Raw genomic sequence first — 288,358 nt, 5'->3', positions numbered from 1 at the left:
CTATTCTCCTCAGGGTCTTTACCCATAAGTAAAATGTATGGCCACAGGCTATGGCTTTTAACACATCCAGATCATTATGCACCATTCACTGATGCAAACTGTTGTCTAATTTTCCACATTCATTTAGAAACTCAATTTCTTGAATGTATTAAGTGAGAGGAATCAATGCTGCTGCTGCTGCTAAGTTGCTTCAGTCGTGTCCGACTCTGTGCGACCCCATAGATGGCAGCCCACCAGGCTCCCCCATCCCTGGGATTCTCCAGGCAAGAACACTGGAGTGGGTTGCCATTTCCTTCTCCAGTGCATGAAAATGAAAAGGGAAAGTGAAGTCACTCAGTCATGTTTGACCCTCAGCGACCCCATGGACTGCAGCCTTCTAGGCTCCTCCGTCCATGGGATTTTCCAGGCAAGTGTACTGGAGTGAGGTGCCATTGCCTTCTCCGGAGAGGAATCAATAGTGGTGTATTAATACACACTTGGAGGTGGGATTTTTATAAAGTGTTTGTGGAAGACCTGTTAACAACTATTTTAGTTCTCTTCTCTTAGGCACATAGTAGGATCGCATTATCTCACCCTCTTTGGAGTGCAGCTTTCTTGGTTGATGAGGTGTAAGCTGGTGTGATGTGTATTACTTTGGGCAGGAGCTAAAAAGCCTGATTATAGTTCACCATGTTCTCCTCCCTCTGCCATGATGCTGAAAGAAGCTCAGGTCAAGAAGGAGCACTCATCAGCTTGGGTTCCTGAGTAAGTTTTATGATAAGCAGTGCTCACTGACCTGCACTAGATGTATAGGATGAGTTAGGGGAAAAAAAGCTTTCTGTTATTAAACCACTGAGGTTTTATGGCTGATCTTTACTGCAGTATAACCTAGCCTAGATTGTGGTGCAGGTAAAGGAAGAGACAGGAGGAGCCCTGTAACAGTCATTCTGGGCATTGTTATTTTTCATGAACCTCATAGAAAAAGAAAATTCTCATTCTACTTCCTATTCCAAATTATATCCAGCCACATTGCTCATCACATCCCAGCAGAGGCTTTGCAATGAGATTAGCCAACTGAAGTACTCTAAGAATAAAATACCAGTATAGAGACGCCCAACATTGCTATATAAACTAACATTCCATTGCAAATTCCTGGGGAGAAATTTAAGTCTAAAGGTTAAAATTCTTTGCATATTAGAATCCAAAGATATAAATATCTAAAGGACTTTTAAGTCTGAAATCAGATTCTCTTGTTCTTATGAGTTAAAGTTCAAAAAAAATTAAATTATGCTCTAATTTTGTATTCTGCTCAGTCTACCATTTGCAATGCCAAGAAAGAATCGATGTTCACTGGTTTGCTGCAGCCTCAGCTGTCTTTCCTGGAATGGGAATGTTTCTTTCAGGGCCTCAGAAGCTAAAGAAGCCTCTTGTGGGACCCACTTTATCATGAGCCTCCTGAAGAGTTAACAGAATATACTAGATTGACACAGAATCTCCCCAACCCCCCACTGAAGAAATAAAATGTAATCACCTAGTACACAAAGTCATTTTTCCAGAAAAAAGAAAAATCCCAAGATCTCAAAGTTTGATATTGACAAAGAGCATAGCAGACTTGCAGCAATATCATCTAAGATGGAATAAGCCTTAGAAGAAAACTTGATCTCAGTCTCACAAGAATGCCAGTCAGATTTGGTTATCTATTACCTGTGCAAATAAATAGCACATCTGCTGGAATTAGAGATGGAGGTGAATGGTGAAATTTAACTATGCAAACTGTCTCCTATCTCAGAGAATGGCATTTGAGATAATTCTGTGTTCTTACCTTCATAACTGATAAAATTTACCATTTTCCCTATTCAAAGCCTCTCAATGCTCACACATCTGGTACCCAGATACCACAAGGAGAGTAGGTCCCACCTAGACAGGCCTCGCACTGTCTTTTGGGAGGGAGTACTTTCAGCCCAGTATGCCAGGGGCTGTTCCCACTGCCTTTTGCCATGAAGTTAACTAGGTCTGTGAACTATAGCTCCCTGGGAAGGTTTTCCCTATCCTCATGCTTGTTTAAATGTTCTTTTTTTTCCCTCTATAATCTAATTCTTCACTCAGCTAGCCCCACTTACCAGGGCTTTTGCAGCCTAGTAGCACCTTCAGTGTATCCTGCTAAGCCTTCCTCTGCACATTAGGGCCAGGGCTGTGTAGTTAAAAGTCAAGCAGCTAAGCCATTCATCCTCCTTTGCAATAAATGCAGCCAAGTGTTATCTTCTGCATAAAGAAATTATGCTTATCAATTAATAACCCACAACATCCTTAAAAATAAGCAGAAAATATAGAAAATTCTTAGAAGAACAAATAAATGGCTAGAAAGCATATGAAAATGTTTTTTCTAATACAATGTATATAGTAACAAAAATGTAATAAAATTCCTATACATATAGAAATATTAAGAAAATTTATTTTCAGTGTTGAGGAGGGATGTGAGCATGCAGAATACTGTAAATTGGTATGAAAACATAGGTGAAATAAGTGAATAACTGAATAAATGTATAGAAGCTTACCCAAAGCTTTTTGACAATATATGTCATCAAATGTTTTAAAAGTGTTATCCCACACTAAAAGTGTTCTAAAAGTGCTGCATGTGTTATCTCAGTAATTCAGCTTCTAGGAATCTATTTGTTACTGTTGTTCAGTTACTAAGAGTCGTGTCTGACTCTCTGTGACTCCATGGACTGCAGCACACCAGGCTTCCGTGTCTGTCACTGTTTCCCGGAGCTTGCTCAAATTCACGTCCACTGAGTCAGTGACGCTGTCTGTCTCATCTTCTGCTGCCCTCTTCTTTTGCTTTCCATTTTTCCCAGCATCGAGGTCTTTTCCAATGAGTCACCTCTTCTCATCAGGTGGCCAAAGACTTGGAGCTTCAGCTTCAGCATCAGTCGTTCCAATGAATATTCAGGCTTGATTTCCTTTAGGGTAAAAAAGGGAAGATAAAAATTATATGTTTAATATGACCCTCACAAATATACATAGAAAACATACTAGACAGGAAATACACCAAAATGTAATAAATGTTTACATCTGGTTAATAGCATTATGGGAAATTTAAAGTATTATTTTCAATATCCTTTTTATATTTTCTATTGACTGATAATGAATATTTATGCATGTGTGCTAAGTCTCTTCAGTCGTGTTTGACTCCTTGTGACCCAATGGACTGTAGCCTGCCAGTCTCCTCTCTCCATGGGATTCTCCAGGCAAGAATGCTGGAGTGAGTTGCCATTCCGTTCTCCAGACCATATTCGATCCAGGGATCGAAACTGGGTCTCATGTCTCCTGCATTGGCAGGCGGGTTCTTCACTACTAGAACTACCTGGGAAGCCCAATGAATATAACCAGAAAGAAAAGCAGAACACGGTTTTTAATTAAAAAAAAAATAAAACTTGGCTCTGCTTTTTACTTTGTAGTCTGAAAAAGAGACTTAGAAAATATATATTTGATTACATTCCCACCAACTGTGTAAGCTTTTATTGCTGTTGTTTAGTCGCTCGTTAGTGTCCGAATCTTTTGAGACCCCATGGGCTGTAGCCCACCAGGCTCCTCTGTCCATGGGATTTCCTAGGCAAAAATACTGGAGTGGATTGCCACTTCCTATTCCAGGGAATCTTCTCGACCCAGGGATAGAACCCACATCTCCTGCAGTTTCCTACATTGCAGGGGATTCTTCACCGCTGAGCCACCAGGAAGCCAACAGTATAAGAGGGTTCCCTTTTCTCCACACCCTATCCAGTATTTATTGTTTGTAGATTTTTCTGATGGCCATTCTGACCAGTATGAAGTGATACCCCATTGTAGTTCTGATTTGCATTTCCCTAATAATTAGTGATGTTTTTATTAGCACCTTTTCATGTGTTTGTTTGTCTCCTTTGGGGAAATATCTATTTAGGTCTTCTGCCCATTTTTTTATTAGGCTGTTTGTGTTTTTTTGACATTGAGTTGCATGCGCTATTTGTATATTTTGGAGATTAATCTCTTGTCAGTTGTTTCATTAACAAATATTTTCTCCCATTCTGAGGGTTGTCTTTTCATCTTGTTTATGGTTTCCTTCATTATGAAAAGTCTTTTAAGTTTAATTAGGTCCCATTTGTTTATTTTTGATTTTAGTATGGATGTACAATGGAATATTACTCAACCATAAAGTGAAAGTGAAGTCGTTCAGTCCTGTTTGACTCTTTGCGACCCCATGGTCTGTAGCCCACCAGATTCCTCCGTCCATGGGATTTTCCAGGCAAGAATACTGGAGTGGGTTGCCATTTCCTTCTCCAGGGGATCTTCCCAATCCAGGGATTGAAGCCGGATTGCCCGCACTGTAGGCAGACACTTTACAGTCTGAGCCACCAGGGAAGTTACTCAACCATAAGAAGGAGTGAAATAATGTCATTTGCAGATGTGTGGATGGACCTAGAGAATGTCAAAGAGAGTGAAGTCAGTCAGAAAGAAAAACAAATATCATACACTGACACGTACATGTGGAATCTAGTGGGGAAATGGTATAGATGATATTATTTGCAAAGCAGGAATAGAGACACAGACATAGAGAACAAATGTATGAAACCAAGGCAGGAGGGGAGGAGGGCATGGCATATATACACTATACACATTTGCATTTCCCTAATAATTAGTGATGTTTTTATTAGCATCTTTTCATGTGTTTGTTGTCTTCTTTGGGGAAATATCTATTTAGGTCTTCTTACCATTTTTTGATTAGGCTGTTTGTGTTTTTTTTTTGACATTGATTTGCATGAGCTGTTTGTGTATTTTGGAGATTAATCCCTTGTCTGACATATATACATATATTGACATATATACATATATTGACATATATACACTTCTATGTATAAAATAGATAAATAATGAGAACTTACTGTATAGCACCAGGAACTCTACTTGGAGTTCTGTAGTGATCCAAATGGGAAGGAAATCCAAAAAAAAAAGAGGAAATATATGTATATGTATGGCTGATTCACTTTGCTGTACGGCAGAAACTGATATAGCAGTGTAAAGCAACTGTACTCCAATTTAAAAAAGAAAATACAGATTTAGTCAAAGTGAAAAAGAATAGGATCAATACATATTTCTTCCTTTTCTCTTTGCTCATCTCTCTGCCTCTCCCCATGCATTTTCTCTGCCATTTTCTCACTCCCTATGTTTTACATAGCAGCAAAATACAGACAGAAGATGAATAAGCCTTCTACAGAATATAATTTTATTGGTTTCAAAGATACTTGGGGTTAATTCTTTCATAAAATACCTCTGCAGGTTATGACAAGAACTCAAAGAGACCACAATGCTAATGGATAATGGAAGCCCTTCTAGCATACAAAATATCCCTTCCCACTTAGCTAACATTCTTGAAACCAGCAACAGGGTAACCTATTACAAGGCTTTCTCTGTGTTAAACTAGAGGGTGTAAAATTCCAGGTCCCTTCATTTTAGCAGTTGAGTGGTCAGAGGAAAATTATTGCTTCCTTTATTTTATGGCCCTAGTGAGATGCAGCTTGTCCCCATAATGTGCAGCTGAAAAATCGATGCCAGATGGCTCAGTAGGAGTCAGGTCTAATGGTTCTATGCTGTTCTCGGTCACCCCCAGAGGAGAGCTATGCAGTGGGGGGTACTCAGGATTGTCACAACCAATGATTAACAATAGCACTGGTGAGTGTTCAGTGTGCTGAAGCCTGTTTTACGCGCATTGTCTCCTGAAATCACAACAACCTGTAAGGTAGACACTAATGTTACATATCATACATGTACTGCTGCTGCTGCTAAGTTGCTTCAGTCATGTCTGACTCTGTGTGACTCCATAGACGGCAGCCCACCAGGCTCCCCTGTCCCTGGGATTCTCCAGACAAGAACAGTGGGCCATTTCCTTCTCCAGTGCATGAAAGTGAAAAGTAAAAGTGAAGTCGCTCAGTCGTGTCCGACTCTTAGCAACCCTATGGACTATAGCCCACCAGGCTCCTCCGTCCATGGGGTTTTCCAGGCAAGAGTACCGGAGTGGGGTGCCATTGCCTTCTCCGATACATGTCACAGGTGTAGATAAATAAATTTCCTGAAATCAGACAGCCTAGAGATGCAAGACCTAGAATTTGAATCCATGCCTGCTAGACCCTAAGGTCAGTACTTAAAGGCTATTTTAATGCCATTGGGTGAGGTGTCAGTAACAAGAAATAATAGTTCAACATCTCTCAACACATCAGTGAAACCTCTGACACATCCAGATGGGCCAAGGCCTCCACTGAAAACATTTTCTAGCACCCTCTTTCAGTGCAGCTTCCACAAGAAAATTAGACTCTATCAAAAAGTGATTTGAATATTATATTCTCATTTCTTCCAAGGATGGTGGCATAGAATAACTGGTAACATTCTAGATACAAAGGAAGTTACTCATTACATACAATGGATGTCTTAGGGCATTAGGGCTAATTTCTCATCTCTCTCTTTCTCACTCTGTTTTTCTCTGTTTTTTCCTTTCTCCCCTGAGAAAATTGCATGGGTAACAAGCTTACACCGCTATTATCAGCTGAATCCTCCATAGTTCCATAAACAATGCCTGAGATGGAGGTATTTTATTCAGGACTTTATGTTGATGTTTGTATATTGCTACTCCACTTTCAATCTAAGCAACCATTCATAGCACCACAGACTACAAATAACATAGAGGATGCTTCTGGTATTTGCTCTAATCCTTTCTTGTAAAGTGATAGGTAATACTGTAGCCCATGGAACTCTGCTGGATGTTGCGTGGAAGCCTGGATGGGAGGGGAGTTTGAGGGAGAATGGATATATGTGTATGTATGGCTGGGTCCCTTGCTGTTCATCTGAAACTATCACAACATTGTTTGTTATTCAGCAATATTCCAATACAAAATAAAAGTTAAAAAAAAATAAGTTCAGTCAGTTCAGTTCAGTCGCTCAACGTGTCTGACTCTTTGCGACCCCATGAATTGCAGCACGCCAAGCCTCCCTGTCCATCACCAACTCCTGGAGTTCACTGAGACTCATGTCCATTGAGTCAGTGATGCCATCAGCCATCTCATCCTCTGTTGTCCCCTTCTCCTCCTGCCCCCAATCCCGCCCAGCATCAGAGTCTTTTCCAATGAGTCAACTCTTCGCATGAGGTGGCCAAAGTAATAGAGTTTCAGCTTTAGCATCAGTCTGTCCAATGAACACCCAGGACTGATCTCCTTTAGAATGGACTGGTTGGATCTCCTTGCAGTCCAAGGGACTCTCAAGAGTCTTCTCCAACACCACGGTTCAAAAGCATCAATGCTTCGGCACTCGGCTTTCTTCACAGTCCAACTCTCACATCCATACATGCCCACTGGAAAAACCATAGCCTTGACTAAACGGACCTTTGTTGGCAAAGTAATGTCTCTGCTTTTCAATATGCTATCTAGGTTGGTCATAACTTTCCTTCTAAGGAGTAAGTGTCTTTTAATTTCATGGCTGCAATCACCATTTGCAGTGATTTTGGAGCCCCCCAAAATAAAGTCTGACACTGTTTCTACTGTTTCCCCATCTATTTCTCGTGAAGTGATGGGCCAGATGCCATGATCTTCATTTTCTGAATGTTGAGCTTTAAGCCAACTTTTTCACTCTCCTCTTTCACTTTCATCAAGAGGCTTTTGAGTTCCTCTTCACTTTCTGCCATAAGGGTGGTGTCATCTGCATATCTGAGGTTATTGATACTTCTCCCAGCAATCTTGATTCCAGCTATGCTTCTTCTAGCCCAGCGTTTCTCATGACATACTCTGCATATCAGTTAAATAAGCAGGGTGACAATACACAGCCTTGACGTACTCCTTTTCCTGTTTGGAACCAGTCTGTTGTTCTATGTCCACTTCTAACTGTTGCTTCCTGACCTGCATATAGGTTTCTCAAGAGGCAGGTCAGGTGGTCTGGTATTCCCATCCCTTTCAGAATTTTCCACAGTTTATTGTGATCCACTCAGTCAAAGGCTTTGGCATAGTCAATAAAGAAGAAGTAGACGTTTTTCTGGAACTCTCTTGCTTTTTAAATGATCCAGCAGATGCTGGCAATTTGATCTCTGGTTCCTCTGCCTTTTCTAAAACCAGCTTGAACATCTGCAATTTCGTGGTTCACGTATTGCTGAAGCCTGGCTTGGAGAATTTTGAGCATTACTTTACTAGCATGTGAGATGAGTGCAATTGTATGGTAGTTTGAAAATTCTTTGGCATTGCCTTTCTTTGGGATTGGAATGAAAACTGACTTTTCCAGTCCTGTGGCCACTGCTGAGTTCTCCAAATTTGCTGGCATATTGAGTGCAGCACTTTCACAGCATCATCTTTCAGGATTTGAAAGAGCTCAACTGGAATTCCATCACCTCCACTAGCTTTGTTTGTAGTGATGCTTTCTAAGGCCCACTTGACTTCACATTCCAGGATGTCTGGCTCTAGGTGTGTGATCACACCATCATGATTATCTTGGTTGTGAAGATCTTTTTTGTACAGTTCTTCTGTGTATTCTTGCCACCTCTTCTTAATATCTTCTGCTTCTGTTAGGTCCATACCATTTCTGTCCTTTATCGAGCCCATCTTTGCATGAAATGTTTCCTTGGTATCTCTGATTTTCTTGAAGAGATCTCTAGTCTTTCCCATTCTGTTGTTTTCCTCTATTTCTTTGCATTGATCAATGAGGAAGGCTTACTTATCTCTCCTTGCTCTTCTTTGGTGGAAATCTGCATTCAGATGCTTTTATCTTTCCTTTTCTCCTTTGCTTTACACTTCTCTTCTTTTCACAGCTATTTGTAAGGCCTTCCCAGACAGCGATTTTGCTTTTTTGCATTTCTTTTCCATGGGGATGGTCTTGATCCCTGTCTCCTGTACAATGTCACGAACCTCCATCCATAGTTCATCAGGCACTCTATCTATCAGATATAGGCCCTTAAATCTATTTCTTACTTCCACTGTATAATCATAAAGAATTTGATTTAGGTCATACCTGAATGGTCTAGTGGTTTTCCCCACTTTCTTTAAGTCTGAATTTAGCAATAAGGAGTTCATGATCTGAGCCACTGTCAGCTCCCAGTCTTGTTTTTGCTGACTGTATACAGCTTCTCCATCTTTGGCTGCAAAGAATATAATCAATCTGATTTCGGTGTTGACCATCTGGTGATGTCCATGTGTAGAGTCTTCTCTTGTGTTGTTGGAAGAGGGTGTTTGCTATGACCAGCATGTTCTCTTGGCAAAACTCTGTTAGCCTTTGCCCTGCTTCATTCTGTATTCCAAGGCCAAATTTGCCTGTTACCCCAGTAAATCCTGAAAGAGAGGATCACAGTGGGAGTCCTTGAGCTCTCCTGTTTAGATGTTCTTCTTTATTTATTTTATTCTTCTTTGCTTGGTGGCCCTCTTTGAAGGTTCCCATTCTCAACTGGAGAATGGTTTACAGAGTATTACTTATGTTAATGTAATTACTCAGAATTCAAACTTTAATTACAGAATCCTTATCAATGCTATTTTATACCTTTAAACAGTGCTACTTCTAACTTGTTATTCATGAAATGAAGGCACTTGGAGTACTTTGTTTTGCTAGTTCCCAATAACTAGAACTTCCTTTTCTCTTTCTTCTTTCTCATTGTCCCTCTACCTTGCTTTTTTTCCAGAAAGAGATGAACATTCTGGTTAAGTAGTAGCTGGGAAATCTTTCCCTTTGATACAGATGCCCCCATGGCTTAATGAGTCTTGCGGCTCTTGGCTAGGTGGAACAATTTGGTTGCTTCATGTTGGCTTTCATTTAAGCAAAACTAGCATCGTTAGCTATCATCGAATGTTTGATGTTCCATAAAATATCCTCATGCTAAATGGTTCAATGCCAAAAACATCCTTTTTCCAAACAAAACTGTTAAAGTTATGTTGGCCTTTTCATGGTAAAGAAAATAGGCGTGACATTCTTGAAGTGTTTTCTGTAAAGTTTGTGGGATGTCTTGTAGACTGCAATTAGGATTGAGTGGTCTAAATAGCAGCAACATTGGTGACAACACGAGAATTGTCACAAGGCATCCTAAGTCCTCTTGCTTTTCACTCTCAGATACCTGATATTGTAGCATGGCGCCAGAATTTGTGAACTCTTTCTTGGATTTATCCTCTCATAAACCTCCAGTCACAGGAAGGTGGTGACTAAGAATATGGGCGTTACAGTCAGAGGATTCAAGCATAGCTCCACCATTCCTAAGTAATGATACTACCACCTGGGAAGCTGGGAAACTTGATAGAACCAGGAGCACTTAGCACAGTACCTGCACAAAGACATGGTAATAATCATTCTAATTGTAATCAAAATTGACAATTATGGGCAGTAATAAACCACCTTACAATGATTCCATGAAGTAGATACAATTATAATTATTGTCATTTTATAGGTGAGAAAATTATGGTGAAGAGAGATTAAGTAACTTCCCCAAGGTCACACAGCCTGTGCGGGAAGATAACTTCTCCTACCTAATCAAGAGAATCTATCAAACACTAACAATAGTCTAAATGTCCAGTAAAAGGAGGAGATGAGAATATCTGCAAAATCAAACTGAAATTCCTAATCAAAGGAATAAAAGAAAAGAGATATCAGAGCTAGAAAAGAAGATGCAAAATTTTAACTGGTAAACCATATAATTACCATCCTAAAATATTCAAAAGAACCTTCAGATAACTTGTAAAATTAAGAGAATTCAGATTATTTGATTTGAGATTGACAGGCAAAAAGCAATAGCAATTTAAACACCAGCAATACCAAATAGGAAATACATTTCAAATTTTTAAAATTAAGACATTTATGGAGAATATCACAAAAACTATGTTAAAGAATGTAACATTAATATGGTACAAAAATACAATTGGGACACATACACAAATGACACTGACCTTTGGAAAGAAAAGAGAATGAGCCAAGACAAAGGAAACAGAGAGATTTTAATGCTTTATTTAAAAAAGAAAAAAGCAATTGAAGGGAATGAAAGTTAGTACTTGTTTATTTTGAAGGTGAATATCATAGATGTTCATTTAGTTCAGTTGCTCAGTCATGCCTGAATATTTGTGACACCATGGACTGCAGCACGCCAGACTTCTCTGTCCATCACCAACTCCTGGAGCTTCCTCAAACTCATGTCCATCGAGTGAGTGATGCCATCCAACCATCTCAGCCTCTGTCATCCCCTTCTCCTCCTGCTTTCAATCTTTCCCAGTATCAGGGTCCTTCCCAAGGAGTCAGTCCTTCACATCAGGTGGCCACAGTATTGGAGTTTCAGCTTCGGCATCAGTCCTTCTAATTAATATTCAGGACCGATTTTCTTTAAGATAGACTGGTTGGATCTCCTTGCAGTCCAAGGGACTCTCAAGAGTCTTCTCAAACACCACAGTTCAAAAGCATCAATTCTTTGGCGTTTCAGCCTTCTTTATGGTCCAACTCTCACATCCATACATGACTACTGGAAAAACCATAGCTTTGACTAGACGGACCTTGTCAGTATAAAGTAATATCTCGGCTTTTTAATATGCTGTCTAGGTTGGTCATAGCTTTTCTTCTAAGGAGCAAGCATCTTTTAATTTCATGGCTGTGGTCACCATCCACAGTGATTTTGAAGCTCAAGAAAAGAAAGTCTGTCACTGTTTCCATTGTTTCCCCATTTATTTGCAATGAAGTGATGCGACCAGGTGCCATGACCTTAGTTTTTTGAATGTTGAGTTTTAAGCCAACTTTTTCACTCTCCTCTTTCACTTTCATCAAAAGGCTCTTTAGTTCTTCTTCGCTTTCTGCCGTAAGGGTTGTATCATCTGCCTATCTGAGGTTATTGATATTTCTCCCAGCAATCTTGATTCCAGCTTGTGCTTCATCCAGCCTGGCATTCCACATGATGTACTTTGCATATCAGTTAAATAAGCAGGGTGAAAATACACAGCCTTGATGTACTCCTTTTCCTATTAGGAACCAGTCTGTTGTTCCATGTCTGGTTCTAACTGTTGCTTCTTGATCTGCATACAGATTTCTCACGAGGCAGGTAAAATGTGAAAGTGAAAGTCACTCAGTCATATCCGACTCTTTGCGACCCCATGGACTATACAGTCCATGCAATTCTCCAGATCAGAATACTGGAGTGGGCAGTATTTTTCCTTTCCCTTCTCCAGGGAATCTTCCCATCCCAGGGATCCAACCCAGGTCTCCCACATTGCATGTGGATTCTTTACCAGCTGAGCCACAAAGGAAGCCCCATGGCAGATAAAGTGCTCTGGTATTCCCATCTCTTTAAAAATTTTCCACAGTTGATTGTGATCCAACAGTCAAAGGCTTTGGCATAGTCAATAAAGCAAAAGTAGATGCCTTTCTGGAGCTCTATTGCTTTTTCAATGATCCAGTGGATGTTGGCAATTTGATCTCTGATTCCTCTGCCTTTTCTAAAACCAGCTTGAACATCTGGAAGTTCATGGTTCACGTATTGCTGAAGCCTGGCTTGGAGAATTTTGAGCATTACTTTGCTAGCCTGTGAGATGAGTGCAATTGTGCAGTAGTTTGAGCATTCTTTGGCATTGCCTTTCTTTGGGATTGGAATGAGAACTGACTTTTCCAGTCTGTGGCCACTGCTGAGTTTTCCAAATTTGCTGGCATATTGAGTGCAGCACTTTCACAGCATCATCTTTTAGGATTTGAAATAGGTCAACTAGAATTCCATCACCTCTACTTGCTTTGTTTGTAGTGATGCTTCCTAAGTCTCACTTGACTTCACATTCCAGGGTGTCTGGCTCTAGGTGGGTAATCACACCATCGTGGTTATCTGGGTCATGAAGATCTTTTGTTGAGAACCCCATGAGCTGTATGAAAAGGCAAAAAGGTGTTCATTCCATTTTCTATATGTTGAGATTTCCTCCCAAATATAAATGTATTCAGAACAGGATCTCATAGATCAGAAAGAAGGATCTTAGGGGACAATAATTATAAAGATATCTTCAATGATTACTGAATCAATTACCATCTAGTGCACATGGCCACTTATAATATTTTTAGAAATACTACAATATCCTTAAATACCCTATCCTGGGCCTTTTAAGCATGATCCACTTCCTGGGCTTCAAAAGTACTTAAGACTATATGGAATAAACTGCTGCAATGATTTTTGGGCTTTACTAGAGTAGATTTTAAAAGTCTACCTGGGGCTCTGTATCAACCTAGCGGGGTAGGATGGGGAGGGAGATGGGAGGGAATTTCAAAAGGGAGGGGATATATGTAGAGTTATGGCTGATTCATGCCGAGTTTTGACAGAAAACAACAAAATTCTGTAAAGCAATTATCTTTCAAAAATTAATTAATTTTAAAAAAAAGTCTATTCACAAGTGAACTTTTGGCAGAATCTGCACCCTGAACCCTTGTACCTGTTTTGAACATACAAGTTGGGTACGAATATTCAATAACTGAATGGGGCATATAGGAAGAGCTTCCAATGCTTGCATTTTCTACCTTTTGCTGCCCTGTTTGGCAAGAGATCTATGCCCAAATATTAAAGAAAGCCTTTTGTTGGAAGCAATTCAAAATTCTACACACAGTGAGGCGGTTTCACATGTTTTCAGAATTTTGAGTTATTTTTCCATTGTGAACTATGAGAAATTCTAGAGTGTAGAGGGAAACTTTATGAGCCTGGTTTTATTTTATCTAATTGTTCCAGAATTTATGCACTGTTCAGAATATGCTTTATAAGTTAATTTATATGTTAATAAGAACCACCCAAAGGGCAAAATTGATATATAAATTATTAAATCAGTCTGTCTGCATATTCTCCTTTTTTAAACAATTACTTTTTCCAAATATTACCAAACAACCAGACAATATAATTACTTTGTGCTCTGTTAATAGAGGTTTTGTAGAGAGCTAGTGGTCAAAGAAATCCTTTATCTGTAGCTACACGGAAGATTGTTTCTTGGAATGTCTTATAGACATAAATTCCATTTAAATAATGAGAAAATTACTGGGTGTCTTTATCAGAGCAGTATAAATGTTTTGACCTTAGATGTGAATGTTTGGCTTATTTTTTATTCACTGATCTGCTTTGTCACAATTCTCGGCATGAAATTGTTTCTGTGAGTGTAGAAGTCAGGAAAACTCAGATGTGACCACAAAGGAAAAAAATTTAAAACAAGCATCAAAGTGGGGAGGAGAATAAACTCAAAGTTTTTGTTCCCCCTAACCCTTGGAGTTGAGCTCTGAAACAGAGCCACCATTTGGCAAAACTGAGACAGACAAACTTATCTGAATTCTGAGCCTTTCTCCTCTCTCCTGATCCCTTGTAACTCAGATTTCCACAGCATCTAGTACTGCCCTTCATAGTTCTCTATGTAGACTTGGGCAATGATCAGGGCTTCAAAATGATACTTCTTACCTCCCACACATCAGAATCCTATTTCTCTAGTGCTGAGCTCTGAGATGATAGCTCAGGAATAAAGCAATTCCCCACCAAAGAGCTAATGATTAGGTATGACTCTATGGGCCGACACTCACACCCCCATCTCTCCTGAGAAGTAGACAATTCAGGAACCTGAGACACTGCAGGGTTATGAAGCAATTTCAGAACAAAACTCAGAGCTAAGAATCCTTTATCAAACCTAGTGTGAAGCTTATTTTGCTTATACACCTGGATACCCCACATATCCCCCCAGTACTGGGAAATGGGTACATGTTACTGTGAGAGTGACAAAGGATCCAGCTAAGCTATGTGTATCCAAAGCCATTAAACCCACTGGTGAAAAGTCAATGATACTTTTCACTTCCAAAGAGGAAACTATGACTGTACCATTATCTACCTCTCACATTTAAAAATTGTCTTCCTATAACAAAATGAAAAGTACTAGAGAATAAGCTATGTTGACTTTGTCTCCCTGAGTATTTTAGAGGACACAGCAGTAAAAAGATCACAGATAAATTACAATATTGGAAAAATACTTTGTGTGGCTCAGAGCCTTGAGAGCACTCTGAATGTCATATTAATTCTATAAAGTCTATCAGACCTTCAGAGAGGATTATCCTGGGATTTGGGGGAGGGCAACACAAAAGTCACTCCTTTGCAAATAACATTAGACAAACCAGTCCAATATTTTGTAAGCAGATAACAGAAAGAGCATGGAAAATATTTTTTAAAGTGGATATCGGAAGATGAGATGGTTCTTGTTAAAATCTGATACGCACTGAGGAGGCTTCTCCCTAGAATTCAGATTAGAACCTGGGTACCTAAAATCTATTTTTTAAAGCTTCAGTTAAAGACATTAGAGTCTATCTTTGAGAACCAAATCCAAAGTAAATCCAGCAGAGGGATTATGTGTTAAATATACAGATGTTTGGGATGAAATATTTTTTGTCCTTGTAAGTAATTATGTACACGAAAGAGGATTGATCATTAAAAGGACATAGATTTAACCTTACTATTAAAACATTCAATGGAGTATTTTAGTTTCTTTCTGGGGTGTGTGTATGTGTTTATCTGTCTGTCTATATGTGCAAGAGATGAAAACTAACGTGAGTGTACATGCTAAGTCACTTTAGTTGTGTCCAACTCTTTGTGACTCTATGGACTGTAATCCACCAGACTCCTCTGTCCATGGCGTTCTTCAGGCAAGAATACTGGAGTGGGGTGCCCTGGCCTCTTCCACTGGTCTTCCCAACCCAGGGATCTTTTATGTCTCCTGCCTTGACAGGCGGGTTCTCTACAACTAGCACCACCTGGGAATCCCAAAAGCTAACGTGCATGCTAAGTTGCATCCAACTCTTTGTGAACCTATGGACTGTAGCCCTCCAGGCTCCTGTGCCTCTGGAATTATCCAGGCAAGAATACTGGAGTGGGTTGCCATGCCCTGCTCCAGGGGATCTTCCTGCCCCAGGGATCAAACCCCCATCTCCTGGGGCTCCTGCATTGCAGGCAGATTCTTTACCACTGAGCCACTGGGGAAGCCCAGGAATCGGGAATTTCAGAGAGTTTAAATGACTCTGTTTTCCTCTATTAGAAAGTCATAGCCACTCAATTCCAACTACAAAGTTTTATTCTGAGAAGTGAGTAAATAAACATGTAACAGAAATTACCATTATGGAACAATATTCTGTGTTTTCTACTGCTCCTTTTGAGAAAAGAGAATATAGACTGCAAATACAAAAGCTTTAGATCAGAGTTTCACATCATCTCAGGGAAATTTTCAAATGAGTAAATTATTGATCCATATTTCTGTCCTCACAAATTTCTTACCTAAATAGCTATTTTTAAGTTGTGAAGAAAATGATGACTATTAGAAAGGGCCAAGATGGAGGAGTATTAATAGAAACACTCTGAACTCACCTTTTTCCACAGATGAAAATTCTAACTACTTACAGGGCAATTATCTGTGAGAATGACCTGAAGATTAGTAGAAAAGATTTCCCACAACTAAAGACATAAAGAAGGAATCACAAATAATTGATAGGAAAGTTAGAGAAGCAGTACAGTCAGGATCCACATCCCTGGGTTAGTGACCCACAAATGAACGGAATATCACAACTGGAGAGGTCCTCCCCAGAGAGTGAGGTGTCTGAAACCCACATTGGGCTTCTCAACCAGAGATCCTAACATGGAAAGTAAACCCCCAGAACATCTGGCTTTAAAAACCAGCAGGGCTTAGGTTCAGGAGAGGTAGAAAGGTGGAGAGCTACAGGAAATAGCAACTCTGCTCCTAAAGGGCACTCACAGAATCTCACAAGTGTGAAAAACAAAATGAATTGACAAAAAGCAAAATGAAAATAAGTTCATAGACACAGAGAGTAAACAGGTGGTTGCCAGAAGGGAGGAACCTGGGGGGCACAATAGGAGGAGGGGATTGAGAGCTACAAACCTCCAGTTATAAAATAAATAAGCTATGCGGATGTAATATACAGCATAAAAATATGGTCAATAACCTTGTAATAACTTATATGGGGACATATGGTTAGAAGACTTTTCATGGTTATCATTTTATAATATATGCACATGTCAAATCACTATGTAGTACACCTGAAACTAACATAATATTTTACGTCAACTGTATTTCAATTTTTAAAAAAGAATATAAAAAACTAAGACCTATTAGCTTAACATAAGAGAATTCATTATCTCAGACAATGGAGATGTACAGTTGGATTTAGCTGTAACTAGATCAAAGGGCTTAGCAACTGTCACTGGGACTCACCATCTATCTGTCTTTCCAATTCACAGCTTTACTTATTCTTTTTGTTGGTTTTTCTTTCACATAGATACTCCTTTTATGATACCAAGAAGGCTACCAGCAGCTCCAAAGGACATCTCTACCAGTACAAAAACCTTAAAAAAAATTTCTATTTTCAGTTGTCCATATAAAACCCCAAGATTGAGTTTCATTAAACCATCATGGAACCATGATATTCATCATTACATCCATCAGTAGAATTAGCACAGTGACTAGGTGTGATATACACTGAGTGGCTTTTGCTTGTAACTAAAAACTCAAGTGTTACTTTATTATGTTGTAGCACACAGCTAGTTAATTGTCTGTTGAATCTTGTGATGCAGACAGTGTGCTTAATAAAAATGCAACATTCAGAGCCTTGGAAGGACAAACCTGGATGTTATAATGCGTTGACTTTTCTTTGAGGCCTCAGGCAGTTTTCTCCAAAAAGGGGACAACTTTCAGTTAAATTAGAAATGGAGAAAGAAGCACATGTATCTTCGTTCAAAAGGTTTTTTTCTGTCTAATAACCAAGATGGATGACAGCCTAGTAATCTGGTTGAAAAATACAAATTCCTACTCTATACAAGGTTAGTGCCAGGAAAAGCATGGAGGAAAGAACTAACTGGAAATTAATTCTGGAGAAAACTTGATTCCCAGGGTACTCTTACATGTTTATTTTTTGCTAGAGTAAAATATGATTGATAAGTTGTAAAATACTATATATATGAATACGGCTCCCCAAGGGCAGCCACATCCTAGTCCCTAGAACCTGTGAATGTGTTATTTTATTTGGCAATAGAGGCTCTGCAGATGTGATTAAATTAAGGATCTTGAAATGAGAATATTATACTGGATTAACCAGGTAGACCCATTGTAATTACAAAAGTTCTTAGAAGAGGGAGACAGGGGAATCAGAGTGAGAGAAGGGGGTGTTACAATAGAAAGAGAAGCTGGAGTAGTGCAGGGTCAGGGGGATAGGAACATGTAGTGTCTAGAAACTGGAGAAGGCAAGCAGACAAATTCTCTCCTAGAACACCCAGAAGAAATGCAGCCCTACTAGTCCATTTTAAACTTCTTACCTCGTGAACGGTAGGATAATAAATGTGTATTATTATAGGGCACCAAGTTTATGGTAATGTGTCATAGCAGCCGTAGAAAACCAATACATGATAATGCAAGCAGAAAAAGAACAGAAACCCAGGAAAAACAAAATAAAACACATAGAATACATGGTCTAACTAAGAAAAAAATTAAAATGAAGCTACTGGTTAATAAAAGCTTAACAAAGAGTATACCCTCGATTTTAAAATGTAATATTTTGGGACTTCCCCGGTGGTCCAGTGGTTAAGAATCTGCCTGCCAATGCAGGGCACATGGGTTTGATCCCTGGGCTGGGACGATCCCACATGCTTTGGAGCAACTGAGCTGGTGTGCCACAACTACTGAACCCACGTGCCTAGAGCCCAAGCTCTGCGACAAGAGAAGCCACCTCAATGAGAAGCCTGCGCACTGCAGGATACAGAGTATCCCCTGCTCACAGTGACTATAGAAAAGCCCAGGCACAGCAATGAAGAGCCAGTGTAGACATAAGTAAATAATTAATTTTAAAAAACAAGCAATATTTTTCTTCAAAAAGGCCAGTTTTACTTTGAATCTATAAAGAAAGAAATACAATCTTGGCACAGTAAATTGAACTGACATTGAATAAATTTTACCATGATAATAAAGACCATCTACTGTTTTTTAACTTTAAGAGTTAACTTATGGCAAAATATAGACGACCTAGTTGTGTTTCTAAGACCAAATGCAAATCTCAAGGTCCCTGACAGCAAAAATTTAAAGCTTAGTTAACAGGAGGTAGGATATGGAAGGATGAAAAGTAAAAAATAAAATAGATGCATTCATGTTATAAACTTAAAAGAAATAGGAGATAAAAGCGATTGTTGAAACTTTATGGAACAAGAAAGAGATGGTTCTGAATATACATTAGAGCTATAAAGATGTACAGTAGAAGAACTAAAAATAATACAATTATCAAACATACAGAGGAAAGGAAAAAAGACAAGAATAATGTAAGTGAGCTAAATTCTCATTTTTCTAATCTAGTTATAACTAGCTTTTAACTTATTGGTCCCAGGCAGCATCTGTTTATCAGCACTCTTTGGTTAAGTAGTTAACACTCAAAATAATTCAAGTTAGAAGTGTAACTGTGACAATAATACAAAAGGTGAGATCAGAGGTGAGAATCTTCTGATGAATAATATGCATTTAAGAAAGCAAAAGAGATAATCCCACACAATACAGGAAATAAAAAACAGGAGAACACTTTGCAAATCTTTTTATAAGGCCACACTATTCTGACACCAAAATCAGCTAGGTAATACAGGAAGACAAAAGTTAAAAATTTTAAATAAAATACTATGAACTCACATCTAGCAACATATAAAAAATTTAATAAATATTGACAATGAGATTTGTTCTACAAATGCAAAGATGGTTTAATATTCAAAAATGAATCAATGTAGTTCACCAAACTAAAGTAGCAAAGCACATAACCATTATAATAGATGCTGAATAAGCTGTTAACAAAATTCAAGATCTGTCATGAAAAAAAAATATCATCCATGATATATATGGACAACCTAAAGATAACATCATACTTAATGGTGAAAGATTGAACATTTCCCTTTGCAATTGAGAACAAGGAAGGATGTTCATTCACACAACCTATATTCAATATAGCCAGTGCAAAATAAGTCAAGAAAAAGAAATAAACAACATGCAGACTGGAAATATAAAACTCTTTTTCTCTTCATTAATATGGTTGCTAACACAGAAAATCCAAACTAATCTCCAAAAATCTATTAAAATAAATGTGAGTCTACCAAGGCCACAGAATATTAGGTAAATATAAAAAAAAATCAAATCAGTTCAATTCAGTTCAATTGCTCAGTCATGTTCGACTCTATGAGACCCTGTGTATTGCAGCACGCCAGGCCTCCCTGTCCATTGCCAACTCTTGGAGCTTACTCAAATTCATGTCCATGGAGTCAGTGACATCATCCGACCGTCTCATCCTCTGTCATCCCCTTCTCCTCCTCCTTTCAGTCTTTCCCAGCATCAGGGTCTTTCCCAAGGAGTCAGTTCTTCACATCAGGTGGCCACAGTATTGGAGTTTCAGCTTCAGCATCAGTCCTTCTAATTAATATTCAGGACTGATTTCCTTTAAGATAGACTGGTTGGATCTCCTTGCAGTCCAAGGGACTCACAAGAGTCTTCTCCAACACCACAGTTCAAAAGCATCAATTCTTTGGTGTTCAGCCTTCTTTACAGTCCAACTCTCACATCCATACATGACTACTGGAAAAACCATAGCTTTGACTAGATGGACCTTGTCAGCAAAGTAATGTCTCGGCTTTTAATATGCTGTCTAGGTTAGTCATAGCTTTTCTTCTAAGGAGCAAGCATCTTTTAATTTCATGGCTGTGGTCACCATCCACAGTGATTTTGAAGCTCGAGAAAAGAAAAGTGTCACTGTTTCCATTGTTTCCTCATCTATTTGCAATGAAGTGATGGGACCAGATGCCGTGATCTTAGTTTTATGAATGTTGAGTTTTAAGCCAACTTTTTCACTCTCCTCTTTCACTTTCATCAAAGTGATGATGAAATCGTCACTTTTTCACTTCTTCGCTTTCTGCCCTAGGGTGGTATCATCTACACATCTGAGGTTATTGATATTTCTCCTGGCAATCTTGATTCCAGCTTGTGCTTCTTCCAGCCTGGCATTTCAGATGATGTACTCTGCATATAAGTTAAAGATGCAGGGTGACAATATATAGCCTTGACATACTCCTTTCCCTATTTGGAACCAGTCTATTGTTTCATGTCCAGTTCTAACTGTTGCTTCTTGACTTGCACACAGATTTCTCTGGAGGCAGGTAAGGTGGTCTGGTATTCTCATTGCTTTAAGAATTTTCCACAGTTTGTTGTGATCCACACAATCAAAGGCTTTGGCGTAGTCAATAAGGCAAAAGTAGATACCTTTCTGGAGCTCTATTGCTTTTTCGATGATCCAATGGATGTTGGCAATTTGATCTCTGGTTCCTCTGCCTTTTCTAAATCCAGCTTGAACATCTGGAAGTTTACAGTTCATATACTTTTTAAGCCTGGCTTGGAGAATTTTGAGCATTGCTTTGCTAGCATGTGAGATGAGTGCAATTGTGTGGTAGTTTGAACATTCTTTGGCATTGCCTTTCTTTGGGATTGGAATGAAAACTGACCTTTTCCATGCTGTGGCCACTGCTGAATTTTCCAAATTTGCTGACATATTGAGTATAGCACTTTCACAGCAGCATCATTTAGGATTTGAAATAGCTCAACTGGAATTCTATAACTTCCATTAGCTTTGTTTGCAGTGACTTCACATTCCAGGATATCTGTCTCTAGGTGAGTGATCACACTATCATGGTTATCTGGGTCATTAGGATCTTTTTTGTATAGTTCCTCTGTGTATTCTTGCCACCTCTTCTTAATATCTTCTGCTTTGTTAGGTCCATACCATTTCTGTCCTTTATTGTGCCCATCTTTGCATGAAATGTTTCCTTGGTATCTCTTATTTTCTTGAAGAGATCTCTAGTCTTTCCCATTCTATTGTTTTCCTCTATTTCTTTTCTTTGATCGCTGAGGAAGGCTTTCTTATCTTTCCTTGCTATTCTTTGGAATTCTGCATTCAAATGGGTATATCTTTCCTTTTCTTCTTTGCTTTTCGCTTCTCTTCTTTTCACAGCTATTTGTAAGGCCTCCTCAGACAACCTCTTGCATTTTTGCATTTCTTGTTCTTGGGGTTGATCTTGATCACTGCCTCCTGTACAATGTCACGAACCTCCGTCCATAGTTCTTCAGGCACTCTATCAGGTTTAATCCCTTGAATCTATTTGTCACTTCCACTGTATAAACATAAGGGATATGATTTGGGTCATACTTGAATGGTCTAGTGGTTTTCCCTACTTTCTTCAATTTGAGTCTGAATTTTGCATTAAGGAATTCATGTCAAGCCACAGTCAGCTCCTGATCTTGCTTTTGCTGACTGTTTAGAACTTCTCCATCATTGGTTGCAAAGAATTTAATCAATATGATTTTGGTATTGACCATCTGATGATGTCCATGTGTAGTTGTCTCTGGTGTTGTTGGAAGAGGCTATTTGCTATGACCAGTGCATTCTCTTGGCAAAACTCTGTTAGCCTTTGCCCTGCTTCATTTGTACTCCAAGGCCAAACTTGCCTGTTACTCCAGGTATTTCTTGACTTCCTACTTTTGTATTCCAGTCCTCTATGATGAAAAGGACATCTTTTTTGGGTATTAGTACTAGAAGGTCTTGTAGGTCTTCATAGAACCATTCAACTTCGGTTTCTTCAACATTAGTGGTTAGGGCCTAGACTTGGATTACTGTGATATTCAATGGTTTGCCTTGAAAACGAACAGAGATCATTCTGTTTTTGAGATTGCACCCAAGTACTGCATTTCAGACTCTTTTGCTGACTATGATGGCTACTTCATTTCTTCTAAGGGATTCTTGCCCACAGTAGTAGATATAATGGTCATCTGAATTAAATTCACCCATTCCAGTCCATTTTAGTTCACTGATTCCTAAAATTCTAATTATATACAAATATTTCTAGAAGAAAACAGAAGAAAGTATTTATGGACTTGGGTTATATAAATGTTTCATAGAAGTAGAAAAAAATAAAACTAATCATCAAAGAAAAAAATGGATAAATTGGACTTAACAAATATTAAAATCTTACTCTTCAAAAAGATTCTTTTAAAAAATCAAAAAAGCAAAAAATTAAAAAATAAAACAAGCAGGCCAAATATGGGGTAAAAAATATTCACTATGCATACATTGGACAAAAGACTTGTATCCAAAATATACAAAGCACTTTTACAACAAAAAATAAGAAGAAAAGGTTTAATGGGCAAAAGATTTAAATATTAGTATTATAAATAACTCACAAAATAAAATGTATTAATATCCAATAGGTGTATGAAAAAAGTTGAACATCGTTACTCATTGTACATATATACAATAAAACAGAACCGGACGACCTAGAGGGAGGGCATGGGGAGGGAGGAGGGAGGAGGGTTCAGGATGGGGAACACAGGTATACCTGTGGCGGGTTCATTTCGATATTTGGCAAAACTAATACAATATTGTAAAGTTTAAAAATAAAATAAAATTAAGAAAAAAAAAAACAAAACAGAACCACAGTGAGATGCCACTTCAAACCTACTGCTGCTGCTGCTAACTCACTTCAGTCGTGTCCGACTCTGTGTGAACCCATAGACGGCAGCCCACCAGGCTCCCCCATCCCTGGGATTCTCCAGGCAAGAACACTGGAGTGGGTTGCCATTTCCTTCTCCAATGCATGAAAGTGAAAAGTGAAAGTGAAGTTGCTCAGTCGTGTCTGACTCTTCACAACCCCATGGACTGCAGCCTACCAGGCTCCTCCGTCCATGGGATTTTCTAGGCAAAAGTACTGGAATGGGGTGCATTGCCTTCTCCATCAAACCTACTAGAATGGCTAAAATTAGAAAGACTGATAATACAAAGTGTTAGTGAAAATACAGAGCAACTGGAGCACTCATATATTACCTGTGGAAATTTTAAATTGCACAACTACTTTGGAAAACAATTTGGCAGTTTCCTATAAAGTTAAATACATACAACCTAGTAATACTACTTTTAGATACTTACTCAAGAGAAATGAAAACATGTCCACACAAAGTCTGTACATGAGTATTTATACCAGCTTTATTAATAAAAACCCACAACTAGAAGCATCCTAAATGTCCATCAACAGGTGACTAGATAAACAAATTGCTCTAAATCCATGGCAAGGAATACTACTCAGCAATAAAACAAAAAAAAAAAATTTCAGATGCATGCAACAATACATGCGAGTCTTGAAAACATGTTTAATAAAAACAAAAAAGACTCCAAAGATTTCATACTGCATGCTTTAATTTGCATAAAATTTAGAACAGGCAAATTAATCAATAGTGACAGAAAGCAGATCAATAGTTTCCTGGGATCAAGGGTGGAGCTGATTAAACTGAAAAGGACACAAAGAGTGATACAAATGCTCTAAATCTTGTTTGTGGTACTGGTTACATAATTGCATTCATTTCTCAAAATGCACTGAACTGTAAGTATACAATATAGGGAAAAAGTGTTAGTCGTGTCTGACTCTTTGCAATTCCATGGACCATAACCCACCAGGCTCTTCTGTAATTCCACCAGTCAGTGGAATTCTCCAGGCAAGAATACTGGAGTGGGTTGCCATTCTGTTCTCCAGGGGAACTTCCCAACTCAGGGATTGAACCTGGGTCTTCTGCGTTGTAGGCAGGCTCTTTACCATCTGAGCCACCAGGGAAGCCCATAATGCTGAAGTGGGTAGCAGTTCCCTTCTCCTGGGGATCTTCCCAACCAGCTGAGCCACCAGGGAAGCCCAAGAATACTGGAGTGGGTAACCTATCCCTTCTCCAGCAGATCTTCCCGACCCAGGAATCAAACCAGGATCTCCTGCATTGCAGGTGGATTCTTTACCAGTTGAGCTACCAGGGAAGCCTTATGTATGCAATAAGTGCATTTTATCATATGCAAAGTATATTTCAAGAAAAGTTATTTTTAAATTTGGGGAAAAAATGTTACTTTCAAAAAATAAATTGTTTACAGAATTGTGATTTTAAAGACTGGATTATAAAAAAGGATGAACAAGTACCACAGATACTCTATACTAAATTATTAAATAGGTTAAACTTCTTTATTTATTTTTTGGTTACACTGGGACTTCACTGCTGGGTGTGGGCTTTCTCTAGGTATGGCAAGTGGGGGCTCCTCTTAGTTGCAGAGCATGGGCTCTAGGTGTGCAGGCTTCAGTAGCTGTGTCTCATGGGCTTAGTTGTCCTGTGGCACATGAAATCTTCCTGGACCAGGGATTAAATTCACTTCCCCTGCATAGGCAGGTGGATTCTTATCCACCATATCACCAAGAAAATCCTTAAACTTCTTTTTATGCTCTTTCATATTTTCTATAATCTGCTCCTTTCTCCTCTCAACATCTGTAAATGCCTAGAACATTATTTTCAATGAGAAACACAACAGTAACAGTAAAAGTAAGAATACCTCACTCTGGATTAGTGATTATGGTTTATTAATCCCATATACTGTCTCAGTCTATTTTTAACAGCCCCATAAGGCAGATCTTTATTATTTTTCATTTTATAGATGAGAAAGCCAAAGCTCAGAGGAGATAATATATTTGCTTCATTTAAGCCTCACCTCAAATGACACCCTCTTAGAGAGGTCTTTGCTGATCACCCTTTCTAAAATAGTACTTTATTCCTTTATGGGCTTTATTTTGTCAAATGTGTGTGTTAGTCGCTCAGTCATGTCTGACTCTGTGACCCCATGGACTGTAGCCCACCAGGCTTCTCTGTCCATGGAATTCTCCAGGCAAGAATACTGGAGTGGATTGCCATTCCCTTCTCCAGAGGAACTTCCCAACCCAGGGATCAAACCCTGGTCTCCTGCCTTACAGGCAGATTCTTTATCATTTGAGCTGCAGGGCAGTCCTATTTTGTCAAATACATACCACTAAACTGACACAAACACAGGAACTTTGTCTAATGTTCACTACAATATACACCTAGTTCAGTGTTTGACCCATAGTCAGTTTTCAATATGGAGAAGGAAGTGGCAACCCACTCCAGTATATTTGCCTGGGAAATCCCATGGACAGAGGAGACTGGTGGGCTATAGTCTATGGGGTCGCAAAAGTGTTGAACATGACTTAGCGATTCAACAACAACAAGTTTCCAAGAAATAAGTGTTGAATATTGAAGTAATTTGCCTGAAGTTATAGAGCAAGGGCAAGGTTCTAACCCAAATTTTCTGACTCAGGAAATCTGTTTCAGATTCTATTTCATTCTAGGTTGTGAAGCAAAACCCTGTCTCCTCCCTGCAAGAACTTTGAGGTCCATTTGTCCCTTTCTCCTGGTCCTATGACTCTTTTTATTCTGTCTTCTGAATCATGCATGCAGAAATTGTAGTTTTGATTAGTGATATTAATGAGGGATGAACTGGTTCTAGGTCAGAACCTCATTATATCTTGAAATCCTGTCTTTTAAAAGCAAATTTTATTTTCTATAGAGTACAATACAGAAAACCCAAGGAATAAACTTATAATAACTCAAATGAATTAAAAAGCAAAAGCAATATCCCATGTACATGAAACCCATATCTTATTTATTTTTGTATCCCTGTTGCAGAGTATATAGGCCTAGTTCAGGAATACTGTAGATTTGGTTCTAAACCACCTCAACAAAGTGAATATTGCAATAAAGAAAGACTAATTTTTTGGTTTTCCAGTACATATAAAAGTTATGCTTACACTAAATTGTAATCTATTAAGCACATAATAGCACTATGTCTAAAAAAATGGACACATATAAAAATACTTTATTGTCAAAAAATGCTAACCATCATTGAAGGCTTCAGCAAGTCTTAATCTTTTTGCTGGTGGAGGGTCTTTCCTCAATGTCGATGGCTGCTTGTGGATCAAGGTGGTGGTTGCTGAAGACTGGGGAGGTTGTGGCAATTTCTTAAACAATGACATCTGCTGTGTTGGTTGATTCTTGCTTTCTGTGTCTGTAGCATGCAATGCTGTTTGATAACATTTTACCCACAATACAACTTCTTTTAAAGCTGAAGTCAGTGTTCTCAAGTCCTGCTGCTGCTTTATCAACTAAATTGATGAAACATTCTAAATCCTTTATGATCACTTCAACAGTCTTCACAGCATCTTCACCAGGATTAGATTCCATCTCAGGAAATCACTTTCTTTGCTCATCCATAAGAAATGACTCCTCATGTGTTCAAGTTTTAGAATGAGAGTGCAGCAATTCCATCACATCTTCAGTGACACTTCCACTTCCAGTTCACTTTCTATGTCTACCACATGCAGAGCTATTTCTTCCCCAAAGTCTTGAAGCCTTCAGAGCCATCCATGAGGGCTAAAATCAACTTCTCCCAAACCCCTGTTCATGCTGATATCTTGACCTCTTCCTGTGAATTATGACTATTCTTAATTGTATCTAAAATGATGAATGCTTTGCAGAGGTTTTCAGGTTACTTTGCCTGGATCCATCAGAGGAATCACCATCTGTGGCAGCTATGACCTTACAAAATGTATTTCTTAAATCATAAGTCTTGAAAGTCAGAATGACTCCTTGATCCATGGGTGGCTGGATGGATGTTATGTTAGCAGGCATGAAAACAACGTGAATCTCAATGCGCATCTCCATCAAAGCTCTTGGCTGACCAGGTGTACTGTCAATGAGCATTTGTATTTGCATCTTGGCTAACTGTTTGACCCAAGAGACTAAGCTTTTGGACCGTCTCAGCTTTCAACATGTCTTCCTCATTAAGCTTAATCATTCCTAGCTTTTGATTTAAAGTGAGAGACATACAACACTTCCTTTCATTTGAACACTTACAGGATATTATGGGATCATTAGTTGGCTTAATTTCAATACTGATGTGTCTCAGGGAATAGGGAGGCCCAAGGAGAGAGATAAACAGACATACAGGCACACACACACACACACACACACACACACACACACACACACACTGAAGTGTGTGAAGGATAGTGAGATAGTGAAGCTTGAGGGAACAGTCAATGGAGCAGTCAGAACACATATATTTATGGATTAAGTTCACTGTCTCACATAGGCATTGTTCATAGTGCCCCAAAACAATTACAATAGTAACATCAAAGATCACTGATCATAGATCACCATAACAAATACAATAGTGATGAAAAAGTCTGGAATGATGTAAGAATTACCAAAATGGAACACAGGGACACAAAGTGAGCAAATGCTGTTGGAAAAAATGGCACCGATAGGTTTGCTTGACACAGGGTTTCCACAAATCTTTGACTTGTAAAAAAACACAGTATCTGTGGAGCGCAATAAAGTGAAGTGCAATCAAATGAGGTATGCCTGTAGTGCCTGACAATTAGTGAACTCAAATATTTGTTATTTATATGACTTAGACCGCATCCTTTCTCCCATGCCACACACTCACAACTGTTTCCTGAAGATATCAGTGTGCTTTTAATCTCAGCATTTCCTGGTTTTAAATCCTAAAGTAAAACATTGCTAGGGTTCAGGTCTACCTAACTCATACCCTTCCTGCAACTGAGGCTTCCCCAGATTAAATTTTTAAAAAAGCAATATACCCACCACTATGTTTCACATGGAGGTAGAGACTATATTTTATCTACTGATGACATTCTCCTATAATTAAAAAATATACACAAGCAGTAAGACTCTTATATAGTTGAAAGGTTAATTCTTCTAATAGTCTCAGAGCTTCTCCTCAATTATATATCAGGAAAGGAAACTTATTACAGAAAATTACTCCTGGGGTACATAGAGTCATAACCTCATTAATAATGTTACAAGAAGAAAATCAAGATAGAAGCAAAGGGGTAAACAAGATAACTGGAAATGGCCCATCCCACTTGTTTTTATTACCTTTAATAATAATGTGTATTAAACTCTCTGTGTTTTTGTGTGGATGAAGTGGAATATGGAGAGGAGAATGTTTTACTATCTGCAGCAACATTTCTACAATGTCACATTAGAAGAGGAAATAAAATTCCTAGAAGGCTCAGTAGCATTATGGGAGATACACGGACTATGTAGTCAAACAGCCCTGAATTTGAATCCTATGCCATTTAGTAGCTAAGAAATGTTGAGTAAGTAGCTTAACTCCTCTGAACCTCAATTTAGCAACCTATAAAATAGGGATGTTTCTACTGTCTTGACAGCATGATTGGCAGAACTGAATGAGATAATACATACAAATGCTTACAGCACAGTGTCTGGCACAAAGGAGTCCTCAATAAATGGGTGAATTAGAGTATGTGCTAAGTCGCTTCAGTTGTGTCAGACTCTTGTGACCCCATGGACCTCACCCTGCCAGGCTCCTCTGTCCATGGGATTCTCCAGGTAAGAATACTGGAGTGGTTGCCATGCCATTCTCCAGGGGGTCTTCCTGGCCCAGGGATCGAACCCAAGTCCCCTGCAGCTCTTGCATCAAAGGCAAATTCTTTACCGCTGAGCCATGGGGAAGCACAAATTAGAGTATAGGCTACAATAACTGCAGTAAAGAGACTCCCAAAACAGTGGGTTAAAAAGTTGTTTTTCTATCACTTAACAGTCCCAAATTGGTGGGGGTGCTTAATTTGGTGGAGTCATCCTGGGGCCCAGATTACTATTTCTGCCGCACTTCAGGTCAAGGACACTGCTGCAGTTGTAGCCTGGAAATCCAGCCAGCATAAAAAGGGAAAGTAGTAGTTCCAAGTGAGCAGTTTTATTCTTAAGGAAATGATGCTGAAGTTGCACTCATCATCTCCAGTCATATCACACAGGCAAAGCTTAGTCTTCTATTAGCCACATCTTGCTCCTAGGGTGCTGAAAAATAAAGTTGTACAGTCATGTGATCAGCCAAATTCAGGTGTTCTCTTACTAACAGGAAGAAGGGTTAGCAATTTTTGCCGTAGCAAAATGGCTTTATTGCAGGACACATCATCAAGCATGCTCTAGTGAAGTTGTCAGAATAAGAGAAGTATACAGCAAAGTAGATGAATACCTCAAAATGTGGTTTACTTTCGTGTGCTCAGTCACTCAGTCATGTCTGACTGTTTGCGATCCCAAAGACTGCAGCCTGCCATGGGATTATGGTAGCTGTCCATGGGATTATCCCAGCAAGAATACTGGAGTGGGTTGCCATTTTCCTCTCCAGGGGATCCTTTCAACCTGGGATCCAACCCACGTCTCCTGTACTGGCAGGCGGATTCTTTACCTCTGAGCTATCTTCAGCATAGAATAATTGCAGAGTTAACAATATTCACAAATTTATGCATTTAAGCAAATCTGATCAGTTGTAGATCCGGATATCTTCAACCCACAGAGTCAGCCACACTTGGATCCTGAGTCACTTCTCCACAGTACAAGGAAGAGTCAGCAGTTGGTTGATCTGAAAATGGTTGTGCTGGTGTGTTGACCAGGATTTGCGAGGAGTCCAGGGATCTCAGCCTCCTCTTAAGACTTTCTATGGTGTATTCTGCATTGGCTTCCTTAGTTGATCTTTATTAATATCTGAGCATCTATATATTTGACATGCCATACCTCCTCCCTATTTCTTCCAGCACTTTCCACTAGAAAGGCTGTGTTTCCTTATGTTCCAGCTGCTAGCTAACTATCTTGCTAAAACTAATACAATTATGTAAAGTTTAAAAAAAATAAAAAAATAAAAAAATAAAATTAAAAAAAAAAAAAGTAAAAGTGGAATACTTATATAATCATGCATGGCACACTAATTATATTAGGATATTTCTTCATATTCTAAAGTCTATGCCATGGAAATATATTTGTCATTTGGAGGATGTTTGAGATACTTATTACTGTAGACACATTTTTAATTGGAAAGCATAAAACTACTTGTTAAAACTGAATTCTTACAAAATTCAGGTTAATATTTAACACATGAAACAAAGTAAGAAATAAAGAAACCCTTAATGCTGAAGTTTCACCATTAAAAAGTGCTTTAAAGTTTTCTGAAAAAAAATAAAATAAAATAAAATAAATCCAGGACTTAAAACCACAATGTTGCTACCCATCTGAGTTTTACAACTCCCTGATGCCTTGCACTCCCATTTCCTATCAGATAAGACTAACCTTTATATTAATGGCAGCTGGGGGCAAACTTAGTCTGCCCTTTGGACTTGCCATATTAGGCTGCTGACTATCAGTCTCTTGGGACTCAGTGTGCTTGAAGTGGGGCAATAAAGGAAACTTCAGTCTGGCAAATCTACAAATCTTACTACTGGCTTCTTTTCCCTACCAGGCTCTGCCACTAAGGTCCCTACATACCTTTCAATTATACTTATCCAAGTTATGACAAGAGCAGACAGGAAGCTTCAGGATGCAAAGTTCAGAGGTTACTTACCACCAGAATCCCAGTTCCTTGAGAAAGAACTGAACAAGGCTGTAACTCTAGGACTGCGGTCAACTTGGCTTGACACTAAGTTCCATGACAAAGAACCAAATCTATCTTTTTCACTGAGTGTTTTCAGTACGTAGCACAGAATAGTACATTAGGAACCAATATATATGGGCTTCCCCAGTGGCTCAGGGATAAAGAACCCAGTGCAATGCAGGAGGTGAGGAAGGAGCCATGGGCTCAATTCCTGGGTCGAAAAGATTCCATGGGGAAGGAAATGGCAACCCACTCCAGTATTCTTGCCTGGAAAAAATCCCATGGACAGCCCATGGGATTGCAAAAACGTCAGATATGACTTAAGGACACAACAACAATTTTCTGATGAGATGAATGAGACACTAAGCAGGGATGTGACTACAAAGAAGGAAGAAGCCTCGTTTTGAAAATCAAGACTCTAAATACACCAAATATTTCCTATCTGCCAGTATCTGCTTATAAGAGAATCTATCCACACCACCACATCTTGTCCCATGGCTGAGTCCAGCAACAGAAATGGCAAAATCATTTACGGTGCCCTCATTTGAAAATAAAGAATTTCATGATAGGGCTTCCCTGGTGGCTTAGTGGTTAAGAATCTGCCTGCCTAAGCAGGAGACATGGATTCGATCCCTGGTCCAGGAAGATCCCACATGCCTGGGAGCAATTAAGCCTGTGCACCACAACTGCTGAGCCTGTGCTCTGGAGCCTGGGAACCACAGCTACTAAGCCCATGTGCTGCACCTACTAAAGCCCATGCCCATTCCAGGCCATGCCCCACAACAAGAGAAGCCACTGTAATGAAAAGCCTGTGTACTGCAGCCAGAGAAAAGCTCAAGCACAACGAAGATACAGCACAGTCATAAATAAATAAAATTATATATATATATGTATATATAAAGAATTTTACGATAGTGACAGTGGAACCTTAAAGTGAGGTTGGAGAGTCCTTCGGAGCCCAGGACCCCATGTGATTGCACAGGTTGCACACCAATGAAGTTTCTTGCCCAGCAGCCATGTTTATACAAGTAACCCTGCTCCCCAGACACAGGTGACCCAAGCTGGCCCAATGATATCCTCTCTGAAGAACTAAATCTAAGAGACAGAGATTAACTTAGTTCAATGGTGCTAAGCACTGAGCTTAGTTAACGTAGACTTTAAGCTGGTGGCAAGTTGCAACCATGTGCATGGAGTTTCATAGGTGGAAAAGGCCAGTTATAAGAAGAAATGGAGACTATAGAAGCTTTAGGTGAGATAACCAAGACACCTTGTGACCAGAGAGAGCATCAGAGAGAGAGAAGCTGTCTGACGAGCCCTTGGGAGGCTGCATTATGGAGACCTCTTTCCTGTTCTCATAAGGCCCAGCTATACTTGAAATCCCTATGCCCTCTTAGATAGAATTAGGTTCTTGCATGTACCAGCTACATTGTTGTTGTGGTTTAGTTGCTGAGCCGTGTTCAACTCCTTGTGACCCAAAGACTGTAGCCCGCCAGGCTCCTCTGTCCATGGGATTTCCCAGGCAAGAATACTGGAGTGGGTACCACGTCCTCCTCCAGGGATCTTCCTGAGGATTTTTTACCACTGAGCCACCTGGGAAGATTACTTAGTGAATTCAAAAGATGTCTCAGGCTCTAATCCAGTATCACAGGGTTCATTCCCTCTCCAACAGGGAGAAACCTGGCTCTTCTCATCCACCACCCATTACTTATGTGTTCAACTCTTTGGATCATTTTTAAATTGGGTTATATATATTTTTATATATATATATATATATATATATATATATACACACACACCCACACACACATATGTGTAATCTAATTGAATTGTAAGAGTTCTTTCAGTTCAGTTCAGTCGCTCAGTCGTGTCTGACTCTGCGACCCCATGAATCACAGCACGCCAGAGTTCTTTACTTATCCCTTATTATTGTGAATATGTCTTTTATCAAGTATATGTGTTGCAAATGTTTTCTCCCAGTTCAAGCTTTTCTTCTCATTTTCTTTCAAAGATCAAAATGTTTTCATTTCAATGAAGTCTGATTTATTGATTTTTTTCTTTCAGTCTGTGTTTTTTGTGTTCCATCTAAGAAATTTTGGCTTGGCTTTAGCCAAGGTTTCAAAGATTGTCTCCTACATTTTCTTCTTTGACTTAATTTTTGTCAATCTAGTTCTCACAAGGTAGCACTTTTATTTTTTTAAAAAAGCTTTTTATTTTGTATTGAGGTATAGCTGATTAATAAACAATGTTGTAATAGTTTCAGGTGAACAGCAAAAGGACTCAGCCATACATACACATGTATCCATTCTCCCCGCAACTCCCCTCCCATCCAGACTGCCACAAAGCATTGAGAAGAGTTCCATGTGCGATACAGTAGGTCCTTGTCGGTCATCCATTTTAAATATAGCGGTGTGTACATGCCCGTCCCAAACTCCCTAGCTATCCCCTCCCTGTATCCTTCCCTCTGGCAACCATAGGCCTTTTTCTCTAAGTCTATGAATCTCTTTCTGTTTTGTGAGTAAGTCCATTTGTATCATTTCTTTTTAGATCCCACATGTAAATGTCATATGATATTTCTTCTTTTCTGTCTGACTTAAGTCACTCAGTATGACAATCTCTAGGCCCACCCATGTTGCTGCAAATGGCATTATTTTGTTCTTTTTTGTGGCTGAGTAATATTCCATTGTCTATATCTACTGCATCTTCTTTATCCATTCTTCTGTTGATGGACATTTAGGTTGCTTCCATCTCTTGGCTATTGTAAACAGAAGATAGCACTTTTATTTTTGCATTCATACTTCTTTGATTATATAATATTCAAATTACATTATTGCAGTAACAAGTACAACTGTATGAACAACTAAGAAAAGCTCAACTGAGTCTTGGTAAGTGTGCCACTCAACTGGGAGAGAGGACACACATAGTATATGAGAGAATAGCTTCCTTAGCCTTGAGTCTTCAGCACGTAGGCTTCAGTAGGTAAGTTTTACTGACAGAACAAAAACATTAGGTTAATCTGACATATAGGTAAACAGAAAATGGGTTAAAAAAACATCTACCAGATACAAGCAAGTGAGTTGACAGATCAATTTCATGCAAGCCAAACTTCGTGCATGCCCTGAATTATGTCTTCATTTTTGGATGTCACAACTTTTAAAAAATTGACAAACTCGTACAGTGGTTTACAAACTGTCCTTCAGAGTTCTGTGGTTCCGTGGCAGTTGCCTCAGCAATGCTTATGTAGAAAAAGTCATTAGTTTTGTTTTTCTATTTTGCTTGGATTTCTTTTTTTTTCCTTTTCTAGAAGCTCCATAGCTTAGAAGAAAGGGAGTGAAAGTTGGAAATCCTGATTGAATAGGTACTCATTTAGAGGAAGTCAATCAGATATTAGTATACTGGATAATATGCATGGAAGACAGCTGTTTCCTCCCCTTCATGCACAAAACCCTGATTTTGTAACAGCAACAATGTCCCCAAAGTAGTATGCCCTAACAAAGAGGTAAAGACTTGCCAGCTACAGAGACCCAGGGCTTAGACCCCATCCTGCTTGATCCTACCTCAAGAAAATCTTACAGTCCTCAGTCATTTCTCTGAGTTTTCACTTCCTACTTAATCGACCTTTATAACAGCCAAATAAGGTTGACAGGCAAATGAGCAAATGTTGACAAGGTATATGGTATCATAAAGAGACTTTGTTTCATTTAGTTATTTAAGTTGATTCATAAATTGCCTCACCAGGTTGATTCACATTTACATGTCTCGAGCGAGACTACTTTCTCTAGTTTCCGTGGAAAACAGGTTACCAACCTTTGTTGTTCAGTTGCTAAGTCATGTACAATTCTCTGTCTGCAGCACAGCATGGACTGCAGCACACCAGACCTCCCTGTCCCTTACTATCTTCTGGAGTTTGCCAAAGTTCATGTCCACTGAGTCAGTGATGCCATCCAACCATCTCATCCTTTGTTGCCCTCTTTTCCTTTTGCTGCCTTCAGTCTTTCCCAGCAGATCTTTCCCAGGGTCTTTTCTACTGAGTCGTCTTTTCCCATCAGATGGTTAAAGTACTGGAGCACCAGCTTCAGCAGCAGTCCTTCCAATGAATATTCAGGGTTGATTTTCCTTTAGGATTGACTGATTACCAGCCTTATCAGTCTCAATGTCATGATGCAATGTACTTGTTTAGTTCTCTTGAGAAAAATTTCTCTTTGTAAATATGAGCTTAGAATATTGCTTTACTCACCTTCAAAATATTTTTAAGCTTGAGTGATAATGTGCTATTGAAGAAAAATCTTATTTGATCTGATTTTTAAAAAATCAGAAGCTCTATTTTATGATTTAGGTATACATAATCTTAGACTGCAATCATTTTATTAATTTGGACTGTGTTGAGAAAATAATTTTTGGTATTAAAAGAGCCAGCCTAATTTATTCTCTGAATTGTGAAGAGATAAATTTAATTATCAGCCTCTTTAAATTTCCTTTGGAAATATCCTTTCTAAACTTCAAATAGTAAAAGCCAAGACAGATGTTTTGACTAATCTAAGTGCAATGATCAGTAGGCACAAAATAAAGAATAGTTTAACATGCCATTCCATATAAATTTGAGAAGATATAGAAATGTAGCAAAAAGAAAATACCTACCTCAACTCTATCACTGGAAGGCATGGCTGGAACAGGAATCAGCAATGATGTCAAATAGGAAACATGAGTCATTTACTGCCAAGCACAGTATCACAGAAGTGGAAACTAGGGCTCAGAAAGGTTGAGTGATTAACTTTAGATCATATTCTTTATTATTGGTGGGAGTCTAAATCCAGGTTTCCTTACCTCCAGTCTTGTGTTATTAATGATTGTTGTTTTCCATTAAATTACAGCGTGGATGATCACATCTGTTATGGCCATTTTTATGCTGTATATAATGACTAATTTAATTGGTCAGTCATCATTATCCTGGTGATCAAATGATTAGGAAGCTTTTCCTTCTGTTTCATTCACTTCTGATGGATAAACCGCAAACTTGTCATAGCTGCCCTGGCTTTTCAACTTGGTTTTCTGAGCATAAATTCATCAACCTTTCCAGTTTTCCATTTCAACCTTGGGGGAAAAAAATCAAGAGGTCTTAATCTAGTATATGGAGCTTCCCAGATGGGGGAGTGGTAAAGAATCCACCTGCAAATGCAGGAGATTCAAGAGACACAGGGTCGATCTCTAAGTGGGAAAGATCCCCTGGAGTAGGAAATGGCAACCCACTCTGATATTCTTGCCTGGAAAACTCCATGGACAGAGAAGCCTGGCAAGCTACAGTCCATGGAGTCTCAAAGAGTCAGACAGAACTGAGCAAATACGCATGCACGCAATCTATTATGTAGAGTTGTATCAGTTCAGTTCAGTTCAGTCGCTCAGTCATGTCCGACTCTCTGCGACCCCATGAATCGCAGCACGCCAGGCCTCCCTGTCCATCACCAACTCCCAGAGTTCACTCAGACTCACGTCCATCGAGTCAGTGATGCCATCCAGCCATCTCCTCCTCTGTCATCCCCTTCTCCTCTTGTTCCAATCCCTCCCAGCATCAGAGTCTTTTCCAATGAGTCAACTCTTTACATGAGGTGGCCAAAGTACTGGAGTTTCAGCTTTAGCATCATTCCTTCCAATGAACACCCAGGACTGATCTCCTTTAGAATGGACTGGTTGGATCTCTTTGCAGTCCAAGGGACTCTCAAGAGTCTTCTCCAACACCACAGTTCAAAAGCATCAATTTTTCGGTGCTCAGCCTTCTTCACAGTCCAACTCTCACATCCATACATGACCACAGGAAAAACCATAGCCTTGACTAGACGGACCTTTGTTGGCAAAGTAATGTCTCTGCTTTTGAATATGCTATCTAGGTTGGTCATAACTTTCCTTCTAAGGAGTAAGCGTCTTTTAATTTCATGGCTGCAGTCACCATCTGCAGTGATTTTGGAGCCCTAAAAAAATAAAGTCTGACACTGTTTCCACTGTTTCCCCATCTATTTCCCATGAAGTGATGGGACCAGATGCCATGATCTTTGTTTTCTGAATGTTGAACTTTAAGCCAACTTTGTCACTCTCCTCTTTCGCTTTTATCAAGAGGCTTTTTATTTCCTCTTCAGTTTCTGCCATAAGGGTGGTGTCATCTGCATAACTGAGGTTATTGATATTTCTCCTGGCAATCTTGATTCCAGCTTGTGCTTCTTCCAGTCCAGTGTTTCTCATGATGTACTCTTCATATAAGTTAAACAAGCAGGGTGACAATATACAGCCTTGACGTACTCCTTTTCCAATTTGGAACCAGTCTGTTGTTCCATGTCCACTTCTAACTGTTGCTTCCTGACCTGCATACAGGTTTATCAAGAGGCAGGTGAGGTGGTCCAGTATTCCCATCTCTTGAAGAATTTTCCACCGTTTCTTGTGATCCACACAGTCAAAGGCTTTGGCATAGTCAATAAAGCAGAAATAGATGTTTTTCTGGAACTCTCTTGCTTTTTCCACGATCCAGAGGATGTTGGCAATTTGATCTCTGGTTCCTCTGCCTTTTCTAAAACCAGCTTGAACATCAGGAAGTTCATGGTTCACGTATTGTTGAAGCCTGGCTTGGAGAATTTTGAGCATTACTTTACTAGCATGTGAGATGAGTGTAATTGTGTGGTAGTTTGAGCATTCTTTGGCATTGCCTTTCTTTGGGATTGGAATGAAAACTGACCTTTTCCAGTCCTGTGGCCACTGCTGAGTTCTCCAAATGTGCTGGCATATTGAGTGCAGCACTTTCACAGCATCATCTTTCAGGATTTGGAATAGCTTAACTGGAATTCCATCACCTCCACTAGCTTTGTTCATAGTGATGCTTTCTAAGGCCCACTTGACTTCACATTCCAGGATGTCTGGCTCTAGATGAGTGACTACACCATTGTGATTATCTGGGTAGTGAAGATCTTTTTTGTACAGTTCTTCTGTGTATTCTTGCCACCTCTTCTTAATATCTTCTGCTTCTGTTAGGTCCATACCATTTCTGTCCTTTATCGAGCCCATCTTTGCATGAAATGTTTCCTTGGTATCTCTAATTTTCTTGAAGAGATCTCTAGTCTTTCCCATTCTGTTGTTTTCCTCTATTTCTTATAAGTTAATCCAAAAATGAGTCTATCTCAGATTTGCAAAGCACTTCACAGATGAAGTACTATATATCTCAACACTGTCAGATATTATTCCCACTTTACAGATAAGAGATATGAATTGTCCAACTGAGTTGCAGAACCAGACTAGAAACAAGTTCTTCTGTCTACAAATCCAGTGCTCTTTCCACATTTTGACTATTGCAAATCACTTAAGAAAATATTTACCTCCTATTATAATCAGTCAGTTTAGTCACTCAGTCATATCTGACTCTGTGACTCCATGGACTGGAGCCTGCCAGACTTCTCTCTCCATGGAATTTTCTAGGCAAGAATATTGGAGTGGGTTGCCATCTCCTACTCCAGGGGATTTCCTACTCCAGGGGACTGTAGTCCGCCAGGCTTCTCTGTCCATGGGATTTCCCAGGCAAGAATACTGGAGTGCACAGTCATTTCCTTCACCAGGTGATCTTCCCAACCTAGGGATTGAACCCAGGTCTTCTGCATTGCAAGCAGATTCTTTACTGTGTGATCCACCAGGGAAGCCTATTATTATTGTAATACTTGAAAAAAAAAAAAAAAAAACACAAACTTTCACTAGGAAGGTTTAAACATTTGTAGTAGAATGTATTAATTCACAAAAAATATATATACTAAGCACTTACTACTCACAACAAGCTGTTAGTTTTGAGGGGACAAACCTGTTTCTGGGAGTCGTGTGTAAACTGTAAACACTAACGTAGAGTGTCATTTTAAAAGAATATTCACCAATTAGTAATAGCCTATAAACGCCTGAGTTTCATTAAATTAAGGCCCACATTAAAGACTCAAAAACGCTTAGAAAAGAAATCTTTCCAGTCACTTGCTTCAATAACCACCTTTTCACCATAAGGAAACCTAGAAGAGAGGGGTTAACTGCCTTGCTAAGCATCACTTCACCACTTAGTGTCAAAGCAAGATGATTGTCCTAGAAAAGTTTAAAGTTTCAGGACAAGATGAGACTTATTTGGAACTTTAACATCCAGGACCTAACAAAGTTTAACTTGTCTACAGCAAGTGAACATAAAACACAAAAGAAGCCTCTAGTTTCTTTTCCAATAATGTGGCAATTCCCTGGTCTACAATTGTGCAGAGATGACTAATCAGTTTATATATAACAGTTATCAGTAATGGAAATCACCTGACATAATAATCAGGCAGAGCTGGATCATTTACATTTCAACTACTTTGTCGTCGTTGTTTTCTACAAAACTGAAAAGTACCGGTGATGTGATACGGCATCCCTCTCCCTCAAAGCTCAAGTTACCACATTCAACTGTTATGTAGGATACTTTGATCTGGAAATTTTAAAAGGTGTTATTTCCACAGTGTATCAGCATAACAGAAACAAAACACCTTAAGTCAATGAGCATGGAGTTATATAGGATTAATGGAATGCAGACAAATGAGATGTGGTCAGTAAAGTGAGTGCTTCGTTATCAGTCTATTTTATTCATATCAGAGAGCTACCTCCTAATTCAAAGCAATCTTAACTGTCTGTCAGTAACTTCCAGTGAAAGAAATGGAGAAATCCATTAATGAGCACTGCTTGTCAAATTGGAATCTATATTCTTTTAAATTGGTGGAACACTGTAAGCATAGAACCCAAGCATAAACAATGCTCTTAGCAACTGGGTATCCATTCACCTTGCTGTTGCTGCTGCTGCTAAGTCGCTTCAGTCGTGTCTGATTCTGTGCGACCCCATGGACAGCAGCCCACCAGGATCCTCTGTCCACGGAATTCTCTAGGCAAGAATACTGGAGTGGGTTGCCATTTCCTTCTCCGTCCATTCACCTTACTGAATGGCAAATAACAAAGGCAGGCAAACAGATATGAAATACTGGCCCACTTAATCGCTCTTTAAAATACCTGTCTCAACATATCCTGCAACGTGTGTACAAGAGGATTACTGGAAAAGGAGGCAAAGGAGGAAATCAGGTACAGAAGGATCTATGATGATCTCATCTCCATTTTAGCTGTAGCATCAGACTGGCCTCAGCTTACTTCATCTCTTGTGGGCATTAGGCTCCTACTGCAAATGTCAACTGGTCCACTAAGTTTAGGTATTTCATCTGATTGAAAATTTTTGAGGAGTTGCTTGCAAAAGCACTAATTTACAAGAATAAAATCTCCTCTATGGAGGTTTCAGGCATAAATATACACACGAACATTCAGTTACTCAATCGTGTCCAAATCTTTGCAACCCCACGGATTATAGTTTCTGTCCGTGGAATTCTGCAGGCGAGAATACTGGAGTGGGTTGCCATTCCTTCTCCAGGGGATTTTCCTGACCCAGGGATCAAACCTGGGTCTCCCACAGTGCAGGCAGATTCTTTACCATCTGAGCCACCAGGGAAGCCCAGTGAATTTTAAATCAAGTAATAGGAATAAATATTCATAGCAAATTAAAAATAACCCCATTTCACAAGCATCAATAAAACCAAGTTATAAAGAAAGATTCTTTACCCTTCATGTTAAAGTATAATTTTCAAAAAGTAAAATCATGACTCTCAAGCAAATATAAAATTAACACATGTAAAAGATTTTCTTTAACTCTTTAACTAACAAGAAAGCCAGTAAGATAAGTTCAAAAAGAATTTAAGAAGCTGAGGTATTTAGGGGAAATTTAACAAAGAAATATTAGAATGAGATTCCTGGGTTAAGATGTAAACTGGTAATGACCAATAGGCCATAAATCTCTGGGGTTATCTTTCTTGCAGACTCCATCACTATCTCCACTTGACAAAGTCTCTGAGTTAGTGAGCCATGTCACTAAAGTCTGGGCCTTTAATCAGTACTAAGTATTGTTATGAACTGAGTACCTTCCCGACACAATCCTTGGGTGGCCTTGGCTCCTGCTTTATAAAAGGTGTAGGAGTGTCCACCTTTTTTTTTCCCCCTGGCCTTATTTCCAAGTTTTGGGTAAATTTTCTGGCATGCCATGGTGTTACTTACTTCTATAGAACCGTAATCTAGGTGAGTCCAAACCAGTTCATGGATCAGGATGAAAATTCTAATTGACCAAGAGAGTTGTTGATTCTTGCTCTATGTTTGCTTTATTTAGTACTCAGTCATCAAAAGTGCAATAACTTTCAAACCCAACTATATAAATTCCCTAAATATATTTTCTATTGCCCTAGGTTTTCTATTTAATTTTGTACAAATCTATGGAATTAAGGGAGTAATGGGGATGTGCATGGGTTATATGTGAATATTCCCTGTTAAAACTTCCTGAAAAGTGTCTGAGAGTGACTTCTATAATTATATTTAGGGTAACCCTAGAGCTCTCATTAGCTTCAGATAGTGGGGCAAAAAGAGTGTCTTTCGAGCTAACCTCTAAACCAAAGATTTACTGAAAACCCAACTCCTCTTGTGGTTATTCCTTGCCTTTTCACTTTATATTTGCCCTTCCCTCTCTATTTCTTTGCCTTTTTCCAAGTACAGCTTGATAACATCTGACCACTTTTCTAGAATTTTGATGGTTACCTGTTTGATAGCCTATAATATATAAATCATTTAAAAATGAAGATAAAGAGTGTGATTAAATGATATTATAACTTCATCTGAAATCCCTTTTCATCCTCCAAATCAAAGACTAGTGGGAATTTGAAAAACAATGAGTTGAGAGAATCATCCTTTTCCATAAATTTGTATTTGAATCTCTGGTTATTCCTTTGTCATACGTTTTCTGGAAATGGAATCAGAGTTTCAAAGATTACAAACTCTGGAGTCAGACCTAGGATTTTGTTCCCTCTACCCCTCCACTTTTTCTCCAGAGTTTGTTGTGGTCCACACAGTCAAAGGCTTTGGCATAGACAATAAAGCAGAAGTAGATGTTTTTCTGGAACTCTCTTGCTTTTCGATGATCCAGCGGATGTTGGCAATTTGATCTCCGGTTCCTCTGCTTTTTCTAAATCCAGCTTGAACATCTGGAAGTTCACGGTTCATGTACTGTTGAAGCCTGGCTTGGAGAATTTTGAGCATTACTTTGCTAGCATATGAGATGAGTGCAATTGTATGGTAGTTTGAACATTCTTTAACATTGCCTTTCTTTGGAATTGGAATGAAAATTGACCTTTTCCAGTCCTGTGGCCACTGCTGGGTTTTCCAAATTTGCAGGCATATTGAGTGCAGCACTTTCACAGCATCATCTTTTAGGATTTGAAATAGCTCCACTGGAATTCTATCACCTCCACTAGCTTTGTCCATAGAGATGCTTCCTAAGGTCCACTTGACTTCACATTCCAGGATGCCTGGTTCTAGGTTGGTGATCACACCATCATGATTATCTGGGTCATGAAGATCTTTTTTGTATAGTTCTTCTGTGTATTCTTGCTGTCTTTCTTAATATCTTCTGCTTCTGTAGATCCATACCATTTCTGTCCTTTATTGTGCCCATCTTTGTATGAAATGTTCCATTGGTACCTCTAATTTTCTTGACAAGATTTCTAGACTTTCCCATTCTATTGTTTTCCTCTATTTTTTTGCATTGATAGCTGAGGAAGGCTTTCTTATCTCTCCTTGCTCTTCTTTGGAACTCTGCATTTGAATGGGTATATGTTTGCTTTTCTCCTTCGCTTTTCATGTCTCTTCTTTTCTCAGCTATTTGTAAGGCCTCCTCAGGCAACCCTCTTGCCTTTTTGCATTTCTTTTTCTTAGGGATGGTCTTGATCACTGACTCCTGTACAATGCCACAAACCTCCGACCATAGTTCTTCAGGCAATCTGTCTATCAGATCTAATCCCTTGAATCTATTTGTCACTTCCACTGTATAATCGTAAGGGATTTGATTTAGGTCATACCTGACTGGTCTAGTGGTTTTCCCTACTTTCTTCAATTTAAGCCTGAATTGGACAATAAGGAGTTCATGGTCTATGCCACAGTCAGCTCCCAGTCTTGTTTTTGCTGACTGTATAGAACTTCTCCATCTTTGACTGCAGAGAATATAATCAACATGATTTCAGTATTGACCATCTGGTGATGTCCATGTGTAGAGTCTTCTCTTGCGTTGTTGGAAGAGGCTGTTTGCTATGACCAGTGCATTCTCTTGGCAAAACTTTATCGGCCTTTGCCCTGCTTCATTCTGTACTGCAAGGCCAATTTACCTGTTACTCCAGGTGTTTCTTGACTTCCTACTTTTGCATTCCAGTCCCCTATACTGAAAAGGACATCTTTTTTGGGTGTTAGTTCTAGAAGGTCTTGTAGGTCTTCCTAGAACCATTCAACTTCAGCTTCTTCAGCATTACTGGTCAGGGCATAGACTTGGATTACTGTGATAATGAATGGTTTGCCTTGGAAATGAACAGAGATCATTCTGTCATTTTTGAGATTGCATCCAAGTACTACATTTCAGACCTTCTGTTGACTATGGTGGTTACTCTATTTCTTCTAAGGGATTCTTGCCCACAGTAGTAGATATAATCATCATCTGAATTAAATTCACCCATTCCAGTCCATTTTAGTTCGCTGATTACTAAAATGTTTATGTTCACTCTTGCCATCTCCTGTTTGACTACTTCCAATTTGCCTTGATTCATGGAATTAACATTCCAGGTTCCTATGTAATATTGTTCTTTACAGCATTGGACTTTAATTCCATCACCAGTTGCATCCATGACTGTTACTCCAGTATGTTTTTGCTTTGGCACCATCTCTTCATTCTTTCTGGAGTTATTTCTCCACTGATCTCCAGTAGCATATTGGGCACCTACTGAGCTGGGGAGTTCATCTTTCAGTGTCCTATATTTTTGCCTTTTCATACTGTTCATGGGGTTCTCAAGGCAAGAGTACTGAAGTGGTTTGCCATTCCCTTCTCCAGAGGACCACGTTTAGTCAGTGCAGGTCAGGAAGCAACAGTCAGAATTGGACAAGGAACAAGAGACTTGTTCCAAATAGGGAAAGGGCTATGTCAAGGCTGTATGTTGTCACCCTGCTTATTAACTTATATGCAGAGTACATCATGAGAAATGCTGGGCTGGATTAAACACAATTTGGAATCAAGATTGCCAGGAAAAATATCAATAACCTTAGATATGCAGATGACACCACCCTTATTGCAGAAAGCGAAGAAGAACTAAAGAGCCTCTTGATGAAAGGGAAAGAGGAGAGTGAAAAAGTTGGATTAAAACTCAACATTTAGAAAATCATGGCATCTGGTCCCATCACTTCATGGCAAATAGATGGGGAAACAGCAAAAACAGTGACAGACTTTATTTTGGGGGGTTCCAAAATCACTGCAGATGGTGACAGCAGCCATGAAATTAAAAGATGCTTGCTCCTTAGAAGAAAAGTTATGACCAACCTAGACAGCATATTCAAAAGCAGAGACATTATTTTGCCAACAAAGGTCCGTCTAGTCAAGGCTATGGTTTTTCCAGTAGTCATGTATGGCTGTAAGAGTTGACTCACATAAAGAAAGCTGAGCACCAAAGAATTGATGCTTTTGAACTGTGATGTTGGAGAAGACTCTTGGGAGTCACTTGGATTGCAAGGAGATCCAACCAGTTCATCCTAAAGGAAATCAGTCCTGAATATTCATTGGAAGGACTAATGCTGAAGCTGAAACTCCAATCCTTTGGCCACCTGATGTGAAGAACTGACTCATTGGAAAAGACCCTGATGCTGGGAAAGATTGAAGGCAGGAGGAGAAGGGGATGACAGAGGATGAGATGGCTGGATGGCATCACCAACTCAATGGACATGAGTTTGAGTAAACTCCGGGAATTGGTGATGGACAGGAAGGCCTGGCGTGCTGCAGTCCATGGGGCTGCAAAGAGTCAGACATGACTGAGCTACTGAACTGACTGACCTTTCCACTTACTACTGTCCTTGTGACCTTAGTAACTAAGGTCTAAGTTTGCTCATCTTTAATGTGGGCATCATATTATAGAGGTGAGAGATAATACATTTAAAAAATTAGCTCAGATTTACAAAATTTTACAAATTCACAAAAATTTTGAGCTTTTGTAGCTCAAAAAACTGGTAGTGATGGAAAGAACACCTCACTGCTACCCTACTTCACCATGCATTCTATTTAAAGGTCATCTCTTCGCAGAGTTCCTTGTTTGTTTCTTTTATAGTCTTTTTACAGTTTGTAGTTGTTTATTTGAAAGTTATTTATTCCTGAAAGTTTCAGGAAGCAGGGGTAATGTGTATCTCATTCACCACTGTGTATCTCATTCACCACTATGTATCCAGAATATAGCCCAGTGCCTGCATAAAGTAGACATTTATAAAATAGCTGATAATATATTAATCTAAGCCCCATTTAGGGCAGCATTACCCAACACTGGGCTTATCATAAAAAATGTGGAAATCTGCATTTTTCCTTCAGTCTTTGCCACTGTCAAAGGAATTGAGATTTCATCCAGAATCCAGTGATTTCTGGATGCATAAATTTTCTTTTAGTCATGTGCCAAAGGTACAGTATATAAGGATATGCTGCTGCTGCTGCTAAGTCATGTCAGTCATGTCCGACTCTGTGCAACCCCATAGACAGCAGCAAAGAGTCAGACCAGGCTCCTCTGTCCCTGGGATTCTCCAGGCAAGAACACTGGAGTGGGTTGCCATTTCCTTCTCCAGTGCATGAAAGTGAAAAGTGAAAGTGAAGTCGCTCAGTCGTGTCCAACTCTCCACGACCCCATGGACTGTAGCCCACCAGGCTCCTCTGTCCATGGGATTCTCCAGGCAAGAATACTGGAGTGGATTGCCATTGCCTTCTCTATATAAGGATATGGGATATTTTAAAATACTATATAATTGTGAACATTAAAAGGTACAGATTCATATAATAACAACAACAAAAAGAAACAAATTAATTAAAAATAAGTAGAAGAAATAAATAGACATTTTCCAAAAGACATCCAAATGACCAACAGGTACATGAAAAGATGCTCAATATCACTAATCACCAGGAAATGCAAATTAAACCACAGTGAAAGTATAGGTGTTTGATGTTTTAATAAGATCTAAAAATAAACAAAAAGCTATAACAGTCAAAAAATTAAAATTAGAAAAACCACCATGAGATACCACCTTATACATATTAAATAGTTATCGTCAAGAAGACAGTTGATAACAACTGCCAGCAAGGATCTGGAGACAAGGAAAAGCATATACACTGTTAGTGGAAATGTAAATTGGTCCAGTCACTATGGAAAACAATATGGAAATTCCTTTAAACATTAGAAACAGATCTACCATTTGACCCATCAATGCTACTTCTGGGTATATATCTAAAGGAAATGAAAACAGGATATTGAAGCGATATATGCATTCCCATGTTTATTGCAGCATTAATCACAATAGCCAGGATATGGAAACAACCTAAGTGCCCATCAGCAGATGAATGATTAAGAAGTTGTGGTGTATATACACAATCAAATATTGTCCAGTCATGACAAAGAAGGATATGCTGTCATTTGTGAAAACCTGGGTGAACCTTGAGGACATTATCTAATGAGGTAAATCAGACAGAAAGATAAGTACTATATGATTCACTCATGTAGAATCTAAAAACCCAAACTCGTAGAAACAGAGTAAAATGTTGGTTAGCAGGGATGTGAGGGAAGGAATGGTATCAGACATATTTTGTTTAAAGGTACAAACTTGCAGTGAGTAGTTTAGAGATCTAATAATGCTCATTACGGTGAATATAGACAACAATATTATATTATAATCATCAAACTTGCTAAACGACTAGAATTTAATTAGTCTAGCCATCCATAAGAAATGATAGAGTGATAGAGGTGCTAATTATCGAAAAAATAACAATCATACTACAATATATAAGTGTATTAAGATTAACATGTTGTATCCTTTAAATTTACACAATGTTATATGCCTCATGGCATCCGGTCCCATCACTTCATGGGAAATAGATGGTGAAACAGTGGAAACAGCGTCAGACTTTATTTTTCTGGGCTCCAAAATCACTGCAGATGGTGACTGCAGCCATGAAATTAAAAGACACTTACTCCTTGGAAGGAAAGTTATGACCAACCTAGATAGCATATTCAAAAGCAGAGACATTACTTTGCCAACAAAGGTCCGTCTAGTCAAGGCTATGGTTTTTCCAGTAGTCATGTATGGATGTGAGAGTTGGACTGTGAAGAAAGCTGAGCGCCAAAGAATCGATGCTTTTGAAGTGTGGTGTTGGAGAAGACTCTTGAGAGTCCCTTGGACTGCAAGGAGATCCAACCAGTCCATTCTAAAGGAGATCAGCCCTGGGATTTCTTTGGAAGGACTGATGCTAAAGCTGAAACTCCAGTACTTTGGCCACCTCATGCGAAGAGTTGACTCATTGGAAAAGACCCTGATGCTGGGAGGGATTGGGGACAAGAGGAGAAGGGGACGACAGAGGATGAGATGGCTGGATGGCATCACTGACTCATTGGACGTGACTGAGTGAACTCTGGGAGTTGGTGATGGACAGGGAGGCCTGGCGTGCTGCGATTCATGGGGTCGCAAAGAGTCAGACACGACTGAGCAACTGATCTGATCTGATCTGATCTGATATACCAAATATTTTTCTATTTAAAAATGTACAAATATTCATTTTGTATAACATATCTAAATATAAATGGAACTTTAACTTATGGGAATTCTGAAATGAAAGAGATTTGTAAAGGTAGCCAATCCTTAACCATATAAAATGCTTTTCTTCCCAAAGTAATGATAGATTAGATTTCTAGATGTATAAATTATAGGCATCCATCAACCCCACTTGTCACCCAGCATTTAGATATCCTCCTCTGCTTCTCTGTTTCATTTAACATAACTCAAGCCTTTAGCAAACAAAGAAAAAGCATCAGTATAGAAAATCCATATGTGCTTATTTGAAACACATACTGTAGTAAACGCCCTGGGTGTGGTGCTGATGGAGCTTAGTTTTGAAAAACATTTACTTATTCAAATGACATTTCACAGAATTGCTTCATAAGCCTACAAATCTAAACATCTGCCCTCACTATTTACTCTTATTCAGGCTTCTGGGAATTTCAGCTCAGGCTTTATCAGAATAAAACTAAGTAGACCTTCTGTTTTCATCATTTCTATCTAATAAGAAATATTCTTGTTATTTCTGCAATCTAATTATTTTAAATAGTCAAACTCAGAGGCTCAAGATCAAGCTTAAGTTCAAAACCAATGGGAAAGAAACTGTCTTCCAAACTGAAAGTAAAAGGGCTTCAGTAATGGCCTTGAATTCTGGATTGAAGAGAAGCACTGAATTTCATGATGCAAAAATTCAGTATGGACTCTTCCAAGCCTAGTAGACTTGAGAACAATCATAAGAATTCAAATAGAAATGATTCTATGTGCATTAATTTATCCTTTTATTTTCTAAACTATTTTTGTTAAACTACCGAAGGAACTGTGTTTGATACTTTTGTTTCATTTGGTGACTTTTTGTGTTTGACATGTTTTTCCATTTAAAAAATTACAACAAAGAACCAAAAAGAGAAAAAGAACCCACATTGTGTCATGAAACCATTTCAGACATAACTACTGCCTTATGTGGTTCCATATAAATTAAAACAACACATTGGACAGATGGTACAGAAAAAGTTTCACATGGGCCTTTTAAAACTTAGGAATATGGTTGAATCTCATGTGATTCTGTTGATAAAATCAGAAAGACAGAGTCTTGAAAGTAAATATTAGCCACTATGTGGCCTTGGCCTTAGAAATGTGAACCTAGAGAAAATCATCTAGCAGGTGGAAAAACAATACTCTTCAAAGTCCATTCAAAATCATTTTGTTTCATCAGATTCATCTACATTGTGAAAGAAAGAAGCCTTGGTGTGACCAGAAAGCTTTAGATTGAGAGAACTAAGAGACATGGATTCTAAGCCATACCCTATTATTTCCAAGAAATTATAGTCCCACCTCCCCAGACCTCTGTTTTTTATCTGTAAATTGAAGGAATTAAATTAATTCATGGGCTTCCCGGGTGACACTAGTGGTAAAGAACCCACCTGGCGGTGCAGGAGACGGAAGAGGCGTGGGTTCGATCCCTGGGTTGGGAAGATCCCATGAAGAAAGGCATGGCAACCCATTCCTATTCTTGCCTGGAGAATCCCATGGACAGAGGAGTCTGGTGGGCTACAGTCCATGGGGTCATGAAGAGTTGGACACTGAAGCAACTTAGCATGTGTGCACACATACTTAGTATAGCTAGATATACTTAGGAGAGCTCTAGATGCCAGCTCTAATGGTCTAGAGGTCAATGTTCCCTGTGAACATCATACTGTTCAAAGTATCTCATCTGCCTTAATACAGAAAACCCTTAATGAGTACCCATCTTCCCATCAAAGACTACTTTTTAAAAAGGGCTCCTACTGGATGGGAATTAAGGGCACTAATCACAGACTTCTGTCTTCACAGTTTTGTCTAGGTGTGCGTTTTCTTTGCCCTTATATGCTACAGTAGCATAACGGCTTTGAGATCAGGTTGACCTGAACAGAAATGTTAACTTTGCCACTAACTAGTTTATGACCATCTTGAGCAAGTCATTTACTTTCCCTGAGATTTAGTTTCCTCATCAATAAAATAAACTTATTAATACTGTCTTTGTCATAAGGCTTTGTGAGGATTAAATGAGATGACCCACAAAAAGTCATTGGTAAGGCACCTGCCATGTGTTCAATGATTTTTGTTGACTCTCTCTTCCCATTTTGACATGTCCTATGGATTTGTGTGAATGTGAGGCAGGGGTTTTGGCTTACACTTGAAGGTGAGCAAGGATTAGTACAATAGACTGAAAGGGAGTGGGATTGGGGGAGGGGCAAATGTAAAATGTCAAATTTAAGCTTCAAAATAAAATCTGCAGAATAATCATTTTTAAAGAAATTTTTAAAGCTAAATTTAGAGCTGCTAAGGGAACTCTTGTCTCTATTTAGCAAACTGCTAACTAAATGAAAGTTCAGAATTATAGACTCAGTAAGGCTGAAATTTGGATTATTTCATTAAAAAACATTTTCTGCAAATGAAAGGAAATACACCACTATATTATTAGTGGATATATCTGGATGATAAAAGTATAGGTAATATTTGTTTGCTCCTTTATATATACTTCATTTATTTTTCAAGTTATTGTGTTCTATAATAAAGGTTTTATTTCACAATCAGAAAATTAATCACTATAATACATGCAATAATTGGAGGGAAAAGGATATGGATCTTTCATGGATATGTTTTTCACATTGCTTGAATTCTCCTAAAGTGGTTTAATATTTGCACTTTTTTTTCTTATTAATGACATAATTATTTAATCTTCCTCTGAGTCTGTAGCATCAAAGTCACTGCCTCAAAGACTGTGAAATTCTGAGATGATTTCATACATCAAACACTCTCACAGGAGCACAGTAAAAAGAAAAGTCAAGTTAGGAATGAGGGGGCAAAGCAGGCAGAAGAAATAAAATTTTTTAAAAACGCTTACACATTTACTTTCTTATGCAGACATACATATATACAAACATATACATAAATACATACATAAATATTCATACACATACATATGCACTTTGTCCCCGTCTTACTTCCTGTTGCCTTTTATCTTGGATAAGGTTTGATTATTGCTAATGATACCCAGCTGTGCCAATTCCTTGTACTCTTTACCCATGTTTTTCTTTCTCTCAGATGTAATTTCTCTTGCCATTTAAATAGCCCTTCAAAATGAGGCCATTCTGACAGGCCCTGATCTAGCATATGGTTGGCAAATATCCAACAAGTTCAGGATGCTTAGCCAGATAATTCAGATACCACAGATGTGGCCTCTGCTTAAATGACCTTAAATGGACTCCAGGGCCTAGAGGCTGAAGGCATGCTAAGAGACCAAATGAGAAGTCACAGTTAATGGGAAAGTGCATTATCCCTCAATCTATTCATCTAGGAATAGGCATATGCTCAGAATTATTAAAGACTTCTAAGGAGGGCTGGCCTTATATATTTATTTCTTTTCAGAGTTAGAGAAGAAATTAGAAATCATGTAGTTCAACCACTTCCTTTTCACACAGGAGAAAAATAAAGCCAGAAATGCTTAGTATTTCACACAGAGCCATCATGTCTCCTAATACCTTAAGTTGGATGTCAGCCTTTGGTTGTAAGAAACAGAAGCCTCCCTGGCTATCCTAAGAATGAAGGACTAGCTGGGAGATAGTGGAGATCTCACAGATAAGGCAAAGTCTCAAGTGCCAAGATTAGAAAGTACAAAACCAGGTAGCTACAGTGGTAGCTTGAAATACAGAAAGTATTCAATGTTTTGACAGAGAGCAATCCAGTGGTCGTGTATGGATGTGAGAGTTGGACTGTGAAGAAAGCTGAGCACTGAAGAATTGATGCTTTTGAACTGTGGTGTTGGAGAAGACTCTTGAGAGTCCCTTGGACTGCAAGGAGATCCAACCAGTCCATCCTAAAGGAGATCAGCCCTGGGATTTCTTTGGAAGAAATGATGCTAAAGCTGAAACTCCAATACTTTGGCCACCTCATGCGAAGAGTTGATTCATTGGAAAAGACTCTGATGCTGGGAGGGATTGGGGGCAGGAGGAGATAGGGACGACAGAGGATGAGATGGCTGGATGGCATCACTGACTCAATGGATGTGAGTCTGAGTGGACTCCAGGAGTTGGCGATGGACAGGGAGGCCTGGAGTGCTGTGATTCATGGGGTCGTAAAGAGTCGGACACGACCAAGTGACTGAACTGAACTGAACTAAATCATAGAACATGAGGAACCAATAAGTTGTCCTTATTCTGGATCAATCCATTAATGAGCCCAAGGACTAGTAAGAAAAAGTCAGATTGGCTCTTGGATCACCTATCCATTTCTCAGTCAGTGAGACATGCACCTTGATTTATGGTATCAAAAAGGTTTTATTTAATAAGGGAGAGGTAATTCCACAAAAGGAAATTGTAATACTTTTATGCTATTGCCCAAAAAGGGAGGATGGATGAAAAAAAACCTCCTATGCCTAGTATGCTTGTCCAGTGCTCATTTTACCACATCCAACTGTCTCATTGTAGAAATCCTTGAGTTCATTAAAGATATTCCTTATACTGCTTACAGATTCATATATTTCTCTTTATTCCTCTGACTTTGTCCTACCTCCTTGTTGACTGGAAAATACCCCTGAGGGAGGTAATACATTTACAAATTAGAGTTAATTCAACAGAACCTCCAATAAAAGGAGAAAGGGGAAAGCACTGGAGAGCCCTGTGTACTCAAGATGGAGGAGTGAAAAGAGATCAGGAACACCAAAGACAAACTCTGTCCTCTTCATATTTTTGTCTAGTCTTGACCCAACTATAGGGCTTATAAAACTTTTCATTTTTGTCCTATTGCCTTTCACCTAAATCTTCTAATTTGTAAGAATTTACTAAGCAGTTGAAGATTAGTTCTTTTCTACAGGGCCCTTAGGTGAGCCAATGTTTCTCTCTTCATGATGATTACAGAAAGATCATAAAAAGTTACAGAAAAAGAAAATCTGTATCAGTGACTTTCTTTTCCCTCAGATGTGCTCAGTTGCTCAGTTGTGTCTGACTCTTTGTGACCCCTGGACTGTAACTCACCAGGGTTCTCCATCCATGGGATTTCCCAAGCAAGAATACTGGAGTGGATTGCAATTCCCTCCTCTGGGGGATCTTCCTGACCCAGGAATTGAACTTGTGTCTCTGGCTTGGCAGGTGGATTCTTTACCACTGAGCCACCTAGGAAGCCCTTTTCCTTCAGATAGCTCTTGAATAGGAAAAGTAAAAGTTGATTGATATTTTTCAATTTACCAAAAATAAGGCTTGTTTTCCGAAATTTTACACATGCCAGAAACTGTAGCAGTACTAAGATTCAGGACAGAAACTGTACAGATTCAGAGTTTTCCATTGTTAGGTAATCCTATAGTAATTGGGAGCAGTCTGTCTATTTCATTTTCCTCTATTTTGAAATTTATATTCAACATACAGTTTCTGGAAGGAGGAAAGAACTGACACTGTTTAAAGACCACACATTAACCCTGCACAATGAGTATTTTATTGCCATTTTCTTGAGAGAGAAAGAGACAAAAATTCAGAGTTATTTTGTAACTTGCAAAAGTTTAAATTAAAAGTCCTTTAAAAGTTTAAAGTCCTACTCTGGAATTTAAATACTTATCTGTTTAATCACAACATGTGCGTTTTTTCCATTATGTCATCCATTATACCAAAACACACAAAAAAACTTCAGTGCAGGAGCTTAAAATTGGAAGAGAATTTTCTTATCATAGAATACTGCAAGCATATAGCAAGGGAGTCTATTTAATCTGACAAAATATCCAACTATTATGCAAGATCTGTGTGTTTTAGATGTGCAACATTTTATCAGCTCACTATATTTGTTTCTTGTTGGAAGGAGGGTGGCACAGTTGTTTGATTCAATCTTATATCACCAGTGCCAAGTGTGGGAACTGACACAGAGTAAGATTTCAATAAATACTGGCTGAATGGAAGTTGTTGGGTGCTAAAATTAGTTCATTATTTCACAGATTATTAAGCCTTTATAGTAATTCCTAATCTACAGGTTTCTTTAATCAGTTTGTTAATTCAGTTCAGCTTCTGATACACAGAAATGAATAAAATCCAGTAACTCATGATGCTACTGTAGAAGTTATGTTGTTGTTTTGCTACCATGTTATTGTTTTGCTGATCCTGTTAGACAGAACATACTTTAGCAATCACTTTTATAGTGGATACAGTTGGTGCCTCAACCAGATCCACCTAATAAGGTGCCAACACAGCTGTCCTATTCTCCAGAGAATTGTCCTAAGCCAGCAGAAACTGCCCGGCCTGCAAGGATTTGCTCCATACCCCTCACAAACTGCCTTCCACCATCCCTTCCAGGGTTTCCCACAGGTAATGACTGCTTGATATGTAGGTGTCAGAACCAGTCTGCTCAGCTCAGTGGAAGAAATTATTCCATGCTATAATTTGTATGTCAGAATGCCCTGTGGAATCAGACTGAATACAAACTAACAATAGTAAGAGCAGAGATAGGGGAGAGGAAGAGTCAATGGAAGCTTGCTAAGTGTAGAGGGAGGAAAGTTTGAAGGCAAAGGTCCTGAGGCAAGAAGCTCATGGGATCTTCAGAAAATGGGAAGAAAAACATAATGGTTGAGCAGAGATTTCATGGGGGAGAATAGTGGAGAGGAAGCTGTAAGTTAATACAAAGATATCATACTACAAAGGTTTAGATGTTTATGGGAAAGCTTTGAAAATTTCTGTCTGCAAAGTAATTCTCTAATGATGGTGTGGAAAATTTATTTTATTTTCTCAGGGATATGTTCACAATGACATTTTCCTTTAAAATGGTTTCTTTAAAGGATTTACTGTTTTCCTAAAAGTGATTTTATTATTCCTTGGGGCCAACATATTTGTCCAACTGTGGACACATCTGTTAATGGAAGCAATGGAAACTTTGGATTTAAAATCTTTACGTGAAACCCTTAAAAACCACATTTACTGCTTCTATAGAGTAGGATAGGGTAGTATCCATTCTCAGGTGCAGCTGGAGTCATGTGGTATGAATTCAGTGGTGATTCTGAGCACTTCAACTTACAGCTCAAGCGATAGTGAAACAAGGATAAAAGTGAGAAGTGATAGTTAAATGAATCAACTATAAAATCATATTTTAGACAAAGCTTTATCTTGGTGACATTTTTCCCATATAGATTAAATCCAAATATACAAAATAATTATTGTATAACATATTGGAGTGAGTGGTTACATAGTCAATCTAACTACATGGTTTGTAATAAGTTATAAAATATCTAGTATGAATACATAGGCATGCTTCTGCTCACATTCCACTAATATAGTCATGGCATATGGGCAATTGTGGTACTCAAGCTTATATAACTTCATTTTCTTGATTATGTACAATAGTAGACAGAAAATAATGTAGTGATAAATAATAATCAGTCCTGATTATTCATTGGAAGGACTGATGTTGAAGCTGAAATTCCAATCCTTTGGCCACCTGATGTGAAGAACTGACTCATTGGAAAAGACCCTGATGCTGGGAAAGATTGAAAGCAGGAGGAAAAGGGGACAACAGAGGATGAGACGGTTGGATGGCATCACTGACTCGATGAGCATGAGTTTGAGCAAGCTCAGGGAGTTGATGATAGACAGGGAAGCCTGGTATGCTGCAGTCCATGGGGTCACAAAGTCTTGGACACAGCTGAGCAACTGAACTAACTGAACTGAGCCAGATTGAGGCACATTACTGAAAATCACGTTAATGCTGTACTCAGTGTTCCCATTGGAAAATTATAAGATCCCCAAAATTATAGTATTCACTGCTATCAAACTGCTATTTTAATGTTGTAACATTAAAAAAAAAACAGAGATAAAATCAAAGAATAAGAAATAAAGCTATCTTAGCCAGTATAAAGCCTGTCTCAGTTCTTACTAATCTTCCATCTCTCTTATATATCATATTAAAGTAACTACAGTGATAAACATTTCAGGAATCCATATATGGATTTAACCTGGGTTAAACCTAAGGTTGCTTGTGGACTTAGGTACAAGCTGGATTTAGAAGAGGGAGGAACCAGAGATCAAATTGCCAACATTCGTTGGATCATAGACAAAGCAAGGCAATTCCAGAAAAACATCTACTTCTGCTTCATTGACTACACTAAAGCCTTTGACTGTGTGGATGACAGCAAACTGTGGAAAATTCTTAAGGAGATGGATATACCAGACCACCTTATCTGTCTCCTGAGAAACCTGTATGTAGGTCAAGAAGCAACAGTTAGAATCAGACATGGAACAACTGACTGGGCCAAAATTGGGAGAGAAGTACAAAAAGGCTGTATGTCGTCACCCTGCTTATTTAAAATATGCAGAATACATCATGTGAAATACGAGGCTGGATGAATCACAAGCTGGAATCAAGATTGCCAGGAGAAATATCAACAACCTCAGATATGCAGATAATACCCCTTTAATGGCAGGAAGTAAAGAAGAACTAAAGAGCTTCTTGATGAGTGTGAAAGAGGAGGGTGAAAAGCTGGCTTGAAACTCACCATTCAGAAAACCAAGATCTTGGCATCTGGTCCCATCACTTCATGTCAAATAGAAGGGGAAAAGTGGAAACAATTACAGATTTTATTTTCTTGGGCTCCAAAAATCACTGCATATGGTGACTGCAGCCATAAAATTAAAAGGAGCTTGCTCCTTGGAAGAAAAGCTATGGCCAAACTAGACAGCATATTAAAAAGCAGAGACATCATTTTGCCAACAAAGATCCATATAATTAAAGCTATGGTTTTCCAGTAGTCACATACAGATGTAAGAGTTGGACAATAAAGAAAGCTGAGCACCAAAGAATTGAAGCTTTCAGATTATGGTGTTGGAGAAGACTGAGAGCCCTTGGACTGCAAGGAGATCCAACCAGTCCATCCTAAAGGAAATCAGTCCTGAATATTCACTGGAAGGACTGATGTTGAAGCTGAAACTCCAATACTTTGGCCACTTGATGGAAGAACTGACTTATTTGAAAAGACCCTGATGCTGGGCAAGATTGAAGGTGGGAGGAGAGATGACAGAGGATGAGATGGTTGGATGGCATAACCAACTCAATGGACATGAGTTTGAGTAAACTCTGGTCATTGGTGATGGACAGGGAGGCCTGGCATGCTGCAGTGCATGGAGTTGCAAAGAGTCAGACAGGACTGAGCAACTGAACTGAACTGAACTGATGCTGAATCTCCAATACTTTGACCACCTGATACAGAAAGTCAACTCACTGGAAGAGACCCTGACGTTGGGAAAGATTGAAGGCAAAAGGAAAAGAGGGAAGCAGAGGATTGCCTTATTAGCTGTATTATCAACTCAAAGGACATGAATTTTAGCAACCTCTGGGGAATAGTGAAGGATAGAGGAGCCTGGCATGCTGTAATCTGTGGGATTGCAAAGAGTAGAACACTACCCAGTGACTGAACAACAACAACCACAATCCCCAAAGAAGTAAAATCTAGTTAAAACATAAAAATGAAGTCTTGTCTTTAATCTCCAGGAATAAGAGATGAGGGAAAGAGCAGCCAACTTCTGTCTCCAATTGCTAACAAAAAACTTTGAAAACAGGAGACTGTCAATAACCAGAAAAATGGCTATATATATATATCAACATGCAAAAATGGTTATCTTTCTTATACATTGCCGATAACATGTTTTTGAAGATTCCATTCACAGCAGCAACAAGAACTATAAAGTTTTGAGGAATAAATGAAATAAGAAATGCACAAAATCTATGTAAAAAAAAATGAAACTTTACAAACATACAAAACAACCAGTTAAATGGAGACACACCATGTTCCTGAATAGGAAGACTCAATATTCGAAAGCAAAGTAATTATGGTCCAAATCCCCTCAGGATTTTTTTAAAAGTGGACTGTGATTAGCTTATTCTAAAAATTACATAGAATAAAAAATTTGTAAACATTATTAGCCTTCAAAAAGAATTACAATAGAGCTTTTATACAGCAAAGGAAACCATAAACAAAATGAAAAGACAACCTACTGAATGGGATAAAATATTTGCAAAGGATGCAACCAACAAGGGACTGATTTCCAAAATACAGAAACAGGTCATACAGCTCAATATACAAAAAGAAAACCACAATCAAAACAAACTGGCCAGAAGATCTAAGTAGACATTTCTCCAAAGAAGACATATAGGTGGCCAATAGGCACTTGAAAAAAAAAATGCTCAACATCACTAATTATTAGAGAAATATAAATCAGAGCTACAATTACCTGATACCAGTCAGAATGACCATCATCAGAAAGTCTATAAATAAATGCTGGAGAGAGTGTGGGGAAATGGATCCTTCCTACACTGTTGGTGGAAATGTAAACTGGTACAACCACTATGGAGAACAGTATGGAGGTTCCTTAAGAAACTAAAAATAGAGTTACCATATGGTCCAGCAATTTCACTCCTGGACATATATTCAGAGAAGTCTATAATTCAAAATGAAACATGCACCCCAACAGAGCCAAGATATGGAAGCAACCTAAATGTCCATTGATAGATGAATAGATAAAGATGATGTGGTGTGTGTATATATATACATGCATATATATATATATATAGGTGTGTAAATATATATAATGGTTGAATAATGAACTACTCATTAAAGAAAGCAGAAATAACCTGGGGAAGGTAGAGGGGCAGAAGTTGAAAACTCAAAAGGACAGGATGCAGAGAGCTTCCGTGTTGTTGAACACACGGAGGTGCTGAGAGAGTGGCATGCCTTGAAAGGGCCTGAAAGCTCCACACACCTTCCTGCATATCTTACCCTATGCTTCTCTTCTATCTGGCTCTTCATGAATTGTATCCTTTGTAATAACTAGTAATCTAGTACATAAACTCCTTTTTGTCCTGAGTTCTGTGAGCCATTCTAGCAAATTATCAAACCTGAGGAGTGGGTTGTGGGAACCTCTGCTTTACAGCCGGTCAGAAGCCCAGGTAGCAACCTGGACTTGGCAACTGGCATGTGCAGTGGGATAGCAGTCTTGTGAGATTGAGTCCTTAATTTGTGGGATTTGATGCTACTTACCTCCAGGCAGATAATATCAGGATTGCGTTGAATTGTAAAACATTAGGTATCTGCAGAGAATTGGAGAATTGCTTAGTCGGGAAAACCCACACACATTGGAGTACAGAAGTATTCAATGAGTGGTGAAGCAGACGAAAACAAGGAGCCTCCCATAGTACCTATCAGTTCAGTTTTGTCTCTCAGTCCTGTCTGACTCTTTGCGACCCCGTGGACTGCAGCATGCCAGGCTTCCCTATCCATCACCAACTCCCGGAGCTTACTCAAACTCATGCCCATTGAGTTGGTGATACCATACAACCATCTCATCCTCTGTCATCCCCTTCTCTTCCCACCTTCAATCTTGCCCAGCATCAGGGTCTTTTCAAATGAGTCAGTTCTTTGCATCAGATGGCCAAAGAATTGGCGTTTCAACTTCAACATCAGTCCTTCCAATGAATATTCAGGACTGATTTCCTTTAGGATGGACTGCTTGGATCTCCTTGCAGTCCAAGGGACTCTCAAGAGCTTCTCCAACACCACAGTTCAAAAGCATCAATTTTTTGGTGTTCAGCTTTCTTTATAGTTCAACTCTCACATCCATACATGACTACTGGAAAAACCATGGCTTTCACTAGATGCACCTTTGTTGGAAAAGTAATGTCTCGGCTTTTGAATATGCTGTCTAGGTTGGTCATAGCTTGTCTTCCAAGGAGCAAGTGCCTTTTAACTTCATGGCTGCAGTCACCATCTGCAGTGATTTTGGAGCCCAAAATATAAAGTCTCTCAGTGTTTCCATTGTTTCCCCATCTATTTGCCAAGAAGTGATGGGACCAGATGCCATGATCTTAGTTTTCTGAATGTTGAGTTTTAAGCCAACTTTTTCACTCTCCTCTTTCACTTTCAAGAGGCTGTTTAGTTCTTCTTCACTTTCTGCCATAAGGGTGGTGTCATCTGCATATCTGAGTTATTGATATTTCTCCTGGCAATCTTGATTCCAGCTTGTGCTTCATCCAGCCTGGCATTTCACAGGATGTACTCTGCATATAAGTTAAATAAGCAGGGTGATAATATGCAGCCTTGATGTACCTATACTCAAGTCATTTTCTCAGAACCTGCTTTTGGAACATCAAACTAAAATAAGAGATACTTCAGTTTTTATTCCATAAGCTTCTGTATAATATTAATTTTTCATAATAATGATATATTCATGTAGGACTTTTAATTATATTAAAAATATAATTTAAAAATTTCATCCTGACAAAATGATACCTGTGAATCTGAAATATTGTTTTAAGATTTTAGGTTTTGTTTTTATAAGAGTGTGTGAATGCATGCTCAGTCACTCAGTCGTGTTCAACCCTTTGCAACCCCATGGAATGGAACCCACCAGGCTCATCTGTCCATGGGATTTCCCAGGAAAGAATAATGGAGTGGGTTGCCATTTCCTTCTCCAGGGGATCTTCCCAACCTTGGGATCAAACCCACATCTCCTACATCAGCAGGTGGGTTCTTTACCACTAAGACACCTGGAAAGCTTTTTCTAAAAGAACCTTGTATTTAATAAATACTTCATGCTTCATACTGTTTTAAATCTCTCAAAGCTTAGATCCAGAGTTCAACAAATATTTCTAACTCATTCTGCTCTTCAGTTCAGTTCAGTTCAGTTGCTCAGTTGTGTCCGACTCTTTGCGACCCCATGAATCGAAGCACGCCAGGCCTCCCTGTCCATCACCAACTCCCAGAGTTCACTCAGACTCACGTGCATCGAGTCAGTGATGCCATCCAGCCATCTCATCCTCTGTCGTCCCCTTCTCCTCCTGCCCCCAATCCCTCCCAGCATCATAGTCTTTTCCAGTGAGTCAACTATTCGCATGAGGTGGCCAAAGTACTGGAGTTTCAGCTTTAGCATCATTCCTTCCAAAGAAATCCCAGGGCTGATCTCCTTCAGAATGGACTGGTTGGATCTCCTTGCAGTCCAAGGGACTCTCAAGAGTCTTCTCCAACACCACAGTTCAAAAGCATCAATTCTTTGGCATTCAGCCTTCTTCACAACCCAAGTCTCACATCTATACATGACCACAGGAAAAACCATAGCCTTGACTAGACGGACCTTTGTTGGCAAAGTAATGTCTCTGCTTTTGAATATGCTATCTAGGTTGGTCATAACTTTCCTTCTAAGGAGTAAGTGTCTTTTAATTTCATGGCTGCAGTCACCATCTGCAGTGATTTTGGAGCCCCAAAAAATAAAGTCTGACACTGTTTCCCCATCTATTTGCCATGAAGTGATGGGACCAGATGCCATGATCTTTGTTTTCTGAATGTTGAACTTTAAGCCAACTTTTTCACTCTCCACTTTCACTTTCATCAAAAGCCTTTTTAGTTCCTCTTCACTTTCTGCCATAAGGGTGGTGTCATCTGCATATCTGAGGTTATTGAGATTTCTCCCGGCAATCTTGATTCCAGCTTGTGCTTCTTCCAGTCCAGCGTTTCTCATGATGTACTCTGCATAGAAGTTAAATAAGCAGGGTGACAATATACAGCCTTGACGAACTCCTTTTCCTATTTGGAACCAGTCTGTTGTTCCATGTCCAGTTCTAACTGTTGCTTCCTGACCTGCATATAAATTTCTCAAGAGGCAGGTCAGGTGGTCTGGTATTCCCATCTCTTTCAGAATTTCCCACAGTTGATTGTGATCCACACAGTAAAAGTCTTTGGCATAGTCAATAAAGCAGAAATAGATGTTTTTCTGGAACTCTCTTTCTTTTTCCATGATCCAGCGGATGTTGGCAATTTGATATCTGGTTCCTCTGCCTTTTCTAAAACCAGCTTGAATATCAGGAAGTTCACGGTTCATGTATTGCTGAAGCCTTGGCTTGGAGAATTTTGAGCATTACTTTACGAGCATGTGAGATGAGTGCAAATGTATGGTAGTTTGAAAATTCTTTGGCATTGCCTTTCTTTGGGATTGGAATGAAAACTGACCTTTTCCAGTCCTGTGGCCACTGCTGAGTTTTCCAAATTTGCTGACATATTGAGTGCAGCACTATCACAGCATCATCTTTTAGGATTTGAAATAGCTCCACTGGAATCCCATCACCTCCACTAGCTTTGTTCGTAGTGATGCTTTCTAAGGCCCACTTGACTTCACATTCCAGATGTCTGGCTCTAGGTCAGTGATCACACCATTGTGATTATCTGGGTAGTGAAGATCTTTTTTGTACAGTTCTTCTGTGTATTCTTGCCACCTCTTCTTAATATCTTCTGCTTTGTTAGGTCCATACCATTTCTGTCCTTTATCAAGCCCATCTTTGCATGAAATATTCCCTTGGTGTCTCTAATTTTCTTGAAGAGATCTCTAGTCTTTCCCATTCTGTTGTTTTCCTCTATTTCTTTGCATTGATCGCTGAGGAAGGCTTTCTTATCTCTTCTTGCTATTCTTTGGAACTCTCCATTCAGATGCTTATATCTTTCATTTTCTCCTTTGCTTTTTGCTTCTCTTCTTTTCACAGCTATTTGTAAGGCCTCCCCAGACAGCCATTTTGCTTTTTTGCATTTCTTTTCCTTGGGGATGGTCTTGATCCCTGTCTCCTGTACAACCTCATTCTGCTCTTGGCCTTTCATATTTAGAAACTGACAAAGTAGAATCATAGGAAAAGATTCCTGATGTGGAATTTTGTTGATCTATAAGTCTACAAAAAGCTGCAATTTATAAACCTGCTATTCCCTTAAAAAAAAGAGCATTAATGGGATTTATCTATCTCTTATCTTAGAGTGTTTGAAGTCTTAAGCACTATAATGCTATAACTAACGGACATTTAGAAACATTATCTCTTAAAAACATGTGTTAAACTCCGGAAAGAACCATGGGCGTGTGCAGTGTGCAGAGCTGGATACGTAATCCAGGAACTGATATGAGTGTAGTCCCAATAACTGATTGAGCGCAGGAAATCCCATTTATTTCTACTGTAAACAGAAAACTATTCTTCCAACAGGAAGTAGGAAGGGAACATAAACCTGGAAACAGAAAAAGCATGGACTAAGAGGAATATGACACCATGAAGAAAAGTTAAGAGTTAAAAATGAAACTGGTCAAGGTATTTCACAGGCAATAGAGAAAGTCATTTGAGAGACAAGTACAATCTACATGTAAGTGCCACTGCATAGATAAACCACATAAACCCCAGTGGTCAATAAATGGATAGCTTTCACCACAGCTCATGCTAATGGAAAAATAGAAAAGAGGTATTGATTAAATTATACACAAAATAACCATAAAGCAGTGGGATTATAAGTAACAGGAAGAGTTTTTAGCGAACACTCATGTCAGAACCTGACTATTCATCAAACACCATGGATCCTTAAAAACTACCATAATAGAATAAATAAATAAATAAATAGAAGTTAGTTGAAGCTGTAGCAGGCATCCTAATGTGATTAAAGAATTATTCAGCCTGGATCTTTTCAGCAGCAAATAGAATAAACACAGCCAGAACAATGGAAAAACCATAAAGACATGGTAACCAATCTTCGTCCCCATCTTAGTGGGGATGAAGCAGTAATTAAGGCCAGAGCTACATGTTGCACTAGAAACACATATGTTCCTTTATTAATATGGGCTCCATTATTCTCAGTTGTATCTTTATAGCACCCCAAATCAAAATTGCCCTTTTGATCACTAATGGTAGGAGCTTGAAACACCTGGAATCAAAAAGCCGACAGTAGTCAAGATCTAGTGCTTACGACACTTTACACTTATTCTTGGTGAGTAGCATGATATATAACATGTTCTTAAACTAGGAATTTAGAGCATGTGCTAAAAGAAAGCAGAAGTTTGGAACAATGAGAAAGGGACTCAATCCATCTGTTCAGGTTTAGGAGTATCCTATGTCTGTCATATGTTCAGAATAATAAGCAAAGAACCCTTGCTCTAACTGAAAGTAAAAATAATCTTTCAAATCTGCTGATATATACTTATAAATGAGGTAATTTGAAAAATAGAGAAAGCTTAACATTCTGGTACCTTTCAAGAGACCTCTTTAAGAAGCTTTCAGTCAGCTACTTCAAGGTCAAAGCAAGATGATATAAACCTGTAAAGAGAACTCTGGAGTCTAACTAGGTGGGGTTTTTTTTCCTCCCCTTTGGCCCAATTTTAGTTTTTTTCCTAGTTACCTCCTCATTAAGGAAGGGCCCCAACATATGTAAAGAAATCCACATTTTCCCAAGTTTCCAATGAGAAACCAAAGGTGGGAAGTGAATAAAGGCGAATCCTCAAGACTAATAATTCACTGCTTTTCATCTTCCAAAATGCGGATGGGATACAGAATCTTGGTGATTTATTCTCAGTAGCAAAGACCCACACCTACAAGGCTCATCTGTAAACTAGACCTATAAAACCTAAGGGTAATTTTTTTTAAATGGAAGCATAGCTGATGTACAATATTATACAAGTTTCAGGTATACAGCATAGTGATTCAAAATCTTTATAGATTATGCTCCATTTAAAGTTATTATAAAATATTGGCTGTGTTTCCTGTGTAGTACAGTATGTCCTTATAAGTTTACTTATTTTATGCATAGTAGGTTGAATCTCTTAATTGCCTATTGTGCTCCTCGCCCCTTGTCTCTCCCACAGGTAATTACTAGATACACATATGTGTGTGTCTGTTTCTATTTCATTATATTCATTTGTTTACTTTTTAGATTCCATATATAGATGATAATATACAGTATTTGTCTTTCTCTGTCTAACTAATTTCACTAAGTATAAAACCTTCTAGGTCCATACATGTTGTTGCAAATTGCAAAATTTTCATCCTTTTCATGGCTTAATAGTGTTCCATTGCTCTGTGTGTGTATGTGTGTGTGCATATACATACATGCACATACATATATATATGCTGCTGTGCAGTGCTTAGTCGTTCAGTCATGTCTAACTCTTTGCAACCCCATAAACTATAGCCCACCAGGCTCCTCTGTCCATAGGGATTCTCTAGGCACAAATACTGAAGTGGGTTTCCATGCCCTCCTCCAGGGGATTTTCCCAACCCAGGGACTGAACCCAGGCCTCCCGCACTGCAGGCAGATTCTTTACTGACTGAGCTACCAGGGAAGCCCAAGAATACTGAAGTAGGTAGCCTATCCCATCTCCAGGGGAAATTCCCAACCCAGGAATTGAACTGGGGTCTCCTGCATTGCAGACATATTCTTTACCAGTTGAGCTATCCAGCTCTGTTGTCCCCTTCTCCTCCTGCCTTCAATTTTTCCCAGCATCAGGGTCTTTTCCAATGAATTGGCTCTTCACATCAGGTGGCCAAAGTATTGGAACTTCAGCAACAGTCCTCCCAATGAATATTCATGGTTGGCTTCCTTTAGGATTGACTGGTTTGATCTTCTTGCAGTGAAAGGGACTTTCAAGAGTCTTTTCCAACACCACAATCTGAAATCATCAATTCTTTGGTGCTCAGCTTTCTTTATGGTCCAACTCTCACATCTGGGCTCCAAAATCACTGCAGATGGTGACTGCAGCCATGAAATTAAAAGACGCTTACTCCTTGGAAGGAAAGTTATGACCAAACTAGACAGCATATTCAAAAGCAGAGACATTACTTTGCCAACAAAGGTCCGTCTAGTCAAGGCTATGGTTTTTCCAGTGGTCATGTATGAATGTGAGAGTTGGACTGTGAAGAAAGCTGAGTGCCAAAGAATTGATGCTTTTGAACTGTGGTGTTGGAGAAGACTCTTGAGAGTCCCTTGGACTGCAAGGAGATCCAACCAGTCCATTCTAAAGGAGATCAGCCCTGGGTATTCTTTGGAAGGACTGATGCTGTGGCTGAAACTCCAGTACTTTGGCCACCTCATGAGAAGAGTTAACTCATTGGAAAAGACTCAGATGCTGGGAGGGATTGGGGGCAGGAGGAGAAGGGGACGACAGAGGATGAGATGGCTGGATGGCATCGCTGACTTGATGGACATGAGTTTGAGTGAACTCCAGGAGTTGGTGATGGACAGGGAGGCCTGGCGTGCTACAACTCATGGGGTCACAAAGAGTCAGACACCACTGAGCAACTGAACTGAACTGAACTCACATCTGTATGTGACTACTGGAAAAACTGTATAGCTTTGACTATACAGACCTTTGTTGGCAAAGTGATTGTCTCTGCTTTTTAAAATGCTGTCTAGGTTTGTCATAGCTTTTCTTCTGTTGGATCAGTGGTAAAGAAGCCACCTGCCAATGCAGGAGACATGGGTTATATCCCTGGATTGGGAAGATCCCTGGAGTAGGAAATGGCAATCCACTCCAGGAGTCTTGCCTGGGAAATCCCATGAACAGAGGAGCCTGGCAGGGCTTTGCAGCCCATGGGGTTGCAAAAGAGTCAGACATGACTTAGCAACTAAACAACAACAACAACAATATGAATATATCACTTCTTCTTTATTCACTCATCTCTTGATGGACACCTTGGTTGCTTCCTTATCTTGGCTATTGTTAAGTAATGCTGCTATAAACATGGGGGTACATATATCTACTGAAATTAATGTTTTCATTTTTTTTTTCAGATATATTCCCAGGACTAGAATTGCTGGATCATATGGTAGTTCTATTTTTAGTTTTTTGAGGAATCTCCATGCTGCTCTTCATAGTGGCTGCACCAATTTGCATCCCCACCAACAGTACATGAAGGTTTTTTGCCACATCCTCACTAACACTTGTTATTTTTTGTCTTTTTAATAATAACCATTCTGACAGGTGTGAGGTGATATCTTATTGTGGTTTTAATTTGAATTTCTCTGATGATTAGTGATGTTGAGCATCTTTTCATGTGTCTGTTGGCTATCTTCATATCTTCTTTTTTTCATGTTCTTTTTTTAAAACTAATTTATTTATTTTAATTGGAGGCTAATTACTTTATGATATTGTAGTGGTTTTTGCCATACATTGACATGAATCAGCCATGGGTGTACATGTGTTTTTTTTTTTTTAAGTATCTATGCAAGTCTTCTGTCCATTTTCAAATCAGGTTGTTTGTTTTCTTGATATTGAGTTGTATGAGCTGTTTTTATGTTTGGGACATTAGCCCTTTATTGGTCATATCATTTGCAAATATTTTCTCCCATTCATTTTGTCAATAGTTTACTGTGAAAAAGCTTTTCTGTTTAATTAGGTCCTATTTGTTTATTTTTGCTTTTATTTCCTTTGCTTTAGGAGACAAATCCAAAAAAAAAAAAAAAAACTGCTTTGATTTATGTCAAAGAGTGTTCTGCCTTTTTTCCTCTAGGAGTTTTATGGTTTACAGTCTTACATTTAGGTCTTCAATTCATTTTGAGTTTATTTTTGTATATGGTGTTATAGAATTTCATTATTTCATTATTTTACATGTAGCTTTTACATTTCTCAGAATCATCTATTGAAGAGGATGTCTTTCCCCCATTTAATATTATTGCTTCCTTTGACATAGATTAATTGACCATAAGTACATGGGTTTATTTCTGGGATCTCTATTCTGTTCACAGACCTATGCATCTGTTTTTGTACCCATACCATACTGTTTCGATGACTGTAGCTTTGTAGTATAATCTTCAGTCAGGGAGCGTGACACCTCCAACTCTGTACTTCACTCTTGAGATTGTTTTGGCTGGGGTTGGGGCCCAGCATGTCCCAGGGCTGTTGCTGGTCTGCTAGTGCTTGGGTTGGTTCCTGCCATGGCAGGCTATGGGGCTATGGTTGTCCTGTAGCTGGTATCCATCTGCTGTTGGGCAGGGCCATGTCCAGGAGTGGCTGTGGGCTCAGGGGGGTCTTAAGGCAACCTGCCTTCTTGTGGTGAGAACTGTGTAACCACCTGGCTAGTTGCTTAACCTGAAGTATCCCAGTACTGGTACCTACAGGCTGGTGGGCAGGGGCAGGGTTAAGTCTCAAAGCTAATAAGCTAGAGGGAGAATTCAAAATGGTGCTTGCTAGCACCAGAATCCATGCAGTAGAATGAGCTTCCAAAAATGGCTGCCACCATTGTCTACATCCCTAGTGTGAGATCCAGCTTCCTTCTGCCTCTCTGGGAGACTCTCAATAGGTAGGTATGACCCAGGCTCCTTTCAAATTACTGCTTCTACTCTGGGTTCCGGAGAATTTGTGTGCACCCTTAAGAGGGGAGTCTGTATTTCCCACAGCCCTCTGGGTCTCCTAAAAGTAAGCCCCTGCTGCTGCTGCTAAGTCACTTCAGTCGTGTCTGACTCTGCGTGACCCCATAGACGGCAGCCCACCAGGCTCCCCCGTCCCTGGGATTCTCCAGGCAAGAACACTGGAGTGGGTTGCCATTTCCTTCTCCAATACATGAAAGTGAAAAGTGAAAGGGAAGTCGCTCAATCGTGTCTGACTCTTCGCGACCCCATGGACTGAAGCCTACCAGGCTTCTCCGTCCATGGGATATTCCAGGCATGAGTACTGGAGTGGGTTGCCATTGCCTTCTCTGAAAGTAAGCCCCACTGGCTTTCAAAGTCAAATATTCTGGGGGTCCATCTTCCTGATGCAGGACACCTGAGCTGGAGAACCTGATGTGAACTTCAGCTGCCTTATTCTTTGGGGAGAACATCTGTGATTGTAATTATTCTCCTGTTTGTGAGCTGCCTACCTGGGGGGTGTATATCTTAACTATACTATGACTCTACTCTTTCTACCCATGTCATTGTGGTTCCTTCTTTATATCTTTAGTTGTAGAAGATCTTTTCTGGTAGATCCCTGTCTTTCTCATCCGAAGTAGCTCCGTAAATAGTTGTAATTTTGGTGTGCCCATGAGAGGAGATGAGCTCAGGGTCTTAGTCTTTCCACTCTGCTCTTGCAGCAAAGCCTGAATCTAGCTAGTTTCTTAATGCTTTATTGCTGCATAACAAACAATGATAATCATTTCAATTTGCTTATAATTCTATGGGTCAGAAATTTGAGCAGGGTGGTTCCTCTGCTAATCTCATTCATTTTGCTGATGGTCACTTGTAGAAATTATCGTCTGGAGGCCATTAAGTATGCATGGTCCAAACTATTTTTAATTGAGAAATCTGGTGGCCAGTGATGGCTTTGATTAGGTCTCTCTGTCTCCATGTGATCTTTCATTTTCAAGCAGACTGAGACTTTTTTGTACAATAGTGTCAGTGTTCCAAGAAGACAAGAATAGAAGCTTCAAGGCCCTCTTGAAGCCTAAACTCAGAAGTACCACAGTGCTAAGTTCCACTGTAAGTAAAGAAGGCAAGGTCAACCCAGATTCAAGGATCTGGAGAAATATTTTCACCTCTTGATAAGAGAAGTATCAAGGTCATAGTTGCAAAGAAACACTTGTACACAGATGGAAGGAATCATTGCAGTTGTCTTTATAAACAATTACCTCAGCTATGTATTATTTAAAAGCCTTTCTTCTCTAGAAGCTGAGACATAAGCTGAGAAGGTCACAAGAGGCCTCCATTAGGAGGCCACCAAATGTATTTATAGTGGGATCTTAGACACAAATTAGACCACCGAGTGCTTGAATACTAAAAGATTTAGAGGAAACACCAAGACCAACTGAAGTGCTTTTTATTCACCAAAATATTGAAACAGTTTAGGATTTCCCAAATATTTACTTCATCTGAAATGTTTTCCTGCCAGATCTTCAGATAGCCAACTTCTTCAATTATTTGCAGATCAGATCAGATCAGTCGCTCAGTCGTGTCCGACTCTTTGCGACCCCATGAATTGCAGCCTCAAACTTTGCCTCCTCGGGTACTACCCTAATTAAACTTAACCATCCACATTTCACCATCACATTTTCTTTATACAATACCATAATCTGAAATTACTTTAATATTTGTTTACTGTTTATGATCTGCTTCCTTCACTAGAATGTAATTCCATTTGAGATTTGAGATTCTATTAATTTGTTTAGCATAGTAATATCAGTGAGTGATGAGTGCTTGAAAAGGTAGCAAGGCAAGTCATTTTACTAATGACTTCTCCACTAATATCCCAAATTTGGTTCAAGTCAATCTCTGCTACAAAGCACAAAGTAGATAATGCCATCTAATCTGTCCCTGGGCTTAGGATTTATTAAGCTTTTCCTGTACAACCATGTCTTCTTGGAACTTTCCATTTATGTTACAGATTCTAGTTTTTGAAACACATCTATTTAACCTCAATTTTTTTCATTTGTAAACATGAGAAAATACCTCATTTATTATGTAAATTAAATGAGTTTCCATTTGTAAAATGTATAGTGCAGTACCTGGTATAAGGTAGATAATAAATTGTAGTTACTATCATTATTATCCAGAATTCAGTTGTGACTAACTGGTCTTCCACACATCTCAAGCTCAATCAATATTCCATTTGTTTTTTGTTTTCAATTATCAATTCCAGTCTTCTGTTTCTGAAGTGTTCTCTTACTCCTCAGAAGGTTCTAGAAAAAGTCTGATCATCGATGTTTACAATTTACAGTGTCCACAACAGAAATACAATGCTACTGGCATTCACAGAGTCAAAATAACACACGGAGTATTAGTTAAGATGTTCTTGCATGTGTGGCCATTGGTATTATTGCCTGCTGAGCAGTCTCCCCAGGTTTCTTAATCTTCTAATGTTCTAGCTGGCCCTTTCCCCTTAAGCTTAAGCTGCTCATACAGGTGGTGATTTCTCCACTTTCTCTAGTCCTTACAACTCCATATGACAGCAGTGGATAACTGCTGTTAGTAATGGCTTTTAAAAGACTATTCATGCCTCAGACATTTTATTGTCTTACTTTCATTAATGTTATTGTAACAATTTCTAGTCTCATTCTGTAGTCATAGAGTGAAATATTTTTTATTAAGCTAGAACTGCATTAATGTAACAGCTGAACCACCCTAAATCTGAAAAGCCCCTGAATCTGAAAAGTCTTAAGAGGGTGTTTTCCTCTGAAATAAAAACATTGGCTTGCTCAAATTATGGGTTTCTTCTTATGCCCTGTTAACTACTTCCTGTTTACTCTTGTTGGTATGTTAGATTCCAATCCACTGGGGAAGACAGCATGTAATTATGTACTTGTCACCTTCCTTCCTTCTGGATCCCGAGAGTACCACCTTGGACTCACTGGGCCACTTCATTGCTTTCATAAGTTATATGAAAGATTTTACTTTACATTTCTCAATTGTTCTCAAATAGTACCCTTTTCTTCTTTATTCATCCCTGTGAGGGGGCAATAAACAAACAATTAGATTCAGTTATGTCACTTAGCTGATATGAACAGGTAGTGGTTGGTTTAATGACAAAAGTCCAGCATTCTTGATTCCCCACACAGCTCAAAACTACCCTCCCTCAGGAAAAGAGATAGGACCTTGTTAGCTATATCAGAGGAAAGCTGAATTAATCCAAGAAAACTGGTGTATAGCTGTTACCAAAGCAAATTCTGTTTTTTTCTCTCTCTTGGTAAGGAGGATTAGTAAATCTGGCATAGGGATTTTAAAGAATATGTAATGATGGTGTGCCATGATAGTCAATTAGACACTCCTATTTCCTTGGTGGCTCAGGCTATAAAGAACCCGCCTGCAATGCAGGAGACGCAGGTTTGATCCCTGGGTAGGGAAGGTACTCTGGAATAGGAAATGGCAGCCCACTCCAGTATTCTTGCCTGGAAAATCCCACAGACACAGGAGCCTGGTGGGCTACAGTCCATAGGGGTCACAAAATAGTCAGACACGACTGAGCAACTAAACAAAACTCAATGATATCGCAGCTTAAATTAAAACACTGAAGAAGCTATGTGTGACTTTGGTGCCTTCGTGAAAAATATAGTCTGCTTTGAAAGCCTGAGATGTTTTATAGACAATGACAGTTATACAAAAAGGAATCCAATGAAACTGGTTAAATACTAATGTGAGGGATGCAAAAAAAGACTTCTAAAGAAGGCCCATTTATTCTGTGAGCATTTTACGGCCTTGGATAGGCCAAGATGTATAAAACTGAGTTTGGGAGTAGGGGACATGGAGACCTAAGTTACTCTATCACTTTAGAGTTGGACAAATTGAAGTTGTGTTCCTTAAAGGAGAGGACAAGAAAAGTCACAAGAGTAAGAAAAATACAGGAGGCTGACATCAAGTTGGGCTGTTTTCTGTTACTGTGAAATGATGAGCATCCCTGCACATTACCACCTTCATTAAAGTCATCTCTACATATAAAATCTTTGAATGTTTTAAATGGCTACTGGGGAAAAGACCAAAGTCTACAGCTGGATTAACATGTCATAAAACAGGTAACATGAACAGGAAGATGCATAATTTGTAAACTAGACTAAGTAGATGGAAGCAGGAACTCAGAGACAGAAATAATTTTGAGGTCTCAAGGCCTCAAGGGACACATATAAAACTCTAGGAAAATGAACATCTACAATCCATAGAATAGTGATGGATTGAATCAACCTCATCCATGTCTTTGGTGGCCCCAGAGAACCAAGATGACCTCTGAGTTATACATGTTATGTTTGACCATTTTATAAAGAAAAAAATATTAAGTATTGTTTACGATCTGAAATACTGAAATCTTAAATTGAGTTCTGAAAATAATAATATCCATAAGGATAGCACTAACTTGCCTTCTTTATCTTATTATCTCTGAAGTTAAATAACTGCTGAAAAACATTTAAAGAAAATAAGCCCCCCAAAACTTCAAACTATCAAGCATTTGGGCACATTTATGAATAATTTTATTAGTTACATGTGAAACATCAACGTGCCTTGGCAATCTTTTCTTCTGTCCTGGACAAATTTATATTCCACTTTTTGTAGTTCTCTCCACATCTTTACTGCTATCTTCAAGGCCCCTTCTTTGTCCTCTACTACCTAACCTCACTTTTTGAAGATGACTTAGCGTTCTGCTTAATAAAGAAACTTGAAGTCATCAAATAATATTTCTTAAACTTCTTTCCCATCTCTGAAAATATTCTTGCATCTATAGGAATAATTTAATCTCAGAGGGATCCTCCCACCTCTTCCAGACTTTGCTACTTTCTCTCTTTCCATTACATTCAAATTTTTCTTCCCTACTAGCAACACATTCTCAGACTACAATCAATTTCTCTCATACTAAAAAATTAACTCCTTAACTCTTATTCTCCCAAACACCACCCACTACCTATTTTCCCTTCTCATACAAACCTGTCATAAGCATTGTCTTTATTTTTTTTTACTTAACTCACAGCATACTTATTCTCAATCCAACAAATATTTCTTTAGCAACTACTCTATATCCAGCACTGGGCTATGTACAACCATTACAAAATTGCTCTGCCTCTACCATTCCGCTGAAACTGTACTAAGAGATTATCATGTGAAATCCTAATTGTCAAATCCAAAGCCTATTTTTAGATCCTTATATTTCTTGACCTTTCTGCAGCATTAGATTTCTTTCACTCTCACCTTCTTGAAATTCTTGTAATCTGTGATAGTTTATTCTTCTTTTCTACTTCTTTGACAATTTCTTCTTTATATATTTTTAGTGGAAAATGCTTCAGAAAAGGGTAGAGTGAAGATTACTATTGAGGTCAACTACCCTGACAAATTTTTCCCTTGGCAAAAAGTGATAGGACCCTCATCTATGTGCAGTCTATCAGGGACATAAGTTTGGACTCAGCAGATCCATCTCTTTATTCAAAGCTTTTTGAGAGCAGGGTCTTTGATGTCTTCACTACATTATTTCCAGAACTTAGAAGATTTTTCCAGCACAGAATGAGCAGTCAATAAATATTTTTTGTAACAGTTTTATTGAGAAAGAATTGATGTACCATAAAATTCACTGTTTTAAAGTGCACAATTCACTTTTAGTATAGTCACGCCAGTTCATAATTTTTATAACATTTTTATCACCTCAAAAAGAAATCCTTCACTCATTAACACTTTTCATCCTCTTTCCTCCCCGCAACCCTTGGAAGCCACTAATTTATTTTTCTCTGGATTTGCCTATTCTGGACATCTTATAAAAATGGAATCATATAATGTGTGGCCTTTTCTTGTCTCGTTCTTTTACTGTGGCTGAAAAACATTCCATTGTATGAATATATCACATTCTGTTTATCCATTCATCAGGTGCTGCACATTTGGGTTCTTTCCACTTTTTGAGCTATTATGAAGATGCTGCTATGAACAGTCACATATAGGATTTAGTGTGGATACATATGATACATTCTTTTGGGGATATGTCAAGGAGTGGAACTGCTGGGTCACATGAAAATTCTGTGTTGAACATTCTGAGGGACTGCCATACTGTTTTTGTGAAATGGCTGAACCATTTTACAGTTTCACCAACAATTAATGAGATTTCCGATTTCTTCACATCCTCACTGACGCTTGCTATTATCTGTCTTTTTTTAACCATCCTAGTAGGTGTGAAATGGTATCTAATTGTTGTTTTAATTTGCATTTATCTAACAGTTAATGATGTTGAGCACCTTCTCATGTTCTGATTGGCCATTTATAGTCCATAAATAGTTTATGAATGAATGTGTTCAGTCAGAGACTCTGAGGCAGGCTCTCAGGAACACCATCCATAGTTATTCAGATAGTCATTGTCTAATAGCAATGAATGATCAGCAGAAGTTGGGAGTACCTTATGAACAAATGATTGCGTATCCAACTGCCTTAATTAGCCAACATAGCTGATGTCTAAACCTGGTTTGTTTTGTTCAGTATTGACTTCTGATTTTGATATTATCAAAGACAATTAGTACTACTTATTCTGAGTTCAAATTCTTTCAAGCAAATATAACAAAAGAAAAAGTAGCTTTTCCCATGGCAGCCACTGAAGAGCATCAGCCATGGCTCTGTGCCATCCCATGGCCATAGGCCTCAACAAGGGCCACAGGTGACCAAGAACAAGAAGTGAGCAAACTGAGACATAGCTGCCACCGCTTCACCAAACACACCAAGTTTGTGCAGGACATGTGCGGCTTCGCCCCTGATGAGTGGCAGCTCATGGAACTGTTCAAAGTCTCCAAGGACAAGTTGGCCCTCAATTTCATCAAGAACAGGGTGGGGACACACGTTCCTGCCAAGAGAAAGAATGAGGAGCTGAGCAATGTCCTGGCCACCATGAGGAAAGTGGTAGCGAAGAAGGACTGAGCCTTTTCCTTCTGTGCGTAATAAAACCTTCCCGTGGAAAGAAAAAAAAAAAGAGAGAGAGAGAGAAGAAAAAGTCAAGGGCCTATAAGAAAATCAATTGTCAGAGGGGATGACTGGCTTACACCACTTGGGGGACCAGGAGCCAGGAGTTATCCTGACTCTAATCTATCTTGATTTCCCTGTTCAAATGCTAATATGCAATATGGAATTATTTCTGAGGTGACTGTACTGTAATAAAAGGTAGTGGGCTTAGGCTGCCTAGCTGCTTTTCCCCAATCCTTATAGCAACTCCAGTATCTTTTAGGAAATAGCTTTTAATCCTATAAATACAATATGGTGGGACTGTAATTTCCCTAACCAACAGATATCCTTGTTCACCATACTAGGCCAATTAGAAACTTCTTTTCTAGAATGTTTTTTTTTTAACCTTTTTATTATTAAATAAAGCACAGATACAGAAAGTGACACAAAATAAATGTATAAAAGTGAATTATTAAAAGCCAACACCCCTGTAACCACCACCCCATTATGAAAAAGAAACCTTGCAACTACTCCAGAAGTCCCTTCATGTTGCCCATCCCAAAGGCTATTCCTTTTCTACAAAATAATCACCATCATGACTCTTACAATGTTTGCTTTTTACATTTCTTTGTGATTTAATCATGTAAGTGTCTCTAGGCATTGCAGTTTAGTCTTGCCCCATTTTTAAAAAGTCTATGGGGACTACCCTGGTAGTCTAGTGGTTAAGACTTCACCTTCCAATGCAGAGGGTGTGGTTTGATCCCTGGTTGGGGACCTAAGATCCCACATGCCTCATGGCCAAAAACCAAAATAGAATACAGAAGCAATATTGCAGAAAATTCAATTAAAAAAAAAACCTAATATGTCTTTTAAGAATCTTTTAATCTGCAGACTCTCCGTTATTCCTCTTTCTTAAAATACATTTTTTGAAGAATCTAAAACCATTTGACCTATAGAGTATTCCAAAGTCTGGATTTTGCTGATTACACACTCATGGTGCAGGTAAAATTCTCCTCTTTCCTATTTCTTATGAAGTAGCAGTTGAAATCCAGCCAACTAATCAAATGTGTTAGAAAGCACACTACATCCAGTTTTCTCACTTTTTTGATACTAGAAGCCATTGATGCTTAATGCTTAGCTCCATTAATTCACTGAAGATTGCAAAAATGCTTACATTTTAATTTTATCATTTTATTTTCATTTATTTGCTGATATAATTTTATGTTACTTGGCTACCCCATGGTACAGTCTATATAGGAAAGGCAGATTAAATATATGATTCTTTTCTTTCTCTACTTTTCAAAAAAATGAATTGGTTCCCTGTTACCCTCAAAAATCACTCCAAAATCACTGCAGATGGTGACTGCAGCCATGAAACTAAAAGACGCTTGCTCCTTGGAAGAAAAGCTCTGACCAACCTAGATAGCATATTAAAAAGCAGAGACATTACTTTGCCAACAAAGGTCCATCTAGTCAAAGTTACGGTCTTTCCAGTAGTCATGTATGGATGTGAGAGTTGGACTATAAAGAAAGCTGAGTGCCAAAGAATTGCTGCTTTTGAACTGTGGTGTTGGAGAAGACTCTTGAGAGTCCCTTGGACTGCAAGGAGATCCAACCAGTCCATCCTAAAGGAAATCAGTTCTGAATATTCATTGGCAGGGACTGATGCTAAAGCTGAAGCTCCAATACTTTAGCCACCTAATGCAAAGAACTGAGTCATTGGAAAAGACCTTGATGCTAGTAAAGATTGAAGGCAGGAGGAGAAGGGGACGACAGAGGATGAGATGATTGGATGTCATCACCGACTCGATGGATATGAGTTTGAGTAAACTCCAGGAATTGGTGATGGATAGGGAAGCCTGGCATGCTGCAGTCCATGGGGTCACAAAGAGTCAGACACACTGAGCAACTGAACTGACTACCCTCAAAAGGTGGCCAATTGTTTTTTTCCCCAATGTCATTATGATTATTCATTATCACACATTTAAACTTATCTAACGGACTTTGATCCATTGTAATCATTATCCTTGTGCTAAGTCGTTTCAGTAGTGTCCAACTGTTTGCGACCTTATGGACTGTAGCCTGCCAGGCTCCTCTGCCTGTGGGATTCTCCAGGTAAGAATATTGGAGTGAGTTGCTGTGCCCTCCTATAGAGGATCTTCCTGACCCAGGGATCGAACTTGAGTCTCTTAGGTCTCCTGCATTGGCAGACAAATTTTTTTACCACTAGCACCTTCTGGGAAACCCTCTTATCCTCATTGAAGCTCAAATACTGTCATGTTTGAGCAATAGAAGCTTACTCCAGTTGATTCCTGTATTCTATTGGCACAATTTTTTTTCTAGAAAGAAGATATTTTATTTTCAGCACTTAAGTTGTATATTTTATGATCTAGCATATGTTTTTGTTTTGAGCTACTCCTCGAGGGGGAAACCTCATATTTTCGGTGATTAGATGTTAATGGTCATAATTCAGTGAGAACCACAGCATAACAAAGAGACAGAGTTAGGAAATCTGCAGCATTCACACAGTTCATACTATTTCACTCAACTGCACTCCTGGAATTATGTCGATTGATTAATCCAGGTCAATTCAGAGACTTTCACCAATCTATGTGTCTGATCTTTTCTTATGATCAGATTCAGGTTATATATTTTTGGCAGAAATACCACAGAAGTGGTAAAAATGTAAAGAATGGTATTTACAATTAAACCTAGGCTCGGACATGCTCACTGCTACTACCATTCATTGCTTTTAGACCCACTCAGGAGAAATCAAAGATTACTAGAATGAGTTCTACTTAGCAGGTATCAGGCTAACTCTCCTGCACATGATACATTTAAATTCTGGACAACATTTGTTTCAAAAAATTTTTGTTTAAGCCAATCAGTTGAAGGCTCTGGAGAATGAAAAAGACAGGCAAAAACTAAAGGAATGTTGACTCTTGAAATAAGGGATGTACTGTGTGATATTTGTGTTCCGAAGTCTTTTTGCTTGAGGGAAATCCCTTGTCTGTGAGACATATGGTAGCTAGAACTCAAGTAGAAAACTGAGATCTTAGTGGCATGAGGAATCATAAGACTGAGTGTAGAGCTGCTGGAACACCCGGAATGGGGAGCCTTGAGAATAAAGAAGTCTGAAAATCTGCATAAAAATTGCATCCGAGTCTTTGGCTGATCACAGAACTATACCCTTGTAGGGAAACTCTATGGAACCCCATAGAAAACAACAGTGGAAAGAGGGAAGGAGTTTAGCACATTTCAATTACTGTCTATCACAAGGGAGACTGAACTGAGTTTGTATCCAGTCAAGTTAACTACTGCTGGAAAAACAACTAATGTTCTTCTGAGGAAAACAGCAAAATCCAGTGTCCCTATAATGTCCAGTATACAACAAAAATGCTTGAAAAATCCCATGGACAAAGAAGCCTGGCAGGCTATAGTCCATGGGGTCGCAAGGAGTCAGACAAGACTGAGCACACATGCATACAATAAAAATGATTAATTTGCAAAGAAACAGAAAAATAAGACCCATGGACAAGAGAAAAAACAATTAAGAGAAAGCAATCCTGGATGGCCTAAATGTTGGAATTAGCAGACAAGGATTTCAAAACAGCTATAGAAATTTTGTCATAATGGATTAAAGGATAGATAGCAGTAGAGAAATATCAGTAGAAAAATGAAAACTATTATTTTAATCCCAGTGGAAATTTCTGGGTATCATTTTGTTCTTAGGTCTGTCAGATGCCTCAGTGCTTCTTCCAGGTTTCTTCCACCAAGACAGTGATAACATACAAGCCTGAGGATACCAGTGTTTTGGGGCTGGGAGGGACAGCTTATTCATTTAATTCTATTATAAATGCTCTCCAGATGGTTTTGTTATCTAGTTTCTCGCTTTACTTTCATGTAAAGATTCAAGAAAATTCTGCTGCCACTCTGCCACCTTCTTCCCGGAACTCCTGAAATTTGAATCTTGAGCAGACTTAGTAAAGATACTGAAAATAGTTGAAATACATTCATCTCAGTGGGGGTGTCCTAACTAAAATAGTGCTAATATAACTTCTCCTATCATTCTTGTTAATTGATGCCCAGAGCTGCTTTGATTCTCAATATCCTTCTGAAAAACACCTTTTTACTTAAGTAAACCAGAAATCATACTTTATGAAAGTGAAATGCTTTAAGACCTATAGTCTCAGAAAAAGAGCAAAATATAAAAAAAGAAACTTGACTGTGTTAATAGTAAAGTAGATGCAGTCTCAGAATTGGCTCTGGGCGGAAGTTAAAAAAGAAGTCTCTCCACAAAATGTTGGCCATTATGCTATCTTCACAAGGGTCTGGAGTCTAAATCTTCTGTAATTGAGGGTTGAGATTTAAGTGGCATTGGTGTGTTGTGTTTCCTAGAAGGCCCCTGGAAGAAGAAAACAAACCCTCCCTGGAAGAGTATACTCTTATGTTAGCCTTAATGTCTACAAATAGAGTTCCAACTATTTAATAATAATTTTAAAATTACAAACACAAAAGGAAAAAATCAGAAATAGAATAAATAATATACTAGAGAAACAGACTACAGATAGTTAAATTATCAGATAAACATACAAAATTACTCTGATGTATTTCCAGGAATATAACAGAGATTGAAATATCTGAGAATGAGAAAAAGGTAATAGGAACTGATCAGGAAGATTTGAAAGCTAGTACACTGAACTCATAAAAATGAAAATGTAATAAATGTAAAACTCAACCAAAGAATTAGAAAGCAGGTTAGATACAGCTGACTAGAATGAATGAGTTTTAGAACTGAAAAAATTTCAGATTGCAGATTGAGGGAACAAATTGATGTAAAACACCAAAGTGGGTTTTGGAGACATAAAGTACAGAGTGAGAAGGGCTAATTAGAATTCCTCAAAAGGCAATTGAGTTAAGGAAAGACAATATGAGAAGAAATAATGACTAAGGGAATTCCCTGGTGGTCCATTGGTTAGGACTCTGTACTTCCACTGCCAGGGTCCTGGGTTCAATCCCCGGTTGTAGAACTAAGATCCCACAAGCTGTGTAGCACAGCCGAAAAGAAAGGAAAAAAAAAAATAATGGCTAAGAATTTTCTAAAATCAATTCAAGACATAACCACATTCAGGAAGTCCAACAAATGCCAAACTGTATAAATAAAAAGAAATCCATACCTACATACAAAATAAAGCTGCAGAGCAACAAAGACAGGAAGAAGGTCTTAAAAGCAACTAGAAAGAAAAGATAGATTACCCACAAGGGAGACATAGTTAAACTGGCAGCTAATGCCTTAATAATAATGGGAGCCAGAACATAGTGGAATAATATATAATCAGAATGACCTTCTGAAAATGAAATACACTATTCAAAATAAATAAATAAATAAAACCAAGAGGATTTACCACTAAATGATTCTCACTGAGGGAACAACTCAAGAATGTACTTCAATAAGAAAGTAAGTGATTCCAGTAAGATGTCCTGAGATGCACCTATCAAGCAGGAAAGTGGAAACTTTACTCAAACAGGACACCAGTGATCTTCAGAGCCATGTATGAAGAAAACACTGTTTATTTCTTCCAACCATGGTTTTAGATTCACCTGTATCTGATTTTGCCAACAGATTCTAAAGCCTCTGTCATTAGGACCTTGAATGCTTTCTAAGCAATATATTTTTTAAAAAGAAAAAAGAAAAACTCAATGCCTTTCTTAAACATTACTAGCTGGGGTGAATTTTATATTTCTATAGTCAAAGGGACTTGCTTTTGGCTAACAAACACATTTTTGGAACAGCTTGCTCTATCTGAATCAGGAAGCAGAGAAAAGAAGCAGTCAGATCAGCAGGAAGAACAAATGTTGCAAATGGAACAAAACATGGACAGATGGTTGAATCTGTGTTAGATCACTCTGAACCATTGTGAAGGCAAGTAGGGACATTAATTGTTCAGAGCCTGCACATAGTGAAATGGGGGGAAACTATTCAATATATTGCATGTGAATTTCCCAATACTCTACAGAGAAGAATCACTGATACACATGTATGATGTTTGCCTGGAAGAAATTAAAAGTTTTGGCATTTCCACCCAAAGCACATCTTAGTTTTACATTTCCAGAGTAAAGGTCTTCACTAGATTATTTATCATTATGGTCATCTTGTTTGATGTCTTTTGCATTGGTCGAAAGCTGGGAGATAATAGAACACTTTGGAAACACTTGCTTACTAAAAAAGTCAGGTTATAAGTCCTCATTACTTCAGTTATTGCCAGGTGTCCTTAAATTATTGTCATCAAAAAATGTGAGAATCTTGCCTATAAAAGGCAAAATTGTGAAGAGGGCAACAGTTTATTTCACCATAACCTAAATTAAAATTAAATTTTTTTCTTTCATCATCTTTCTTCTTCATGAAGATTTGACCTCCAGAGCCAAAATTACTGTTCTTTGCTACATTTATCTCAGCTATGTATTAAGAACTCAATATTATCTAACTTGCACTGTAGTATTTCTAATTATTAACCCTTCCAAGGTTGAATTTTTACGAGAATTTTTTTTAACCAGAATGAAACACTAATTGATAGAATGTCCAGTAATTTAGCAAATTTCTGAACATCTACTGTATCAAGGTGGGATATCAACTCATTAGAGAAAAGATATATTTTGGAGATAAATGGATAGCCATCTGGAGGAAAGTGAAATTAGACTCCTACCTCAGATGATAGACACACATAGTAAGAGATTCAAGATTAATTATCATGAAGTTGAAAGTAAAAATCATAAAACTTCAGACTAAAATACAGTAAAATTTTTAATTATTCTTCACATTAAGCCTTGCTACTGCTAAGTTGCTTTAGTCCTGTCCGACTCTGTGTGACCCCATGGACGGCAGCCCACCAGGCTCCCCCGTCCCTGGGATTCTCCAGGCAAGAACACTGGAGTGGGTTGCCATTTCCTTCTCTGATACATGGAAAGTGAAAAGTGAAAGTGAAGTCGCTCAGTCGTTTCCGACTCTTAGCGACCCTATGGACTGCAGCCTACCAGGATCCTCCGTCCATGGGATTTTCCAGGCAAGAGTACTGGAGTTGGGTGCCATTGCCTTCTCCGACATCGTCTTAGTATAAAACAAAACTGAGTATATTTTTTAAAATATTAAAAATTTGACTATATGAAAATTTAAATGTCTAAACAGTGAAAGACATCATATAAAAAGTTAAGATGATAAATGAAAATGGAGAAAATATTTGCAACACATATGATAGATACATAAAACCAGTATAGGTGATGTTTAAGAGCACAAGCTCAGGAATGAGATTGCCATATACAGATACTGCTGCTGCTGCTGCTAAGTTGCTTCAGTCGTGTTCACCTCTGTGCGACCCCAGAGATGGCAGCCCACCAGGCTCCCCCATCCCTGGGATTCTCCAGGCAAGAACACTGGAGTGGGTTGCCATTTCCTTCTCCAATGCAAGGAAGTGAAAAGTGAAAGTGAAGCCACTTAGTCGTGTCCGACTCTTTGCGACCCCATGGACTGCAGCCCACCAGGCTCCTCCATCCATGGGATTTTCCAGGCAAGAGTACTGGAGTGGGGTGCCATTGCCTTCTCTGATACAGATACTAGTTACACCATATTCTAGTCTTTTGGTCTTAGGCAAGTTACTTAACTCCTTTGAGCCTCAAATTTATTCATCTATAAAATGGAGATAATAATAGGGTTAGCTGAGAACTATTATTATTGCTCATAGTATACAAAGAGTCAATTGAATCAATAAGAAAAACCAACTGATCCAATAGAAATTCAACATCAGTTAAAACCCAGCTACCTTTTCATATAACTTTCTGCTACTCTGTGACACAATTTTGGCGTATCAAATTGTCTTAGTCTGTATTCTCTTTAAATTGACATTATACTTCTTTGCTTCCATACTTTGCTGTTCTCTTAGCTCAATCTAAAAATTCTCCATCTAGTCTTCACACAAGAAAACATCACCCATATTCTAAATCCTAACTCCAATCCTGACTTCCCTATAGAGTGTTTCTGATTAGAGAATGGTGCATTCTCTCCCTTTCTTTCTGAATTTCTAAGGTGCTTATAATACTAGTTTCTACATATAATCAAACTTGGTTTTTCCTTTCAAAGTAATGAGTGTACATGTTTTATCTCCTATAGAAATTTGTGAATTTTCACAGGACAGGAAATTCACATATTCTATTTCTATATCCTCACAGTGCATAGTAAGTATTCACTGTATAAATGTTTAATTTTTTATTTTCCATAACTTGATCTATTACAAAGCATTGAGAATATATATGAAATTCTCACACCCATAATTTGTCCACCCCACCCATTCCACCCACACACATAGAAAAAACAACAATAACAACAACAAACATTTCCCAAACAGCACATAGCTTCTTTATTTACACTTAACTGTAAATACATAGGATAGGCACAACTGAGTGACTGAGCACACACACACATCAATACATGTTGGAAATGATCTGGGATGTAGTCTGGCATGGATAGTTTAAACGTCAGTCCAGGTGATTTTATCGTGTCTAAGATGAGAACCACTTTTTAAAATAAAATTATTAACTATAGGCATAAATTTAATTTTAACATAGAAGTAAATATCTGTGTGCAAAGAAGTGGGAAGAAGGCAAAACTAAAAGTCAGAAAATGTGGGATCATGTCTGGTACAATCTTCTGCCATGAGCCACCTTTGTGTCTTTGGGAAATTCACCTAATCTATATGGGCTTTAGTTTTCTATGTAAAATTAGGATGCTGGACTAGTCATTCTCAAATGTTCCAACTTCATGGTTTTTTGGAGGGTAATAGCTATAACATCCTATGCTATAAAATCTGAAATTTTAAAAAGTATGCAACAACAGAAAATTCTCTGTGATGTTGAGATGATTATCATTGTTTATTTAGTGACTATAAATATTTTTATTGTGTTTTTTTTTGATACCACAATGATGGATATATGTCATTGTGTATTTGTCCAAACATAGACAAAGAATGTATAACACTGAGAGTGAACCATAATGTAAACTATGGACTTTGGGTAATAATGATATCAATGTAGGTTCATCAGTTGTAACAAATGTACCACTCTGAAGGGGGACGGTGATGATAAGAAGGTTATGCATGTGTCATTGTTGGGGATATATAGGAATTCTCTGTACTTTCTCCTCAAATTTGCTGTGAATATTTAACTGTTCTTAAAGATTATTTAAATTTAATTGTGTCTTTTAAATGAATATTATTTTTCGTACACACATATGACTTTTTCCCATAACCTATTTATTGTATCTGGGCTTCCTTGGTGGCTCAGATGGTAAAGAATCTGCCTGCAGTGCAGAAGACCTGGGTTCAATCCCTCGGTTGGGAAGATCCCCTGGAGAAGCACATAGCAACCCACTGCAGTATTTTTGCCTGAAGAATCCCCATGGACAGAGGAGCCTGGTGGGCTACTGTCCATGGGGTCATGAAGAGTCGGACATGACTAAGCAACTAAGCACACAGCACATTTATCGTACCCAGTACAATAATCAGCTCACCCTGAAAATAAAGATCAAAACAGCTGAGATGAATTTATACTTGATGGCAGAGCAGGACATCATTTCATTTCTCCAAAGCAACATTTGAGAATGATAAACTAGCCCACTCTTGAGTTATTGTGAATTATTTTCCCAGTAGTGATGATGAGCAGATCCTAATCCTTCTACTGGCTCCATACCTCTTTCTACCAGCAGTACCTATTTTTCTGCTCTCAGCTAAATTTAAGAAAGCAATATGTGGTCATAAATTCAGGCAAAACAAAGTAATTGATTAGAGTAGTAGCTAAGCTCTAGTGACACCTCATTACTAGAAAGTCTTACCCTCATTATCCCAGAGGCTTAGTATACTGCTACTGCTGCTAAGTCACTTCAGTCGTGTATGACTCTGTGCGACCCCATAGACGGCAGCCCACCAGGCTCTCCCATCCCTGGGATTCTCTAGGCAAGAACACTGGAGTGGGTTGCCATTTCCTTCTCCAGTGCATGAAAGTGAAAAGTGAAAGTGAAGTCACTCAGTCGTGCCCGACCCTCAGCGACCCCATGGACTGCAGCCTTCCAGGCTCCTCCGTCCATGGGATTTTCCAGGCAAGAGTACTGGAGTGGGGTGCCATTGCCTTCTCCGAGGCTTAGTATAACTGCTGTCAATTCTCAATCATAAGTACTAACAAAAGGAGATTTGGGGAATGAGGATTAATACAGATAATTCAAGGAATTTTATATTGAGTTTAGAATGCACTATATATGGAAAACTTTCAATATCCTTTGTAATTACATTTTCTCTAGGATAATTTAAAATCAGCTTTCATTTCTCGAGTCAACAGAGGTAACTGCTATTATGTAGGTAGAGAAGATAACATGGTCTGAAACAAGAAATCAGTTGTCCATAATTACAGATGGAGAATGAAGATTCTTTTTGTAAAACTAAATATGTTTGTGTGCATGTGTGTTTGCCTGTGACTTTGACCTCCTGCCTTTTAAGGAATTTTTTTGCCCAGATGGAAATCAGAAGCTATAGTAATCTAGTACTGAAAGGTGAATTGTAAAATGGAAAGAAGTCAGAGCCATGTGTTATGATTTTACAGGTAGTTAAAAAAATGAACTGAGAAGTCACCATCTGGTGGGAGGCATCTTAGGGAAGCAGCCACCTTCTGTTGGGTATAAATAGAATGAAAGCTTGTTGAGCTATTTATTCTTAGATGTTTGTGATCATGTGTTGCTCCTCCACTGAAATGTGCCCATTTTACTATCTGGATATTTTTAGCTAACTCTGGGTTAATCTGATCAATTGATTTGTGCTAACTGAAGTTCAGAAGATACTCTCCTCTCTCAACCCTTAAGTTAGCCTTACCTGTCCAGGTAAACTATGAACATGTTTTCAGAATTTAGAACCCTCTTGTCTATCCTACTAGAAACCCGTATTGAGAAACTTCAGTTAAAGTAGGAGAGCAGCTCAGCACAGAGGAGAAGAAAGATCAGTGGGCTAGTGGGACCTTACACCATACCTGCAATCACAGAATCTACGAATAATGTCTAGAAAATGCACACCTGAAAGTAGTGCATATGTGAGTGGAAGTTTCATCTCTGTTTTCTTGCAGAAAAACATTGAGTGTTATTCTAAGTCATTTGAGACAGAATTATAAATAACATAAGTAACTTGCAAAATAAACAATAATGCTAACTAATATTTGTAGTGTTTTACAAGTGCTTCAACAAAAATGATCTTAACATAAAAATCTTGTGAGGCAGGTGAAATAAGTAAAATCTCAATTTAACACATGAAGAAATTGAGACTCAAAGAGATTAAATGGAATGCCAGCAATGGTATATAATTAGCTCATGGTGGGAAGAGAGGGAGGTGAAAGGGTTTGCATTCAAGTGACTATAATAACAACTCCATTTTTTAATGGCACTAAGTGAAAAGGAACTAAACAGCCCCTTGATGAAGGTGAAAGAGGAGTAAAAAAGCTGCCTTGACACACAACATTCAAAAAACTAAGATCAAGGCATCCTGTCACATCATTTCATGGCAAGTAGATGGGGAAAAAGTGGAAGCAGTGGCAGATTTTATTTTCTTGATTTCCAAAATCACTTTGGATGGTGACTGCAGCCACGAAATTAAAAAAAACACTTGCTCCTTAGAAGAAAAGCTGTGACAAACCTAGACAGCATATTAAAAAGCAGAGATGTCACTTTGCTGACTAAAGAACATACAGTCAAAGCTATGGTTTTCCCAGTAGTCCTGTATGGATGTGAGAGTTGGACCATAAAGAAGGCTGAGTCCCAAAGAATTGATGCTTTTGAATTGTGCTGGAGAAGACTCTCCAGAGTCCCTTGGACTGCAAGGAGATCAAATGAGTCAACCCTAAAGGAAATCAACCCTGAACAGTCATTGGAAGGACTGATGCTGAAGCTGAAGCTCCAATACTTTGGCCACCTGATGCAAAGAGCCAACTCATTGGAAAAGACCCTGATGTTGGAACTCTGAGGGCAGGAACAGAAGGGGGTGACAGGATGAGATGGTTGGACGTCATCACTGAGTCAATGGACATGAGTTTGAGCAAACTCTGGGAGATGGTGAAGGAAAGGGAAGTCTGGCAGGCTGCAGCCCATGGGGTCATAAAGAGTCAGACATGACTTAGCAACTGAACAACAACACTCAGCTATACCAGAGCTGTAAAATGTGTGCTAAGTATGAATTCAAATGTGAGATCCCTCCCTAACTCCATGATATCCATATACATAATCTCCTTACAAAATACATATATATATTTATAAAAGAGGTATTATTTTCCTCATCTCATAAATAAAGAGATGTGACTCAAAGAAAAAGAGACTGGCTTTACCAACCAGGGACCAGGAAGGAAACTCAGTTCAATAGAAGATTATAACAGACTACTTACAGAGATAAACGCAAAGTTAGGGAAACCAAAAAGAATGCTGAGGCATCCAGATTTTAGCAACAAAGGGAAGTTGTTGCTACTTCCAAACCTGAAAGATCCATGGGAGGGAAAAAGTGTGACCAGTGTTGCAGGAGAGCTAAAGGCATGTAGGCGGAACTGTCATGCAAGAGTTGTTGCTGTACAGGAATATTGACACCACCGGAGAAGCTTCACTGAGGCATGGAAGAGGCAGGGAAGAAGACCTGACCTCTCCTTGTTCCTGCTGTCTACTCTGCTCCCAGCCCCTCCCACTGGCTGAATTCAACAAGAAGCCAACTGGCAAGGAAACACAGGAAACAGAGATCTCAGGAGTCGGTCTCAAGGAGGCATACAGAGTAGGGCAGAAGAGGGTGGATGAGTCTGGCAGACTATAAATAACCAACATGCTTGCCTAAAATAGGGTTGCCAAACTTAGGGGGTAATAACACAGGATGCCCTGATAAATTTGAAGTTCATAGTTTTTTTAAAAAGTAAAATTTTAGTGTAAGTATGTTCCATGTAATGGGGTATATTTAAAATGAATAATTATTCCTTATTTACTTAAAATTCAACTTTAGCTGGGTGTCAGTTTAGTCTAAATCAGTAAGAGAAAATACAATTCTTCATACCTAAGATACAATTCTACTAGTCTTCTTTCTACCATCTCACAGCTTTTTTCATATTTTACATGCTTATTTGTATATCGCTCTTACCAGACTGGAATTTCCCTGGGGAGAAGGATCATATCTTTTTCATCTATATATCCTACTATTTTTCATCTCCTTCTACTTCACTCCCAGAATTTTGTAAAGTCTTGTACATAGAAGGTACTTAATATATTTTTGTTAAGCATGTTAGGCCCTTTATGAATATTTAATTGAATCTGATTTTCATTATCTATTTCTCTAAAATGCATTTATGCTAAAGTCACATATTGACTGAAATAAAAGTCTGATGTCATATCAGTTGTCACAAGTGTTCAGAGTCCATTTTCATCCCTTTTCATCCCTTCCTCTTAGAACTTTATCATTTCAGTTTAGTTCAGTTGCTCAGTCATGTTCAACTCTTTGCAACCCCATGAATGTCAGCACGCCAGGCCTCCCTGTCCATCACCAAGTCCTGGAGTTCACTCAAACTCACGTCCATCGAGTCAGTGATGCCTTCCAGCCATCTCATCCTCTGTCGTCCCCTTCTCTTCCTGCCCCCAATCCCTCTCAGCATCAGAGTCTTTTCCAATAAGTCAACACTTCACACGAGGTGGCCAAAGTACTGGAGTTTCAGCTTTAGCATCATTCCTTCCAAAGAACATCCAGGACTGATCTCCTTTAGAATGGACTGGTTGGATCTCCTTGCAGTCCAAGGGACTCTCAAGAGTCTTCTCCAACACCACAGTTCAAAAGCATCAATGCTTCACCACTCAGCTTTCTTCACAGTCCAACTCTCACATCCATACATGACCACTGGAAAAACCATAGCCTTGACTAGACGGACCTTTGTTGGCAAAGTAACGTCTCTGCTTTTGAATATGCTATCTAAGTTGGTCATAACTTTCCCTCCAAGGAGTAAGCATCTTTTTTTCATGGCTACAATCACCATCTGCAGTGATTTTGGAGCCCCAGAAAATAAAGTCTGACACTGTTTCCACTGTTTGCCCATCTATTTGCCATGAAGTGATGGGACCAGATGCCATAATCTTAGTTTTCTGAATGTCGAGCTTTAAGCCAACTTTTTCACTCTCCACTTTCACTTTGATCAGGCTTTTTAGTTCCTCTTCACTTTCTGCCATAAGGGTGGTGTCATCTGCATATCTGAGGTTATTGATATTTCTCCCGGCAATCTTGATTCCAGTTTGTGTTTCTTCCAGCCCAGCGATTCTCATGATGTACTCTGCATAGAAGTTAAATAAGCAGGGTGACAATATACAGCCTTGACGAACTCCTTTTCCTATTTGGAACCAGTCTGTTGTTCCATGTCCAGTTCTAACTGTTGCTTCCTGACCTGCATATAGGTTTCTCAAGAGGCAGGTCAGGTGGTCTGGTATTCCCATCTCTTGAAGAATTTCCACAGTTGATTGTGATCCACACAGCCAGTGGCTTTGGCATAGTCAATAAAGCAGAAATAGATGTTTTTCTGGAACTCTCTTGCTTTTTCGAAGATCCAGCAGATGTTGGCAATTTGATCTCTGGTTCTTCTGCCTTTTCTAAAACCAGCTTGAACATCTGGAAGTTCATGGTTCACGTATTGCTGAAGGCTGGCTTGGAGAATTTTGAGCATTACTTTACTAGCATGTGAGATGAGTGCAATTGTGCAGTAGTTTGAGCATTCTTTGGCATTGTCTTTCTTTGGGATTGGAATTAAAACTGACCTTTTTTTTTATAGTGACCATATAAAAAGACTGTCATCCAGGCATCTTTCTACTTAGGTTCTACGAAGGTTCTCTGAATCAAGTGACTGAACCTTGGGTCAGCACAGACCAATGAAAAAAAAGAAAAAAAAAAAACATTAAAATGTAATTTCAATCATCATCAAAGCTTTGGAGGGGAGCGGGGGGCGGGATTCTGCTCTATACACATGTTCTACTAGCCTAAGATATGAATATATATACATTGTAAAACATGTGAAGACTGACATTTTAAGAGGATCAGTTCAGTTCAGTTCAGTTCAGTCGTTCAGTCATGTCCGACTCTTTGCGACCCTATGAATCGCAGCACGCCAGGCCTCCCTGTCCATCACCATCTCCCGGAGTTCACTCAAACTCACATCCATCAAGTCAGTGATGCCATCCAGCCATCTCATCCTTTGTCGTCCCCTTTTCCTCCTGCCCCCAATCCCTCCCAGCATCAGAGTCTTTTCCAATGAGTCAACTCTTCGCATAAGGTGGCCAAAGTACTGGAGTTTCAGCTTTAGCAGACATAAATTGAGGGACTTCCCTGGTGGTCCAGTGGTTTGAGAATCTACGCTTTCCCTGCAGATGGCATAGGTTCCATCCTGGTTGGGAACAAAGATCTCGCATGCTGTGCAGTGCAGTAAAAAAAAAAAAAAAAAAACCAAACCAAACAAAAAAACATAAATAGAAACAGAAGCATCCAAAGTTTTATCACACACTCTATGGATCATCTTGCACAAACCCTATGTGCTAAATGTCTGTTCTAGAGAATGCTACCCTAAATTAGATTCTCTAGAGAGTGTTTGATTTCTTAAACGAAAATATTATTGACAGCTTTTGTCAAGTCTAGATATATATGTGTTTGAACTCATGCTTTCGGAGGCAAAGTCATTCCGACAGGATTCAGTAGGACCAGGGAAATATAGAATGAGAATAGCAGTTGGAAGAGATGGCTACAGAGAGAGTTGGAGCAGTTAAGATAGAGAAGTAAGAATATTTGCTGGCAGTAAGAAATATCAGCCTAATTAAGATTTAAAATTTAGCAGCTTAGAGTCCTTTCTATAATAAGAACAAATAGTAATTATGAATATAAACATTGCTTTATTGTTGTTTTGTTTAAACAAAAACAAAGCTTTATTATTGCTTTGTTGCTCAGTCATTAAGTTGCGTCCGAATCTTTGCAACCCCATGGACCACAACATGCCACACTTCTCTGTCTTTCACTGTCTTCTGTAGTTTGCTGAAACTCATGTCCATTGAGTCGATGAGGCTATCTAACCATCTCATTCTCTGACGCCCCCTTCTCTTTTTGCCTTCAATCTTTCCCAGTGTCAGGGTCTTTTCCAGCATCAGGGTCTCTTCCAATGAGTCAGCTCATCACATCAGGTGGCCAAGGTATTGGAGCTTCAACTTCAGCATCAGTTCTTCCAAAGAATACTCAGGGTTGATTTCTGACTGGTTCAATCTCCTTGCAGTCCAAGGGACTCTCAACATTGCTTACATAATATTATAGGTTCAGTTGCACAGTCATGTCCAACTCTTTGAGACCTTATGGACTATATCCCTCCAGGCTCCTCTGTCCATGAGATTTCTCCAGGCAAGGATAGGATACTGGAATGAGTTGCCATTTCCTCCTTCAATGGATCTTCCTTATCCAAGGATCAAACCCATATCTCTTGTGTCTCCTTCATTGGTAGGCAGATTCTTTACCACTAAGCCACCTGCTGCTGCTGCTGCTGCTGCTAAGTGGCTTCAATCGTGTCCAACTCTGTGCGACCCCAAAGACGGCAGCCCACCAGGCTCCCCCATCACTGGGATTCTCCAGGCAAGAACACTGGAGTTGCCATTGCCATTGCCTTCCCCAATTCATGAAAATGAAAAGTGAAAGTGAAGTCGCTCAGTCGTGTCCAACTCTTAGCGACCCCATGGACTGCAGCCTACCAGGCTCCTCCACCCATGGGATTTTCCAGGCAAGAGTACTGGAGTGGGGTGCCATTGCCTTTTCCACTAAGCCACTTGGGAAGCCTTAAATTGAAGAAAGTAGGGAAAACTACTAGACCATTCAGGTATGACTTAAGTCAAATCCCTTATGATTATACAGTGAAAGCGACAGATTCAAGGGATTAGATCGGATAGACAGAGTGTCTGAAGAACTATAGATGGAGGTTCATGACACTGTACAGGAGACAGGGAGCAAGACCACCCCCAAGAAAAAGAAATGCATAAGGCAAAATGGTTGTCTGAGGAGGCCATACAAACAGCTGAGAAGAGAAGCAAAGACAAAGGAGAAAAAGAAAGATATACCCATTTAATGGCAGAGTTCCAAAGAACAGCAAGGATAGATAAAAAAGCCTTCCTCAGCAATCAATGCAAAGAAATAGAGGAGAACAACAGAATGGGAAAGACTAGAGATTTCTTCAAGAAAATTAGAGATACCAAGGGAACATTTCATGCAAAGATGGGCACAATAAAGGACAAATGGTATGGACCTAACAGAAGCAGACGATATTAAGAAGAGGTGGCAAGAATACACAGAAGAACTATACAAAAAAACTTCATGACCCAGGTAACCATGATGGTGTGGTCACCCACCTAGAGCGAGACATACTGGAATGTGAAGTCAAGTGGGCCTTAGGAAGAATCACTATGAACAGAGCTAGTGGAGGTGACGGAATTTCAATTGAGCTATTTCAGATCCTAAATGATGATGAACCTGTGAAAGTGCTGCACTTAATATGCCAGCAAATTTGGAAAACTCAGCAGTGGCCACAGTACTGGAAAAGGTCAGTTTTCATTCCAATCCCATGAAAGGCAATGCCAAAGAATGTTCAAACTACTGCACAACTGCACTCATCTAACACGCCAGCAAAGTAATGCTCAAAATTCCAAGCCAAGCTTCAACAGTACACGAACCATGAACTTCCAGATGTTCAAGTTGGTTTTAGAAAAGGCAGAGGAACCAGAGATCAAATTGCCAACATCTGCTGGATCACCAAAAAAGCAAAAGAGTTCCAGAAAAACATCTACTTCTGTTTTATTGACTACACAAAAGCCTTTGACTGTGTGGATCACAACAAGCTGGAAAATTCTGAAAGAGATGGGAATACCAGATCATCTGACCTGCTTCCTGAGAAATCTATATGCAGGTCAAAAAGCAATGGTTAGAACTGGACATGGGAGGAGCTAAGATGGCGGAGGAGTAGGACGGGGAGAACACTTTCTCCCCCACAAATTCATCAAAAGAACATTTAAATGCTGAGTAAATTCCACAAAACAAGTTCTGAATGCCAGCAGAGGACATCAGGTGCCCAGAAAAGCAACCCAAGTTTTCGAAAGGAGAGAGAAGAAATACAGCTCCACCCACCAGAACACCGACACAAGCCTCCCTAACCAAGAAACCTTCACAAGCCACCTGTACAAACCCACACAGAGTGAGGAAATGCCACAATAAAGAGAACTCCACAAACTGCCAGAATACAGAAAGGACACCCCAAACTCAGCAATTTAAACAAGATGAAGAGACAGAGGAATATCCAGCAGATAAAGGAAGAGGATAAATGCCCACCAAACCAAACAAAAGAGGAAGAGATAGGGAATCTACCTGATAAAGAATTCCGAATAATGATAGTGAAATTGATCCAAAATCTTGAAATCAAAATGGAATCACAGATAAATAGCCTGGAGACAAAGATTGAGAAGATGCAAGAAAGGTTTAACAAGGACCTAGAAGACATAAAAGAGAGTCAATGTATAATGAATAATGCAATAAATGAAATTAAAAACACTCTGGAGGCAACAAATAGTAGAATAACAGAGGCAGAAGATAGGATTAGTGAATTAGAAGATAGAATGGCAGAAATAAATGAATCAGAGAGGATAAAAGAAAAACGAATTAATAGAAATGAGGACAATCTCAGAGACCTCCAGGACAATATTAAACGCTACAACATTCGAATCATAGAGGTCCCAGAAGAAGAAGACAAAAAGAAAGACCATGAGAAAATACTTGAAGAGATAATAGTTGAAAACTTCCCTAAAATGGGGAAGGAAATAATCACCCAAGTCCAAGAAACCCAGAGAGTCCCAAACAGGATAAACCCAAGGCGAAACACCCCAAGACACATATTAATCAAATTAACAAAGATCAAACACAAAGAACAAATATTAAAAGCAGCAAGGGAAAAACAACAAATAACACACAAGGGAATTCCCATAAGGATAACAGCTGATCTTTCAATAGAAACTCTTCAAGCCAGGAGGGAATGGCAAGACATACTTAAAGTGATGAAAGAAAATAACCTACAGCCCAGATTATTGTACCCAGCAAGGATCTCATTCAAATATGAAGGAGAAATCAAAAGCTTCTCAGACAAGCAAAAGCTGAGAGAATTCAGCACCACCAAACCAGCTCTCCAACAAATACTAAAGGATATTCTCTAGACAGGAAACACAAAAATGGTGTATAAACTCGAACCCAAAACAATAAAGTAAATGGCAACGGGATCATACTTATCAGTAATTACCTTAAACGTAAATGGGTTGAATGCCCCAACCAAAAGACAAAGACTGGCTGAATGGATACAAAAACAAGACCCCTACATATGTTGTTTACAAGAGACCCACCTCAAAACAGGGGACACATACAGACTGAAAGTGAAGGGCTGGAAAAAGATTTTCCATGCAAATAGGGACCAAAAGAAAGCAGGAGTAGCAATACTTATATCAGATAAAATAGACTTTAAAACAAAGGCTGTGAAAAGAGACAAAGATGGTCACTACATAATGATCAAAGGATCAATCCAAGAAGAAGATATAACAATTATAAATATATATGCACCCAACACAGGAGCGCCACAATATGTAAGACAAATGCTAACAAGTATGAAAGGAGAAATTAACAATAACACAATAATAGTGGGAGACTTTAATACCCCACTCACACCTATGGATAGATCAACTAAACAGAAAATTAACAAGGAAACACAAACGTTAAACGATACAATAGACCAGTTAGACCTAATTGATATCTATAGGACATTTCATCCCAAAACAATGAATTTCACCTTTTTCTCAAGTGCACATGGAACCTTCTCCAGGATAGATCACAGCCTGGGCCATAAATCTAGCCTTGGTAAATTAAAAAAAATAGAAATCATTCCAAGCATCTTTTCTGACCACAATGCAGTAAGATTAGATCTCAGTTACAGGAGAAAAACTATTAAAAATTCTAACATGTGGAGGCTGAACAACATGCTGCTGAATAACCAACAAATCACAGAAGAAATCAAAAAATAAATCAAAATTTGCATAGAAACGAATGAAAATGAAAACACAACAACCCCAAACCTGTGGGACACTTTAAAAGCAGTCCTAAGGGGAAAGTTCATAGCAATACAGGCATACCTCAAGAAACAAGAAAAAAGTCAAATAAATAACCTAACCCTACACCTAAAGCAACTAGAAAAGGAAGAAATGAAGAACCCCAGGGTTAGTAGAAGGAAAGAAATCTTAAAACTTAGGGCAGAAATAAATGCAAAAGAAACAAAAGAGACCATAGCAAAAATCAACAAAGCCAAAAGCTGGTTCTTTGAAAGGATAAATAAAATTGACAAACCATTAGCTAGACTCATCAAGAAACAAAGGGAGAAAAATCAAATCAATAAAATTAGAAATGAAAATGGCGAGATCACAACAGACAACACAGAAATACAAAGGATCATAAGAGACTACTATCAACAATTATATGCCAATAAAATGGACAACATGGAAGAAATGGGCAAATCCTTAGAAAAGTACAACTTTCCAAAACTGGAACAGGAAGAAATAGAAAATCTTAACAGACCCATCACAAGCACGGAAATTGAAACTGTAATCAAAAATCTTCTAGCAAACAAAAGCCCAGGTCCAGACGGCTTCACAGCTGAATTCTACCAAAAATTTAGAGAAGAGCTAACACCTATCCTGCTCAAACTCTTCCAGAAAATTGCAGAGGAAGGTAAACTTCCAAACTCATTCTATGAGGCCACCGCCACCCTAATCCCAAAACCTGACAAAGATCCCACAAAAAAAGAAAACTACAGGCCAGTATCACTGATGAACATAGATGCAAAAATCCTTAACAAAATTCTAGCAATCAGAATCCAACAACACATTAAAAAGATCATACACCATGACCAAGTGGGCTTTATCCCAGGGATGCAAGGATTCTTCAATATCCGCAAATCAATCAATGTGATACACCACATTAACAAATTGAAAAATAAAAACCATATGATTATCTCAACAGATGCAGAGAAAGCCTTTGACAAAATTCAACATTCATTTATGATAAGAACTCTCCAGAAAGCAGGAATAGAAGGAACATACCTCAACATAATAAAAGCTATATATGACAAACCCACAGCAAACATTATCCTCAATGGTGAAAAATTGAAAGCATTTCCTCTAAAGTCAGGAACAAGACAAGGGTGCCCACTTTCACCATTACTATTCAACATAGTTTTGGAAGTTTTGGCCACAGAAATCAGAGCTGAAAAAGAAATAAAAGGAATCCAAATTGGAAAAGAAGAAGTAAAAATCTCACTATTTGCAGATGACATGATCCTCTACATAGAAAACCCTAAAGGCTCCACCAGAAAATTACTAGAACTAATCAATGATTATAGTAAAGTTGCAGGATATAAAATCAACACACAGAAATCCCTTGCATTCCTATACACTAATAATGAGAAAACAGAAAGAGAAATTAAGGAAACAATTCCATTCACCATTGCAACAGAAAGAATAAAATACTTAGGAATATATCTACCTAAAGAAACTAAAGACCTATATATAGAAAACTATAAAACACTGGTGAAAGAGGACACCAATAGATGGAGAAATATACCATGTTCATGGATTGGAAGAATCAATATAGTGAAAATGAGTATACTACCCAAAGCAATTTATAGATTCAATGCAATCCCTATCAAGCTACCAAAGGTATTCTTCACAGAGCTAGAACAAATAATTTCACAATTTGTATGGAAATACAAAAAACCTTGAATAGCCAAAGCTATCTTGAGAAAGAAGAATGGAACTGGAGGAATCAACCTACCTGACTCCAGGCTCTATTACAAAGCCACAGTTATCAAGACAGTATGGTACTGGCACAAAGACAGAAATATTGATCAATGGAACAAAATAGAAAGCCCAGAGATAAATCCATGCACATATGGATACCTTATCTTTGACAAAGGAGGCAATAATATACAATGGATTAAAGACAATCTCTTTAACAAGCAGTGCTGGGAAAACCGGTCAACCATTTGTAAAAGAATGAAACTAGAACACTTTCTAACACCATACACAAAAATAAACTCAAAATGGATTAAAGATCTCAACGTAAGACCAGAAACTATAAAACTCCTAGAGGAGAACAAAGGCAAAACACTCTCCAACATACATCACAGCAGGATCCTCTATGACCCACCTCCCAGAATATTGGAAATAAAAGCAAAAATAAACAAATGGGACCTAATTAAACTTAAAAGCTTCTGCACAACAAAGGAAACTATTAGCAAGGTGAAAAGGCAGCCTTCAGAATGGGAGAAAATAATAGCAAATGAAGCAACTGACAAACAACTAATCTCAAAAATATACAAGCAACTCCTACAGCTCAACTCCAGAAAAATAAATGACCCAATCAAAAAATGGGCCAAAGAACTAAATAGACATTTCTCCAAAGAAGACATACAGATGGCTAACAAACACATGAAAAGATGCTCAACATCACTCATTATCAGAGAAATGCAAATCAAAACCACTATGAGGTACCATTTCACGCCAGTCAGAATGGCTGCGATCCAAAAGTCTACAAGCAATAAATGCTGGAGAGGGTGTGGAGAAAAGGGAACTCTCTTACACTGTTGGTGTGAATGCAACCTAGTACAGCCACTATGGAGAACAGTGTGGAGATTCCTTAAAAAACTGGAAATAGAACTGCCTTATGATCCAGCAATCCCACTGCTGGGCATACACACTGAGGAAACCAGAAGGGAAAGAGACACGTGTACCCCAATGTTTATCACAGCACTGTTTATAATAGCCAGGACATGGAAGCAACCTAGATGCCCATCAGCAGATGAATGGATAAGAAAGCTGTGGTACATATACACAATGGAGTATTACTCAGCCATTAAAAAGAATACATTTGAATCAGTTCTAATGAGATGGATGAAACTGGAATCTATTATACAGAGTGAAGTAAGCCAGAAAGAAAAACACCAATACAGTATACTAACACATATATATGGAATTTAAAAAGATGGTAACAATAACCCTGTGTACGAGACAGCAAAAGAGACACTGATGTATAGATCAGTCTTATGGACTCTGTGGGAGAGGGAGAGGGTGGGGAGATTTGGGAGAATGGCATTGAAACATGTATAATATCATGTATGAAACGAGTCGCCAGTCCAGGTTCGATGCACGATACTGGATGCTTGGGGCTGGTGCACTGGGACGACCCAGAGGGAGGGTATGGGGAGGGAGGAGGGAGGAGGGTTCAGGATGGGGAACACAGGTATACCTGTGGCGGATTCATTTCAATATTTGGCAAAACTAATACAATATTGTAAAGTTTAAAAATATAATAAAATTAAAAATAAATAAATAAATTAATTAATTAAAAAAAAAAAAAGAACTGGACATGGAACAACAGACTGGTTCCAAATCAGGAAAGCAGTATGTCAAGGCTGTATATTGTCACCTTGCTTATTTAACTTATATGCAGAGTACATCATGCAAAATACCAGGCTGGATGAAGCACAAACTGGAATCAAGATTGCCGGGAGAAATATCAATAACCTCAGATATGCAGATAACACTACCTTATGTAAGAAAGCGAAGAAGAACTAAAGAGCCTCTTCATGAAAATGAAAGTAGAGAGTGAAAATCTGGCTTAAAACTCAGCATTTAGAAAATTAAGATCATGGCATCTGGTCCCTTCACTTCATGGGAAATAGATGGGGAAACAATGGAAATAGTGACAGACTTTATTTGGGGGGGTTCCAAAGTCACTGCAGATGGTGACTGCAGCCATGAAATTAAAAGGCGCTTGCTCCTTGGAAGAAAAGCTATGGCCAACCTGCTGCTGCTAAGTCACGTCAGTAGTGCCCAACTCTGGGCGACCCCATAGACGGCAGCCCACCAAGTTCCCCCGTCCCTGGGATTCTCCAGGCAAGAACACTGGAGTGGGTTGCCATTACCTTCTCCAGTGAATGAAAGTGAAAAGTGAAAGTGAAGTCTCTCAGTCATGTCCGACTCTTCTCGACCCCATGGACTATAGCCTACCAGGCTCCTCTGTCCATGGGATTTCCCAGGCAAGAGTACTGGCCAACCTAGACAGCATATTAAAAAGCAGAGACATTATTTTGCCAACAAAGGTCCATCTAATCATAGTTATGGTTTTTCCAGTAGTCATGTATGGATGTGAGAGTTGGACTATAAACAAAGCTGAGCACTGAAGAATTGATGCTTTTGAACTGTGGTGCTGGAGAAGATGCTTTGGAGTCCCTTGGACTGCAGGGAGATCCAATCAGTCCATCCTAAAGGAAATCAGTCCTAAATATTCATTGGAAGGACTGATGTTGAAGCTGAAACTCCAATACTTTGGCCACCTGATGTGAAGAACTAACTCATTGGAAAAGACCCTGATGCTGGGAAAGACTGAAGGCGGGAGGAGAAGGGGATGACAGAGGATGAGATGGTTGGATGGCATCACCAACTCAATGGGCATGAGTTTGCATAAGCTCTGGAAGTTGGTGATAGACAGGGAAGCCTGGCGTGCTGCAGTTCTTAGGGTTGCAAAGAGTCAGACATGACTGAGCGACTCAACTGAACTGAACTGAACTGATGCTGGGAAAGATTGACAGTAAAAGGAGAAGGAAGTGGCAGAGAATGAGATGGTTCAATATCATCACTGACTCAATGGACATGAATTTAAGCAAACTCCAGGAGAGTGGAGGACAGAGGAGCCTGGTGTGTTCCAGTCCATTGGATCACAAAGAATCGAACATGACTTAGCAACTGAACTGAACTGAACACTTTGGAAGCCAAATATTACATGAGTATATATAATTATGGAACTTCTCTAGTGGCTCAGATGATTAAGAATCTGCCTAGAATGTTATGACCAACTTAGACAGCATATTAAAAAGCAGAGAAATTACTTTGTCAACAGAGGTCCGTCTAGTCAAGGCTATGGTTTTTCAAGTAGTCATGTATGGATGTGAGAGTTGGACTACAAAGGAAGCTGAGCCCCAAAGAATTGATGCTTTTGAATTGTGATGTTGAAGAAGACTCTTGAGAGTCCCTTGGACTGAAAGGAAATCCAACCAGTACATCCTAAAGGAGATCTGTCCTGGGTGTTCATTGGAATTACTGATGTTGAAGCTGAAACTCAATACTTTGGCCATCTGATGCGAAGGGCTGACTCATTTGAAAAGACCCTGATGCTGGGAAAGATTGAGGGCAGGAGGAGAAAGGGATGAAAGAGGATGAGATGGTTGGATGGCACACCGCCTCAATGGACATGAGTTTGGGTAGACTTCGGAAGTTGGTGATGGACAGGGAGGCCTGGCGTGCTGCAGTTCATGGGGTCACAGAGAGAAGACACGACTGAGCGACTGAACTGAACTGAGGATGTGGGAAACAGAAAGTAAAGCACATTATGACCCCAAACTGCCATTGCTTGAAATTGAAAATACGGCTAGAAATACCAATACCAAATCTATAATTTACTATAAATTTCCTCTATATTACTAAAATGTGGATTAAGTGAAAACACATATTTAAACTCAGAAACTCTATTAAGGTTGTTTCACAAACATCTGCCTGGGGAAATTTCCTGGTGGTCCAGTGGGTAGGACTTGGAGCTTTCTCTATTGTGGCCCAGGTTCAATCCCTGGTGGGACAACTAAGATCTCACAAGCACAGTTGTGGGGTCAAAAAAAAACACACACCAAAAAATCTGCCTGAATTTCTTCATCATTTATGTGGTCTGGTTTTTATAAGGTGACAAAAATAAAACCTGAATATATGATACAGAAAGGCTCAAGGAAATCATTACATATATCTGACTGAAAAATATTTAGTTATTTCCTCTACTGACACTATTTTGCTATTCTTTGACTCTCAACTATATTTTCCTTGGTCTTTTGGGGATTGTTTATATTCTGGAAATGAGGCAGGGAAATATCTCAAGATCATGAAATTCTTTTTAGCCTTTCTACTCAGAATTTTCCCTTTTAATCATTCTTAAACTCCAGATTCACACCTTGTGAGGTTCCTTTGCAATTTGAAGCCAGAAAACTCAGACCAAAGAGGGGCTTGACATCTCTCTGGAAGGGAGATAGGTTCTCATAAACATTTTATTATTTATCAGTAACAGCAGGTTTTATAAGAATTTCCCAAGAAATATTAGCCAAGTTTCCTAAGAAATATCAGTTAATATAATCATCTATCTTATTAACTAAAATTTCAGCTTTAATGCCTAAACGCTAATCTTTTTTAAAAATTTTATTTAGTTTTGACTGCAGGGTCCATGTTGCTGCACAGGCTTTTCTCTAGTTGCTGAGAGCAGGGGCTATTCTCTAGTTGCAGTGCACAGGCTTCCCATTATGGTGGTTTCTCTTGTAGAGCACAGGCTCTAAGGCACATAAGCTTCAGCACATGGTCTTAGTTGCTCCATGACATGTGGGACTCTTCCCAGACTAGGGATCAAACCATGCCTCCTGCATTGGCAGGCAGATTCTTTACCACTGAGCCAACAGGAAAACTCCTAAACTCTAATCTCTTATGACAAAGAATAAAATATGAAATATCTTTTCTCCAAAACTGAGTCTTATTACACGTCTTTCTTCTTCCTAAATAACTTTTTTTTTTTAAGAACCGGCTTTGACCTTTTATGAGATTCAGTTTATTATCTCTGCTTAAATTTGCAAGGTTGTATATTGTCATCCTGCTTACTTAACTTATATGCAGAATACATCATGCGAAATGCTGGGCTGGATAAAGCATAAGCTGGAATCAAGATTTCGAGCGTGCTGTCACTTCAGTCATGTTCGACTCTTTATGACCCGTGGACCGTATCCCATCAGGCTCCTCTGTCCATGGAATTCTCCAGACAAGAATACTGGAGTGGGTTGCCATGCCCACCGCCAGGGTATCTTCCTGACCCAGGGATCAAACCCACATCTCTTGTGGCTCCTGCATTACAGGCAGATTCTTTACCATGGAACCAACCAGGGAAGCCCGGAATCAAGACTACCAGGAGAAATATCAATAACCTCAGATATGCAGATGTCACCACCCTTATGGCCGAAAGAGAAGAACTAAAGAGCCTCTTGATGAAAGTGAAAGAGGAGAGTGAAAAAGTTAGCTTAAAACTCAACATTCAGAAAACTAAGATCATGGCATCCAGTCTCATCACTTCATGGCAAATATATGGGAAAACCATGGAAACAGTGACAGACTTTATTTTTTGGGGCTCCAAAATCACTGCAGATGGTGACTGCAGCCATAGAATTAAAAGGCACTGGCGTCTTGGAAGAAAAGCTCTGACCAACCTAGACAGACCAACCTAGACAGAATATTAAAAAGCAGAGACATTACTTTGCCAACTAAGGTCCATCTAGTCAAAGCTACGGTTTTTCCAGGAGTCATGTATGGATGTGAGAGTTGGACTATAAAGAAAGCTGAGTACCGAAGAATTGATGCTTTTGAACTGTGGTGCTGGAGGGTACTCTTGAGAATCCCTTGGACTGCAAGGAGATTCAACCAGTCCATTCTAAAGGAGATCAGTCCTGGGTGTCCATTGGAAGGACTGATGTTGAAGCTGAAATTCCAATCCTTTGGCTGCCTGATGTGAAGAGCTGACTCATTGGAAACCACCCTGATGCTGGGCAAGATTGAAGGCAGGAGGAGAAGGGGATGACAGAGGATGAGATGGTTGGACGGCATCACTGACTAAACATGAGTTTGGGTAGACTTTGGGAGTTGGTGATGGACAGGGAAGCCTGGCATGCTGCAGTCCATGGCATCATAAAGAGTCAGACATATCTGAGTAACTGAACAACAACAAAGTCATCATTGAAATAGACCTAATATGTGGTGTTGGTGTTTTATATAGCAATGTGAGTTTATGATTTGAGTTGACTTAAAGTTTTGAAATTGTTAGGTATGCGAACACTATTAGAATTCTCCCTGGCTCTCAACCTTAGTGCGTATTTCCCCTAATTCTATTTGATTTTTAATATTGTCATAATTTTAACTATACCTATATACTGTTGACTACCAAATCTGTGTACTTAACAGAAGCTTCATATTCATATCTGTTTATCTCCTAAAAATGCCATCAGATACAGGATAGACTTCCTCGATATCAATTTGACCAAAAAATACTTAATTCTTGGCATCCCATTCACTCAATCACCCATATTAGAAATTTTGAGTATTTCCTATCCCTCGTTCTCTTTCATTCAATCCGTGATCAAGTTCATCACTCCAACCTCCTAAACATTTAAAAAATCCTTATCTTCCTTCAACTACCTAACTGCAGACCCTTGTTTTTGCTCCCCTGGAACGATGATCTCCTAAATTCTCTCTCTGCCATCAATTTTGTCCCCTTACAATTGTTGACTACACAACTGCTGGAGAGGTCTGAAGTGCTGCCAGTGAGTTCCACAATGCAAACCTATCCATAACATCAATCTATTTAAAATTCTTAATCATCCCCCCCAAAATGTGTACATTTCTTCCCAAAGTGTGCTTATCAGAACTCTAACCCCCAATAATGATCTTTTATAAGTGTTTCATTTTAAAAAGCTGTATAGCATACCCTTGGTTCGGAGAGTCATAATACACAGTAACATATTTGAGACTCTAAAGAAGTCTTTGTGATCCCATGTTTCCCAAAGTTTCTTTTTTTCCTCCTATAGAATCCTCCTTCTAGGAATAAAATATTCCATCCTGTGTCTGCTAGGAAAGCTCCTTAACATATCACATGAGGCCCTGAATGATCTGGACTCTGCCTGACTTTTTGGCCATCATTTGGCCCTCAATTCCTCACATCCTACTCTATTCTCTAGTACCCCTCAAGCACTGGTTCTCAGCCCTTGGCCCTAGTTCAAGCTGCTTCTTCTTTCTAGTCTTCTTCAAGACTTTTCACAAGTCACTTCTGCAGAAAACCTTGCATAAGGCCTCCTACTTGCTTCTGCAGCCCTCTGTGCTTGCTTCTTTCTTATGCTTACTGTATCATTACTGAATGTGACTATTTAATTTAATATTTATTTGGAATCTCTCTCCCTACCAGACTGTGAATCTCTTGAAAACAATTATATTTCATTAATCTCTGTGTTCCTAGCATAAACACAATAGTTGGCATTCAGTGAGATTTTCTTTTTCTTTTTCATTTAGTAAGATTGAAATGAAGTGCCTGACCCATGTAGCAGGTATTCATAAATACATCTTGTAAATATTAGTTGTGTCAGAAACAGGTTTCCCTCAGCCATGAAACACTTATTTTGAGGCCCTTGAATGTAAATCAGTTCTGTCAATGATGACTTCTATCTGATGCATTCAATAAATTCTTTATAATCATCACTGTGCCATCACAGACAGAGGTGATGAGCCCAAAAAGAGGTAGAGCAGCCTCTTTTACTGCCCTGACAGCGCATGTGGTATTGTTCCAGAAATCTGAAGAGTTGCGGCCTTTCTTTTAGTTTGTTTTTTTAAAAGCGAAACCTTTCAGATACACAGAATTGAGTTGGCAAAAGAAAGAGGCTGTCGTTTAGGAGTCCCTGGATTGATTCATGAAAGGATATAGTGAGGTAAAGTAATGCTGACACAGGGCTCTTTGTCAAAATAGTGTGCCGGGCTAAGAAAACGACCCCAAGCAGCTTATGTGCTGGATGAGGAAGAGTAGAGCATCTCTGATGGCTGTGCTACTTTTGAAATTTTTAAACAGGCAGAATTTCAGAATAGAGAAAGGGAAAATCTGGTATCCAGATCATTCCTAAAGCTCTTCTGGGAGATGATCTGAGGTTGTTTTTAGGCTCCCAGCAGTCCTGACTGGTAAATAATGACTACTTTGTTGTCGGGCAGATTGTCCTCTTAGAACTGAAGGCTAGATGGATGTTTACTAAAATTCATGCTAAAGTATCTTTTCTTTCTTATAAATCTGTCTGCTTTTTACTTATCATATGTCATCTATCATTTCTCTTATACTTTTGCAGAACAATTAAACCCCTGCATACCTGTAGATTGGTGAGAATTTGTGTATTTGGATCATTTAATATTTCTGGGTAAGTCAGCCTTCAGTTTAAACCTCTTACAGTCTTTCATGGATACCTTCTATCATGAAATAGAGGCATCTGCCAAAAGGACACCCCAGTACTTCATCCAGCTGAGTAGGAGTATCCATTTCTGGTCCAATGGCATACGATTTTTGAAAGAATCTCACTACATAGTAATCACATGTGCTGAATCACATTACTTATACACTGTGTTGGGAAGATCCCCTGAAGAAAGAATGGCTACCCACTCCAGTATTCTTGCTTGGGAAATCCCATGGACAGAGGAGCCTGGAGGGCTACAGTCCAAGGGATTGCAAAGAGTTGGACACTTTCATATAGTGGGGAACAGACTGTTGTATGCTCTGATAAAGACCTTTGAAAGGATTCTTACCCTGTAAATTCCAAAAATGTGGGAGAATGATGAATATTGAGCAATACTGGCTTGAATCGGCTGAGATATCAAGAGTGCACCTAGGATTATAGCAGGAGCCTCAGCTTCACCACCTTGCCATGTGTTATAGTCGCCTGGCTACTCTTTTCTAGACCTAGAAATTGACAAGGACAAGAAAAAAATTTTGTTTAATTTTTTCTCCATGAAGCAACAGAGGAAAAAAAAAGCATAATACACAAGATAAGGTACACACAGCAACTTCCTTTTTGCTCTCTACTCTTGTCTTTAGTTTAAATGGGATCGTGAGGATGTTCGGAGAAGGTGATGGCACCCCACTCCAGTACTCTTGCCTGGAAAATCCCATGGACAGAGGAGCCTGGTAGGCTGCCGTCCATGGGGTCACGAAGAGTCGGACACGGCTGAGCGACTTCACTTTCACTTTTCACTTTCATGCATTGGAGAAGGAAATGGCAACCCACTCCAGTGTTCTTGCCTGGAGAATCCCAGGGATGGGAGAGCCTGGTGGGCTGCCGTCTATGGGGTTGCACAGAGTCGGACACGACTGAAGCGACTTAGCAGCAGCAGCAGCAGCAGTGAGGATGGTACCAACACCTTCACATTGTATTCGCAGTCCGGTTTCTGAGCAACTCATCCCTTTACTTGGTTATTTTGATACCATGTCCATTTCCACACCAAGAATGTTTTTATCCCCAATATAAAAGAAATATTTTTAATCATAGGTTTTGAGATGAAAATTTATGTAAATGTGCATAAATTCATAGTTGTACTTCTTTGTTTAGGGTATATTCTTTTCTCCTTTGTATTATAATGTTCTATCATCTTGCAAACTGTTAAAATTCCATTTCTTTTTTAGTCATTATCATCTTCTATGTCTTTCCTATCCTTAGAGTTTCTGGAATACAACTCCATTCCAAGCTGTTGTCAGGTTTCCTTTGAAATGAAGTCCTGCTTGTATCTTCCCTGGCATATATGTCTAAACTTGTATATATGTATTTTACTTTTCTTTCTTCATTCACATTGACAATGCCTCCCAAATTAGGTTACCAATATGCCTTATTATCATGCCTTTTGCCTTCCTAGTGTCTAGATAAGGAGTAAAATGTCCAGTAGAATAAATATGACCTTATTCTGACTCCTTTTGCACTCAGTCAGGCATCTTCACACAATAGCCTCATTCTTACTCTTTGTCTATGGCTAATAACTATTGCACAAATTATTGAAGCCAAATTTCAAATGATACACATCATATTATATATTAAAAAAATGTTTCAAGTCCCAAATAAGTAGCAAGCCATATTCTATTCTTTTGTTTAGCAGTTTTAGTAGGAAAAAAAAATCATTTAGTACAGTTGATGCAACCTACTTTCTTCAAAAAGCAATGGCTTAAGATTCTATTCCACCTAATACTTATACCTTTTCTCCCAGTGTTTGATGTTAGACTTGCAGGATCTGGTTTTTGGCATTTTGCCTTGCTTTGTTTGGTGTTTTTGTGGGTTCTGAAAGTGTGTATCTAACACCTAGACATGAGGCAACTAGTTATTGTGGGAAGTCCACTAGTTTTATAGCTAAGAGACCTGGGTTCTAATCCTGGCTCTAATCCTGGTTCTAATCCTGGCTCTGCTATTAATTGTCTTACAGGGTAAGACAATCAAGTTGTCAAGACTTGAGTTTTTTAATCTGTACAATGAGAGAGTTAAATTTATCACATCTCTGCATATGTTGAATCTCTGACTTTGTGTGTGTATGTGTGTGTGTTTAAGACTTCCTTTCTTTGGACTGGTCCTATGGAAGACTGAACAGAGGCTTCCAATACAACTTGACTTAAAGGTCCCTGAAAGGTCCATCTAGCACAAACATCCACAACAATCTGGCTTTAGATCCCATCATAAATAGTTGTCAGCATGCGTGACAGTCAAGGAAGAAGAGGTACAATTTCCAAAAGGCCGTGGTTAACTAGTATATATATTTTTTGTGGGTTTGGTACATTCACTGTGTCCTTTTATTGGGTGGGTATTAATTTCTTTAATTACTGAGGCAACGCTTGGGAATTTGAAGGCAAAATAACACACATATGTTGCCTAAGTTAAGGATTGTACATTTTACAAAGGTCTTTGATGTCTCTCTCAATGAAGGAGCAAGCAGGACAGAACCGTGGGAGTAAATGGTCACTGATAAATGCCACTTAAAAGAAAGTTCAAGCTTAATAACCAAACACAAGCCCATTTAATAAATACATTTTGAACGATTCTTTTACCAACATTTTATATTCTCTCTCCTTTATCTCTCCCTTATTATCCAGTCGCTAAGCTGTGTACGACTCTTTGTGACACAATGGACTGCAGCGAGCCAGGCTCCTCTATCCTCCACTAACTCCCGGAGTTTGCTCAAATTCACGTCCATTGAGTCAGTGATGCTATCAAACATCTCATTCTCTGCCACTCCCTTCTCTTTTTACCTTCAATCTTTCCCAGGATCAGTTCAGTTCAGTTCAATTCAATTCAGTCTCTCAGTCATGTCTGACTCTTTGCGACCCCACAGACTGCAGCATGCCAGGCTTCCCTGTCCATTACCAACTTCCAGAGTTTACTCAAATTCATGTCCATCGGGCCGGTGATGCCATCCAACCATCTCATCCTCTGTCATCCCCTTCTTCTCCCACTTTCAATCTTTTCCAGCATCAGGGTCTTTTCCAATGAGTCAGTTCTTCGCTTCAGGTGGCCAAAGTATTGGAGTTTCAGCTTCAGCATCAGTCCTTCCAATGAACATTCAGGACTGATTTCCTTTAGGATGGACTGGATGGATCTCCTTGGAGTCCAAGGGACTCTAGAAAGTCTTGTCCAACACCACAGTTCAAAAGCATCAATTCTTTGGTGCTCAGCTTTCTTTATAGTCCATCTCACATCTATATATGACTACTGGAAAAACCATAGCTTTGACTAGTTGGACCTTAGTTGGCAAAGTAATGTCTCTGCTTTTTAATATGCTGTCTAGATTGGTCAGAGCTTTTCTTCCAAGGAGCAAGTGCCTTTTAATTTCATGACTACAGTCACCATCTGTGATGATTTTGGAGCCCCCAAAAATAAAGTCTGTCACTGTTTCCATTGTTTTCCCATCTATTTGCCATGAAGTGATGGGACCGGATGCCAAGATCTTAGTTTTCTGAATGCTGAGTTTTAAGCCAACTTTCCTCTTTCACTTTCATCAAGAGGCTCTTTAGTTCTTCTTCGCTTTCTGTCATAAGGATGGTGTCATCTGCGTATCTGAGATTATTGATATTTCTCATGGCAATCTTTTTTTTTCCTTAGGTAAAAATTCCAGTTTTATTAGGAAATGTTCCCATAAGGGAGACTTGTAGAGGAGTAGGGGATTGGGACATAAAGAGGAGGGTGTGCCAGGGTGTGATGTTAGGCAGTCACAGAGAGAGTAACTTGGGCTCAGTTCCACAGAAGAGTTCAGGAAGAGTGTAGGTCATGCCTTTGAGTTGTCCTGGCCAAGGGAAGAGGGAGCAGAGGTATTTATCCTCCCACATCTGTCCATTATTGTTGTTGTTGTTCAGTCACTCAGTTGTGTCTGACTCTTTGTGACCCCATGAACAGCAGCATGTCAGGCTTCCCTGTCCTTCAGTATCTCCTGGAGTTTGCTCAGACTCATGTCCATTAAGTCAGTGATGCCATCCAACCATCTCATCCTCTGTTTCCCCCTTTTCCTCCTGCTTTCAATCTTTCCCAGCATCAGGGTCTTTTCCAATGAGTCAGCTCTGTGCATCAGATGGCCAAAGTATTGGAGCTTCAGCATCAGTCTTTCCAATGAATATTCAGGGTTGACTTCCTTTAGGATGGACTGGTTTGATCCCCTTGCAGTCCAAGGGACTCTTAAGAGTCTTCTCCAGAACCACAGTTCAAAAGCATCCATTATTAGTTATGAGCTGACATGCTGTAGGATGGTGGAGGTGGGGGTGTGTGGGATATTCTTTTTTGTAATTTTTTAAAAATTTTAATTGGAGGCTAATTACTTTACAATATTGTGGTGGGTTTTGCCATACATTCACATGAATCAGCCATGGGTGTACATGTGTTCCCCATCCTGACCTTCCCTCCTACCTCCTTTCCCATCCCGTCCCTCAGGGTCATCCCCGTGCACCAGCCCTGAGCACCCTGCCTCATGCATCGAACCTGGACTGGCAATCTATTTCACATATGATAATATACATGTTTCAATGCTATTCTCTCAGATCATCCCACCCTCGCCTTCTCCTACAGAGTGCAACAGTCTGTTCTTTACATCTGTGTCTCTTTTGCTGTCTTGCATATAGGGTTAATCGTTACCATCTTTCTAAACTTCATATATATGCATTAATATACTGTATTGGTGATGGGAATTGTTCCTTAATTTCTCTTTCTGTTTTCTCATTGTTAGTGTATAGGAATGCAAGGGATTTCTGTGTGTTAATTTTATATCCTGGAACTTTACTGTATTCATTGATTAGCTCTAGTAACTTTCTGGTGGAGTCTTTAGGGTTTTCTATGTAGAGATCATGTCATCTGCAAACAGTGAGAGTTTTACTTCTTCTTTTCCAATCTGGATTCCTTTTATTTCTTTTTCTTCTCTGATTGCTGTGACCAAAACTTCCAAAACTATGTTGAATAGTAGTGGTGAGAATGGGCATCCTTGTCTTGTTCCTGACTTTAGGGAAAATGCTTTCAATTTTTCACCATTGAGGATAATGTTTGCTGTGGGTTTAACATACATGGCTTTTATTATGTTGAGGTATGTTCCTTCTATGCCTGCTTTCTGGAGAGTTTTTATCATAAATGGATGTTGAATTTTGTCAAAGGCTTTCTCTGCATCTATTGAGATAATCATGTGGTTTTTGTCTTTTAATTTGTTAATGTGGTGTATCACATTGATTGATTTGCGGATATTGTAGAATCCTTGCATCCCTGGGATAAAGCCCACTTGGTCATGATGTATGATCTTTTTAATATGTTGTTGGACTGTTTGCTAGAATTTTGTTAAGGATTTTTGCATCTATGTTCATCAGTGATATTGGCCTATAGTTTTCTCTTTTTTTTTTTGGCATCTCTGTCTGTCTCCTGGCAATCTTGATTCCAGCTTGTGCTTCATCCAACCCAGAATTTTGCATGATCCAGCATCAGGATCTTTTCCAAATAGTTAGCTCTTTGCATCAGGTGGCCAAGGTATTTGAGCTTCAGCATAAGTCCTTCCAATGAATATTCAGGACTGATTCCCTTTAGGATTGACTGGTTTGATCTCCTTGCAGTCCAAGGGACTCTCAGTCTTCTCCAGCACCACAATTCGACAGCATCAATTCTTTGGCACTCAGCTTTCTTTATGGTCCATCTCTCACATCCGTACATGACTGTTGGAAAAATCATAGCTTTGACTATGTGGACCTTTGTCAGCAAAGTGATATCTCTGCTTTTTAACAGCTGTCTAGGTTTGTCATTAGAAGAACTAAAGAGCCTCTTGGTGAAAGTCAAAGAGGAAAGTGAAAAAGTTGGCTTAAAGCTCAACATTCAGAAAACTAATATCATGGCATCTGGTCCCATCACTTCATGGCAAATAGATGGGGAAACAGTGGAAACAGTGACAGACTTTACTTTTAGGGGGCTCCAAAATCACTGCAGATGGTGAATGCAGCCATGAAATTAAAAGATGCTTTACTCCTTGGAAGAAAAGTTATGACCAACTTAGACAGCATATTAAAAAGCAGAGACATTATTACTTTGCCAACAAAGGTCCATCTAGTCAAGGCTATGGGTTTTCCAGTAGTCATGTGTGGGTGTGAGAGTTGGAATATAAAGAAAGCTGAGTACTAAAGAATTGATGCTTTTGAACTGTGGTGTTGGAGAAGACTCTTGAGAGTCCCTTGGACTGCAAGGAGATCCAACCAGTCCATCCTAAAGGAAATCAGTCCTGAATATTCATTGGAAGGACTGATGCTGAAGCTGAAACTCCAATACTTTGGCCACCTGATGTGAAGAACTGACTCATTAGAAAAGACCCTGATGCTGGGAAAGATTGAAGGCAGGAGGAGAAGGGGATGACAGAGGATGAGACGGTTGGATGGCATCACCGACTCTATGGACATGAGTTTGAGTAAACTCTGGGAGTTGATGATAGACAGGGAGACCTGACATGCTGCAGTTCATGGGGTTGCAAAGAGTAGGACATGACTGAGTGACTGAACTGAAGTGAACTGAGGTTTGTCACAGCTTTCCTTCCAAGCAGCAAGTGCTTTTTAATTTCATGGCTGCAGTCACCATGTGCAGTGATTTTGGAGCCCAAGAAACTAAATAAACGCCCTTTCCAGCATTTATTGTTTGTGGATTTTTTGATTATAGCCATTCTGACTGATATGAAGTGACATCTCATTGTAGTTTTGATCTGCATTTCTCTAATAATCAGTGATGTTGAACATCTTTTCACATGCCCCTTGGCCATCTGTATGTTTTCTTTGAGAAATGTCTATTTAGGTCTTCTGCCCATTTTTTGATTGGACTGTTTTGATTATGTTGTACTTCATGATCTGTTTGTAGATTTTGGAGACTAATCTTTTTTTGGTCAAATTATTTGCAAATATTTTCTCCTAGTCTGTGGTTGTCTTTTCATTTTGCTTGTTGTTTCCTTTGCTGTGCAAAAGCACTTGAGTTTAAGTAGATCCCATTTGTTTATTTTTGTTTTTATTTCCATTTTTCTGGAAAATGGGTCAAAAAAGATACTGCTACGATTTATGTCAGGGAGTGTTCAACATATGTTTTCCTCTAGGAGTTTTATAGAGTCCGGTCTCACATTCAGGCCTTTAAAACACTTTGAGCTTATTTTTGAGTATAGTGTTAAAGAATGATCTAGTTTCATTTTTTACATGTAGCTGTCCAGTTTTCCAAGCATCATTTGTTGAAGAGGCTGTCTTTCCTACATTGTGTAATCTTGACTCCTCTGTCATAGATTAATTGACCATAGGTGCATGGGTTTATTTCTGTAGCCCTTGAACTCTTGACCCTTTATCAATTTTGGAGCACCAGTCACCACAACTGTATTCCAAGCAGCAAGATGGAAGAAGGGAAAAAATATACACACACTCCTTTTTAAAGAATTTCCAAAAATATCACATAATACTTCTTGTATCCCTAGCACTGCTTGTTTGGTAGTTCAGCAGTAAACTAAAGTGAAAGTAGCCTTGAACTGAGTCATCATTCTCATCAGTCTTTGAACCTGGATTGGATTTTATCAACCGGCCCAGCTCAAAGGGGAAAAGAGTATGCTACATACATTTTCAGCAGTTTTCCTCCACTCTCTTTCTACCACATTTTTATATTATTAGACCAACCTGAACCATGAATATATGACCAGAACAAAAAGAAAAGCTAATGATGTTTCAAATCTGTTCAAGGTTATCATCTAGAGTCATCTACCCTTTCATTCAACAAATGTTCACGGAACATTGACTATGTACCCACCGGGCATTGTGTTCAGTGCTGGGAATATAGCAAAGAACAAGTCCTTAAAGGTCTTATCAGAAACACCTTTCCTCAACGTCCCATCCTAAGTTGTTTCCCGCAGCCACTCACTATTCTCTCTCTCTCTCACTCCGCTCCTTATTTGTTTTATTCATATCCTCTTTTAGCAACCTGTCATTTTACTTCTCTTTACTCTGAACTCTAAGTCCCATGAAGGCAGGGAGATTCTATCTGCTCCTTTCTCCACCACAGCTCATGTCTAGCAAAATATGACACTTAAACACTTAAATATTTGATGAATTAGCTAATATAATGGACCTTCAAAATAAATTTTCAGTTTTCTGATTACAGTTCAGAATTTAAAATAAAGAAATTACCCCACAAAAAGCTTTGAGAAAAATCTCTTTAATAATTGCATTATTCAGTTACAAAATCAAATCAGCATTTTCCACAGTGATTCAAATAATTAGATATACTTTATTTAAAACAATTTGATTGTTCTAATCTTCCAATATAGTTCTTATTTTTGTTTGTCAGACCCTACTGGACTTCATTTACCAGCAGGTGGCACTCCAAAATAAAGCTGAACAGGCTATTACTACCCACCCTCACCTATTCAACTCCCTCCCCACAACTTGCTTTCATTGGTTATAGAATTCTTAGTAAGTGGTTTTCAGTGAGAAAAGTCTTCCACATTTTTCTAATAAATTCTTCACACTTTAACATGCTGTTGCTGCTGCTAAGTCACTTCAGTTGTGTCCAACTCTGTGCGACCCCATAGACGTCAGCCCACCAGGCTCCCCCATCCCCGGGATTCTCCAGGCAAGAACACTGGAGTGGGTTGTCATTTCCTTCTCCAATGCATGAAAGTGAAAAAGTGAAAGTGAAGTCGCTTTAACATGGCATTTAGATAATTCTTGCTAAAGGAGAATCCCTAGACAAATCTTTGTAACCTGCAAGAAATTCTAAGGAAAGAGTTAAAAGTAACAGTGTTGCTATTCAACAAAATTTAGAATCAAGGAGAGGTAAAATATAAAAACAAGATCTAAGAAAATAAAAAAGCAAATAGTTGTTGTTGTTCAGTTACCAAGTCAATTCCGATTCCGTGCAACCGTGTGAACTACAGCATGTCAAGCTTCCCTGTCTTTCATTATCTCCCAGAAATTCATGTCCACTGAGTTAGTGTTGCTATCCAACCATCTCATTCTCTGCTGCCTCCTTCTCCTTTTGCCTTCAATCTTTCCCAGCATCAGGGTCTTTTCCTAAGAGTTGGCTCTTCGCATCAGGTAGTCAAAGTACTGAAGCTTCAGTTTCAGCATCAGTCCTTTCAATGAATATTCAGAACTGATTTCTTTTAGGATTGACTGGTTGAATCTCCTTGCAGTCCAAGGGACTCTCAACAGTCTTCTCTAGCACTACAATCTGAAAACATCAAGTCTTTGGTACTCAGCCTTTTTTATGGTGCAACTCTCACATCCATGCGTGATTGCACAATAAGCCGCTTTAGTCATGTCTGACTCTTTGTGACCTTATGGAATGTAGCCTTCCAGGCACCCCTCTCCATGGGATTCTCCAGGCAAAAATACTGAAGTGGATTGTCAAGCCTTCCTCCAGGGGATCTTCCTAACCCAAGGATCGAACCTGCATCTCTTATGTCTCCTGCATTGGCAGGTGGGTTCTTTACCACCAGTGCCACCTGGGAAGCCCCCATACATCACTGTGTTTTCCAAAATCAATTCATTTAGAGATCTGACAAACTTGAACCAAGCAATTGGCAGTTTGGGTTATTAAATTAAAAGTTCTTCAAAAACAATTTCCCTATCACCTCTTACATACCAGATGGTCCAAATATTCAATTTTATGTATACCCATTATGCTTTATGGAAATGTGATTGTAAAGTTTTCTTATATATATGGCAAGTATCATATATGAGATTTTATAAAGTACTTTAATAAGCATTGGCTTATTTCATATTTGATCTTCACACCAATCTTGTCAGGCATGGCAAATGTTTTTATGATGAGTCAGAAAAATTCAGTGATTTAAGTGAGCTAGTAAATTGCAGAGCAGGGAACAGAATCTTAAATTTTTGACAACTTCAATGCTTATTTTTCTATATCATATTAACTTTTCTTTTTATGCATCTACGATTTCTTCTGTAGTATTTCAACTTCAATCATAGACATAGCATTTACATTTTAGAAGAAAGACTGACAGGTACACAATTAGTGTACTCATTAAACAATTATGTGTTCTGATTTAAGAAAGAAACAAAATCTTCTATTCTCCTTCCAAAAAGTCTCTCTGACTCTGCTTAGAATGTCCATAATAGTTATTCTTCTAGGCTTAAGGCCAGTTATAATACTAATAAGTTATCTGGAAAAAACTAACAAACCACATTCACTCACTAATATTTCAGAAAGAATAGTTTATTAAATCATCAATATTGATTACTTAATAAAAGCCTAGGGAAGTAAGACAGAGAACCTGGCAATTTTGTTGGACCTGGTGGCTAAAATTGAGGACTCCAGAAAGAAACAAGACACCAGAAAATTCATGGAACTCTCTATTTAAGCACTATGCATTTTACTATATATGTTATACCTTGGTTTACAAATATTAAAAAAATTTGGGACAATAGTATCTACCTCATGGGGTTGTTGCTTGGATTAAGTGAGCTGGCATATTTAGTGCTCAATGAAGTTAGCAATCATGATTGTCATCACTGTTACTGTTACTTTAAAGAGGAAGATGAAAAGTATGAGACAAAAGAGAGAAGCTACATTCAACATAAAAGACTTGATTAAAGTGGAGTATCACAAAAGGGCAACTCTGAAGCCTGTGGACAGAATGAAAGCATGGTGCTTGAAACTTGAAAGTTAGTGCCAGTATGATCTGGTAAGTTTAGGCTCTTGAAGTTGGATCACCTGAGTTTCGATGGTACCTACCACTCACTAGGTGTGTGACCCTGCCTTGGGCTGTATATGAAAAGTAGGGATAATACTATCTATTTCATACATCTTTTTTTTTGTGCAAAGAAAATGCATTTGGAGTGAAGGAGAAAATAATGAATGTTTTACAACTACTAACAGAAGCCTTCCTACCTGCTCTATCTAAAACAGTATTTTAGTTTCCTAGGGCTGCCATAACAAACTGACATATACTGGGCTCCCTAAAACAACAGAAATTTACTTTCTCATAGTTCTGGAATCTAGAAATCCAAAATCAAGGCATTGGCAGGGCCTTGCTCTCTCCCAAGACTCTAAGGAAGAATCTTTCCTTGCTTTTTCTAGCTTCTGGTGATTGCTGGCAAATATTGGTTTGGGCTTGTAAATAAAACACTTCAATTTTGCCTCCTTCATATGAATTTCCTGTGTATCTGTGTCTCCTCCACATTCTCTTTTCATAGAAAGACACTAATTAGGCTCACTTTAAATCAATATGATTTCATCTTAACTAATTATATCTTCAAAGACTCTATTTCCACGAAAGTCACAATCTGAGGTTCTGGGTGCACATGAACTTTTGGGGAACACATTCAAGCCAATACAAATAATTCTTACCAATAATACAAAAATAAAGTAGTTTAATAGACCATAACAATTCTTTATTAAAAATACGTATTTCCTTTACAGCACAAATTAATTTAACTTCTTTGTTATCTGTGTCTCTCAACTAGAATCTAAGTTTCCTGAAGGTAAAAACCAGCTTTAGTGTCAAGCACTCAGTTGATGTTCAAAACACATTTGAAAGATGAATTAGTTGATTCTGACTGAAAGAAAGAAAATTGTTTAAAATAAAATGTTTTTAGCCACTGCTGCAGGAAATTTCCCATCACTTCTGAGTTACACTTTTATTGTAATCAGTGGATAACCAAAATGAATCAGTTAAATATTGGGAAAGTAAGCCAATTAACCAAGTGTTCCAGCCAAACATTGGCTTTAAAGGACATCCTCAGATTTATAAGTAACCATCAGAGGTTATAAGAGGAAATGGCAGGAGGAAACTGAGGAGGGAGCTAACAGCTACCACCTCCCACTTGCACTCTTGTTTCAACCCTTTTCATTTGTTTTATATAGTTTTGTTTGGGGAAAAGAAATAGTTAAAAAAAATTTTTTTTGTAAGTTTGAAAATCACTGACCTACAGTTGAGCAAACAGATCATTAGATTTTTTTTCTTAAATATTGTATCTAAGTAAGTATTCTCTTACAGTAAGAAACAATTGCTCTTTGGTTTTGCCCTCCTGATAATGAGAGCTAATTCATATTACTTACTTTAGAATATTTAGTTGAGCTTTAAGAGTAAAGCAATAATTCGTTTGGTTGGTTTTTTTTAACGTCTAAAAACCATCTTCAATCAACATCACAGATTTGTAAATTTGCCCTACTATTTGGATTCCAACCATTTACATAGTGTGGTAGAGCTGAGAAAACATGAGTTTAGGAGTGAGATAGAAGTGGCTTGAAATGATCTTGGTATTTCCTATGTGTGATCTTAGGTGAGTCATTTCTTTCAGTTTCTTATCTGCAAAACAGGGATAATATTCCTTATTTCACAGGTTACAAGTTATATAAACAAATTATGCAAGAGCACCTTGCACACAGCATGACCAAATACATGTAAATTTTCTTTGCCTCAAATATTAATATATTCAAAAAACTCTTTTCACAGATTTGTTATAACAACTTTTCTGATTTCAACTTTTTCATGCTAAAGAAGTCTAGTATTCTATTTATTACTTAGTAAAGTTAAATTTTTACTTATATTTTACTTTCTATACATGCCTAATTGAAAGTTATCTCAAATCAGTAAGTAGCTTAAGTTCTTTCTAAAACCATAATTCAAAGAGATTAAATAATAGATGATTTATATCTTAAAAATACACATTGCCTATCTTGATTCATACCTGACTTTTGGAAACTGGCATAAATCTCATGAATGGGCAGAGTGCCCTAAAAACAGATGGATGTGAATGCTCAGGTGCCAGAAATCCTTGTGACCACAATTCATGTAGAATGTTAAAATGGTGACAGTTCTTTTAATTGGTCCTCTCTTCCTAGTTATAATTAAGGTTATCAGAAATAGAAAACAAATTCTAAAATACAAGACTGTTTATTTAATCTTGAGTAAGAATTTATAAATATTTCATATTCAAATATTTTTGGTGTCCTTTAAACTCTATCAATGTTAAGATCAATTGCATCTGATAGAGACAATCTTTCTATGATTATATCTGAAAAAATACCAATCTAGGCTGCTGGTTTATAGTAATATGTCTGTTTTTCCAGTTTCTGTCTTTCTAGCACAATTTAAGCAGCCATTCCTAAAATCAGTAGAGATTCCTAAATTATGTAGTAATTATATTAGCAAAGATATAATGATGTAGATGTTCATTTTAGTGGTTTTTATAATAGAGAAATATTGCAAAGTGCTTAGGCAGAGGAGAGTTAAATACATTATTCTACCTATCAGATCAGATCAGATCAGTTGCTCAGTCGTGTCTGACTCTTTGAGACCCCATGAATCGCAGCATGCCAGGCCACCCTGTCCATCACCAACTTCGGGAGTTCACTGAGACTCATGTCCATCAAGTCAGTGATGCCATCCAGCCATCTCATCCTCTGTCGTCCCCTTCTCCTCTTGCCCCCAATCCCCCCCAGCATCAGAGTCTTTTCCAACGAGTCAATTCTTCACATGAGGAGGCCAAAGTACTGGAGTTTCAGCTTTAGCATCATTCCTTCCAAAGAAATCCCAGGGCTGATCTCCTTCAGAATGGGCTGGTTGGATCTCCTTGCAGTTCAAGGGACTCTCAAGAGTCTTCTCCAACACCACAGTTCAAAAGCATCAATTCTTCGGCGCTCAGCCTTCTTCACAGTCCAACTCTCACATCCATACATGACCACAGGAAAAACCATAGCCTTGACTAGACGAACCTTTGTTGGCAAAGTAATGTCCCTGCTTTTGAATATGCTATCTAGGTTGGTCATAACTTTCCTTCCAAGGAGTAAGCGTCTTTTAATTTTATGGCTGCAGTCACCATCTGTAGTGATTTTGGAGCCCCAAAAAATAAAGTCTGACACTGTTCCCACTGTTTCCCCATCTATTTCCCATGAAGTAATGCAACCAGATGCCATGATCTTCGTTTTCTGGATGTTGAGCTTTAAGCCAACTTTGTCACTTTCCACTTTCACTTTCATCAAGAGGCTTTTGAGTTCCTCTTCACTTTCTGCCATAAGGGTGGTGTCATCTGCATATCTGAGGTTATTGATATTTCTCCTGGCAATCTTGATTCCAGCTTGTGTTTCTTCCAGTCCAGTGTTTCTCATGATGTACTCTGCATATAAGTTAAATAAACAGGGTGACAATACACAGCCTTGACGAACTCCTTTTCCTATTTGGAACCAGTCTGTTGTTCCATGTCCAGTTCTAACTGTTGCTTCCTGACCTGCATACAAATTTCTCAAGAGGCAGAATGGCTAAATTATGCTATCTCCAAATAATACTATGCAGCCACTAGTATTATGTGGTAGGAGAATATTTAAAGAAATGGGAAATGATCACAGTATTTTACCACAGAAATGTATAACAAAAATGATTATAAAAAATACTTCAATCAATGACAAACTAAGTATATTTGGGACCTCTTTATTCTGTATTCAGAATCTTGTCCAACCCATCTTCTTTCATCTGGACTATTGCTATTGCATCTAACTGGTCTTCTTTCTTCTGCTTCCTGTCCCACTTCTGTCAGATCTTAATAAAAGGAATCGTGTCACACCTCTGCTCTAGTGGACTGTTAGCTCACCTAGAGTAAAAGTTGCCAAAAGAGCTTACAGTGACCTAAGTGATTGAAATCTGTACCCTTCTCCAAGGACTCTGTCCGCCCTCACCTCATTCTCTTACCTTGTCTCCTATTGTACTCCCACCTGCTCACTCCTTTCTAGTCTTCTAGGTTTTCTTGCTGAACCTTGAGCACATCAGGACTTTGCATTTGCAGTTCCCTTCTGGGGCTTCCCATGTGGTGCAGTGGTAACGAATTTGCCTACCAATGCAGGAGCTACAGGAGACACAAGAGATGGGGGTTCGATCCTTGGGTCAGGAAGATCCTCTGGAGTAGGAAATGCCGACTCCAGTATTCTTGCCTGGAAAATTCCATGAACAGAAGGGCCTGGCAGGCTACAGTCCATGGGGTCACAAAGAGCCGGATGAGACTGAGTACCCATGAACTTGCCTGCAATGCTCTTGCCACAATATTCAAAATTCAAAGGCTCATACTCATTCTTTCTCTAGGTTTCTCTGTAGTCACCTTTTCAGAGAGGACTTCCTTTCAACCTGTTCAGCATTACAATCTTTTTCTTCCCGTAACTCTAGTGTTTACTTCCTATATTCCTTCTTGGCTTTTTCTTTCTCCCTATTACTTAACCACATCTAACATACCAAATATTACTGACGTTATTTTCATCTATTGCCTGCCTCACCCTCTCTACTGTTTCAGTTCCTCTACTGTTCCAAAATCCCTGAGGCAGGGATTTTGGTCTGCTTTATCTCCATTTGGCACAAAGATTGCTAGAGAGGGTAGTGTAAGAAGAGGTCTCATTCAGTGATCCAATCTCTAAAAGCCAAGAATAAGCTGTAAAATTCAACACAGCAAAGTTAGAAGGGTTGAAATGTAAGTTCTGTATTTATATAGCCACTACTTTCTTTAAAAAGAACTGTCATAGTGAGAATTAATAATGCCTATTTATCAATTTAACCCACTCCAGTGTTCTTGCCTGGAGAATCCCAGGGACGGGGGAGCCTGGTGGGCTGCCATCTTTGGGGTTGCACAGAGTCGGACACGACTGAAGCGACTTAGCAGCAGCAGCAGCATTTATCAAATTTATTCACTAATCAGGTAGTCATCCTAAAACTTCAAGCCAAAATTTAAAAAAAAAAAAAAAATCAAGTCAGTTTGACTTTCTTGACTGTTGTAGTTTTTAAAGAAAGAAAGGGTATTACATCTGTTGTAATAGAATGACAGGTTCTTGGTCAAATTCCACTTTCCACATTATAGGAATATGTAAACTAAGCAAGTTTGATTAAGTACATTGCAATTTAATTGCTGAACTTTTTAAGTTCTAAAGTCATAAGCTTGTCTGACAAATGTGTTTTTCCACCCTCTAGCTATTTTTCTAGTGATTATTGATGATCAAGCTAATGAAGCAGTTATTTGGCATAATACTAGGGTTCCTTCACTTAAGTATAACTTTTGATTAATGAGGCCAAAAAGTATTCTATTGAAACTATGGTAATTTAAGCTGATGTTATCAACTTACAGAAAATAAGACCTAAGACTGCTTATTAAAATTTTTTCACACTTTTATCAGAACTGAAAAATAACTTTTTTTTCTCCTTAGAAAATCTGAATTTATAACCAGAGAAAAATAACAAAAACTATGGTTTAACCAATACTGATTTTTGAATTTTTAACATAACTAAACATTTTAATTTGGACTATGAGAAAATATGCTAACGACAACTCTTTACAATTATGATATCAAATAATTTTCCAAATAAAATCTTAAAAAGCACAAGTATTTTTTTTTTTTGCCACGCCACCAGGCACATGTGACCTGTTTCCTGACCAGGGATTGAAACTCCTGCAATGGAAGTGTGGAGATCTAACCACTGGACTGCCAGGGAAGTCCCAAGCACAGGTACTCATAAGGACTCTTACAGAAGACAGGATCAGCAGTTGTGCTAGTCACAGCAGACTTCAAGGATTTTCACTATATGACTCACACTGATGTAGAGGGCCTGCATTCTGTGCAGGGCCACAGGGTTCTGTGCTTGGCTCTTTTATCAGACAGCCCTTAAAAGTAGAGATCCCTTGGATCTACTTTTTGCGTATGAGGAGATCATATACAGAACAATTAAATTTCCATGCAGAATGTGTACAAGTAGAGAGAAGGTAGGGTGAGGAGAAATAGGGAATCAAAAAATTCTAGGAAACTAGAAGTCACTGTGGATTGTTCAGTCTCTTCACTAAACCTACGGATTGAACTTAGAAGTTCATGTGAAGCTTCAGCTTTTCCCAGAGCTAATAGGTCAATGTTGTCCTTTGTCAAGAAAAACTTAGGAAGCACAATGTCCATACCTCACTTTTCTCTTCATTAGGTTAACTGGCTAATCTTTCTCCAACTTTCTAGTAAAAGTGGTTGGGTTCCTAGGCCTTGATAACTTGTGCAGTACCCGATTTTTCTAGGATTGGAGTCTATCTTTCCCTTTCCCCAATCTACTCTGGAATTGGAGCACTCCTTTAGGGAAAAAGGTACTCATGAGGGATAAGGATCTAAAGTGAGTAAGGGGTAGGCATCAAAGATTAACTTGTTTTCCTAAGGACATCTTGCTGCTGCTGTGTGTGTGCTCAGTCATGTCTGACTCTGCAACTGCATAGACAGAAGCCTGCCAGACTCCTCTGTCCATGGGACAGAAAAAATCCCGTAATTTCCCAGGCAAGAATACCGGGGCAGGTTGGCATTTCCTTCTCCTCTCTTAGGGGATCTTCCTAACTCAGGGATTGAACCAGGGTCTCCTGCATTGTAGGCAGTCTTCTGCATTCCAGGCAGATTCTTTACCAACTGAACCACCACCACAAGGACATCTTAGACAAAACTGATTCTTATACATGATCCAGTTTAGCATCAGTAGTTCAGGACATGTATATCTGGGTAGAACCAGGGACCATGTCACCTTAGTTATTCAAAGATTAAGTTTATCAGATGGTAGGACTCTCATGGCTGGTTTTAAAATATACTGCTCATATTTTAATGGCAAGAATGTTTCCACTGCTATATTTAACATCTGTGAAGGTTAGAGGTGGAAAACATGGAACTCTGCCCTCCCATTTCCTTAACTTCTATATCTTCATGCTGTGTTGCTATAAAAGAAAAACATTTTGGTGTCGATATAAAACAAAAACATTTGGGGGCTAAACTATTTCTCCCTAACACTGCTCATGACCAACTTTTTACATCTAAAAGCTTGCAATTACAAATTTGGGTACACAATTATTTTTGACAATAGAATTCCACCTGCCACAGAGAAATGAGGAATAGTGGAAAACTCGACTCCTTCCTTAGCTTAGGGTGGCATACTACAAAAACACTTTGAAACTCACAGAGACTCCAATTTGAGTATAACTTTGTATACTACAGTATGTCATGTATTTTTCACTCACATACCATTTCTGCCAATTCTACTCACCAAATGTGTGGAATTCTTTCCCACACCAAGCAATTCTCTAATTCTCTGCAAACACAAGCTGGGTATCCTGCAATTCAATTCAATTCTGCCACTATCTACCTGGACACAACATCAGATCCCACAGGGTAAGGGCTCAGACCCAGAAGACTGTCCTTACTTCAGAGGCCAATCAGAAGTCCAGTTTTTTACCTACTGGTTATAAATTAGGGGTTCCCACAAGGCTTCCTCATGATTAATTTGCTAAAATTATTCACAGTACTCAGAAAAACAGTTTATTTAATAGATTACTGGTTTGTCATAAAATAATATATATGACTGAGGGAAGGTACAGGGGGAAGAAGCACGGGGTTTCCATGCCCCTCCTGGTGTACCACCCTCCCAGCACTCCTATATGTTTACCAACCAGAAAGCTCTTCAAATCCTGTCTTTTAAGTTTTATGGAAGTTTCATTATAGCAGGCGCTTTGACTGATTGAATCATTGGTCACTGGTGATTGGTTCAACATCGAGCCCCTCTCCTCTCCCTAGAGGTTGGGTGGTGAGCTGAAAACTTCAGTCCTTTAGTAATGTGGGTGATACCCTTGGCAACAAGCCTCCATTCTTTGAGGCTGTCTAAAAGTCATTGTGTTAACATCAACTCAGGTGTGGTTGACTAGAGCTTGTTATGAATTGTACCTTTTTATCTCTCATCACTTAAGAAAGTCCATGGGTTTCACAAAATCTATGCCAAAATGAGGATGAAAACCAAATTATGTTTCTGGTTAAAAATCACAGTATCATAATAGTAACTCTGAGTTACGTAAGCTATACTTGTATTGAACAAAAACTTTTAGTGGAACAGTTACTTTTTGAAAAATCATTATGCTAACTGATAAGAACTGAATCTTTGTCCTTGGAAAATGTATAGTCTATTTCTAGAAGCTAAAACAGACACAAGACAGCTTGTATAAAGTATGAAATAAGTGGTATAGAAAAATCTGTTCTCAGTCTTTTGGACTCTGTGGGAGAGGGAGAGGGTGGGATGATTTGGGAGAATGGCATTGAAACATGTATAATATCATATATGAAATGAGTCGCCAGTCCAAGTTCGATGCACAATACTGGATGCTTGGGGCTGGTGCACTGGGACGACCCAGAGGGATGGTGTGGGGAGGGAGGAGGGAGGAGGGTTCAGGATGGGGAACACATGTATACCTGTGGTGGATTCATTTTGATATATGGCAAAACCAATACAATATTGTAAAGTTAAAAAATAAAAAATACTTAAATGCTGGCAAGAAAAAAAAAAGAAAAATCTGTTCTGAAGAATGAGAGGAACACTGTGGACTGGACTGGAAAGGAAGGATTTTATGAAAAATAGTTTAAAACATTTTAGCAAATCAAACATATTATTTCATATTAGTAAAAGAAGTATACAAAATGTTTAAGCTCATAAAACATTTGTGCCCTTTTTCAGTAAGACACTGTACCAAAAGTTATAAAAAATTGACTGCTGGGAATTCCTTGACGGTCCAGTGGTTAGGGCTCTGCACTTTCACTGACAAGGGTGTGCATTCCATTCTTGATCAGGGAACTAAGATCCCACAACCTGAAAAGTTTGGCTAATAAATAAATAAATAAATAAATAATATAAATAAAAAATCATCTATTATTCAATACTGATTCAAAAGTACAAACCAAGGAGGTAAAATGTAATTTTGTTCTTACAGAATTAAAACAGAAAGCAACTTTAAAATAGAAAAGAAATTTAGTTACTATTTCTTTATGGCTAGTTGTAATTGTCTAGTTACTTTTTTAAAAAGTTATGCATTAAAAACACAAAGATTAGAAGATTTTATTTAATTCTGCAGAACAACAGATATTACAGGCAATTGATGAAGGTTGACTTTAAACCGATTTATAATAAAGGGATAACTGGAAAACAGATGGAATGAAGTAAAGTAAAAGACTATAAATTGTTCTAATTTTATTGAAAGAACTCATAAAGGTACATTTTTCTACTCATATTGACAAATCATTTTGCTTGCTAGTTTACAAGCACTTAATTTATAGCATGAAGTAATTAATCTACCATGTTTTCCAATTTATTAAATTTATTAAATTATTTTGGATTTCTAATACATCTTTGAGAATATCATTACCCTTGAACAAAAGAGAAAGGATACAGTAGTGTAGCCACTAGTAAAAACAGCATGGAAGTTCTTCAAAAAATTAAAAACAAAACTACCATACCATCCAGAAATTCTACTTCTGGGTATTTACCCAAAGAAAACAAAAACAGTAATTTGAAAAGATATTTGCACCCCTATGTTCATTACAACATTACTTATTATAGCTAAGATACAGAAGCAATCTTAGTGTCCATTGATAGATAAATGGCTAAAGATGATGTGGCATGCATATTCACGTGTGTGTGTGTGCTCAGTTGCTTCAGTCGTGTCTGACTCTTTGTGACTCCATGGACTGTAGCCCACCAGGCTCCTCTGTCCATAGGATTCTCTAGGCAAGAATACCAGAGTGGGTTGCCATGCCTGCCTTCAGGGGATCTTTCTGACCCAGGGATTGAACTCGTGTCTCTTGCATTTCAAGTGGATTCTCTACCACTGAGCCACTGGGGAAGCCATATATATGTATGTATATGTATGTACATACACATGTATGTACATACATATACATATATAGGTGAATATATTTGGTATGCATATACAATGGAATATTAGCCGCAAAAAAGAGTGACATCTAGCCATTAGTGACAACATGGATGGATCTAGAGAGTATCAAGTTAAGTCTAACAGACAGATACTGTATATCTCAGTTATATGTGAAATCTAGAAAAGAAACGGAGAAGGAAATGGCAACCCACTCCAGTGTTCTTGCCTGGAGAATCCCAGGGATGGGGGAGCCTGGTGGGCTGCTGTCTGTGGGGTTGCACAGAGTCGGACATGACTGAAGCAACTTAGCAGAAGCAGCAGCAGAAAAGAAAACAGATGAATAGACAAACTAAAAAATGAAAACAGACTGATAGATATAGAGAACAGAGGTAGTTGCCAGAGCAGAGGAAGATGGGAGGTTGGACAAAATATGCAAAGGGCATTAAGAAGTACAAATTTCTAGTCATAACATAAGTAAGGCACAGGGATACATTATATAACATAGGAAATATGGTCAAGAGTATTGTAATAATTTTATATGAAGACAGATGATTACTAACCTTATTGACCATTTTGTAATGTATTTAAAAATTGAATTATTATGTTGTATACCCAAAACAAACATAATATTGTACATCAACTAGACTTCCCTGGTGGCTCAGATGGTAAAGAATATGCCTGCAATGCAGGAGACCTGGGTTTGATCCCTGGGTCAGGAAGATCCCCTGGAGAAGGGAATGGCAACCCACTCCACTATTCTTGCCTGGAGAATTCCATGGAAAGGGGAGCCTGGCAGTCTATACTCCATGGGGTTGCAAAGAGTCAGACATGACTGAGCAACTAACACTTACACTTGATACTTCAAAAAAAAAAAAAAAGATACAGTATAATTGCTGTGTGACCTACACATACCAGTACATAAAAATATGTACCTTTTTTTTTTTTTGCCATGCCACTCAGCATGTGGGATCTTAGTTCTCTGACCAGGGATTGAACCCGCATCACCTGCGTTGGAAACAAGGAGTCTTAACTACTGGACTGCCAGAGAAGTCCAAAATCATGTACATTTTTAATCATGTTATTTTTCAGTGCTTTTAAAAGTGATTCATAATCTGATCACAAAAAAAATCAACATATCTATCTATAAAAGTGGCTATCTTTTTAAGTAAATAAAAGATAACATGTACACTTTTAAGCGGTTGTATATAGCTACTACTCTATTTTTATAAGCTAAAAATTACATGTTGAAGACAGTAACGTCCTTGAAGGCAAAAGCATATGTATGTGTCATGTGTGTTATGTATGTATGTGTCAATGAGAGCTGTTCCCCCTGATAGGCACTTAGCTAACTCCCTCAACTCTTCAGGTGTTTCCTCTGGTCTAATCTCAAGACCCACCCTGACTAGCCTATTTACTAATGAAACCTCTCTCTCTCTCAGTATTTATGCATCTCTCTGTCTCTGGTCTACTTTTTTCCTATATTACAAATCACCTTCAATCACAGTATGTAATTTATTATATTTATATAATACATATTTATTGCCTGCCTTTCCCTGCTAGAATGTAATATCCATATAGTCAGGAATCTTTTTGTGTTTTATTCACTGGCATACTGCAAGAGCCTAGAATAAAGCCTGGAATATAGCAATCAGGCAAAAAAGATCTGCTGAATTAAAGTGAAATGAAATGGACTTTCCTGGTGGTCCAGTGGTTAAGAATCAGCCTGCCAATGCAGGGCACACTGGTTTGATTCCTGATCCAGGAAGATTCTACATGGTGCAGGGCAATTTAGCCCGTGTGCCGCAACTACTGAAGCCCACGAGCTTTAGAACCCATGCTCTGCAACAAGAGAAGCCATTGCAATGAGAAACCTGCTTGCCACAACTAGAGAAAGCCTATGTGCAGCAAGGAAGATCCAGTACAGCCAAAAATAAATTTAAAAAAATTAATTAATAATGAAATGAGACCAGAAGCAACAGCATCAAAAATAAAAATTAGTTTCTATGAAGATATAACTGTACAAAGCAATATACTACCTTTTGCATTTTTTTGTTTTGGCCCCACTGTGTGGCATGTAGATGGGGAGACAGTGGAAACAGTGTCAAACTTTATTTTTCTGGGCTCCAAAATCACTGCAGATGGTGATTGCAGCCATGAAATTAAAAGACACTTACTCCTTGGAAGGAAAGTTATGACCAACCTAGATAGCATATTCAAAAGCAGAGACATTACTTTGCTGACAAAGGTTCGTCTAGTCAAGGCTATGGTTTTTCCAGTAGTCATGTATGGATATGAGAGTTGGACTATAAAGAAAGCTGAGTACTAAAGAATTGATGCTTTTGAACTGTGGTGTTGGAGAAGACTCTTGAGAGTCCCTTGGACTGCAAGGAGATCCAACCAGTCCATCCTAAAGGAGATCAGTCCCAGGTGTTCATTGGAAGGTCTGATGTTGAAGCTGAAACTCCAATACTTTGACCACCTGATGCGAGGAGCTGACTTATTTGAAAAGACCCTGATGCTGGGTAAGATTGAAGGCAGGAGGAGAAGTGGACGACAGAGGATGATGCAAGGATCTGACTTATTTGAAAAGACCCTGATGCTGGGTAAGATTGAGGGCAGGAGAAGGGGACGACAGAGGATGAGATGGTTGTATGGCATCACCAACTCAATGGACATGAGTTTGGGTGGGCTCCTGGAGTTGGTGTTGGACAGGGAGGCCTGGTGTGCTGCAGCTCATGGGGTTGCAGAGTCGGACACGACTGAGCGACTGAATTGAACTCAACTGTGTGGCATGTGGGATCTTATTTCCCTGAGGAAGGATCAAACCCATGCCCCCTGAAGTGGAAGCTGGGAGTCTTAACCACTGGACTGCCAGGGAAATCCCTAATGCTATTCATTGTAAAAAGTTGTGTTTCTTGGATAGGGTTGTTGGTTTCTATATATATGTGTGTGTGTGTGTGTGTGTGTGTGTCTCTAAGGAATACTGCATGCTTCCCACGTGACACAGTGGTAAAGAATCCATCTGACAACGCAGATGTGAGACTTGGGTTTGATCCCTTTGTTGGAAAGATCCCCTGGACTAGGAAATGGCAACCCACTCCAATATTCCTGTCTGGGAAATCCCATGGACAGAGGAGCCTGGTGGGCTACAGTCCATGGGGTCACAAAGAGTCGGATGTGACTGAACATGCAAGGGATACTAAACTCATAGCCTGACATCTAAATCATGTCTATCGAGTAAACTTGATGCAACTTCATTTCCTGCAGATATCTTGCTCTGTTACCTCCTTAGTCAACTGACCACCTTATCTAAAAGAGCATGCCATCCCCTCGTCATTCTCTAGCCCTTATCTTGCCTCATTTCCTTCATAATTCTTATAATTGCATAATATTATTTTGAATATTCATTTATTATCTATATTCTCCAGGAAAACAGGGAATTACACACTTTCCTTACTGCTCAATTTCCCTGTGTTTGGATCAGTGCCTGGCACACAGTAAATACTTGTCAGCATTGAATACACTGGGAATTTGCATGCGTTCATTTTGTTCTTCATATGAGAATGATCCAATTGTTCGTCTCCAGATTCAAAGTTGCGCAGCAATCATTTGTTTTGTATCATTTGTTAATCATTTGTTCCTCACTAATAAACAAACAACCAAACAGCAATTGTTCTTCATGCTTTAAAGCACAACAAGTAAGATGGTTAAAAGGTTTGAGTAGATATATTCTAGATACTTTTCCACCAAATATCAATGAAATTTAATATTGATCTGGAAGATTAAATCTTAAATCATATTAAAGTTTCAGGTTTACTTTGCCCTTTTCTGGGTGGAACTATAATTTGATAAAATTAGAAGTAAAGACATATCTAAAATTCTGTGGAATTCATTTAAGAACATGAGCAAGGTCAACATGAAAGTGGAAGTAGAAAAAAAAAAAAAAGAAAGTGGAAGTAGTTCATACTGCTTTGCTTTTAAATTCTGCTTTTCTCTTTTAAATCTGGACTGAGGGGCTATCAGGATTGAATGGCATAGCTGCTCATCGTGATGGGTTGTCGTTGTTGTTTAGTCACTAGTGTGTTAGTGTTAGTCACTCAGTCATGTCCAACTCTTTGTGACCCCATGGACTATATCAGTTTAGTTCAGTTCAGTTGCTCAGTGGTGTCCGACTCTTTGTGACCCCATGAATCGCAGCATGCCAGGCTTCCCTGTCAATCACCAACTCCCGGTGTCCATTCAAACTCACGTCTATTGAGTCGGTGATACCATCCAACCATCTCATTCTCTGTCGTCCCCTTCTCCTCCTGCCCCCAATCCCTCTCAGCATCAGAGTCTTTTCCAATGAGTCAGCTCTTTGCATGAGGTGGCCAAAGTAATGGAGTTTCAGCTTTAGCATCATTCCTTCCAAAGAAATCCCAGGGCTGATCTCCTTCAGAATGGGCTGGTTGGATCTCCTTGCAATCCAAGGGACTCTCAAGAGTCTTCTCCAACACCACAGTTCAAAAGCATCAATTCTTCAGTGCTCAGCTTTCTTCATAGTCCAACTTTCACATCCATACATGACCACTGGAAAAACCATAGCCTTGACTAGACGGACCTTTGTTGGCAAAGTAATGTCTCTACTTTTCAATATGCTATCTAGGTTGGTCGTAACTTTTCTTCCAAGGAGTAAGCATCTTTTAATTTCATGGCTGCAGTCACCATCTGCAGTGATTTTGGAGCCCCCCAAAATAACTAAATGGACTATATAGCCTGCCAGGTTCCTCTGTCTATAGGGTTTTCCAGGCGAGAACACTGGAGTGGGTTGCTATTTCCTTCTCCAGGGGATCTTCCCGACCCAGGGACTGAACTCAGGTCTCCTGCATTGCAGGCAGACTCTTTACCATATTAAGTCGTGTCTAAGTCTTCTGATTTAGCAAATGCAAAAAGGAGTTATAAAAATACTATCCTGTAAAGGTGTTGGGCCCCAGAATCTTCAGCAAAACTTAGATACTTGCAAAGATGTTTTACATTTCAAAACTTTGTAAAGTTCACAAAAGAAATGGATGAATTATGGAAACCATACTTTGAAAAGAACTAGATAGGGAGTTCCCTGGTGGTCTAGTTTGGTTAGGATTCAGCACTTTCACTGCCATGGCTGCGGTCAATCCCTGGTCAAGGAACTAAGATCCCTCAAGTCATGCTGCTCAATCAAAAAAAAAAAAAAAAAAGAAGAACTAGATAATTTAAGCATAAAAATGTTTTAAAGTATTTATTTACTAAAATGTTTCAGACTGTTGAGAGACAAGAAACATCCTTATTTTCTTTCAATAACTATCCTCAATAATATAAGGTAGAACTTTCCATTTCCCAGAATGGTGCCTCCTTTAATGGCTGATTTCTAGTCATTTTATTAGAACAGTTACAATCTAAAATTAAAGAATCAGTCTTAAAAAAAAAAAGGAACCACCAACTTGAAAGCTTTGATGTCTACTCAGTTCAAAACTCTTTCAGTCTGCTCCTCCCATCTAGCCATCCCCAGTACAGGTAAAGCTCTAGTGCTTGGAAAGTGAACTCGCTCAGTCGTGTCCGACTCTGCAACCCCATGGACTGTAGCCTACCAAGCTCCTCCCTCCATGGGATTCTCCAGGCAAGAGTACTGGAGTGGGTTGCCATTTCCTACTTGGAGGTGGGAGAAAATCTGGCTCTCAGACAACTCCTTTTCCTCCTGCTTCACTTCCAGGCTTAGTGCTCGTGGCCTGTGGCAGAGGGAATGGAGTGAAAAAAGGGTAAATGCTTCCTTACTTGACTGGTGGGAAACACAGTCTTCATTGACTGATTTCTGAGACCTATGACAGTATCCAAAAAGCTAGATCTTCAGTAAGTCTTCAGGGGTTTACCACTATTTACTTTCCTGATGGTTATCGGGGTTCCAGCTTACCAGATGTTTCATTCCTCTACCTTCAGTGCTTCCTTCTTTTTGTTGTCAGCTCTCATACTGACAAAATGGCTCAAGCCCACTTACCCTCTCCAGTATTCACACCATCCCTGGGGACCCTATTATTCTTGCCACACTAAATGGTGGCCATGCAGGCTATTCCCCTGGTCCTGGCCTGTCTATCATCCTTCAAATTCTCTTTCCTCAGCTTCAGGAGACAAGCAAGTTCTATGGTCAAGCAAACATCCAACAAAGAAAATGTCTCTACTTCTTTTATAAACCCCATCTTCAGAAACGAATCTCTTTGAGCATCCTCCGCCCCAATTACACATTTGAAATAGCTTATCTAAAAACACTGCTTTCTCTTAACAGGTCTCCTCTGTATCTCTTACTTTTCTTTTGACCAAGAGTGGACAGGAGTGGCTGTGACAATGGTGACAGGACTGCTTGTGACTCTACTCATTTAATATCATGAGGTTAAAGTTATTTTAACTTACAATGTGATGAATTCATGCATTTCATCTTCAGTTTTGAGGCATAATTAATAGGACAATTATAGGGAAACTCCCATTCAATATGCTATGTGTCTACAAAAATATTCAGCTCTAACTACAGCATTGGTTTTAAATGTTGCCAGTCCTTGCTTAAAGTACTGGTAAAACTTAGTCTAAAGTGGATACAAAAATATCTCGTTTGGTTTGGTTCAAACATCTGTAACAGCCCATTCAAATCCCAAGAAAGTTGATAGGAGAGAATCCTCTGTTTACAGGAACTCAAAATTCAACCTTCCAAGCACAGTATTTCCTTAAATGTACATAGTTCATGGTTTTGTGAGGTATTAACTGATGTCATCAATAAATAAGGACTAAGGCATTTAGGAACATATATTTGCATATTAAAAATCTCAACAAACACTGCAGTCATAAAACTTCTTTTACTTGGTTTAACTAACTCCTACATCTACTTTACAATGCAATCTTTTCCCACAAAATATTTACCAATATCTCACAGAACTGGTCTGAGGAACCTGGTTTGGATCCCTTCTCCCTCCTCTTTCCCCTTTTTGTAATTTTTGTTTCCATAAGGAACAACAAAGATACACCAAGTTCTTCAGCTTAAAGTATAATAATATATTTGGTATCATTTCATTCAAAAGAGGTTTTCTCTTCCTTCTGCTGCTGTAGTTAAGAGGTTTTTGTTTTTTAAAATAAAGTCTCTTGGCTTTTAGCAGGAAAAACTAGCTTTAGGGATGAGGCTAACAGAAAAGGTCTTTCTTATTATTAGAAGTGTTATATCTTATGATTTATTTTTGCACTACATTATAAAATATCTGCTTGGGGTAGCTTCTGAATTTGTAAGTGATCAATTGACTGTTTTTCTGGGTTCTGCCACTTAACTGTCCTGTGCCCACTTACATATGTTGTTTATGAAAAACATAGTTCGTTCCTAATTATATAGGCTGCGTCATTAAAAGGATAAGAGATGGTTTTAGGATAATATACCTTCAGGACCACCTTCACCAGTCAAAGCTGGAGCAGATGTAGCAACTTTTAAAATCCAGAAGCCAAAAGGAACTAATTTCACTCATATCAAAATACAAGTGTTTTATGAAATACTGTGCTTACCTATATTTTAGGTAGTGTTTTTTAAATACCTGAATTATGACTAAAAGTTCTACTTCATTTAGAATTGAAAACCACATTAAAAAGGTAAAATTATTTGAGAATTGTAATCTTGTAAACAATGTCTTTTTAAAAAATTTATTTATTTATGGCTGTGTTGGGTCTTTGTTCCTGTGCTGACTTTTCTCGAGTTACAAGAGCAGGGACTAGTCTTCATTGCAGTGGAAGGGTTTTTCATTGCTGTGGCTTCTCTTGTGAAGCATGGGCTCCAAAGCACAGGTTCAGTGGTTATGGCCCATGGGCATACTTCATGGCATGTAGGATTTTTCTGGACCAGGAATTGAACCCATGTCTCCTGAACTGGTAGAATTCTTTACCATTGAGCCACCAGGGAGATCGTAAACAATGTTTTTTAAAAGTGATGGTTCTTTTAAAATTCTGTTAATAACCGTGGAAGGAATATAAATCCAATATCACAAGAAATGAAAAAGATTAGCTACTGGTTTATTTTTAAAAAACCCGCTATTAAAAAATATTATGAAAACAAAACATTAACTAAGTTGCTACTATGAAATACAATCATTTAAGAATATGTTTCACTTTCTCATTTTACCTTTTATTTCTTAACAGAAAGTATTTGTCAGCCAGCTAGCACATTTATGTTTGTTGTTTTTTCAAGTGGCCTTAAAAAATTTTTTTTTAATTGAAGTATAGTATTTGATTGACAATGTTGTGGCAACCTCTGCTGTACAGCAAAGTGACGCAGTTATGCAAATACCTGGTGGGCCAAAAAGTTCCTCAATTTTTTAAGCAAACATAAAAGACAAACTTTTCATTTTCACTAACTTTATTGAACAATGTATTAACTGTTTTGTTCCACTACCTTCCGCCATTTTTCAGGCAACTTCATAATTTCATCATCCCATAACTTTGCTTTTTAAGCAAAGAATGGTGCTTCTTATCCAGGGAATTGAAAATTTTTTTCCATTAAGAGAATTTGGTAAAGATTGAAATAAATGGAAATCCAAAGGTGCAATGTCTGGTGAACACAGCAGATGAATCAAAACTTTCCAATCAAGCTGTAATAGTTTTTGCCTGGTCATCAAAGAAACATGTGGTCTTGTGTTATCCTGATGGAAGATTATGTTTTTTCTCTTGACTAATTCTGGAATTTTCAGGTGCTACTTTCAGTTGGTTGAATTGGGAACTGTTTGGTTTTCCAGAAGGAGCTCATAATAGAGGACTTCCTTCCAATCCCACCATATACACATCACCCTCTTTGTGTGAAGACCAGCCCTTGGTGTGGTTGGCAGTGGTTCATTACACTTGCCCCATTACTGTGCAATATCCACTTTTCATCATTCACTTCAATTTGTTTTAAAAACAGAATGTCATCATTATGTTTCAGTAGAGAATCACATGCAGAAATAGTCGTTTTTGTTTTTTTCACTTAATTTATGTGGAACCTAAACATCAAAGCAATTAACATAAGCAGGCTAGTGTAAATGATTTTCAGCACCCTATTTGGATATTTTGAGGATGTCAGCTCAAAATATCTACCTTGTGGTATGTTTACTGTTTTCAATTAATGTCTTGATTTGATTGTGCTATCAACTTCAACTGGTCTACCTGACTATACAGCAGCATCCTCCAACAAGAAATCTCCAGCACAAAACTTTGCAAACCACTTCTAAGACATTTGATCAGTCACAGCATCTTCTCCAAACACTGTACAAATCTTTTTCCGCTTCAGCTGTGTTTTTATCTTTCTTGAAATAATAAAGCATAATATGAAGAAAGTTTTTCTTCCATCTTTCGTATTAGAATGGCTACACAACATCAAAATTTTGATTAAGTTTTTTACAAAAATGCATGCTGCTATGACAGCTATCACAATAAGAATTGTTTCAAATGAAGGACAACTAAGCACTACTACAGCTCTCTTATGGAAAAAACTGAATGAACCTTTTGGCCAACCTAATAGATACATTCTAAAAAATATTTTTTTTTATGGCTTATCTCAGGAGATTGGATACCGTTTCCTGTGCCATACAGTAGGACCCTGCTATTTATCCATTCTGAATGACATAGTTTGCATTTACCAAATCCAAACTCCCAGTCCATTCCTCTCTTCCCCTACTTCCCCTCAGCAACCATGAGTCTGATCTCTACATCTGTGAGTCTACTCACAGATGTTTTGTAGGTAGGTTCATTTCTGACATATTTTATTTGGCTGCACTGTGAGGCATGTGGTATTTTACTTCCCTGGCCAGTGACTGACTGCAGCAGAAGTGTGGATTCTTAATCACTGCTAGTGAAGTCTTGTGACATATTTTAATTCCACAGAGAAGTGATATCATAAGGTATTTGTCTTTCTCTTTCTGACTTACTTTACTTAGTATGAGCATCTATAGTTACATCCATGTTGCTGCAAATGTGAGTGTCTGTTTTTACAGTCTTTTCTTTCATTTTTCCTTTCAGATGTTATATTAATAATTATGCTTCTCTCTTTGACATCCTTAGGTTACTTTTCAATGTTTGGTTAATTCCATATATTATGCTAAGCATTTAGACAGATCATCTCTTAAAATTAAATTCTAATTCTGAAAAGGCATATTTCTACACACAATTTTTAGATAACAAAACTGAGGCTTAGTGAGGTTAGCACCTTGCCCAAGGCCACTTGGCTTGCCTATGTCTTAGCTGGGTATAATTCCAGTTCTGAGCTATTCTAAAACCCTAAGCTCTTAACGTTTGCTTTTCAAATCCTTGGCAATTCACTAACATGTTCTTAAATATCTTTGATTTCTCATCAAAAATGCTTGGTTTTGAAATTTCATTTGAAAAATGATTTAAAAATTAATAACTATACTTTGGATCACAGGGAAGATTAATTTATAAAATACCTTTGCCTGATTTGAATGCCATATTTTCATTTGTGTTTATAAGTTGGAGCCAATTTATAAAACTTAAAATGCCCTGAGCTATACAGTAAGAAGCAGAAACGAACAAATGAATGGTGCATACATGCCAGGAAAAGGTCAAAGCTGTGACTGCTTGCTTCTGGAACAAAGCCTTAAAAACTGGCTGGGAAAACTGAGTTACCATGTAGCAATATAAGTATACCCCAAAACCAAATATGTGCTGTATAAATTTCCAATGATTTTAGGCTCAACAAAACAATACTGTTACATTAAAATCAATGTAATTAAAATATTTTAGCTTAATTTCCATTTTTTCCAAATTAATAGTTAAAAACAGCTATCAGCACAGTTTAGCTATTTCAAATCCTGATGCTGTGAAAGTGCTGCACTCAGTATGCTAGCCAATTTGGAAAGCTCAGCAGTGGCCACAGGACTGGAAAAGGTCAGTTTTCATTCCAATCCCAAAGAAAGGCAATGCCAAAGAATGCTCAAACTACCACACAATTGCACTCATCTCACATGCTAGTAAAGTAATGCTCAAAGTTCTCCAAGCCAGGCTTCAGCAGTACGTAAACCGTGAACTTCCAGATGTTCAAGCTGGTTTTAGAAAGGCAGAGGAACCAGAGATCAAATTGCCAGAGGAACCAGAGACCATCGAAAAAGCAAGAGAGTTCCAGAAAAACATCTATTTCTGCTTTATTGACCATGCCAAAGCCTTTGACTGTGCAAATCGCAAGAAACTGTGGAAAATTCTTCAAGAGATGGGAGTACCAGACCACCTGACCTGCCTCTTGAGAAACCTGTATGTAGGTCAGGAAGCAATAGTTAGAACAAGACATGGAACAACAGACTGGTTCCAAATAGGAAAAGGAACACGTCAAGGCTGTATATTGTCACACTGCTTATTTAACTATATGCAGAATACATCATGAGAAATGCTGGGCTGGAAGAAGCATAAGCTGGAATCAAGACTGCCGGGAGAAATATCCAAAAACTCAGATATGAAGATGACACTACCCTTATGGCAGAAAGTGAAGAGGAACTAAAAAGCCTCTTGATGAAAGTGAAAGAGGAGAGTGAAAAAGTTGGCTTAAAGCTCAACATTCAGAAAACGAAGATCATGGCATCTGGTCCCATTACTTCATAGGAAATAGACGGGGCAACAGTGGAAAGTGTCAGATTTTATTTTTGGGGGCTCCAAAATCACTGCAGATGGTGACTGCAGCCATGAAATTAAAAGATGCTTACTCCTTGGAAGGAAAGTTATGACCAACCTAGATAGCATATTCAAAAGCAGAGTTTGTCAACAAAGGTCGGTCTAGTCAAGGCTATGGTTTTTCCAGTGGTCATGTATGGATTTGAGAGTTGGACTATAAAGAAAGCTGAGCGCTGAAGAATTGATGCTTTTGAACTGTGGTGTTGGAGAAGATTCTTGAGAGTCCCTCGGACTACAAGGAGATCCAACCAGTCCATCCTAAAGGAGATCAGCCCTGGGTGTTCATTGGTGGGACTGATGTTGAAGCTGAAACTCCAATACTTTGGCCACCTGGTGTGAAGAACTGACTCATTTGAAAAGACCCTGATGCTGGGAAAGATTGAGGGCAGGAGGAGAAGGGGACGACAGAGGATAAGATGGTTTGATGGCATCACTGACTCAATGGACATGGGTTTGAGTGGACACTGAGAGTTGGTGATGGACAGGGAGGCCTGTCGTGAATGGTTCATCGGGTCGCAACGAGTCGGACATGATTGAGCAACTGATCAGCACAGGCCTAAATCAAGCTTTCTACTGTATAATAAAAATATTTCTCACATTGTGCTTAATCACTCAGTCATGTCTGACTTTTGCAACCCCATAGACTGTAGCCTGCCAGGCTCCTCTGTCCACTGGATTCTCCAGGCAAGAATACTGGGGTGGGTTGCCATTTCCTTCTCCAAATTTAACTCGTTGGGTATACACAACTCTTACAAGGTGTTTCTATATATTTAAGTTGAGAAAGTATAATACAATCTGTGTAGCTGATGCAAATGGAAATTCAATAAATGTTAGTTGAATCAGAATTTTCACAATCTACTTAGCTTCTCCACCTTTATTTGTTTGAATGACTCAGCCAAAACTATCTCAGCATTACTCTCTTCCTCACAGTAATGGCACTGAACTCACAGTGAGTTTTAGTGGTTCTTAGACTTCTTTCATTAGGACCCCTTAGAGAATTTTATGATACCCATAAGCCCCCACTCTAGAAAAAGATATATAAAAATATTATATACAATATTAAAATTACCTTAACATCAAAAAAGAGACAGGCTCTAAAGTTAGAAACAATCTGTGTAATCTAAGGCCTCTCTTTTAAAGCTTCTTAAAGCCCCCATTTCCCATCTGTAAAGCACTAGCTATCTCAGTTTATGCAGATTGAGTCAAATTATGTAATTATGGTGCTTGCAATTTATGCCAAGTTGTAGCTGTAATAATTCTCAGGCCAATACTGACCTTCTATTTTATCTCTAATTAGTTTTTTTCTTTGAGGTTTCTTGTGCTGATTGGTTTGTCACAGCCACTATATGGTTTCCAAGGATCTCATATTCTTCTCATTGGTTGCTTGGCTTTTATTTTCAGGCCACCTATTTTTTACATGATAATGACCCATGAGGGCTTCCCCAGTGGCTCAGTGGTAAAGAATCTCCTGAAATGCAGCAGATGCAAGAGATGTGGGTTCACTCACTGGGTTGGGAAGATCCCCTAAAGGAAGGCACAACAACCCACTCCAGTACTCTTGCCTGGAGAATCCCATAGACAGAGGAGCCTGGCAGGCTACAGTCCAGTGGGTCACAAAGAGTCAGAAATAACTGAAGCGGTGAGCATGCATGCACGACCCATAAAAACACGTGAGAGTAATAACATCTTTAATGTTCAGCTGAGAATATTAAGTGGCTTTAATATTGCTGCTATCAATTCCAAAGGTGATGAATAATAAAAAAGAAAGAAATTCAATATAAGAGCAGGATACCTGAAAGATAACACTGGCTTTGCAGTTTACACTGGGTGTCTCCCACATACATGTGGCATACAAGAATATGGGAGAAATTACACTATTATACCTACATCATGTACTTTCTTGAGAACTAAATGACAATAAAACACAATGTGGGGTACAAAATTGAGATTCAGTCACATTTGAATAATGAATGATAAGTGAATACCAAGTCAGAACAGATATCCTATTAAGATGAAGCATTTGTTCTATTATTTTCAAAACTGGTTATATTAAAAACATACTTTTATGCTCGTATCTGGAAAACAACTCATAAAGGATATAGAAAATTTACAGAAGTCAGAAAAAATGCCATGAAAATAATGCAAAGCTTTAGAAAATCACAATTATAGAAATCCTTTATATGACAAACTCTAAGCATCTGTCCAAATTTTATTTTATTTGCATTGTCATTATAGTATTCTCCAGCATTGAAAATTTCATGAAATGTACAGGTGACAGGATGAAGATGAAGATATTTTGGTTATGTGGTTGATAAGAGTTACTGTTTTCATCATTATGAGATTAAACAAAAGAAGTTTAATAAACATTCTCAAGCATTAAAAAATGCTTATATAAGTAAACAGTAACCCTAATCTGTGTGGAAGTTCATAGAAAGTGATCTTAATAATATGTACAATAAAACATGTCCCCCTCCCCAGAAAGATAGCAGTCTTATGATAAATTTATCATAATGACTCTCATTTTAGAATGGTGAATGCTTCATTTAATGTACAGTATGCTGGGTTTTTTCAAATTTTGTTTTAGATTTTATGCATTTATGATTCTATGTAGCTTCTGCCGCTGCTGCTAAGTAGCCCCAGTCGTGTCCGACTCTGTGCGACCCCATAGATGTAAAGCTGAACCTGTGATCCAGTAACACTTTTTATTCTACTTAATTTGTCAGACTGGGAAGGCAAGCTAATGGCTTTATTCCTTTCATATTTTAAAGATTTCAGAGTTCAACACTAGTAATGTAATGGGCATATTGAGTGCAACACTTTCACAGCATCATCTTTCAGGATTTGAAATAGCTCAACCCAAATTCCATCACCTCCACTAGCTTTATTCGTAGTGATGCTTTCTAAGGCCCACTTGACTTTACATTCCAGGATGTCTGGCTCTAGGTGAGTGATCACACCATCATGATTATCTTGGTTGTGAAGATCTTTTTTGTACAGTTCTTCTGTGTATTCTTGCCACCTCTTCTTAATATCTTCTGCTTCTGTTAGGTTCATATCATTTCTGTCCTTTATTGAGTCCATCTTTGCATGAAGTGTTCCCTTGGTATCTCTAATTTTCTTGAAGAGATCTCTAGTCTTTCCCATTCTGTTGTTTTCCTTTATTTTTTTGCATTGATCGCTGAGGAAGGCTTTCTTATCTCTCCCTGCTATTCTTTGGAACTCTGCATTCAGATGCTTATTTTTCCTTTTCTCCTTTGCTTTTCACTTTTCTTCTTTTCACAGCTATTTGTAAGGCCTCCTCGGACAGCCATTTTGCTTCTTTGCATTTCTTTTTCTTGGAGATGATCCCTGTCTCCTGTACAATGTCATGCACCTCCACCCATAGTTCATCAGGCACTCTATGTACCAGATCTAGTCCCTTAAATATATTTCTCACTTCCACTGTATAATCATAAGGGATTTGATTTAGGTCATAACTGAATGGTCTAGTGGCTTTCCCCACTTTCTTCAGTTTAAGTCTGAATTTGGCAATAAGAAGTTCATGATGTGAGCCACAGTCAGCTCCCGGTCTTGTTTTTGCTGACTATATAGAGCTTCTCCATCTCTGGCTGCAAAGAATAAAGAAATGCAATGCCAAAGAATGCTCAAACTACCACACAATTGCATTCATCTCACACGCTAGTAATGCTCAAAATTCTCCAAGCCAGGCTTCAGCAGTATGTGAACCGTGAACTTCCAGATGTTCAAGCTGGTTTTAGAAAAGGCAGAAGAACCAGAGATCAAATTGCCAACATCCGTTGGATCATCAAAAAAGCAAGAAAGCTCCAGAAAAACATCTATTTCTGCTTTATTGACTATGCCAAAGCCTTTGACTGTGTGGATCACAAGAAACGGTGGAAAATTCTTCAAGAGATGGGAATACCAGACCACCTGACCTGCTTCTTGAGAAACCCCTATGCAGATCAGGAAGCAACAGTTAGAACTGGACATGGAACAACAGACTGGTTCCAAATAGGAAAAGGAACACGTCAAGGCTGTATATTGTCACCCTGCTTATTTAACTTCTATGCAGAGTACATCAGGAGAAACGCTGGGCTGGAAGAAGCACAAGCTGGAATCAAGAGTGCCAGGAGAAATATCAATAACCTCAGATATGCAGATGACACTACCCTTATGGCAGAAAGTGAAGAGGAACTCAAAAGCCTCTTGATGAAAGTGAAAGAGGAGAGTGAAAAAGTTGGCTTAAAGCTCAACATTCAAAAAACGATGATCATGGCATCTGGTTGCATTACTTCATGGGAAATAGATGGGGAAACAGTGTCAGACTTTAGTTTTGGGGGCTCTAAAATCACTGCAGATGGTGATTGCAGCCACGAAATTAAAGACGCTTACTCCTTGGAAGCAAAGTTATGATCAACCTAGATAGCATATTGAAAAGCAGAGACACTACTTTGCCAACAAAGGTCCACCTAGTCAAGGCTATGGTTTTTCCAGTGGGCATGTATGGATGTGAGAGTTGGACTGTGAAGAAAGCTGAGCGCTGAAGAATTGATGCTTTTGAACTGTGGTGTTGGAGAAGACTCTTGAGAGTCCCTTGAACTGCAAGGAGATCCAACCAGTCCATTCTAAAGGAGATCAGTCCTTTGGGTGTTGTTTGGAAGGACTGATGCTGAAGCTGAAACTCCAATACTTTGGCCACCACATGCGAAGACTTGACTCACTGGAAAAGACCCTGAGGCTGGGAGGGATTGGGGGCAGGAGAAGGGGACGACAGAGGACGAGACGGCTGGATGGCATCACCGACTGGATGGACGTTGAGTTTGAGTGAACTCCGGGAGTTCGCAATGGAGAAGGAGGCCTGGCATGCTACGATTCATGGGGTCGCAGAATTGGACACAACTGAGCGACTGAACTGAACTGAATGTAATGGGTTTCTTTTATTAAATCTTGGTAACCTAATGCCATTTTGGTATATGTATTACTGAAATATTTGTCACTCTTACTGCACAGACTTGGGGTTAACTCTTCTGTTTAAATGAAACTGGTATTGTTTTCAGACATTATTACCAACGCAGTCTTTGTGAACTAAATTAACTATTCATGTTTAACCAGATAATTGACAGAGGGTTCCTTTTTGAAACCAATGCTCCCTCTTCAAAAGCTACTGTTTCTAATATTCATTGAACAAATGTGTAATAGTTTATGCCAGACTTACATGTTATCAAGCAGTGTAAAGTAATGAGAGGTAATGTTAGAAACATTAAAATTTATATTTAACCTTTTCAGGGTTGAACTATATTTCAAGGGTCAACTGTATTTTGTTGACTCTCTTGCAAGTGTGGGGAAACATCCTGCAAAAGAATCAGCTTTTACTTTAGGATTGATTTGAGTAGGTAAAAACTTACATCTCATTAGTTTTGGGAAGATTCACAGATAAGATCTTAGCTTGGTAAGATAACAGCAGTGATAAAAGTAGATAAAATGAAAACAAATACTATAAAGGGTTCTATTTAATTTTTTTTAGTGCTAAAACCTGGGAATGGATTGATTATTGGTGACTTGTTGAAAACCATCCATATCAACTCTTCTGCCTGGCATTTAAAATACTCCCCAATTTACATAAATTCCACTACCCCTCTGTTTATCTTAGGTCAGTTCTTGCCTCTGGTCCATGCTCATTTCAACATCTGAGTTGGCCTGAATTGTGTCCCCACCCCCAAATTTATGAGGTACTTATTCCTGCTTTGAGCGCCACCTCCCTTTTTGGAGTTGGGGAGGCAAGAATACTGGAGTGGGTTGCCATTCCCTTCTCCAGGAGATCTTCCCGACCCAGGGATTGAACCTGGGTCTCCTGCATTGCAGGCAGACGCTTAAGTGTCTGAGCCACCAGGGAAGAGCTGGGTTCGATCCCTGGGTCGGGAAGATCCCCTGGAGAAGGAAATGGCAATCCACTCCAGTGCTATTGCCTGGAAAATCCCATGGACAGAGGAGCCTGGTAGGCTACAGTCCATGGGGTCGCAAAGAATTGGACACGACTGAGCGACTTCATTTTCACTTATCCCTGCTAGTTCAGAATGTGACTGTATTTGGAGACAGGCCATTTTAAAAAGTAATTAAGGTTAAATGAGGCCATATAGGTATGTACTAATCCAATATGACTGGTGTTCTTATAAAAAAAGGAAATTTGGAGACAGACTCACAGGGAAAATAAATTTGTTCAAGTCACCTAGTCACTGGTACTCTGTTGTGGCAATCTGCCTTTTGTCATGTTCTTTCTCAGTGAAAATGTCTCTTCCTTTCATCCAGATCTATCCAAACTATGTCGCTGAACATGAAACTTAAGCAGCCACATGGTGAAGCTATTCCTCACATGCCGGTCTGTCCTCACTTCCCTTTACTGATCTAGCAGAGAGTTTATATAGACTCTACCACAGATTCTAGCAATTTCTAGCACATAAAGTAGAAATCATAAAAGGATTTCATGAGTTAATACAGGTAAGATGCTTAGAACAGTGCCTGTGGGTATACGTATTTGCTTTATCTGTTGCTATTACTATTTCCTAGTTATATTTTTCTCTAATGAAATCATGTTACTCATGAAACTCTTTTTAGTACAAGACTGGGCATATTAATAGTAAAAACACTTGATGCATAAAAATTCTTAGGTCTAACCTTATTTATCACATAGATCTTTCTGGGGCACCTGCTTAACTGCTTTCCTATACTGTGTAAAGGAAGATAAAATGATAAAAATACAGGGTTTCTACCCTCAAGTTGCTTACAATTGGTCAAAGAATTTTACACTTCCTTCTGGCAGAAAATTTTTGAGGACTTAACATTTGTCAATACTGTGCTAGAAAAAGGGAAAAAAGGATAAAGCAAATATAGTTCTTGCCTGTAAGCATTCATCGTCTAGTTGGGCAAAACCCAATTCTATAGGAAGTGAAGAAAAATTTCACACAAGATGAGTCCCAAAAGAAGCTTTATGGGTTCTACTACTGAATAACAAATTAATCCAAACCGTAGCAACTTCAAACAACAAATATTATCTCAGATTCAGGAGGGTCTTAGCTAGTTGGTTCTTGTTCAGGTCTCTTATGAAGTAATAGTTAGGCTGCTGGCTAGGCCTGGAGTCATCTCAAAGGGGCCCAAAGATTAGCTTTTGAGTTCACTCAGAGTTGTGCACAGGCTTTGCTTCCTTGTTGGCTCGGATAATTTATTTCTAGGCACACAGGCTTCTCCATTGGCTGTCTGAACGTCCCATGACAAGGCAGCGGGCTTCCCTTGGAGTGACTCAAAAGAATATGCAGGAGGAAGAACTCAAAGCCTTTTATGATCTAGTCTCAGAGTCACAGTCTCTTCTATCTTATTCTATTTACAAGAAGAAATTCACAATGTTCAACTCACACTTAGAAGGAGGTGAATTAAGTAGTTCCACATCCTGAAGAATAAAGTATCAAATATTTTGCAGACAATTTTTTTTTTGGGCCATGCTACACAGCTTTTGGGATCTTAGTACTCTGCCTGACCAGGGATGGAACTCATGCTCTCAGCAGTTAAAGTGCAGAGTTCTAACCACTGGATTGCCAGGGAATTCCCTTATGGACATGTTTTTTAAACCAGCACAGAAGACTATACTGGTTTAAAATATTTTGAGGGGTGAAGTGGCCACTCAAGGCAGAAGGAAAACTGCAAGGTTCGAAGCATGAAGCATCATGTTTTAGGATAGACCCACAAGTAGTACCTAAGGCTACAAACATAGGAAGGTGGTATAACATGAAGAGCTTTATGCCTCATGGAAAGGAGTTTGCACTTTTAACTTGTGGTGGATAAGGTATGTCATTATAAAGATTTTAGGCAGGGGGGTCTCCTAAGATGTGTACTGTAAAGTCTGGTGGTAGTCTGGAAGACTGAGGAGGGGTAAAACTTACTGAAGACCAATTTAAACAAAATCTCTTTCAAAGTTCAGATGAGGGATGATGAGGAAATGATTAAGAGAATGGCTGAAGGAATGGAGAGCTAAGGGAGGATCTTAGAAGTATTTAGAAAGTAAACCATAGAAGAAATGGAAATTAGTTGTGGAGCATGGGTGAAGAAAGGATATATCAGGCTTGTGTATCAGGTATATGTATGATACTATTTCCCCAAATCATCCACTTTTTTCTTTAAAGATAAAGGGAGAATTTTAATTAGTATAAAAATATATTCTATGAATGTTAATAAAAACAAAGAAATAGAAATAATGAAACAAAAATAATTAAGTTACTTCTAAAGGACTGAATTAATAATTTGCACATATCCTGTTGGGCCTTTGTAAGACTTACAAACTTATTTTTACAAAATTGGATATTTTTAAAACTTTCCCTTCATACTTTATATATGAGGTCAATAGACTTTCTTCCATATCATTTTTAATGACTGAATACTGTTCTGTTGTATGCATGGAGCTTCAGTTCAGTTCAGTTCAGTCGCTCAGTCGTGTCCGACTCTTTGCGACCCCATGAATTGCAGCACGCCAGGCCTCCCTGTCCATCACCAGCTCCCAGAGTTCACTCAAGCTCACGTCCATCGAGTCAGTGATGCCATCCAGCCATCTCATCCTATGCCGTCCCCTTCTCCTCCTGCCCCCAATCCCTCCCAGCATCAAGGTCTTTTCCAATGAGTCAACTCTTCACATGAGGTGGCCAAAGTACTGGAATTTCAGCTTTAGCATCATTCCTTTCAAAGAACATCCAGGACTGATCTCGTTTAGAATGGACTGGTTGGATGTCCTTGCAGTCCAAGGGACTCTCAAGAGTCTTCTCCAACACCACAGTTCAAAAGCATCAATTCTTCGGCACTCAGCCTTCTTCACAGTCCAACTCTCACATCCATACATGACCACTGGAAAAACCATAGCCTTGACTAGACGGACCTTTGTTGGCAAAGTAATGTCTCTGCTTTTGAATATGCTATCTAGGTTGGTCATAACTTTCCTTCCAAGGAGTAAGCGTCTTTTTTCCTTCCAATGAGTAAGCGTCTTTTAATTTCATGGCTGCAATCACCATCTGCAGTGATTTTGGAGCCCCCAAAACTAAAGTCTGACACTGTTTCCACTGTTTCCCCATCTACTTCCCATGAAGTGATGGGACCAAATGCCATGATCTTAAGTTTTCTGAATGTTGAGCTTTAAGCCAACTTTTTCACTCTCCTCTTTCATCAACAGGCCTTTTAGTTCCTCTTCACTTTCTGCCATAAGGGTGGTGTCATCTGCATATCTGAGGTTACTGATATTTCTCCTGGCACTCTTTGATTCCAGCTTGTACTTCTTCCAGCCCACTGTTTCTCCTGATGTACTCTGCATATAAGTTAAATAAGCAGGGTGACAATATACAGCCTTGATGTACTCCTTTCCTGATTTGCAACCAGTCTGTTGTTACATGTCCAGTTCTAACTGTTGCTTCCTGACATGCATACAGGTTTCTCAAGAGGCAGGTCAGGTGATCTGGTATTCCCATCTCTTGAAGAATTTTCCACAATTGATTGTACAGTCAAAGGCTTTGGCACAGTCAATAAAGCAGAAATAGATGTTTTCCTGGAACTCTCTTCCTTTTTCCATAATCCAGTGGATGTTGGCAATTTGACCTCTGGTTCCTCTGCCTTTTCTAAAACCAATTTAAACATCTGGAAGTTCACGGTTCACGTACTGCTGAAGCCTGGCTTGGAGAATTTTGAGCATTACTTTACTAGCGTGTGAGATGAGTGCAACTGTGTGGTAGTTTGAGCATTCTTTGGCATTGCCTTTCTTTGGGATTGGAATGAAAACTGACCTTTTCCAGTCCTGTGGCCACTGCTGAGTTTTCCAAATGTGCTGGCATATTGAGTGCAGCACTTTCACAGCATCATCTTTCAGGATTTGAAATAGCTCCACTGGAATTCCATCACCTCTGCTACCTTTGTTCGTAGTGATGCTTTTTCTAAGGCCCACTTGACTTCACATTCCAGTATGTCTGGCTCTAGGTGAGTGATCACACCATTGTGATTATTTTGGTTGTGAAGATCTTTTTTGTACAGTTCTTCTGTGTATTCTTGCCACCTCTTCTTAATATCTTCTGCTTCTGTTAGGTCCATACCATTTCTGTCCTTTATCAAGCCCATCTTTGCATGAAATGTTCCCTTGGTATCTCTCTAATTTTCTTGAAGAGATCTCTAGTCTTTCCCATTCTGTTGTTTTCCTTTATTTCTGAGCTTAATTCAACTAATATCCTAATAAACTGCAATAATGAATATTCTTGCAATCCAATTATTACACATATCCTTATTTTCTATGATACATTTCTAGAAGAGGAACTGCAGGATCAAATGAATACGTTCAAGGCTTTTGATACATACTGCCAAACTGCATACTAGACCTTCAAGGCTTTTGATACATATTACCAAACTGCACACTAGAGATATGCCAATTTACACTCTCAGCAGTGTAACAAGTCCTGTTTCTCTGATCCCTTGCCAGTATTATCAAGACACAATCACCTGTTAAAATAATACCTGAAGACCAAATTAATGTTTAACATGTCAGGTCACTCTTAAGTTGGACTTACAGTTAAACTTTTATAATATTACGATTCAAAGCTTAAGATTCTTTCATATATTTTAGATGAAGAATCTAAGGTCCAGTAAGTTACAGAGTAAATCAGACCACTATGTAGTGGGAGCTTCTGCCCCAGATTATTATTTTGCAGTGCTTTTTGATTTGCCAGTTTGGTTCACCACCTAAGCTTTTTCTGTAATAACCTTATTAGTGTTAGTCACTCAGTTGTGTCCCACTCTTTGCAACCCCATGGACTATAGAGCCTGCCAGGTTCCTCTGTCCATAGGATTTTCCAGGCAAGAATGCTGGAGTGGGTTGCCATTTCCTTATCCAGGGGATCTTCCCGACCCAGGGATTGAACTCAGGTCTCCTGCATTGCAGGCACACTATTTACCATCTGAGCCACCAGGGATGCCCAACCTTATTATGTATACCAGAAAAAAGGCATATATCTTTATTATTAAGGGCCTATACCATTAATTTAGACTATTTCTCCTAGCTGCTTCCTATCTTGGATTTTATACATTACCTGTGAAGGAAAATTTATGACATCTATTTTTTAAAAATCTACCTAATCTTGGATAGGGACCTATTTCATTCATTCAATGACTTTTATTCACTGTTTCATTCATTCAACAGTACTTATGTAATGCATACTGTTTAGAGAATAAAGCAGTGAACAATACAGAAATAGCCTCTGCTCCCACAGAACTTACATTTTTAACAGGGTGAAAGGAAACAGATAAGCAGTAATAAAGAAGATAATGATACAATTACAAATGCTGTTATGAAAACAGAGGGCAATGTGTGAGAAAAATGGGAAAAGGAGCTACTTTAGATACGAGGCCAGGGAATGCTGATCAGAAATGAAACCTGAATTAAAAGCTGATGAGTTAGCCATACAGACATAGAGAAAACACACCTCAGGCAGAAAAAAATTGGAAGTGCACAGGTTTTGAGATAGAGTATCAGTTCAACTGAGAATAAGATGCCCTAAACAGTGGCTTCTGAACTGTGGTGTTGGAGAAGACTCTTGAGAGTCCCTTGGACTGCAAGGAGATCCAACCAGTGCATCCTAAAGGAAATGAGTCCTGAATATTCATTGGAAGGACTGATGCTGAAGCTGAAATTCCAATACTTTGGCCACCTGATGTGAAGAACTAACTCTTTAGAAAAGACCCTGATACTGGGAAATATTGGAGACAGAAAGGGACCACAGAAAATGAGATTGTTGGACGGCCTCACTGACTCGATGGATATGAGTTTGAGCAAGCTTGGAGAATTGGTGATGGACAGGGAAGCCTGGAGTGCTACAGTCCATGGGGTCGCAAAGAGTTGGACACGACTGAGTGACTGAACTGAAATAGTGGCTCTAGCAAGATAAAAGTTTACATTTTCCTCACATCAGTACCTGTACATAAGGAGGACTGATACACTACTCTACAAAGATCTCAAGGACCCACATTTTCACCCAGCTGAGGTCCTGCCACCCCTCCAGGAAAAGGGAGCTTGCGTATGTCAAATGGCTGTCACATCTATATTCCAGGATGCAAGATGTAAAGAGAAAGGAAAGCACTGAAGGTGTGCAGCAGCTATCTTTTAAGAACGGTTTTGGAAGGGAGTCACATACACCTGCTTATACTCTATTGGCCAGAACTACCACACAGCTACACGAGGCTAGAAAATAGTCTTTATTCTGGACGCCCATACGTCCATGTCTATTACTATAGAAAAAAAAAAAAAGAAATTTTAGGGGCCAACAGTCTTTGTCTGCTACAGACTGGAAAAAGCTTGGTAGGGGACAGAAACAGAAAGGAGGCAATGAGAAGGGTGAGGATAAGATGAGTTTGGAGAATTAGTCAGATTATGTAATTTTAAAGGCCATGGTAAGGAAATTGGACTTTATTCTATTTCAGGGAAATCACTGGAGGCTTTTAAACAAGTGAGTAACATAATCAAATCAAGTTTTTTAAAATGGTCACTCTGGCTGGTTTCTAGAGAATGGTTTAAAAGTACAAGGAAAAATGGAATCAGAAATAGTTGGATTTTGCTGTCTAAGTGATGATGGTGGCTTGGACAGGGTGGTAGCATCAGATGTGATGTGGTTGAAGGCCCAATAAATACAAGGAAGAGCTGATGATACTGACTGATAAATAGAGTGAGAGGAATCAAAGATTCCTACTATTTCGCCTGAGCAAGTGACTGAACTGTTGGGAGTATTGTTTGTGGAAATCGGTTAAGACTACAGGAAAAGTTTGGATTCAAATGTTTTGTTTCAGCACATGTTAATTTTGAGATACACGTCTTTTTTCTTTATTTTTTTTGCCATGGTAAGACTTTCAGTAATGTCTATACCTTTTAAACAATGGGAGGTCTCCCTTTTCTAAAACTATTAATGTGAAAGTGAAAAAGTTGCTCAGTTGTGTCCGACTCTTTGCAACCCCATGGACTATACAATCCATGGAATTCTCCAGGCCAGAAGACTGAAGTGGGTAGCCTTTCCCTTCTCCAGGGGATCTCCCAAACCCAGGGATTGAACCCAGGTCTCCCACATTGCAGGCATATTCTTTATCAGCTGAGCCACAAGGTAAGCCCAAGAATACTGGAGTGGGTAGCCTATTCCTTCTCCAGCGGATCTTCCCAATCCAGGAATCAAACCAGGGTCTCCTACATTGCAGGCAGATTCTTTACCAACTGAGCTATGAGGGACAACTATTAATGGTCATGTATAAAGTCATTCTTCCCTTGGGTTTCCCAGATGGCACGAGGGGTTAAAAAACCTACTTGCCAATGCAGGAGGCAAGACAGGATACATGGATTCAGTTCTTGGGTGACATAGATTTAGTTCCTGGGTATCATGGATTCAGTTCCTGGGTGACATAGATTCAGTTCCTGGGTCAGAAGATCTCCTAGAGGAAGGCATGGCAGCCCCTCCAGTATTCTTGCCTGGAGAATCCAATGGACAAAGACGACTCACAGGCTACAGTCTATGGGATCAAAGAGTTGGACACGACTGAAGCAACTTAGCATGCATACATGCATTCTTCCCTAAGGAATTTTCTTCTCAATCCAAATTGGCAATTTTTCTATAAGATGCACCTTACATTTCAAAAACACACAAAACACACACTCAGTATGGGCTAGTTTTCAAGTAAGACAGTCTATCAGAGTGAATAGCTTAAAAAAAAACACCACCTCACAACCTATCAAATGGGCAGAATTTATCAACGTTAGCAATAAAGACAAACTTTTGGAAGCAAGAGGACAATGTTAAAAATGTACCACTTAGAGTGCTTATTAGAAAGCCATAAATACAAGCCCTTGGCAAATGTTGGCTTGTTTAATATCTAGAACTGACCCCTAAGGTAGGTATTACATAAATTTTACAGATTTACCAATATAAACGATTGGACAGCACTAATACAACAATTTTAAACTTGTTCTTCAGCAAGGATTAAAGCAGATTTATCATCAACAAATATGTTCTCAAGAAAACAATAGTATCAAGGTATTTTCCCCTAACACTGCTACCATACACATTTAAGATGAAAATGTCTGCTGTTCTATCTTTCCCAGTAAAATATCCAAGGTAATAAAACCCTCAAATTAGACCTGTCTCCTTTTGTAAGTGATTTCTTCAATTTCACCCAAAGTTTATACAATTTAAAACTTGTGCTTTGAGTAAACATGAGATGATACAAATAAGCGTCATTTTTTGGCTTTAACAAAGTCCTATGCATGTGTGTATGTGCACACACATGCTCTTTACTGGGCTTCCCTGGTGGCTCAGTGGTAAAGAATCAGCCTGCCCATTTAGGAGATGTGGATTCGATCCCTGAGTCAGGAAGATCCCCTGGAGAAGGAAATGGGAACCCACTCCAGTATTCCTGCCTGGGAAATCCCATGGACAGAGAAGCCTGACAGGCTACAGTCCCTGGGATCACAAAAGAATCAGATACGACTTAGCAACTAAACAACATTTGGTATATAAATCAAACTGATACTTGATGTTACCATACACATATCCTCCAACTTTTCTCATTTTATCTTACAATTCCAAATATCAGTTAGACTTTCAATTTATTAATAGCTAAATTAAAAAGCTCAGTAATACACAGATATACGTATTAATGTGTATCACATATACTTAAAGGTATTTAATTTTTTAACACACCATCTTACACAGTTGAAGAGAAAGATGAAGAGGCAGGAAGGAACTGTTGGGGGAAAGGGAGGAAAAAGGGAGGGAAGGACATAAGAAGATTTGCTCCTTCTTGAATTTTCCTAAAGTAAAAAAGAACACAATGAAGCAGAATGTTTAATAAAACTAACAACCAGGCAAAACATTTTCTACTGGCTACATCAGCATCATCTAAGAGTTTAAATAAATTCACACAGCATCTACTAATTCATCGAAATACTTGGTATCTTATGAACACAGAAGTCATCTATAATTTCACAGTACTCTTAATTTTCCTTCTATTTTTGACTGACAGATGTCCCTTTCCCTTCAGTTATAAATTTTAAATTGGATTACAGCCAGTTTTTGGAAGGATGATTTTATAAAAGAAACAAGGGAAGTAGAAACTTTATTTACCCCAAATGAAGTGTACTTTACATTAGTAAATTCTATTACTCAACTAGAAAGGAAGTAACAATTTTCACTTTATGCAACCATACGATTACTAATACACATGCAAATGCTCTTTTTCAGGTTCAAAAATATCAGGCAAAAGGGAAAAGTTGAGCAATATACAAACGAATAGAGAGAGAGTTATTATTTCAAAGAAAATAAAACTAATTTTACTTTGAGTAACAATTATTTTTCTGGGAGGCAGAGACTCTGCTCAAGTTTCCAAAAAAGCCACCGTAATTTCAGATGGTCTTGCTGATAGCCCAGGCAGTCACTCCAGCTTACGTGGGCATTGGGGAGTGAGAGTGAGAAAATGCTATAAATCTGATTCAGGAAAGCTCACCCAACAGAGTTTCAAAAACCTGCCCCCTCCCCCAATATGCTCCCTCCCAACAAGCTAAAAAAAACAAAAATAGGAAGCGTGATGAGTTAAAATACCAACGGTTTCGGCTGACGATCACTCACTTCTCAAAAAGTGATGGTGACGTGCTGCTGGTCCCTGGAAGTGCGTGCACAAGCACCGGAGGTTTTGGGGTCTGAAGGAAGGAAACTGGACAGCGATCAGATGCGTTTCAGGGAGCAGAGGGAGGGAAGGCCGGTACGAGGCAGACGACGGGGGTGGGGGTGGGGCGAACGAAGGGCTGAACACAAACACAAACACGTTCCGAGTCCCCGGGAAGGGCGGACCGACGCCACCTCACCATTCCCCGCCCCTGGACCCCGCGATCCTCCCCGGACCTAGGGCCCGTGGCCCGCGCGAAGCAACCCAGGGGAGCCTGTGGCAGCAGAGCTCCTACTCGCTGTAACGGCTGCAGAGTAGCTACGAGCCTCCCGGTGAGTCGGTGAGAGAGAAGGTGGGGGCCGCGAGGAGGAAAGCGAGGGGGTGAAGGGCCCCTCCGAGTCCCCTCTCCAACGCGTGAGAAGCAGACTACCCACCCGCCAACTCTGTCCGGTCCGCAATCGCCGCTCCCCTCTTCCGCCGCCGCCGCCTGGAGGGAAGTCGGAACGGCGGGGGTCACGGCGGGGGTCAGAGGGTAAAGGTCTTGCTCCCAGCAGCCTCCGCGGTGGATACGTCGCCATCTTGGATCCGCGGGACAAGAAAATTCATGCGGTGAGTTTTTGGCAAAATTTCGGAAGTCTGGCAGCGGGGCGCGCGGCGGGAGCGGCGGATTCGGGGCCCTCGCAAGGCGGGGGAATGCCTCGGGGCCGGGCCGGTCGCGCCCGGGGTCCGCGGGCAGCGTCCCGGCCCGCCGCTTCCCGTTGCTTTTGTCTCGGCTCCAATCGAGAGAGGGAGAGCGGAGCGGGCGGGGAAGGGGGGGTGGTGGCGGTGGAGGGAGGGAGGGGGTGTGTATGGGGAGGGTGGTGGACGGGACGTAAAGCGTCGCTGTAGTCGGGTAGCTGCAGCGGCAGTTCTGGATCCTAGGCCCGGTCCCTTCGGCTGGCGCTGGGGCTTCCCCCAGACTCCTCTCCCCCGGGCTCCCGCCAGCACGGAGAAGCCTCCGTCGCGCTGCTTCTTGGGGAAAAAGAGAAGGCGACAGCGGCGGTGGCCAAGGACCCCGGGCCCGCTTTAGACGGCGCTGCCGCCTTCCCAGCAGTTGCCCCGGTCTTTGGCATTTCACATTCTTTCAATACACGTACATCATCTGCAACTTGTCTGTGTTTCTGTGTATGTATATGTGAAAGATGGGGGACCCTGGACTGGCTAACGGGTCTCAGGAGCTGCCAGGCCCTGGAGTACCGAAGGCTGTGTATGGTGGAAGGAGGAGTGCAACTGTGATGCTTCCTCTGCTTCCGCACCCAGAGGGTGAAGCTTCCGTAGTGTGGTAGTGACTGAGTCCGGAGAGTCCTGGGGCGGCGGAGGAACCCGAAACGCCTCGGTCTGTGAAGTTGCTAGCCCTGGGTTTCTACTTCCGCCGGGGCCTCTCCACCTTTTGCTGTCTTGAGTCTAAGTGAAAAGTTTCACGGAAGAAGTGAGTAGGGTTAAAACTTAGTTCTTAGTTGAGGCTCTGGTCCGTTTAGGAGAGAAAGCCTCTAACTCCTGCTAACTGTGGTCCTTAGCGAATATGAGTTTTTTTGTTTTTGTTTTTAATGAGAACATTTCCAAGGTCTTAAAATTTGCATTTATTCCAGGCCCTGTGGGTACGATATTACAACCATAAAAGTCTTGCATACGGGTGCCACCCTCTCGAAAGGAAGCTAAGCATCAACTCCCTTAGAATCCGAGCAGATGCCTTCAGTTTTTAACATCCAGAAGACCGAATGCAATACATTTTGTTTCATAAAACTCTTGGTCAGAGAATTCTACTCCTTTCTTAATCTTCTAGTCGTTTTCTAATAATTAAATACATTGATAGCAACCCTTAGATTCTTGGTGAAATGGTAGGAAGTACCTAGTTAGAATCTGTCACGAGGGAGGCCTTGCTTGAATTTAGAGTTCAAAGCTGAACAAATTTTCTGTCATGCTTGATATTAGGAATTTCTAGACTTCTGGAATCGTAAGTGCAGCTTTATTTGCCCCTTAAAACAACTTAAGTGGAAGTAATAAATATGGAGGCAGGGCATAGAAATTTGAAAATATTTGTTTACATACCGGGTTTATGTTGTTTGGAAATACTTAGTATATTTGACAGGTTCTCAAACGTGTTACTAGTGAACACGTCTTTCTTGCAACTTTGGAAGATAACTTTATCCTAGGTGTAAGGAGTTGGTTAAGATCGCAGTGGCCTGAAATGACTAAATGGCTGCATTCAGACAGTTTGATGTGTACATTCAGATCTCTTTTCCTGAAATACTCCTTAGTGGATCAAGATCTTTAGTTAACTTTGTCATGTTGAACATCTTTTCAGTTTGTAGTTCTTGTGTAATATTAAACCTAAAGGAAAAATACAAGATACATGTAAAAAGAAAAGAACTTGTGCTCCACTTGTTTCTTGACTTTGTAAGATCCTTACTTAATTTTACAAAGGTTCTTTTCTCTCAGTTTTTCCCCCGCTTGAGGGCTTGAAGTGCAGTGACTTCTGTGATTACTTTGTATTTTAGATAGAAATTGAGAAACTCACATTTTGGCATCTTGATTAATGCTGCATCAATAAAAATAATGTGAGCATCGTTTTTTGGCAGAACTCTTTTTATTATAAGTATACGGTATAAAGATATCTGTAACCTAATCTGATACTCTTGGGGAATTAGAATTGCTTATATATTCAACCAACCAACAGATACAACCTTTTAAAGATTTTTAGTTTCTGGAATCCTTTAGTTTTAAAGTAAATTTTTGTGGCAGAAAAATGAGGGCGTAATGCATGAGTGATTTATGTTCCCTTCCATTTCGAATTACTTGATCTTGAAGATAAAGTTCAGAATGATATTCCTCCCCAAGAGAGCTAGTTACTTATGTTTTTACTTAATAACTTTAGATATTTAATTAACTCTTTGACTTCTCAGAGATACTTCACAGTTAGTTATAATCTGAAAATTCTTTGTTCAGAAGTAATTAAATACTTAGATTTATGAGTAGATTTTATTAGAAGTGCTTCTAACCCAGTTGTTTTGGTTTTTAATCTCTTCAGTAGATACTGGTATTAAAAGTACTTGTATTTTGAAAGACCTTTGCAGAATCTTTTGCAACCTCTGGGAAATTATATGTTTACCTTTTCATTCACAAATATGCTTCATAAGATTTTCTAATTGGGAAAAGAAAAAGTATGCTTCATATTTACATATGAAATAATACTAGACATTAATAGATTGATAAAAATAAGTCAACTTTTTTTTTTTTTGCTTTTAAAAGCTGTGTTAAACTATTTTTTGTCTTAACATTTTTAACTGTAGAAAGTTCATTCTATTAAAATTACATATTTAAAAGCAGACTTTCCATATACTTGCTTATTAGGCATTTGAGAACAACTTACGCAAATAGTGATACAATCTTAGGAAAAGATACTACTAAGATTTTATTTGTTACTTAGACTTCTACTAGATGTTGTGACACAAAGAAGCAAAAGAAACCAAGGTACCAGGTAGGGCTGCTTTAGAGGCAGAGTTAAACTGAGTCGCACTGTAATGTTGGAATAGAATCACACACAGTACTGATACCATAGTATTGATAACAAAGGAATCATTCTGGTTGATGATAGGTGTGATTGTTCTTCCTTAACTATGGATGATTTCTACCCCAGATACTTAAAGGAGTAGAATTTCCTTGTGAATTTTACTGGATTTTTTTTGAAATATCTATACTAAAATTGGTGTCTGTTTAGGAAGTCTACTTTTGAAAACAAATAGAACTGACTAATGAGTTGTAAAAATTAATTTTTACCTTGGTTTTTTTATTTCTTGGTTTTACCTTGCTTTCTTTAACTTTTATATATACATATATATATTTTTTTTTTTTTTTTCCTCTTTGCCTTAGCTTTTCTGTTTGACATCCTTTTTTAAACTCTTAAAACTCCTCTTGTGACAAGTCTGATAACGGCTAGTGCTGATATAGCTTGTTTATTTATTTACTTTGTCTGTATTATTAGAAATGACCTGGAAAAAAGAATTCTTAGTGGTTTATTTTTTCTGATAGTTCTCTGAAATACAGATGATAATCTCTTGATATTATTGCTTGGGGGTATGCTGTACTGTGAATTAATAAAATGTTTTATAGTGTTTTGTTTTTGGTAAGACCTCATAGCTTATATAATCATGAGATGCAAAATAAATTATCTAAGAAAAAAAATTTTTTTCCTGGATACACTTTAATGGTTTGTATATATTTAGACTGGGGAATCTAAGTCTGTTTAGATAAAGCTTGATATTTTGGACATATTTGCCAGTTACCCTGAAGGTATCCCCCCTACCCTCACACACCGCCCCCACCCCCCCAAGTCCCCCGTGCTTTTTTTTTTTCCTTTCATGCTTATGTTTTTATGTGGGGCTTGAATGGGTAGTGGTGGTGATATTTTTACCATCACTTCTCAGTTGTTTGACAAACTTTATTTTTCAGAACTACATAGTGCCACTGTCTTAATGAACCTATAGTGTCACTTTCTTAATGAAATCTTTTCCTGATTTCCCAAATCCTTCTGCTGTACTGCCTTTATTCCTCAGATTTCTATCATTGAGTGTATCACACTGTATTGTAATTTACTGTCCATCCCCACCATCCATAATAACCTCCGCTGGGTTGGAAGCACCTGAGAGGTAGGGCTTTGTCTTACTTACATTTACATTTCTAGTACCTTCTGGTAGGGCTTTGTCTTACTTACATTTACATTTCTAGTACCTTCTAAGTGATTGATACTTGGTTATCAATAAATATGCAATAAGCTGAACTGGTGCCAGATTGTCACTTGACACTTAGTGGTGTCATTGTGCCGTTTCCCAGTCCACACCTTGGAAGAAGATTAGAAAAGGGGATGGAGAAGAAGGGCATCCTGTATTCCTTTACTTCCTTGAATTGTTTCTTACAGTTTTGCTTCGTAATAACCTATGGGAAACTATAACAAGCTTCGTAGAGAAATGCGTGTGGAGTAAGAACAGGACTTAAAAAAGTAGCAGAATGTTTCTGGCAGTATCTAGGTCTACATTTCTTGCTGTATTGTATGATTAAGGTCAGTGCATGAAGGAGATATTTTGTATTTACCCCATAATATATATTTATAGTTGCTTAACCATGAGATACTGTTGGATTTGGGCTTTTTGAAGTTAGATTCTATGTCCTTGCCTTTCTCCACCTTTTTATTCCTAATGCCTGGCCCAGTGCCTAGTAAAAAGGAAGAGTTCTGTAGTTTTTGAATACCGTTCTCCTTATGAAAATTGGGTGAGATGATTTAATGTGTTTTTATTGGCTGTCTAAATTTCAAAAAGCTCTAAAGGACTTTTTTTTAAAAGCAAACATGATGGCAAATTCCAACTGAAATTAGTAGCCTAATCATAGTGTTATCTGACTTAACCTGATTTTTCATTTTTATGTAGAAATATTAATGTATTTGATTGCAAGTGCTGCCTAGACCACCCTGTGAGGTTTTAGGTCATGATATGCTATCTTAACTTTCTAAAATCTGACAAATTCCAGTTCTGAGAAATATCTGGCCTTTAAGGGTTTGAATAAGAGATTGTGCACCAATTTTGTGTTCATTTTTTGAGCTATAGAAATAAAAACAGTAAATGACTTCCAGAATTGCATTTACTGGAGATGTTAACATTTGACTTACGATCTTAGAAATGCCTCATTTGCCTATATATTTTTCATTGACTTTTTAATGACAAAAAGCTATGAAAAGATACAGAGAGAATTTGTTCTAGTACTTGGAACACCAAATTTTTCTGTGTTTTTACTGAATTGAAATGTCTTTCCTTATGTGAAAGTAGATGAGAATGCATACACAGTACATATTTACTTTGCCAAGAAATGATAAAATAAGAGAAAAATTTGTGTTCTGGCAGTTTAGGTAACAGTGAATAGATTTGCCTGTTTTCAAACATATTGATATATCATTTTCCATTTATATTTTTGGGTGTTGAAACATAACCATTTTGTATCAACATCTGGACAAAATGTAATGACTGATCAAGTATTAATAATACAGTGTGTTTGGGAGAGGAACATTTGGTTTTGTGTCATATCTGGCAAGAATGTGTTTTTATATTAACTTTTTACATTATAGATTATGATGCTATTCATACAAATTTTGTACTTAATCTTCTGTTTGTAAGAGTCCTTCATAGGTTGGTAAAATAATGATAATTACTAAGTTTACCATGCTGTTCAAAGGACCTCATTCCTTTTGACTTTGTTTTACTACTTAATAATGTACGTAAAAAAAACAATACTTGGTAGTCTGCAAAGCACTTTCATAATACACCACTATAATTTTATAGTGTCATTTTAATGTTAAGTTAAAATAAGTTTAAACTTTTTAATAAAAGGTTAAATTTTAACATTAACTTAAAGATAGAACAGTCAATGTGTTTTGATTAGCATGAAAATTAGTAATTGGGAATTTTGAAGGCCATTTTATCCTTAGATTGAACCTAGCATCTAATGTCTCTCTGAATTTAATGCTGCTCTATAGGGAAAATCCTGATTTATCAAATCAAGTAGGTGTAAGTAGAAGGTTTGTTTTTAACTGATCATCCTTAAGATTCAGGATCATTTAATATGGAAATTTGAAAGAGAAGTATTAGGAAATTTGTGTTTGAAGTGACTTTTTGGCAGAACACCGTAGCTGCTCACATTTTAAAAAATGATAAACAAATTCAAGAGGCACCAAAACTTTTAATGATAATCCTGTGTTATAATGAGAGTAAGTAATAATACTGTATCACAGACACCATATTTTACAAGTTTACTTACTATTGCACAGTTATTTTTTGAGGAGATCATGTGTTGAACTTTGTCTTGATTTAGTAGTACACAAAATAGTGCTTTAAGGGTATTGTTTTTATAATTTTATGACTGAGCATGTCTGGCCTTACATTAGAAGAATTTCAGAGCCATAGAACTTTTCTAATCTATGCACACTTAAGAGAAATTGTACATATATTTACTGACATGCCAGGCCAATCTTTGAGGTCTGTTGCAAAACTATTTAACCTGACAGAGCAGATTACAGTCACCAAATTTTAAATTTGATACTTGATGCACTTTTGTGTTCTGTTTTGTATGTTTATGAGTCACACATCCTAAAATAGACACATATGTGTAGAATAGTTATACATAGTCCAGCGCTTCAGGAAATTTGACCTCTGATTGTATTAAGATGTTTCAAACATAGCTTGAAAAGCTCTGAACTTGATGTAGAGTCACTTCCAACCTACGATTATGTATTTTTAAAAAATCAAGACTTTGTCTTCTTTCATAGTATTTGCTTGTTTTTGAGTAGACATTTTCAACTAAACCCTTTAATAATTTGAGTGTTTATTCTCTTCTACATATTACAGTAAGTGCTGGGTATATATGATGGTGAACAGGACAAGTCTCTGCCTTCGTGGAACTAACATCTTAGGTGGGGAGACACAGTAAACAAACACAACTTCAGAGGATGGCAATTATGAAGAAGAAGATAAAGGGGGGTACAGTTACAGCAATTGGTTATGGATGGAAGGAGGAGACTATTTTAAGTAAGTAGGGTAATGAGGGGAAGACCTCTCTGGTGGTAGCTTTTGAACAGAAAGTGAGAAAGGAGACAGCCATGCAAAAATCTGGGTAATATTTTTCCATGCAGAAAGAAGACCCTGAAATGGAGTCAAGTTTTTCATGTTTGATGAAAACAAGGAATTTCATCAGTAGTTACTTAGTGTTTTCTGCATAAATAGGGGCAAACTCGAAAGGGAAAAAGAAATGATTCAGACGTAAATCTTTGTCTTCCAACTGCTGAAAACGTTTTGATAGACCCAGTAGTTTATGTTTTATGAAGAATTATAGAGAGGAGGAATTACTGTTCATGTAAGAGGTCATGATAATGTTTTCTGGATCTGGTGGAATGAGGGGTATCTCTGTGTTTTAGTGGAAAATTATAAAGGAGAACAAACTTAAAACTTTGTGTTTGCATAGGGTAATCAAAACATTTAAGAGATTCTGACTTTGCAGTATTTTGATAGACTTTTCTTAGAAACTAATCAGTAATGATTTTAACATTTACTTAGATTTCCTTGTTCAGTGCAATAAATATTACCATGTGCCATGAACTGTTACAGGTGCAATAAATTAATTCTTGAAGTTCAGTTTTGTGATGAATGCTGTGGATACATGCTAGAGTAGAACAACCTTGTCTGAGGAAAGGAAAGAGTTGGTTTCAGGTCAGTGATGTTTGAACTGGGTTCTGAAGGGTGATTTGGTGGTTCAGTTAGGTGGGGGAGGGGGATACGGAATCAGCACTGCAAATACGAAAAGTCTGGAAGGATAGACTGGATTTAGAGAATGACAAAGTAATCTGTAGTACTTGATTGAATCTTTGGACCTCATGAGAAGTTGACTGAAGGAATGAATTTTCCATAGTGTGAGATTTTTTTTATTACATGATGAGGAATAATTAACCAGTTTTTTTGAACAATGTGAGTGAAAATCAGATTTGTACTTCAGGGAGAAATTTTAGATTCCACAGGTGATTTGTAATTAAATTACAGACTTGATGTTTCAGTGTATTTCTGAAGCTTTTGAAGGATTTTTTTTCCTCTGTTAAATACAACGTATTCTGTATTTATATTGGCAGGATTTTTTTAATTATTAACAACTTTGAGATTCTGTAGTTTGTTATTTTCCAGACAACTTGTTATAAATATATAAACCAGTGTCCATAATGAAAAATTTTATGTTAATGAATGGAATAGGATTTGTTATGTAAGTTCTAGGGCAGGCAGAATTTGAATGTTATTATTTGATTCTGTTTACAGGCATGACATTTAACATTATTTCAGTAAATTAAAATACTAAAAAAGTCTAAATTAGTGATATAATCATTCTTAGGAACTTATACCTATATTGTATTTCTAGCAGTACCTATTTTGCAATGCTAATGTGTGTGTTTTTCAAAATACTGTACATAAATTATGAATTTATTTTAGGTAGCTAACATTATTAATTCTTACATTTTAAAAAAGAGCCCAAATGAACTGTTTTTAAATAAAAAAGATTCCCTAAGAATGCAATTTGAGCAAATTACTACTTTGATGGATACACCGTGTACCTTTTTATTTTTTTTCCATAGCAGAAGTATGTTATTCTGCATGATGACCTGCAGCTGCCCAAGTTGCCTAATTGTTGTTGAGTTTTTGACTGAATAAAATGGAACTGATTTTAACTATTTCCTATTAAAGAGAGTTATATTGTGCTAGAATTTTACATGATTTTGTTGAAGTCTCTGGTACTCACCAGCCTGAATTGGAATCAGCAGTTATGTTTTAAATTAGCTGTGTGACTTATCCTGTCTAAACTTCAGGTTTCTCATTGGGAAAATGTGGATAGGTAGACTGTATTTACCTCAAAGGTTGATATAATGCATAAAGGCTCTTGTGGGGTTTTTTGTTTGTTTTTTTGGAGTGAGGTTGCAAGTTAAAGATATGCTTCTGAAGCAAATGAGAATTAGCCACAATTTATTTCATAGAGTGCTCTATGCTCTTTTTGTATTGAATTCATAAATGTAAACTAGAAGAGTGCAGTTTTGTTCTTACATGTTTTTCCTACCAAGAAATTTGTTTAGATGACATTGTGTTAAGGGTCATATGTAATACTTTGAGTAACATAGATCCATCTTAGCATTTCTCTGTCTGACACATTTGGCACGGTGCATGGCACATAATATGCTATGCTATGCTATGCTATGCTAAGTCATTTCAGTCGTGTCCGACTCTGTGCGACCCCATAGACTGCAGCCCACCAGGCTCCCCCGTCCCTGGGATTCCCAGGCAAGAACACTGGAGTGGGTTGCCATTTCCTTCTCCAGTGCAGGAAAGTGAAAAGTGAAAGTGAAGTCGCTCAGTCGTGTCCGACTCTGTGTGACCCCATGGACGGCAGCCTACCAGGCTCCTCTGCCCATGGGATTTTCCAGGCAAGAGTACTGGAGTGGGGTGCCACTGCCTTCTCCAATCCCATTTAGCAAAAGAAATTATTAAATACCTATTACGTGCCTGGAGAAGGCAGTGGCACCCCACTCCAGTACTCTTGCCTGGAAAATCCCATGGGCAGAGGAGCCTGGTAGGCTGCCGTCCATGGGGTCGCACAGAGTCGGACACGACTGAAGCGACTTAGCAGCAGCAGCAGCAAATGGGATAAGTCTTAACAGGGAGAGCACTGAGTTAGGACTCATACTGTGTCTACCACTTAGGACTTGAATTATGTCAGGGTATCTATAACACAGAGAAGGTGATGGCACCCCACTCCAGTACTCTTGCCTGGAAAATCCCATGGACGGAGGAGCCTGGTAGGCTGCAGTTAATGGGTCGCTAAGAGTTGGACACGACTGAGCGACTTCACTTTCACTTTTCACTTTCATGCATTGGAGAAGGAAATGGCAACCCACTCCAGTGTTCTTGCCTGGAGAATCCCAGGGACAGGGGTGGGGAGCCTGGTGGGCTGCCGTCTATGGGGTTGCACAGAGTCGGACACGACTGAAGTGACTTAGCAGCAGCACAACAAGTTTCTTCGCTGTGCTTCAGTTTTCTTCTCCTTAAAATGAATAAAATATCTTCTTTTAGACTTATTTAGAAGGTTAAATGGAGGAGGAAATGGCACAGTTCAGTTCACTCGCTCAGTCATGTCCGACTCTTTGTGATCCCATGAATCGCAGTATGCCAGGCCTCCCTGTCCATCACCAACTCGTGGAGTTCACTCAAACTCATGTCCATCGAGTCGGTGATGCCATCCAGCCATCTCATCCTCTGTCGTCCCCTTCTCCTCCTGCCCCCAATCCCTTCCAGCATCAGGGTCTTTTCCAGTGAGTCAACTCTTTGCATGAGGTGGCCAAAGTATTGGAGTTTCAGCTTTAGCATCAGTCCTTCCAATGAACACCCAGGACTGATCTCCTTTAGGATGGACTGGTTGGATCTCCTTGCAGTCCAAGGGACTCTCAAGAGTCTTCTCCAACACTACAGTTCAAAAGCATCAATTCTTTGGCGCTGAGCTTTCTTCACAGTCCATCTCTCACATCCATACATGCCCACTGGAAAAACTATAGCCTTGACTAGATGGACCTTTGTTGGCAAAGTAATGTCTCTGCTTTTGAATATGCTATCTAGGTTGGTCATAACTTTCCTTCCAAAGAGTAAGCGCTCTTTTAATTTCATGGCTGCGATCACCATCTGTAGTGATTTTGGAGCCCCCCAAAATAAAGTCTGATACTGTTTCCACTGTTTCCCCATCTATTTGCCGTGAAGTGATGGGACCAGATGCCATGATCTTTGTTTTCTGAATGTTGAGCTTTAAGCCAACTTTTTCACTCTCCACTTTCACTTTCATCAAGAGGCTTTTTAGTTCCTCTTCACTTTCTGCCATAAGGGTGGTGTCATCTGCATATCTGAGGTGATTGATATTTCTCCCGGCACTCTTGATTCCAGCTTGTGCTTCTTCCAGCCCAGTGTTTCTCATGATGTACTCTGCATAGAAGTTAAATAAGCAGGGTTACAATATACAGCCTTGACGTACTCCTTTTCCTATTTGGAACCAGTCTGTTGTTCCATGTCCAGTTCTAACTGTTGCTTCCTGACCTGCATAGAGGTTTCTCAAAGAGGCAGGTCAGGTGGTCTGGCATTCCCATCTCTTTCAGAATTTTCCACAGTTTATTGTGATCCACAGAGTCAAAGACTTTGGCATAGTCAATAGAGCAGAAATACACCACTCCAGTATTCTTGCCTAGAGAATCCCAGGGACAGAGGAACCTGGTGGGCTTCTGTCCGTAGGGTCGCACCGAGTCGGATACAACTACAGTGACTTAGCATGCGTGCATGCATCGGAGAAGGTAACGGCAACCCACTCCTGTGTTCTTGCCTGGAGAATCCCAGGGACAGAGGAGCCTGGTGGGCTGCTGTCTATGGAGTCGCACAGAGTCAGACACGACTGATGTGACTTAGCAGCAGAAGGTTAAATATAGTGCAAAATGCCTGACAATAGGTTCTTAGCAGTGTTGGTTCCTATCTCAGAAATCTGAGGAGGAAGTTCAGAAGAAATACTTAACATGGCACCTATCATTTACTTTCTAGAAGTTGAGCAGGGTTTGAGTATGTGCTCATCTTTAATGGAGGGATAATATGTTATTTTCAAGAGACTACAACACTTGGATTCAGAAGATGGGTTCTAGCTGGGTTCCATGAATTTGTTAGCTCTTTGCCTGTGCAGGTTGGTATTGGATAACTTCAACCTTTTAGTCACTTACCTCCTAATGTTGCTGATGAGAACTGAGATGTTAAAAGCAAAAATGTTTGACTAATTATAAAGCATATGAAAGTATAAAGTCCTGATTAATAGTGGTTGTAATGAAACTAGTTTCTTAAGTTGTGTGGTTCAGTTACTCATTCATTCACTTCTTGTACCTTGTGGTACTTCAGTATTCATGTGATTTGTCCTTTATTTTTATTTAATTAAATATTTGGCTATTGTACTGGGGAGTTGGAAGAGTGGGGAAAAAATGATTCTGCTGTGTTTCAGAGTAGGCCAGTTAATATTTGGATATTTTTTGCATGCTGAATTCCTGATACTTTCTGTGTGTACGTATATATGACAGGAAGTCTACCTTTCTCATCATTCGCTCTTCATTAAGGATGAAAGATTTCGAATTAGAATATTTTCCCCCTAGGTTCTGTAACCTGTATGTTTTCTCCTTATCATTGTTAGCCAAACATATTTTTGTGAACATCATGCTGTTTTTTTTCCTATAAATGAAATTCATTTGTAAGTTATGATTAAGAGCATTGAGAAGTCAGTACAGTAGTTTGAAATTGTTGTATATTCTCTGCGTTATGTAATGTGTATGAGTAACTTTAAAGATCTGTTGGATACTTAGCGTTTGGGAGCATTAAAATAAATACCATATAAGGAAAGTGAATAGTACTAAGTAGCTGCAGTAGCAGGAAAGTGAATCACAGAGTAATGAATTTGGAAAATGATTGTGTATTGAAGAGGAACGTTGTTTGTTGTTTCCACTCACCGTGTTTGTATGTGTGTTAAAAAGCACTCCATTTTGTGTGTGTGTTTACTCCCTATTATTTAAGTAACACAAGTTAGTGTGAAAATTTTAGACAATCTGGAGAAGTATATAAAAAGAGAAAAACCATCCAGAGACAATCACTCTTCCCATTTTGTTACAGGGAAATTGGGCTATTCCTACTGATTTTTTTAAAACATTTATGTAATAAACATTTTCCACTGTCTAATATTTATTCAAAATGTGATTAAGAGATAGTTTCAGTAAATAATTATTACACAAATATGAGACAAGGTTGTGTGTTCAGTCACTGTGTTTTGTCTGACTCTTTGCAGCCCCATAGACCACAGCATGCTGGGCTCCCCTGTTTACTATCTCCTGGAGTTGGCCCAAATTCATGTCCATTGAGTTGATGATGCCATCCAACCATCTCATCCTCTGTCACCCTTTTCTCCTCCTGCCTTCAGTCTTTCTCAGCATCAGTGTCTTTTCCAGTGAGTCAGCTCTTCCCATCAGATGGCCAGAATATTTGAGCTTCATCAGTCCTTTTGATGAATACTTGGGGTTTAGTTCCTTTAGGGTTGACTGGTTTGATCTCTTTGCTGTCCAAGGGACTCTCAAGAATCTTCTGCAGCACCACAGTTCAAAAGCATCAGTTCTTGGGCTCTCAGCCTGCTTTGTGGTCCAACTCTCACATCTGTACATGACTACTGGAAAAACTGTATCTTTGACTAGACAGACTTGTTGGCAAAGTGATGCCTTTGCTTTTCAATATGTTGTCTGGGTTTGTCATAGCTTTCCTTCCAAGGAACAAGTGTCTTTTAATTTTGTGGCTGCAGTCACCATCCACAGTGATTTTGAAACCTAAGAAAGTAAATTCTGCCACTGTTTCCACTTTTTCCTCATCTATTTGCTGTGAAGTGATGGGATCGGATGCCATGATCTTAATTTTCTGAATGTTGAGTATTAAGCCAGCTTTTTCACTTTCTTCTTCCACCTTCATCAAGAGGCTCTTTAGTTGCTCTTCATTTTCTGTCATTAAAGTGGTGTCATCTACATATTTGAGGTTGTTGATATTTCTTCTGGCAAATAAAAGTTGTTGGTATTTCTCACAGAAATAAAGTTAGCAAACATATGATGGTACTTTGCATACCCTCCACTAGCAAACCACCTATTATTTTCCAATTCATCCATGGATATCAAATCAAAGCCTATAACATATGTTGTTCAGTCGCTCAGTCATGTCTGACTCTTTATGACCCCATGGACTGCAGCAGGCTTCCCCGTCCTTCACCATCTCCCAGAGTTTGCTCAGAATCATGTCCGTTGAGTTGGTGATACCATCCAACTATCTTATCTTCTGTTGCTCCCTTCTCCTCCTGCCCTCAATCTTTCCCAGTGTCAGAGTCTTTTCTGATGAGTCAGCTCTTCTCATCAGGTGGCCAAAGTATTGGAGCTTTGGACTATATCTACGGGATGCATATTTAAATTGCCTGTTCACGGAAGTCCTCCCCTAGAAGGTGATGCGAGTCGGGGAGCAATCTTCTGCATGTTCAAGAGAAAGGGATTCCAGGAAGGGACAAAAACAGGAGCAAATGCCCTGGGAAAGGTTGTTTTATGATTTGATGTCTTACGATTGAAAAATTGCAAGAGGTGTATGTGACTGGGGTGTGGTGAGAAAGGAGAAAGGTAGACAGATGGAGAAAAGGTAGATGGATGACTTATTTAAAGGTAAGCCAGGGAAGATTTTATAAAACCATCAAAAGTTCTTTGGCTTTTACTTTCCGTACAGTGATCTTATCTGTACTCTTCACAATTATTGTATATACAAAATTAGTTGAATACCTCTCATTTTATAGTTGATTAAGTAAAGGTTCTATAGGACAACCTATAATTCACTTCTCCAAGTTCATATAGCTAATGGGTAGCAGAACTAAGATTAAAAACTTTGGGTTTTTTTTTTTTTTTTTACTTCAAAGCTTACTACTTTTTCATCACACTATTATTCTTGCTCTGCCATGTTTCTAGAGACGTTCACTTTTTTGCTGCCTCAAACCAGTATCCGTAGTGTGGATTTAAGTTGAGTGTTTATGCATCTGTATATGACTGAGAGAAAAAAAGAACAACAAATCTCAGAAAATATTTTCCTTACTGCAAGGTGCATTCAGGTGTTTTCTGTTACATATCATGTCTTTAAACATGCTAGTTTTGACTCACTGAATTGATTTCATGGCCCACTGTTAGAGTACATAGTTTAAAATCATAGCACCATGTCTTTTTGGAATGCCAGAAGTTCATATTTCTCTGGCTTGGAATTATGCTAAGAGTAGCTGCTTTGTTTGTTTAAGAAGCATTTGTTATATCTATAGAAAGTGAATAAGTAAAAGTATTAGTTGCTCAATTGTGTCCAACTCTTTGAGACCCCATGGACTGTAGCCCATCAGGCTTATTGGTCCTTGGGATTCTCCAGGCAGGAATACTGGAGATTGTCCAAGAGATCTTCCCGACTCAGGAATCAAACCTAGGTCCCCTGCATTGCAGGTAGATTCTTTAAAGTCTGAGCCACCAGGGAAACAAGCCCTTGTATCTATAGAACTAGCTGTTAAATTGGGAAGCAAGATGTAATGCAGTTAGTAGAGTATAAAAATATATATGTAACATTTGAAGGTTCATGTGTGATTTAAATTCCTTGTAGAAAAACTATAACTTAGTAAGGAAACTTTAGTTGGATGAAAATAAATCTTGTAGTAAGAGGACAGGACAGTTACAACCAGGCAGCTAATGATGCAAGTTCTACCACAACTAATTTCTGTCAAATGTTTATTGTACTAAGATTTTTTTTTAAAGCATGTTAATTCGCTGCCTGAACATTTTAGAAAGATTTAAAATGTGTATACATGTATCTCCTATTAAGATTTTGCTCCTTCTCAGGGCAAGATATTCATTTTGATATCTGTAGGAACTACTGCCATTTTTTAATTTCAGGTTTTTTCTTGGCATTTGTATTTTTAAATCAACTTTGTCAAGGAAGTTTACATGTAATACAAGGCACATCCATTTAAGTTTTTTTTTTTTTTTCCACAAAGAGTTTTAACAAACTTATATACCTGTGTAAGCGTCACCACAGTCCAGATACAAACATGCCCATCATACCCAGAGTTCATTATTCCAGGCAGTCCTTATTTGTAGCCATAGACAAACCACTAATCTGCTTTTTGTCCCTATAGATTAGAATTGTTTTTAGAGATTTGAACAAATGGAATTGTACAATATGCATTCTTTCTGTGTCTGACATCTTTTGCTCAGCATAACATTTTGATTTTTTTGGTGTTGTTTCATGTATCAATCACTCATTTCTTTTGGATAGTTTTCTGTTGTGCTAACTGGGCCTAAAAACATTGATTGAATTTATTGATTGAATGAATGGATATTTAGTATAGTGAGTATCCCTTCCTCCACAATTTTGTTGCATTTCTTCTGTCATGCTGCTGCTGCTGCTAAGTTGCTTCAGTCGTGTCCGACTCTATGCGACCCCATAGATGGCAGCCCACCAGGCTCCTCCGTCCCTGGGATTCTCCAGGCAAGACTGGAGTGGGTTGCCATTTCATTCTCCATCTTGTATCTTGAGAATGCTAAAATCTCTTCCAGATTGTGTGTATTGCTAGACTTAAATTTATGTATAGATTATGTGAAGGTGTGATTTAATAGTGAAAAATGCACAGAGTTTAGAGCTAAATGACTCTGACATGGAACCTTGTCCGTGTTCTCCCACCCTATAAGTATAGGCAAGTTACTTTACCTTTCTGGAGTTCAGTTGCCTTTTTTTTCTAAAGTGGATGTAATTATACTTGAATATTGCTGTAGTATTTAGGGTGTTATATGTAAACACTGTATGTAGACTTCTTGTAACAATGGTAATGTGACTCAAGTGATGATTCTTGGGTGGTGATGTCTAACATCTGCTTTTTATCTACTAACAATTGTGCCAACCCACAGAGTTGCAATTTTGTATTTTTTATTAGTCTTCATTAGTGGCTTGAAGAAGCACATGTTTATGCTTGCAAAAAGTTTCATATAGTGAAAGTGATTAAAGTCTTGATTAGTTTACTTTAGGTTACAAAACTGTAGGTTTCTGCTAATTAAAGTTGTAATAAAAATGACAATTCGTAAAACTTTTTTTAACAGCTTGGAAAGCTTAGTAAAATATAAGGAAGGGGGAAAAACCAATAAGATCAACTCTTCCTTATTGTGGATAATTTTTTCAAAGAGTAATATGCTCTTGGGGAGTAAGCAGTCAGGAAACTAGTATTTTTTTAGTATGTTCTGTAGTAAGTGCTTTTCACACACAGTTTATTCATTCAGCAAATTTTAATTAATGCCTACTAGGTACCAGATGGAAAATCCCATGGACGGAGGAGCCTGGTAGGCTGCAGTCCATGGGGTCGCTAAGAGTCGGACACGACTGAACAACTTCACTTTCACTTTTCACTCTCATGCATTGGAGAAGGAAATGGCAACCCACTCCAGTGTTCTTGCCTGGAGAATCCCAGGGACAGGGGAGCCTGTTGGGCTGCCATCTGTGGGGTCGCACAGAGTCGGACACGACTGAAGCGACTTAGCAGCAGCAGCAGGAGCAGGTACCAGATACTTTTCTAAGACATAATTCACTTTGTGGATTATTAATTTTTAATTCCCCTGTATGTTTGTTGAATGCAATAATATTTTTATTTGGTCTTGAAATTGAGGAGTTAATGTGGCTTTTAGCAAATTAAATCAGTGTGTATTTGTGGCCAAAGATAATTTTAAATTTACCTAAATAATTAAAAGGCTAATAAAACTTATATTTTGACCATAAACAATGATTATGCTTGTATCAAATTAGGCTTGATCTTTGGAAAGAAAAAATTAAAATGGTAGAGGAATAATAGTAAATTTTGCTAATTGTATATAGTATATAGAAATTTCGGAATTAAGATGCCAAATTTTGGAGGATATCTTTTGGTGGTTTTTTTTTTTTTTCACTACAAAATTTTAGTTTGCCAAAAAACAATTTTTACAAAGTAAGTCTAGTTGATTTATTGTCTTGTTGGTAATTGTTTAAACCAGATATTGATAACTTTTTAACTGTACAATCAATAGGAGAAAAGATATTACATGAAAACAAAGCAGGATGTTCATTCTGAAAACATGTCATGTAGAAGAAAGAAGTTAATAGAACAGGTACAAAGTGGAAATAAGTGGGGATACACATGATGATGAAAGTGGGACAGATACTAAGTTGTGCCTTTGAAGACAGAAAAAAAATGAGTCAAGATCCTTAAAAACTAGTATTAGTTTTTAGGCATTAAGGTGGACTAGAAACATTTTCATTTAGGCTTGTGGTTCTTAATGCTGAGTGCTTTATACCCTATGGGGTCAATGAAGATAGGAGTGTGTTTTTTACTTCACTGTTTAAAAAATCAAGCCCAATTAAAATCAGTCTTCTTGGGTTCTCATAAACAGCATATCAGTTTATGATAATAGTGATCATTTTCTGTAGATTAAAATACCTTGGTTAGTTACATGTATTTATTAAAGAGAGAAAAGCTATTTTATTTAATCGGATGATAAATAGAAAATAATTTTGAGTCCTTATTGAATCGGTGAGCTTTTTTATACGTACACACATACACATACACCCTCATCCTTTGAATGACTTCTCAGTTGTAATCTCAAAAAGTAATTCCTGATTACTTTTATCCAGTTTACCTTTTGCAATATTATAATACTCTCTGTTTGGCTTAACATTTATCAGTATCAAAAATCATTTCTGGGGACTTCTCTGATGGTCCAGTGGCTAAGACTCTGCGCTACCAATACCAGGGGCCTGGGTTCCATCCCTGATCTGGTAACTAGATCCCATATGCTGCAACTAAGAGTTCACCTGTCGCAACTGAAGAACCTGAATGCTGCAACAAAGACTGAAGATCGTGCAGTGCCTCAGCTATAAGTCCAGGTGCAGCCAAATAATTTAATAAATATTTTTTTAAAAAGTCATTTCTGTTCATTATTTGTTAGCTAGAAGAAAATTCCGTGAGAGCAGGTATCTCCCTGCCTCATTTCTACTTAGTATCTTGACTATTTCTAGCACCTAGAGCAGTGTTACATTTTGCCAGCAATGTGTAAGGGATCCAGTTTTTCCATTTCCTTGCCAATACTTGTCTATTTGTGTGAATATAGCCATTCTTGTGTGTTTGAGCTCATTGTGGTTCTTACTTGGATTTTCCTAATGACTGATGGAAATCTGTTTCTCTTTATTAAAAAAATCCTTTGGGAATTTTGCTTGGCATTGTATTTAATTGATCTGTTGATCAATTAGGAGAGAGTTGACATCTTAATTATACTGCTTTCCAACCCTTAGACATAGTATTTCTTTAAAAGTTTTGTTGCTTTAAGCATATAGAATTTTCACCTTTTGATAAATTTATAACTATGCATTTTATATTTATACCTGAATGTCTAATTTGGGGGACACTATTTGGAGCTATAATATATTACCTACTGGGACAACCCCCTGGAGAAGGAAATGGCTACCCATTCCAGTATTCTTGCCTGGAGAATCCCATGGACAAAGGAGCCTGGTGGGCTACAGTCCAGAAGAGTTGGACACAACTGGGCAACTAACACTTTCACTTCACTTTCACTTCCATATAGAAATAGGATTTTGTTCATACTTTGATCATGCTTTTGACCTTGCAAAACTTACATAGTAATTCTAGGAGCTTTTTTATAGGTGGTTTAGCATATTTTGCTCAGGCAGTCCATGTCATCTGCAGACAGGGAAGATTTGTTTTTTCTGTTTTTCCCATCTTTGTTGTTTGTCTGTTCTTTTCTTTTCTTTCTTTTTTTTTTGGAATTATCGCACTGCCTGGAACATCCTTGCCTGATTTGCAGTCTTAAAGTGTAAACAGTTTCATAGAGTTACAATTCATCTACCATGTTTTAACTCACCCATGTAAGATTGTACAGTTCAGTGGTTTTTAGTATTTTCTTATAGCTTTGTAACCACCGCCACAGTTAATTTTAGAACATTTTTCTCACCTCAGAAGAACTCATACCCTTTAGCTGGCTCTCCCCGTTTCTTTCCAACCCCCACCTCCACCAACTTAAGCAGCCACAGATCTCCTTCCTGTCTCTGTACATTTTCCTGTCCTGTACGTTGCACATAAATGGAATATATGATCGTTTGTAACTGGCTTCTTTCACTTGGCATAATGTTTTCAAAGCTCATACATGAGGAAGTATTTATTAGCATCTTAATCCTTTTATTTCTGTAGAATATGTCACAGAATGGGTGTATCCCGTTTTATTTATGTGTTTATCAGTTGATGGACATTTTGATTGTTTCTCCTTTTTGACTATTATGAATAATGGTGCTGTGAACAACATGTGCAAGTTTTTGTGTACGTATATGTATTTCTCTTGGCTACATACATAGTAGAATTGTTTGGTCAAATGATGATTCTTTGTTTAATTTCTTGAATTGTCAGGCTGTTATCCAAAGCTGCTGTACCATTATATATTTCCACCAGCAATATGTGAGGGTTTTAGTTTCTACAGATTCTGGCAAATGCTTGTTATTGTTTGTGTTTTTATTGTTCTCATCCTCCTATGTATGATGTAGATAGTTCACTTAAAAATTATCCTGGTGGTTAATGACATCAAATTTTGTGTGTGTGTGTACATATTTGGCCACAAATATGTGTGTGTTCTTTGGGAAAAAATGTCTATTCAGATCCAGATCCTTTGTCTATTTTTAAATTAGTTTTAAGCCAGTTTGTCTTTTTATTAACCAGTTGTAGCAGTTCTTTATTTTAGGTACAAATTCCTTACTAGGTATGTAATTTTTCTAATATTTCTCCCATTCTCTGGGTTTTATTTTTGCTTGTTAAATGGTATAATTTTCATCAGAAAAGTTTTATATTTTGATGAAATACAGCATATTATTTTGTTGTTCATTCATGTTGAGAACTTAAGGTCTTGAAGATTTATTCCTATGTTTTCTCAGAGTTTCACCTTATGTATTTATGTTCATGGGCCATATGAGTACATTTTGTATGTGAATTAAGAAAATGGGTCCAACTTTTTCTTCTCCGTGTGGGTATTAAGTTGTCCCAGCACTATTTGTTGAAAAGACTATACTTTTCCCCATTGAATTATCTTGGCATCCCATCTAAAACAAAATGACTATAAAATGTGAGGGTTTTTCTAGACTAAATTCTTCTTTATTGCCATGTCTATCATCATGCCAATATGTCTGTTGCATTGTGAAATCTTCAAGTTTGGAAGAATGAATCCTTCAACTTTGTTCTTTTTTCAAGATAGTTTTTATTAGTCTGAGTCCATTGAATTTCCATGTGAATTTTTGAAGTAGTTTGTCATTTTCTTCAGAGAAGCCAGATTGTTTTGAGTTAGCAGATCAGTTGGGGAGTATTGCATCTTACTTGCTCTGATATGTGTGCTGTCATTTCCATTTACACAGTTGATCTTTAGGTTTTTCAACAATGTTTTGTAGTTTTCAGAAGATAAGTCTTGTAATTCTTTTGTTAAACTCATTACTAAGTAATTCATTCTCTTTGATGCTTCATAAATGGCATTGTTTTCTTAATTTCATTTTCAGATTAGAAATGCAGTTGATTTTTGCATATTTATTTTGTACTCTGCAAACTTGCTGAACTCATTTACTAACTGTTATAAAATCTATTACAGAAAGTTTCCAACTTATGATTGTTCAATTTGAGTTTTCAACTTTGCAGTGGTACAAAAGCAATCAAGTAGAAACTGTATTTACAGTTTTGAATTTTGATCTTTTCCCAGGCTAGCGATATTTAGTAGGAAACTAGTGATGCTGGGCAGCAGCAACAGCAAACCAGCAACTCCCTGTCAGCCACTTGGTCTTGAGGGGAAGCAACCAATACCTTTTTATTGTGCTTTGAAGATATTTTGTGTTTTACAAATTGAAAGTTTGTTGCAACTCTGTGTTAAGTAAATCTGTTGGTGCCAATTTTTCCAACATTTGTTCACTTTGTGTCTCTGTGTCAGACTTCAATAAATCTTAATATTTTAAACTTTTTTATTGTTATTGTATTTCTTATGTGATCTGTTATCCGTGATCTTTTATGATACTATTGCCAAAAGATTATGACTTACTGAAGCCTCTGATGGTTAGCATTTTTTAGCAATAAAGTATTAATTGAAATAAAATTGATTTACAATGTTGAATTAATTTCAGGTGTACAGTAAAGTGACTCAGATATGTGTGTGTGTGTGGATATGAATTTGAGCAAATTTGAGCACTCAATGGACATGAATTTGAGCAAACTCCAGGAGATAGCGAAGGACAGGAAAGCCTGGTGTGCTGCAGTCCCTGGGGTTGCAAAGAGTCAGATATGACTGAGTGACTGAACAACAACTACATTTCCATTGAGTCAGTGATGCCATCCAACCGTCTCATCCTTTATCACCCCCTTGTCTCACCCTCAGTCTTTTGCAGCATCACGGTCTTTTGGTCGTTTCCAGTGAGTTGGCTCTTCGCATCAGGTGGTGAGAGTACTGGAGCTTCAGCTTCAGTGTTAGTCCTTCCAGTAACTATTCAGGGTTGATTTCCTTTAGGATTGACTAGTTTGATCTTGCAGTGCAAGGGACTTTCAACAGTTCTCCAGTACCACAATTCAAAGGCATTAATTCTTGGGTGCTCAGCCTTCTTTATGGTCCATCTCTCACATCCGTACATGACTACTGGAAAAACCAGTAGTCTAGCTTTGACTAGATGGACCTTTGTTGGCAAAGTGACATCTCTGCCTTTTAATACGCTGTCTATGTTTGTCATGGCTTTTTTTGCAAGGAGCAAGCATCTTTTAATTTTGTGGCCGCAGTCACCATCCACAGTAATTTTGGAGCCCAAGAAAATAAAATCTGCCACCATTTCCACTATTTTCCCATCTGTTTGCCATGAAGTGATGGAATAGGATGCCATAATCTTAGTTTTTGAGCGTTGAGTTTTAAGCCAGCTTTTTCACTCTCCTCCTTCACCTTCATCAGGAGGCTCCTTAGTTCCTCTTTGCTTTCTTACATAAGGTGGTGTCATCTGCATATCTGAGGCTGTTGCTGTTTCTCCCAGCAATCTTGATTCCAGCTTGTGCTTCATTCAGCCTGGCATTTCACATGATATACTCTGCATATAAGTTAAATAAGAGAGTGATGGTGTACAGCCTTGACGTACTCCTTTCCCAATTTTGAACCAGTCCATTGTTTCATGTCCAGCTGTTCTAACTGTTACTTCTTGACCTGCATACAGGTTTCTCAGAAGGCAGAAAAGGTGGTCTGGTATTCCCATCTCTTTAAGAATTTCCCACAGTTTGTTGTGATCCACATAGTCTAAAGTTTTAGCATAATCAATAAAGCAGAAGTAGATGTTTTTCTGGAATTCCTTGCTTTCTCTCTGATCCAGTGAATGTTGGCAATTTGATCTCTGGTTCTTCTGCCTTTTCTAAATCCAGCTTGTACATCTTGAAGGGTGTATGTGTGTGTATGTGTGTATATATATATGTATGTATATGTATATATACACACACACACAAACATATATATGTATGTACACCACATCTTTATCCATTCTTCTGTTGATGAACATTTAGATTGTGTTATTTATATTTTTGCAGTCTGACACTGCCTTTTGACTGGATTCTTTAATTGTTTACATTTAATGTAGTTAAATGTTACTAATGTAGTAAGATATACATGTTACTAATGTAGTAATAGTAATGTAGTAGTAATGTAGTAGTAATATCTTACTACTAATGTAGTAATAGTAATGTAGTAGTAATGTAGTAGTAATATCTTACTACTAATGTAGTAAGATATAAAATCTGCCATTTTGCTGTTTTCTGTATGTTTTCATATCTTGTCTGATGTTTTGTTCCGCCTCTACTGCTTTCTAATTTTACATCAAATGGTGTTTTTCTAGTATAACATTTTAGATCCTCTAATGTTATTTTCACCATATTCTTTTGTATTATTTTCTTAGGAGTTGCGCTCAGGCTTACTGTATTCTTACTAGAATTTACTCTAGACACACTAGTTTTAATTCTAGTGAGATACAGAAATTTTATACCTATACAGCTCTCTCTTCTCCCTTTTTGTGCTGTTATACATATGACAGCTAAATATTTTACAAACTCAACAGTATGTTGTTATTATTTCATATGTTTTTATCTTATTCAAGAAACTGAGAGAAGGGTGAGCAAATATAGTCCCAAAATAAGGCTTGTCTTTTATTTTCTTGAATTTGATTTGCTAATATTTTGTTGAGGATTTTTACTCTATTTTTTTTTGAGGGATATTGGTCTTACAGGTTTTTTTTTTTTTTTTTTTTCTCCTTACATTGTCTTTGGTTTTGGTATCCATGTGAAGGTAGTGTCATAAAAATGATAGGGATTATTATTTCCTGTCAATTTTGTTCTATTTTTCTGGAAGACATTGTGTCAGGTTGGCATTCTTTCTTTAGAAATCTTTGGAAGATTTACTGGTGAAACTGTCTGAACCTGGAGGAATTTAAGTGTGAATTCAATTTTTTCAATAGATTTAAGACTTTTCATGTTGTGTCTTAGTTTTAGAGATTAGAAGTCTGAAGTCAAGGTAGCAGCGGGTCCATGCTTCTTCTCAAGGCTCTAGGAGAGAACCTTTATTGCCTTTTCTGCCTTCTGGTTGTCAGAAATCCTTAATGTTCTTTGACTTACAGCTATGTCACTCATATTTTTGCCTCCATTTTCATTTGGTTATCTTTCTTTTCTGTATATCTCTATGTTTCTCTCTCCTTTTTCTTAAAAAGATACTAGTCATCGGATTTGGGGCCCCCACAAATCGAGAATTATCTTCTTTTAATTTGACTGCCTTGGTGAAGACTTTATTTCCAAATATAATTACATTCAGAGATACCAGGGGTTAGAACCTGAATATATCTTTATTGGTACACAACTCAACATGCTACACTTACTACAGTTTATAATCTTGTCCCCACATACCGCCCTTTCCTTACACTCATCTATGCTGTAGTTATCTATCTGCATGGCTCACATACCCCTTCAGACAGTGATGCAAATTTTGCTTTAAGTTATCACACGTGTTTTAAAGAGGTTGAAAAGAAAAGACTAGGGATTGTTAGACTGTGCGTGCTAAGTTGCTTCAGCTGTGTCTGACTCTGTGCCCCTGTGGATTGTAGCCCTCAAGGCTCCTCTGTCCATGGGATTCTCCAGCCAAGAATACTGGAGTGGGTAGCCATTTTCCCCTCCAGGGTATTGAACCCTGTCTTTTAAGTCTCCTGCACTGCAGGCAGGTTCCTTACCACTTATGCCAGCTGGGAAGCCTGTTAAACTATGACTACAGGCCAAATACACCTGCCACCTGCTTTTGTAAAGGAAATTTTGCTGAGATACAGCCACACCTGTTAGTTTATTGTCTGTTGGTTCTCTTGTGTTGCAAGTGCAGAATTGGTTATTTACAACAGATTTTTTTGGCCTGCAAAGCCTAAAAAACATTTATCATCACAGTGGTCCTTTATAGAAGAGTTTGCCGTCTCCTGGTGTGTTGTTCAGTCACTCAGTTTTGTCCAGCTCTTTGCAACCCCAAGGACTGCAGCATGCCAGGCTTCCCTGTCCTTCACCATCTCTCAGAATTTGCTCAAACTCATGTCCATTGAGTTGGTGATGCCATCCAACCATCTCGTCCTCTGTCATCCCCTTCTCCTCCCACCTTCAATATTTCCCAGCATCACGGTCTTTTCTAATGAGTCAGTTCTTCGCATCAGGTGGCCAGAATATTGGAGCTTCAGCATCAGCATCAATCCTTCCAGTGAATATTCAGGACTAATTTTTTTTTTAGGATTGACTGGTTTGATCTCCTTGCAGTCCAGGGAGCTCTCAAGAGTCTTCTCCAACCCCACAGTTCAAAAGCATCAATTCTTCAGCCCTCAGCCATGTTTATGGTCCAACTCTCACATCTGTACATGATTACTGGCAAAACCATAGCTTTGACTAGACAGACCTTTGTTGGCAAAGTAGTGTCTCTGCTTTTAAAAATGCTGTCTAGGTTTGTCATAGCTTTTCTTCCAAGGAGCAAGCACCTTTTAATTTCATGGCTGCAGTCACCATCTGCAGTGATTTTGGAGCCCCCTAAAAATAAAGTCTGTCACTGTTTCCATTGTTTCCCATCTATTTGCTATGAAGTGATGGGACTGGATGCTGTGATCTTTGTTTTCTGAATATTGAGTTTTAAGCCACCTTTTTCACTCCTCTTTCACCTTCATCCAGAGGCCCTTTAGTTCCTCTTTCCTTTCTGCCGTTTTAAGTGAAAGAAAGTGAAGTTGCTCAGTCCTGTCTGACTGACCCCCTGGACTGTAGCCTACCATGCTCCTACGTCCATGAGATTTTCCTGGCAAGAGTACTGGAGTGAGTTGCCATTTCCTTCTCCAGGGGATCTTCCCAACCCAGGGGATCGAACCTAGGTCTCCTGCATTGTAGGCAGATGCTTTACCATCTGTGCCACCAGGGAAATCTTTCTGCCATAAGGGTGGTATAATCTGCATATCTGACCTTATTGATATTTCTCCCGGCAATCTTGATTCCAGCTTGTGCTTCATCCAGCTTGGCATTTTGCATGATGTACTCTGCATATAAGTTAGATAAGCAGAGTGACTATACGCAGCCTTGATGTGCTCTTTTCCTAATTTTGAACCAGCATGTTGTTCTGTGTCAGGTTCTAACTGTTGCTTCTTAACCTGCTGTTATCATCAGGCTGGCCCTTTACAGAAAAGTTTGCCATCTCCTGGTCGATTATACATTGCCACGTATTTGCTATTTTTGTTGTTTTTCATTCAAGAAATTATAAGCTTCATTATTTACGTTTGCACAAAGAAACTTCCTGTTTTTAGAACAAGTTGTCTCATGATCTTGTCTTTTTTTTTCCTTTGAAGATGTATTTCACCGTCATTTTTTGAGGGATACTTTTGTTCCATCTAGAATTCTTAAGGTGACAGTTCTTTGCTTGGTAGCATTTAGCTAGAGTTGAGTAGTAGCAACTACCTTCTTTCTGTTGTTTCCTTGGTATGGATACTAACTGTTATTTGATTTTTGCTGTTGTGCTTATGCTGTTTTACTTACTATCATAGATAAGGAGGAAAGTAAAAATTTCACTTTGCCCGTGTCCCTGTATAAAGTGGGAAAAACGACCAAGAAGTATATGTTTCAGGAAAAGTGGGAGAGACAATATATTTTAATAACGTTTGGAATATTTAGTTATTTAAACTATGCCTATGCATTCTGTGCAAAGAAGGTGTCACCTTTTTGTTTTCTTTCTTGTCTTTTTCAAGGTTTGTGTTGGCATGCCCTGTAGTAGAATTTATCTTCAATATGCTTTCACACCTCAGCCTATCCTTTTCTTTTGCAAACTAGCTCATCTTTCTATATAATTTCTCTCTTTAATAATATTTTGGCATGTATTTGCAGAGTCGTCTTTGCCCTGTCTTGCTTTGTTACAGCCAAGTCGCCTCAAGGTTAATTTAGCCTTGAATCCTGAGCCAGAAAACAGCAGATTCTGTTTTCTCTGGTTCTGTCAGTAATTAGTTGTGTGTGTGACCCTGCACAGGGATGCTGTCACCAGACCACAATTTCTTTATCTCTGAAACAAGGAGTTTCAACTAAATGTGCTCTGAGGCTTTTTCTTGTTCTTAAATTGCTATGCTTCGTTATCCTCTGGAAAGTCTTATTCTTGCTCTGCAAGTCTCTCCCAGGCGTTCTTATCTTTTTTTGGGCCATGAATGCCTTTGATTCTCTGTTGACACATGTGGACCCTTTCTTAAAGTAATATTTTAATTGTGCAAAATTAAATATACATGCTGGTGAGGACACAGTTAGAATATGATTTTTAAGTAAAACTTTAAAACAAAATTTTAATTTACTTTTAAAAAGTAAATTCAGTGATGTGCATCTCAACAGTGTCCAATGGTGTAGAGTAATTTTTAGGCTAGTAATGCACATAAAGGAGAATTTGAGACTTGAAGCAGCTGAAGTGTTTTGAAAATATCTGTATTTTCTAATGGTAAAAAAATCACAGCTGTAGATAATCCCACTATGGCTTGCTGCTTACTGGTTTGTTTGTGTTTTTTTTGACACTTTTTAAAAATTGGGGTGTAATTGATTTATTAGTTTCAGTTATATAGCATAGTGATTCTAAATGTTTATAGATTATACTTCATTTGAATTTGAAATAATGGTTATATTTCCTGTGCTATAGAGTATATCCTTGTAGTTTTTTATATGTAGTAGTTTGTACCTTCTAATTCCCTGTCCTTTTCTTGTTTCTCCCTTCTCTCTTGTCATAGAGTTGCATGGTAACCACTAGTTTCTTCTCTGTGTCTTTTTCTGTATTGCTGTATTCATTGCTTTATTTTTAGGTTCCACAATAAGTGATAAGATACAGCATTTGTCTTCCTTTGACTTACTTTAGTAAGCATAATACCCTCCAGGTTCATCATTCATGTTATTTCCAGTGGCAAAATTTCATCCTTTTTTATGGCTGAATAGTACTCTGTTGTATATACACACACCACTTCATCTTTATCCAGTCATCTGTTGATGGATGCTTTTGTTGCTTGCTTATTTTGGCTCTTGTAAGTAATGCTGCTATAAATATGGAAGTGCAGGTATCAGTGCAAATTAGTGTTTCCATTTTCTTCAGATAAATACCGAAGAATGGAATTGGTAGATCATTGGTAGTTCTCTTTTTAGTTTTTTTTGAGGAAATTCCATACTGTTTTTTCACAGTGGCTGTCAAATTTACATTCCCATCAACAGAGTACAAGGATTCTCTTTTCTCCCCATTCTTGCCAGCACTTGTTATTTGTGGTCTTTTTCATGATTATTGCTTATGTTTTTAATTAAAGATATGCTAAATATCAATTACAGATTAGTAGAATAAAGATGTAACTTTTTCCCATCCAGTTTCATACCCACTTGTGTTTGATCAACAAATTCTGCATTAATTTTTTTTAATTATTATTATTACTTTTGCTGTAGTGCACAGCTTGTAGGCTCTTAGTTACAGGAGTTGAACCTGGGCCACAGCAGTGAAAGCACTGAGTCCTAACCACTGGACTGCCAGGGAATTTCGAACAAACTAAATATTTTTAAAATCCAGATTAAAAACTCCTGCTCTTATTAGTCTGCCAGGACATTTAATTTAGTGTGTTAGGTGAACATAAACTGAGTTTAATAAACATTAAGTGCTTTTTTTAATGAATGAATATTACTGTTAAAGATGTGGATGTTATTGCCATTTGTAACTTTGTGGTGTTCATTGCTTTATAATTCTATGGAGAATAATTTGGAAACATAGTTTCTGACCCCAAGATCTGTACAAATTGGAGTTTTATTTCCAGAAATAAAATCTCTAGTTCTGTGCTTCTTATGGGTCCTTCTTTTCTTTCTTTTTTTGTTTTTAAAGATTTATTTATTTAGAGGTGCAGACTCTAGAGCATGTGCACCTAGTTGCCCTGCAGTGTGTGGGATCTTCCCGAACCAAGAACTGGACTTGTGCCCCCTGCTTTGGCAGGCAGATTCTTAACTACTAGACCACCGTGAAGTCCTTCATATGGGGATTTCTAATTGAAACCTCCATTTACTACCTGGGGTATAGTGAGTGAAAGTCACTTAGTCATGTCTGACTCTTTGAGACCCCATGAAACTGTACCCTGCCAGGCTCCTCTGTCCATGGAATTCTCTAGGCCAGAATACCGGAGTGGGTACCCATTCCCTTCTCCAGGAGATCTTCCCAACCCAGGGATTGAACCCAGGTCTCCTGCATTGCAGGTGGATTCTTTACCAGCTGAGCTCCCAGGGAAGTCTTGGGATATAGTAAGGCTTGTTAAATATTTTGCTAGGAAGTAGAAAATAACATGATTATTAATATCAAGAGTATTTGGCTATTTTAATACTGAATAGTTGTTCCAGAATCTCTGATAAATTTCTACTTGAAATAATTTGTCCAGCTAATATTTCTTAAAAGAGAAAACAAATATTTTTTGTCAATGGAACTACTATAGTTAGCCTTGATATAACATGATAAAATGAATTTGGCTGTTATGCAGATTAAGCAAATAATACATTTTGTGTGTATTGCCTGAACTTTTTGAATTGTGGGATTTTGTCATTTTTAATTCATTAACAGTAGAACAACTAAAGGTTGTAAAGGTTCTTTATAGTTTCTGTTCTCTTACTGCAGTGCTACTTGGCTGGAGTTGAGACTAAATAGATTCATACTCATACTTCCTTGACTCTAGGTTTACTTCCATTTTCTCTCCTGGAAACATTTGTCTAAGGTTTTTTTTTTTTGGTAGGATTTCTTAGTTGCCTCCCCACCCCATCCCCCACTTCACATAAAAAAAGAATATATTTTTTGTTAAATACATAATCAGTCATATACAGAAATGTGTTTGTGACACGTGTCCTTAACAAAATTCCACTTAACTGACATGCTCTTAAACCATTGCTTTCAATTCCTGTAGTCTAGAGTGTTCTGAACACTTACAGCTAAAGAACCATTCTAGCTTACTTATGTACCGTTTGCCGTACTGGGCTAGGTATATGCTAAGAATCAGCTGTTTTTATGCCAGTGTTAATGCAACTTCTAACTTAAGTTATAAGCTACTGAAATAATGAGGTAGAAAGAACTGCTGTTTAAGCTGTTTGTGTATATGCTCTGGAAAAATAGGGTGGATGCATTGGAAAGACTTGACATAAAATGATTTAAAGATTACTGAAGGATTAAGTGTGGATAAGCCTCAAGGTTTAGGAAGATTTGGGTTCAACTGCATAAAGTGTATTTTCTCCCATATTTGAAATAATGGCCGTTTGCAAGTTGGGGTTAATTCCTGAGCAAGTTCTGCCATTATTAAAATGTGAGATTCTGTTTAAGCTAGCTCTCTATAGGGTTGGTTGGTTGGTTCTGACCACACTACCCACAACTTGTGGGATCTTAGTTCCCTGATAAGGGATTGAACCCAGTCCCTTGGCAGTGATGGCAGAGTCCTAACTGGACTGCCAGAAAATTCCCCAAGCTAGCTCTCATTATGGTTGAAAGATGGTACGGTAAGTAGTTCTAAATGTGATAGCCTGATAATAACTTTTAGGGGAACAAAGGGGGCTGTCCCCCTCTCCTTTCCTAAAACCCTACAATCAGATTTCTCCTTGTATTTCACTGGCCAGAGTTGGTTCTAATGCCCTTACATAAATCATTTACTGAATGGGACTGGGAGGGAGCATTGTATTATCATATTAACTTAGACCAATCAGAATTTCCTCTTAAGTCATGTGGATAAGGTTGAACCACTGAACAACCTTGGCAATCACAGGGAGGACTGTTAAGGAGTCACCCAGGAGTGTCTGCTATAGAGAGACAATTTAAAAGGTAGAAAGCATTTGCAGAAATTCAGAAAGGCATAGAAAATGGACTTCTTAAGGAATTTGGATGCTTCCTTAGAGAATTGTATGAAGATAAGGTACATTGGAGAAGGAAATGGCACTCCACTCCAGTACTCTGGCCTGGAAAATCCCATGGACGGAGGAGCCTGGTAGGCTGCAGTCCATGCTAAGGGTCGGACACGACTGAGTGAGTTCACTTTCACGCAAAAATGTCAACCCACTCCAGTGTTCTTGCCTGGAGAATCTCAGGAACGGGGGAGCCTGGTGGGCTGCTGTCTATGGGGTTGCACAGAGTTGGACACGACTGAAGCGACTTAGCAGCAGCAAGGTACATTGAATTTACTAATTTCTGTGTAAACAGGTTGACACAAAAGCATAGATTGACAACAGTAATCTAGCTTTAAAACTTAACAAAACAGTTTAGCAGTTTGCCTTGTGACGTAGTGCCTGTTTTTTCTCTTAGTTGTCTGAACCTGTGTCTGAAAGGATATTGTGGGTACTTTATTTCCTGATTCTAGAACTTTGAAACTCCAGCTGATAAATGTCTGTCACTTGTCACCCTGTTGCTGATTTCCTTCTTTTAGAATCATAGTGAGACTTGAGTAAAACTTTTGCCAGCTGGAATTTCCCAAAATGATTTCATTTTTCTTGACCATAATTGGTATGCTAGATATATGTTATATCTATGATATTTATATGATATCCATCATACCAGTTACATTTCTTGAAGAAACAGCACCTTTTCTTCATGAAACTGTAATTGATATGAGGTATATACGTGTACGTTTATGTCTTTGGGGCTTCCTTGTGGCTTCCACGTTTATGTCTTTGGGTCTTCCTTGTGGCTTCCCTAGTGGCTCAGCTGGTAAAGAATCCCTCTGAAATGGTTCGAACCCTGGGTTGGGAAGATCCCCTGGAGAAGGGAAAGGCTACACATTCCAGTGTTCTGGTCTGGAGAATTCCATGCACTGTATACCCCATGGGATTGCAAACAGTTGGACACAGCTGAGCAGCTTTCACTTTCACTTACATCTTTGTGTGTGTATATACTTATCAGTTCAGTTCAGTTCAGTCGCTCAGTCATGTCCGACTCTTTGCAACCCCATGAATCGCAGCACGCCAGGCCCCCCTGTCCATCACCAACTCCTGGAGTTCACTCAGACTCACGTCCATCGAGTCAGTGATGCCATCCCACCATCTCATCCTCTGTCGTCCCCTTCTCCTCCTGCCCCCAATCCCTTCCAGCATCAGAGTCTTTTCCAATGAGTCAACTCTTCGCATGAGGTGGCTAAAGTACTGGAGTTTCAGCTTCAGCATCATTCCCTCCCAAGAAATCCCAGGGCTGATCTCCTTCAGGATGGACTGGTTGGATCTCCTTGCAGTCCAAGGGACTCTCAAGAGTCTTCTCCAACACCACAGTTCAAAAGCATCAATTCTTCGGCGCTCAGCCTTCTTCACAGTCCAACTCTCACATCCATACATGACCACAGGAAAAACCATAGCCTTGACTAGATGGACCTTTGTTGGCAAAGTAATGTCTCTGCTTTTGAATATGCTATCTAGGTTGGTCATAACTTTGCTTCCAAGGAGTAAGCATCTTTTAATTTCATGGGTGCAGTCACCATCTGCAGTGATTTTGGAGCCCCCAAAAATAAAGTCTGACACTGTTTCCACTGTTTCCCCATCTATTTCCCATGAAGTGATGGGACCGGATGCCATGATCCTCGTTTTCTGAATGTTGATTTAAGCCAACTTTTTCACTCTCCACTTTTACCTTCATCAAGAGGCTTTTTAGTTCCTCTTCACTTTCTGCCATAAGGGTGGTGTCATCTGCATATCGGAGGTTATTGATACTTCTCCCATCAGTCTTGATTCCAGCTTCTGTTTCTTCCAGTCCAGTGTTTCTCATGACGTACTCTGCATGTAAGTTAAATAAGCAAGGTGACAATATACAACCTTGACATACTCCTTTTCCTATTTGGAACCAGTCTGTTGTTCCATGTCCAGTTCTAACTGTTGCTTCCTGACCTGCATACAGATTTCTCAAGAGGCAGGTCAGGTGGTCTGGTACTCCCATCTCTTGAAGAATTTTCCACAGTTTATTGTGATACACACAGTCAAAGGCTTTGGTGTAGTCAATAAAGCAGAAATAGATGTTTTTCTGGAACTCTCTTGCTTTTTCCATGATTCAGCGGATGTTGGCAATTTGATCTCTGGTTCCTCTGCCTTTTCTAAAACCAGCTTGAACATCAGGAAGTTCACTGTTCACGTATTGCTGAAGCCTGGCAGGAGAATTTTGAGCATTACTTTACTAGCATGTGAGATGAGTGCAATTGTGCGGTAGTTTGAGCATTCTTTGGCATTGCCTTTCTTTGGGATTGGAATGAAAACTGACCTTTTCCAGTCCTGTGGCCACTGCTCAGTTTTCCAAATTTGCTGGCATATTGAGTGCAGCACTTTCAAGATTCACGTCAAGTGAATATGAGCTAAAATTATGGCACTTATCCAGCTTACTTACCTACCTCTTGACCTTGTGTAATTTTCTTATTGTCAGAGGTTTTTTTTCTCATCTGTAAAAAAAGGTAGACAGTAATATCTGCCTTATAGATTTATTTTTAGAGTTGAAGTGCACAGTACCTCATGCCTCACAAATGATACTTAATATTGCATTTCTAGGAAGAAATGTTAAGATAGTAGACATATTTTTAAACCTAAAGTATTGAAACTCCAATACTTTGGCCACTCTATATGAAGAGCTGACTCACTTGAAAAGACCCTGATGCTGGGAAAGATTGAGGGCTGGAGGAGAAGGGGACGACAGAGGATGAGATGGCTGGATGGCATCACTGACTCGATGGACGTGAGTCTGAGTGAAATCCGGGAGTTGGTGATGGACAGGGAGGCCTGGCGTGCTCTGGTTCATGGGGTCGCAAAGAGTTGGACATGACTGAGTGGCTGAAGTGAACTGAACTGATTGAATATATTAGAAGAATTTTTTATTAGAAATTTCTCGTAATGAAGTTTTACTGGAATTTTTCATCTACTTCTGATTATTTTCTTCTTTACTTGCATTGTATGTATTTTAACAAAAGAAATCTGTGCTTTTAAGAAGCAGTTTAAAAATTAATCTTTTAGGCCCACCATTATTTTTCAGAGGAGGTAGAGTAAGAGGCAAGGAAATGGTGCATTGGCATGCATAGGAAATGTAAAGTGCTCTTATACATTACTCTCGATATATATAATGTTTCTTTTTTGCCTAGTACTTACACTGAGGTGAAAACATTTTTTAATTTCACTCTGCTATAAAGTCTTAACCCTGGCTATACATGACAATCATCTGGAGCACTTGAAAAAAACAAAAAACTGATGACCAGGTTCCAAAGATAGGGGCAAGGGTATATCAATATTTCTTAAAAACAACAGCAGCGCAAAAACCCCCCAAAACCCTCAGTGATTCTGATATGCATTCTGTGATTAAAAACAGTGTAAATCCTTCAGCCTGTTTCTGTCCTGTATAAATAGGCCTGTTGTCTCTTCCTGTCTGTGTTAGTGCCCTGGACAATCATGTACCCGTGCCTTGAAGAGCATCTGTGGCTATTCCCTTGTATTTCATGCAAAAAGTAGAGGACCAGTAGCTGCAGCTTTGTGTTCTACAAAAAATTAACTTTGAGGAGTTGGCAGAATATCTTAGTTAATGTTCACTGACTATGTTATCTTTAAATGGAGAGCTGTGATTATTCTTCTCTGCTTTCTACTTAAGCTTTGTTTTAATATTCTTATGAAACCTGGAAAAAATTAGTTTTGAGGTTTCAAATACATGCTTTAAAATACAACTGGCTTTCTATAGTTATGTTAAGAGCAGCATCTTAATGAGGTAATTTGGTGAGCTTAATTGTTACAAATTTGGTAATTAAGTCTAAATAGTTGATATGAACTAATTAGTTTTTAATATCACCCTATCAGAATGAACAGCTTATATAAATTATGAGAAAAATATGTATGTATTACTTATAAGAATTGTTAGTATTAAAGTTGTAGTTTTCAGATTTCTGTCCCATATGCTATATTCAGTTGCTGGTATAAAATAAAATTATTTGTTAACTGTACAGCCATTTTGCCAGGGAGAATATTAAGAAAGGAGCTCTTATATATTCTAAAGAATTTGACTTACAGATGATAACTTACACAAATTTCCTTGTTGAATCAATAGAACCAGTAAGTCCCTTCTAGTAAATTGTGAGAGTAAGTTTTTTTTTTTTCCTAATTTTTTGGCTGTACCATGTGGCATGTGGGATTTTAGTTCCCCCACCAGGAATTGAGCCTGTGCCCCCTGCATTAGAAGTGTGGAATCTTAACTACTGGACCACCAGAGAAGTCCTGAGACTAATACTACTTGGTCTTATTTTAGAGGAACTGCTTTGGTGGTAGCTGCTTCTTCCTTGGAAACCTTTGTGGATTTGTAACTAACTGCAGTGAATGGTACAAAAACATTTCATTAATTCTGATAACTTTATTTAGCTATAAACTTGCAGAAAATTGTTGCTGTTCAGTTGCTGAGTTGTGTCCAACTCTGTGACCCCATGGACTGCAGCAGGCCTGGCTTCCCTGTCCTTCACTATTTCTCGGAGTTTGCTCAAACTCATGTCTAGTGAGTCAGTGATACTATCCAACTACCTATCCTCTGTCATCCCCTTCTTTCTGCCTTCAGTCTTTCCTGGCATCAGTGTCTTTTCCAATGCTTCAGTTCTTCACAGAAAATTAGTAAGTACTAATAGTTTGGCCATTTACACATTCAGATTGTTAAATGCATCTGGTAGTCTGATCTAATTAAACAGCTATTTACTGAAATGAGGTTTTTGTATTGTAAATTTATTTCAAACTTTTGATCTTACTCGTGAGCTAGACTTTGTAGATATTACTTCCTTTATATGAAGTAATTGAATCATACAGAGGTTAAGCACCTTACCTAAACATATAAGTAAGTTTCAGGCAGAGGAAGACCCCCTGATTGTTTTAATTTTGGGCCCCAATTTCATTTAAGACTAAAACAAATGAGGAGCGTTTAATTTGAAAGCCTGTGGTTCAGAAATTATTGCACTTTTGTCATTTACGTTCAGTAGTATTTCATTTTATTTGGAACTTTTAAGACTTGGTAGTAGATATTTTCTGGCTTGAGATGCTGGGCCTTTAGACTGTTGATTTTTTAACTTATCCATCCCTGGCTTGCAAAGATCCCCTGGAGGAGGGTATGGCAACCCACTTCAGTATTCTTGCCTGGAGAATCACCATGGACAGAGGAGCGTGGCGGGCTACAGTCCATGGGTTGCAAGAGTCGGACATGACTGAGTGACTAAGCACACACAGCACGTGTCAGGTACCTATAGCCTCCTTGAAATATATGTGACATAACTACACAGATACGTTAGAAGTAGTGTGTCAGGAATGGTACCAGTGGAGAAAATGGAAGACACGCAAAATTAAGTTATAAAGCATTAAATTACAACAACCAGTAATAAGTGGATTTTCGTGTCCGACTCTTTGCGACCCCGTGGACTGTAGCCCACCAGGCACCTCTGTCCCTGGGATTCTCCAGGCAAGAATACTGGAGTGGGTTGCCATTTCCTTCTCCAGGGGATCTTCTCGACCCAGGGATTGAAACCAGGTCTCCTGCATTGGAGGCAGACGCTTTAACCTCTGAGCCACCAGGGAATCTCTAAAAGAATGGTTATTATTTATAAATAATGATTTATTTTGTTTTTCTTTGTTGGTGACTTTTCACTTTGCATGTTAAGCATAGACCCATGAAACCTGTATTATTGAAACATTCAGGAAAAACTATTTTTAGTTAATGTGACATTTTCCCAGACTAAGTTTGGTATGAAACAGAAATTCCTGAGTTTTATTTATTTTTATTTTGTCTGCCCACATTTCTTGTGTATAACATAAGTGATCAATTCAGAATTTTGAAAACATTTATCTATGTGATCAAACCAAAAATTAGGTCAGAAATAGTTTATAAAATCTTTGTAACTACAGCCTACCTACTAACAAGAAAACGTTTCTTTGAAACAGTTCTGGAATTTGAGAAGCCTAAGATTTAAAATATAACAGCTGTGTGCGTTTGCTTCAGCTTTTGTTGAGCTTCAGTGAAATTGGTTACATCTGGTAATGTGTTCTAATTAATACCTTATCTGGAATATAAATATCCTCTATATCAGAAAATAAAACCTGCCTAACAAGTTCAACTCTTTTAACCTGACCAAATTCACATTGTAGCTTAGTTGAGTGTGGTAATAACTACCAAATTAAAATCTTTTAGATATCATTCCCAACCTCCAAAATGTTTGGGCAGTGTTATGATGTACTACTGAGAAATAAAGTGAGAGGAAAAAAATACGGGAAAAAATCAACTGTAATTACCCACTTTCCTAAATGGATTGCTTTGACACAGAACATTGGAGCTGCACACATTAAAAAAAATTAATGTAAATTGATGACTTTATTTTACAGACTAGGAAACTGAAGACATAGAAGAGATTGGTCAGGCTAATACTCACTAGAATTCAGATTGTCTGGTTCTTGTTCTGTTCAAGGTATAATATTTTTGTATGGTGATATATAGAACTTAATAGAATATGGAGACTAAAGTTAATGATTATTTCTCCTCACTAATAAAGTAAATTTTCTAGAAATTTTACCACTGATTAACCAATTTCTTGTTTTGAGAAATCTTTTTTTGAAATAAAAATCAGGGTTCAGTTTGCATTTATTTAGAGAATATTAGGTGCTTAATTTTTGTTAGCCTCATATTAGGGAAAGGCGTAGGATGAATAAGCCTGCTTTTTTTTTTTCTTATGTAAGATTTGGTTTATAGTTTCCCTTTTACTGGTTTCTTGTCAAATTTAAGCAGATAACATGACTAAATCTATTTTAAGGGTTTTTAACGGAGTTAAGGCATAAAATGTTTATCATTTCTACTGGTATATTCAGTAACTTTATTCTAAAAGTATCTTGAATATGATAAAAGTTATTGCATGAGTAGACCCTAGTGATATATGTATTACATGCTTTGCATTTTTGAAATTTAATTCTGATATCAGTCTGTTAAAATGATTGGAGATCCTTATTCAACTAGTTATTTGGAAATATTTAGTACAATATGGAGGCTTTAGAAAATCAGCTTTGTTTACATTGCTTACAGATCTTTTAAATATTACTTTATCAAGCTTGATATATGTAGCATTTTACAGACTTATTTTCAAGCAACATACAACATACCAGTAAAATGATCCATCTCTAATAATCTGAATGATTACCTTATTTAAAGTGTTTCATGGTTGAGAACAAACTGGTACCAGTAGAGGTATCTCTGACTCTATTCCAGTACTGCATAGTTTGTTCCAGCTCTTCCTCCTTGCTTACCTGTAACTTCCCTGAAGTGGAAAATCTGGCTCCCACCAGCCAGCATCTGTTTTACTGATTGCTTGTCTTCAGTAGACATGTATAGTTGTTTCAGCATTACATTAATCTGTAGCCTTGTAAGGAATCACTTTACCAACCAGAACACAGTGTTCATATACAGTTCTTTTTTTTCTGCTACAGTTACCAGTCAGAATACTGTCTACCAAAGTTATTAAGGTCAGCACCATTTTCCATACCCTCTTCAGTGTGGATATGCCAAACATTTGTAATACAGTTACTCTTTGCCAGTAACTGTATTTGTATTTCTAGACTCCTGGTTGATTTAATTTGCATACATTGAGCTTTTACTCTTCATGTGGTTAAGTTCTATGGATTTCAGGACAGGCAAGTTCCCTCTTTGTCTCCTCTGTACTCAGTCACTCCTCCACCCTTCTCCAGTTCCCTGGCAACCTTTGATCTATTGTCTGTCTATAGCTTTGCCTTTCCAGAATGTCATATGAATGGAAACACTATATGCCCTTTTTGGTCTGAATTCTTTCCCTTAGGAAGTACTTTTAATATTCATCCATGTTGCATGAATTAATAGCTTTTTAAAAATTGTTAAATAGAATTCTGTTGTATAGATATACCATTTTATTTATCCCTTCCCTTGTGGTTCAGATGGTAAAAAATCTGCCTGCAGTGCAGGAGACCTGGGTTCTATCCCTGGATTGGGAAGATCCCCTGGAGGAGGGCATGACAACCCACTCCAGTATTCTTGCCTGGAGAATCCCCACGGACAGAGGAGCCTGGCGGCCTACAGTCCATGGGGTTGCAGAGTCGGACAAGACTGAGCAACTAAGCACACACACACTGGAGGACACCTTTCTTGGTACAGACATTCACATGTAGGTTGGTATGAGCATTAATTTTCAGTACACTTTGATAAATACCCAGGGGCACAATTGCTGGGCTATATATATGTTAAGTGTATGTTTAACTTCATAAAAAAAAAACAAAACAGAAACTGCCAAACGCTTCCACAGTGACTGTATTTGTTTTCATTTTTGAAAGATATTTTAGATAGATTTAGAGTTCTTGGTTGAATGTTTTATTTTCCTCTTTCTTTCTATAGTTTAAAAATGTTGAGAGGAATTCCCTGATGACCTAGAGGTTAGGATTCTGGGCTTTTACTACCGTGGCTTGGGTTCAGTCCCTCCTGATCTGGGAACTGAGATCTCACAAGCCTCACCCCACCCCATCCAAAAAAAAAGTTAATTTTTCTCTTGTTTCTGATGACATGTTGGCCATCATTTATGTCTCTGTTTCTCTGTGTATATTCTTTTTTTCTCCTGCTGACTGCTTTATGATTTCCTTATTACTATTTTTCAGTAGTTTGACTCTCAAATAATAATCTTGTTTTTTGGTTCTCCTTAGAGGGTGTTGAAGTTACTGGATCTTTGAGTTTATAGTTCTCATGAAATTAGGAAGAATTCGGCGTGTTTTTTTTTTTCTTTTTTTTAATGTCCTTCTTGCTCTTGTACTCTTTCTGGGATACTGTTAGATTAATTTTAGACTCTGTGATGTTGCTCAGCAGTTCACTGCCGCACTTGATATTAACTCACAGTTCATTGTCCTGTGGTTCCTTTCCCCCCACCCCGCCACCTTCTTTTCTCACTGTGTTTAATTTTGGATTTTTTTCCCCTGCTGTATCTTCAAGTTCATTAAGCCTTTCTTTTCAAATTCATTAAGATGTTTTTTACTCCAGAAGAATTCCAATGCATGTTTAGTTATAGATATTAAATTTTTATCTCTAAAATGATCAGTTTGGGCCTTTAAAGAATCTTTGGACTTTCAAATAATTATAAATTCATAAGATGCAAAAATAGTACAGATGCCCATTACTTGTCTTCTTCCAGTGATATCATCTTATATAACTATAGTGCTGCTGCTGCTAAGTCGCTTCAGTCATGTCTGACTCTGTGCGACCCCATAGACGGCAGCCCACCAGGCTGCCCCGTCCCTGGGATTCTCCAGGCAAGGACACTGGAGTGGGTTGCCATTTCCTTCTCCAGTGCATGAAGTGAAAAGTGAAAGTGAAGTCGCTCAGTCGTGTCCGACTCTTAGTGACCCCATGGACTGCAGCCCACCAGGCTCCTCCCTCCACGGGATTTTCCAGGCAAGAGTACTGGAGTGGGGTGTCTCAAAACCAGAAGTCAATATAACTGACTAGATACGCAAATTAACTCACTTCATCATTTTCTTCATGCGTTCACCTTTTCATGTTTTTATCATTCTGTGGTATTTTTCACATGTATAGAGTCATATAACCGCCACCACCAAGAGCATGATACAGTTTGATACTTAGCATTTCTGTTATTATGTTCATAGTTTTCTTTATTTGCTTGAATGTATAGAATACATCTCGGAGAAAGAAATGGCACCCCACTCTAGTACTCTTGCCTGGAGAATCCCATGGACGGAGGAGCCTGGTGGGCTATAGTCCATGGAGTTGCTAAGAGTCAGACACAACTGAGTTACTTCACTTTCACTTTTCACTTTCATGCACTGGAGAAGGAAATGGCCACCCACTCCAGTGTTCTTGCCTGGAGAATCCCTGGGACGGGGAAGCCTGGTGGGCTGCTGTCTATGGGGTCCCACAGAGTCAGACACGACTGAAGTGACTTAGCAGCAGCAGCATAGAATACATCTATACTACCTTTTAACCTCCTTGTCCACTGATTCTATCATCTGTATCACTGTTGGTTTTTTTTTTCCATTTTTATATTTCACCTTGTTGTGGATTGTATTTCCTGGTTCTTTGCATGGCTAGTGTTTCTGATGGGAAGCCAGACATTTAATTTTACATTATTTAATGCTGATGTTGTATTATTTTAAATATTTTTCAGCTTTATTTTGGGGTATAATGTTATTTACAATTGTTTGATCTTTTTGAGGCTTGATTTTAAGCTGTGTTAGTGCTGGTCAAGAACATTCTTTGGTTTAAAGCTCTTTTGGTTTCATTATTTTTTGAACTGTATTCAGTAGCCCCTGTGTTAAAATATCTACTCTGGTTGATGGGAGGGGCTTCCCTGGTAGCACAGAAGGTAAAGAATCCGCCTGCAATGCGGGAGACGCGGGTTTGATTCCTGGGTGTAAAGATCTCCTGGAGAAGGGATAAGCTACCCACTCCAGTTTTCCTGCCTGGAGAATTCCATGGACAGAGGAGGCTGGCAGGCTTCAGGCCATGGGGCTGCAAAAAGTCGGACATGACTGAGCGCCTTTAACTGGTTGATGGGAACATGCCTTTGAGGGGATTATTCTAACTACTCTACTCCTTTTCAGAGACTTTTTCTTCGGACTTAACAACTTTTTTCACATGCATGCACAGATTTAGCGAAGACATTGAGGAGAATCTCTCTCTAGACCTTTGGAGCCCTTTGTCTGCAGCTTCCTTCTCTCCATTTGCCCTGGAAATTTAACTGTTTTGGTGGTTCCCCTAACTCAATTCTTTTTTCCCTTAACTCGTAGAGACTCTTGGGGCTCAGATTGGGTTCCAGCCCCTAACCCCCTCCCTGTGTTTCAGCCTCATAACTCTATAGGCAATAAAGCCTTACTTCACTTGGTTTTTTCTCTTGATCTCTGGCCTGAGATGATACTAAGTTTCTGAAAATCATTGTTTGATATATTTTTTCCTAGTTTTTTAGTTTTTTAAGGTAGAAAGGTAACTACAGTTTATTTTTTTCTGTCTTGGCATCACTGCCTTATAGAAAACTTCATTTTAGTTTTATAAATGTTTGTCTTTTATAACTTTCTAAAATTTACTGGGGAAACAGTGCATCAGTTCAGTTCAGTCGCTCAGTTGTGTCCGACTCTTCCCGACCCCATGAATCGCAGCACGCCAGGCCTCCCTGTCCATCACCAACTCCCAGAGTTCACCCACACTCACGTCCATCGAGTCAGTGATGCCATCCAACCATCTCATCCTCTGTCGTCCCCTTCTCCTCCTGCCCCCAATCCCTCCCAGCATCAGAGTCTTTTCCAATGAGTCAACTGTTCGCATGAGGTGGCCAAAGTACTGGAGTTTCAGCTTCAGCATCATTCCTTCCAAAGATATCCCAGGGCTGATCTCCTTCAGAATGGACTGATTGGATCTCCTTGCAGTCCAAGGGACTCTCAAGAGTCTTCTCCAACACCACAGTTCAAAAGCATCGATTCTTCAGCACTCAGCCTTCTTCACAGCCCAACTCTCACATCCGTACATGACCACAGGAAAAACCATAGCCTTGACTAGACGAACCTTTGTTGGCAGGGTAATGTCTCTGCTTTTGAATATGCTATCTAGGTTGGTCATATCTTTCCTTCCAAGGAGTAAGCGTCTTTTAATTTCATGGCTGCAGTCACCATCTACAGTGATTTTGGAGCCCCCCAAAATAAAGTCTGACACTGTTTTCACTGTTTCCCCATCTATTTCCCATGAAGTGATGGGACTGGATGCCATGATCTTCGTTTTCTGAATGTTGAGCTTTAAGCCAACTTTTTCACTCTCCTCTTTCACCTTGATCAAGAGGCTTTTGAGTTCCTCTTCACTTTCTGCCGTAAGAGTGGTGTCATCTGCATATCGGAGGTTATTGATATTTCTCCCGGCAATCTTGATTCCAGCTTGTGCTTCTTCCAGTCCAGCGTTTCTCATGATGTACTCTGCATATAAGTTAAATAAGCAGGGTGACAATATACAACCTTGACATACTCCTTTTCCTATTTGGAACCAGTCTGTTGTTCCATGTCCAGTTCTAACTGTTGCTTCCTGACCTGCATACAGATTTCTCAAGAGGCAAGTCAGGTGGTCTGGTACTCCCATCTCTTGAAGAATTTTCCACAGTTGATTATGATCCACACAGTCAAAGGCTTTGGCATAGTCAATAGAGCAGAAATAGATGTTTTTCTGGAACTCTCTTGCCTTTTCCATGATTCAGCGGATGTTGGCAATTTGATCTCTGGTTCCTCTGCCTTTTCTAAAACCAGCTTGAACATCAGGAAGTTCACGGTTCACATATTGCTGAAGCCTGGCAGGAGAATTTTGAGCATTACTTCACTAGCATGTGAGATGAGTGCAATTGTGCAGCCTTTCTTTGGGATTGGAATGAAAACTGACCTTTTCCAGTCCTGTGGCCACTGCTGAGTTTTCCAAATTTGCTGGCATATTGAGTGCAGCACTTTCACAGCATCATCTTTCAGGATTTGAAATAGCTCCACTGGAATTCCATCACCTCCACTAGGTTTGTGCGTAGTGATGTTTTCTAAGGCCCACTTGACTTCACATTCCAGAATGTCTGGCTCTAGGTCAGTGATCACACCATCGTGATTATCTGGGTCGTGAAGATCTTTTTTGTATAGTTCTTCTGTGTATTCTTGCCATCTCTTCTTAATATCTTCTGCTTCTGTTAGGTCCATATCATTTCTGTCCTTTATCGAGCCCATCTTTGCATGAAATGTTCCCTTGGTATCTCTAATTTTCTTGAAGAGATCTCTAGTCTTTCCCATTCTGTTGTTTTCCTCTATTTCTTTGCATTGATCGCTGAAGAAGGCTTTCTTATCTCTTCTTGCTATTCTTTGGAACTCTGCATTCAGATGCTTATATCTTTCCTTATAAACTTTAGTAAATTTAGGCACCTACGGTACATGTTCTTTCTCACGTTTACTTCCTTTCACATTCTCTGTCTTACATATCTATTCACACTTTCTTTTATCTATTCACTGTCCTTCCATTCCTAATATGAGCATCAACACGGTCTATTATTGAGCATTTTCATTTACTATAAGATATTGGTGACAAATGTTAGTTTAATATAAGATAATTTTGACAGATGTTATCTGTTTACCTAGAAGAAAATGGAGTATCTTCATTTCTTTTTTCCTTTGTTTACTAAAAGAAGATAATGCTTCTTAGTTATTGTTCCGTATAGAATATTGATTGCTATACTGGTTAGGACATATTCAGGCACACTTATTGTCTCATTGTGTTGCAGGAGGGGCCCTTCTAGGGCCCAAGATGGGCTCTTGTCTAACACTCAGAAGTGAATTGTCCAAGGAAACATATGTGCTGACAAAGCAAGAGACTTTACTGGGAAGGGGCGTCCAGGTAAGAGCAGCGTAGTTAGGGAACCCAGGAGGACTGCTCTGCCACGTGGCTTGCAGTCTTGGCTTTTATGGACATGGGATTAGTTTCAGGGTTGTCTCTGGCCTATCATTCTGACTCAGGGTCTTTCCTGGTGGCACGTGTGTCACTCAGCCAGGGAGAAGGATTCTGAAAGCTTGATGGGACATGTGGACTGGTGTCTTCTCTCCCAAATTGTTCCAGTTGGTGGTAGCTTGTTAGTTCTGTGCTCCTTACCAAAACCTCCTGTTGTTAAGCGGTTACTCGCATGTCTGGCCAGGGTGAGTAGTTTCAGTCATTGGTTCCCCTAACAACTGCACTTCGTTTTATTGTGCTTAATTCTGTGATGTTTTTACAAATTGAAGGTTTGTGGTAATCCTGCATCAAACAAGTGTTGGTGGTGGTTTTCCAATAGTTGCTCACTTTATATCTTTATCCCATTTTGGAATTCTCAGATTATTTCAGACTTTGTCATGGTTTTATTTGTTTTGGTGATCTGTGATCAGTGATCTTTGATGTTAGTATTTCAAAAAGATGGTGACTCACTGGAGGTTCCAGAGATGGTTAATATTTTTTAGCAGTAATTTTTTTTTAAGTTAAGGGATGTACATTGTTTTTTTTTTAAGACATAATGCTGTTGTACACTTAATAGGCTACAGTATAGTGTAAACAAATAGTTATGTGCATTGGGGAACTGAAAAATTTGCATGACTTGCTTCACTGTGATATTTGCTTTATTGCTGTGATCTGGAACCGGACCTGCAGTTCTTGGAGGTGTGCCTATAGTGGCTGTTGTTTGAAACCCTAAGCTGTGAAATACTTAATGTTACCCACACTGGGGAGACAAAAGAAACAAGTTTTACTTTTGTACTAATCCATAGTACTCTAAAATTAGTATTTTTCTGTTATCTGGTGAATGTACAGGTTAAATATTAACTTTTATTTTTAATTATAGTATTATTTAGTAGAAAAAGTCCTAATCATCTCTTATATGTATAATGTTAGGCTGTTGAAAATGGGATGGCCTTGCCTGACTTTAGATTTCTGACATATCTTTTATTAAACTAGTACAAATGGAGGATAGTGCATCAACTTATTTTTAAACTTAAGAAGGAAAACATGCTTAATTTCCTAAGAAAAAACTGAAATTTCACACTTACTGTTCACTGAATTCAACGTTGTCATTAATATGTTAATGAGACAAGTGCTGTTTTAATCTATTTTATTATAAAATACATTGAAACAAGGTTAATGTTGTTTCGGGGATGTGGGATGCATAATATATACTTTTCTTCTCATTTTGTGGTTGTCATGAACATTTAAATTGAAGTTGAATATGTCACTTAAACTGTTCTTGACCCCCCCAATTCACTAGATCATTTTTTCTTTATGAATAATCCAGTTGCTAGGATTATATTTATAGTGATAAATACACTTATTCTTTAAAAAACTTTTCTCCTTTGTTACTTTTAAAAGAGATGTTTAATTCCAGTAGTACATATAAATTTGGTAGTGCAGTTACATTTTTGCCATAGAGCCAGGCATCTTTGAAGTATTTTAGCGAAACATTTACAATGTAAGATGGTCACAATTAAGTACCCAGTAACTTATTACCAAACATAAAATGGGAGGTGGCGAATAGGTTTTTACTACTTGAATTCTTTTTAAAACGTAAACCTAACAATACTAATTTTAATGTTTTCCTTGAAAAATATTCTGCTCTTCTTACTAGATTGCTTTTTAGGGGTAATCCATCTGTACGTGTATATGCATGTTTATTGGTTTTAATAAAATTGATTCATACTTCTTGTGAATTTAAATTAGATGTCATCCTCTTCCAAAGTGAATTTTGTCTGATGTTAAATGATTGCTCTAAATTTGATTATAATTTTTAGTGGTTAGCAACTGTTGTGACTTTTGTATGTATGCTACTTACTGCTTTCCTAGGGGAAAAGTGAAAGTGAAAGAAGTCGCTCAGTTGTGTCCTACTCTTTGCAATCCCATGGACAGTAGCCTACGAGGCTCCTCCATCCATGGAATTTCCCAGGCAAGAGTACTGGAGTGGGTTGCTATTTCCTTTTCCAGGGGATCTTCCCAATCCAGGGCTCGAAGCCAGGTGCCCCACATTGCAAGCAGTAAACATTTTACTAAAAGTTAGGTAAAAGTAAAACTTGTGTTTTGAAAACATCTGTTTACAAATTCTTTGTAGATACCGCTTTTGAATTTTTGGTCTTTCATATTCAATTTACAGTTTTGAGTTAACATCTCTGGCAATTAGTAGCTCTGCCTCAGTGATTTGTTTTTTTTTTTTCCTTTTAATGTGTCTGAGGTTTACAGTGCTTAGTCATTTATGGACTTGTTTATCTCTAGCCAGGTTAAGAAATAAGCTATGTTAGTTTTTTTGCCCTGATGTAAAAAAGCAAATTGTTAGAGCATGCATGAAATTGGAGGACTGAACGACCAAGGCATCTAGAAAGTTGACATTTGTTGCTACCCGTCATTGGGATAAATTTTAATGGACTATTGCATCTGTTTACAATTCTAAGATTATATGATGTATTCACATCCTATGGCATAGGAATAAACCTCATAAACTGAATAAATAGCAGCTATATAAGTAAGCATTTGGAGGAGGGGAATTTGAAATTAAATAACAGGATCTGAATTAACTGAACATTTCTGAAATTAACAGGACAATGTTTACTTAAAAGAAAAAATATGTCAATTCAGGGCTGCATTTATTTGTTCACTCCATTTTTATTCATTATAACTTTCTTCCTATGTGTGCAGTCTGGCGGACAGTTTTAATTGCAAAGGAAAAGGTTTTCATATTTAATAACTTCTATCTCAAATAACGTATGTCTGCCAGTCCAGCCCTTCCTAGATGGTTAAGAGGAAGATCAATTAGAATATTAAAAGTACTTTTGGTTTTGTTTTCTATGTATCATATTGGATATTTTTGCTGCTGTTCATATGTTTACATGTTAGTAATTATGACGGCTTTTGGATAATTCCACTCTAGAGGGAGAACTGGTGGGCGGTCCTTCCTGTGACACGACCCTTGAGTGACAGTTCTATTTGATTGCCTCCAGTACTGTGAGGAAAGGACACGACTCTATGGTGAGGACTGATGGACATACATTATCTGAGAAAAGAAACTACCAGGTAAGATCCATTTTTTTTTTCTTATTTTCTATTGGTTATATAGTTACATGAACTGCTTAATATGTTGTATTTAATTGGAATCAGCAGGTTGGATACACCTGAGTTTGAAAAATTGGGGTTATAATTTTAAAAACATGCATGTTGGTTTATACAGTTGAAATAGTTGGGAACGTTTTTCAGACTAAACCATGCTTATAATAAATGTATATTATTACAAATGATGTACATGTATTTATATAATAAATATGCATATGTTCTTTTAGTGTCAGAGCATAAATTTCCTGGTGTGTATATATATGTCAAAAGTTAGATTATCTAATACACAATTTATGACTTCATGGCTGGATTCAGAGTTAGTATTCCATAAAACGTTGATTGCCTTTACACATATTCTTCCTGAAGACTAAGCCTGAAGTCTTGGACTATATTCAGGGTACTATAGCACCACAGAGATGTAGACACAATTGGTTAGAGTATAAAAGAAGTAGAGATCAGGGTACTCAGACACTCATATTGTATTAAATTAGCTTATCTATTATCATTAGTTTGCTTTCCTTACAATACTGGATTCTTGCTCTCTATTTAGGTAGTTAATAATATCCATCCTCTACTAAATATGTAAGGATGCTGAAAGGATAGTTGAAATGTAATATTCCTGTTTCTTTCTGAGCTTTTAAAAGAAGGTGAATTTTAAAGATAGTACTATTAAATAGTGATTTTTTTTTAAAAACCCATATAACATTTGAATTTAATTTTCTCAAACAAAATGTTTTATTAATTTGCTAATAATTTAATGTCAAATTATGTAGTGATTTAGAATAAGCAATAGTTCATAACTCAAGTAGGAATAAGCTTTAGGCTTCTTTCACAAATAGATATCCAACCTCCCTCTGCCCCTTACCACCAGGTGTTATTCTCTGCAGGCTGTGAAGGCAACTAGTGTGATAGTAGCAGCTTTGTTAACTAACCATTTATCTTTCTAATCATTAGTTTTAGTCTGGTTAGTCTTTTCTTCCCTCAGATTGAAAAAGTGAACAGTGGAGGAAATTCATGGTGAAGTAACAAAGAGCCTTTGAACACAAGACTTAGGTCCTATACATAATGAAAAATAGAGTCATATTTAACCTTTCTAGAATTTGACCCAATTTTATGTCTGAAGTTTCTTGCCAGATTTTTATAATTTAATAAGCCAGAGTAAGTGGTGGCTATGCAGAAGCAGTTCTCCCTGTAACCTTTCCTGCTCTGAATTGCTCTTATAGACTTGATCAGCATGGCCTTTGTTCATTAATTACACTAGCTGTGACTCCTCCTACCTCACAACCACTTCCAACTACCTTGACTCATGTAAGATTTCATTGGTTACACTACTTGGTTCTGTATTTTGATAGATTATGCTGGTTGTTTTTTTTTAAAGAATATCGTAATTCTAGATTGTGTGGCTTTTCATAATCCAGTTTGTAAAATGTAAGTATAGAAGTTTTGTATCATCACACAGTGTGATTAATTTACTTTATGAGATCATATTAATAGAGAATTCCAAATTTTACACTTAGGAATAAAATCAGATTATATTTTATACATGAAGAGATTTCCTAGTTTCTGTTTATTCTGCTCTAAAAAAAATTGTTTTGAGTCACACTGTTTCAGTCACATTATTATAACTAATCCAGGCTTTTTAGCTTACCAGAAAATTCATTTTTAGTTAGGGTTTTTCTGCCTAAAAATATTTTCACTTTTCTTTTTACTTAGTAACAGTCAATGCATGTTGGAATATTCTTGGAAACAGTTGTTTAAATTTCTATTGTAAAATTATTTTATTTTTAAAAGACTTTTCTGAAAAGTACATGTATAGAAATATAATTTCTGGTATGATAATTATGATGATATACTAATTGCATATGGGAAATTCAAAGGAACAGTAGATAAATTACTACTGTATTGGTAGCACTTAGAGTCTGTATATGTATGCTGAGATGAAATGATTTGGATTTTTTTAAATTCCATGTTTTTGGAATTTTATTTGTTGTTTTTCATGGATAAAGTAGGATTTCTTTGTATTCATGTTTATATCTATTTTAATTTATCTTGTTTTAATTTATCTTTGAGGCCTTTTATTTTTGGAATGCAGTTGATGTCTTATAGTGATATTTAAGCATTCTGATAATAATAAGCTAATGTTCCAGAATTTAATAAAAAGGATAATACTTTGCCAATTCTTATTTCATTGTGGACTTGATTAAAGACTTAGGAACTCATTTGGGAAGGTGCATTTCCTCAGCTTTGTGCTAAAACTTAGTGACTTTCAAATGGGCGTTGGTTGAAGTATTGATTTTTCCACTGCTATCTACTTCTTGTGTTTTGTTTCTTACTAAAGTTTGAATAGAGTCTTTGAAGTTTATTTAGATGAACAGACTGCTATACAGACAGGACAATTTAATTATATAAATGGTTTACAGTTTCTTCTTAGAAGAATTGTCAAGCTTCTTCTGCTCTTGCTACCGCTGCTAAGTCGCTTCAGTCTTGTCCGACTCTGTGTGACCCCATAGACGGCAGCCCACCAGGCTCCCCCGTCCCTGGGATTCTCCAGGCAAGAATACTGGAATGGGTTGCCATTCCCTTCTCCAATGCATGAAAGTGAAAAGTGAAAGTGAAGTCGCTCAGTTGTGTCCGACTCTTAGCAACCCCATGGACTGCAGCTTACCAGGCTCCTCTGTCCATGGGATTTGCCAGGCAAGAGTACTGGAGTGGGGTGCCATTGCCTTCTCCAAGCTTCTTCTAAGGAAATGTAACTCCAGTTTTTGGCTAGAATTTCTTATCTTCCTCTAATTTACACTAATTTATTCCAACTGTGAGCACAGATCTAATCATACTAATTACCAGGTTTACTTACCAGTGCCTATTCCGCTTTCTAATACAATAAAGATGAGCTCCTAAACCTTACATATAATATTAGTACATTGTGGCCCCACATGCCTTTATTTCCATTGTCTTCTCTGTTTATAGTGAGTTTTTCCATGAGTAATATAAAACTACTTTTAAATCTCTCTGCAGTGCACTTTTACATGTATGCCTTTAGTTGTTTGGGTTCCTCTTTGTGTGATGCCTTTTCTTCCATCAGTACTTTCAGAAGCCATTCAAAGTGATGGCCTTTAGCATTCCTTTCCCTTGCTTTCATAACCTTTGTATCTATTTCTAGTTTAGTGTGTACCATGACAAACTGAAGTTATGTTTATTTTTTCCTTGTCTTGCTGTAGCCTCATGCTGTCCAATACCATAGGTACTAGCCCCATAAGTGGTATTTAAATTCATGTAAATAAAATAAAATAATTTAAATTCTTAGTCATGTCAGCCATGTTGCAAATGCTCAATAGTTGCATGCTATTAATGGCCACCATATTGAACAGTGCAGATATAGAACTTTTTCCATTATTGTAGAAAGTTGTATTGGACAGTGTTTCTATATATTAAGCTTCTTGGAAACTGGAGCTGTATTTATTGATATTTTGGTACTACTGGCAGTACCAAATGGTTTAAGTTACATAATAGGTGTTCAAAGGCATATTGTTGTAATAAAATTAAACAAAGAAAGAAGTTAACAGAAATTGCACAGTGTGCCAAGGGAAATGCTACATATATATATCCAGTATTTTTAGGATATTACTTTTTTTTAATTTGAGCTTGCTGATCATACCATATGTTGGCTAGTTCAATGTATATTATCTATAAACTAGATCTAATGCATCCCAGTCTGTATGTCCCTTAAGAATAGCTCATAATCTAAAGTACCACATTAACTTTGTGAAATATGTCATGTCAGAGAACAAACGATGGCAGTGGTTGTATTACTGGTTCCTCCTCTCTCCCCCTTCCATTAAATATTTTATTTCCATTTTATTATTTTATAATTACAGAGCTATAGAACGTAAAAGTTTGTAATTTTACTGTTAACAATTTAGTGTGTCTGTTTTTTCTAGTAATTCTATAGGTACAAATATGATTTGTTATCGTTTTTAACAAATATACATATTTCAGCAGTTTGCATGTTGTACCTAATATAGATATTTCCATGCCCCACCCTTCAACTTGCCTCCTTCCCAGTAAGTACTTACTAGTTTTTATATTTTTGTTACATACCTATTCAGTATACAGGTGCATCTTTAGTGTGTGTCCGTTTTTTAAGAAGTGGTACCCTATATTCTGTTATTTTTAATAGAAAAAAAAAAAATTTCCAGCCCACATCAAACCATAAACAAGTTCCCAGATATTATAATAGAAAACACTCAACACGTATCTGACAGTTCAGATCAGCATTTCAGATATCTGACAATTCTGCTTAAGGAAAGCATTTAAAACACAAGTTACCTAATCATTTAACAGTTGATGGTGCACATACAAATGCATCTAGTAGGTGAGCTTCCATTCAGTATACAAGAGTACTGTACGATACTGAATACAAATTAATTTTTTTTTTTTATTTACTGCAGTGAAAATGTAAGTAAGCAGTGGTGTACTCCATTTCTTTATTGTAAGTTATAACACAGTATTGGAAATTTTTGTCTTTCTGCTATCAGGATGCATCTTACAATGGATGGTGTCTTAGAGCCATCTAGTAGCTTATAACCTTTTCTTGATAACTTCTTATATGATTGAAAACAGCACTAGCATCAAAGCATTTTAGAATCTGATATATTAATGCTACAGATACATAATATAAAGAACACTTAAAAAAGAATTTTTGAAAAATGAATATACTTAGCGAAGAATTGTCAGATATAGTGCATAGAGCAGAAGGATGAAGGTTTCAGTCATTGTTGCTCTTTGGCATTGGATTGAGGTGAGCAAGAGTGAGCTGAGGAAGGAATTCATTCAAAAATAAATAAAATACCTGAAGCCAGTGAACTGGTTCACAGTTCATTGCTCTTGAAAATCTTGGAGACGAAGGGCTGTAGCTACAGATGAAGGACGGGGAGTAAAAAACCTCAAATTGCATGACTATTAAGTTCTCTTAATTTGCAGTTATATAATTCCTGCTAAAATGAGATTGCTTTCGAAGTTGCATTTAAAATGCAGTGCTTCTGTTCATTTCATGATCATATTAATAGCTACAAAAGTTATTTTGACTCCACAACCTAAATATTGGTTTAAAATACATTTTTGACATTCATTTATCATTTATGGGTCTTTTTCTTCCTCTGGCCAACCAAAGACATCCAATGAATTCCCAGGTTCCTCATTGGTTGGCTTATTACATGATAATAACAGTGTTGCTCTTTCTTTGAATGTGTGTATTCTGATACTCTTTTACTCATCTTATGAAATCATCAAATGAGGTGAAATTTGCTTTCCAAAAGGCAAGTTTCATTAAGATATGTGGTTTTATGGCACCCATGGTATCTTAGTAATTTTTTCACAGTGCCCCTCGGCCAACAGAAATGTTAAAAGTTTCGTTCAATTAAATAACTAGATCTAAACACTTACATAGTTCATATGGTATCTGACAGATACTGCCTTGTTTCCCAAGAAGATTTAAAATACCTGGCAGCATCCCCATGTGTTCACTGTGGTGCTTCTTTGGGAACTTAGTTCTCGGTTTTTGCATATGAAATAATTGTGTTCTCTTTCAGAAATACATTTTACGTTGAAGTGATTTGCCCCAATCATGAATTTGGAATGTATTCATGATTAAATAGCAAAGTAAAACATTAATGTAGATATTTCTGTCAATCAGAGAAAATATAGAAGCAGTTACCTTTTTTAAACTGAAGTATAAATACAGTTGATTTACAATGTTGTGTTAATTATTGCTGAACAACAAAGTGATTCAGCTATACATATATACATTCTTTTTTAAAATATTCTTTTTAATTATGGTTTATCATAGGATATTGAATATAGTTCTCTGTGCTATACAGTAGGATCTTAATCTTTATCCATTCTGTATATAAAAGCTTACATCTACCAATTCCAACCTCCCTTTCCATCCCTCGCCTAACCCCCTCCCCTTGGCAACCACCAGCTGTTCTCTGTACTGTGATTCTGTTTCATGGATAGGTTCATTTGTGTCATACTTTAGATTCCACGTATAGGTAATACCTTGTAGTGTTTGTCTTGCTCTTTCTGATTTATTTAGTATGATAATCTCTAGTTGTATCTGTGTTGCTGCAAATGATGTTATTTCATCCTTTTTTTTTTATGGCTGATTAGTTTTCCTTTATGTATATGTACCCCATCTTTATCCATTTATCTGTTGATGGACAGATGTTTCCATGTCTTGGCCATTGTAAATAGTGCTACTGTGAACATGGGGGTGCGTGTATCTTTTTGAATTGCAGTTTTGTCTGGGTATATGCCCAGGAGTAGGATTCCTGGATCATATGGCAACTCTAGTTTTGGTTTTTTGAGGAACCTCTATAGTGTTTTCCATATGAGTATACCAATTTATATTTTCACCAACAGTGTGAGAGGGTTGGTTCCCTTTTCTCTGCATTCTATTCAGTATTTATTATTTTTGTTTTTAGAGTTTGCAGACTCTTACATGTATATAAATACATATATACACACATGCATATATATATAATTTTATTCATTTATGGGTGTGCTAGGTCTTTGCTGCTGCACGGTTTTTCTTAGGTCTTATGCTAGGCTGCGGTGAACGGGGGCTACTCTCTAGTTGCAGTTGTGGGCTTCTCACTGTGGTGGCTTCTCTTGTTGTGGAGCACAGGTTCTAGGGCCCATAGGCTTCAGTAGTTGCAACATGTCGGCTCAATAGTTGTGGCTCATGGGCTTAGTTGTTCCGCCACATGTGGGATCTTTCCAAATCAAGGATTGAACCTATGTCTCCTGCATTGTCAGGCAGATTCTTTACCACTGAACCACCAGGGAATCCCTATCATTTATTTGTAGGCTTTCTAATGATTGCCATTCTGACTGGAGTGAGACAGTACCTTATTGTAATAATTAGTGATGTTGAGCATCCTTTCATGTGCTTGTTGCCCATCTGTATGTCTTCTTTGGAGAAATGTCTGTCTAGTTCTTTTGCTCATTTTTTGATTGGATTGTTTTGTTGTTGAATTGTATGAGCTGTTTGAATATTTTGGAAATTAAGCCCTTGTCAGTTGCATCATTTGCAAATATTTTCTCCCAGCCTCTAGGTTGTCTTTTTGTTTTGTTTATTTTAGGGTTTCCTTTGGTGTGTAAAAGCTTACAAGCTTGATTAGGTCTCATTTTGCTTTGGGAGACTAACCTAAGAAAACATTGGTGCAAAGTTACTTTTTAAAATACAGTCTCAGCAAGGATTGAGAAGATGCAAGAAACTTTTAACAAGGACCTAGAAGAAATAAAAAAGAGTCAATCAATAATGAATAATGCAGTAACTGAGATCAAAGGCACTCTGGAGGGAACCAACAGTAGAATAACTGATGCAGAAGATAGGATAACTGGGGTGCAAGATAGAATGGTGGAAATAAATGAAGCAGAGAGGAAAAAGAAAAAAATTAAAAGAAATGAGGACAACCTCAGAGACCTCTGGGACAATGTTAAACACCCCAACATTCGAATCGTAGGTGTCCCAGAAGAAGAGGACAAAAAGGAAGGCCATGAGAAAATACTTTAGGAGATAATAGTTGAAAACTTCCCTAAAGTAGGGAAGGAAATAGCCACCCAAGTCCAAGAATCCCAGAGAGTCCCAAACAGGATAAACCCAAGGCAAAACACCCCAAGATGCATATTAATCAAATTAATGAAGATCAAACACAAAGAACAAATATTAAAAGCAGGAAGGGAAAAACAACAAATAACCCACAAGGGGATCCCCATAAGGATAACAGTTGATCTTTCAGTAGAAATTCTTCAGGCCAGAAAGAAATGGCAGGGCATACTTAGAATGATGAGAGAAAAACCTACAACCCAGATTACTGTACCCAACAAGGATCTCATTCAAATATGAAGGAGAAATCAAAAGCTTTACAGACAAGCAAAAGCTGAGAGAATTCAGCACCACCAAACCAGCTCTCCAACAAATGCTAAAGGATCTTCTCTAGACAGGAAACACAGAAAGGGTGTATAAACTCAAACCCAAAACAACAAAGTAAATGGTAATGGGATCATACTTACAGTAATTACCTTAAATGTAAATGGGTTGAATGCCCCAACCAAAAGACAAAGACTGGCTGAATGGATACAAAAACAAGACCCCTATATATGCTGTCTACAAGAGACCCACCTCAAACCTAGGGACACATACAGATTGAAAGTGAAGGGCTGGAAAAAGATATTTCATACAAACGGAGACCAAAAGAAAGCAAAAGTAGCAATACTCATATCAGATAAAATAGACTTTGAAATAAAAGCCCTGAAAAGAGACAAAGAAGGACACTACATAATGATCAAAGGATCAATCCAAGAAGAAGATATAACAATTATATATGTACCCAACATAGGAGCACCACAATGTGTAAGGCAAATGCTAACAAATATGAAAGGGGAAATTAACAGCAACACAATAATAGTGGGAGACTTTAATACCCCACTTACCCCTATGGATAGATCAACTAAACAGAAAATTAGCAAGGAAACACAAACTTTAAATGATACAATGGACCAGTTAGACCTAATTGATATCTTTGGGACATTTCACCCTAAAACAGTGAATTTCACCTTTTTCTCAAGCGCACACAGAACCTTCTACCAGGATAGATCACATCTTGGGCCATAAATCAAACCTTGGTAAATTCAAAAAAATTGAAATAATCTCAAGCATCTTTTCTGATCACAATGCAGTATATCAGCTGCAGGAAAAAAAAGTATTAAAAATACAAACATATGGAGGCTAAACAACACACTTCTGAATAACCAACAAGTCACAGAAGAAATCAAAAAAGAAATAAAAATATGCATCGAAATGAATGAAAATGAAAACACAACAACCCCAAACCTATGGGATTCAGAAAAAACAGTGCTAAGGGGAAGGTTCATAGCAATACAAGCCTATATCAAGAAACAGGAGAGAAATCAAATAAATAACCTAACTCTACACCTAAAGCACCTAGAAAAGGAAGAAATGAAGAACCCCAGGGTGAGTGGAAGGAAAGAAATCACAAAAATTAGGGCAGAAATAAATGCAAAAGAAACAAGAGACCATAGCAAAAATCAACAAAGCTAAAAGCTGGTTCTTCAAGAAGATAAATAAAATAGACATACCATTAGCCAGACTCGTTAAGAAACAAAGGGAGAAAAATCAAATCAACAAAATTAGAAATGAAAATGGAGAAATCACAACAGACAACACAGAAATACAAAGGGTCATAAGAGACTACTGTCAGCAATTATATGCCAATAAAATGGATAACTTGGAATAAATGGACAAATTCTTAGAAAAGTATAACTTTCCAAAACTGAACCATGAAGAAATAGAAAATCTTAATAGACCCATCACAAGCACAGAAATTGAAACCATAATCAAAAATCTTCCAACAAACAAAAGCCCAGGACCAGACGGCTTCACAGCTGAATTCTACCAACAATTTAGAGAAGAGCTAACACCTATCCTACTCAAACTCTTCCAGAAAATTGCAGAGGAAGGTAAACTTCCAATCTCATTCTATGATGCCACCATCATCCTAACACCAAAACCAGACAAAGATGCCACAAAAAAACTACAGGCCAATATCACTGATGAACATAGATGCAAAAATCCTTAACAAAATTCTAGCAGACAGAATCCAACATGTTAAAAAGATCATATATCATGACCAAGTGGGCTTTATCCCAGGGATGCAAAGATTCTTCAATATTCGCAAATCAGTCAATGTGATACACCACATTAACAAATTAAAAGATAAAAACCACATGATTGTCTCAATAGATGCAGAGAAAGCCTTTGACAAAATTCAACATCCATTTATGACAAAAACCCTCCAGAAAGCAGGCATAGAAGAAACACACCTCAACATAATAAAAGCCATATATGATAAACCCACAGCAAACATTATCCTCAATGTTGAAAAACTTAAAGCATTTCCCCTAAAGTCAGGAACAAGACAAGGATGCCCACTCTCACTACTGCTGTTCAACATAGTTTTGGAAGTTTTGGCCACAGCAATCAGAGCAAAAACATAAATAAAAGGAATCCAGATTGGAAAAGAAGAAGTAAAACTCCCACTGTTTGCAGATGACATGATCCTGTACATAGAAAGCCCTGAAGACTCCATCAGAAAATTACTGGAGCTAATCAGTGAATACAGTAAAGTTCCAGGATATAAAATTAACACACAGAAATCCTTTGCATTCCTATACACTAACAATGAGAAAACAGAGAAATTAAGGAAACAATTCCATTCACCATTGCAACGAAAAGAATAAAGTACTTAGGAGTAGACCTACCTAAAGAAACAAAAGACCTATATATAGAAAACTATAAAACACTGGTGAAAGAAATCAAAGATGACACAAATAGATGGAGAAATATACCATGTTCATGGATCGGAAGAATCAATGTAGTGAAAATGAGTATACTGCCCAAAGCAATCTATAGATTCAATGCAATCCCTATCAAGCTACCAACGGTTTTTTTCAGAGAATTAGAACAAACAATTCCACAGTTTGTATGGAATTACAAAAAACCTCGAATAGCCAAAGCAATCTTGAGAAAGAAGAGTGGAACTGGAGGAATCAACCTGCCTGACTTCACGCTATACTACAAAACAACAGTCATCAAGACAGTATGGTACTGGCACAAAGACAGAAACATAGATCAGTGGAACACAATAGAAAGCCCAGAGATAAATCCACACACCCATGGACACCTTATCTTTGACAAAGGAGGCAAGAATATACAATAGAGAAAAGACAATCTATTTAACAGGTGGTGCTGGGAAAACTTGTCAACCATTTGTAAAAGACTGAAACTAGAACACTTTCTAACACCATACACAAAAATAAACTCAAAATGGATTAAAGATCTAAATGTAAGACCAGAAACCATAGAACTCCTAGAGGAAAACATAAGCAAACCACTCTCTGACATAAATTATAGCAGGATTCTCTATGACCCATCTCTCAGAGTAATGGAAATAAAAGCAAAAATAAACAAATGGGACCTAATTAAACTTAAAAGCTTTTGCACAATGAAGGAAACTATAAGCAAGGTGAAAGACAGCCTTCAGAATGGGAGAAAATAATAGCAAATGAAGCAATTGACAAAGAATTAATCTCAAAAATATACAAGTAACTCCTGCAGCTCAATTCCTGAAAAATAAATGACCCAATCAAAAAATGGGCCAAAGAACTAAACAGACATTTCTCCAAAGAAGACATACAGATGGCTAACAGACACATGAAAAGATGCTCAACATCACTCATTATCAGAGAAATGCAAATCAAAACCACAATGAGGTACCATCTCACGCTGGTCAATGGCTGCTATCCAAAAGTCTACAAGCAATAAATGCTGGAGAGGGTGTGGAGAAAGAGAACCCTCTTACACTGTTGGTGGGAATGCAAAGTAGTATAGCTGCTATGGAGAACAGTATGGAGATTCCTTAAAAAAGTGGAAATAGAACTGCCATATGACCCAGCAATCCCACTGCTGAGCATACACACCGAGGAAACCAGAATTGAAAGAGACACATGTACCCCAATGTTTATCACAGCACTGTTTATAATAGCCAGGACATGTAAGCAACCTAGATGTCCACTGACAGATGAATGGATAAGAAAGCTGTGGTACATATACACAATGGAATATTACTCAGCTATTAAAAAGAATGCATTTGAATCAGTTCTAATGAAGTGGATGAAACTGGAGCCTATTATACAGAGCGAAGTAAGTCAGAAAGAAAAACACCAATACAATATATTAACGCATATATATGGAATTTAGAAAGGTGGTAACGATGACCCTATATGTGAGATAGTAAAAGAGACACAGATGTGAAGAACAGATTGTTGGACTCTGTGGGAGAATGTGAGGGTGAGATGATCTGATAGAATATCATTGAAACATGTATATTATCATACGTGAAATAGATTGCCAGTCCAAGTTCGATGCATGAAACAGGGTGCTCAGGGCTGGTGCACTGGGATGACCCTGAGGGATGGAATGGGGAGGGAGAGTCAGGATGGGGAACACATGTACACCCATGGCTGATTCATGTGAATGTATGGCAAAACCCACCACAATATTGTAAAGTAATTAGCCTCCAATTAAAATAAAAGATAAATAAAATATAGTCTCAGACCTTACTTAGGTCTGGAGTGATTGCACTGAGGGTGAAACTTAGTTTTTTGCTTTTTATCTTTCTGAATTTCCACGTAAAAATAGAACAACTAGATAGAAAATAAAAACCCATGAAAACATTTGTAACAAAAGCTAGAGATGAAGTATCTCCATGAACCTCAAGATACAAGCAGATGAAAGATTAACAAAAGACTTAAATTTATCAGTTTTTTATGTATAAGAAAGTAGAGAGAAGCATTGGGGTGTCTGGACCTGAGCATAGAAGCACCTCAAAGTGGTGAACAACCCGTTTGAAAGTGTAATGAGGCCTTTTGAAATTGGGGAGTTTTTGCCTGCCTGGCTGGATCAGTGGAAAGGACCTATGCTGAGGCCTGCAGTGATTGAGTCGCCCAGCTCTGAGCTCTCAAGACTTACCCGCTAATGCTCACTTGTAGGACCCATTGAGAAGTTTCTGGGAGTGGAACCAAAATTGAGGAGCATAGGGGCAACAGAGAGGAAAGAAAAGGAGATAAAAGTGGGAGAGGGGAACAGAGTGGGAGAGGGAGATAAAAGAAAACCTTACAAGACATGCCATTGTACTTTTAGAGACTGCATAAAAATAGAAGGAGCTTTATGAAGTTAGAGAAGTTTTCTGAACCATGTCATAGTCTTAAATTTTATGAAAATTAGATTCACAATCAATCTTCTAGGAATATGTTTAGATGTCCTTATACCAACTTTGAGTCCCATCAACAGTGTTTATATTGATCTGACGTTTAATAATGTCAAATTTAAAAATTTTCAAATTTATTGAGATTGTGCTGGAGACATATTTCCTTATTGAAATTAAGTAAATGAAGATATTGTCATATCTTTTAAAAAATTTTTAGTTTTGTCTTCCATATTCTTCTGAGATTGATTTATTTTTTTTATATGGTGTGAGGAGACCAAATTCCTTTTGTTAGCATAAAGATAATCAGTTGTATTAACATCATGTATTGATCTTGTTCTCCCTTCCTCCTAATCAGCATTACTTTGCTATAAATCAGTTTGATTATATTCATGGATCTGTTTCTTATGTCTTTGTTTGGTTCCTTTGATGTGTTTGTCTCTGCCTGCACCAGTAGCCCATTTTCTTTTACTATAGCTTTGCATCAGATGTTCATGTCTGTCTCTCCACTTTGGTTTTGATTATTGTCTTAACTTTCTTGGCCTTTGTTCAATGACAGATTTAGAATTGAAAAGAAAAGTATTGTGTTTACAAGTGGAATTTTATTACCTTCATTTTTATTTGGGGAAAAATTGACACATTTATGATATTCTTCCTCTCTGAATTCATACACTGAGGTCTTCTATATTTTCTCTCAGTAAATTTTTACTTCAAAAGATTTTTTTTTAAGCAATGGACTTATAAATCTTTAGTCAGGGTTATACATAAGTACTTTTTGTTGTTTTTTTTTGGTAAATTATATTTTTTAAATTATGTTTTATAGATGTCACTGTTATATTGACATACATTTGACTTTTAAACTTGATTATTGTATCCATTAGTTAATGTTACTGAAATTTTATTCTTATAATTTATCTGTAGGTTCTTTGAGTGGCTTTTGTGTAAATAAATATATCATCTGTAGGTTACAATTTTGGTACTTTATATTTTTTATGACTTAGATATCTTTTCAGAACTCACTTGTATTTCTGATACAATATTGAATAGAAGTGTAAATAGTAGAACTCTTTTCTCTTGTTTTACTTGTCCTACAAGCTTTAAGTTGTCAGTAAATAAGATATTTGGTGCAGGATTTTTTTTTTTGTAGATACGCTTTATTAGGATTAAGAAATTACTCATAATGCTACCTTCTTATTTATATTTTTTCTCTTTAACACCTTTTTTATCCTTAAGATTTTTTTATTGTGTGCCTTTTCCTCTTAATTTGTCACCCTTGCTAGGGATTTGTCACTTTGTAATCAACTTCTAGCTTCATTTACCTGTTTTTTAAATTTATTTTTGTTTTATATTCATCAGTTTATGCTCTTTACTAAGTTATTTCTTTTTATTCTTTTAGGGCTTGTTTTACTGTTCTTTAATTTTAAGTGTTTTTAATTTTCCAAACTTACGAGATTTTTCTTATTATCTTCCTATTGCTGATTTCTCATGTATTCCACTGTAGCTAGAGAATGTGGTCAGTATGATATCAATTATTTATATACTTGAACAAAATGCATATTGACCAGGTGGCAGGTATATTGCTTTGTTTCCATGAGACCAGCTTTGTTAATCTTGTCCATATCTTTTGTGCCTGCATATTTATCATTATTCACATTTTTAACATTAATTTTTTTTTTTGTTTAGATTTTGACTCCAGCAGTTGAAAGTTGATGCAGATCACTCTAATGTTTCTTGTTTCTGCTGGTTCTCACTTATGGTACCTTGATTCTTTGTATTTGTGTGTAAGTTAGTTACCATTTTATGTTTCTTAAAAATCTGTGGTATTTCTTTGAGGAATGGGTGAAAAGACATTTTTCCCAAGGGGATTTGCCTATGCTTCTGCCAGTGCCTAAGGTACTACCAAATCCAGGCCCAATTCAAAATAAAATGTTGATTTGAAGTTGTAGTCCATACAGGTAATGTGAATTTGGGCTGCTTTGGCTATAGATTCTCAGAAGAGATTGCTTTACCTGCTTCTGCCAGCATCAAATTTAGTTAGGGCCATCAAGAATTTTTGATGCATTCTTCACTAAGGGGTTTTAAGTTACCTGCTTTATGAGATGTCTTTAATAGCTTTCTACCTTGAGCAAATTTCTGTTTGGAAATGTAAACATTTCGTTTTGGGGTGCTGAATTTCCCTCTTCCCCATCTTCCACGTTCAAAGTTCATTTAAAAATCAGAATGTAATCTCTGTTTTAGATTTTACTAATATTTTCTTCACACTGTATCCCTACCTGAGAATAATGCTTCAGTTCAGTTCAGTTCAGTTGAGTCGCTCAGTCATGTCCGACTCTTTGCGACCCTGTGAATTGCAGCACACCAGGCCTCCATGTCCATCACCAACTCCCAGAGTTCACTCAAACTCACATCCATTGAGTCAGTGATGCCATCCAGCCATCTCATCCTCTGTCGTCCCCTTTTCCTCCTGCCTCCAATTCCTCCCAGCATCAGAGTCTTTTCCAGTGAGTCAACTCTTCACATGAGGTAGCCAAAGTACTGGAGTTTCAGTTTTAGCATCATTCCTTCCAAAGAACACCCAGGACTTATTTCCTTTAGAATGGACTGGTTAGATCTCCTTGCAGTCCAAGGGACTCTCAAGAGTCTTCTCCAACACCACAGTTCAGAAGCATCAATTCTTCGGTGCTCAGCCTTCTTCACAGTCCAACTCTCACATCCATACATGACCACAGGAAAACCCATAGCCTTGACTAGACGGACCTTTGTTGGCAAAGTAACGTCTCTGCTTTTGAATATGCTATCTAGGTTGGTCATAACTTTGCTTCCAAGGAGTAAGCATCTTTGAATTTCATGGGTGCAGTCACCATCTGCAGTAACTTTGGAGCCCCAAAAAATAAAGTCTGACACTGTTTCCACTGTTTCCCCATCTATTTCCCATGAAGTGATGGGACCAGATCTTAGTTTTCTGAATGTTGAGCTTTAAGCCAACTTTTTCACTCTCCACTTTCACTTTCATCAAGAGGCTTTGTGGTATCATCTGCGTATCTGAGGTTATTAATATTTCTCCTGGCAATATTGGGAATAATGCTTAGTATCTGCTTAATTAATGTTTGTTGTTGGCTGAGTATTTTGTGGAGCATTTTTAGTTGGTTATGAGTGGTGCATTTTTTTTTTTTTTTATAGTCTGCTAGACTGCTAGAACCATATTTCTTTACCATTCTCTAGGTCTCAGTGGGAATTTCACTCCTTAAGAGAAACAGTTGTTTCAATTTCTGTGACATATTCTCATTGTTTACTGTAATTTGGTGGGGAGGGGTTAGCGTTACTTCTGCTTTTTATTATTACAATAATTGAAAATGTTTGGTGATCCATTTTCATCGTATTCTTTCTCTTTCCGTTGCTTCTCTTCTTTTTTTAACTTCCCTCTGCTTTTCCTTCCAGTTTCTTCCCTTGCTTGCCTCCTTCCTCACTCCCTTTCTTTTCTTTTTCCTTCCTTCACTTCTTTATAATATTATCATTTTCCTTCTAATTGAAGGACTTTAAAAAATTTTAAAGCTTTTTAAGTTACGTGTAACACAGGCAAAATTAAAGTCATTAAATTTTTGCTTTTAAGAATTTTGCACGTTGTGATTCCTTCTACTGCCTTTCACCTTACCTTAGTTCCTTGAAAGTTTTAAAAGAACGCTCACCTAACCCACAGTTGTCATGTCAGTTCACAGTTCTTTCAGTTGACCTTCTTTGATCTCCACTTGAATATTAACATACTGATGACTTCAAAAATTCCCTACCTATGATCTTTAGGATCCAGTTTCTTCAAACAGTTTGTTATTGTTCGGTGGCTAAGTTGTGTCCTGCTTGTGTCCTGTTTGTGACCCCATGAACATGCCAGGCTTTCCTGTCCTTCACTGTCTCCTACAGTTTGCTCACACTTATGTCCATTGAGTCAGTGATGACCATCCAACCATCTCATCCTCTGTTGCCCCCATCTCCTCCTGCCCTCAGTCTTTCTCAGAATCAGGGTCTTTTCCAGTGAGCCAGCTCTTTGCATCAAGTGGCCAAAGTATTGGAGCTTCAGCTTCAGTCCTTCCAGCGAATATTCAGGGTTGATTTCCTTTAGGATTGACTGATTTGATCTCCTTGCTGTTCAGGGGACTCTGAAGCAGTTTACGTTAGGGCAACTTTTAGGGTCAGAATTAATGGATCTACCTGGTTCTTAATTTCACATGCCCTCTAAGTATTAATGCAAGTCATATTCACCCTAATCACATCCTATCATAGGGTAGACCTTTGGGATATTCCAGTATCTTAAGATAAGAAAATTTGACTATTAGATCTTTCATACTTTTAGTAGCATCTCGTCATATAATTCTTTCCTACAAACAGTAAAACAAAACACATATTTATACCATGAGGATTTTCCAGCAATGTTAATCTATAGAAAAAGCTCCATTGGGATAGACTTTGACCTAAAAAAGTCAGTCTATCCCGATGGATAGACTGTGATACATTTCTGATGGTGATGAATTCATTTAGGTTTCGTTTATCTGAAAAAGTTTTTATTTCACTTGTATTTTTGATAAAGTTATTGCTGGATCTGGAATTCAAAGTTGACAGATTTTTGTTTAAATGCTTTGAAGATTTTGCTCCACTGTTTTCTAATTTAGACCATTTATGCAAAAGACCTGCTGTTTTATCTTTGGCCCTCTTTGAATACTGTAACTTTTTCTCTGGCTACTATTAACATTTTTTTGGTTATTCAGTTCAGTTCAGTTGCTCATCAGTCTCTCAGTCGTGTGTTACTATTCTGCAACCCCATGAATCGCAGCATTCCAGGCCTCCCTGTCCATCACCAACTCCTGGAGTTTACCCAGACTAATGTCCATCAAATCGGTGATGCCATCCAGCCATGTCATCCTATGTCCAACTCTCACACCCATACATGACCACTGAAAACCCATAGCCTTGACTAGATGGACCTTTGTTGGCAAAGTAATGTCTCTGCTTTTGAATATGCTGTCTAGGTTGGTTATAACTTTCCTTCCAAGGAGTAAGCGTCTTTTCGTTTCATAGCTGCAGTCACCATCTGCAGTGATATGGAGCCAAAAAAAATAAAGTCTGACACGGTTTCATTTGCCATGAAGTGATGGGACCAGATGCCATGATCTTAGTTTTCTGAATGTTGAGCTTTAAGCCAACTTTTTCACTCTCCTCTTTCACTTTCATCAAGAGGCTTTTGAGTTCCTCTTCACTTTCTGCCATAAGGGTGGTGTCATCTCCATATCTTAGGTTATTGATATTTCTCCCGGCAATCTTGATTCCAGCTTGTGCTTCTTCCAGCCCAGCGTTTCTTATGATGTACTCTGCATAGAAGTTAAATAAGCAGGGTGACAATGTACAGCCTTGACGTACTCCTTTTCCTATTTGGAACCAGTCTGTTGTTCCATGTCCAGTTCTATCTGTTGCTTCCTGACCTGCATACAAGCTTCTCAAGAGACAGGTCAGGTGGTCTGGTATTCACATCTCTTTCAGAATTTTCCACAGTTGATTATGATCCACACAGTCAAAGGCTTTGGCATAGTCAATAGAGCAGAAATAGATGTTTTTCTGGAACTCTCTCACTTTTTTGATGATCCAGCGGATGTTGGCAATTTAATCTCTGGTTCCTTTGCCTTGGTTTTGCACATTTATCTATGATATATCTTGGTATAGTTTTCATGTCTCATGCTTGAGATTCATTGAGCCTTTTAAATTTGTGAATTTATTAGTCTTTGAATCAAATTTGGGATTTTTATTAAGAATTTTTAATGGAGTATAATTAACTTTCAGTGTTGTGTTAGTTTCAAGTGTACAGCAAAGTGAATCAGTTGAGATTTTTATTCTACTATTTTTGTGAATATTTACTCTTGAATCAAATTTGGGATTTTTATTAAGAATTTTTAATGGAGCATAATTGACTTTCAGTGTTGTGTTAGTTTCAAGTGTATAGCAAAGTGAATCAGTTGAGATTTTTATTCTACTATTTTTGTGAATATTTACTCTGTACCTATTCAACCTTGGGGACTCCAATTATACATATATTAAATCACATGAAGCCCCACAGCTTACTGTTGCTCTGTTCAGTTTTTAAAATATTTTTTTTTCCATGTATTTAGGATGGTTTTTTTATATCTGTGTTTTTAAAAGTTCACCAGTCTTTTCTTCATCATGCCAGTTATTCTTCCCTTTACATACAAACCATAACAGCTCTATAATGTCATTGTTAATTCTGTCACCTGTACCATTTCTGGGTCTGTTCTCTTGTTGGTTCCCCATTATGTATTTTATTATTGTTTTGCCTGGCCAGGAAACTTCTGTTCTGCTTGGATGCCAGTTCTTAGAATTTTTAATCTGTTCAGTGCTATACATTTTTATTTTTTTGTATTTGTTAGTGTTCTTGAGCTTTTTTAGTTACGTAGAAGCTTTTTGAGCCCTTTGAGACATTCTTCCTTTCTTCCCTCCCCCCCACTCCCCCTTTTAATGGTAAGTTTTGTTACAAAGGACCACAGTAGCTTTTAGTCTAGGCTGATTGTTCCCACATACTGAGACTGTATTCTTCTGAGTACTCTATCTGATGCCCTGCGAACTGTGTTTTTCTATTTTGGCTTAGGGAACAGTTGTGTGAGCCTAGAGATTATTTGTGCTGTCTCTGTTCCCATCCTCTGCATACATGCATATGCACAGATGACCAAAGAGGAACCCTTTCCAGATTTCTCTAATGCTTTCTCTTTGCAGCTCTCTCTTACTTGGTGCTCTAGCTGCCTTCTCAGCTACACTTTCTCAATTCACAGAAATTTCTGGCCTTCACCAGGACTCCCTCTCCTTGTATTGCAACTTGGTATTATAACTTGGAAACTCCCCCATTCAATAAGCAGGGGCAGTTGTAAGGCTCATATCAGTTCTTTCTCTTCTCTTAGGGGTTCTTGTTTTATACTGCTTTATGTCCTATGTCTGAAAACCATTGATAAATGTATTTTACCCATTTTTTAAAATCCATTTTAAAAGTTGTTTCAGATGACATGGGAAAAAGGGGAGCCCTACTCCTCCATCTTGGTTGGAAGTAGAAGTCTTACTAAATCTTAAAAGGTTTCATCTTTAAACAAATTTTTATTTTGGTTGAGAAGATGGATGAAAAATCATTCTTGAGACTGAGAAAATAAGCTTTTAAGTTAGTGTTCAGTCAAGGCTTGAATAGTTTTTATTGTGTAAGACACTATGTGAAATGCAATCCAATGAAATATCAGACTTGTTCTCAGCACTTAGCATCATTTGTGAAGAAACATCAAACAGTACAAGTCAGTAAATTCCAATTCATATATGGAGTCATCAGAGCTGCGATTCTATTTTACCTAAATCTAAAAATTGAAATTTCCCTGTCAGTTCCCTCCCTTAAGATTCCCTGGAATCTAGTAGACTTGTAAATATTGTTGTTGTGCTTAGTCTCAAAGTCTTGTTCAACTGTTTGCAATCCCATGGACCATAGCCCGTCAGGCTCTTCTGTCCATGGAATTTTCCAGGCAAGAATACTGGAGTGGTTGCCATTTTCTATTCCAGGAGATCTTCCTGACCCAGGAGTCAAACTCAAGTCTCTTGCATTTCCTGCATTGGCAGGCGAATTCTTTAGCACTGAACCACCAGGGAATCACAGTAGACTTGTAAATATAATGACCATTTATCTTCTTAACTGAGGTCATAATTTTACTAATTAGAATTCCTTATTCTGTCACGTAGAATATTATATCTTCATTGTTTAACCTGCCTCAGTAGACTAAAGGTATTATAGTAAATGTGTATAATGATGTATAGTAATGAAAATAGGAAGATTTTTTTTTCTTAGGAAAAAGAAAAGATCTTTCTTATTTAGGGCTGGAAGTACTGATAGAGACTGCTTCAGATCAGATCAGTCGCTCAGTCGTGTCCGACTCTTTGCGACCCCATGAATCGCAGCACGCCAGGCCTCCCTGTCCATTACCAACTCCTGGAGTTCACTGAGACTCACGTCCATCGAGTCAGTGATGCCATCCAGCCATCTCATCCTCTGTCGTCCCCTTCTCCTCCTGCCCCCAATCCCTCCCAGCATCAGGGTCTTTTCCGATGAATCAACTCTTCGCATGAGGTGGCCAGAGTACTGGAGTTTCAGCTTTAGCATCATTCCTTCCAAAGAAATCCCAGGGCTGATCTCCTTCAGAATGGACTGGTTGGATCTCCTTGCAGTCCAAGGGACTCTCAAGAGTCTTCTCCAACACCACAGTTCAAAAGTGTCAATTCTTTGGCGCTCAGCCTTCTTCACAGTCCAACTTTCACATCCATACATGACCACAGGAAAACCCATAGCCTTGACTAGACGGACCTTTGTTGGCAAAGTAATGTCTCTGCTTTTGAATATGCTATCTAGGTTGGTCATAACTTTGCTTCCAAGGAGTAAGCATCTTTGAATTTCATGGGTGCAATCACCATCTGCAGTGATTTTGGAGCTCAGAAAAATAAAGTCTGACACTGTTTCCACTGTTTGCCCATCTATTACCCATGAAGTGGTGGGACTGGATGCCATGATCTTTGTTTTCTGAATGTTGAGCTTTAAGCCAACTTTTTCACTCTCCACTTTCACTTTTATCAAGAGGCTAACAGAAGCAGAAGATATTAAAAGATGGCAAGAATACACAGAAGAACTGTACAAAAAAGAGCTTCACGACCCATATAATCACGATGGTGTGATCACTGACCTAGAGCCAGACATCCTGGAATGTGAAGTCAAGTGGGCCTTAGAAGGCATCACTACGAACAAAGCTAGTGGAGGTGATGGAATTCCGGTTGAGCTATTCCAAATCCTGAAAGATAATGCTGTGAAAGTGCTGTACTCAATATGCCAGCAAATTTGGAAAACTCAGCTGTGGCCACAGTACTGGAAAAGGTCAGTTTTCATTCCAGTCCCAAAGAAAGGCAATGCCAATGAATGCTCAAACTACCGCACAATTGCACTCATCTCACACGCTAGTAATGTTCAAAATTCTCCAAGCCAGGCTTCAGCAATACGTGAACCGTGAACTTCCTGATGTTCAAGCTGGTTTTAGAAAAGGCAGAGGAACCAGAGATCAAATTGCCAACATCTGCTGGATCATGGAAAAAGCAAGAGAGTTCCAGAAAAACATCTATTTCTGCTTTATTGACTATGCCAAAGCCTTTGACTGTGTGGATCACAAGAAACGGACAATTCTTCAAGAGATGGGAATACCAGACCACCTGATCTGCCTCTTGAGAAATCTGTATGCAGGTCAGGAAGCAACAGTTAGAACTGGACATGGAACAACAGACTGGTTCCAAATAGGAAAAGGAGTTCGTCAAGGCCGTATATTGTCACCCTGCTTATTTAACTTATATGCAGAGTACATCAGGAGAAACGCTGGACTGGAAGAAACACAAGCTGAAATCAAGATTGCTGGGAGAAATATCAATAACCTCAGATAGGCAGATGACACCACCCTTATGGCAGAAAGTGAAGAGGAACTCAAAAGCCTCTTGATGAAAGTGAAAAAGACTGCTTGGGGCATATGAATTTATAAGTGCTCTTTTCTACTGGGATAAGAGTAGTGTAATGAAACTGAAAGAATGTATTGTTATAGATTAAAAGACTCTTGGTTTTAAGACACTATTTTTCACTTTCTGTCTATATCACTTTGGGTCAGTTAGGTTACATCTTTGACACTTGTATTCATGTTTGAGAATAAGATCTTTAAAAGATGATTTGTTGATGATTTTGATGAACAAATACAATGTAAAAGAAATGAAGAAAATAGAAAATCATCCTTAAACCATCACAGTAAAAGGTGCTGTAGGCAGTATCCATGGATGAATGCTCTAAATTAGTGAGCCAAAAATTAAGGACAGATATTTGCATGCTCTAAAAGTATTTTTTTCAGAATGTTTACTGTTTTCAAAAGGGAAATAGTGAGTTACAATGGAGAAAACTGGCAGATACACATTTTAACCAAGATCAAGGTTAGTATCACTTGTAATAAGACATTTTATCATCACATGCATGCATATATTGGAATATATCCATCACATATGGTGCACTTGAGGACATGTCACATTTGTGGTAATGTGTCTTTAAAAATGTTTGACGTCAATCTAGTCATGACAAAACATCAGACCTACCCAAGTTGCAGGACATTCTGTAGTGTTAGCCACACTGGTATGACTGAAGACATCAGTGTTGTGAAAGACTGACGTAAAGTCCATGGTTGCAGAAGACTAAGGAAGCATAAAACTAAATATAATGTCTACCCTGGTACAGAAAAAGGAAGTTAGTGGGAAACTGGTGAAGTTGTTAGTTAATAGCTAATTTCTTAGTTTTGATACTTGTCTAAGAAGATATTACCACTGGAGGAAAATGGGGTATATGGGAATGCTGTCCTATTTTTAAACAGCTCTTTTGTGACTCAAATTATTTTTAAAAAAGTAAAGTGATTACTGGGTTTGTGGACAGTGTGTTAACATGTAGTTGAGTTAGCCTTTTCATTGGGACGGACCTCACTTTGTTAGTGTGTGACATTTATTTCTCTGCAGCAATTCAGTTTTTCCACAGGTAGTATCAAGGTGCAGTGGACGGGGTGATGCTTACATCTGACGGTGTTTGTAAGCAAGTTAAGGAAAGAAAGCTGAGGATCCCACAGTTCAGAATGTGGATCTTTACTTCATCTCTCAATTTTCAAGCCAGTGCCTCACCCTTACCTATACTTTGGCCAGCTTCTAAAATTTGAAGTCTATCCACTTGGGTTTTTCTGGAAAATAAGCCTTTCATATCTTATTGGAATTGTAAGAACTGGGTATTCATAATAACTGTGAAAGAGAAATATTTTCAGTCTGATGAGAGTATGTAGACCCTACCCTTCTGTGCCTCAATTTGAAGTAAAAGTACATCTTACAGAGATTTTGTTATGATTAAGTGAGGTAATATGTATAAAGTGCTTTGAGCCGTGCTTACCATTTAGTAAACACTCAGTACATGTTAGTGCGTATTTGTACCAGGCCCACACTGTGTTACCCTGTTCTAGCAGTAAATGGTTCAGCTAACTTTAAGGAGTATATATTCCCATGGACTACAGTGCAACCCAGTGGCTCTGAGTAGTATAATTCTTCTAGGGGGATTTTTTTTTTTTTTTGCTAGGAAAGAAACATGTATTGTCTCATCGTATTAAACTGATAAATCTGAAATACTTGTGAAGCAACTTTTTTTAAGAAGACAATCTAACTTGAGAAAAAGTTTAAGAAATAGAAAAGTAATTTTAAATCCTGAAGTTTTTATTTACTTCTCATGGTATGGCATTCTAACCACTGAAGGTGTCTATTAGGTATTTTGGAAGTGGTTGTCAATTTCAGTGGGAAAAGGCCTAAAACAGTTTTATTCATATGTTTCAGAAATCTAAAAATTAATTTTTGAATAATTCCATTACTTTTTAAAATAATTGTTGTCCTCATAAAACTTTCACATGTGCTGTAAGCACTGCATTGATGGGTTCCTGTCACATACCACAGGTAATAGCATGTGTGGAGTAAGAGGAGGACACATGCATGTTATGGGCCTATTCAGTGCCAGGCACCGTTCCAGATTCTGCAGAGACATAAGTGAACAAAGAGACAAAAATAAATTCTGTTCTCAGGGAGCTGATGTTTTAGAGCATAGGAAGACATTAAACAAAATAGATAAAATGCATTGTGTGTTATATGTTGACACATATAGGAAAAGGGGTAAAGGGTGCCAAGGGATTAGGACAAAGGATAGTATAATCTAAAATAGAATAGACAATGAAGTCCTCACTAGGATGGCTCAGTATCCGAAGTAAAGTGAGCCGAAGCCATGTAGCTACCTAAGAAGAAAGCTTTCCTGAAGTATACAAATACAAAAGCCTGAAGTCAGAAGTATGACCTTTGAGTTTAGGAAATATCAAGGGGAGCAGGGCAGTGTTGCAGGAATGGTGGGAGATTAGAGGTAATGAAGGGTAAATTCACTAAGGCCTGGAGGCCAGAGTAGTACAGGAGCACTATAAATGTGTTTTTCTTCTTTACTCGCTTTGATTTATGATGTTCTCTGTTCTGAGCATCTAATGGATAAAGTATTTAAGGGTATAAATGTAAATATTTAGCACATAGTAGGTGTTTACTGAATTAATTTATATGGCAAGCTGTTTAAAAGTATTTTAAAGGTCTTGTGTTCCCTTGCTAGAGGGATACTTTTCCTTTTTAATTGCTTCGTATAAAATAATTTGGTATTCTTTATCTTCAGTGAATTTAGTTTACAATTTTGGTGTTTTTTTGTTTTGTTTTGTTTTGTTTTTACCCCCCAGGTTCTTTTGTCCATGGGGTTTTGTAGGCAAAAATACTGGAGTGTGTTGCCATTTCCTTCTCCTAGTTTACGGTTTTATAGTATTTGCCACCTTCAGTAATATTTATGTTACTAAATAGATGTTATCTTTAAATAACCGAAATGAACATTTTCTTTTATTAGCTTTATTAGTCATAATAATCAGAATCTAGTTTCCTTTGAATTGATAGTTTACTTTCTATATTATAAAATGAGGATTCTTATTCTCATAAAAGTCACATTTAAGTCCTATATTTAGATTTATTTCTCTAAAAGTCTAATTTTTTATCATCTAATTTGATTAGAGTTATATTAGTTAAGGGGGGTCCTTATTTGCTTTTATCAGAATGGAACACTTTTAAGAACTTAGTTTCCTCCCAGAAATTTTTTTTTGCCATTCTGTACAACTTGTAAAATCTTAGTTCAACAACTAGAGATAGAACTGGGGCCCCAGCAGTGGAGGTCAAACTCCTTAAACACTGGCCTGCCAGGAAATTCCTCCAAGGAATATCCTTATACCAAAAGTTATCCCTGGATTTTAAAAAGGTCACTAGTCTACTTTTAGGAATTTAAATACATCTAAGTAGCCCCGCTGTCATTTAAAAATTTTTCCTGGTTGATGGTGTTAATATTAATGTGTTTGAGAGCCTTAAATATTAAACGCTTAGGAGAGCAAGAATATATTCAAGGGGCAGGTAGGCAGAGTATTTTAACATATTGTTCTGGACGTTTTTATGCTGGCCAGGTAAGCCCTATCCTCATTTTCTGTGTACAAGTTTGTAGGACTTCGCCTCCCACCCTCTGTTTTGAAGAGCACTTTGAATCGGTGTGAGAGGTGAATCTGGGGTTGGGGATAATGAAGATGTGAACAGGGAGTCATAATGTTGAAACTGGACATTCAGATCTTTATAGCATGATTTCCTTATTTTTCAAAGAGCAGAAGAATCCCATCGTTTATCATGTTCTGGTTGGACTCCTTTCTTATCGTTTGCTGGAGTTTGAACTTCAGAGCTATGGTGTCAACCCTGCTGTAGTATCTCAGGGAAGCTCCTAGTGTGGGGCTGGTGTCATGGCTCACCCTCCAACCTTTCCTTCTTCACTTCAGCCTCCTGCTCTGAGCTTTCCAATCCCCAGAGTAGCAAATGTTGAAAGAAGTTGCACAGGTAAGTATGTGGTGGGAAAGGCTGGGGGAAAAGATGGTACTGTCATCAGTATTTTAAGGGTGGATGTTGGGCCATTTTACCAGTGAGTCATTTTGTTAGTTTAAAAATACGATGCTTCTTAGAATTATTTTTCATAAAATTACCTCATAAATTATTAAATAAAATCCTAATGTGTTCTAAGAAATAATTTTTTCTTATTGGATGTGAAAGAGGGACAACCTTAAACTGAATAAATCATAAATATAATGCAAAGGAAGGGTGTTAGATTGTTTTAAACTTCATATTCTCCACAAAGTATTGAAGGACCGAAAAAACTGATTTTCAGAAAAGAAGCTAAGAGAAGTCAGGGAAAGCATACATCCATAGAGTTAAAATTTTGCCATGTTTAGCTTGGTATCAGAAGGAGGCAAATTTTAGTTTCCTTCTGGTAGCTGTAGACATGCTGTCCTTCCCTTTTTCAAAGTTTTAGTCAGGTAGCTATATATTTTTAAAATTTGCAGGAATAGAAACTTGAAACATCTTTTTCCTCGAAATCTAGACAGGAAGACTGAAACTTTTCTACCCCTCTCTAGGTTTGAGGTTAGTAAAAATAAGTATAGAAGCAGCACAATACTTAGTACAAAGTTTAGCCAACACTTGAGTGAGCAAGTTCACCAAATTGTGTGTGTGTGTGTGTGTGTGTGTGTAAAATGCCAACACTCTTGACATTTTCTACTTGTCTTTCTTGTATCTTAAATCATGATCTAACAATGCAGCTTTTTTTCTTAATGCATACTTTTTAGAAATAGTTCTGTGGCAGTATAGCCCTGGGTCTACACTTTATTATTATTTTAGGCTTTTGCTTCTCAGAAAGCCTTCAAAAATTTTTCTTTAGTTCCCTCATATCTATACCACGTGATTTTTATTCACTTGATTTCTAAATTCTTTTGCACATACTAAGATGTGCAAAATTATACCCAGGAAAAATTAATTTGGCCTGTGATTGCTAACATTTCTTCAAAGAAAGTATGTCAGGTTTAAAAAGGTTGGGGCACCAGGTATTTGGCATTTCGCATCTCAGAGCAGGGTCTTGAAATACAGAATCCTCAACAGTTTATCTCAGGTTCCAGGGTTTCTTAAATCTACTAGGAGGCTTAGAGACATCCATATCTCCCAGCAAAGCAGACCATATGTCCAATATCTTGAATTCCCTTCCTCTCCCCTTTTTTAGAGCTCCCTACCTCTGACCCCATGTTTAACATTGGTTTAAGATATCCACCTTAATTTGAAAATTTTCTTTCATATTTGTTTTATATTCTGAACTTAACAGGCTTACTGTTATATGTTCTTCCAGTTGTATTCAAGGATAAAATAATGCTTATTTTAATTTTAGTCCATATTGTGTAAGTTCTCAAATCTTATTGCTGGTAAGGCATACCAGTTATAGTTGGTTCTTTAGTTAATATGTGATTGTTAGCACTTTTTGAGTAATTGAAGAATTTTGATTTTAGGATGATACAGTTATCTTTTAAAGCTTATATATTGATGGTTAAAGTTTGAATCTGTATGAGGCATATTGATACAAGCGACTGAGATTTTGGGAAAACCACAAAATCTATTTTACTTCAAATTGAAGCATGCACAACATATCCTCCCTAGATCAAAGTCAGACTGATAGGAGCATTTGTAGACTTTTTGGTAATACTCTACAGAATTTGTAGGTTTGGGGGAGGGGCACATCTTAAGGTATGGTGTACATACCAGACATGGGAACGTCATCTAGTAAGGCAGCTTCAGATACCAGATTGCAGTAACAGGTGTTGGATTAGAAAGAGTGATGTGTTTTCATCTCCCCTTGATGCCCTCTCTGTCTTTCTATGAAATGTGAGCTACCCTGTTTTGTGGGGGTGGCACCTCTTACAAAGTATTCCTGTAACTCCTGTAAAAAATCTTGTTCCAGAATATTTAACTACTCTCCAAGATAATTGTGGGTATGTTCATATAAGTCTCTGGTTTTCTGCTGAATCACGTTTCCATCCAGAGTTTCCTGTGCTGCCTTTTCAGAATTCTTTAAGGCTTTTATTGCTCATTTATCAGGCCTTTTGCATTTACTAAAACTGTGAAGTGAATTGCTTTTATTTATTTCCTTATCAATTTAAGTTGACGATTTTAGAAATGATCAATTTAAAATGTATCTAAATCTTCACTTTTCTTGGATCCATCCTAAGCAGATTATTAAACTATTCATTATACATTTATTTATTAGTATCAAGCCACAGTATTCTAGAGCTAGTCGGACTTTGAGAGTAGTTTATTTTTTTAATAGAAGGAAAGATCATTTGTTTTTCCCTGCTGCTGCTGCTGCTAAGTCACTTCAGTCGTGTCCAACTCTGTGTGACCCCGTAGATGGAAGCCCATCAGGCTCCCCCGTCCCTGGGATTCTCCAGGCAAGAACACTGGAGTGGGTTGCCATTTCCTTCTCCAATGCATGAAAGTGAAAAGTGAAAGTGAAGTCGCTCAGTCGTGTCCAACTGTTAGCGACCCCATGGAGTGCAGCCTACCAGGCTCCTCCGTCCACAGGATTTTCCAGGCAAGAGTACTGGAGTGGGGTGCCATTGCCTTCTCCTGTTTTTCCCTAAAGACTTCCAGATATTAAATTCTTTGTTCTTTGAGAAGCTAATTTTTTTTTCCAGTGTTAGTACCTCTCTCTCCTTTTATTTAATCCCATTTCAATTTTTTTTTTTAAGTTTTTTCTAGGAATGAAAATTAGTATTATTTATTACAGTTGTGAAGTAGGATTGGTAGTTCAGAATCCTGTTACCAAAAAATACCACTAGAACAGAAGTTCCTTGGGTTGTAAATATTTCTAGGTGGTAGTATATATTTGATATAGGTGCACAGTATTCTTGTTTCATAGAATCTGGGCAGTGTCTTAATGGATTTGACCTATCAACTTTTCCTAAAGGCCAGTATTGAAGATAAGTAGATTTCAGATATCTTAGCTTCTTGTGATTGGTTTCAGTTTGGTTTACTACATCTTGGTAAAGGCAGATAAATGTTAATTGCAATTGACTGTGTTTTTTTAAATTAATTTTCTGCCTACTTTATAGATAACAGAAAACTTCCGTGTATATGCATGTGTATGAAATGTTTTCTGATAGTGAATATGAAATTGGGAGGGCAAAATAGGCTAGAAGTCAATTTCTGTGTTCAGCAATCAGAATGAATTAGTAAAGTCTCCATTAGGGAAGCAGGAGTAAAAAACAGTCTTGTTACTCACACCCACTACCTATACTTGGCTCTCTTTATCCTTTATAATATAAGGTGATTACAGACTCTGTTGCTAAAGGTGAAAATTTGTTGGCTATAGAAAAGTCTTCATACTTTAATATTGTTAAATAGTTAATTTTGTGATGTGTCACAGGTATCAGCATGTTAACAGTAAAAACTCCTAGCTACTTTAGAAATGGAATCCCCAAGAAAATGTTGCCATTAGGTATTTGTTCTTATTTTAACCTAGTTGATAAATGTATTCTACTTGTTTAATGCTACAGTGTCTATTTCAGTAGCTTATAATAAAAATATAGTTTTATAATAACCATTTTAATTCCTTGAATGATTCAATTAGGTTCATTATATTTTGAAAGTTAGTAAAAATATTAATTTGGAATATGAAACAGTAATTACTTTTTAATTGGTGTAGTAATGTTCTCTTAAGCATAATTTTATTCTAAAATTGTCTCTTTCTCTAAAAGAGATAAGATCAGTCTGATAGAGACTAGCTTTAGTTTCGCATACCTCTAGTCAGTTCATTCTCATTCTTCTGCTAACGGGATCTTTTTGACTTGCACACATATTTGATGTGGCACCCTCTACTTACCTCTTTTGCCCATTACTGCTTCTCCCATAATGAAGCTTATTGTTTTGGGAGAATACACACATTAAATTATTAGCTGAATGTCTGAGAGTCAGTGTACTATCATGGTTAAAATCGGGGACTCTAGCAAATTGTATGGGTTCATGGCCCTTCTTTGGCACTTATCAGATATAAAACCTTGGGCGCATCAGATATATGACCTTGGGTCATATATGACCATATATCTGATGCAGTTCTCAGTTTTCTCATCTAAAAATAAAGACTAAATAAGTGAACACATGAGGATTACATACATGTTACATAGCTCAGCTCAGTTCAGTTGCTCAGTCGTGTCCGACTCTTGAATCACAGCACGCCAGGCCTCCTTGTCCATCACCAACTCCTGGAGTTCACTCATACTCACGTCCATCGAGTCAGTGATGCCATCCAACCATCTCATCCTCTGTCGTCCCCTTCTCCTCCTGCCCCTAATCCCTCCCAGCATCAAGGTTTTTTTCCAGTGAGTCAACTCTTCGCATGAGGTGGCCAAAGTATTAGAGTTTCAACTTCTGCATCAGTCCTTCCAATGAACACCCAGGACTGATCTCCTTTAGGATGAACTGGTTGGATCTCCTTGCAGTCCAAGGGACTCTAAAGAGTCTTCTCCAACACCACAGTTCAAAAGCATCAATTCTTTGGCGCTCAGCTTTCTTCACAGTCCAACTCTCACGTCCATACATGACCACTGGAAAAACCATAGCCTTGACTAGATGGACCTTTGTTGGCAAAGTAATATCTCTGCTTTTTAATATGCTGTCTAGGTTGGTCATAACTTTCCTTCCAAGGAGTAAGCATCTTTTAATTTCATGGTTACAATCACCATCTGCAGTGATTTTGGAACCCCAAAAAATAAAGTCTGACACTGTTTCCACTGTTTCCCCATCTATTTGCCATGAAGTGATGGGACCAGATGCCATGATCTTAGTTTTAACTATGAAGATTATATAAATACATTTAAAAGCATTTAGAATATATTTCCTGGCATATAGTAGGTGGTCAATAAAAGTTATGTAATTATAGTTATGATACAGTATTTTCAGTGACTGTCTAATCCAAGAGTTCTGATTTGGTGTGAGAGTTTCAAAGAATGGGAGAAAGAGCATTCTAAGCAGAGGTATCATCTTATGCAGAGGTACAGAGGTGGAACCATCCCCAAGAAAAAGAAAAGCAAGAAGGCAAAGTGGTTATCTGAGGAGGCTTTACAAATAGCAGAACAAAGAGAAGCAAAAAGCAAGCGAGAGTGGAAAAGGTACATCCAATTAAACGCAGAGTTCCAAAAAATAGCCAGAAGAGACAAGAAGGCCTTCGTCGATGAACAGTGCTTAATAATAGAAGAAAGCAACAAAAGAGGAAAGACTGGAGAGCTCTTAAGGAAAATTAGAAACATAAGGGATCATTCTGCCCAAAGATGGGCACAGTAAAGGATAAAAATGGTAGAGAACTAATAGACCCTGAAGTGATCAAGAAGAGATGGAAAGAATACACAGAAGACCTGTATATAAAAGATCTTAGTGATTAGTCACCCAGAGTCAGACATTCTGGAGGGCCTTAAGAAGCATTGCTACTAGTAAAACTAGTGGGTATGACGAAATTCCAGCAGAACTATTCAGATCCCTAAAGGATGATGCCATCAAGGTTTTTTCTTTCATTATGTCAGCAAATCTGGAAGACCCAGCAGTGACCACAGGATTGGAAAAGGTCAGTCCTCATCCCAATCCCCTAGAAAAGTAGTACCAAAGAATGTGCTAACCATTGGACAGTTGCACTCGTCTCCCATGCTAGTAAAACCATGCTTAAAATCTTTCATGGTAAGCTTCAGCATTATGCGAACCAAGAACTTCAGATGTCCAAGCTGGGTTTAGAAAAGGAAGAGGAACCAGAGATTGATTTGCCAACACTCACTGGATTATGGAGAAAGCAAGGGAATTTCAGAAAAACATCTATCTCTGTTTCATTGATTATGCTAGAGCCCTTGTGTGGATCCTGACAAACTGTGGGAAGCTCTTAGAGAGATGGGAATACCAGACCATCTTACCTATCTCCTGAGAAACCTGTGTGCAGGTCAAGAAGCAACAGTTAGAACCCTGTATGGAACAACTGATTGGTTTAAGATTGAGAAAGGAATACAACGGGGCTGTCTGCTGTCACCCTGTTTGTTTAACCTATATGCTGAGCGCATCATGAGAAATGCTGGGCTGGATGAATTACAAGCTGAAATCAAGATAGGTGGGAGAAACATCAACAACCTCAGATACGCGGATGATACCACTCTAATGGCAGAAAGCAAATAGGAACCAAATTAAGCTGAGGCATAAGGTTTGTGTTGAATTTTGAGATAATTACTACAGCAAAATTATGTGTTACTGTCATGATCTATGGAATCTTGGTTTGTATCCTTTAGGTAAAATTAAAAAGAGATATGAGTGAACTCCGGGAGTTGGTGATGGACAGGGAGGCCTGGCGTGCTGTGATTCATGGGGTCGCAAAGAGTCAGACACGACTGAGCGACTGAACTGAACTGAAAAAGAGATATGAGAGTAAGAAAGTAACAAATTCAGTGTAGTGGTTATGAATGTGACATCATATTGGTTGAGGGAAGTCTTCACCTAGATTTTTATACCTGATTTTCCTGTCTGTATACATGCCCTCTTAACCTGGCAATGAAATTTAACCTACTTTTCTTTACCACCTATCATTGTCCTTCCAGGCATCTTCCTTGTTGACTGTATTTAAAGTTTTTTGTTTCTTGGGCTTTCTCTCATTTCTGAGCACTTATCCATGCTGTCTCTGATGCCAGTTTCCTGCATCACTCACCCCACACACTTTGTGTTTTTTGTAATAAAAATTAACAAATTTAAATATATGTTCACATATTACTTTATAATAAGATCTTAAGTCTCTTTCCCTCAGTTAAAGTTAGATATTTCCTTATTTGTGTTCCCAGAGCACCTATACAGGTTTTCATAGAACAATTTTTTGTTTACAGGTGTTTTTCCTAGCTAGACTGTAAGCTTGTTCAAGACTTGGAGCTGTTACTCAGTTTTTGTGTTCATTAGCACAATTTTTGGCATAATTCATATGTTAGCATGTTCATTGAAATGTAAAGAGAGATCAGTCAGGGGTCTTAAAAAAACTAGTCCAGATCTTAAACTAAGAAGGTGATAGGAAGAATGGCAAAAAACATGAAAACCATGTGAAGAATGGATAGAACGTGATGATATGCAGAACAGAGGAGGAGAGAACAACTTGGAAAGTCAGTTTTAAATATTACTGATTAAGTTGATTAAAATGTGCTTCTCCTCAGATAGAAATGTCCTAGCACAACTTTAAAATATGCTGCTGGAACCTTGGGAAATAGATTTCCAAGATTTCAAAATCAAGCTACATTTGTTTGCTATCAGGAAAAGGACTACTCTGCCATGGATTATGTTTCTATTCCCTGGGAATAGGATTACATGCCTGAGCCAACATTTCCAGCATCATAGACAGTAAATGATTTTAGAGTAAGTTCCTTCCAGAGGTCTTGGTGAAAGAAAACTGTGCAAGATTAAATATCATCTGTCCTGCCTTGGATATGGTCTGTTTTTACTGTTTCGTATCTATCTAAGTTTTATTTTTAAAGTTTCATTTGTATTTGTCCTAGTGTTGTTTCTGTGACCGTTTAAAAAGCTCCAGGCCTTTTCTCTTATTCCTTCCCTTTTGTAATTACCATTCATCGCACCTGGATCAGGGGCCACTTTACCAGTCTTTGAAGTTGTTTGTTGGTTAAGATTATCTCACGTTTGAGGTTTTGTGAATTCTTCTGTGATTATTTTGACTTACTGAGTTTGGCTTTGAAATATTATATTTAGATGTTAGGAATGTTAGACCTTAGGAATTCATGGCTAGCCCTAATTAAGTAATGAAGATGTTTACTGGGAAGATCCAGCCAACTTAGTGCTTCTATTCTGCTTCTCAGTTTAATTCCTCTCTACTACATTTTGAGGGCAACTCTCTCTCTCTCTTTTTTTTTTTTTTTTTTGCAGTGGGAGTGTCAGGCTGATAGAACTAGTGTATGCTAACCTACGTAATATATATATGTATGTATGTGTCCGACTGAACTGAACTGATGTGTGTGTGTGTATATATGTGCTGCTGCTGCTAAGTCACTTCAGTCGTGTCCGACTCTGTGTGACCCCATGGACGGCAGCCCACCAGGCTCCCCCGTTCCTGGGATTCTTCAGGCAAGAGCACTGGAGTGGGTTGCCATTTCCTTCTCCAATGCATGAAAGTGAAAAGTGAAAGTGCAGACTGTCAGTCGTATCCAACTCTTAGCAACCCCATGGACTGCAGCCTACCAGGCTCCTCCGTCCATAGGATTTTCCAGGCAAGAGTACTGGAGTGGGGTGCCATTGCCTTCTCCGGTATATATATATATATATTCTGATTAGTGCTTATGGATTCAAAGCAAATAAAAAATGTCTTAGTTACCTGTTTTAGATCTGTGTTCAAAAAGGCTTAAGAAACATTGTTTTTGGTAGATACGTATTTTGTGTATTTTTCTCGGTGAAATCTCACCTTTAGCTTCTCCTTTGTTAAAATATCTGGTATGAGAGTAGAGAAAGAAGGTGGTCAGTTAAAATGGATGTAAACCCTCTGTATGTTTCCTTGAAAAAAGCTGAAAATTACATGTACCAAATATTTGAACAAATTTTATATGTAATGTAGAGTGAAGCATGATTTTGTTTTTAAATTAGTTTTTAAAATTTCTGTTTACTGAGTTGACTTCAATATATATGATATAACCAGTAATTTTAACATATTTTGGCCTAGTGTTGACATATCCCCTTTGATAAAAAGTAGATTTCTAGGTTCCTTTGATTCTTACCTATTCTCTTCCAGGGGTAATGTGAATATCTTACCCTTTCGTATCCATCCATTCTTATACTCATTAATGTCAGAACTCTCTCAAAATATACCATTTATACACTTCTTCATCACTTCTACCGTACCACTGTATTCTGAGCCACCATCGTCTCTCACCGACCTATTTCCCTGCTTCCACTCTTATCCCCTTTTGTCCATTCCTTACAACTTAGCTGCAGTCATATTAAATGTATACTTAAAGAAAATATCCCAAATTATGTCACTCTTAAACTGCCACCCAAATCCTCTTCTTTTTTTTTTTTTTTTTAAAGCCATACTGTGCGGCTTGTAGGATTTTAGTTCCCCAACCAGGGACTGAACCTGGGTTTCAAATCCAATTCACATAAGTAGTCAACAGGAGCTAATTATAACAATGATAGTTCCTAGTATTATAGTTGATAAAATAATGATAAAGATGATTGGGTTTATTATTACGGGAAGGACATGAACCAACATTTTCGAGGTACAGGCCTGATAGCTTAGTTAGCTGACCTTACTACTTCCTGCTAAAGTCTGAGCAAAAGCTACTCAGCTAAATATGAACTACAGTCTGAAGATAACTTCTGCTTTGTTGTATATTTTTAGGCTATAAATCTCTTCAGGTATAAATATAGAAAGATATTTTTAAAGAAAGTATTAATTTGTTCAGTTCAGTCGCTCAGTCGGGTCCGACTCTTTGCGACCCCATGAATCGCAGCACACCAGGCCTCCCTGTCCATCACCAACTCCCAGAGTTTACTCAAACTCATGTCCATTGAGTTGGTGATGCCATCCAGCCATCTCATCCTCTGTCGTCCCCTTCTCCTCCTGCCCCTAGTCCCTCCCAGCATCAGAGTCTTTTCCAGTGAGTCAACTATTCTCATGAGGTGGCCAAAGTATTGGAGTTTCAGCTTCTGCATCAGTCCTTGCAATGAACACCCAGGACTGATCTCCTTTAGGATGGACTGGTTGGATCTCCTTGCAGTGCAAGGGGCTCTCAAGAGTCTTCTCCAACACCATAGTTCAAAAGCATCAATTCTTCGGCGTTCAGCTTTCTTCACAGTCCAACTCTCACATCCATACATGACCACTGGAAAAACCATGTAGCCTTGACTAGAAGGACCTTTGTTGGCAAAGTAATGTCTCTGCTTTTGAATATGCTATCTAGGTTGGTCATAACTTTGCTTCCAAGGAGTAAGCATCTTTTAAATTCAGTCACCGTCTGCAGTGATTTTGGAGCCCCCAAAAATAAAATCAGCCACTGTTTCAACTGTTTCCCCATCTATTTGCCATGAAGTGATGGGACCAGATGCCATGATCTTAGTTTTCTGAATGTTGAGCTTTAAGCCAACTTTTTCACTCTCCTCTTTCACTTTTATCAAGAGGCTCTAGTTCCTCTTCACTTTCTGCCATAAGGGTGGTGTCATCTACATACCTGAGGTTATTGATATTTCTCCCGGCAATCTTGATTCCAGCTTGTGCTTCTTGCAGCCCAGCGTTTCTCATGATGTACTCTGCTTAGAAGTTAAATAAGCAGGGTGACAGTATACAGCCTTGATGTACTCCTTTTCCTATTTGGAACCAGTGTGTTGTCCCATGTCCAGTTCGAACTGTTGCTTCCTGACCTGCATACAGGTTTCTCAAGAGGCAGGTCAGGTGGTCTGGTATTCCCATCTCTTGAAGAATTTTCCACATTTTATTGTGATCCACACAGTCAAAGGCTTTGGCATAGTCAAGAAAGCAGAAATAGATGGTTTTCTGGAACTCTCTTGCTTTTTTGATAATCCAGTGGATATTGGCAATTTGATCTCTGGTTCCTCTGCCTTTTCTAAAACCAGCTTGAACATCTGGAAGTTCACAGTTCACGTATTGCTGAAGCCTAGTTTGGAGAATTTTGAGCATTACGTTACTAGCATGTGAGATGAGTGCAATTGTGCGGTAGTTTGAGCATTCTTTGGCATTGCCTTTCTTTGGGATTGGAATGAAAACTGACCTTTTCCAGTCCTGCGGCCACTTCTGAGTTTTCCAAATTTGCTGGCATATAGAGTGCAGCACTTTCACAGCATCATCTTTCAGGATTTGAAGTAGCTCAACTGGAATTCCATCACCTCCACTAGCTTTGTTCGTAGTGATGCTTTCTAAGGCCCACTTGACTTCACATTCCAGAATGTCTGGCTCTAGGTCAGTGATCACACCATCGTGATTATCTGGGTCGTGAAGAACTTTTTTGTATAGTTCTTCTGTATATTCTTGCCACCTCTTCTTGATATCTTCTGCTTCTGTTAGGTCCATACCATTTCTGTCCTTTATCAAGCCCATCTTTGCATGAAATGTTCCCTTGGTATCTCTAATTTTCTTGAAGAGATCTCTAGTCTTTCCCATTCTGTTGTTTTCCTCTATTTCTTTGCATTGATCGCTGAAGAAGGCTTTCTTATCTCTTCTTGCTATTCTTTGGAACTCTGCATTCAGATGTTTATATCTTTCCTTTTCTCCTTTGCTTTTCGCTTGTCTTCTTTTCACAGCTATTTGTAAGGCCTCCTCAGACAGCCATTTTGCTTTTTTGCATTTCTTTTTCTTGGGGATGGTCTTGATCCCTGTCTCCTGTACAATGTCATGAACCTCCATCCATAGTTCATCAGGCACTCTGTCTATGAGATCTAGACCCTTAAATCTATTTCTCACTTCCACTGTATAATCATAAGGGATTTGATTTAGGTCATACCTGAATGGTCTAGTGGTTTTCCCCACTTTCTTCAATTTAAGTCTAAATTTGCCAATAAGGAGTTCATGATCTGATCATGAGGGCGTCAGAAGGCAGACACACTGAAACCATAATCACAGAAAACTAGATAATCTGACCACATGGACCACAGCCTTGTCTAACTCGATGAAACTAAGCTAGGCCATGTGGGGCCACCCAAGACGGATGGGTCAGGGTGGAGAGGTCTGACAGAATGTGGTCCATTGGAGAAGGGAATGGCAAACCACTTCAGTACTCTTGCCTTGAGAACCCCATGAACAGTATAAAAAGCCAAAATGATAGGACACTGGAAGAGGAACTCCCCAGGTTGGTAAGTGCCCAATATGCTATTGGAGGTCAGTGGAGAAATAACTCCAGAAAGAATGAAGGGATGGAGCCAAAGCAAAAACAATACCCGGTTGTGGATGTCACTGGTAATAGAAGCAAGGTCTGATGCTGTAAAGAGCAGTATTGCATAGGAACCGGAAATGTTTGGTTCATGAATCAAGGTAAATTGGAAGTGGTCAAACAGGAGATGGCAAGAGTGAATGTCGACATTCTAGGAATCAGTGAACTAAAATGGACTGGAATGGGTGAATTTAACTCACATGACCATTATATCTACTACTGTGGGCAGGAATCCCTTAGAAGAAATAGAGTAGCCATCATGGTCAACAAAAGAGTCGAAATGCAGTACTTGGATGCGATCTCAAAAACAATAGAATGATCTCTGTTTGTTTCCAAGGCAAACTATTCAATATCACGGTTATCCAGTACTATGCCCCAACCAGTAACGCTGAAGAAGCTGAAGTTGAACGGTTCTATGAAGACCTACAAGACCTTTTAGAACTAACACCCAAAAAAGATGTCCTTTTCATTATAGGGCACTGGAATGCAAAAGTAGGAAGTCAAGAAACACCTGGAGTAACAGGCAAATTTGGCCTTGGAGTACGGAATGAAGTAGGGCAAAGGTTAATAGAGTTTTGCCAAGAGAATGCACTGGTCATAGCAAACACCCTCTTCCAACAACACAAGGGAAGACTCTACACATGGACATCACCAGATGTCCAACACCGAAATCATATTGATTATTTTCTTCTATTCCAGCCAAAGATGGAGAAGCTCTATACAGTCAGCAAAAACAAGACCGGGAGCTGACTGTGGCTTAGCTCATGAACTCCTTATTGCCAAATTTAGACTTAAATTCAAGAAAGTAGGGAAAACCACTAGACCATTCAGGTATGACCTAAATCAAATCCCTTATGATTATACAGTGGACGTGAGAAATGGATTTAAGGGACTAGACGTGATAGACAGAGTGCCTGACTAATTTGTTAGAACATACTTAATCTTCTTTGGGCAGCAGACTCCCTGAAGCTGTTCTGTAACTCTGACTGTAATTTTAGGGTCTAGAATCCCATACACCTATCCACCAACCGCCTAAGTAGTCCCTAAAAGGAAAAAAGATTTTTTTTTTTTTAATGAGTTTTGTTTCAGCAAAGTGACAGTGGAAAAAAACACTTTATAGTCTGCAAATTAAGACTCTTTACACATGAAATTTAAAAGGTTTGTTTTAAAAAACTTAAGGATACATTTATTTCCCTTTAAATCATAATTACTGCTGAGTTCTAATTCTAAAAAAGGAAAAACACAGGAAAATGGCATGGAACTTACAGAATTCAAAAAAATTTCAGGAGAGTACCAGGATATCTTTCATCAATTTTACATACATAAGTTAATTCAAATGGAGCAAAGTGAACTCTTCTTTTGATGATTCTGATATAACATTTAACTAACTAATAGACTCTTAGAATTCTGAAATTAATTGTACAGAATAAAAAACTTCATTCTACAATAGACTGGTTCCAAATTGTAAAAGGAGTGTGTCAAGGCTGTATATTGTCACCCTGCTTATTTAACTTATATGTAGAGTACATCATGTGAAATGCCAGGCTGGATGAAGCACAAGCTGCAATCAAGATTGCTGGGAGAAATATCAATAACCTCAGATATGCAGATGACACCACCCTTATGGCAGAAAGTGAAGAGGAACTAAAAAGCCTCTTGATGAAAGTGAAAGAGGAGAATGAAAAAGCTGGTTTAAAACTCAGCATTCAGAAAACAAAGATCATGGCATCAAGTCCCACCACTTCATGGCAACTAGATGGGGAAACAATGGAAATAGCGAACAACTTAATTTTCTTGGGTTCCAAAATCACTGCAGATGGTGACTGCAGCCAAGAAATTAAAAGTTGCTTGCTTCTTGAAAGAAAAGCTCTGACCAACATAGGTAGCATATTAAAAAGCAGAGATGTTACTTTACCAACGGAGATCCGTCCAGTCAAGGCTATGGTTTTTCCAGTAGTCATGTATGGATGTGAGAGTTGGACCATAAACATGGCTGAGCGCTAAAGAATTGATGCTTTTGAACTGTGGTGTTGGAGAAGACTCTTGAGAGTCCCTTGGAGTGCAAAGAGATCAGACCAGTCAATCCTAAAGGAAATCAGTCCTGAATATTCATTGGAAGGACTGATGCTGAAGGTGAAGCTCTGCTACTTTGGCCACCTATACGAAGATCTGACTCAGTGGAAAAGACCCTGATGCTGGGAAAGATTGAAGGCGGGAGGAGAAGGGTATGACAGAGGATGAGATGGTTGATGGTTGGATGGCATCACCGAGTTGATGAACATAATTTTGAGCAAGATCCGGGAGTTGGTGATGCTTGCTGCAGTCCATGGGGTTACAGAGTCGGACATGACTGAGCGACTGAACTGAACCTAACCTGAATATTGTGCAAAGAGGTTTTACTTTTTTGAAAGCAAAACTAAACATGTAAAATGCCTAGACAGAGGAAGACTAAAATGTTTCTCTTCCATCAATACCAAATTTACCCAAACTCCCTGGGTGTTTGCCAGAGGGAGAGAAAACACAAATATGTAGCATTTCAGTTTCCTACAAGTTTAACAAGGAACTTGAGATATTAAGTGATTATTAAATAGTTTGGGTGATTTCAACAGACTTGCACATCACATTTGGCTTTTGAAGCCTGCAGTCTTATCAGTTTATCATATCTACTGGTAAATGGTAGTAACTACAGTCTTCATTTTGCAATGAGAAGAAATTGTTTATTCTTACTTAGAGTGGCAAAAGAATATACTTATTCATAGTGTACCAGATGGATGTCAAATTTGATGAATTTTTCCCCAAATTTTTTTGTGAAAGCATGTAGTTACTGTATGTTCTCAAGTCTTTACAGATCTCTCCTGTCATGCCATTTCAGTTGACTTTGAATTACAAAGTGTTCTATTAGGGATAGACACATTGACCTTAAGTAAATAACCTGTGAGTTTTGGAAGTTTCATAGAGGTCATGTTGGGGGAAAAAATTAGCAGAGATTTAGCAGTTACCATGATGAGTGCTCAAAATGACTAGTGTTGGATGTGATAAAGACTTAAAACACAAGAGTAAGCAGATTATTTAGTGAAGATCATAAATTTACACCAGGATGATGCATGAAAAGTTTATCCTACTGTTAACATGAATGAGAGCTTGTGACTTCAGATAAAATTCCCAGTATGCTATTCATGGGCTCAAAAGTGCTTTACCTCAATAAACTTAGCTTATCAGTGAAGATGATATACTTTGGAAAACAGCTAGTTTAGAAAGTAGATATAGTGATGTCAGAGACACTCCTGGATATGAGTCCTCAGATACTTGAGGATTATTCATACTGAATAATAATTATTCATACTGAATAATAGTGAGGATGCATGTGAAGATTTTGAATAGTTAAACCCAAACATGTTTTTTAAAATCTTTGTATGGAAAATATTTTGGTTTGCCATTTTTCAAGAATAGTGATGTTTTTTCTTTTAAAGGAATTGGAATCTTTGCATACAACAGAGCTTTAAGTTTCTCCTCTTACTTTCAGGACCTGCAAATAAACATTTAATACTATATTGTTGCAAGTTTCTCACCTGTCCCCTTAATCCTTAGTTGACCTGTTTCTTTATCTTAGCAACATTCCCTTCATTTTATGTTTTTTACATAGGAGTAAGGTAAAGCTTGACGTTTTCCAAAACATCATTCTTGATAAAAGTAATATTTTTGTTTAGGTGACAAACAGCATGTTTGGTGCTTCAAGAAAGAAGTTTGTAGAGGGGGTCGACAGTGACTACCATGACGAAAACATGTACTACAGCCAGTCTTCTATGTTTCCACATCGGTCAGAAAAAGATGTAAGTTAACCGGTTAAGCTGTATTTACATAGTGTATGTCTGTTTCTTTCTGATTCCTGGAAAGCAGTATATGAACTGCAGAATATCATCTTTGGTTGAGTGACTCTGTTTTAGGCACAGTGATAGGCCCTTGGGATACCAAAATGATGAACTTTCTAACATTCTAATTGGAGACAAAATGTCATATGATTCTCATACCATTGGGATATGGTAATACTGTGCTAGGAAGTATTCAAGACATGAGGTAAATATGATATTTACTTCTGGATCATTGATTTTAAAAATTTGCGAAATAAGTTTTCCTATTAAAATAATACTTTTATAAAGAGCAGAAAGCTGATTTGTACAGATTTAAAGCTTTAATGGCAGGCTTCAGTGAAACTTCCTTTGCTTTGTAATATTCTGGTTATAATCCTAGACCTCAGATAGGAAGACATCTCTTCTCTGTTAGCTGTAGGGATGCTGCAGTAGGAAAATATTGAAGAACTGTATTCACAACATGGAAGATAGTATATTAAAGAAATATGAATTAAATGCTTTGGAAGGTTATCAGTTCAGTAATCTCATTTGAAATGAAAGGATTTAGAACACAGCCAAGCCATAATTAGCAAGTTGATAAAGTATTTTAAAATAAATTCCATTGTTATTTTCAAATTCTGGTAAGCTACTTTAAATTATACACTGTATACTGTAGTCAAACCAGTTGCATTCTTGTTTTGTACTTGCCAGACTGTTTCCTCCCCTTTCAAACTTTTATAAACTTGTTATTCCTAATTTCTCTATCTGTATAGCAATTTACTCTAGGTATCAACCTAATGAGATTCTTACTGATGTTTTAAAACACTTATAAAATTTTAAGATGGGAGAAGGCAGTGGCACCCCACTCCAGTACTGTTGTCCGGAAAATCCCATGGATGGAGGAGCCTGGTAGGCTGCAGTGCATGGGGTCACTAAGAGTCAGACACGACTGAGCGACTTCACTTTCACTTTCCACTTTCATGCACTGGAGGAGGAAATGGCAACCCACTCCAGTGTTCTTGCCTGGAGAATCCCATGGACGGAGAAGCCTGGTAGGCTGCAGTCCATGGGGTCGCACAGAGTCGGACACGCCTGAAGCGACTTAGCAGCAGCAGTAGCAGCAGCAAGATATGTAACAAATGCCCTCATTTTTCATTAAATTACTTCCTTTATCTTTTAGAATTTTACAAATAGGTTATTCAAGGTTTAAGCTAGAATTTTGATGGGGTTTGGTTTTGTTTTTCTATTTTAATGTTATTCCTTTTTAGTTGACAGTTGTGTCATTTTGGCAACTAACTATTAAATGCATTATTAGGACTCTTCAAAGTCCTAATAATGGTGGTTTTCTTTGTGCAATTGAGTAGCTCACAGAATAGTGTCATCTGATTAATTTTCTGTTATTTTACTGCCTTTCTAGCTATTTGCTATTTGATGTAAATTATAATTGAATTTTTTTTACATAAATTTCTAAGGTTAAGTTTTGATATTACAGTTAATACTTTAGGCTGTCTTTCTGGTAGCATCATTGCAGAAACTGATTTGTGTGGTGTGTTACTGTGATTGTACAGTACAAGTTAAGATTGATGCAAAAATGGTGGTGCACTATTGCTTATTGATGAAAAGCATTCATTTTGATCAGGAAGATAAGAAGGTGTCTAACTGAAATTCTTAAAGCATTTGCAGAGAATGAATGACAGAGATGTCTGTCTTCTAAGGAACAGAAATACTGTATGTTAAAATTTTATAGTCAGAATTATTATATACATGCATGTACATATGCTTGTTACTACTCCAGGTTACTTGTTTGTCGCAGAAATAACAGAATGATTTGCTTCAAAAAAAACTTCTTTTAAAAATTAATTAAGAAGAAAGTAAGACATAGAGATTAAGAATTGGGGCTCTAACACAGTACAGATATGGGTTTGGATCTTGGCTTTGCCTATTAGCAAAAACTTTTTCAAGGCCTCAGTTTTCTCATCTGAAAATGGAAATAGTAATACTGTAGGCTACTTATGAATTTCTGCTATTGCTGAATCTTTTTTCATTAGAAAACAGTGCAGAGATACTGCACAAATTTTAGAAAATATGCATGGAGCAGGGAAAAGAAAAATTACCTGTAATGGTGCAAGTTGGGAGTAATTTACTGCTAAACTTTTTGATTCTATAATTCAAATATTTTTATTTAAAAATATATTTAGTTGAATCTCTGAGCCATATTGACATATTTTTCACTAGAAAATTTGTGCCAATTTTTACCGTCATCAGCGCCCTAAGAATACCACCTATTACCTTTAAATTTTTGCCAGTAGACAAAAGAAACATTGTTTTAATATAATGTGCATTAAAATATTGCTGAATTTACACACACACACACACACTTACACACCAGTGATATTCTTTTTCTGTGTAATTGGCCATTTTCATTTCTTCCTTTGTGGATTACTGCTTTTATGCCATTTTCTATTCCTCTATTGAAATGATAGGTCTTATTTATTTGTTAGTGTTTCCCATATATTAAGATTATAACCTTCTGTTATTTGTTACAAATTTTGTTTTTTCAGTTTTTTGCTTTCAGGCTGTTTTTTTTTTTTTAATATAAGAATATTTATCATTTTTATTGCATTTGACTCATACATTTTGTGTGACTTTATGGTTTTAATGATTTCTGTATTTGAGGTCATACCTCTGGAAGACTTTTCCCAACTACTTTCTTTTAGCACTTTTATGCTTAATTCTTCATATATAACTTCATTAGAAATGTATTTTGGATAGAGGTATGAATTTGTGGTGCCGGATTACCCTTCTTGCTGCCCATACCCACTAAGGCTATCTGGTATTCATTTGTCCCAAAACATTTTTTTATAGTTTAGGTCACAGATTAGAAGACTTTTCCATAAAGAGCCAGATAGTAAATATTTTAGGCTTTGTGGGCCTGCTGCTGCTGCTGCTGCTAAGTTGCTTCAGTCGTGTCCGACTTTGTGCAACCCCATAGACGGCAGCCCACCAGACTCCTCCTATGTCCCTGGAATTCTCCAAGCAAGAATACTGGAGTGGGTTACCGTTTCCTTCTCCAATGCATGCATGCATGCATGCTAAGTCACTTCACTTGTCCCAACTCTGCGATCCCATGGACAGCACCCCACCAGGCTCCTCTGTCCATGGGATTCTCCAGGCAAGAATACTGGGGTGGATTGCCAGTTCCTTCTCCAAGAGGCTAAATAAAGGATAATATGTAGGTATTTATATAACCACTTAAAACATGGAAAACCGTTCTTAATTTATGCATCCTACAAATATAAGCACTGTACTGGATTTGGCCTGCATTCAGTAAATTGCCACCCCTGAGTTAGACTATTCATTTAGGCTAATTGGAATTCTCCCTTAATATATACTAAGATCTGATGTGTTTGGCCTGTTCCTAAACTCTTGTTCTGTTTATCATACTGATTCTGTGGAAGAACTGCAATATAGTTGAATTGCTGTAGCTTTATAGGCAATTTTCACATCTTTAGGTAAGATCTTTCACATCCTTCACAAAAATGTTTTTGACTGTTACACATTTATACTGGTATTTACCTTGTTTCAGAAATGTGTGTTTCTTTTATTTCTGTTCTTTATGCCCTTTAGTAAGTAGGGTTTTATGGTAGCCATTTTCATTTTCTAATTGCTTTTTACTGATGTATGGAATAGTTGTTATGTATATATATTTTATAACCAGCTACCTGACAAAACTCTTTTATTATTTTTTGATTGAGACTATGGACTCTTGAAATTCTACTTTATTATGAATTTATATCTCAGTCACATGGTTTATTAGCTGTGTCCTTAGGCAGTTTACTCAGTCTCTGTGTATCTGAGTTTTCTCATCTATAATACATGACTCATGGGTGGTTTTAAGGACTGAATGAATAGCTATATGCAAAACTTAAAGACCAAATAGTAAATATTAAATGTGGATGCTGATATGAATAATTATGACATTCCATTTAATTCTTTTTGTTTTTTTTCAGTAGTTGCATATATCATCTGCAGATAATGATTATTTTGTGCTTTTAAGGCTTTTGAAAAGAAAAAATTTTAACATAATGAATAACTGGGACATTTTTGTAATTTTTTTTTCCTCCCTGGTGAGGAAATAATTTTTAAATGTAATTTATGATAAAGGAAAACTGGCCAGTAGTTGAATGATTCTTTAATCCAACTATCCAAAAAAATCTCAGAAGCAAAAAGATCCCCAAAATCTAACTAATTCCTATCTGCCCTAACTGTAGAGCATGAAACTTGTTTCTTCATCATATGCATGATTGTAGAAGTATTTGGGAAAGTGTTCTTTGTAAGATTGTGTGCTGATTAAATTGCTAAATATTTCTTTAGAACTACTTCATATTTTCCAAGATCTTTTATTTCAAGAGATGCCTGTACGTGTATGTGTCCTTTTATAGAATGCTGAGTTTCCTGGTTTTAAGGTATAAAAGTAATTTTATAAATATTGGAGACACATTACTTAAATGTTTTCACAAGATTAAGTAAATCATAGGCAGATATGAGCTTGATTTTTCCCTTTCCCTTTTTTGAATCTTAGTGCTGCCATTTATTAGCTCTGAGACTTTGGGCAGTTCTGGCGGGGGGAACTTAAAGAAAATGAAAAAATATTCATATAACATAATAGACAACTCTTTGGGGACAATATAATCTAAGCAATTTAGGGTTTTCTTTAAAAATACATCTAATGTAATAAAATTGCTCACATTTTCTAATCTAAGTCTTTGTTGCACTCATTTGATAACTTATTTAAGCATAAGCATTTTGGAAGCACAAACTTGTGGAAACCCCTTTTTCCTTGTTTTAATATGTGCTGTAAAGACATACAAAATGTAGCGCCTATTTGTCCTTACTTTTAAAAAGGTAACTCTTAAAACCTATTAGAGTAAGTTACTTCCCATTTTGACAAATAGCAACCATTTTGAACTTCTACCTTTCATACTTGTGTTAGCCTATAGCAATTATGGCAACTAGGATTTCTCTCAGGCCAATTAATAATCGATAGTTTATAAAAATCTAGTCTAAAATAAGGATACTGTCTATCACCATTACTGTTGTCATATTCATAATTAGTATTTCATTACATATGGAGTCATGCTGGCTGACTCTCCAGCTCTTTGAGTTTGTTTCTGTCACAGGAGCTTGCAGTTTTCACATAGTTTTTTTTCTCACTCCATCCATGTACCTGCTGAAATATTTCACGTGAGAAGCCTCACGTGAAATATTTCAGAGAGAAGCCTCTCTGATCACTCTTTTCCTAAGTAGTCTTGTATATATCAGTACTACTCTTGCTGTACCTTCTAACTTCTTTCTTGCATTTTAACAGTTATAACACCAATCTTTACCTGATGTATATATTTATTAATTGTTATCCTGTCTACTGCGGTAGAATTCATTTAACAAAGGCAAGGACCTTGCCTCTAGTTCACTGCTGTGTTCTTAGAACTTACAATAAGGTGTAGGAGATAGTAGGCTCTTACTGAGTCTTTGTTAGAGAAAGGGAAGGAAATGAGTTGATACTGAAAATAACAAAGCTAACATTATTTGCAGATGGATATGATTGTTTACCTAAAAATCTTTCAAAATAACCTTTAAAACTTTTAATAGAAAATTTGAATGTGTATAAATATGTCAAAATTTTATATGACAGCAGTAACCTAATAGAGTTAAATGTAAATAAATCAGACTCTAAAGAAATTAGAATTAAATATCAAATCATTTGAAGGGAATGTTCTAAAATCTCAATTTCATTGGCATTTAAATAATCTTCAGACTGTATTTTAAAGACAAAGTTCTATTTATAAAAGGGAGTTAAAATGATACACTTAAAAGGTGTAACAAATTTTGATATATCTACAAAAGTAATTGTAATATGTTTATTCATTAATAACAATCATAAAAATCCATAGTCAGAAAATACAGTTTTATTCTATCATAGTGGTAGAGAGGGTCTTTTGTTGTTTTTTGATTTTTTTCTTTGTTTGCTTTTAAGTGGAAGAGTAGTCATTGTCTGAAAGGGAACATTGAAGTAACTTGCTGTGGGAGCGTAATTAATACAAACTTTGTAGAAAACAGTTTAGCAGTGCATATTAAGAGCCTTTATCATGCCTCTCTATAAATTTGTGCTTTGACTCTGACCTAAAATTTAGACAATATAAAGATGTTCATTGCCATACTCTTTTTAGTAAAGATTTTGAGTGTTAAATGTTCAATTGGAATGTATTACATTGACTATTTTAGCATATATTATACTTCTAAAAAATGTTATTCTTGAAAACTTGATGTTTTAATCAAAATTGCTTGAAATGCCTGGTAAACTCATAATTTGTTATTGGTTTGTGATTTATAAACTACTGAGGCCCTATGACTTAATGACTGTTTTGTTTTTCTGCCTGCACCCTCCTTTGTCCCGTTCTTCTGTTTGTCTTTTTAATGTATTATTTTCTCATAGTCTTTCTTTTTGAAAGAAAGACTTGTTTTCTTTCTTCTTTCTTGTTTGCTAGATTTCATTCTGACTTCAGTGGTTTCTTATTTTTTAACCATACTGTTTTTAATTTTAAAATATTTTTCAGATTCTACGTAGATTTAAAACTTTCTTTACCTTTGTTTCTTTTTCTGTTTGTATATATTATATAGTCAGAGTCATATATCTTTGCTGTTTTTGTCCTAGAAAAAAATGACAGTGCTCAGAATTATATTGTTACCATACCTTTAAGTTTATTGTACAATGGATTTTTAAGGAACACTTAAAAATTTAATGGTCATGGAGTTTTTATTTAATAAAACTTTGTTGTATTTTGAAGTCATTTGTTATGGAGAAAATTATTTCTTGACCAAATTGATTTTAATGTTTCTTAAAATAGGTTTTGTGACTGAAGGTACATTTATTGGAGGGCATATTTGTGAGAGGTGGTCACTGTTGGGAAGCATGAGGGGGACAGAATAATTAACACTTCTTTGCTGTTATGGATTGCTGGAGCAGTTTTGCCTATTATTAGGCAAAGGAGCCAGATTTGCCTATTATAAGTACACATTTTGTAAAACAAAATAATTTTAGACTTGTTCATGATTTTCAGAATTATAGCTAGTAACAGTGGAAATGACTTAAAAAACACAGTTTCTTACTTGTTGATTTCCTTGGCTTTCTGTATATTAAGCAAAAGGATAAAGGAGCTCTTTGTTGAGTGAGGGAAATTACTTGAATTACATTACTATTTCCTCTGGTTGTTCCTGGCTTTTAGTGTTGTTTTTTGACTGAAATGTGTGTTGTAGACTGAGAAATGAAGAAGAATATAATTGTTATGATGGTTTTAGACTGGGAACACAGTAACCTACTTACTGGTTGATTGTGTGACATTTTACCTAGAATTAGTTTGATAAACTTTTCTTCTTAGGCAAAAATGAATATAAAACTAGGGTACTAGTGATTGCTCAGTGGGAAAAAATCTGCCTGCTAATGCAGGAGGCACAGGTTCAATTCCTGGGTCAGAAGGATCCCCTGGAGAAGGAAATGGCAACCCACTCCAGTATTCTTGCCTGGGAAATCGGACAGAGGGCCTGGCAGGCTTCAGTCTATGAGGTCACAAGAATCGGACTCAACTTAGCAACTAAACAACAACAAAGTATGTCTCTTGATCTAAAGTTCTATATTTTTCTAAGACATTTATCTATGTATAGTTAACTTTCACCATTTAAAAAAATTATGTAAATTTTCTGTTGTCTGCTAGTTATAGTTAGTTCTGTGCCAGTGTACATTTCTTGAACATTTTTTTGTTCTTACAAATACCATTTCTCCCCCATATTCCTTCATTGTGTGTTAAATCTATTTTTTTTAATTTATTTTTAAATTTATTTTTACCACTAATATATTTCATGAAGCATGCTTTCAGAGTTTAAAAATACATACCACTTGGGCTTCCCTGGTGTCTCAGACAGTAAGGAACCTGCCTGCAATGAAGGAGATCTGGGTTTGATCCCTGGATTGGGAAGATCTCCTGGAGAAGGGAATGGCTGCCCACTCCAGTATTCTTGCCTAGAGAATTCCATGGACAGAGGAGCCTGGTGGGCCACAGCCCATGTGATCACAAAGAGTCAGACACAACCAAGCAACTAACACAGATCAATAGGATTGATTTCATAAGAAATTACGTATTTGCATTTTGGACACATTTTGAAGTCATTTGAATATATGTTTAGCTGATCAATGCTTATTTTACTTGGATGGTTGTAAGGTTATAAACTATTAAACTTTCATATTTCTGTAAAACAGCATTTACTAACCTTCCTCATATACTCATACATAGAGAAAATCATAATATTTTATGTGTCACACTGGTATTTGGGTCACCGTACTGCTCTTTGACTCAAGTATTTTTGGCCCAGGGACCCATTCTTCCTTTACCTTAATGGTGTGTCTCCTCCTCTGTGTTATCTCTCAGTGCTGAGAGGAGTGATACTCACTTGTGAATGTATAACCTTTGTGAGAAAGTAGATAAAATGTCTGTTCTTTGGAGTTATGTACACAGTAAGCATGTACATTTCTGGGAAAAGTAAAATTTCAGTGGTCCATTTTAGGATATTTACATTATTTATCATTCTAAGTCATGGGTTCATGTTGGCCAGCATCTTATATGTGAAACCTGAAGAAACTATTCTCTTTTACTTTTGTTCATAGATTATAAAGATACAGAAAATCGTGATTATTAAGGCCTTCTGTCACCAACTAAAGCTTCATTATACATTTTCTTTGATCTGTTTCTTGCAAGTTGGAAACGAAGTTTTAATGTGCTTAAAATATTTGCGGTTATGTGGGTAATAGTAACAATAATTGTACCTAACAAAAGAACTTGGTCAGGCATAAAATGCATATTCTTTCAGTTTAATTGTTTATATTGTTTATCCTTCAGATTTCAGAAGGAATATTTATAAGGTTTGATCTTCTTTAGAAAATGTGTTGCTGTATTTAAATACGGTGTTTAGTGTGAACTTAGCTATATCCCAAAAGAGTCTGCTGTGTGTCATTAGTAAAACTACTGTGTATAAAAACTTTCCTGAATTTCAGAATAATTAAAACAATTCAGAATTTCAGCATGAAGATAGCAGGAAATGTATATTGGATTAGACTCTACTGTTAAAGTATTTCTCCTCCTGGCTTTCTTAATGTGGTCAATGTGGACCCAGTTCTTCACTGGAAACCAGAGTGGCCTGATAGTTCCCTGTCTGATGAGTCTCCATCCACTTCCTTTCCCCTTTACCTCAACCATTTCAGTAGGACCCCTTTTTAGTCCCACTTCTGTTCTAACTTAGTATCTTACCATTTCCACCCAGTTATGCTCTTGGAATTATCTTTCCAAAGCACACAGTTTGATTATGTCACTTCCTGGCTTAAAATTATTTTTTCTGGGATATCTCTGGTAGGCCAGTAGTTAAGACTCTGGGCTTCCAGAGCAAGGAGCCTGCGTTTGATCCTTGCTCGAGGAAGTAGGATCCTACATGCCACGCAATGTGGCTCCCAAAGAAAGTGTTAAAAATTATTTTTTCTCTTTATTGCCATAGTAGGTAGCCATCTTTGCATAGCATTTAAGAAGACCATTTACATCTGGCCCCATCATACTCTTTATTTCCCATTCTTCCGTGCCCCAGTGTGCATAGGGTGGGCCTTATCTCCTTTCCCTAATTACTCTATTGTTCAGTCACTGTTGTTTCTTGTATTTTGTTTTCTAATCATGTCACTAGCTTTTATCACACTCGCTTCATATTCTTTCCCTGGAAGACCCCTCATCTGTACCCGCATCAGATGTTAACACTCTACAAAGTATTCGACCCTTTTTTAGAAATAACTTGCCTCCAGTGATGCTTTATACTTCCTTTAGAGCATTTACCGCACTGTGCCTTGGAACATAATTAGTTGTATTAATATAATTCATTCTGTTCTTCCACTAGATTATAACCCTTTTGGTGACATGACTCATATGTTATTTAATTAAGGTGTTTTGATGGTTGCTTAATATAAGACATGGAATACACAAACATACACTTATGCATACACATTTTCATTTACTCAGTTTAAGCATCTAGCTTTTTTATAGCACTGCTACATGCAGTGCTAGTCTCTATGAGGAAATAAAAATGACATGTTCCATGAATATAACATGCCTTCAAAGAATTTTATTCAGGGGAGGGGGAGATAATGCAGTAGATTGAAGGGCATTGTGTACAAATGCCATGCATGTACATACAGTGTACATTATATACCACATATAAATATTTTTGTAAGTATTTTGGGTTTGTCCTTTGGTGTTGTACCATGTCTCCATGTATATGGTTGTGTGTGTATGTCTGTTAGATTTTTCTGCCCACTTAATACACATCAATTATTTCTATATAAAAATCAGTAGCTATTGTAAAATACAAAACTTTCTATTTAGATAATTTCATTTTCAATAAATAAAATAATAAACTGAATTTAGAACTTAGCTTAATATATTATTTAAGAATCAAGTAATTTTAGTTAAATTTATAGAGACTGACTTGAGGTACTGCCTTCATGTATTTATTAACCTAGTTTGCTTTTGTTTTTTTAAGTAAAGTAGTGATGCTGTCATAGTTTTATTTAGAGTAATTTGGAGAAAAAACACTTTATAGTGATCAAAAATTGATTTTATTTGCATAGTTGGATGTCATCCAGTGTGATAGGCTCTGAATTAATGTGGAATTCACTATGCAATGTTTATGTTTTTCTGAAGATTGAGAAGAAATGTGGATTTGACTCACATACTATGATATGTTGTATGTAAAGTGTCAATGCAATGTTCTGTGTACTTTCTTTATGCTCTAATATAATTAATTTGTTTCTAGATGCTGGCATCACCATCTACATCAGGTCAGCTGTCTCAGTTTGGGGCAAGTTTATACGGGCAACAAAGTAAGAATTTTGTATTTATTATGGGATACTTTATTTAAAGAAAAAAGTAACTATCAAAAAATAATGCTGCCCTTGTGGGTTTATCCTAGGATTTAAAAGGAAGGATATTTAATTTTCAGTTTTCCTTATTTTACTCAGCAAAACCTCATTATTTCAGACCTTGCTAATTCAAAATTATTTGGATATAGGATAGATCAAAATTTACTTCTGCCTCTTTCATATCTGTATGTTCCTTTGCAGTAGTTTTGGAGAAGATTTGCTAAACAAATTAAAGTAGACATCCTCTGTGTTTTCAATTAGAGGAAGTTAAAGGATTTTTGATTGGTCAGTTAAGTGAGTTGTTTTGCTTACGTTTTTTGGCCTAATTATTAATGTAAGCCCATACCTAGCAGTTTGTGAAATGCTCTCTTTGTTTAGCAAATACTTCTTTACTGTAGCTCAGTCTGGGTATATATAATCTATGTTTTTGACTCATAGTTCAATGCTTTTTCCATATACAAGATTTTATTTCTTATTTTGTGTTGTAATAACTTTTATAGCGCTTAGCACAGTGCCTAGCGCATAGTAAGCGCTCAATAAATGTTAACTATTATTATGACATAAAATTTTTATAAAACTAAATTAAAAATTTTCACCAATTTTTCAAATTAATTTTCCAAACTTATCTATTAATAAGGTATATCATCTCTCTTAATGTCAGAGACTACTGATTTCTCATGTCTTTAGTGGGAGGGGAGTGTTAAAAGGGATATAAATTCCCATGAAAAATTATAGAATAATAGAGTAACTGAAGCAGATAATATGATGACCAAGTAATTTAACCAACTTCAAATAAAACTCAGATATTTCATTTTGAACTCTTTCCCAATAAAAGGCAAATTTTTGATAGATATCAGAGTAGTTTGTCATACCACTTTACCCTTCAATTTTATATTGAAATTCACTAGGGGGAAATAGCATATTTTGTTAGAAAAATACATCATAATTTCCATCTTATTTTTTTCTCTCCATCTTTTTGTTTCATAGCCCTATTTTTGTTAATGCAGAATTAGTAAGGAAAATTATTAATCACTTACTGGTATTAACAGTTTTCCTCTAGTTAAGTAGAAAACATTTTTTTAAGCCTTTTATTACACAAAAAAGATGTTGCTTATTTATCAGCAAATATTCATTCTCATTATTATGGGAATATTATTAGCTAGCTGTTTTGTTTTGTTTAGACTGTTTTTGTTTGAAATCAACTACTTTCACTTTTCTGGTAACCCTTACATTGGAAATACGTAGTTATTTTAAAGCTGCCCTTTATTTCTATCTGGAGAAGGAAATGGCAGCCCACTCCAGTATTCTTGCCTGGAGAATCCCATGGACGGAGGAGCCTGGTGGGCTACAGTCCACCGGGTCACAAAGAGTCGGAAATGACTGAGTGACTTCACTTTCACTTTTATTTCTATAGAATCACTACAAAGTTCTTAAGTTGCTTTCCTTTTCAAGCCCACAGTTTATCACAGCAGAAAGTAAATAAGGGAAAGGAACAAGTTAAATTTGAGAAGCCAAGATTATTTAATGAAGGAGAGCATCAGTTATTTTACAGCATTATCAGCTGTATGGACTTTGAAAATCTGACCTACCAGCAAATGTGAAATTGTAATTGAGCTAAGTTAGAGCCTGGACTAGGTTTGGAATATAGTTATTTCATTGGTATGATAAACATTTATTGACTTCTTAATTTGTGTACATGATTGTGCTGATAGTTTTACAAAGATTAATAAATGTGGAAAGTTATTTTCATTAGGAAAGTATTTTAAGGTACTTATTAATTTAAAAAGAAGTCGTATAGGACAAATATTTCCTGTTGGAGTTTAAAATAATAAATGGCTATATTACTGTAGCAATGAAGAACCAGCATTTTCAATTTGACATTGTAGGTATTAGCTTATAAAAAAGTGAACCATAGGTTACCTGGAACTGAAATGTCTTGAGTCAGGAAACAGTTCTTTCTATTGCACAGGCCGGGAAGCTACATCTAGTAAAGTAAAATAAAGCAGAGCCTGAATTCCTGGGCTCTGTTAAGATAGACCTAGCAGGGCCAAAGTAGTTTGAACATACACCTTGTCAGAGAGAACACCAGCTACCATTTAGGACTTGAGGATCACAGCTTCAGTAGTACAAGTCAGAAAGAGAAAACTTAAGGGGCTGACCTTAATAAAGGATGGGGAGATAGAATAAGTAGGTAGGAATAGATTGATGATGCTATTCTTATGGCAGCTAATTTTAATTGTGCATTGGACTTGATACAACAAAGTTCTTTTGCCTCCCAAGTGGACTGTGTACCACTATTAACTCTTTATTCAGATGGGCAAAGTTCAGTAGGAATTTGAGCCATTAAAATGAAGGTCTGTTGTCTGTTTTTGTTCTTGGTGATTAGAGAGATTAGAGGTAGAAAAGGTGCAGAAGGTAGAGTGCCCTCTCCAAACCTTAGACTCACTGAGTTTAAACAAGGGAAGGAGTGTTTCCTGGAATGGATACAGAGCTGCTTAAAGGTGGATTTTTCTAGATTTGGGTGGAAGTGATTGTGTAGTACATAACGGTACCCAGCAAACGCTGGACTTGGGGCTAGTGAGATCATGGGTTCTAGTATAGTATAATTGTATAAAATATGTAATTAACTTTTCGTCCAAGGGTTTGTGTGACTGTTGTGCATCAAGTGGTAACTGCACAAGCTGGTGAATGGAATCTTGTATTAAAGTTACATGATGTTCTCTACTGGTGTGTAATATTTTAGGTACATTGTCTAGGTTTAAAGACCCCTGGGCTCCCTGAAGCTGTGTACTGGATTGGAATGAACAGGGAACCAGAAATTAATTTCCTTATTTTAAGATATTCAGTAACCCTATTAAAGGTTAAGGGACTTGCCTAAGATAGTAAGTAGTAGAGCTAAGATTGCCGTACTTTACAAGTTTAACTTTTCGAACATGAGTTTCTTTGAAACCTGGGTGCCATATATTACTTACTGAATGTCATGACCCTGGAGGGCAATTTACACATAGTAGAAACTATAAATGTTAAATCCACAGACTCCAAGAGTCCACTGACTAAGGAATTATGATAGCAGTTATTTATTTATTGTGTTATACCATGAGTGAAGAATTATTCCAGCATTGAAGAGTGTGGCAAATAACAAAGTTCCTGCTTTCATGGAGCTTTTATTTTAATGAAGGAAGACATAGAATAAGTATACAGACATTTAGTAAACAAATAATATTCTGGTAATAAGTACTATAAAAATTACCATATTAATGGATGAGTGGATGGGATTAACAGTTTTCAAGTAGGCAAAGAGTATCTCTGACAAGGTAATAGTTGAATGCAAACCAGACTGTTGAGAAGTGGAAGTCCTTGGAAAGATATGGGTAAGAGATTTTTCAGGTACAGATAACAGTGAATGCAAACATTCTTAATTCATGACAATGTAAGAATGAACCTCATGTGTTAAAAGATGAATGAGAGGGCCAGTATAATGAACAAAGAAAGTGGAAGGTTAATGGGTAGCACATCATAGAGTCTTGTGAAGGTTTGATAAAGGATTTGGATTTTATTCTAAGTTTAGTGGGAGGGAATTTAAGATACAGTTTCCTTTTTAAAAGATCACCTTTTTATGTAGAAAATGAACTGAGTGGAAGTGGGCCAAGTGATAAGGAAAAAAGAAAGGGCAATTACTGCAGCAGTCCAGGCAAGAAAATAGGGTGGCTTGGATTAGCGATGGAGATGTTGAGAGGTGGTTAGATTTGGGATATTTTGGACATACAGCTAATATGATTTGGGGATGTGGAATATGAACAGAAGAGAAGGATCAAGGGTGATCTCTAAGGTTTAAGACCTGCATTACTTTGTGAAAATGTGCCACTAATCTGTTTTGCAAATTTGGGTTGAGGAGGAGTGTAAGGTATCTGTAGGAGATTGACACAGTTTATTCCACAGATAGAGTGCCACCTGCTGTGGAGATCCAGACAAATATTGTTTGGGAACTGTGGCTGGGTTCTAACATAGCAGCTTCTCATAGTTGAGGATGTTGAAGCCAGGTTAACTTCATCCATGCTTCTCTCATATATCTTTAGTGCTCAGAAGCAATCCCACTCTTCCACCAGGCATATATCTCTTGTCCACACTTTGACACATCTTGCAGTTTTCTCTGATTGAACTGCTGTGACATTTTTACATCACCCCTCAATTCAATACAGTTCAGTTCAGTCGCTCAGTCATGTCCGACTCTTTGCGACCCCATGAATCGCAGCACGCCAGGCCTCCCTGTCCATCACCAACTCCTGGAGTTCACTGAGACTCACGTCCATCGAGTCAGTGATGCCATCCAGCCATCTCATCCTCTGCCGTCCCCTTCTCCTCCTGCCCCCAATCCCTCCCAGCATGAGAGTCTTTTCCAATGAGTCAACTCTTTGCATGAGGTGGCCAAAGTGCTGGAATTTCCCCTCACCCAACCCCAGCTCCTAGCACCACTACCAAATGCCTGACTAGGGCTCTTTCTTTATTCAGCTAATGTACAATATTCTCTACCAAACATTTTCTGATACCAAATTCATTCTGCTTTCATGTCTTGAGTTAGAGGCACCTTCCATATACACCCAAGTACACTGTACGTATATTGCATGTAAACACCTTGATCATAGCAGTTTGGGTTTTGGTTTTTTGATTTAAGTAGTCTTTTATCTCTGTAGAACAGTAGGAAGGAAAGAATTCTAGGTGGGGAGAAGAATATGAGTAAAAATATGAGGGTATATTTTGGGAAGAAGACTAGGGAAATTATGAAGAAGAGTGTAAGTTGAGTATGTGGTGTCTAGAAACTAGAGTTTGTATTGGATGAGTAAAATATTAAGTTGATTGGAAAAGTATTATGTCAGTTATATCTCAGTAAAGCTGGGAAAAATAAAGACTAGAAGAATGTTTTTTGGTCTTGACAGAGCACTTTAAAGAGTAAGCAAACTGAGATTGGATTTAACTATACAACAGTGTTTCTCAACCCTTACCCCCCTCCCCCCGCCAAAAAAAAAAAAAAACACCCACAGAGTTAAAAAAATCCCACCGCCTATGAATTGCTGGACCCAGACTAAGTTACAGTTTCTGGGCAGGGACCCAGATGTTAAAGTTTTCCATATGATGCAAAGGTTAGCGCCTACTATAGGAAGCAGAAAGTGTGATTGGTTGAAATTAGAGACAAGAAATTGAATCAGTGTATTTATTCTTCATTGTGATCTTGGGCAAGTCACTTAATACCTAATGTTAGTTCATCTATAAATTAAGTTGAATGACCTTCATCTGTAACTTAATTGGATAATCTCTGGAGACTTTTCTATCTCTAAAATTCTTTTATTTTAATGAAGGAAATGGCATAGTGAAATAGTATACAGAGAAGATTAACTAGATAAGTGCAGGACAAATTGGAGGTAAGAGGATATGGGGACAGGTAGGAGGAAAGAAGATGGTTGCCCTTTTTGTGCGGGCAGGACAGTAAGTTAAGGAAGCCAGTTGCTTTGGGAATCGAAAGGGGATACTTGAAGACCTCTTGAATCGATTAAGTTTTCTCCCTTCTCTTTAAAGATTCAGGAGACTCTATTTAAGTATGAGTATTCAAGAATTTGGTTGCTGTTACCTCTTTTCTTATTACTTATGTCATTAATGTTGTTAATTTTTAGCAAAATATTGAATAAAGTGTGACATATCATGCCATAACTGTTTAAGGAATATGCTGTTAACCAGTTTGTGCAATGGAAGTAGTTCATGGAAACATTTCTTAGGTGATATCTTGGATTTCTGAAAAATGATCAATAAAGAATTCAATCCATTTTTTGTTTAGCACCCTGCCAAATAACAGGAATCTACTTAGTAGAATATGTTCATGTATTTCTTCTAATACAGTATTATACTTTATTATCTCTGTCAGATTAAAGAAAAATTTGCTTCAAATCTATAACCTTTTAAACTGCTTTTTAACTGGTATTTTTTTGGAGGGGGTGAGAGTTCATTCTTTTATTTCTTGTCTGTAAAAAAGGGATAAATACCTTCTCTATAATACTTTATAAGGAGATGAAGTAGCATTGTGCTTCACATAGTTCTTAGGTGCTTGATGTATTTTATTTAATTCTGCTGTCCTTCCAGTACACAAGTTTCAGTGTACATATTTAAGCTTTTCTACTTGTAGTTATTTCATGTCAGATAAAGTTTTTTTTTAATGAGCTGGATATTTTATTCCCCTTTCAGCTTATATGTCTTCCGGTATAATATTTTGGGCTTCCCTGGTGGCTCAGTTCATAAAGAATCTGCCTGCAATGTTGGAGACCCAGGTTCTATCCCTGGTTGGGAAGATCCCCTGGAGAAGGGAATGGCTACCCACTCCAGTATTCTTGCCTGGAGATTCATGGGCAGAGATGATGTTTCGTGATGTTTCTAATTTTACTAGTAAAAGTAAAATTTTCCCTCCCTTGACCCTACCCCATTGTAATATTAATAGTTTGATTCAAGCAACTCAAATTTAATGCCTATGTGTTTTGTTCCTAAAAATAAATCTCTGTTTCTAGTCAGTGGTATTAATTCTATGTGTTTTAAAGGAATTCAGTTGAATTTAAAGTAACTCGGTTATTAAGTATTCAGGGGTTATTGATCCAGTTTGAAATTGATGCATTCCTCTCTCTTTTCTTTTGATTTTCTTCCCCTACCCACCTGGCTCAATAAAATGCAGCTCAGACCATTTGAATTTATTAGCTGTTTTCATGAAATCAAAATGTTAAAGGAAAAAATAAAATGCTAATCTTTGATTTCATACTGTCTTCCTCTGCTCTCCTCACTGTAGGTTAATTCAAGTGTGCCTATCTAAAATTAATTAAATAAATTATCTTTCCCATTCTTGTTTCCTTCTCCAGAAGTTATTTTGATAATGGTCAGATAATCTGCAGTCTCGACAATATTTCTCAAGTTATATATTTTCATAGTACAGCATAGTATATGAAGGGTTGAAGTAAACAAATCTCTTGAGTCTTTAGAAGAGCCTACTGAAGAGCCAAAAGGGTGCAGTTCTTTTGAACATGTATGTTTATTTATAATGATGAAGGTATAGAGAGAATGAAATGGGAAGGGAAAGTGAATCTAGAGGAAAAAGAAACTTGACAGATATAGAGAAGATGAGAAAGTAAATGGAGGGGAGAGATAAGATACATTGGTTTAGAAAACGTTTGAAGAGAAGTAAACATGTTCAGGAAAAGAAAGCAAGAGAAAAAGACTAGATAAAGGGTGTTACAAGTCAGTAAGTACTCACAAGGGTGCTCATTTACTGTTTAATTGGTTTCCCATAGGGTTCCAATTAAGAACACCAGGAGCTAAGAAATCTAAATTCTAATCTTGGTTCTTTGAGTCACCTTGGAGAAGTCAGTTAACTTACCAGAGGCTCAGGTTCCTCATCTGTAAAATGTGAACATTGGATTAGGTGATCTCTAAGGTCCCTTCAAGTTCTAAAATTGCATGTTTCTTGGTGGTCAGTAACTGTGAGAAACACATTCCTGTGGGAAATTTACAGCTATAGCTGACTTTAGGACAGCATATTTAGGGAGAAGGATGTGAGCTTTTTCTGTCTTGTTCACTGCAGTATCCCCAACAGCTCACATAGTGCTTGACACGTTAGGCCCTCAATAGATGGTTGCTTAGTAAGTGATGTGAAAAGTGTCACGTTGGTGGTTCATTATGGGAGAAGCATCTAGGGGGCTTAGAGGAAAGCTAATGTGCTTGAGAAAAGGCAAAGACTTATGACTTCCGAAGAAATCTTGTGTAGGCTGGTTTTTAACCTCTTGTTCCTCCTTATTTTATCCTAAATTCAGAGGAAGTGGCTGTAGCTAGTGGTATACTCAAGGTCACAAAACTTGTAGTGACCAGACATACATATAATGACTAAACCAACATATAATCTAGTTCAGTTCCCTTTATGTATGTGACTTAAAGAATAACAGAATCAAGCTCAGGTCTTCATGGAATATAAGTATATATAGAATGTAGTAGTTATATTAAATTGGATTTGTTGGCTTCATTCAGCTGAGAAGCAGTTAGGCTACAAGCTGAGTACTGAAGCTGACAGATTCCAGCTAAATCTTCGGGATTCACTGGTACCCCAAATTACAAAGTGGTACACTGTTATGCCAGAAGATAAATTTGCAAAGATATTTGAAGGAAAATATTCAGAACATATACAATATATTCCAATTTTTGGAAGTCATAGTTTCAAAATATTCAGGTTCGACCAGAAAGAGGGGGAGGGAGTCCGATGCTTTGTGCTAAAATCCTCTTATTCATTAACTTTCATTCTATCTTGCCATTTTTATTTAATCTCCAGTTCAGAATAAGTGTGGTTGACTGATAGGCCATTCCACAGCAGACTAGAAACAGAAGGCATCAAAAAGTATGAGGATAGAAGAAAGGAGGCATATTGGCATTCACAGGCAGGTGTGATGACAACATAAGTGATAGCTGAACATCCTTACTTTTGAGGGATAAAAGGGGAGGAAAGCATCTAGGACATTAAATATCTATGATAATTACTCTGAATTATTCAGAAAATAATAATTGATATCATTTTATATTAACACAAGGCAGGAAACGATTTATCCCAATTGGTTGATTTTTATTTTAATGTTTTGTTTCTGAGTGGTAAACTCAATAGTTTTTTAAAAGTACACATATTTGAACACATCTAACCTCACATCTGGCCCCATCAATGGTAGATAAATAGAAGGTCACTGTACTTTGAAATCTTTTGAAATATTATGCATTCCTTTCTCATAGCTATATCAGGTTGAGTTTTTAACAGTTGCTGACATATTGTGTTTATAAAAATTGTAATGTTGAAAAATATGTATGTGTAAATAGTAGTAAATAAACTATTTCTTAAATGCATTTAGAAAGGATCAAATAAAAATTTAAACTACTTCAGCAAAGTGGGGATTAATGTCTGTGTAACTCAGTTATGATTTAAAACATAAAAACACAAGATTGCAAATTTCTTAAAGGCATATTTGTACAAAATGTTTTTATTGAAACAAGTCATCTAATTTGTTATTGGCAGACATAGTGTATTGTAAAATAGAAATATGAAAAGAAGATAGATGAAAGCAAAGAAGGAAAAATAGAAAAATGAAAGCAATATGAAAATTCATAATATTAAATTTCAGACAAACATTTTTGTTAAAATCAGATTAGAGTCCATTTGGAGTGAATTGAATATTTCCATTTAAAATTTGCATATTATTTTACGTTAGGTCATTTTTAAATGTTTTATATTACCAACTCCAGAAGATGGATAGCAATTTCATTCCTGATGGCAATGAATTTCCTTCTTCTGAATTTTTTTAATAGGTGCACTAGGCCTTCCAATGAGGGGGATGAGCAACAATACCCCTCAGTTAAATCGCAGCTTATCACAAGGCACTCAGTTACCGAGCCACGTCACGCCAACAACAGGGGTACCAACAATGTCACTTCACACGCCTCCATCTCCAAGCAGGTATTTATATTGATGGACCAGAATATTTCTCAAAATGTATCTTTGTAGAGTAAGCGAGCTTTTTAATTTTTTAATAAAGTAACTCTTTATTTGATTTTCTGGTTCAGTGCCTTTCACTGAGGAAAAGAAAGTTGATACCCTATGCTCATTTAATTTCATTGCAAATTGATAAGTGTAGTGTAGGATGCTTTTATCTTGCAGCTAGCATACTGGTTATCAGCTGGGATGGGTATCAAGGATTAATCACCACCTGGGGAGCTTTTTTTCAAAAAAGCAAACTCTCTTTCTCAAAGGAGAATGTGCAATTTCAAATCACTCCTCAGATGATTCTATTTATTGCTCCCTCACCACACATCCATTGTTCTAGTGAGAATAAAATAAAGCAGATCACAAAAATGATGCATATTAGTATTAAGATAGAATGACATACATTTGAAATGAAATTATTCAAAATATATATGTGAAATATGTTTGTATTTTATGTGATAGTCACACCAATAGTTCTCTCATCTTTGCTATCACCATATATTCTTCTATAATTTGCCCTTTCTTATTGGTTTGTTTACTTTGACTTTTCAAAAAGCTTTTTTTCTTTTCAAATGACCAGATAAAAGAATTAAATGAATAAAAATTTACAATGCAATTTGAACGTATATCTGAAATTCTAGGGTTAGGTCAACTGATTATTTACAGAGAATTTTAATGAGTGATTATAGAGAGCTTATTTAGTATACTGGACTTCTTTTTCAGGGGTATTTTGCCTATGAATCCTAGGAATATGATGAACCACTCCCAGGTTGGTCAGGGCATTGGAATTCCTAGCAGGACAAATAGCATGAGCAGTTCAGGGTTAGGTAGCCCCAACAGAAGCTCGCCGAGCATAATATGTATGCCAAAGCAGCAGCCTTCTCGACAACCTTTTACTGTGAACAGGTAAGATATTTATTGATACTGTGTATAATTGTTATTTCTGGGTATTTTCAAATTTGCCTTTTCATATTCAACGTTCTGTTCTTGAGTCTTGGCTTCTGTTTCATAAGTATGTTTCATCATATATTTTGACCAAAGCTTCTCTTTTTGTTACACATAGCAACTTAAACTCCCAAACTTAAAGACATACTCTTCTGAGAATCAGTTTGCTTTTTGTTGCTGTTGTTAGAAAAGGATTGTTGTTAGGTTGCCTACCAGCAAAATTTTTGTTGAAATGTCCTTCCTCTATTAAATGAGGCTGGTCACCTGTGTGGTAAGAGCTCCATATTTATGAATAGCACTGGAAATATCATTATTGCCTTGCTTCATTTATCCTTTGGTTAAGTTCCTTTTCGACCGAATTTCTGTTTTGTTCTTTGGAGACTTACTGACCAAAGACTTTTTGAAGACTACATCTGTAGTATTTGAAATAGTGTCATGTCCTGGGATTTAAAACAAAAAGAAGAATTTGTGCTTTTCACTCCTTTTTTTGCACTGTTATACTGCTATGCATAAAAGTTAACGATATGAAAAAGTTACATATTTTGTTAGGATTTTAAAGCTGTTCAGATAAGTTCTATGAGCGTTATGTCTGTAATACAGGGCTTTCTTTACTGTGAAAGTGATATTTTAGTTTGATCTTTTTTTAATGGGCAGCATAGTGGGTAAAGGATGTAGGTGCTATCATGATACTCATTTAATTCACTTTCTCTTATTTAGTACTTGTAAATTCTGAATAAAAATAGGTTATTAGCACATTTCCAATTTAATGTTCATCCCATAACCTCCAGTTCTTACTTTAAGACTTATATGAGCATTTCTTTTATAATTTTGGCTGCTCTTTTAATTTTTACCAAAGTTATTTCTGTAAAGGGTTCTCAAGACTCATCTTCTTGACAGTTTCCTAATCATGTAATACTTCTTGGGCTTTAACACATCTTTCTGCATTCTTGTAGTATGTCATTGAATGTATATTTAAATTTTTGCTTTCCCATGTTTTTTCACATTCTAGTTGTAAATACTTTGCTTATAAATTTTCTTATAAATTGTCAATGAAGTGTGGGTCTCTGAAGCCCTGCTTAGTACTATTGATAAGATGTATTATTATGGAATGTTTTCATCTCTTACTGCTTATTCAATGTTTGAGGGTAGCTCTATCGTCAGCAGTTCTAATATGCTATTAAACAAAACTTTCTGTTGACTTTTCTGCTCTTCTCCTAGAGTATTGTTTCACCAGCTGCATTATTTTATGAAAATATTGTTTAGCTTTGGCTATAGTTAGTTTTCCAAATCTAGGCAAAAAAAAAAAACAAACCCTGTCATCTTTGATTTAACCTTACTCATAACACTAATACAACTGTCTTTTTATCAGACTGTTTGATGTTAAAAATGCATTCTTTCATTGTAGAACTTGCATTAACAGTTCTTTTTGATGTGTTTAATTACTCTGACCTCACTTTAAATTCAACCTTATTTTTTGTTTGTTTTCCCATCTTTAGGCTTGTGTAGAAAAGGGAGGCTTTGATTAACTATTTATTACCAAGTACCTTAATTTAGAATTAAGGGTACTATGGAGAGATTTTTTTAAAAAATAACTAAAAGATACACTTGATAAGAATGATGTGTTTTAGAACACTGAATTCAGTTAAAGAAAAGCACCATTTAATTCAGGTCAACTAAACATTTATTGAGTGCCTTTTGTATCCTCCTGAATACTAAGGGCAAAGAGATGCAAACGTGTGTCTGACATGAACTCTATCCATTCTAGTTGGGAAAAGACAGACTATATGAATGAAAACCTTTTATGAAAAGTAATAATAGCACATTTTACCAGTAGTGAAAGAAAAACAAATATTCAAGAATAGTCTTAAACTAAATCACCTGTTTTTGAGTTTAGTTACTTCTTTCAGTATATTCAGTAAGTTGACTCGCCAAGTACACAGAATGATACCCTTAATCTATTTTCCTCAAGCCTTATATAAATTCTTTGCTTTTTGTTTTTTAACTGATCGTTTTGGTTCTCAGTTGTTCATGGAAGGATTTTAGGGAACCTTTAAATAAAAATATTCAACTCAAAAATAAAATTAGTGTTTGTTTTTAGACATGTTGTTTTATATGAGGAGATCAAAAGTAAACACTTGTTTTTCTTCATCTGAAAGTTAGTGTTCTTACTGTATATCTAAAATTATTTTCTATGTACCCAGTATGTCTGGATTTGGAATGAACAGGAATCAGGCATTTGGAATGAATAACTCCTTATCAAGTAACATTTTTAATGGAACAGGTAAGCTTATTCTGGAGCTAGTACCCTATAAAAATATGATAGATCTTGAAATATAAAGCAGTTCAACATACTAGTCTTAAAATAATTAAAGGAATTTTTGTGTTTAAATGATAGAACTTAATTTAGGGGAGAATTTGACAGGAAATAGGATTTAATTCAGTCAGTAGTTAAAAGATAGTTAAATATATTTTTTCACTTGGCATGGTATAGCAGTGTTAAAACCTCAGATTTGTTTCCTTAACACCTGGAGAAAGCATGAATGTTAACTTAGTCTATATTTGTGCCTCAGAATCTTTGCTTCAAGAGCTTTTCTTATCCTCATTCCTTTTACTGTAGTCTAAACTAGGTTGAGCGTTGTGGCATTCTGGCTATAGAGACCCAGGTTGAAGAAACCTTTAAAACTATATGGAGCACTTACAGTTTTTTCTAATAGTTTTAATAATACTAATTTTTACATTTAACTCATAAATTTTTAATCCGGTTTTATGTGTAAAATTCAAAATTTAAGTACATAGAAAGCCAATTCTGATTTTGACAGTAACGAATTTTTGCAGTCTATTGGTTTCTTTTATCAGCTGGCTTCAGACAGAAGAGAACAGGAGGCTTTGTTACTATTCTGCTTCAGGTTTTATCTTCTTCCACACTTGCCTCCAGACCCTTTCCTGAGAAAGCAAATAAAGGATGTTGTCATAGGAGCAAAAATGAGTATGATTGTTGAGAGAGGAATACAGTAAAGGAAGTGGAAGGTGAAAGAATGATCAGTGAAATGGGGTGTGTGTGGAAGCATGAGAAGATTAGCATCTGAAATGATAGTTCTGGCTATCGGCTTTTAATTTTTCAACATTATTGTATGTTTAGTAGCAACCTGGATTGACCAAGTGACACTTCAGAATTTCAGTTTTTTGCATTTAAAGTTTTGTGTTTTGATATGAAGTACCATATTCCATTGTTTCTCAGAAGCACTTTTTTTCATGTTTAAAGTGAAAGTGAAGTCGCTCAGTCGTTTCCGACTCTTTGCGACCCCATGGACTGTAGCCTACCAGGCTCCTCCATCCATGGGATTCTCCAGGCAAGAATACTGGAGTGGGTTATTGAAGTATCTCTGAAATTAGGATGCATATCATAATTTAATTAGCTAGGTTTTTTCCCTCATAAATGAACCGTAAAGTGACAGTGTGTCTCACAGTGCCATCTTATATTCTGAAATATGGTTTATACACTTACGTAAATTTTACGTTTATTTTTTTAAGTCATTTTTAACTAAGTATATTTTACACTAGGAAAGTTGTTTCCAAGTCTTACCCTAAAAATAAAAATTTGTGAGTTAATAGTTTTTAGTTATTTTTAAATAATATATGCCAAATTTAAACTCCATCTTAAAAGTTAATGCTTACTGTAAGTTTATAGTTAGAATTCATAATCAAGTAATTCAAGAGAGATTACTTTTTAAAGTACTAGATAAGCTATTGATATGTATTGTTGCCTTTTTATATAATGCCTGTTTAGAATTCAGAATTCATAAGCTGCAGTTTCTTTAAAAGCAGTGGGTTTGAATTATTTTATCTTTTACCCTTCATAATTTTAAATTGTCACCTGACTTGGAACTGTTTTCTATGAACTGTTTTCTATGTAACTGTTTTCTATGAACAGAGTAATCTTAGTTGTTTCTTTCTGAGATCCTTCTAGTTATGAAAATTAGAGAAAAATTAAAATAAACTTAAAGAGGGGGCAAATAAATTGAAAATGGTTATAATACACTAGATGAGACAAATCAAAGAAAAACTATAGTGCATACTAACAGTAAGATAGAAAATAAATTCTTCAAAAATTAAGAATATAATATTGTTAGAATATTAGAATAATTAACACATTGAGAAGAGATCAAAGTAATGATTAAAATAGGCAAAATAGAAATGTTGGATTAAATTTTAGTTTTTAAAGGAAAGAAACTGATATTTTAAAATTCAGAATGAACAGATATTTTATTTATTCAATTTATTGAGCGCCTACTGTGTAATAGGTAATATAAACTTCTGGGCTTTGTGTCATATTCTCATACAATTCACTCACCAGACATGGGAGCTCTCCATGTATCCTATGTTCTCCACCCTACTTACACTCTCAACTGCAAAACACACACACTCACATACTCACATGTATACACATTTGTATATGGAATAGGCCAAAGAGACCAAAAATATCCTTAGGGATTCTGTTCCCATTGCTTGTGCCTCAAATATGATTCAGACCATTTGCAGGAGGCACTGTCATTACAAATGTCATAACATTTCACCAGTGTTAGAAATGAAGCTCCAAGCATTCCAGATACAACCTCTGTTTTTGAATATAGTGAAAAGAGCAATTTTATCACAACAGTCTCCCCTCTTACTAATCAAGTTATAGGTTGAGTACTTATATAACTTGAGTACCATCTTTCACAGGGGAAATAATGTACCACCTTACTCCTTATTATCTATCTTAAGTCTCTAGGATTTGGGATTGTTATTATGTAGTAGATACATACTGCTTTGCTGAGTTGTTCATAAATTCTTTCACGTGAAGTCAATCCACAAATATTTATTGTACATTTACATATACCAAGTACAGTGCTGTACATTGTTTAGGAAGAAGACACTGTCATTTCAAATTTTATTATAGTTAGTAATAATCTCTTTAAAATGTTTGTAGAGCAGTAACTAGTTTGTTTCTTCTTATTTAGATGGAAGTGAAAATGTGACAGGATTGGACCTTTCAGATTTTCCAGCATTAGCAGACCGAAACAGAAGGGAAGGAAGTGGTAACCCAACTCCATTAATAAACCCCTTGGCTGGAAGAGCTCCTTATGGTAATTAATTAAGCTTTTTATGGATGGCTAGTGAAAATTTTCTGTTACACACACACACACACACATATGTGTATATTTGCATGCATGTGTGTGTACACGCATGGATTTATGTGTTTTCTAATCAGAGCAATGTAGTTTTGTCAGAGTCGATAAATGCAAAGTGCTTTTTCTTCCCAGAATACCATGATAGCAGAATTAAATGGGAAAACTTAATTTGTATAGAAACCCCAAAAGGAAGTCTTCATTGGTATTCAGAAGTTATTTTCTTCTGGCATTTCTGCCTTAGTACACCTTAATAATCTATGGTTTGCCTTTGTTCAGTTCATCACACTTTTTTTTTTTTTAAGAATACATTCTCACATTCCTAGTAATTAATAATGACTAACCATACACTGATGATTTTTTCTAAGGCAGTTTCTCAACCTCCACACTACTGACATATGAATAGTTCCTTGTAAATGAGAGGCTGTCCTGTGCAATACAGAATGTTTATCAGCATTCCTGCCCTAGCCTACTCAATGCCCAGTAGCACCCCAACCCCTACTCCCACCCTTTGTGTACGCCCCCCTCCCCGCCCCCCTCCTCCCCAGCCATTGTGACAACCACAGATGTTGACACATGTCTCATGCAAACAAAAAATCGCCTCCTGTTGAGAACTGCTTATGGGTCATGTATATATAGTTTGTGTAGACTCTTGGTCACCACTAATACCCTTTTTCACTATCTTTAATAAAAGAGATTTGGCTAGACATGGAAATTATGTAACAGCAATGTAACCATATTTTTTTGTATCCTTTGCACATAATTGTTTCCTTTTGGTAGAATGTGATAAAGACTAATAGCAAAAACAATGAACTTAAAGGGATCATTTCATCAGTTCTAAGATACTTGCTTTTCCCATTTTCAACCAACATGGTTTTATGTTACTTTCGGAATATGAATACAAATAATAATATGTGAAGAAGGGAAAACTTTATTATTCACTTTCAAATGTTTCCTAATTAGCCTTCCTCCCCACCAAAAAAGCAAAAATGATCTGCCCTGGAAGTTGAGTACCTAGCTACTTGATTCTCAGTTCAGACTCTAATGTTTTTAACCTTTCCTCATAGGTCCATTTTTTCATCCCTTTAATCATTCCCGTTGCTCTCCTTGGACCATCTCTAGTTTCTCCATATCGTTCTTGAATTGTGGAGCCCCAAACTGGATATTGTTCTCCAATAAGGGCCTGACTAATGCCAAGTATAGTGGGAGGATTACTTCCCAGTTCTTGCATGTTTTACATCTATTACATGGAGTCCAAGAAAATCTGAAATAATATGGAGTTGTTTTATAATTGATTGCAATTTGCTCACTCTGTAAGTCACTTTCAAGTAGAATACTGACATTTTCTTTAAAATTTATTCTGTTCATTTGCTATTTGACAATTAACTGGTATTTATAGTAACTAGTCAAATATTTAAAGCAAGCTTTTAAACAAAAAGTTTTAATAATTGTTACCAATATCAGATTATGTTTTTTCAGCATCTATGTGTGACATTAGATTAGAATTATGGGATTAGCACTTATTTCCCTTGTATTATTTTGTATATTTTAGTTATTAATCAATTATATAAAATTTAGTTATTCATTGTTATCCAGAATACTAATTTTTTGAAGTGTGTTTTCATAGCATAATAAAAAAAATTCCTTTTGGTATATTATCATGAGGGAAGTTAACTTTTTATAATTTGTAGCAAAATTTCATAAATATCAATTGCAATTCTCTGGATTATTTTCATTATATAGTTGGAATGGTAACAAAACCAGCAAATGAGCAATCCCAGGACTTCTCAATACACAATGAAGATTTTCCAGCATTACCTGGTTCCAGTTATAAAGATCCAACATCAAGTAACGATGACAGTAAATCTGTAAGTAACTGAGAATTATCTATGTGAGTTACATAGTTTTTTCCCTTCAGATTTCTCTTATATTAATAGTTTTATAGTCTGTATTAAGGACACATTAAATACTATTAGAAAATTATTTATTTTGAATATCTGTAGTAATATAACTTCTGAAAACTGTGGAAAACCTTTGTAACTTAGAAGATAGCCTATTTTTCTCCTATTTCATATAGGTTTGCAAATTTCTGTTGAACTTCTCAGAGTTAATGTAGACTTTTATTATAGTCCCTGTCAGCTGGATCCCATGAAGTTTGATATTATAGCCTTCTAAGGAGCTGTGTTTTTCTTGAGTAAGTTTTCTCCTTGAAGAATCTTTATACACATTTTTATTCCTGTGTTGATTCAACCAACTCAGCTTCCTGTTTCTGACTTAACGATTGTGTTTATTTCTTCCACATTTCAATGAAAATAGTGCTTTTGTGTGTGTGTGTGTGATGGAAGGTGTATATTGTTAAAATAATTGATAAAGAAGATTATTGGGTAAGAATTAAAATAGATATGAATTTTAAAGATTCATATATTCTGATTTACCTTGGAGGTTTTTTTGGTGCTATTTTAGGTAATATACTATGTTTAGTTTGTCTTCTAAATAAAGGTATTGAGAAATATAACTTCAAGTATATCCTATAGCAAATAGTTCTAAGATAGAGAGATGGATTTTTTGGTCTGTGACTGAAGATCCGAGATAAATAATATTTTCCATATATTTCTTGTCCTTTAAATGCTCAAAGGTGTATAATACAGGGTTTATTTGTATACCATGGAACAATTGTGGAGACAAAAAATTTCATGTAGAACTTGAAGAATAGACAATAATTTACGGCCAACTTAAATATAATAAAAATGAGTAAAAAAGTATTACTATATGAACTTGAAATTTTTACACTTAACAGATTTTAACGTCACATTTAATTTTTTTTATCCTGTTAGAATTTGAATACATCTGGCAAGACAACTTCAAGTACAGATGGACCCAAATTCCCTGGAGATAAAAGTTCAACGACACAAAATAATAACCAGCAGAAAAAAGGGATCCAGGTGTTACCTGATGGTGAGACTCTATAGAATATATCAAAGATACTATAGAATTTATTTATTTATTTCCTTTTTCCTAAAAGATAGAAACGACTATGTTTTTCTTATCCAGGTCGGGTTACTAACATTCCCCAAGGGATGGTGACGGACCAATTTGGAATGATTGGCCTGTTAACATTTATCAGGGCAGCAGAGACAGACCCAGGAATGGTACATCTTGCATTAGGAAGTGACTTAACAACATTAGGCCTCAATCTGAACTCTCCCGAGTAAGTTTTTTTCTTTTCTTCTATATTTGTGTATAATACCTCCCTACAGTTTTTAATGTACGTGTTCGAATTGTATCATCTTCTACCACTCATAGTTGCTGATATCTGCTGACTCTGGGTCATCCCCTCTTATGTTAGTTGCTGTATCACTCTCACTTTATAGTAATATTCCTCTTATAATTTGGCAGTTTCTATATACACATATATAGTAGAAGGCAATGGCACCCCACTGCAGTACTCTTGCCTGGAAAATCCCATGGACGGAGGAGCCTGGTAGGCTGCAGTCCATGGGGTCGCTGAGAGTCGGGCAGGACAGAGCGACTTCCCTTTCACTTTTCACTTTCATGCATTACAGAAGGAAATGGCAACCCCCTCCAGTGTTCTTGCCTGGAGAATCCCAGGGACGGGGGAGCCTGGTGGGCTGCCGTCTATGGGGTCGCACAGAGTCGGACATGACTGAAGCGACTTAGCAGCAGCAGCAGCAGCAGCAGTCTTTCCTAAACCCTGAAATCGCAGCTTTTTGAATTTCTGTCCTCCAGAAATTTTACTCTTCACGATACCTCAGCTGCTCACCTCTAGTCATCCCTTTGACTTTGTCGTTTTTGGTAACCTCAGTTTGTCTGTAAGATTGTCTGTGCTGCCATGCTGCTTCATGTTTTTCATTTCTCAGTTGTTTTTGTCTGTCTCCCTCCCAAACCACCATCCTCAATCAGAAAGTAAGTTTCATGTTGTTGATGATCTTTGTTAGGCTTGCTAATGTATAAGCACCTAGTGCCAGGTATATAATAATAGATACTTTGTAAATGTTTACTGAATTTGAACTTTTGTTTGTAATAATTACTTTTTTTCTGGCTATAAAAATGGGAAAGTAATTTTACTTGAAGACATAGTATTAATGAATTTAAAGCATTCTGAGTTGAAGTAGTTTTTATATATACAAATGTGCACATATGGAAGTATATTTTTTAACCTTGTTTCAGTTTCCTGCTGTGTAAGTCATAGTAAAATCAAGAAAAGAAATTGAAAGTTTGAGGATGCGCATCTTAATGTATTAAGTCATTGTTTTTCCTGATTTCCTAAAATAAAATTAGAAATCTCTTTTTCTGCTTTGGACTTCAGAATGGTTTTTTTTCCCCTTATTCAGAAATCTCTACCCCAAATTTGCATCACCCTGGGCATCTTCACCTTGTCGACCTCAAGACATAGGTAGGATAATCTATTTTTGTTTAGACTTTTAAAAAATGTGTTTGTAACTGAGAATCAGTTAATAAGGCTTTTTTCATTTTATTATCCAGACTTCCATGTTCCATCTGAGTACTTAACGAACATTCACATTAGGGATAAGGTGAGTGTAGTTTATTATTCTACTCAGTCAGCATGAATTTATCTGTTTTTAGGTACTGTTTTTCAATTCTGACAGCATAGTTTTTTGAAATAATTAGCAGTGGTCTCAGGGGTATGTTTTTGTATGTCCATTTTGTTATATGTAACAATTTAATTTCTGTTTTTGTTTATAATCTTGTGTTTTGATGAGGTCTGGGTTATATTTTTTAAATATTTTAAAAAGAATGTTAGGACCAGTAAAATCTTTTTTATCGTTGTTAATAACAGGGTGTAACCATAACCACAGTTGATGGGAACAAAGTAACATGGAAAATTTGAAAATTTCCTCCTGACATTTTCATTTTATGTATCTATCAATAAGAAAGATTTTTCTTTATGAATACTACAATGTTTTTAATGAAAAAAATACATTACATTTTAAAGCTATTATCTTTGACTTTTTTGGCTCATTTTCTATTTTTAATTACCTAAATTTCTAGTAATAGATAACTATTAAGAGTTTACAGCTTTAATCTTTTTATTATTATTCTAAGAAAGAAAACACTTCTGCTTTAGGGGACTAGATTTTGGTCATGTGAAAGGATACGTATAATTTGTTAAAAATTATATATTTGTGTTACGTGTATAAATATGTATAATATAAATATATATAAATAGTGTCCTGCATCTGTACCACGCAGTTTGTGCAGTCAAATGGATATTGACGTTGCACATAGGCAAGTAAAGAGAAACATGTATTTGTCAGTATGTCTTGAGTAGATGGAAGACAAGAAGTATGAGGTAGAGCTAGTTTTTTCTGTTTATGGATTATGTGATTTGCTGCCACTTCCATGATAGCACTCATTTATTGCTCCAATTACCTGAGCGTTCCAGAACCTTTCTTGTAATAATTTAAGAAATAATGCCTTAGGATAATTTGTCACATTGAAGACTGTTGCTTGAATGGGGATAATATGAGAGGAGAGAAAAATGACATTCCAAGAATGTGTAACAATAACTAAATAAACATTTAAATACAAGTGTAAATAAAGAGATAAAAAAATATTTATTTTTAATGTCAGAATTTGAGACTATTGAACTTGTGTTTGATAGTTTGTTAGGCGGTTGTTTCTCCTCTGTGGAATGACATATAGAGTAGCCATCTTTTAGTCATCCATTTAAACAAAATAAAGAATGTATCCCTTTATGATTTTTATACTTATCTGTGTTTTGCTAAAAGTACATAACCATTTTGTGAATCACTTTCAGTTGTAAATTCAGTTAATATTTAAGGCTTGTATGTATCAAGCACTCTACAAAGTGCATTCACATTATCACTTAATTTCAGTTACATTTTTAGTAATTCTTGTTGGTATTGTTGACTAGGTTTTATAATTGAAAGGTCAGACACATTACAGAACTTGGATATGGTCATATTAGTAAGTAATGAAACTAGGACTTGAATGTAAGTCCTTTTTTGCTGAACACAGTGTTCCACTATTATTGCCACGTTGATTATTAATAGACCCTCAAGTAAGACAGCATTAGAGCTTGCTCAGAAGTTTTATTTAGCTTTTTCCTCCTGTTAATACATAAAATAGATATATCAGAAATAATTGTTCAGTGACTTTAGTCATTCAAATGATGAAACTCCCCTTTAAAATTATATAACTTACCTCTGTAATCATGTAATGGCAGTTATCTGCTGCAGAGAGGAGTTTCTGTTTTATCTTTACATTTTTACTTTAGTGGAATCAGTTATATGTTAGGATTTTCAAACTCATTTTACATTTCAGAATAATGTATCTTTTCCAGCTGGCTGCAATAAAACTTGGCCGATACGGAGAAGACCTTCTTTTCTATCTCTATTACATGAACGGAGGAGACGTATTACAACTTTTAGCTGCAGTAGAGCTGTATGTTCAAAGTATTTTTAAAAACTTTTGTTATTATGGTAGATCTTGTTCTAAAATATTTTCTTTTTAATGACAATGGCTGTAGTTTTTGTCTTTGTCTTTGTTTTTAGAATGGAAATATTCATCAAGAAATTAAAGTTGTTTTGCTTTTAGCTGTATACATAAAAAGCATTTTCAAACTTAAATAACCCTAAATTTGTAAGAGGTCAGGATCAGCTTGATTTGTGCATTTGGTAAATCTGATTTTTATAAATAAATGAAGTATAAGATACGGTCCATAACTGTGGGTCATCTTTCTCCGTGTGGAACCACTTAATGCTAATGACAGTGAATTTCATCATTTATTATATATATTGAGCATTACAAGGGCAAGGCACTATGCATATTTCTTGTATATTTTGAAGTATTGATAAAATGAACTCCATAGTTATTATCAGAAGCCTGTTGGCCAACTTAAATAAACTAGTATTAAGAAATGGGTCCATTAAATATATTGTTTTTCTGAGCATTTCTGTTTTTACCTGATGCTCTAAGAATAAAAATTCTGTGTCATTTTTTATATGTCCAGTTGGTAGCATTTTGTTAGCAATAGACATTCTATTAATCGTGTTTACTATAAAGTGAATTGTTAGCAAAAACTTACGACGTAATGATTGGGAGACCTTTTTATAGAGTTAAGTATTTTATATTATTAACATATTATTTAACATTATTAACATTCCTATAAATGGCATTGGATCAGATACTTTTAAAATGTAAAATTCACTGTGTTGGTAATAAATTGTTTTTAATTTCTCAGTTGAGAATTTGTTTTTTTCCATGTTTTCCCTCATTTTTTGTAAGACAGCATTTGTTACTTGTTCCTTTTGATTTACTCCATACATAAATAAATTCATCAGTCATTCATTCATCCATCACTGGCAGTTCTGTCTCATATCTTATTTATGTCTAAAAATATATAAACATATATAAAATATATGTCTAAAATAACTCCTCATTGTATTGATAGGAGGGAATTTGTTTGCATGGAGGTTTGTTCTACCAGAGACATTTTTTGTGGTACATTTACCTCCTTTGGATGTTACTTCCCTGGTTTACAGGTGGTGTAAACTGTCATTAATTCTTATGTGAATATTAATGGATATCCTTTGGGCTATTGAGAATTTAGGATCAATGAGATCTGAATAAAAAATAAAAGTAATACACTCATTAAGAATTTTCTAAATATTTTAAAATTTGAAATTAGTTACAAATTTTATGTGAATTTAGTTAATTCAAATAGGCTTTGCATTTAGTTTCTTACAAAATAACACAAATAGTTGAGATTTTTGTTTGTTTTAATAGATATCTCAATTTCTGTTGAATATTAAGAATGAAAAAGGAGTGAAGTTTCTGGAACACTGGATCTTTATTTGGTCTGCCAAATTTTTTATCACATTGCTCGTAGAGCTTTTAAGATCTCATTTTGTTTGCATAAAAATAAAGATGTGTGTATTAATTAAAGAGTGTGGTTTTGGGAGAAATTTAAAAAGTCTTTTCCTATATTTATTTTACTAGGTTTGTATTTAATAACAATAAAAATCAGGGTAAAGAAGCATCAATATTCATATAGTTATTGTGTTGATTATTTTCTGAAAAGTGTTTTACAAGATGTAGAAAATGTTTGATATGAGCCACAGGAAAAAATTAATTGTCTTTTTCTCTTAAAAATTGAAGTTTTAACCGTGATTGGAGATACCACAAAGAAGAACGAGTATGGATTACCAGGGCACCAGGCATGGAGCCAACAATGAAAACCAATACATATGAGAGGGGAACATATTACTTCTTTGACTGTCTTAACTGGAGGAAAGTAGCTAAGGTATATTTTTTTCCGTGTGCAAATGTGTAAATGTATAAATCTAGATTTTAATAAGAAGTGTCTTCTTTTATCTGTTTATATGTACCAGTACATCCATTCTAATAATGTGCCAGATATTTGCTGAGTCCTTTGTCTCCACCTCCTTGGCTTGTTTTAAATTCTGGGAGAGTATCTGGAAGTAGTTCATTTTACCTGTAGTTTAGGAAAATGATTGAACTTGGTAAGAAATTTTGTAATTTTTCACAAGCCTTGGTGACATTTGAAATATTTTTGTGTCTGCTCAGTTGTAAAATAAAGATACCCTCTTTCAATCCCGGTCATGTATTCTTATATTATTATTACTTTAAAGTAAGCAAATATGAGATTTTTTCTTAAAACCAGTATATAAATAGACATAGACTTTTTAAACACTTGCACTCATTGTAGGAAATTTGGTTGAGTTTTTATTTGCAAGTAAATATAAAGAAAGAAAATTGTAAGCATTAATCATGATTGTTCCTTTGACTAGTATGTGAAATAACTGGGGGGAAGAGGCCAATGGAAAATTGTTTTGGTTTGCAACTTTTCCTCACAAAAACACCTTTCCAACTGTCCCACATGCAGTTTTCATCAGTGCTGTGGCATATTACACATTTGTGTTTAGTTCCTTTTGTAGGTACTTAACTCTGCCTAGTAGAAAATATAGTTCACAGTGTCTGATTTCATAACTTCAGGATTTCTCTGAATGTTCTTTCCACTGACAGATCTTAAGAATTAAAAACTAAAGAGTTAGTTTTGTTGGTTTTATTAAATTTAAACAGAAAAAACTACTTCTTTTCATTGAATAATTTTTTAGTGTTTTTTTTTAATCAGCTTTACTAAACTGAAGAGTAAAATATTTTTAAAAGATAAGATGCTTACCAGATAATTATTACAAAATTTTACATCCCTAAAAGACTTCATATAAAACATGAAAAAAAAAACTGAAAAGGTGAGCTAAAAAAAAAAAGATGACGACACATACAAAAGGTTAAACCTTTTCTCATTATTATTATTTTGGGGTATTTCTCTAATGGTAAGTGTCATTGTTTCTCAGTCCAAGTCTAGATACCACTCTACACTGTACTTGAGTTATTTTAACAATTCTAATATGCACCTCTTGACTTTAAAAGGTAGATTCATGACCTAACCTTTAGTTAAATACAAATAATTACTTACAAATAGTATACAGGACATTGTGTATATTACCTGTTCTTTAATAAATATAATGAAGTAAAACCATAACTGTCGTATCAGGATTTGAATTTAACTCCTGTTTCCGCTGTTTATACTTCGACCTTGTACTAGTTTCCTTTCCATACCTGCTTCCTCTCCCTGGTGGCTCAGACGGTAAAGCGTCTGCCTGCAGTGTGGGAGACCTGGATTCGATGCCTGGGTCAGGAAGATCCCCTGGAGAAGGAAATGGCAACCCACTTCAGTACTCTTGCCTGAAAAACCCCATGGACGGAGGAGCCTGGTAGGCTACAGTCCATGGGGGTCACAAAGAGTCAGACATGACTGAGCAACTTCTCTCTCTCTCTCTCTTCCTTATCTTTTAAATCAGAATGATTTTTGCCTCTGATTATCATGTAGATTAATTGAGATTACACAGACACACATAGACACTGAGTGCGCTGCTTGGCATACGTTAGGTATTTGATATGGGAGAGTAGTTGTGGTAGTTTGTTGTTGTTTTTATCAGTGTTATTATTATAGATTACTATAATTCCAAGATGGAGAAATTCTGATTGTTGTTAGGTCAGCGGTTCTAGCTTGCTTCAGAATTATCTGGAGGCCTTGTTTTATCATCTGGCAGGTTGCTGGGCCAACCTGCTTTGTTTCTGGTTCAAGTAGGTCTGTGGGTGGGACATGAGAAGTTGCTTTGCTAACCAATTCCCAAGTGATGCCAGTGATTGTGCTGGTCCTTGACACCATAGTTAGGGAACCTCATTCTATAGGAGGAGTATCTTTGGAAGGGAAAAATTCTAATAGTAAATAACTGAAGTTTGTTCTACTCATTTGAAGCTTTTTGCTCAAGATCATAAATTATTCCAAATACATGCAAAAAGAAATAGATATTTGCATCAGTAGATGTGTAATTTTAGTTGAATTTTAGTTTGAAATCTGTGAGGAAATCAACTTACATGAAAAAAAAAACCAGTTTTCCAGAAAGAGAAATATTCAGAAACAACTTGAACATTAATAAGTTCCCTAATTTCCCATGAAAGCAATTTCTCAGGTAAATGTCATGTTAAAGAAAATTATATATGTTTGTGTGTGTATGTAAAGTAATAATTTTACCCAGTTTTGTCTGATCTCTCCTAAGTTGAGCATTTGCCTAACTTTTACCTTTAAAATGTTTAGCTGTGAAGTGAAAAATAAAATTTGAGAAATATCATTATTAAACTATTTTTGAGAAATCTTTATTAAAGTAATTTGTTGGCCACTTGCACTGATATTCTTCAACAAAATTATCTTCATAGTAATGAAAATAAGCAGAAATACTGGTTTCTATCAAGTATTAATATGCAGCTCTCTTCTTTTGATTCTATTTTAAAAATTCATGGACTTAAAACTTTTATGTTTTATTCACAGAATAAACTTTTCACAAAGGCTTCTGGGGTTTGTTTTTTTAAAGGATGTTTTCACTGTTTTTCTAGAAATTGGATTAGGAATTAAGAATCCCATAGTATATTTATTAACAGACTTCAGCAAACTGTCTTCCATTGATGTGCCATGTCCCAAGTCAAAGTCCCCATCTGTAAAGTGATTGTGGTTTATTATTCACAGGTAAAGAACATGAATTTAACAGCATCAACTGATAAGAAGCCTTCTGTATGAATTAGTATTATAAGTTAATAGCTTGATGTTATCATGGTATTATTGAAAAATATTGACCTGATCGAGACCGTAATCATGTTTTCAGTCATACTTGTATTTCACTTCTGCAAATTACTTAATACTTTAAGTAAGGGATTAGATTATTTAAATCAGAAGTATACTTTCTCCCCTAAAATTTTCTGTTGATTTCTAGGATACAGCCCCATTATTTATATAAAGAATTTCCTATATCTCAATAATGTATTTTCATAAAAATTTTGATACTGTAACCAAAAAAACACATGCAAAAAAAATTTTACATCATATTTGCTTATTCTTTTTTAGATAATCTATTTTGTTGTCACACTGTGTGATCTGTCCTATGTAATTAAGTTGGAATTATTAAATATCCTATTAATTTAAAAATTTGTTATACATAGTCTCAGTGAGTAAGATTTTTAAAATAATTTTATCCACAGAGAATTTTTAGGTGAAAATAGCTTTCTCAAACTATAAAGACTTAAAGTGTCAGAATTCTTTCAGGCTGAGTTTACCTTATGGGTCCAACACTGAGTAGGATTTTTAATGTTTAGGATCCTTTATCATATCATAACCTACTATAAATGTGATTTTTAGTGCCTAGAACTCTTTCTAGTCTTTAAACCATTTAACTGTCATCTACAAATCTTTTTTTCCATTAAAGCAATTATATGCATAGACCTTCGAATACCTAATCTTAGAATATTTAAAAATTTTAAGTGTTCTGTTCCTAAAACAAATGAAAATTTATGTTTATTTATTCATTAGCCATTAATTATACCCCTGCTGGGAGTCTGGCAACTCAGTAGTATTCTCAGTATTCTGGGCAGTAGATAGTGATACACAAAACAGACACACTTCTTGCCCCTACAGATTATACAAAAGTGTGTATGTGATGTGTGGTACGTGTGTACATGTAAGATAAATATGTAAAAAAGATATCAGTAAAGTTAGGGAACAAAGAAAAAGTCTTTTAAGTCTTTATGTCTTTTGAGAAAAATAAAAAGACATAGAAGACAAAAAGATTTTTAAAATGACCAAATTTGATCTCTTTAATTTCTGAATCTCTGATATATAAAGTCTTTGAGATTTTAATTATCATATTTACTCCCTAGGTTTAGATTGATCTTCTAATATGATGAAGTTACTCTAGTTTAAATTCTGATAATATACAGTGTAATTCACCAGTGTACAATGATGAGGACAGGACAATGGAACAAAATTTTAATTTCTATATCTCAGATAGTGGAATATATGATTTGTCAGCTACAAACACACTTTATACCCAATAACTACACATATTTTGAATCTAAAGTTAGCCAATTTTAATTTCTAAAGAATGATACAACAGGAAGATACTTTCTCCACTAATTTAGATACTTATCTTTAGCCAGGCAATAAATTCTTTTAAAACCTAGACAGGGTATCTAGAGAGGGAGAGGTGCCTACACAAAGCTTTAGGAAGGCTATTTTGAGTACGATGATGATGCTGGTGTTTGCTAAAGTTTTACTGATAAGCAAATAAGCTCTGTGCCTTAGTTAACGCTAAAGTGAACTTCTTAAAAGTCATCACAGTGTGCCTGCCTTACAATCACTGGACTGAATTTTTTCAACATTATTTCTGGATAGAAGTGTAATTAAGTAGTTTTGGATCTCGGGCTAAAAATAGTGTGTTATACTGGAAAAATCATGGGCTTTGGTGTCCTACAGGTCTAGATCCTACTCCTTGATCTGCCAGTTATTGTATGACTTGGGCAGGTTACTTGTGAGCTTCATTTTCCTCCAATGCAAATATGAAGATAATGATGTCTACTTTTCAGTTATGAAGATGAGAACAAAACTAGTTCTGTCTCTAGTTTTGACACATACTAGGCTTCTGATACCTGCTATTTCTATAATTCTTATTATAATATCCTAAAATTTTAAATATTTGGTTTTATAACTCATGACCTAGGTTTTCATTGTAATAATGAAATTTTCACTTAATTTAATAATGAAAATATCTATCATGAATTAATTTGAAATAAAACAGGTAAAATATATTAAGCCATGGTACTGACATTACTTGGCTTTCTTTAGTATGCAGTGCATATAATGGTTCATAATGTTTTAAATGGGATTAACTGAGATGGTTTGTGCTACCTGAATACAGGTTGTAGAATTAATAATTTTAGAACCTCTGGCCTTTTGGTTTAAAAAGGTGGTTTTTTTTTTTAAATATACAAAGTTATATTCTTCATCTCTCTTCTTGATCTTGGTGAAGTATGAAGAATTTGCTTTATCATTCTTAAATTTTAAAGCTCATGTAGTGTTTTGAAAGTTTAATTAAAATGAGCTATATATAGTTCATCTTCAGATGTGCCTGTAGCAAAAGCACTGTCAGTTTTGGGGTGGCAGTTACATCTTTTCAGGATTTGAGGACTGTGAAATGAAAAGTCTGGAGAGGTGTGAGTTTTCCCCAGATAATGACCTTAAAATAACTTTAATGTTTGTTTTTTAAAAAACATGTGATAAGACAAATAGAGAAATCCTTTATTTCCAAACTTTTTTCATGGAAAAAAGATTTTTAAGTTTTATACTTCATTGAAGGTAGCTTTACTTTAAATTATAATTTTTAATACTTTTTATTAGCAATACAGTAATTGCTCCCTTCAAACTTTTATTTTTGAGCAAAAAAAAAATGCATAAAATTTCTGTGTCATAAAATAGATGCTCATGACTAGTCTCTGACTTTTATGCAGAAAGTCTACATTTTTGTATTTATCAGATAGAAACTACAGCACATTATTTTTCTTCAAGCTATATTTTACTTACTGGGGAAAAAAAGAGTTGGTATATCTCTTCATTCGTATTTCTTGTAGGTATTTTATTTGTTCATATAGTAAATATATTTTGACAAAAATCTGAGATCAGAGAGAGAGGAAATCATCTAAATTTTTAAATTTGGTTTTATAGGAGTTCCATCTGGAATATGACAAATTAGAAGAACGGCCTCACCTGCCATCCACCTTCAACTACAACCCTGCTCAGCAAGCCTTCTAAAAAAAGACTTCCCTTTTCTTGGGGTATGGCTGTCTCAGCACAATACTCAACATAACTGCAGAACTGATGTGGCTCAGGCACCCTGGTTTTAATTCCTTGAGGATCTGGCAATTGGCTTACGCAAAGGGTCACCATTTGAGGTCCTGCCTTACTAATTATGTGCTGCCCAACAACTAAATTTGTAATTTGTTTTTCTCTAGTTCGAGCAGGGTCTGAATTTTTTTTCATTTATTTTTTTTTTTTTTTGCCAGCAGACAGACTTGGGTCTGTAAAGACAAGCAAGTACACTGACAGAAGTTTACCATTTAGTTTCTAAAATGTAAAAAAAGAAAACCCACAAGAGACTCAACAGAATTAGACCACAAAATTTGCATTGTTCATTGTAGCACTATTGGTAATAAAATAACAAATGTTTGTGCATTTTTATGTGAAGATCCTTCTCGTATTTCATTTGGAAAGATGAGCAAGGTCTGCTTCCTTCATTTTACTTCCCCTTCTGTTTTTGAAAGGCAGTTTCGCCAAGCTTAACGCAAGAATATCTGACTGTTTAGAAGAAAGATATTGCCACAATCTCTGGATGGTTTCCAGGGTTGTGTTATTACTGAGCTTCATCTTTCCAGAATGAGCAAAACACTGTCCAGTCTTTGTTACGATTTTGTAATAAATGTGTACATTTTTTTTAAATTTTTGGACATCACATGAATAAAGGTATGTATGTACGAATGTGTATATATTATATATATGACATCTATTTTGGAAAATGTTTGCCCTGCTGTACCTCATTTTTAGGAGGTGTGCATGGATGCAATATATGAAAATGGGACATTCTGGAACTGCTGGTCAGGGGACTTTGTCGCCCTGTGCACTAAAGGGCCAGATTTTCAGCAGCCAAGGACATCCATACCCAAGTGAATGTGATGGGACTTAAAGACGTGAACTGAGACAATTCACTCTGGCTGTTTGAACAGCAGCGTTTCATAGGAAGAGAAAAAAAAGATCAATCTTGTATTTTCTGACCACATAAAGGCTTCTTCTCTTTGTAATAAAGTAGAAAAGCTCTCCTCACTGCAGTGTTGACTTTGATTTGAAATTGTGAACTTATTTCTTCAACATGAAAAAACAGAGAAGAAAAACTTTTACAACTGAATGGTATGACTGAACAATTTAAAATGCAGTCTTTTTTTTTTTGCTTTTGACAGCTCATTTAATGGAACCATATACCATTTCATTTGCAGGTTAAAAATGTAGACATTCTTAGTGTTAACCAAGTCTAAACAAAGAAAACTATTTTTTAAGTGAATAATAACAGCATTAGAAATAAAACTTCTGAACACTCCAGACACCCAATCAAAACACTTTGCTTTTGTGAGAAGTGTATAAGAAATTTAATAGACCTTTGAGATATGTCTTAAAGAAATAATGTACAAATTAAGCCAAAGAGGAGTGGAATCATCTTTCCCTTCAGTTTGCTTGCCTGGTTATTTCACATACACGCTGATGGATTCTTTTCCATTTAAAGATAAATATTGAAGTTATGAAAGTAGAACTAGAGATGGGAATTTTTTTTTAAAGCAATGAGTTTTTATTCTTTAAAATTTTCATTTTAAGCTATTTTTTTCTATGAAGAATGAAAGTTAATTGACATTTACTAAATCATGTTTGAAAATGAAACATAAACTTATTTGTATATCGAATATAAAATGACTCAAGACTTACCTTTTTCTATGTATTTTGAGATATGAGAAACTGACATCAAAATATCAAGATTTTATAATCTTTACATTTAAACCAAAGCATCTCTTCTGTAGGAAGATGGTACTTACGTAATTTAACTTTTGTGCAGATAAAAACTTCACAGAACACATACCTAACTTGGCATAAATAAGAATTTAATCCAGAAATAAATTTCTTAAAAGCAGATCACATTTTTTCATAATAATATACTATGTAAAATGTAACTTTTCCTACATAATCAAAAGAAACAGAAAGAAAAAAATGGAAGGGGCTCTTTATTCTTACAAGTATAAACATACCACTATCACGATTGGGACTGTGTGAATAACGCACAAAAACAAGATAGCTCATCAAGTGGTTTGGCTTTCTACTTGTTTGTTTTAACTGCTATATGCAAAGTTTTAAGTGCATATTTTTCCAGTTTTCTGAGTTCCTTTTTACTCTGAATCATCAAAATGAGAAAATTCTTACATGTAAACAAACTTTTTATAATTTGTTGATAGCAGAAATTACCATGTTCTTGACTTCAAATCCAAGTTTAAAAATTCTATCTGAAATCTTTAAAATACTAAACTGTTTAGCACACTGTTATATTCCTTGGTTTTATAATTTGTGGTTACATATGGACAGAAGTTGACCTAAACTAATATTTCCAGTTGCCTTAGATTTAATTCTGTTAACTTTTCCCTCTATAACTAGTGACACATACATTTGCTAAATAAGTTTTGTGATTATACTGTAATTGGCTTTCTGAAACAAAAGCTACTTAGTTGCGAAAGAAAGTCCTTTCAGCTGTTTAGTTTCAGATATATTCTGTGCTGCTTGTGGTGATACTGTAATATGATAAATTTCACCTTTAGGAATTTTTCACTGCACAGATAGTTTCACTGGATACAACATTTTAATTAAGAAATGAAATTTTAAATTCTCACAGTATATAAATTTTTCCAGTTTCATTGGTCTTTTCCTTTTTGCCACTGAACCTGGGACACAGTAGGTGCTTGATAAATACATGTTGATTGGTATAAATGGATAATTCCAATTTGAAAATAAAGCAGTGGGCTTTGAAATAACTTTTCTGCCGTAGTTCCATTTTTAAAAGAATCTTTTTAGGTATTTTCAGTTCTCAAAACTTTAAAATTTTTCCCACTCTGGCTAATCCTTTTGAATCTTCCTTCATTCCAAAACCATAGATCTTCCATTCTTTTGCATCTGAGCATGGCTGCAAAGGAGGACTCACTTATTTTAACTTAAATTTGCTTAATAGCATCAATCTTGCAAAAAAATTGCTGAGAAATTAAATGTGTATATGTGTAAAGAAAGGGGATGTCCATGTTTAATGTTCTCTTAACCACGGTTTGTCTGTGAGTTAACAAAGAAGATACAGGAATACCTGGTAACTGGTTCTAAAACAGTCTCTGGAAAATGACATAAGCCAGATATATCTCAATGTCTTTAAAACATAGATCATAATGGCATGTCAAGTTTCTCTCTTTGCTGCTAGTTTTACAGCATCACTAATGAATTAGATCATACCATGAATAAATGACAAATCTAGGAGATGAGCAAATAAACACATTAAAAGTCAAAATTGGAAATCTCA

General features: G+C 37.5%; 1 protein-coding gene and 1 pseudogene across 5 annotated transcripts; both read left to right on the top strand.

The window, feature by feature from the left end:
* Positions 1 to 74,568: 74,568 nt before the first annotated feature.
* LOC109558710 (large ribosomal subunit protein eL36-like) lies at positions 74,569 to 75,172 on the top strand (annotated as a pseudogene).
* A 78,864-nt stretch (positions 75,173 to 154,036) lies between these two features.
* On the top strand, positions 154,037 to 286,086 carry CNOT2 (CCR4-NOT transcription complex subunit 2). 5 transcript variants are annotated; one of them, XM_070789287.1, is made up of 16 exons: positions 154,037 to 154,173; positions 201,777 to 201,919; positions 243,995 to 244,117; positions 255,035 to 255,101; positions 264,507 to 264,654; positions 265,405 to 265,587; positions 267,828 to 267,907; positions 270,627 to 270,752; positions 272,538 to 272,662; positions 273,629 to 273,749; positions 273,846 to 274,002; positions 275,147 to 275,208; positions 275,298 to 275,347; positions 277,141 to 277,241; positions 278,958 to 279,102; positions 284,935 to 286,086. In XM_070789287.1, exons 2-16 carry the CDS (start codon positions 201,872 to 201,874, stop codon positions 285,019 to 285,021), a joined length of 1,623 nt encoding a protein of 540 aa, XP_070645388.1. In that variant the 5' UTR covers positions 154,037 to 154,173; positions 201,777 to 201,871; the 3' UTR covers positions 285,022 to 286,086. The 5 variants fall into 5 exon arrangements, with proteins under 5 accessions (XP_070645388.1, XP_070645391.1, XP_070645393.1 ...); XM_070789289.1 differs by lacking the exon at positions 154,037 to 154,173 and adding an exon at positions 228,303 to 228,360 and having other exon boundaries at positions 201,781 to 201,919; XM_070789290.1 differs by lacking the exon at positions 243,995 to 244,117.
* Positions 286,087 to 288,358: the final 2,272 nt, after the last annotated feature.

This window comes from Bos indicus, chromosome 5 (assembly GCF_029378745.1).
Source record: "Bos indicus isolate NIAB-ARS_2022 breed Sahiwal x Tharparkar chromosome 5, NIAB-ARS_B.indTharparkar_mat_pri_1.0, whole genome shotgun sequence".
Taxonomy (NCBI): domain Eukaryota; kingdom Metazoa; phylum Chordata; class Mammalia; order Artiodactyla; family Bovidae; genus Bos; species Bos indicus.
The sequence above is the reverse complement of the archived record's forward strand: the minus strand, read 5'-3'. Positions and strand labels throughout refer to the sequence as shown.

Coding starts and splice junctions, on each gene's coding strand:
- CNOT2 (XM_070789287.1), top strand. CDS start 201,872: ATGGTGAGGACTGATGGACATACATTATCTGAGAAAAGAAACTACCAG. Junction 255,102..264,506: donor AAGTTTATACGGGCAACAAA/GTAAGAATTTTG, acceptor TTTTTTTAATAG/GTGCACTAGGCCTTCCAATG. Junction 275,348..277,140: donor ACATTCACATTAGGGATAAG/GTGAGTGTAGTT, acceptor TATCTTTTCCAG/CTGGCTGCAATAAAACTTGG.